This window comes from Schistocerca serialis, chromosome 7, assembly GCF_023864345.2.
Source record: "Schistocerca serialis cubense isolate TAMUIC-IGC-003099 chromosome 7, iqSchSeri2.2, whole genome shotgun sequence".
In the NCBI taxonomy this organism is placed as follows: domain Eukaryota; kingdom Metazoa; phylum Arthropoda; class Insecta; order Orthoptera; family Acrididae; genus Schistocerca; species Schistocerca serialis.
The window spans coordinates 128,326,134-128,614,491 of NC_064644.1; the positions used below are offsets into that span (position 1 = coordinate 128,326,134).

The 288,358-nt window shown below is 42.8% G+C and overlaps 2 protein-coding genes across 2 annotated transcripts; both read left to right on the plus strand.

Moving 5' to 3' along the window:
* The first annotated feature begins 16,262 nt into the window (after positions 1 to 16,262).
* Positions 16,263 to 143,973, plus strand: LOC126412615 (gamma-aminobutyric acid receptor subunit alpha-6-like). The gene is made up of 11 exons (XM_050082282.1): positions 16,263 to 16,381; positions 44,979 to 45,155; positions 56,150 to 56,217; positions 79,044 to 79,267; positions 83,567 to 83,649; positions 87,633 to 87,770; positions 97,363 to 97,515; positions 103,185 to 103,375; positions 120,256 to 120,342; positions 137,827 to 137,941; positions 141,683 to 143,973. Exons 2-11 carry the CDS (start codon positions 44,987 to 44,989, stop codon positions 142,021 to 142,023), a joined length of 1,569 nt encoding a protein of 522 aa, XP_049938239.1. The 5' UTR covers positions 16,263 to 16,381; positions 44,979 to 44,986; the 3' UTR covers positions 142,024 to 143,973.
* Positions 143,974 to 155,688: 11,715 nt separating this feature from the next.
* On the plus strand, positions 155,689 to 240,876 carry LOC126412605 (D-aspartate oxidase). The gene is made up of 7 exons (XM_050082272.1): positions 155,689 to 155,744; positions 180,246 to 180,433; positions 193,334 to 193,543; positions 218,967 to 219,198; positions 230,373 to 230,440; positions 233,815 to 234,025; positions 240,114 to 240,876. The coding sequence occupies exons 1-7, from the start codon at positions 155,715 to 155,717 to the stop codon at positions 240,219 to 240,221; spliced, it is 1,047 nt and encodes a 348-aa protein (XP_049938229.1). The 5' UTR covers positions 155,689 to 155,714; the 3' UTR covers positions 240,222 to 240,876.
* Positions 240,877 to 288,358: the final 47,482 nt, after the last annotated feature.

Consider the following 288,358-nt stretch of genomic DNA (forward strand, 5'->3'; position numbering starts at 1 on the left):
GCGGAGGCATTACTTTTCTTCATGCTCTCGTACACGTTTAAATCCATCAACATGCTCTCGTACATGTTTAAATCAAGTGTTAGGTATAAAAAGTCGTCCGAAGTTGTTCTAAGGAAAAATTACTTTGAGCAATTTGTTCAGGAACCTACACAACATGTAAATTCTTGTGGTAACATATTAGCCCTCCTAGTCACAAACAATTCAGAGCGAATAAAGTGCGTCATGATGGATACAGGGATTAGACCACAAGGTCGTTGTAGGGAGTAACATTCGGATTCACCAACAATAAACGCTAATTATATTTCTTTAAAAAAAAAGATAAAAATTTGCTTCACGCCTTCCTAAGGCACAGTCTCCACTCTCCAGTCCTTCCAAACTAACTGTGTAAGCATAGATTAGATGTGGATTAAATTCGAAGACATAGCATTGAGAACAATTAAGAGCTTCGTACCAAGTAAATTAATAGGAGCTGGAACAGATCCCCCATGGTACAAAAAGCAGGATAGGACACTGTTGCAGAAGCAAGGGAAAAAAGCCTACCAGATTTAAAAGAACGCAGCATCTCGATAATTTGCGATGTTTTTGTATGAGCAGTCAGTTTCAGTTGTAGATCTCGGTAGTAGGGCAGCAGCTTCCGTATCGTCAGCAGCACATCAGAGGCCAGCGTTTCGTTTGTGAGTTGTGACGAGCTTCCAGCAACTACAGAGTGTTCTAGGAGATTTCGGGATTGCAGCCGGTCGTCTTAAACTTCATTCCACGATATTTCAACTGGACGCCTGCCAGTCATCTTCAGGTGAGCCATCGAAGGCAGTATTCGTCAGTCTTCGATGGCTCACCCGAAGATGACTGGCAGGTGTCCAGTTGAAATATCGTGGAATGAAGTTTATGACGATCGGCTGCAGTCCCGAAATCTCTTCGAACATTTAATTCGCCGGGAAAATTTTATATTTCACAACAACTGAGTGGGACAAATAAAAGTGGTCCGGAAAACAGAGTTCCAAGGTACAAAGAAACACAGCAGAGGCAAAGAAATACAGTACTAACCTGCCTATACCAGATGTTGAAAGTGAGCACCATTCATCTCTTAGCACTATTGGGCAAGTTGCTGAAGGGGGATCGAAGCTGGATTGCTGGAATTACTGCAGTCTCATCCGAAATGTTCTGCTGCAGTTCTTGAAGACTATGAGGGTTGTTGCGATACACCATAGATCTGAGGGCTCCCCACACAGAGTAGGCGCACACTGACACATGAGGTGAGCTGGGTGGCCAGCTAGGGCTGTGACCAGACTGACCTCTGCTGACAGCTTTGTCAAGTGTGAAGACTGTGTAAATGTACTCCGAGTTTCGGCGGGTTGTATGGGCAGTTGCTCCTTCCTGTTGAAGTAAATCTAGGTCTTTTCCTCCTCCGTAAATGCTGCCACAAAAGGATTCAAGGCACGCTCTTTCCTCAACTTATTTTATGTTTAATCAAGAATATTTTGAACAGACTGACGGTGTCGCTATGGGTAGCCCCCTGTCTCCTTGGTGGCCAATCTTTTTATGGAGGATTTTGAGGAGAGAGCGCTTGAATCAGCTGCCCTGAAACCAACAGTTTTTTGGAGGTATGTGGATGACACTTTCGTAGTGTGACCTCATGGAGAAGATAAATTAATGGAGTTTCTACATCACCTCAATTCCATTCATAGCAACATCCGGTTCACCATGGAAATAGAGAAATATGGTTGTTTGCTTTCTTGGATGTCCTGGTTCGAAGGAAGAATGATGGTTCTCTAGGACATTCAGTTTACCGGAAACCCACTCATACTGATTTGTACCTGCAGGCATCGGGTTGCCATCACCCATCGCAAACCATGAGTTTGCTTAAAACACTTGTTCATAGAGCTCATACTGTTTCAGATCCAGATAGCTTACCTCAAGAACTCGCCTATCTAAAGACAGTATTTAGCGAAAATGGGTATTCCATCCGGCAGATTAACAGGGCACTAACAGTTAAAACTAAGAAGCAGGAAGTGAATAAAGAGGAGAACGTGCAGGAACAATGTATAGCTTTTCTTCCTTTCGTTGGCAACACTTCGTTTAAAATAGCAAGAATCCTCCGAAAATTTCAGGTAAAAGTGGTTTTCCGCCCACCATCGAAATTGCGGACCTTGTGGGATCAGTTAAGGACAATCTGTTACTGCGAAAGGCCGGAATTTACAAGATACCGTGCCAATGTGGTATGGCTTACATAGGTCAAACCACACGCACCGTGAAAGAACGCTGCACTGAACATCAACGTTACACCCGCCTTTTGCAGCCAAGCAAGTCCGCTATTGCTGAACATTGCATTTCTACTGGACATTCAGTGGAGTATGAGAAAACAATGCTTTTGTCCCCAGCAACATCTTTCTTGGACTCCATTATTAAAGAGCCCTTAGAAATACGACTGGCTGAAAATCTGTTAAACCGTGACAGCGGCTACCAGCTGGACAGTGCGTGGAATCCCATCATCTCCACGATTTGCTCTAATCGAAGACGACAGAGTGCATCGACGGCCGCGGCAAACAGCAACGCAGAGAGCGACTGAGTTCTGCTATTCCACCAGCGAATGCGCTGACGGCGGGCAGTGTGGTTCATCTATCAAGTTTTCGACGCATGAGCACAATAGTTGCAGTACGCTATATATTGCGGAACGGAGGACGTTTTCGCGTCTGCGACGGCTCACCTGAAGATGACTGGCAGGTGCCCAGTTGAAATATCGTGCGAAGTATTGAACGACGACCGGCTGCAAGCCCGAAATTTGTTTGAACTTCAACTTTGGCGACCGCATTTGCATTAACCATAGAAGATTCCGGGGCAGGATCTTGATGTGATAGGTGTTTCCTTCTTTTGTCCACATTTGCCATGGGGCAGTGTCTTCCAGTATATGTACCAGATGTGGATTCACACAACCACAACCTCACAGAGCACGCTACTTACGCGGCCAACCACTTCCATCGCTCAACTCTCAATGAATATCTCTTACCTCGCTCGCTTTCCCACTGACCATAAACTATGCTTTCTACCTAGCTGTTACTCTCTTATCATTGGCGATCATCCAGTGGCCTTACAATGTTTGACATTAATAATTCTACATTAGATAACAACATTTGACGTATTTACATTACAAGAAGTAGAAAATTATTACAGTTTTACATAATATCGATTACACAGTGTATAAAATTGGCGAGAAAATTAGGTGGCACTCTGCATTATAGGCGTCGCATGACCACCCGTGGTCGAGTTGGAGGTTGTTTCAAGGTGTGGCAGGCAGCAGAAGAAAAATGGCTCTGAGCGCTATGGGACTTAACATCAGAGGTCAACAGTCCCCTAGAACTTAGAACTACTTAAACCTAACTAACCTAAGGACATCACACACATCCATGCCTGAGGCAGGATTCGAACCTGCGACCGTAGCAGTCGTGCGGCTCCGGACTGAAGCGCCTAGAACCGCTACGCCACCGCGGCCGGCACAGCAGAAGACTTTCGAGGGGCCGATCGGAGGGCCTACCCAGTTCCTCTGACTAATAGGTTTCATTCGTTAACTGTGACGGACATAGATCGTGAAACAGATGCAGTCGCTCGTCGAGTTCCAGAGGAAGCCTCTCGGCCGGCAAGATCTGGGCATTCATAGAGGGTGGGATTACTGGTAGTTGCAAGCTCCAATGTCAGGTGTGTAATGAGGCCCCTTGGGACTATGGATGCCAAGAAAGGGAAGAAATACAGAGAGCAATCTGTGTGCACTTCTGGAGGAGTCACTCCCGATTTGGAACGATGTCACGAGGAGCACATGGTACAGCCAGCTGCAGCTGGTACCTTATGTAGGTACTAACGATGCGTGTTGCTTTGGATCAGAAGAGATTCTCTCTGCTTTCGGGCGGCTAGCTGAAGTGGTCAAGACGGTCAGTCATGCCTACGAGATGAAGGCTGAGCTCATCATACGTAGCATTGACGACAGGACCGATTGCGGTCCTTTGGTAAGCAACCGAGTGGAGGGTGTGAATTAGAGAGTCAGGCGCTTCTGTGGCCGTGTGGGTTATAGATTTCTCGACTTGTGCTATAGGGTGGCGGGGTTTACGGGTTCCGCTTTTAGTTCAGGCGTCCACTACACGTAGAGGGCGGCTACACGGATGGAGGGCTGTGTGGTATGGACTGGGCGGTTTCTTAGGTTAGAGAGTTTCGGGGAAGAGGCCTTAACGGTGTTCAGAATGGATAGATTAAATACAGTTGGTGGCGACGGGTTTGTTGGCCTTAGAAGTAGTTTATCATGTAGCGAATCTGAAGTACCTGTGACCTAGTATGGGTAGAGGCTATATTTTGCAACCAGAATAAAATAATACTTGGTTCATTTTACTGACAACCCGTCTCAGATGATTCAATTGCAGAACAGTTCAAAGAAAACTCGAGTATCGTATCAAATAGGTACCCAACTCATACGACTACAATTGGCGGTGACTTCAATGTATCCTCGATATGCTGGCGAAAATACACGTTCATAGCGGGTGACAGATATAAAACACAGGTAGAAATTGTATTGAATGCTTTAACCGAAAGTTATTTTGAACAATTAGTTCAGGAGCCCACTCTAAGTATAATGGTTCCGAAAACATACTTAACATGTTAGCGACAAATAATCCCGAGAAAATCGGGAGCATCCTGACGGATACAGGGATTGGTGACCACAAGATCGTTGCAGCGAGACTGACCACCGCAACATCTAAATCCTCCAAAAGTAAATGTAAAATATAACTATCTAAAAAAGCAGATAAAAATTCGCTTTACGCCTTCCTAAGAGATAGTCTCCACTCCTTCCCAACTAACTATGTAAGTGTAGACCAGATGTCGCTTCAATTCAGAGGAATAGTATCTGAAGTGATTCAGAGATTTACACGGAATAAATTAACTAAAGATGGTACTGATCCCCCATAGTACAAAAAACAGGTCACAACACTGTTTCAGAAGCGACGAGAAAAGCATGCCAAATTTAAAAGAACACAAAATCTCCAAGATAGGCGATGTTTTACTGAAGCTAGAAAATTAGCGCAGATTTCAGTATAAGATGCTTTTAATACCTCGCACAACGATACTCTTTTTCGAACTCTGACATAAAGTCTAAAGAGGGCCTGGTCTATGTAAAGTATACCAGTGACAAGATATAATCAATAGCTTCAATGTGCGGTACTGATGGTAATATTACAGAGGACAGCACCACAAAAGCGGAGTTATTAATCACAGTTTCCCGAAATTCCTTCAGCAAAGGAGACGAAGTAAATATTCCAGAACTCGGATCAAGAACAATTGCCATCATGAGTAACGTTGAAGTAGATATCCTTGGTGTAGCGAAGCAATTTAAAGCACTTAATAAAGGCAAGTCTTCTGGTTCAGATTAGGTTCCTTTGACGTCGGTCTGGAGTAGGATTTTGGAACATATGCTGCGTTCGAACATTATGAATTAACGCGAACGTAACGGTCTAGTAGCACGTAACAGGAATTCAGAAAATGTCGCTCTTGTGAAGCAAAATGAACTCTTTATTCGCACGAAGTAATCAGTGCCACAGAAAAGGGATGTCAAGTTGATTTCATATTTCTAGATTTGTAGAGGGTGTTTGACACAGTTCCATACAAGCGTCTTCTAATCAAACTGCCTACCTATGGAGTATCATCTCAACTGCGCAACAGAATTCGTGATTTCCTGTCAGAAAGATCACATTTGTAGTAACTGCGTGAAAGTCATCGAGTAAAACAGAAGTAATATCTGGCATTCCCCAAGGAAGTATTTATTATAGGACCTCTCCTTTTCCTACTCTGTATAAACGATTTAGGACAGAATCTGAGCAGTCATCTTAGATTTTTTTCAGATGATGGTTCGTGTACCTTCTAGTGAAGTCATCAGAAGATCGAAGTACATTGCAAAATGATTTATTCAAGATTTGTGTATGAGGCGAAAAGTGGCATTTGACCCTGAACAATAAACGTTGAGAGGTCCTCCACACGAATACTAAAAATATTTCGTTAAATTTCGATCATTTGATAAATAATGCAAATTTAAAGGTTTTGATGCAAGTAAATACCTAGGGATTGCAATTACGAACAACTCAGATTGGAACCATCGCATAGAAACTGCTGTACGGAAGGCGAACCAAAAACTGCGCTTTATTGGCAGAACACAGAAGATGCAACAAATCTATTAAAAAGAGTACCTGCACTACGGTTGTCCGTCTACTTCGTAGTATTGCTGCGCTTAATGTGCTTACCAAATAGAATTGGCGAAGGACTTCGAAAAAACTCAGTAGAGGGCATTTCGTTATGTTGGTGGTGGGTACCGTCAAAACAAAGGCGTCTTTCTTTGCGGGAGATCTTTTCAGGAAATTTCAGTCAGCAAATTTCTCCTGTGAGTTCGAAAGTATTTTTATTGACTCCCAGCTGTACATAGGGAGAAATAACCATCGTGATATAATAAGAGAAACGAGATCTCGCACGGAGAGATATAGGTATTCATTTTCACCACGCGCTATTGGGATAGGAACATTCGAGAAATAGCCGGGGAGTCTTACTGCTGATGTTTTATGAGCATTAGGCCGTGGTGTAACGCTAACGCATAATTCTATGCCTAACGTTTGGTCTTTCAATGCTCGAGACATTATCAGGAGCTTTAACGACTCAGAAAGCAGCTACAGTGCCAAACAAGCTTAGCAAGTTAGGCTCAGCATTGGAAGGCGACAGGTTAGGCCTGGGCCACGGTCTGATGGTTACGAAACAAATGTCGGCAACATCGCAAATACCGGGCGTAAAAGCCTGCATTCTGTGATTAGTCTGAAAGTGAGTCTACGATCCATGTCCTAAGGACTGAAGTACGAACTGGCAAACTACGGAATAGTCATGTAGATATAAATGTGGAAAAACGCAATAGCTTACGGCAGTGGCGTGCTACTGAGCGCTTGCAGGGTGGGCTGCCTCGTCAGCGCCGCTGCTTGTTACTGCGCACGCACCCCATGGTTCATATCGAGTGTTATAGTAACAGAAGCTGGCGCTATTTTGGTTTATTTCACCCTTTGAGCCGCACAGCGTGCGTCATGTCAAGCTTTCGAAAGTCAAACACAACCTGAACAGAAAAAAGTACTGAAATGAGATAAATGTGGGCGTTGGTATAAATAAAGCAAACAGCTTGCCTAGAAAGAAAATGTTGTTGTTGTTGTGGTCTTCAGTCCTGAGACTGGTTTGATACAGCTCTCCATGCTACTCTATCCTGTGCAAGCTTCTTCATCTCCCAGTATGTACTGCAGCCTACATCCTTCTGAATCTGCTTAGTGTATTCATCTCTTGGTCTCCCTCTACGATTTTTACCCTCGACTCTGCCCTCCTATACTAAATTGGTGATCCCTTGATGCCTCAGAACATGTCCTACCAACCGATCCCTTCTTCTAGTCAAGTTGTGCCACAAACTCCTCTTCTCCCCAATTCTATTCAATATCTCCTCATTAGTTATGTGATGTATCCATCTAATCTTCAGCATTCTTCTGTAGCACCACATTTCGAAAGCTTCTATTCTCTTCTTGTTCAAACTATTTATCGTCCATGTTTCACTTCCATACATGACTACACTCCATACAAATACTTTCAGAAACGACTTCCTGACACTTAAATCTAAACTTGATGTTAATAAATTTCTCTTCTTCAGAAACGCTTTCCTTGCCATTGCCAGTCTACATTTTATATCCTCTCTACTTCGACCATCATCAGTTATTTTGCTCCCCAAATAGCAAAACTCCTTTACTACTTTAAGTGTCTGATTTCCTAATCTAATTCCCTCAGAATCACCCGACTTAATTCGACTACATTCCATGATCCTCGTTTTGCTATTGTTGATGTTCATCTTATATCCTCCTTTCAAGACACTGTCCATTCTGTCCAACTGCTCTTCCAAGTCCTTTGCTGTGTCTCTGACAGAATTACAATGTCATCGGCGAACCTCAAAGTTTTTATTTCTTCTCCATGGATTTTAATACCTACTCCGAATTTTTCTTTTGTTTCTTTTACTGCTTGCTCAATATACAGATTGAACAACATCGGGGATAGGCTACAACCCTGTCTCACTCCCTTCCCAACCACTGCTTCCCTTTCATGTCCCTCGACTCTTATAACTGCCATCTGGTTTCTGTACAAATTGTAAATAGCCTTTCGCTCCCTGTATTTTACCCTTGCCACCTTCAGAATTTGAAAGAGAGTATTCCAGTCAACATTCTCAAAAGCTTTCTCTAAGTGTACAAATGCTAGAAACGTAGGTTTGCCTTTTCTTAATCTAACTTCTAAAATAAGTCGTAGGGTCGGTATTGCCTCACGTGTTCCCATAATTCTACGGAATCCAAACTGATCTTCCCCGAGGTCGGCTTCTACCAGATTTTCCATAGTCTGTAAAGAATTCGCGTTAGTATTTTGCAGCCGTGACTTATTAAACTGATAGTTCGGTAATTTTCACATCTGTCAACGCCTGCTTTCTTTGGAATTGGAATTATTATATTCTTCTCGAAGTCTGAGGGTATTTCGCCTGTCTCATACATTTTGCTCACCAGATGGTAGAGTTTTGTCAGGACTGGCTCTCTTAAGGCTGTCAGTAGTTCTAATGGAATGTTATCTACTCCCGGGGCCTTGTTTCGACTTAGGTCTTTCAGTGCTCTATCAAACTCTTCAATCTCTCATCTTCACCTACATCCTCTTCCATTTCTATAACGTTGCCCTCAAGCACGTCGCCCTTGTATAGACCCTCTATATACTCCTTCCACCTTTCTGCTTTCCGTTCTTTGCTTAGAACTGGGTTTCCATCTGAGCTCTTGAAGAAAAAGCATTCGAAAAGTACTTGTGCCACCAAGAAATACAGAGGTATGGAAATTAAGAAGCAATGAAGAAGCTTATTCAACATAGAAAACATAAATGAAACACTACGAAGGAGGCGACTACTATTTTTTGGACACTTATACAGAATGAACAGCAACAGGTTAACCAAACAGATAATTAAATATCTTTGGCACAAGAAGTCAACAACAGCCTGGATTCAAGAAGTTAGGAAAGATTTGGAAAGAAACAACATATGTGAAAAAGATGTAACAGAAAGAGAGATTCTCAAGAGGAAAGTGTTAAAAATGGTAGGATACCAAGGCAGGAGAGAGAAGAAGACAGGGTCAAAATGTTCCGAGCAGAGAAAAAGGATACATAGTGAAAAGATGAAAGAATACTGGAGGAAAATGAAAGAACAACAAGAGGAAAGCATTGAAATTAGTGCGTGGTCCTTAGATGACCCAAACGAAGAAAGAAAGAAGTAGAAAGCAAACAGCACGAACTCTTCCCCGTTACACGCTCCATAATATACGTGCTCGTGAGAGAAGGATAGGAAAGATTAGGGCGGGTACAGAGACGAATACATTGCTTGACAATTGCTAAGAAACAACTGACACTTGCTAAGGAACAACTGCCAATTGCTGCGGAACAACAGACCAATGACGTAGTAGAAAACGTGTTAACTGCAGCAAAACCTTTGCACAAACACTCTTTGTGCGTTAAACAGTTCAGGCAGTATAGTGCTTGACGAAGGCTGTTGTGGAACCGTTTAGTGCGATATTCCGTGTGCTACAACATGTATGCAAGACATTATTTTAGTGCTTACGATCGTGGACTAGCAGTTGAACGGTTCGAAGCTGGTCAAGGTGGCTACAGTAATGGGTGTGTCCAAAAGTGTCACTACGCGATTAAAAAAATACCGCTGAAGGTGGAAATGCTATGCGAAAGCATCACGGCGGTCGCATACGGACCACCACACAGCAAGAGGACAGATACGTAGCCCTAGTAGCGAAAAGGAAGACAGCTCAACCCTAGGCAGACACTGCAACCGCTGCCAGTAGGCGTGCGATTACCAGGTGTACCGGTATGAAATGAGCGTTAAGATACAAATGTGTCGATAGGGAACATTTTATGTGAACGAGCCTTAATTTTTTTTTTGTTTTTTTGGTGTGACATCTGTCAAAGATATTTAGTATACATCAAGTCATGGAGCAAACAACATCGTATGTTTTCATCGTGTTAACAATGTCGAATTTTGTACCAGAAAGTGACGATTTGCGGAAAGCATTAATTAATTTGTTTTCATTTGAAAAAAGTGCTGCAGAGTAGCAGCGAATGCTTGTCGAGGCATATGGTGATCATGCTCTATCAGAAGCAACATGCAAAAGATGGTTTCGACGGTTCAGAAATAATGATTTTGATGTAAGAAATGAAGAACGTGGAAGACCACCAAAAAAGTTCAAGACGCCGAATTGAAAGCATTATTGGATGAAGATGATACTTTGAGTCAGAAGCAAACGGCATCAATGCTAAATATTGCACAACAAACAATTTCTGACCGTTTGAAAGCTATGGGAAAGATCCAAAAGTGTGGAAAATGGGTGCCTCATGAATTGAATGAAAGACGGATGGAAAACCGAAAAACCATTTGTCAAATTTTGCTTCAAAGACATGAATGAAAATCAGTTTTGCATCGAATTGTTACTGGCGATTAAAAATGGATTTATTTTAAGAATCCTAAACGGGAAAAATCATGGGTTAATCCGGGACAATCATCAACATCGACTGCAAAACCAGATCGATTCGGCAGGAAGACAATGCTCTGTGTTTGGTGGAATCAGAAAGGTGTGGTGTATCATGAGCTTCTAAAACCCGGTGAAACTGTGTATACTAATCGCTACAGACAACAAACGATCAATTTGAACTATGCATTGATCGGATAAAGACCAGAATGGGCCAGAAGACATGGCAAAGTAATTTTTTTACACGACAATGCACCTGCACACAAAGCAAAACTTGTTCAGGATACAATCACCGTATTCACCAGACTTGGCCCCTTCCGACTACCATTTGTTTTCATCAATGGGACACGCATTGGCTGAGGAACACTTCGATTCCTACGAAGAAGTCGAAAATTGGGTATCTGATTGATTTGCATCAAAAGACGAACATTTCTATTGGCGTGGTGTCCACAAATTGCCAGAAAGGTGGTCAAAATGTATAGAAAGCAATGGTCAATACTTTTAATAAAATGTTTTTACTTTTCAGTTCAAAATTAGTGTTTGATTTTCACAAAAAACGCTCATTTCATACCGGTACGCCTGGTAAATCGGGCTGGTTTGTATGCTCAGAAGAATGTTAAATGCATCCACTGCAACCGCGCTATCGTCGAGGGAGAGTTCGTTGCTTTAGGGAACATGGCAGTTAAGGTGAGCAACAATGGTCCACAGCGATGGTCCCCGATGGATTCCGCTTCTTTGTGACAAGTGATTCTGGCAACTAGTTAGAATGGAGGGAGAGAGAGAGAGGGAGGGGGAGGAGAGAGAGAGAGAGAGAGAGAGAGAGAGAGAGAGAGAGAGAGAGAGAGAGAGACAGGAGCGCATTACACACCACAGACCGTTCATGAACCTCATCAGAATGGCCTAATTACAGGGAGATTGTTTTGGATCATGTTTGTCCGTTTAGGGGTGCGGTAGGTCCCGATTTTCTGTTTGTGGACGACACTGTCTTCCCACGCAGGACGGCTGAGGTGTTGTACTCACTGGAAAGTGAAGATATTGAACGTATGGAATGTCCTGCGTACTCCCTGGGCATAAAGCGTATAGAGCATGTCTGGGATTCATTTGGCTGACATGTTTCTCAGCGAACAGCCCCTCCTCGAACTTAGCAACAACTGCATACCGCCTTGAGATAGGACTGGAACAATATCCCTCAAGGACTCATCAACAGTTTCGTAGCCAGCATGATAAACAGGTGCCAAATGTGCATTAGTACCCGAGGAGGGCATATTCGTTACTGAGAGTCCGACATGTACCTTTATGATGGGATTCTGACCTGTGCCAGACAAGAACATTATTTACTTCTTTTATCCTGCTTTCCAATATGGTGAAATCTGCGCCATTTTTCCTCATAAATTAACCATTTCCCCTCTATTATGTATTGTGTTTCATTTCGTCCATCATTGTCCGTGATTATTCCTGTCCAACAATGTGTAGATGTAATTGAAGAGCTGAAGAGGCTTGCTGCACTGCGTCACTCTTTAGATACCTCTAATTCCAACTTTGTACTGCGTTTCCCTTTAGATACCACTAACTCGTAGGAGATGTACAGTGTGAACAGGCTAACAGCAGTGCAATTCGTAGGTGAAAAGCAACGTCGGACAGTGCAGCTCATTCTCATAATACTACAATCAGTTGTCCTTACAAGACCTTGACTATGACGTAATCTGGCTGACTTGAAATAATGGTCTGTACTAACACAATGACGTCACGTTAAGATTCGATATTCAGCTTCTCACGCTATAAATTACACTAAAGCTCGCTACATCACTACGTACGAAAGGATGAACACAATAATACTTTTCGTGGTATAATGGGGTCAGTGGTAGCTATCTGGTTACTAATTACAGCAACGCATCTGACTGTCAGGATTCACTAGGTTCGAAAGATAAACTACCACCAAAGCTAGTATCGATGACCAGAAAAATACTAAATGCGAGAGTCTACGGGGAGTAGGAATGAGGTATTTACTTTACCAATGACAGCATCCTACACTGAAGCTTACTCTGTGTACTTTAACAGCACAACAACGTAGGTACCAGAAACCATAGCTTTCGTATACAATTGGCTCTTGTAGTTGCTCCTCTTTTAAAGCTTCAACGAATAATCGTATGTACATTCAATCGGTGTGAACTTTCTAACTTTTTACGTAAATCGGTGAATGTGTTCACAAGGCAAAGATATAATTTTATATTGTTTATGTCTCGTTGTCCATCAATGATAACCTCTATAAGTAGCGCCTTGCTACAACACAACATCCTTGATTCTATTGAAATTTTATCATAATAAACTATTTCGTTATTCTCAACCTTTCAGATCTCACTGGGACAACTTTTCATTTACAATTAATCACTTTTCAATAACATGCAAACTTGCTTTTCCTGTCTAAAGATTAATTATCTTTCTTTTCATTCCAAGTTGTTCGCTGAAAAAATATCATTCCTTCACTTTAATTTCTTTAAGTTTTCTTTTACCGATATTCTACTCTTTTTCTTCATTGGTCTTTGGGTTCACTTTGTTACGAAAAGATATATTCAAGATATTAGTCTACTTTCAAATAAGCCTTTGATTTTTTCTTCTAATAGTTTGAGTATAAAGGATAAGTCGGGTACTGACTTTTTTAGTTTAAAATTGTTCTCTCTATTTCCTGAATTAAATAGGTACAAGTCAGCGTTTTATTTTAGGAGTGCTGATTCTCCATTCAAAACCCCTCTAAGCGGAAATGTAATTAAAAAAATAAAACAAAGAACGTGAGTGTCAGCGCCACTTTTCAGCTAAATGAACTTCAAATAATGACGAAGCTCAGCCAGTTCAAGCGTTGACTTCCGTGACCCACTGGTATTTAAAATTCAAAACACAGCAGTCGATAATCTCTTTCAGAGAGAATTAGCGAGTTCTCTAATAAATGGTTCTTGATTCATCGTTTAGGAAGAAGGGGAAAAAGCTATCAAACTCTCAATACACTACCGGCTGTTTCTCAATAAATAACTATTACGTAGGACGACCGTTCTCTTTAATGTGGACTACACATTCAGGCCATCCAACGAGATTTCCGGAATTTACTATACTACGACGCTCACGCTGAAGTCACGCAATAAATCCCAACAAAATATCGAGAAGTTACTGTTCCCCAGAGCTTGCGTATACCTGTTCATCAACAATAATACAGTGCAACGCTACTATCCCTTAGCTTGCTTTAATCCCCAACCACAAAATAACTAAGCGACTTCGCGTGAACACGACTCTTCACATACAACATACAACGGAAAATCTTACTGCCGGTCTCGGTGGCCGAGCGGTTCTAGGCGCTTCAGTCCAGGACCGTGTGACTATTACGGTCGCATGTTCGAATCCTGCGGGCATGGATGTGTGTGATGTCCTTAGGTTAGTTAGGTTTAAGTAGTTCTAAGTCCCATAGTGCTCAGAGCCATTTGGACCAACCAAAATCTTACAAAAATATTGAAATGCGGTTCGCCTACCATCGCGTGGCTATTTAGTACCAAACGCACCATTAATCACAACTAGGAGAAACAAATCTCATACTTCAATAAATCGCAGCTTTTCCTATGTCTGGTGAGGCTACACTCTACCTAAATTGCCGAAATAACCATTTTCTTCATAAGCGGATAATCTTTCCAAAATATCTTTCTAGACGACTTAGAACTGCTTTGAACACACTTGTGATCTGTCCCCATTGCAGACTATGTCATGTATCGTACGTGCGAGCCGATCTAATCACCCTCTTGAGATAATCTCTCTCGAGGCTCGCTACTCGAACAATTCTCGGATACCACTGCTGAAATTCTAAAAGAACAAGCCAAGAACCATTCTTTGCGAACAAACTTATCACGCTAATTCTCTGTTTAACAATAAGTGTTTCTTCTTTGCAGTCGCTGGCAAACGTTCGTAACTGCATCGTAGTTGTTATCTTTGCCGCACTCCGCAGTACAGCAGTCGGCGGAGTTTCGCAATCTCGCTCACTGTACAGGACACAGCTTTTCTCGACCATCAGGTGTCACACATCTACAACATTTTAACACAAAAATGTAAGAAATATATACAAACAACTTAATCTCTTCATTCTTCTAGCACATAAAAATCGATAAATAAGTTGACGCAATACAAACAAGTGACGCGCTTTTTATGGGCTAAAGACTGGCGCATTACATTGCACAGAATAGACTGCGTGGAGAGCTACATCGAAACAGTCTTCGGTAATTTCCAAGAATTATTGCCTATCGAAGTTGGAGGGCTCCAAACGATACATATCGAACGTGCGATAGTAAATCGATTATGGAAGTCCCGTGGCGCGCGTTATGATAAATTATTTCTGATCGTCATTTTTATCAGTTTTGCGTTGTTTCTTCAGCTCGTGTACATTACATTCCCGCCGTAATTGTTTGTGAATCGACACGGTTTCTCTTGGTAGCGAGTGTAATGTGTGCTGCTTCTCAAGTTTCTTCTGCGGATTGCCTCACATGGAAAACTCTAATTCCATGCACATTCGAGTACTCCAAATTATCGATTCAGACGAGCGTAATTCTTGTGTCGTGCTGTATTCGAGATTACACGCTGCAACCCACAGCATCAGAAACTGAGTTATCGGCAAATACCGTGTGCGACTACTTCGGGTTTTGCCGAGAAGTGTGCTACGTGATAGTGACAAATGACAGTGTGCCAACTGGTGGACCGAATAAAATAGTAGACGTAGACGAATCTCATATTTCTAGACGAAAGAATCAGAGAGAACGACCTTCTAAAAGTGAAATAGATCACATTTGGGTTTTTGGTGGGATAGAAAGGGAGTCCCACAAGTGTTTCGTTGTGAGGGTATTGTCCCGGAACAAGGTGACTTTAGTGGGTCTCATAAAACATTTCATACTGCCTGGAACAAAAGTCATCACAGACGGGTTTCAGTTGTACCAGATTCTCAAAGCTGAAGGGTTCGACCACGAATTCGTGAACTGCTCTGTGGAGTTTGTCTCTTCAGATGACGCCAGTGTCCATACCCAGAATATAGAACGGCTGTGGAAGTCTGTCTAGTCCACCATAAAAAGAGAAGGGCGTCCAGGACAGAGGGACGAACTGTATTTGTTCCAGTACCTATACTTTCACAACTTGCGTTTGCAGGGGAAAGTCGACGCATACGACACTGCCGATATTCCTGCGCGATATTGGCAGAGTTTACCCTGGGTACGGGATAAAAAGGAATTGCCCCTGTAGCTTATACATCACGCGGACTGTCACAAGACGATAACACCGACGACGAGTAAGGTAAGTCGTCTCCTTTGAATTTACAAGTACCTCTCTAATGCTTCTCTTTTGTCGTTGTTGTAGTGACAACTTGAAACATTCTCGTAACGCGCGCCACAAGACTTCCATAATCGATTTACTATCGCACGTTCGATATGTATCGTTTGGAGCCCTCCAACTTCGATAGGCAACCATTCTTGGGAATTACCCAGTCTTCAGAACGAAGACCTCAACAGCAGCAAACAACCATGCTGGTAGTTTAGTGCAAACTGCTCACTCTAAGGCCCCGGCTGTGGCGCCCCCTACAGATGGAGTCATAACGGTGAGCCGTGCAGGAAGATGGCGTGGGCGCTGCTATATGCAGACGGGCGCCGGCGGCGGCATCCGGCCAACGACAGCTGCGCGCAGTCCGTCTCGCCGCGCCGCCCTCTCCGTGTTGCCGCCTGCTCCACGGGCCGCCGCACCTTGGTTCGCGCCGTACAGCCAGCCGTCACACCCAGGTATTCACTTCCACTAGTCCTGAATGATTACGATAATGAGTTCCGCTCACTGCAAATTCAGCGTTCTTCTGTCCTCCTGGTTTTCAACCATTCTTTTTGTAGAAGTGCACGATGCAGTTATCGTCGTGTCGTCAGTTAAATGATATCTTGAAACTTCCCGGCAAATTAAAACTGTGAGCCGGACCGAGATTGAAACTCGGGACCTTTGCCTTTCGCGGGCAAGTGCTCTACCAACTGAGCTACTCAAGCACGACTCACGCCACGTCCTCACAGCTTTACTTCTGCCAGTACCTCGTCTCCTACCTTCCAAACTTTACAGAAGCTCTCCTGCGAAACTTGCAGAACTAGCAGTCCTGAAATAAAGGATATTGCGGAGACATGGCTTAGCCACAGCCTGGGGGATGTTTCCAGATTGAGATTTTCACTCTGCAGCAGAGTGTGCGCTGATATGAAACTGTTCTGCAAGTTTCGCAGGAGAGCTTCTGTAAAGTTTGGGAGGTAGGAGACGAGGTACGGGCAGAAATAAAGCTGTGAGAACGGGGCGTGAGTCGTGCTTGGGTAGCTCAGTTGGTAGAGCACTTGCCCGCGAAAGGTAAAGGTCCCGAGTTCCAGTCTCGCTCCGGCTCACAGTTTTAATCTGCCAGGAAGTTTCATATTAGCGCACACTCCGCTGCAGAGTGAAAATCTCAATCTGTAAATGATATCTTCTTCTTCCTTTGGTCCTCTTTCCACTCAACATCTCATCGAATGTGTTATTTATTGTTTTCTTGCTTCTCCTCCAATGTCCTGAACGATGTCTTTTCCTGCTTTTAACTATTTCCAGTATTTGTCTTTTCTCATTCACTCTGTGTAACAATCTCATTTAGTATTAGGTCGGTGCATTTTTGTTTTGCATGTTGACATTCCGTTTGCTATGGGTTTAGTTATCGATTGTCATGTTTTATATGTAATTCACTGTTGCTGTTTGAGTTAACATATTGTCATTTTGTCATTTCGAGGTAAAGAGAGGAGCTGTACACTCTAGAAAATAGAGTACCAAGTGGATAAATCGTAACATTTCGGACATACTCTTCTGTTTGAATTTAATAGAGGGATAATATCAGAGTGGGCAGCCAGAAACATTAGCGCCGTGTGTGGGGATAATGCAATTGAACAGAGAACGGAAAGAAAATGTTTTCTCATTTTAAGGTGGATCGTTTTGACATTAGCGACTCTCCACGTTCAGGAAGACCTTCGGGGTTTGATGAAGATCGTTCAAACGCATTAATCCTCAATGATCCATGTCAGTGTACCCGAGAACTGACAAATGTGTTGAACTGTGATCTAAAGCCGGCGCGGTGACCGAGCGGTTCTAGGCGCTTCACTCCGGAACCATACGGCTGCTCCGGTCGCAGTTTCGAATCTTGCCTCGGGCATGGATGTGTGTGATGTCCTTAAGCAAGTTAGGTTTAAGTAGTTCTAAGTTTAAGGGACTGATGGCCTCCGACGTTAAGTCCCATAGTACTTAGAGCTACACTCCTGGAAATTGAAATAAGAACACCGTGAATTCATTGTACCAGGAAGGGGAAACTTTATTGACACATTCCTGGGGTCAGATACATCACATGATCACACTGACAGATCCACACGCACATAGACACAGGCAACAGAGCATGCACAATGTCGGCACTAGTACAGTGTATATCCACCTTTCGCAGCAATGCAGGCTGCTATTCTCCCATGGAGACGATCGTAGAGATGCTGGATGTAGTCCTGTGGAACGGCTTGCCATGCCATTTCCACCTGGCGCCTCAGTTGGACCAGCGTTCGTGCTGGACGTGCAGACCGCGTGAGACGACGCTTCATCCAGTCCCAAACATGCTCAATGGGGGACAGATCCGGAGATCTTGCTGGCCAGGGTAGTTGACTTACACCTTCTAGAGCACGTTGGGTGGCACGGGATACATGCGGACGTGCATTGTCCTGTTGGAACAGCAAGTTCCCTTGCCGGTCTAGGAATGGTAGAACGATGGGTTCGATGACGGTTTGGATGTACCGTGCACTATTCAATGTCCCCTCGACGATCACCAGTGGTGTACGGCCAGTGTAGGAGATCGCTCCCCACACCATGATGCCGGGTGTTGGCCCTGTGTGCCTCGGTCGTATGCAGTCCTGATTGTGGCGCTCACCTGCACGGCGCCAAACACGCATACGACCATCATTGGCACCAAGGCAGAAGCGACTCTGATCGCTGAAGACGACACGTCTCCATTCGTCCCTCCATTCACGCCTGTCGCGACACCACTGGAGGCGGGCTGCACGATGTTGGGGCGTGAGCGGAAGACGGCCTAACGGTGTGCGGGACCGTAGCCCAGCTTCATGGAGACGGTTGCGAATGGTCCTCGCCGATACCCCAGGAGCAACAGTGTCCCTAATTTGCTGGGAAGTGGCGGTGCGGTCCTCTACGGCACTGCGTAGGATCCTACGGTCTTGGCGTGCATCCGTGCGTCGCTGCGGTCCGGTCCCAGGTCGACGGGCACGTGCACCTTCCGCCGACCACTGGCGACAACATCGATGTACCGTGGAGACCTCACGCCCCACGTGTTGAGCAATTCGGCGGTACGTCCACCCGGCCTCCCGCATGCCCACTATACGCCCTCGCTCAAAGTCCGTCAACTGCACATACGGTTCACGTCCACGCTGTCGCGGCATGCTACCAGTGTTAAAGACTGCGATGGAACTCCGTATGCCACGGCAAACTGGCTGACACTGACGGCGGCGGTGCACAAATGCTGCGCAGCTAGCGCCATTCGACGGCCAACACCGCGGTTCCTGGTGTGTCCGCTGTGCCGTGCGTGTGATCATTGCTTGTACAGCCCTCTCGCAGTGTCCGGAGCAAGTATGGTGGGCCTGACACACCGGTGTCAATGTGTTCTTTTTTCCATTTCCAGGAGTGTATTTGAACCATTTGAACTGTGATCATTCCACTATTGTGCGACATTTGCATGCAGTTGGGAAGGATCAAAAATGATGTGTGGGTACCGCATGCTCTGTGCCAAAATCACACAAATCAGTAGGTCGCTATATTTGCATATCTGCTTGCTCGTCATCAATTGGCTCGTGAACGACACCGACCATTCCTATCCTGTATCGTTACTGGTGAGGAGAAATGGTGTCTTTATGTTGACGTAAAGAAAAGAAAGGAATGATTGAGCCCAAAAGAAGCAGCAGCTGCTTGTACGAAGACCTGCGCGCGTTCACAAACGCTAGTGTTATGCATCTGGTGGAAAAGCGACGGTGTGGTGTATTACGAATTGCTTGCCCGAGATGTAATCATCTCTGCTGACATTTCTTGACAACAACTGAGACGTCTTGCAGACGCAGTCCAAGAACAACGACCAGGAAGACTGCGTGAAGTGATGCTACCCCACGATAACGTATACCCGCGTTCTGCTAGACTGATGAAAAACACTATACGTGAGATGGATTGGGAAATCATTCCGGACCCATCTTATTCACGTGACCCTGCACCCTCAGATTTTAACCTTTTCCGCACTCTATCAAACAACCTTCAAGGAACTTCCTTTTCAGACGAAATGGCGCCTCCGAACCTGGCTCGGTGAGTTCTTCGCCTCAAAACCACGTGATTTCACTACAGTCACGGAACCGAAAAGTTACCTCAGCGTTGAAAGACTGTTGTAAATAGTGAAGGAGAATATATTATTGATCACTAGAGTCTCTCTTACGTGTATCTGTTGTGTTTATCACACTTAGGGAAAATCGCCGCGAACTGGTACAACAACCCAATTTTTTATCTCTCTATTTCTCACATTCCATTTTGCTCCAAATCCACATCTCAAAAATTTCTAACCATTTCTCCTCTCGCCGCTGGAGTGTCTGTTTTGGCACCGTACAGAGCAACCCTTCATGGAAAACACTTCACCAATCTTTTCCTTAATTGTTTGGCTCTGAGCACTATGGGACTTAACATCTGACGTCATCAGTCCCGTAGAACTTAGAACTACTTAAACCTAACTAATATAAGGACATCACACACATCCATGCCAGAGGCAGGATTCGAACCTGCGACCGTAGCGGTCGCGCGGTTCCGGACTGTAGCGCCTAGAACCGCTCGGCCACTCTGGTCGGCTTAATTGTTTATTTAATGAACCACAGAAAAGATTCCCGTAAAAAATTTCTTCTGCAGTACCTATCAGTGTTTTTATATCTTGATTACGTGTCATGTTACTAGTTATTATGCGTCCTGGGTACCTCAGGTTATCAATTTGTACCACTAACTCATACATATATTAACTTTCCTCTTCCTTGATTCCCCTGTAAAAACCAATACCTTAGTCTTCTCCACATTTACCTTCATTCCATATTCTTCACAGTTGGAGTTCAGTTCTTGTAACACATTGTTAATCGCCTTTTCATTTTCACTTATTAATAGCATGTCATCAGCATATCTTATTACACATCTCATTATTCTTCCTCCTTTTGCCATAGCACTTTTCCGCTGGAGACACTTATTGACTAAATCATCTAAACAGATATTAAACAGTGTAGATGAAAGACAATTGGCTTGTCTAACCTCTCCCCCGTTTGTCATCTCCTATTTTTACTTCTATCCATTGTTTTATGTATTAATTCCTTATTAATCTATCCCCCAGTCAATTCCGATCTTGTTCATGATATCTGATAGTCTACTGAACCCAATCAAGGGCTCGTTCCAAGAAGACAAAAACTGCCAGAAGCTTCCCAGCCTTTTTGTAGCTATCGCCGCCACTGTGACGGAGCGGTTCTAGGCGCTTCAGTCCGGAGCCGCGCTGCTGCTACGGTCGCAGGTTCGAATCCGGCCTCGGGCATGGATGTGTGTGATGTCCTTAGGTTAGTTAGGTTTAAGTAGTTCTAATTGTAAGTATAAGGGACTGATGACCTCAGATGTTAAGTCTCATAGTGCTTAGAGCCATTTGAACCATTTGTAGGTATCTTTACGCTACTATTTGTAACAGTCAAAAAAATGGTTCAAATGGCTCTGAGCACTATGGGACTTAACTGCTAAGGTCATCAGTCCCCTAGAACTTAGAACTACTTAAACCTAACTAACCTAAGGACATCACACACATCCATGCCCGAGGCAGGATTCGAACCTGCGACCGTAGCGGCCGCGCGGTTCCAGACTGTAGCGCCTTTAACCGCTTAGCCACCACGGCCGGCTTGTAACAGTCCAGTTCACTCACTTGTATCTTTGTCCCTTCTGAAACGGAACTACTCATCATCCGGTTCTTTCTCAATTTTAAATTGCATTCGTCAATTCATTACCATTAATATATAGGGTGATTCAGGAGGAATGTCATATAATTTGTGGGGTGACTCTACATATGAAAATAAACCGAAAAAGGCCAATAAACATGTGTCTAATTTTCGATCGGTACAGAACTAAAGCGGGTTGAAGACTACACACATCCATGAATAATTGTGAAGAAAAGTGTGAATATTACTTACCGAAATGCTGTGTAGGCGCTGTTGAGGACGAATAATGGTGGGGCAGAGATAGAGCCATCGTACAAGAGGTGTCTAGAAAGTCCCCCACACATCTGAGTGCACTTGTCAGTGCGTGTGAATGTGTGTGCGTATTGCACATCGATCATCAACTCGGCAGGCTTTAGTGCGGGCAACAACGTCGGTAATGTGAGCAACAAGTTCTTCTCGTGTATCCATCTTCGTTGCGTGCACATCCCTCTTTAACCAGCCCCATAAACAGAAGTGTAATGGGGTTGGGTCGGGTGGTCTGGCAGGCCTGTTAATGGTCCGGCCAAGGTCAGTTCACTGTTGAAGAAATGTGTTATTCAGATACTGGGATTCTTGGCTGGTACGGTGAATCAGTGGTCCATCATGCTGCAGGCACATTTCCCGTTGTTGCTCCAATATCACATCTCCCAGAAGTTATAAGGAAATGCGCGTATTCTGCGGCTGTCACGCAGTTTTGCAGGAACACAGTACTTTCACCAGGTCATCAATCATACCACACCAGACGCTCACTGAGAACCTAACTTTGAATCTTGTTTCCCTCATCTGTGGGTTCTCCATCGCACATGTATGAGAAGTGTGGGTGTTCATCATACCACAGCGTGTAAATGTAGCCTTATCTGCAAATAAAGTGTATTAGACGACGTCTCTGTGTGCAGCCAATCATTCACAAAATCAAAATTGTTGTCTGCTTACTGAGTAGCATGGACGCAGAGGTCGCACGGGTTGCATATGGGAGTGTAAGGTACACAATTCTCGCGCTTGTAGAATAGCGAACTGAAGGCTAATGCGTCGTGTACTGGTGGTGGAGCTCTGTTATACCAGTGCAATAAGGTCTTCCTTTTCCTCAACTCAGTGGACGGCCCCATGTTCTGATGTCACGTGTACACTGGGTAGCGTTCGGATTATAATGTTTGAAAAGTCCTGGAAAGTAACCTGGCAGAGTGGGTTCGACAATCAGGGAAACATCTGTGATATTCTGTCACAGTTGCAGGGGCACTGCCATTACAGTACCCACGCACAAAAAACATGTTTGTGTATTGTGACGGGTGAATGTATGCGGTGTATTGGTACTCACTGATACAATGGTCTTGCTCAATTAAACAACAGTCAAGCACGACACGTACATGACCTCACGACTGCTCACTGAGCCAACCCCCGATTGCTCACTGGGTATACTTGCAGCTGTTGCCCCGGTGCAACATCGCAGTGCTGTCATTTGTTTGAGAACCCCCACACCTCTTGTAGGACGGATCAGTCGTCTGTCCCATCATTATTCTGTTTGCCACAGCATTTCGGTAAGTAATATTCACACTTATCCTCATAATCATTCATGGCTCCAATACCGTAAAGATCGAAAATCGGAGACATATTCATCGGTCTTATTCGGTTCATTTTCACATTTAAAATCACTTCACAAATTATTTGATATTCCTCCTGAATCACTCAGATTTTTTTCCGAGCGTGATATCAAGTTTTGTTAAAAAATATCGTACATTTCATGTCATTACTTTTTATTCCGAAATAGAGCTTGGTTTTGTAAACACCAGCAAACAGTGAAAAAGCAAGTAAATAGAACGTCACTTACGTCATCGTACCAAGTTGTTGTTGTTGTGGTCTTCAGTCCTGAGACTGGTTTGATGCAGCTCTCCGTGCTACTCTATCCTGTGCAAGCTTCTTCATCTCCCAGTATGTACTGCAGCCTACATCCTTTTGAATCTGCTTAGTGTATTCATCTCTTGGTCTCCCTCTACGATTTTTACCTTCCACACTGCCCTCCAATTCTAAACTGGTGATCTCAAGATGCCTCAGAACATGTCTTACCAACCGATCCCTTCTTCTAATCAAGCTGTGCCACAAACTCCTCTTCTCCCCAATTCTATTCAATACCTCCTCATTAGTTATGTGATGTATCCATCTGATCTTCAGCATTCTTCTGTAGCACCACATTTCGAAAGCTTCTATTCTCTTCTTGTCCAAACTATTTATCGTCCATGTTTCACTTTCATACATGGCTACATTCCATACAAATACTTTCGGAAACGACTTGCTGAAACTTAAACCTATACTCGATGTTAGCAAATTTCTCTTCTTCAGAAACGCTTTCCTTGCCATTACCAGTCTACATTTTATATCCTCTCTACTTCGACTCTCATCAGTTATTTTGCTGCCGGCCGCGGTGGTCTAGCGGTTCAGGCGCTCAGTCCGGAACCGCGCGACTGCTACGGTCGCAGGTTCGAATCCTGCCTCGGGCATGGATGTGTGTGATGTCCTTAGGTTAGTTAGGTTTAAGTAGTTCTAAGTTCTAGGGGACTGATGACCAGAGATGTTAAGTCCCATAGTGCTCAGAGCCATTTTTTTTAGTTATTTTGCTCCCCAAATAGCTAAACTCCTTTACTACTTTAAGTGTCTCATTTCCCAATCTAATTCCCTCAGCATCAGCCGAGTTAACTCGACTACATTCCATTATCCTCGTTTCGCTTTTGTTGATGTCCATCTTATATCCTCCTTTCAAGACACTGTCCATTCCGTTCAACTGCTCTTCCAAGTCCTTTGCTGTCTCTGACAGAATTACAATGTCATCGGCGAACCTCAAAGTTTTTATTTCTTCTCCATGGATTTTAATACCTACGCCGAACTTTTCTTTTGTTTCCTTTACTGCTCGCTCAATATACAGATTGAATAACATCGGGGAGAGGCTACAACCCTGTCTCACTCTCTTCCCAACCACTGCTTCCCTTTCATGTCGCTCGACTCTTATAACTGCCATCTGGTTTCTGTACAAATTGTAAATAGCCTTTCGCTCCCTGTATTTTACCCTTGCCACCTTTAGAATTTGAAAGAGAGTATTCCAGTCAACATTCTCAAAAGCTTTCTCTAAGTGTACAAATGCTAGAAACGTAGGTTTGCCTGTTCTTAATCTACCTTCTACGATAAGCCGCACGGTCAGTAATGCCTCACGTGTTCCACCATTTCTACGGAATCCAAACTGATCTTCCCCGAGGTCGGCTTCTACCAGTTTTTCCATTCGTCTGCAAAGAATTCGCGTTAGTATTTTCCAGCTATGACTTATTAAACTGATAGTTCGGTAATTTTCACATCTGTCAACACCTGCTTTCTTTGGGATTGGAATTAATACAGTCTTCTTGAAGTCTGAGGGTATTTCGCCTGTCTCATACATTTTGCTCGCCAGATGGTAGAGTTTTGTTAGGACTGGCTCTCCCAAGGCTGTCAGTAGTTCTAATGGAATGTTGTCTACTCCCGGGGCCTTGTTTCGACTTAGGTCTTTCAGTGCTCTGTCAAACTTTTCACGCAGTACCATATCTCCCATTTCATCTTCATCTACATCCTCTTCCATTTCCATAATATTGCCCTCAAATACATCGCCCTTCTATAGGCCCTCTATATACTCCTTCCACCTTTCTGCTTTCCCTTCTTTGCTTAGAACTGGGTTTCCATCTGAGCTATTGATATTCATACAAGTGGCTCTCTTTTCTCCAAAGGTCTCTTTAATTTTCCTGTAGGCAGTATCTATCTTACCCCTAGTGAGATATGCCTCTACATTCTTACATTTGTCCTCTAGCCATCCCTGCTTAGCCATATTGCACTTCATGTCGATCTCATTTTTGAGACGTTTGTAATCATTTTTGCCTGCTTCATTTACTGCATTTTTATATTTTCTCAATTCATCAATTAAATTAAATGTTTCTTCTGTTACCCAAGGATTTCTACTAGCCCTCGTCTTTTTATCTACTTGATCCTCTGGTACCTTCCCTATTTCATTCCTCAAAGCTACCCATTCCTCTTCTACTGTATTTCTTTCCCCCATTCTTATCAATTGTTCCCTTATGCTCCCCCTGAAACTCTGTACAACCTCTGGTTTAGTCAGTTTATCCAGGTCCCATCTCCTTAAACTGCAACCTTTTGCAGTTTCTTCAATTTTAATCTAACCAATAGATTGTGGTCAGAGTCCACATCTGCCCCTGGAAATGCCTTACAATTTAAAACCTGGTTCCTAAATCTCTGCCTTACCATTATAAAATCTATCTGAAACCTGTCAGTATCTCCAGGCTTCTTCCATGTATACAGCCTTTTTATATGATTCTTGAACCAAGTGTTAGCTATGATTAAGTTATGCACGTGCAGCAATATACTCATTGGTCTAATAAACATCAAGATTAGAAAATTTTAAGCCCCAGAACACTGATATCTACAACGTATGATATTTTTTTACCTGTACCGGTATGCTTTACGTTAATTCTAGCTAAGGCTGTAGCTAGTTTCAAAATCGCTGTTGTCATTCTTATTGACTTCGCTCAATTTAACAGAGATAGTCACTGATAGCGCAAAGTAAAATACTGATGATATTAATACAGTTTACATATTAAGTTTTTGTAATATTTCTTGTCTTTCACTAAATTGTATGTTGACTGTTTCCACATTCCTAATGATTTCCTTTTTAAAGGGATCTGTGGAACATGATGATTGAAAGAATGAATTAACGAATTTACAACATGGATCCTTTAGTGACTCCTAACTGAGCCTTGTCAGAAGCTATGTTTGCAAAATCGTTAGTCTTCTAATAGATAAGTACCATGCTTTCCTCTTTAGAAAATTTTTGTTGTAGTTAGTCACTATTTCAAATTTCCCACGTGATAATCCGAAACATGAAGTATTTACGAGAAACATTTATGCATGTACAACATCTTTTCTGTGATACCGTTCACAGCAAAATTTTCGTGGCTTCACAGTTCATTTGCACATTGGAATGCCCCAGTATACTTTACTACAATGGCTTGCATACTCTTGTTGTGGTTAACTATTAATTTAACTTAAACGTTACATTAGTGGTCACACTATATCTCATTATATTGGTTTGCTGAACGTTCTCAAAGTTGTTTAAGATCAGAAAACTATTATCACACAGTAAGTGAAGTGACACTATTAGTGGGAGAACCTTTGTACCACCCCACACTGCATTTTTACCAAATTTATTGAAGATGGCGGATCCAAGATGGCGGCGATAGAAGTGGCAACATCGCTATGATATTATGGTGGGAAGTTCATATTTTGGGAGGAAAATAGGTCAACTGGGTTTCCTCCACTAACTTAACCTCCTCTCCTGCCCTCTCCTTACCCTCCCGAAGAAAATGGCGGGAAGTTCAAATTTTGGCGGGGAAAAAAGGTCACTTGGGCTACCTCCACTAACCTAAGTCATCTGACCGCCACTTCTTCCTAGGAATTGGCAGGGAAAGGACTCAGCCTGTGCTGGGCTGCTGGATAGGATGGGCCCCAGTCTTTATTTTGCATGCAGTGTTTATTTAATCAATTTGAGGCCATAGCTCCATCCGGTGTGTCCACCATGAGGTCTGGAGTCCAACTGACCTAGTACACAGTACTGCCACCAGAGGGCACTGTTGTCCCTCCCGTGACATAATCCAAGGCGGTCTGGGGGAAAAAATAATGGGAAAAGGACTCAGCCTGTTCTGGGCTGCTGGATAGAAGGGGTGTACTTTATTTATTTTGGAACAATTTATTTAGGGAAAGATATGACACAGTATATTTATTACACTGATACAAACACTCGCTCTGATGTACTTGGGGTCACAATACACAGCCTACAGATGTGCAATCTACTCGTAAATCACCGAAATAATGTAGTACACCGATGTGCAGACACGATAACAACTTGTAAATTGTCAAAATAATGCATGTAAAACTCTCTACAGACATGCTCGCTAATTCTAAACTGTCCTAATAATGCAGCCTACAGGCTTGTTCACAAAATAATGCAACAGACACGTCCACTACACGTGGAATTGTCAAAATAATGCATGTATAACGCTCTGTCAACATGCTCACAATGCTTAAACAGCCGAAAATAATGTAGTGCAGAAAAACTCACTGTACGTAAAAAACATTTTCGAACTATCATCAGCCTCAACTTATCAGAGGCTCCAACGCACGCACATGCCTTCGCCGCCGACACCGCACAGGAACTTTGTAGCCTGCAGCCAGCAGGTGGAAGTCGTGTCTATTTTTGGGTGTAGAGTTAGAGGTTTTCGAGTGTTATACTGAAGTCACATGTCTATGTAAATAAGAGCCAAGTCTAGCTCTCTGAAAAAGAAGTAAAGCGCCACAGAAATAGTTAACGATCGCTTTTGTAGGAGCTTTCATTATGTCTCAGCTTGTTTGCATGGAAATTCTGGTCCTAAGAGGACCTGTTCACTGAAATAGCCCAGAATTACACTGACTGCATTCTTCCTCGCGACCCTAACGGGACAGCCTGTCCATTACTTATCAATCCCTTCTCGGAATTGGTAAAACGCCACAGAAATAGTTAACCATCGCTTTTGTAGTAGCTTTCGTGACGTCCCAGCTTATCTGCATGGAAATTCTTGTCGTAACAGGAGCTGTTCGCGAAAACAGCCCAGAATAACACCGATTGCATTCTTCCTGATGGTCCTAACGAGTCATCACGTGTTACCCTTTCCGGAAATCGTAGTATCCTGCTTACAACATATGTCTCAGAAACGGTAAGCTACTCACCGCTAAAAGCCTTCATCATGTATGTGCACGTTTGTGAAAATACCGTTAAACATAAAAACATTCTTGTTATTTGGAGAGAGAGAGAGAGAGAGAGAGAGAGAGAGAGAGAGAGAAAGAGAGAGAGAGATACACAATGATCACATCAAGCCCTTCCAGAAATAGTGACGTTCCATAAAAGCTTCTCATTGGCTTTATATTGAAATGAAGCTCTCTCGTTGGTTGCCTCAGTCTATATATAAACACACAACCAACCTCCATTGTCCTCAGTCCGCTGCTGCCTGCCTTGTTGTGCGTTCTGTCATCTCTCTGTGTACTTGTTTTTTTCTCTCCACAAGATGAAGAGAGGTAGCTGCAGCAACGCTTCAGAGTGTAGCGGCAAGAGGCGTAGAGTTCTGGGGTGAGTAAATAATTTCTATTTTATGCGTAGATGTTCGTGTGTATGTTAAATTCGCCTTATTAATTCCGTCTTCTTGTTATGGTACAACCCCAGGATTTTGTCTTGGAGTGGAGAGTGCGTCTCGGTGAGGGCTGGACCGTAGCAGACGCTCGAAGTCCAGCCTCCTGTAGTGGGCTCACAACCAGAATTGTCGTGTGAGTGTAATTTTCATTGCAATTTGTTCTTGTATAGTAGCGATTCAAAATTTTCTTATTTAATACCATTTTTTTCCTCTAGCTCACTCAATGCAAATGGAAACTGAACTGGAGGCAGAGCTGGGGGGGGGGGGGGGGGTGAAAAGAACTATCCACTGCAGCATCAGCAACGCTACGTGGAACAGACTCCAACTGTGGATAACCAACAACAACACTCACGTAAGTATAGAAAAAAAATTCATATGTGATCTTTCTGTGTAACTCGGCATTCAAAATAAATAAAATTATGCCTCGTCCTGTTACAGGAATAGTTCTAGAGGAGAAGTACGAGTTGTTGGACAGGTAGCTGGAGGCTTTACATCAGCAGATGCAGGGACAGCCTCCAGCAAATATTGAGATGCCCGAGCAGCATACTTGTAAGTTGAAAAAAAAAGAAAAAAAGGATTACGTTTGCACGTGCCTCTAGTAGTAGTGGTAGAAGTTGTAGTAGTAGTGGTAGTAGTATAGGAAGCTTTTTTTTGTATAACAAATCGTTTATATATCTTGTTTTTTGTTGCTGTTGTTGTTGTAGGCGAGACAGACCAATTGGCAGATTCTGAAGAGGACGATTACCTACCTGAATGGGTCAGTCAAAGGCCCTCTAATCTGGCCCTATTAGATGATGATGACTTTTGAGGGTGTGGTGGAGTCGCCTGATGAAGTGTTAATGCCTTGGAGCCACAGCGGAAAAGGTAATAATTCACTCTGCTTGTAACCTTGTGATCCGTCAGAATTCTTTCTTTCACCGTGCCAGCAGCGGTAAGCAATGTACTTAACTATTATTTATTTTATCTCTTCTACAGCGGTCGCGTCCCTGCAGCTGGTGCGCATACGAGTCGCGGCTAAACCTTCTTCCTCACCAAAGCGGCGTCTGGTAAGGCACGCATCGCCTATAAGCGCGCCGCTATTCGCTGCGCGGGAAGCCGGCGGCGGCGCGGCCGCCTCCCGGGACCGCCGCTCTGGCGTCCGTGGGCAGAGCAGCGAACCATCACCCCTCAAGTTACCGGGTCGGGTCTACAGCAGCATCGGGAACCATCACCGCAGCCTGGCTGTTCCTATTGCTCTGACCCGATAGCACTGCAACATCCTCCCCTGTCAACGTCATCATTATCATCGTATGAACCTCGTCAGAATCGGCGTAAACGCAAGGTATGCGTGCCTCGGCGCATATTGACTTGCCCCTCTCCAACACCATCAACGGGGTGGACTCAGAATAGTATTAATATTAACATAGATGATCCTGTGGCTAGTGGCAGTTCTCTCCCCCGTCCTTTCAATGAAAGACATTAGGTCAGTGATACTATACCGCAGTTAGAATACTCGGTGATTGCAGACGTCTTTGAGGAGCGAATCTTGTTCACGAGGATCGAGAACCCGGCAGGAGGGTACCGCGACCCTGTTGGATTTCTAAGGGCGTGCCTCTGTGTCATGGAAACGGAGCTTCTCAAGGTAGTCAATGACCCACGGTATCTCGCCATTAAATGCAGTGCGGTGCTCTGCATCGAATTATCACCCCCCCCCCCCCAAAGTTGATTCTGGTGTTGAAGAGACAACTCTTCATTATAGCGTGATAACACGAAGTACAACAACTGCCGAGTCGTTTCGTAAATCCACCTTGAATACTATACTGGCCCGATTTTCCGAGATGAAAGTCAGAGGGTCAGCTAAAGCACTCAGCCGAATGCTACACCTGGACATCCGTACACATGACTACACTGCTGGCCACCGTAAATGCAACACCCTGAAGGAAGCATCCGAATCAAGTGAAATTTACACCATGGGTTTGCAGCGATGAGATATGCAACTGATTAGAATTTCAGCGCAGACGCACATCACGCGCGCCTGTGGCGCCACCTCATAGCACCATTTAAGGCTTGGCGATTTCGACGAGTGTACGTTCGGCACGTGTGTTTACCTTGTTGTTTCACAAGACGATCAGTTATGCCTCGTAGACAACAGCGAACATCGTTAGATCAAGTATCCGAGTTCGACAGAGGAAGGATAGTGGCTTACCGAGATTGTGGATTATCATACAGAGAAATCTCTAGTCGTGTTGGACGAAACCAAACGACTGTAATACGGATATGTGACCGTTGGATACAGGAGGGTACGACGGACCGACGTGGTCGATCGCATTCACCTCGGTGCACCACTGCACGTGCTGATAGGCAAATTGTGCGCATGGCAGTGACGGATCGCTCAGTGACATCCCGAACCATAGCACAGCACATTGCGTCTGTAAAGCATCATCCAGTGTCTGCGCGTACCATTCGACGCCGTTTACAGCAGAGTGGTCTGTCCGCAAGACGTCCATTGCTTCGTCTACCATTGACGTGGAACCACAGACATCTCCGTCGCCAATGGTGTGATGACAGACAGATGTGGACGGCAGAATGGAATGACGTTGTCTTCACTGACGAGGCACGCTTCTGTCTGCAGCACCACGATGGTCGAATTCGAGTGTGGAGACACCGTGGAGAGAGGATGCTGGACAGCTGCATTATGCACCGCCACACTGGTCTTGCACCGGGTATTATGGTATGGGGCGGTATTGGATATTACTCTCGCACGCCTCCTGGTTAAAGGAGTATCTTGATTTGAATATGAGACATAGAGCTTCCGCAACTTGTGACTTTGAGAAAGATTTTTATAAATTAATGAATAATTCAGTTGTCGGTAAAACAATGGAGAATTTGAGGGAACGACGTGAAATTTTTATTAGAATTGAATGGGATGGGTGTTATGGCGTAAGAAAATGATTTGCCAGACCAAATTTTAAGCAGGTCACCATATTCAATATGAACTTTTTTGCTGTGGAGATGGCGAAGACTGCAATAGAGTTTACGAAACCTATTTATGTGGGGATGTGCATACTAGACCTGTCCAAACCCCACATGTACCGCTTTCATCATGAGTTTGCAAAAACTCAGTTTGCAGATCCTAAATTACTTTCTATGGATACAGATATCATCATCTATTGGGTGAAGAACTGCGATCCATATGAAGTATTGGGGTGCCACGGTAATGAATTCGATAAGCCCTCACACATGGCCGATAATCCTTATGGTATTATTCCACAGAACGAAAAGGTTGTCGGTCTTATGAAGGACGAGGCGAATGGATTGCTAATTGTGGAGTTTGTAGGTCTACACTAAAAAATATATGGGTATCGTACATTGGAAGGCGCCACCCAGAGGCAGGCTAGGAGTGTGAATCGTATGGCATGGAGAGCTCTCTCTATCGAAGGTATTTGCGGTGCCTGTGCAGTGGTGTTAGCGGTGCTGCACTGCAGCCACCGCATATGGTACGGCAGACCAGCATTCGAGCCAGTGGACACGAGGTGTACACTCTGCTGCAGTCTAAAATCGGTCTGTCGCCTCATGGCGATAAAAGGGTCATTTGTGATGACAGGATTGAAACTCTCCCGTACTCACACTACTCACTTCTAGCGAGAGAAGGGGAGAGAGAGAGAGAGAGAGAGAGAGAGAGAGAGAGAGAGAATCTGCAGAGTAGTAGTAGTATTAATAGTAGTATGACCCTTTAGTCATAGTGTAAGTAATTTTGTGTGTGCGTGTGTGTGTGTGTGTGTGTGTGTGTGTGTGTGTGTGTGTGTGTGTGGTGTAAATATTTTTGTGTACTATGTACATGTGTATATACATAGAGAGAATGTTTGGAAAAAAAGGATAAAAAGAACAAAACCATGTGTGTGTGAAAGAAACAAAAGTTTGAAAAGAAGCATAAACAAAAAAAATTAAAAAAGCAAAAATAGGAAAAAAATATATATTGATTTATTTCTTCAGATGCAATGTATATTTTTCACCTGCCGCTAGCCATCCAAGTTGGAATAGTTTTTTGTGTTTATATATCTATTTAGCTCACAGTCCATCAAAATTGTTATTGTAAAAACCTTTGCTATTGGGGTCTGTTAAGATTAGATTCTAAACGTGCACAGTCCATCAGAAATATTGTAAAAGCTGTGCTACTGGGGCTGTGGAATTTAGTTGTAGTAAAAGTATCTCCACATTAGTTTTTAGCGTAGATTTATAAAAACAATTCCTGCCAGTGTTATTGTTGTAGCAAGTAAGTTAAAAGTATTTGTGCATTGGAATAGCAGAGTCAGTTTACCTCAAGAATACTATATTGTACCTCAAAAACTACATTGTACCTCAAAAACTACATTGTACCTCAACAATTATATTGTACCTCAACAATTATATTGTACCTCAAGAACTATGCTGTATTTGTATGAACTGAATAAACGAAGAAAATAAAAATGCGTCACCATACGTCTTTGTTGTTGTTATTTACAGAAGCCGTATCCCCTATTTCGTTATGTATGTATACGTATATAAAAGCTGTGCAGGTCATAAATGACATTAATTTTGCTGAATAACAAAATACATAGAACCGTTTCATGGAATTATGCCTATCGTGCAGCGCGAATTGGGTTATGGGAACAGGAGGCACGTGACCATGTCCTCCTCCAAAGATATATAGCAGACTTGTCTAAAATTATATTTCCTGTGCTTGAAGAAAACCACAGACATAGCATGTGGTCAAAACTATACACTGTCACAGTGGGAACAGGGTTGAAAAACAAAAAAAAAAAAAAAAAATGCAGAGGTTGTGAGGTAAAAAATCATTTATTTCTCATCCAACTTAAAAATAATTTTACGTTTCCAATGCAGACACATCAACACTATTTTCATACATGTTCTTGAGTTGGTGGAGAGAAGGACACCCCTAGAATTCCAGGTCTTGAATAGCAGCAAACTCAAAGATTCAACGCATCCATGAGATCTTCTCCTGCCCCTTCGTGTAGATGATAGTATCTGTGTGGTCGAATAATTTAAGCGCCATCACCATATCTTTATAGGGTATGCCAGGATCATCTCAGTGAATTCCATGGTAGAAATATATTAACCATTTTGCACTCTTCCGTGTCGTACTTGAAAGACCTAGGTGATGCAATATTTACTGAGAATGTCTATTATTCCTGAATCTTCTGTTTACGATAGGAATACAACATCTTTAAATATGGACGCATATGCTTACCATCGTAGAAACCTTGAGCATCCACAATGATGTTCACACCTTTAGATGCTATTTTGAAATGCTCTAGGTATGGTGCAGCACCTGTTCATTTACACAGCTCGTTGCACAACACCGGTGAGTGGGCAGCAGTTGATCACATGGTCATGTAGAAATAGAGCATACATGGCAGTGTGTTCTGGGAAATTTGTCGAAGATTCAAATTCAATTCGCACATCTATAGGTCCAGACTTAATTATCTTGTTCTGTTTCGAGCAGTCTATTACGATGATCGGTGAAAGCTCCCTGAACTTTCGTGGACTGAGTAGACACCCTTCTCCTTATTCTTCAGCGCAAAACCGTGCGTACATGTCATGCTAGACTGTATACATTTTCATTCCACTGCAAGTGTAAATTGTCATATGGGTAGAATTCTGAATTCAGGTAGACTTTGGCATTAGTTAACTTGCAGTTGTCAAACACGGTGGAATCATTTACTATATTCCCTCTTCTATCAGTCTGAAATGCAAGCATGATGAATCTAGGTGTCTAGCTGCGAAGAGGTTTTAATAGCCCACGTTTGTCTGCTCACAGTCGGTAACACTGGGTACTTGAAAACCTTCCACGAGCGAAATGTCAGTGACAGAAATGTACCGGAATTCAGGACTTTTAAAAGCTTCAAATGCTCCTCGTCAGATACACTGATGTGAGGCATTTTCCATATTATCTTGCTGAATGTGATCACATTCTCCTCTTGAGCTCCTTGAATATACGAGTTATTGTGCGTTGCACTCCATACCAGAATGAGTTCCTGTTTAGCGTTCATAATAATCTGTCTCATGTCCTCAAAGTACCCCATAAGCATTTTTAGAGGTATGCATGCAGTAAATCGCCTGTACTCTCCAACTGTTCTATCCTCCGGATCATCTATGAACCAGCTCACCTTTTCTAAACTGTGCAAATCTGCGAGTGATGCAGAGACGTATGTTTTAAGGGTTGATGTTATGCTGACATTGCGTGTATGGTCGATCTCAGACCCACTGAGTTCATAGCCTATTTCTTGGAACAGGAATGCTAAAGCGTTACATATAAGCTTGCATCCCACTGCATCGCTGCCATCGGTTTTCTTGAATGACCCCTCTAGATATATGAAACTCTTGGATGGGAGCGTGAGTGCCACTTGGTGCTGGATGACAATCCTAATTTCATCGTTCTTGTTAAATGTGGTTGAAGAGTAGAGTTTATGCGAGAAGTATTCGTGACTTATAATTCTCTCATCATATTCTACTGGACTGGTTATATTGAGTGAGGACGCCATTTCGAGGTTCCAAGCCAACTGATTTAAGAAACTCGTAGTTCGCACCTGTTATCACTTTGCGAAATGACGTGCTGTAGATTGTGTTCACTGGTTTTATACTGTACGCCCATGCTGCCTTAGATGTAATTGTATAATGATTTTCTCAGCACGGAAGTCAACAAGCTGATTATTCTGGTCCACAATACGCAGCTCCAAGTAGTCCAATGTCTGAGCTGTCACTGGAAGGTTTATTGCATTGGCATGAGTCTCAACAATCTTAAACCCCGTTGTAACTGAGGGGAAAAATCCGTAAATAGTATGAATCAGACTGTCGTTGAGATAAGAATTCGTTGCAATGTTACACTCGTCTCTAACTGTGCTGACAGGAAGTATGTCCACAGTTTGATCCGACTTGTAAAATTTACTAGGGTCCATCTTCAAAACCTGCCCTTTTATGAAACCCAGTAGGCGCCCTATTAAACCTTTCTGGTTAAAGTCAGTCGTTGCATTTACAGTCCTTATTTCAGATTTACGTGTATTGATGTCTGCATGTAGCGCAATACCTTTTCCATACTGTTTCACCATTAATATCCAAATGCAGTTTGTTGTTAGTCTCAGTGATATTTGGGATGCTGTTGTACGTCTCCAGTCCAATCAATGCAATATTCCATTCACCAACGCTCAAATCAATTGGCGGGAAGTAATTTGCACGCAATACAGATGATCGTTCTTTTAACGTCAAAATGTACGACATTGCATCTGAACCTCAACTGATGAAGGAATTTTTAAAGCTCCTCCTTAAATAGCATGCTTCTTCTTCTTTGTAAACGTCAAGAGAAACATGATGCATAGATGTCCAAAGAGTATGTATCAAAGCCCTGATAGCGCCGATAATTGTAGAACACGCGTCTTCTGTGAGTGAAGTATCGTTGTAAATCTTCTGGCGGTTGCATGTCACCAAATGAGTCGAAATAGTAGATGGTATCCGCATTTATTATAACGTATGATACCCACTGGGTGCTGGGGCCTCCAGCAACATCTAAATTCACAATACAACATTCACGAGTTTTCCAAATAGTCTTCAGTAATGTATCCCGCATAAACACACCACGGAATCTTGGAATGTTGAATTCGTTTCTAACAAACGTAAGATCAGTATTTGTGAGTGGTAGGACCGCTAGTGAGCTTTGATTTATGAATAGACCAAGCCCTTTCCTAAACGGTTTCAAGTACAGTCCTTTTGCGATGGCTGCGGCTTCCATCATGTGGTTATGTCTCCTTGCCTCTTCTAACTGGTCTTGGGAGTTTTGTGCGTTCTTGACCGTTCGAGCAATAGCTGCAGCACCACCAGCGAGGGACCCTACCACCGAGAGCGCGGAGAGGGCTGGGATGAGGAATGGAAGAAAACCACCACACGTCTTGGGTATTAGTAGGAATCGAGTTGCTTTAACCTATCCTCTTATTCTTTTTCCCGTACCTTTCTGCTTCAGTGCGTTTTTAGCTGCATACATCGCTGTCAGGATACAGTTCTTCGAACAGCTCAGCTTCCCGCTCTTCTCCTCCTCTTTGTTTAGTACACTACGCGCAGCATTCACAACTCGCTTAAATTCATCACTCCTAAACCCAACTCAATTTTTCCACGCATGGTTCTATCAACTGCAAACGCTGCGATGTGTTGAGCTATACCAATATCCTTTCTTCTCCGTATCGCCTTAGCCTTATCAGGTAAAATCCTATTTGCAATGTGACGACTTGAGAGATCTTTATTTGCAGCGTATGCAATGTCATGTTCTATACACGCTTCGTCGAGCAGATTAACCCCCTGATCACCTCGTGCCAAGCGTTTCTGAAGCTTTGTTCCAGGTCCACAGAAGTTATACCCCGGAATGGGTAATTCCACTGGCAGTTTGTCTAGAACACCACCACCTCCTCTAATGCGTCTCCTAACAAGAATGCTATGCTACTGCGGAGGTTGTGGACTGTGCGCCCCCATTATATAGCACATCGTTAGCATCAATCCAACCATTTTGTGCTGCAGGAAAACCAAGGCATTTGACTAATGCTTTATTTTCCCGACGTCCTATGACTCTCTCCAAGAGAAACACATCCGGTTCCGAGCTTTTCTGCAACTCCTCGGTGTAGAAGCAGCCTGCAATTTCTTTGCCTTTACTATCCTTCAATATATAAGTTCTAAGGTTCGTTCGTTGCACCTTAGAAACTGTAAATATCTCTGTTAAGCAGTTCGGTAGGTACGATTTCTCAAATGCTGTCTTGTGTTTTGAGATACGTACCAAATCACCTACATTAAATTTCTGTCTATGTGGATCCAGCATTTTAATGCGATAGTATACCGTTTCCATGAGTCCATTATCACGAACGTCGATTGGTCTCATTTTTATTGTGCCATGTTTGGTTCGATTACACTGAGCAACTATTTTTGGGAGGATATCTGCCCATTTTTATGAGCCGCGAAGGTTAAAACGCGTCCACATTCGAACTTTTATTGTTCTGTTCTGATGCTCCACGATACTTGCCTTCAGCTGAGTGAATGTCGAGTAGTGATGTATTCCGTACCGCTGCATCACGGTCTTGAAATACGTATTGTAGAGCTCCCTACCGTGATCGGTTTGGAGGTTGTCTGGGCATCGATTCGTCCCTGTCTGTAGCAAACGCTTAAAAACATCGGCGACATTTCTACCCGCTTTTGTTTTAACAGGTAATGCCCAGGCAAATAACCGTTAAAATATACTTGACTCCACTATTCTCAAGTGAATATTTCCTCATATCTACAAGATCAGCTTGCAATATGTCACCCAAACTTGCCTACGAGGGAATGTTTTGCGTGCTGGTCTGTGCAGTTCTCGAACTACTGTATCTATACTTATTCGGTGATACCTTTCTCTCTAATCTCAGAGATTACTGAAACAGCCTCATTCAAATGAGCTGTATTACCTGCAGCAGCTGATGTCATGAGCAGCCGTAGTCGAACTACACGACTGGCCATTAAAATTGCTACACCAAGAAGAAATGCAGATGATAAACAGGTATTCATTGGACAAATATATTATACCAGAACTGACATGTGATTACATTTTCACGCAATTTGGGTGCATAGAGCCTGAGAAATCAGTACCCAGAACAACCACCTCCGGGCGTAATAACGACCTTGATACACCTGGACATTGAGTCAAACACAGCTTGGATGGCGTGTACAGGTACAGCTGCCCATGCAGCTTCAACACGACATCACAGTTCATCAAGAGTAGTGACTGGCGTATTGTGACGAGCCAGTTGCTCGGCCACCATTGACCAGACGTTTTCAATTGGTGAGAGCTCTGGAGAATGTGCTGGCCAGGGCAGCAGTCGAACATTTTCTGTATCGGGAAAGGCCCGTACAAGACCTGCAACATGCGGTCGTGCATTATCCTGCTGAAATGTAGGGTTTCGCAGGGATCGAATGAAAGGTAGAACCACGGGTCGTAACACATCTGAAATGTTACGTCCACTGTTCAAAGTGCCGTCAATGCGAACAAGAGGTGACCGAGACGTGTAACCAATGGCACCCCATACCATCACGCCGGGTGAGTTGCCAGTATGGCGATGACGAATATACGCTTCCAATGTGCGTTTACCGCGCTGTCGCCAAATACGGATGCGACCATCATGATGCTGTAAGCAGAACCTGGATTCATCCGAAAAAAATGACGTTTTGCGATTCGTGCACCCAGGGTCGTCATTGAGTACACTATCGCAGGCGCTCCTGTCTGTGATGCAGCGTCAATGGTAACCGCAGCCATGGTCTCAGAGCTGATAGTCCATGCTGCTGCATACGTCGTCGAACTGTTCGTGCAGATGGTTGTTGTCTTGGAAACGTCCCCAACTGTTGACTCAGGGATCGAGACGTGGCTACACGATCCGTTACAGCCATGCGGGTGAGATGCCTGTCATCTCGACTGCTAGTGATACGAGGCCGTTGGGATCCAGCACGGCGTTCCGTTTTACCCTCCTGAACCCACCGATTCCCTATTCTGCTAACAGTCATTGGATCTCGACCAGCGCCAGCAGCAGTGTCGCGATACGATAAACCGCAATCGCGATTAGCAATTTTAATGGCCAATAGTGTATTAGCTCGTTGGGGTCATCATAATAAATCTACTGCGGGATTCGATTGTTCATTGCTTTATGCTCAATGCAAATACCATCACCGCTGCTGCTGCTGTTGTTTTCGCCGTCAAGTATTGGTATTATAATGGTTTATATTTCTTTTGGCTCCGGCTTTTTGCGATCTTATGTACATCAGTCATGTGCAGTATTTCACAGTACGTTCCCCTATCATTAACTGCATAATTTATAGGTTCTTTTGGCAGGTCTTAGGAAAATAATATTCATTAAGCCAGGTGTTATCTCAAACCGTCTATCACCAATCTGTACTGTGTCAGTAGTTACATTTGTAGGATGCATGCCTAACATGTTCGGTCTTCCCCTGCTAACGCCGAATGTTCTATCTATCTGAGCAGGAGTGTGACGGATTATGAATTCGTCAATGGCGACGCCATCGTTATCGTGTCGTTTTTGCTGGGAGCTGCCTGAGAGATTCAATAACCGGCTTAAAGGTCTCTCTTAGTGTTTGCTGTCGATCCATATGCCCAAACCTTAGAAACAGTAATTTCTCTCGAACCGCTTTCCGCGCTTGAATCATTTTCTGCTTCGTTGACATCTTGGTGTATACTAGAGAAGTTAGGTTCATCACCGAACACGACAGAAACCACTCAATGAGTCAAGTTGACTCTACCACACCATACAGGTCCCATTAGTAATAGCTATAATGTCAGTCGTAAACGACACGTGGTAACTAGAACCAATGCAGCTTCTAGTAACCTTTTCCTGGTAGTTCGTGGTGGCAATCTGCCCGGATTTCAGCTGTTGTCATCCGTGTATTTTTCAGTGCCAATCCTGCGACCTTCTCATGGTATAGTCCTTCTGGAAGGATCTGTGCGCTCCCTTCTTGCCATACTGCTGTTCTGCGTTCATCTCGCCACCAGCCGTTCTGCATCGCAGTCTGAGCGATCTGCCGGTATGGTGCATCTGTGTCTCTCATGCCAATGATTCGATGTTCCTCGAAGTCCAAAAGATGGTGATAAGGCACAAGTGCATGTCGTGTTGCTATCTCTACGTTACACACACCCAATAACCATCATGTACTCGCACCATATTTCATCTGTAGCAATGGCTTTTTCTCTGTCCTGAAAATAGGAAGGTCGTCCAGAAAGTAAAGTACGTCTTGCATAACTAAATAAAAACGAAAGCTATCAACGTGAAGTTACAGTACCTTACTCTGTTTTTAAATGTAGTCGCCATAACTGTCAAGGCACTCATTGTAACACGAGACCAGTTTTTCAATTCCCATGTTGTACTCTGCTGACAAAGATTTGAGCCAGAGTGTCGCTGCATGTTTGAGGTCTTCATCGTTTGTGTTGTATCCACGGACCCAACCAACCGACCAACCAACTCGCGCACGCGCGCCCTGACCGTGACATCGCTGGACACAGTTCCTGTCGCGGCCGCCGGCGTCTCAGGCCGTTACCGCCGACGGAAGAGGTCTCGCCATGGCTGAGCTCGGGTCCGCAGCGCCCTCTGCCTTTTGCATATAAGGAGGAGCGCTGGCCCCGAGACGGACAGGCTATTGTCGATTGTCTATTGCTAGCCTTTCGTGGGGTTTATAGCGGAGCCATTTCAGTGTGATATTTGCTATTGTATTCGACTAGGCTCAGTACGCGGATTACTCTAGGATATTACTTGGACTTGTATTGCTGGTGCACGTTTCGTCAGAAATAAACATAAGTTATCTCTTCATTCTAGCTGGCGCAGCTCTTGTCACTAATTATTTTTCGGCCAACAGACATAGCTACATCCTGCTCACTACCCACGCCCTATACAATTTGTGGTGGCTGTCCCAAAAGTACCGCCGAGGACCTTGGGTTTGGGAGCCGTCACAAAAGTTCGCGATTTGTTTTCCACCCAAAAATTACTTCAATTTCGTGAATAGGTGAATATCATTTGGTGTCAAGTCAGGGGTGTAAGAAGAATATCCCACTTAGACGTTGACGCTCATGCGGTGTTCGAGTTGAAGAACGAGGCCACATACTGTCCTGAATCAAGAACACCTTTGCTGGCAACGTTTCACGACACGGAAGACTCGTTCGTTGCACTGTCACCATAAAATTACTTCATTTGCCTGTAAATTTTGGTAGTCCGAACATTTTGTGCATTCAGAAAACGAATGATGCTACGCATTTCGCATTTGGCGGAGTTTTCAGTGGGCGCCGCTATTTCGAAAGGTTACACAACAAAGAAGCTTGGCCGCTCGGCAACAAAAATCGGCTCACACTGAGACGGGGGAAGCACCTAAGTGGCACACTTGCGATCGCGGTGGTGGGGGATCGGAGATGGGTGTGCTACAGAATCGTACTTTAGTTTCTGGATGACCTTCGTAAACTAGCAGAATAAAATTTTAATCAACAAATTGTAACACACTCTCCGTCGCTTCATTTAGAATATTTATTTAGCGGTCGCAGATTTAGTTAAAGGCCGTAAGAGAATATTTGTAGTAGGGGCGAAGAAGGTACATATAGGTGGACAGCGGAATTTCAACAGATATAACTAGTCCCATGTCTGTTTCGAACTTCTGCTACCGTAGGAAGCGCTGTCCATTGGAATGTAACAGATAATTGAGTGTCCTGGGTCGTATTTAATGATAATCATTAAATCATTGTTTTGCAATTAAAGGCATTGTTTCCTGGATAACTATTTCAGCATAACAGTCTGTACTCACACTAGTCATTGATGTTACAAAACTATTTTTTCTTTGGTTAACGTCAGTCTTTAATTTTCTGCATGAAAATTACTGAACCTTAAATTAGACACCATTTATGACACACTGCAAGTGCAAATATCGGTCCTAAACACTTGAGCCCCAAACTTTGGAATGTAACTTCTGTAATGATTTCGTATTAATGTTTCCCGCTAATTCATTGTTTACGAAGGGACTTCAAAAAGTTAGCTACATATTGTTGTGGCAGGCCAACTAACTTTCACTGAAGGGAACCTGGACGTGAAGTGACTGAAATTTTCGAAAACATTTTTTTTGTCCATCTGAAAGACAGTTTTATCCCGTTTAAAAAAATGTATTTTTATCTACTTTTCAGTTGTTGATTTGGTCTTAAACGCTGTTTTAACAAATGTCTGCAAACCAGCCACGCTCATGCGACAGGCAAGGAATATCACCATAAACATTTCTTGCCTGCCACAGTCATGGAAACAATAAAGCCAATGAACAGGGACCTTGTAGATACAAAATTGCTTAGGAAATGTCTACATGGCCGTACACAAAACCCTAATGAGAGTTTCAACAGCTGCGTGTGGCAACGAGTACCAAAAACAGTGTTTGTTGGATGGACAGTACTCAAAATGGGTATGATGGATGCTGTCATCTGTTTCAATGCTGGTGTAATCAGCAGGACAAAAGTAATGGACAAATTAGGCATCCAGCCAGGAAATAATATGATAGCTCCTCTGACTGCCATAGATCGTCAGCGACTAGTTGAAGCTGAAAAAGTTGTGGAAGCCACCATTAAGTCCAGAGTAAGGAAAAGGCTCCTGAAGAAGTTTACAGAGGATAGAGAAGCAGCTGGCCAGCAAGATTATGCTGCTGGAATGTTCTGAAAGAGGTATACGGTGAGTCAAAAACACTGTGAATATTCTTCTCTCATTTTCTCGAAACTACATTTTCAAAACATTAGGTACGTATTGCTTCAGAATGGTTTTATCCATGTTCACCAAATTTCTCTCAAGTGAAGAATGGGATAGTATCATTTATTATGCCTAACACATCTCAGAAATGATCTATGTTTGTCATTCTGTATATAATTTTAGCGGTATTTTTTAGACAAAATAGTAATGTGATATAATAAGGGTTTTTCTATTTTCTCAGATATACTCCAAATTACAAAACGAGAGGCATAATGTGTTCCTATGCATGTTGACAGCAGCCCGCCACAGTTTGAATTCTGTTAGACTGATGATGGACCACAAAATGGTACCAGAATGGGAACGTGTATTATAAAATCATCTATTAGGCAAAATACTGTAATTCTTAAACAATAACAGAAATTTCAATAAATTTCCGTTTACAGATTGATTTAATGTCATTCATTGTTGGTAAAAAACAACTTCCTCCGCATTGTAGATCAAGATTAATGTGCACTGAGAGCGATGTATAAAAATGCAGCCCGTTTACGTCCAGAGACGCTGCACGAGACTTCAGAGTGAGACAGATACATGACGCTGTTTTCTAACATTGTCACCAGGATTCTGTAAAGAATAGTCTGAAGGTTCTACCAATCGTTCAATCCTCGACAGTAGAAATCCGATCCTTTGTCAAGGACCTATTCAAGAACCGCCTGTGAGCGTCACAGCACACAGTTTTAATCTGCCAGGAAGTTTCATATCAGCGCACATTCCACTGCAGAGTGAAAATCTCATTCTGGAATTATAACAATGCTTATCATTCGCACACCCGAACAAAAACATAAAAAACAGCGATTGGTATTCACCCGTTCGGGCTTATTCGTATAGCCCCGTCCCCTTATGTCTGCGGGAAAGTTTTTTATTTCTTGATGCGACGGGATCCCCTGGAGAGACATCACGTACGCTGCCCTATGCACGCATAAGAAATCAACTTATGATTCGTTCAGAAACCAATCCATAGGCCGCCATGCGCTAGACGCTAGGCGCTTTGTGAAACAAGGTCATTTTCTTCAAGAATACGAATTCGACGTCCCCTGAAATCGCCGCCCAGGGCAGATAGATAGACAAGTTTGCCCCCTGCCCCTCCTCCCCCCTAGATCCGGGCCTGCTAACAGCTCACAGCCTCTCTTCTCGTTATGGATTGTCAAATGGAAGTGTAGATGTTAGAATGTCATTCAAACAGTGTACAACATTAGATTTGCCCCTGGTGCCTACAATTTCAACTAATGTTATTACAGCGTAAATCGGTTCTGCATTGACGCATCGGCATGTCTACGAAGCTAATCTGCCGTACGGTAATTACAGCCCACACTCTACCTCCGTGAATAGCTGCACTTTAATTATAGCCAACCAACACTATAGTTGGAATCACGAACGATGGCGGTAGAGTTCAGGCTTGTTCTGCGCTCTACGTCACACATTCTCCGACAGCCAATGAGCGACCAGAAGTTTTTGAGCACTCTGCCGCGAATGCCGTCGCTAACGGGAGCATTAAACATGATCGTAGCGAGTTGTTTAGTGAATTTCTATTCCTGTGCGAGTTGTCATTGCTGATGTTGGTGGGAAGCGCTAAATTCTGCATAAGCAAGTGAGGGACACAATTTGCTGGCTATACACTTTCTTCGAGCGGAAAGCACGCGCATGCGCGCACCACAACTATCGCTTGGAATGGCCAACAATGGAGTCCCCGCCGATCCCCCACATGCGCGAATCGCCATCGTTCGTGGATCGGACTACAGTACTGCAGCGTGTGCCGGTGTGTTTGTGTTGCAGCGGCGACGATGCGGTGGTGGCTGGTGGTGGCGCTGGTGGCGTGGTGCGCGGCGCCGGCGTGCCGGGCGCAGGCGTCGTTCCGCGACTACCGCGCGCTCAGCAGCAACTTCACGCGCCTGCTCGACACGCTGCTCGACAAGGAGCGCTACGACAAGCGGCTGCGGCCCGACCTCGGAGGTCAGTCTGTGTCTGTCAGCCTCTGTGCTCGTGCGATAGTCCAGTAGTGGCGAAAAAAAAAAATCAAATGGCTCTGAGCACCATGGGACTTAACTTTTGAGATCAATCCCCTAGACCTTAGAACTACTTAAACCTAACTAACCTAAGGACATCACACACATCCATTCCCGAGGCAGGATTCGAACCTGTGACCGTAGCGGTCGCGCGGTTCCAGACTGTAGCGCCTAGAACCGCTCGGCCACCTCGGCCGGCCAGCGAAAAAAAAAAAAAAAAAAACCCTCACCCTCGTAAGACATCACGCTAACGCTGTGGAACACTATCTCTAACTTAGATAATGACTTCAGTTTGGTGAGGAAGAGAGTTCCATAAATTCTTCAGATATGCCTTATCTACAGGGTGGCACACTAAATGTGTTACCAATTGTTTCTTTCACAATTTACGACACACATAGATATCCCGCTGGGGTACAGCAGTACCAGCAGAGCTTGGAAAAACAAATGAGTGTAATTCACGATACTGACGCTAGGAGACTAGTAACCAGCAATGGCTGACAATGGAAGACTGACGACACAGCAGCGATCGGCAATTGTGTTACTTTTTCATGAAACGAAAAGCCTTGTTGTGACTCAGAGGCGTTTTCGACAACAGTTTAACACACGATGCGTCCCTTGCGAGAAGACCATCCACAGGTTGCACGATAAATTTGTACAGGAAGGAACAGTATTGGAAGCGAAGCGACCTCGGCCTAAGCCTGTTTGTTCGCCGGAGAATATTGAAGCGGTACGAGTTGCTGTACAGAGAAGTCCCAGGAAATCGCGTAGAAAGGCAGCAGTGCAACTGGGAATATCCAGACGCTCCGCTCAACGCATTCTTAACAGTGACCTCCATATGTATCCATACAAGATGACCTGTGCACAGAAGCTCACTGAGCAGCAGAGACTACCGTTAGCTCAGTGGTCGGAGGATAGGGAAGAAACTCTCAACAACATTTGGTTTTCAGACGAGGTGCATTTTCATTTAGACGGTGTGGTTAACAAACAAAATGTACCCTTTTGGGCCACTGAAAACCCACAAATGCTTCACGAACGACAACATTATGCTCCAAGGATCACAGCGCGGGCAGCAATTTCCACTCACGAACTAATGGACCATTTTTCTTTGAAGAAACTGTGAATAGCGAGCGTTATTTGAGCATGTTTCGCAATAGCTTCATTTCATAGCTTCTTGCTACTGCCTTGCCCTTCAACACGCAGTGGTTCATGCAAGATGGAGCAAGGCCACATACTGCAAACACTGTATTGGAGTTTTTACACGAGCATTTCAGGTTTCCAGGTCGCTTCAATGACGGACAAAATTGGCTCCTCAATAGTCCAGACCTCAAACCATGTGACTTTTTTCAAAAAATGGTTCAAATGGCTCTGAGCACTATGGGACTCAACTGCTGAGGTCATTAGTCCCCTAGAACTTAGAACTAGTTAAACCTAACTAACCTAAGGACATCACAAACATCCATGCCCGAGGCAGGATTCGAACCTGCGACCGTAGCGGTCTTGCGGTTCCAGACTGCAGCGCCTTGAACCGCACGGCCACTTCGGCCGGCTGTGACTTTTTTCTTTGGGGGTACCTAAAGGAAAAAAAATTTCCCGAAACGTCCACGTGATTTAATGGAGCTCAGAAGACTTATTCTTGAAGCTTGCAGTGAAATTACGGAAGACATGTGCCGTAGGGTAATCACTAACTTCAGTGTTCATTTGAAGGAAGTTAGGAAACGAAATGATGGACATATTGAGCATGTGCTGAGTTAGAACAAATCTCCATGGACGGCTCTTCATTGTAGTATATGTTCCTTTCAGATTGTATTTATTTTATATTCAAAAACAAAATGGTAACACATTTCGTGCGCCACCCTGGAGCTGCAGCCACTCATGTATGGTTAGATCCCCTAGAGAAAAATTGCAGGGATGCTAGCTGGCATGTCTTACCCGCTGTTCCAAATAGTCCCAGGCATTCCATATGACAATACAGTTTGGTGATTGAGTGTGTAACACCTAAAGTGCAAGATGCATGGCACCTGCTACCGATATATAAAACTTTTTTAATTGTATGTAAATATTTGTAATTTAAATGCTTTCTTTTAATAAGTAAGGACATTACTTCACTGTATGTGTACATTTAGGTAAAAGTCTGTTGGCGTTTCATTGTATTTATCTGTGTTTTACTGTGAAACTTATAAGCTGTGGGAAAAAGCCAAAGGAATTGTTATTTTCATCGACTAGCAACGATAATAGCAGTACTTGTGCGTTGTAAAATCTTTGGGTAGGGAGTTATTGCGCAGAGAGAGTGGAAGACGGGTTCCAGCGCTTGTAGTGTGCGGAAGTGTGGTGTTAACGCTCTCGCAGTAGAGAGTACCATTTTCGGCGGCATCATGTAGGCGCGCCGGCCAGATGCCTAGAGCAGGAGTACGAACAGTGGACGGGCGGAAGAGGCTGTATTAATTACGATTGCCCGTTCCTATAATTAGCCGTGGCTCCACAATATGCTATACCGTCTTCAACAACAGCAGCAGTTCCAGCAACACAGATTCGTCGTCGGCTGCGAGTTTCGTCGTTTGCACTGCACTTAAGTAACACTGTCCATTGGTAGAAAGTATTAACGGCTAATCCTGCAGCGCAACTGAACGTGATTTGATCGATAAGATTTATTTAAATAATAATCAGTTAAACTCAGGGTGATTGTGTCCTCATTGCCCTAGGCATTGTTACCAAGCAGGATCCTTGTTCCTTTTTTTTCCTAATATGCTAACTGAGTGTCATAAAAAACAAATTGAATAGTTACAGCCAGTTTATTAATGAATAATTTCTCTTTTAAGAATTTTAGCGTCAGTGTACTTTCAATTAACTGTTGTAGAACAGAGGCTTCAGTATTTGACTAAAGTAAAGCAGTTCCATTTTTCAAGTTTGAGAATCAATCACTGGAAAAAATCCAAATCTAAAGAAATGCACAAATTAAGAGTGCAGAAGTTTTATTTATTTTACTTATAGCTTGGAGCACATGGCTGTTTGGTTTAGTTCGTATTCTAGTATTTAATTCTGTTCAAGACAGCAAGAAAGGCTTTGTTGTGCAGGCAATAATATGAAATCCAATCTGCAAAATAAATAACGGCAAAGTAAAAAGTACTTTTTTTCTAAATTTCTTTGATGACGTTATGCTGAGGTCACTGAAAGTCATTGTTCACGTAACGAAGTTCAGTACTAACATACAGTTTAATTGCATATTTTCAAATCATTACTCGATTGCCTTTTTCAAAATATAATGCCAAACATAACGTCAGAGTGACTTCTCAGTTTTCTTTATCATTACATACTCACTTAAAATTAGTGTAAAAAAAGTGGCAACCTTTAGTTGCCACGTCAGTGTTTAATAATACATATTTTTCTTTTCCATCGTCTTGTACAGGATTTTGGATGTAAATTGCCCTAGTGGGCTGGCGACCGTTAATTACTTCCTTTTCGTTCATAAGTGTAACTTTTGGATTCATAATCAGTGGTACCCCTTTCTGTCCAGTGTTGTTCGTGAGTGAATGCACAAAATAACTTTCATTTTCCAAATTATAACCCTGTTCGGTTTAAGTACTTTTATTTTTAGTAGACTTTCCATAAGAAGGGTCGGTTGTTCACTTTCCTCCTACTTATCGGTATCACTTCTTCGGGAAGGATAGCCTGATACAATTAGAAAAAATCCATTAGGCATACATGCGATCCACAGTCAAATTTGATATCGCAAGCAGGATAGGCCGATTAGTAATAGGGAGGTAACAAGTGGACGAATCGATGTGCGATAGGGTGCCTTACAAGGAACCCCCAGAGATCGCAAAAGGCCAATAAAGTTTAGGGCATTCGACGCCCCACATATTGTCTACAACGCAACTACAATATTGGCTGCTAAAGGTAATAGGTGGCGGCACTGGAGGTATCCAGTGGTGAGTAGAGTGTAAGGCTTCGGAGCGTAGTTGAAATGCTAAGGTGAGAAATAACTCACATCGGCGCTACAGTGCTAGTGGCGTTGATACAAAGCAGAGCAAAGCCGACGATAAACAAAGGAAACATTGCATTATATCTACAACAACAGTGGCCGAAGTCGACATTTTGTAAGAAAGGAACCAAAAGAATTTCGCAGAGTGAGAAGAAGTGGCAGATGAAACATTACCGTTTGTGCAAGAAGAGTCAGTGGAATGTGTTGTGTCGTGTACACTCGACTGTGCGGACAATGTGCACGAGGAATACAAAGATGACGAGACGTGCTTAACAAGTGAAGGCGATATTGAAACAGGTCATGTACTTCATCATCCTTCTCGACAGTGAGCCACAACTCCCGTCTCTAGTGGAACGTAGTAAAGGACAATTGTTGTCTAGGCAGCGGGTACTAAACGTAACTACGTACATGGAAGACAATCTGTAGCATAGTAAAACAAAAGTACCGTGGACGTTGTAATGCATAAGATAAACTATGGATATTCAAGGGATCGAAAGGCGCACTTGTTACAAAATCTGGTCTTTGCGCGTTTCAAGGATTTCATGATAGCGACCTACTACGTTATGCATAGATTAAAGGGATTTCAAGGGAAGCAGTGTATGCTTGAATAATTTCAAACAGTGCTACAGAATTGGAAGACGTAAGATAACGAAATTTCAAATAAAGGGTCAACTTGACGATGCACACAACAAGCTGCGGAATCTGCCCAAAAATTTATAAATGAGATAAATTTATCCGGTCATTCAGTAAGGAATTTGTTTTCAACTTCGATCAGTCGGGATATGAAAACAAAATGCATGTGTAATGAACCCTGGTAATTAAAGGTACCAACGCCTTAACGCATTTGCATACAATTATGTCGACTGCTAATTTGGCTGGAAAGTTATTTATTGTGCTGTGAGTAGTTGGAGGTGCTCTGCCCCCTCCTCCCCCCCCCCCCCCTCCCTTCGATTCTTTCTCGTGTGTGTGATCTTGCAAGGGCCGTAGAGAATATTTACAGCACAGCAAGCACGAGTGGGAAAATGGGCATAAGAAAACTACAGCTATCGTATCATCACTGCTTTTGGACAACAGCTGGTCAAAATAACTTGTTTTTGCATGATTCCTGGTCTGCGTATAAAAATCATAGTTCTTTAGAGCAAACTATCCTTCCTGAAAAGTGTGTGACATTACAGTTCGAACCATCTGGAACCACTGGACAAATTCAATACATAAGTCCCATAGAAGGTTGGTCTCTGCAGCTCCCAGACATTCGTTTTCTGTTGACCTTCTGAGACGCGTGGTGAGTCATTAGCAGCTCACATTTTTCCTGTCATAGTTCTTAACACAAGACTTTCCAATGAGCCGTACTGAGTACTGATCTTGCGACCTCTCACTTAAGGGGATCCTTCTTACGCTGGGCTCATTCGGGAGGACGACGGTTCAAACCCGGGTCGAGCCATTCCGATTTATGTTTTCCGTTATTTCCCTAGATCGCTTGAGGCAAACGACGGGATGTTTCCTTTGAAAGGGCACGGCCGATTACGTTTCCCATCCTTCCCTAATCCGAGCGTCTGCTCTGTCTCTAAATGATCTCGCTGTCGACGGGTCATAAAACACTAATGTCCTCCTCCACCTGGTTTCTTGTTAGTGTTCGTCGAACCAGGAATGTTTGCGTGCGATCTTGTGAACACAACTGTAGTCACGATAGACGACAGGAATCTTCACAGCATGGTGATGTAGAGGAAAGAGCACCACTTTGTCAACTGAAAAAGTCGAAATAAACATGCGGGCAGCCTGAACGAGTAGGCCCAAGTCATGGCATGTATACCACCCCAGAAACTTCACAGAATCACCTCCAGCCTGAACAACATTCTCCACACACTGCCGTTTAAACGTCTCACTGGATGGTCCATTCCAGCGACGTCTTGTATCATTCGAAAAGAGGCAAAATCGCGACGCGTTGAACCGCGCTACTCACCTCTCAGCTACCGCCCAGTTTCTGTGTTGTTTGGGCCATTGAAGACTAAGTTTTATTTGCCGCTGTGAGCGATGGCCTTCTGCGATGTACCCGGCTCCAAACGACCATTCCCTGTTATTCGCTTCGTAAAGCTGACTCGGAAACTGGTTGACATGGACCTGCATTCATTGAAAGCATCGTTTTCCGTCGAGTTTGAAGCCGGTTGTTATTGACAAGGCGAGACATCATCTTACACTGGGTCACATGACTCCAAGTTGTGCACCATCCCTCGTAGACACGTTGGCCAGTCCACCATGATATACCAATCAACTGAACAACTGCGTACATACTGTGGTCACGGACAAGTCCAAAGGCGTCCCCTTTTTCCATTCTTTCAAATTTCCAGGTCGATGCTACGCACTGCGATGATTCCATGCAATCGAATTCCGTGCATGTACACCACTCCATTACAATAACTTGCGTCAGTTCCAAACCGACCATTGTGCTATTTTAAGGGGGTTACTAATTTTTTTTAAACCGGTCAGCTCACTTGGCGGCTGCAGGCCTTCGAAAAACAGAATAGGCTTGGGGTAGGTCTCGGTGGGCTCAAACTTTGCTGCAAAGAACTATATCGTAGCTTTTTTTTCCAGGTCCTGTAAGCGGGAAAACTGAGGATCTGTTAGATGACGATTGGTATGTCTTTAGGAAAGGCAGTGGCGATAGAGAGGCAGTTACGGAAACAAAACTCAGGATAAGAAAGATACCTTTATAGGTATAGTGGTGTAGAACGTTCGAAATTCTAAGATAATATAAAATATGGACAAGAATCATGGGGGGGGGGGGGGGGGGGGGGGAATGACAGTGCAAAGTCAAGAGAGAAGTGCTCGGATGCAGTCCATCTCTTCTACTGATCAGACTCCATATGCAAGACACAATGAAAGAAGTCCAAGAGTGAGATTAAAATTGTAGGTGAAAGGATTTCAATACTGATGACGCAGCTATCCCGTGTGAAAGTGGAGAAGAATTACATGCCCTGTTGGGTAGTATGAACAGTCGACTGAACACTATCAAAGAGCAGCAGAAAATAAATTAACTGTCCTCTAAATATCACTATTGGGGACCATGTGGTAAACAAACTGAAGGAATTCTGCCGTCTTTGAAGCAAAATAGTGCATTACAGACGAAGCAAGGAGAACATAAGAAGCAGACTTGCACACGAAAACAAAGCAGTTCTGTCAAAAGAAGTTTAGCAGTAACGAATGTAGGCCTTAACGTGAGAAAGAAAATTATGAAAATGTATGCACGGAGCCCAACATTGTATGATTCAAAATGGTTCAAATGGCTCTGAGCACTATGCGACTTAACTTCTGAGGTCATCAGTCGCCTAGAACTTAGAACTACTTAAACCTAACTAACCTAAGGACATCACACACATCCATCCCCGAGGCAAGATTCGAACCTGCGACCGTAGCGCTCGCTCGGCTCCAGACTGCAGCGCCTAGAACCGCACGGTCACTCCGGCCGGCAACACTGTATGGAAATGAGTTATGGACCCTGGGAAAAATGGAGAAGACGAAAATCGAATCGTTTCAGATGGAATGTTACATAAGGGCGATGAAAGTTACGTGCACTAATAAGAAATCGCACAGTTAAGAAGGAAACAAATGAATGGAAAACGCTAACAGGAAGTGCTACCGTGACTGAACGACAGGACATAATTATGTTGTCAGCACAAACATGACAATCATGGAGAGCTCCAACAAACCAGGCTTCAGACTGATGACTCCTGAACCTCCCCTCCCCCCCCCCCCTCCTCTTTGTCCTACAACGGAAACGAGGAATGGGAATATCGTATGGAATAGGGGCGGCTAGGACACAAGAGTCCTGGAGTGAAAGGCACTAAGCAAAAAAAATGAAATTTACTTTATTGAAAAAATCGTGCTTCGCACTGCGCACATTTATTAACAAAAAAAGCATACAGTTGTCATTAACCACATTACATTTAATTAAACAAGACCCGACCAATCAGGATTATTAAGTTTAAACCTGCTCAAGCCGTCTTTAAAATAAATGACACAAGCCAACAAATAATCCAGATTCAACTGGCCTTTCGTTACTAAATAATTATAAGACAAAAAGATCTTAAATTTCCCCAGGTTCTCAACAGTGTCACCTAAAATGATCATTTATGATTCTTACTTCCTATTGGCAGTAGCCGCTTTATTGGAGTAACCACATAAGCCATACACAACACTCAAAATACTAGAATTTTAATTGGCGTGCAGCAGCCTTAAAACACTTGACTCTACTTTCCTTCTTGAACTGGCAGCAGACATTTAAATTGCCAACTACTTACAATATAAAGTAAATTAAATTTACCATCGATCTCAACACTGTGCAAACAAATCATGAAGCTTAACTCGGTGCTTAGCAGTCTTTAATTCCTCAAATGAGTTTGTCAGTTTCAATCGGCACTAGCCGCTTAATTTTTTAAACTACACCAGCAGTTTAACAAACATATTACATTTCAAGTTTAACTCGGCGCTTAGCCGTCTTTAAAGACTCCAACAAATTTACCATTTCGTATCGATACTAGCCGTTTTAACATCAGGAATACACCAAAACTTTTTTTAAGTCTTGCACTTGGCCATACGTAGCACCCAAAAATTTTTTCAAAACAACTTCACCATTCTAGCTGCCACTAAACTAAACAGATTAACAATTTTTCTGAGAAAAGACAGTTGCTTAAGAGTTTCAATTTAAAGCACTATTCAAGCTAATTGCCTAACAGGACATCCTCAGACATAGGCCTCGATCGACACAATACGGGAAAACAATATTTCCATTAACCGGTGCCTTCAGCGCTGATGGCACGCGCCGGTACACGTGGAATCATAAGGGTATTAGCTGCTCGATACTTAATCAGACATAAGGACTTAGACATAAGGTTACGACTTGTCAATGAATAAGCCCTCAAATCTGGCAACATTGCAGGTGGAAGGTTTTAAAGGTATTCAAAGCTGACAACTGAAATATAGAGCTGTGATTGAGGGCTAGACATAAACCATTTTACTACAAAATTACTCTAAAACCACTCTTATGGTAGTACTGCCAGAACATATTAAAGATGGCTGTAAGAATAATAACAACAGAGAATATTTCAACTAGGCGGCTCTACCCACTCACAAATCAACCAGTAACTCATATGCTAAATTTCCTTTGCTAAAATAGTTCACCAGCCTGTGTCGGCTCCAAACGTTAAACTCGAAAATTATCAGAATAAACAACGCTGGGCTACCACTATAGCCACACAACAGACCTTTTAACGGGGCTTTAGCGACTCTGTGTTTTAGATGCTTTTAAACACACAGTAAGTTTAAGCACATAGGAAATGGCTACTGGGCACAAAACAGTATTAGCCCAGATGTAGAACTCCTGCTAATTTTAATCACAATGCTTCACATTTGCCCACTAACATGCATCTCTGGAGCATACCCCAAGACTGCGACATTTCTAGCCGAAGCCGCGCAAAATTCTGCACAACTTGAGCGTCTTTTTTTTTTTTTTTTTTTTTTTTTAAAAAAAAGGGGAAGCTCCGCACTACCAAACCTTCGGGACGCCAGCCGCAGTGGCTTGTTCCGTCCTCGCCAAACAGGAGCACGTCAGGCCTCGGTGCCCTTTGGTTCAATAAATCGATTTTTTTAAAAAATTGCATTTTTGGATTCATAAAAGTGTTTAGAATTCACCCCTGAAACAGTTTTTCCGAATACGGAACGGAAATGTTTGTCATTCGCGGTTGAACAAAAAAATGCACCTGCCTGAAATCGGCCTTTGTCACTCATCAGAAAATGTAAATGAAAGTTTGAACGCGTGTGTTTGGAAGTTAGCCCCCAAGCATTTGCATTCTGGTGCGAAGACTGTGGAGATTGCGACTTACCTGGCAGTGAGCAGCTTCGACGAACGGTATTCACAATTCTGAAGACCATGGCAACGATGGACGTCACCCTGGGACTCTATTCGACGCAGTTCGCCAAGTATTTGGACGACCACCGGATTCAAGCGACCGAAAACCGCTTGTCACCGGCCGTACGTCGGCTTTGGAGCAGCGCAGGATGGCCCAGATCGAGCAGAACATCCTCCATTAGGAAGACGAAGGACTAGTTTATGGACCCGAATTAGCAGATTGAACGTAAGTTGCATAATATTGCATTTATATGTAGTCAAAACTTCAAACGCGTTTTTCTCGAAATGACTCTTTTGTATGGCGCGGTATGGTAACTTCAAATCTACTGAAGCGATTGGCATGATTCTTTGTTTCCGACGAAGCTAACTAAATTGTCTAGGAGTTGTACCACTTTTATTCCGATCCATCAATTATAAATATTTTTATTTGGCCGACGAAGTCGAAAAATCGATGAAAAAAACCCTATTTTTTCAAATGGTCACCATTTTGTTTCCTATGGTCCAAATAATTTAAGCGAGGTACAACTCCTGAAGTATCTTATATACTTCCCTAACGTCAACTCAATTTTGATACCAGACGTGCCGTCTGACCTGACACATACCGCACGTGGAGGTCTACAGCGAAATTTTGTTTCTTTCCGACGGCACGTCCGCCTTTGCTCTTCGACATTTCCGGTCGAAAAAATTCCAGTTTGTAGAGGTAATATCAATAAACATTTTGACCAAATTTGACATTGATATCTATAACACATCCCGAGAAAAAAATTCTCAAAGAACATGCTTTTTTGGGGCCAAAGATCGTAAACGTCCTCTTAAAAGCCCGTCCTGGCGACCTCGCGTCGCGCAGCCAGCGCTGCAACTATCGCTGATGCGAATCGATAGCCAAGAACTCGGCAGCACGCATCAACTACAACAATATTATTGACATCTCATATTTTTCACTGCTTTCGTTTTTCTTCAAAATGTAAGAAGTATTTTCTACATGAACATATGTCATAATGATTCCTATACTGTCCTCCTGTTATTGCCAGTACAGCACAGCGATTATTCTCTGTTTCAGGACCTCCACTCAGCGTCACAGTGAACATCCTCATCAAAACCATGAGTGAAGTCTCTGAGGGAGATCAGGTAAGAATGACGATCAATTTTCAGCGATCGCGTGTCTTTATCGTTTGAGTCCCAAGTACGTCAGGTGTATTTCTGTTAAATAATGGTGGATTTCTTCTGTGTGACGGATGAAAATTTCCGAAAATTGATAAAGTTAAGACGTTATTATTGACCCCTGCTTTTCAAAGGAATCGACCCGCCATTCACCGTAGCAAATTCAGGGAAACGATGGAAAAATTAACTCTACATTTCCAGACGATGTTTTGAACTCCACTTTTCTCGAATGCGACACCAAAACATTAAGCACTGCGTAATCTCACTATGTTGAAGTTGGAGTACATATGCTAAAGACGTCTAACAAATTTAATCATCATCATCATCATCATCATCATTTAAGACTGATTATGCCTTTCAGCTTTCAGTCTGGAGCATAGCCCCATTATAAAATTCCTCCAAGATCCCCTATTCAGTGCTAACATTGGTGCCTCTTCTGATGTTAAATCTATTACTTCAAAATCATTCTTAACCGAATCCAGGTACCTTCTCCTTGGTCTGCCCCGACTCCTCCTACCCTCTACTGCTGAACCCATGAGTCTCTTGGGTAACCTTGCTTCTCCCATGCGTGTAACATGACCCCACCATCTAAGCCTGTTCGCCCTTATTGCTACATCTATAGAGTTCATTCCCAGTTTTTCTTTGATTTCCTCATTGTGGACACCCTCCTGCCATTGTTCCCATCTACTAGTACCTGCAATCATTCTAGCTACTTTCATATCCGTAACCTCAACCTTGTTGATAAGGTAATCTGAATCCAACCAGCTTTCACTCCCATACAACAAAGTAGGTCGAAAGATTGAACGGTGCACAGATAACTTAGTCTTGGTACTGACTTCCTTCTTGCAGAAGAGAGTAGATCGTAGCTGAGCGCTCACTGCATTAGCTTTGCTACACCTCGCTTCCAGTTCTTTCACTATGTTGCCATCCTGTGAGAATATGCATCCTAAGTACTTGAAACCGTTCACCTGTTCTAACTTTGTTCCTCCTATTTGGCACTCAATCCGTTTATATTTCTTTCCCACTGACATTACTTTCGTTTTGGAGATGCTAATCTTCATACCATAGTCCTTACATTTCTGATCTAGCTCTGAAATATTACTTTGCAAACTTTCAATCGAATCTGCCATCACAACTAAGTCATCTGCATATGCGAGACTGCTTATTTTGTGTTCACATATCTTAATCTCACCCAGCCAGTTTATTGTTTTCAATATATGATCCATAAATAATATGAACAACCGTGGACACAGGTTGCAGCCTTGTCTTACTCCCGAAACTACTCTGAACCATGAACTCAACTTACCGTCAACTCTAACTGCTGCCTGACTATCCATGTAAAGACCTTTAATTGCTTGCAAAAGTTTGCCTCCTATTCCATAATCTCGTAGAACAGACAATAACTTCCTTCTAGGAACCCGGTCATATGCCTTTTCTAGATCTATAAAGCATAGATACAAATCCCTGTTCCACTCGTAACACTTCTCCATTATTTGCCGTAAGCTAAAGATCTGGTCTTGATAACCTCTAAGAGGCCTAAACCCACACTGATTTTCATCCAATTTGTCCTCAACTAATACTCGCTCTTTCCTTTCAACAATACCTGAGAAGATTTTACCCACAACGCTGATTAAAGAGATACCTCTGTAGTTGTTACAATCTTTTCTGTTTCCATGTTTAAAGATTGGTGTGATTACTGCTTTCGTCCAGTCTGATGGAACCTGTCCCGACTCCCAGGCCATTTCAATTATCCTGTGTAGCCATTTAAGACCTGACATTCCACTGTATTTGATGAGTTCCGACTTAATTTCATCCACCCCAGCCGCTTTATTGCACTGAAATATATTGACCATTTTCTCCACTTCCTCAAATGTGATCCTATTTCCATCATCATTCCTATCCCATTGTACATCGAAATCTGAAACATTACTCATCGTATTTTCACTTACATTGAGCAACTCTTCAAAATATTCCCTCCATCTGCCCAAGGCATCAACAGGATTCACCAGCAGTTTTCCTGACCTGTCCATAATACTTGTCATTTCCTTCTTACCTCCCTTTCGAAGACTGCTAATTACACTCCAGAATGGTTTTCCAGCAGCTTGACCCAAAGTCTCCAACCTGTTTCCAAAGTCTTCCCAAGATTTCTTCTTGGATGCTGCAGTTATCTGTTTGGCTTTGTTTCTTTCTTCAACATAACTTTCTCCGTCTACCTGAGCTCTAGTATGTAGCCATTTTTGATACGCCTTCTTTTTCCTTTTACAGGCTGCCTTGACTGTGTCATTCCACCAAGCTGTTTGCTTCATCCTACTTTTACACACTACTATTCTAAGACATTCTTTAGCCACTTCTAGTACTGTGTCCCTGTACATTGTCCATTCGTTTTCCAATGACTGTAATTGACTACATTCAACCAACTGGTACCTTTCTGAGATCGCTGTTATGTACTTGTGCCTGATTTCCTTATCCTGAAGTTTCTCCACTCTTATCCTCCTACATATGGACCTGACCTCCTGCACTTTCGGCCTCACAATCCCAATTTCACTGCAGATTAAATAATGATCAGTGTCATCAAAGAATCCCCTGAATACACGTGTGTCCCTCACAGACTTCCTGAATTCCTGGTCTGTTATTATATAGTCAATGACAGATCTGGTTCCCCTGCCTTCCCAAGTATACCGGTGAATGTTCTTATGTTTAAAAAAGGAGTCTGTGTTTACTAAGCCCATACTGGCACAGAAATCCAAGAGTTGTTTCCCGTTCCTGTTGGCCTCCATATCCTCTCCAAATTTACCTATAACCTTTTCATACCCTTGTGTTCGATTTCCAGTCCTGGCATTAAAATCACCCATGAGCAGAACACTGTCCTTGTCCTTTACTCTAACAACTACATCACTGAGTGCATCATAAAAACTATCCATCTTATCTTGAACTGTCCCTTCACAATGCGAATATACTGACACAAATTTAATGAAAAAAGGAAATTGCAGATCTTGTGTGAAGTATGTTTAAGAAACTACAAATTGCACCATTTTTTTCACTATTATTGGTAATAAAACCACTGGTTAAAATAATTTCACTGTGATTTTTGTATCTTCTAAATGCAGGAAGGAATAACGTTTTCCGTATTCCAGGTGAGTTTCTCTTCTATACTTTTTTAGCGTTCCTGGATTCGAGCCCTGAGCCTTGCTTTCCACAGGCGATGTTCTTACTGACTGAGCATGATATCTTAATTTTTTATTTGTTCCTAAAAATCCTAGGTCTCCTAAGGAATAAACTGAACGTTGTTAAATTCTTCATTTGCGCCACCATAGCATGCTAAGTCCCTTTACAATTACAAAGACAGATCAGGAACTTGTTCCTTTTTATTTGACGAAGAGGAAAACAAACATGAAATGAAGAATGCCTGTAAACCAAAATATATTCTGATTTTAAAAGTGTATTTCCTCTTTGCATTTAGAAATTTTCTGTTTGGTGACGATAAACTGTTTATAAAGTGGGGTACACTGTTAGGATTTTAATTCTTCGATCTTTGCGCGTGATGTATTCATTTCTTTGGGTCAATCATACCATGATGTCTTACTCCATTAAATATAAATATGACACAAATGTTACAAAAAATGACTTAAAAGTTCTGCAATACATGAAAGTTCTGATCCTGTACTAACTATAGTTGATGGTTGGAGAGACAACATTGCGGTTACAGGTCAACTGCGAAAACCAGTTATAGATGTTGGCCTCTGATATATCGTGTATACATATGGTGTTAACCCTCTCGGCATCAGCTAAGGCCTGAAGATGATGCACTGAAGCACTGAAACTGGTAGCCATACAATAATTGACACCATAAAGACGGCTATAGGTGTTTCATTTTCTTACACAGAAATACTGGTCATATTTAAAGTGCACCAGCCGCAGGAGGGAATCAATACCTCCACTGTGCGATAACAATAGCGATGTCACTGATGATAGCACCACTAAAGCAGAATTACTAAAAGCGGTTATCCGAAACTCCTTAACCATAGAAGACTAAGTAGATATTCCAGAATTCTAATCTAGAACAACTGCCAACATGGATAAACCGCTGATTCAAATGCTCTTTCCTCAAAATCCTCCATAAAACTTAGCCACCCACATTGATTTGTACTTGCTCTCCTCGAGTTGCCATCACCCATCCCAAACCATGAGCATGCTTAAAACCCTTGTGCACAAGCCCATACAGTGTCGGATGCAGATAGTTTACCTAAAGAGCTTGCACATTTAAGGACGGTGTTCAGAGACAATGGACACTCGATTCTGCAAATTAACAGAACAATCTTAGCTAAAACCAAGAACCGAGAACTGGATAGAGAGGTGAACGCACCCACGAAGTCCCTAGCTTTTCTTCCCTTCGTTGGAAATATTTCCCTCAAAATAGAAAGAATCCTTAATAATTTTCAGGTGAAAGTGATTTTCCGCCCACCATCTAACATTTCAGACCTGCTGGGACCAATGAAGGATAATTTGTTATTGCAGAGGGCGGGAATTTACAAAATACCTTGTCATTGTGGTATGGCCTACAGGACAAACAACACACACAGTGGAAGAACTTTGCACAGAACAGAAATGTTGCATTCGCCTCCTGCAACCCAGAAAGGCTGCAACTGTGGAACATTGTATCTCCAATGGACATTCAGTGGACTGTGACAAAACATTAATTTTGGCCCCACAAACATCTTTTTGGGACTATGTTATAAAAGAATCCGTTGAAATACGCATCGCGGAAAATCTAATGAACCACGACAGCGGCTACCAGCTGGATAATGCGTGGAATTCCGCCACCTCTGAAATTTGCTCCAGACGAAGTCGCCAAAATACTCCGATAACTGCTACCAGCGACAACGCCGAAGACAGCTGGTTCTTGCAGTTCCACCAGCAAGGGCGCGCTGCAGCCGGGTGGTGTGTTCCTCCTGTCACCATGACTCTCACGCATGCGCAGCAGTACTATCAGCGCACATATAAGGTGGAGCGGAGAACTTCTTCGTCCCTCTGTTATGCCAGCATTGCCTGGATCTCCGCACTGTAGCGTTGTTCTTGGGGGACGAAAATAAAAAGAACTGTTACTTTGTTTTTTAATGTCGAAAAAGTGAATATTTTGGTGGGCCACTTGGCAACAGAATCAGGGATTTATTACGCTATTATAATAACATACGTTGACCATTAAATACCTGAATAAGAGCAGCATATTGATATATATATATATATTTGAGATCGCTCGGAAGAAACATTATCATTTCTGTGCATTTTTATAGTCGCGATACAGTCATACCCGGAACAAAACTAAGGGACCAGAAGATTTACAGACTTTAAAAGAAATGCAACACTACACGATTAAGAAAAAAGTTGGTTCAGAAATAATAGGAAAACAATAATGTTCCTTCTGCCTCATGCTGCGTTCGGCCCATCAGCGTGATCGTAATTTCTGATGAAGTAACACAAAAATAATTATCATTCAGTTAAATCAGGAGATGGAATCATCAAGGTTAATTTACGAAAATAAGCACACTTATCTTTAACACACGTTTTTTTTTAATGCTACGTACCTTTTCATATTAAATTACAATAGATGACCATTGTGGTTAAATACTTTATACATAACAGTCAAAATGTCCTCTTGATGCTGTCTGTTCGATATCAGTTACAAGAAACTACATCTTTTCTGATTAAAAAAAATAACAATTAGCATATTCACTCAATATTTTCACATCAAATATAAAATACATTTGTGGAACGCAGCAAGTCCGCGTCCGCCTCTCATGGAATACAAACAGTAAAAGGTGAGGCGCGAAAAGCCTCATTTGTCTTGAAACAACAGAATTCTTTTTTTTATACCATTAATCGATACATGTACATAGAAATTTACTGGCACCGCGCAAGAACGGCAAAGATAAAGAATAATAGATTCTGTCGCTGCTATGCGATGATTCATTTCTTTTACTTTACAATTTTTCGATAACTTTAGGCCATCAGGCGTTTACTATTGAGCGTATATTAATGTTTGTGAGGCGAAAATTACTAATATTACACTGCCTCCCATGAGGAGGGAAGGAATACCGAAGGTATTACTTTCATCCTCATGCACATTGGAATATTTGTAATTTTCGAATGTAACATACAGGTTATTAAAAGTTTCATTTTATATTCATTCCATAATAAAAGAATTAACGTTTCAATTTGTAATTACTGACGGTGGATCATTGTGAATTTGTTCTGTGTTTCTGTCAGTGTTTGCATGGATTCAGTCTTTTTTGATGATTCTTAAAATTAAGGCTGTAAGTATACATATTTGCAAAATTTATAAGGAAATAGAGTCACACTTCATTTTTCATCGTTGCAAAAGTAATTTGACTATCACAACTGGTACACAACTTTCTGTTTTGGCGGTATTCATTATATTGTCATCGTCTTGTCGATTGATTGCCTTGTCCGTCGTCGCACTTAATTATACATTTATTATCGTCGCACATACACTATTTATGATAGACTTGGATTGTAGAGCGGCCACTGGTGATGGCTTCGACAAGGAAGTCCATATCTTTCACTTTCAGGGCTCGAGTGGGGCTCTCCGAATTATTTCACATATGAAACAGATAAAATATCTTATATTAGAATAGCTTACAAAACTAATTTTATATACATGTGGGATGGGATATAGGAAGGATCGGATCCTTTGACGTATTTTCGTGTGCTTATTTTCATTCGTATCGTGACCTCTCGTCAAAGTTTACATTTCAACAGTGTTCAGAGGTGACCTTGTGACTTGTCTCTGTGTACAATCAGTCATTATAATAATTACGTTAACTTCTCTATCTTAGAGTCTCTCGGAAGGTTTATGATACATACAAAATGTTTTCAGTACTGGGTGTGAATGTTTTTACTACAGAATGTAGCGCACAGCAACTGTGTTGGCGGTTGAACGTTTACATTATTTCGTCACGTGGTGGCTGTCCGCCTCCACTGTTGCGAGCAATCTTGAAATTCAGTCTGTGTGCGCGCACGTGACCGGAGCTTTCTTGCAGAGCGTTGATTTCGCGCTTGAGGTGCCGTGCGTCGCTTTTGTTCGGCGGATCGTGGCTTTGTGCTTTTTAGATTGCTGGAGGGAGCTTCTGCCACCGAAACTGCCTCACATCACTTCCTGTCCACTATCCAGTTACGGATTCACAGCTAAGTGGTAGCTACCGCTGCAACTGCATGTGTGGAATGACACTGATTATTACACACTGCACACATCAACGAAATTGTTCACACATATGGTGCAGTAGAATACTGCCACTGACAATCGTCGAACTTTAAAACTTCACTTGCACTGTGGTGAGCGTCTGCGTGAACGGTGTATTAAAAGAAATTCTCGCGTCATAACATCACACGGTATTTACAAGTTGATTTACGTACTAATATTTACAAGAGTTCATTTAAATCGAGAAATAATCTAATTGACCACTTTGAATCAAAACAATTGTTTCTTAATCAGTCTTTTTTTTTTATTTAAGCCTACGGTCACAGGTAGGCTATTATGAGTCCTTTTTCTTTGACCAAATCCGTTCCAATCTCCTTTACAAATTAATTTCATTCATAGTAATCTTTATCACGCTTGCTTATTCATTTTGTAGGACCAATACATTTTCTTTTTTTTCTACTTTTTTATTTTTTTTTTAGTGCTCGTGTTATTTAGTGACTTGTGAGGGGAGCTTCATTTATGTCAAAAGTTTTCTCGTATGTGCTTGTCTTTAAAGAAAGTTCGAGGACAGATTTGAAAATAGCAATTCCGCCTCTGAGTTTCGTGTAGAAATACAAACAGTCGAAAAAAGAAGGGTGGGAAAAGCGGGTCTACTCGCTGATCGTCGACAGAATTTAAATTACTCCTCAACCAGGTCGAAAATTTAATTTACCTTGCGCATTACAAAAGCAATATGCGCGTCGCGAACCTACTCATTTTTATATGTAGTGCCTCACTTCCTAAGCACACGTGCATCTTTACAAGTTGATCCTGAGGAGTGGATAGGATCAAGGATCTTAAAGGATTTGCACTTAGGAAAGGGATTCAATAATCACATAATCACAGAGAAAACAATAAATATTGCAGTGCACACTTAAAATAAAATCTATCACTTCAAGCATGTATATCTAATATGTATCTTGCTGCAGCTTGCTTACTACTCTTTGCTCATTTTTAGACTAAGTCAAGTTTATGCATTACGCATTTGGGTATTAATTATCATTTGTATATATAAGCCTCTCACTAGAGTGTTGTTGTTTGCTGCTGTCGCTACCTGTGAAGCTTGGGCGAGATCCTTATTCTATGTGCTGCTAGCTTGTGAATTTGCAGTATCGCTAATGCTCAATAGTACCGTGAAGTTGGCATAATAAACCATGTTACTCATATGTTCTTTTACTCAGCTTGTTTATAGTCTGGACTCATCTTACTTTGCGTTATATAATAAACTTCCTTTTTATTCCATCACGCTTTTACTTAAGGTTAACGTCAGGCCTTTTTAGAACAATTGCACTGCGTTATCAATCTGTTCATGCTTAATCCTAGGTATCTGTTCACTTCAAAGAGATGTTATTTTATCGCTGGCACAGCACTGTGCTGGAATTTACAAGTTAAATCTACCGACTGTTTTACGCTAACAGGTGGTGCCTTATTTACGTCACCTTTGAAAATAGGGAATAACCTCATGGAATCGAATCTTTCTCACAACTTTCCTCTTTTGTCTGGACGTTTAAGTATTTCCTTTTAAAACAGGTCATTAATTTGTCCTCGATTAAATTTCACTTACTAATACTAAGCACATATAATCATCATTTTCATATTACTATTTAGTGAGAGAAGTGCATTATTCGCTCCTTCCTGCTCATTCTCAAATTACTATTTAGCGAGAGAAGTGCATTATTCGCTCCTTCCTCTTTCCTCATTTTAGTACCTCGGGGCTAATTAATACCTCTCGAGTACATCATTTTTCTTACATACTAACTTATAACTAAAATTGAAAATCGCCTCTAGGACATGTCCTCCTGTTTGCATAAAGATTATTCATGTAAATACTTGTTTACAACTTATTCTGTATTTTATTTTCCAGACGCGTTGTTTTAATACATACGGTTTCCTTTCAGCACCGGTTAACGCCCGTAGTCAGTTCACTTCCGTTCTTGTTACTCATTGGTTAATCCTGATCTCCAATACCTTAGAATTTTCTTACAGCTTAAATTAACTTAATTCCTGGCGTTATAAAATTTTCTTAAATCTTGATGGTGGAACAATCCTTTGATTTTATTCGTGGCAGGGTCGGATAACAAATAGCTACCAATGTGTGGTTTCCTCATTATCACAAAGGGACCTTCATAAATGTGTTGCCACTTACGATTCTTCTTTAACAACAGGGATGGTTTAAAGTGAGTCCTGACTAATAACTAACTCCAAGAAACTTCTGCAGATGCTCTTCAAGAGCCTCTGGTCTCGTTCTTATGGGTACTATAATTTTATTGATTAATCTTGCATCTAGGACTAGCCTTACGCTACCATCTGATTTTAGCACAGACAATAAAGGACTCGAATAAGGTGAATGAGATACTTCTATCACATTCCAGCGTAACATTTTCTTGATCTCGCACTTGACAGCTTCGCGTCTCGCATATGGAATGGAATAGCTTGTTCTACAGTAGGTTGAATGGGGCAGGACATCCATTCGATATTCAAAGCCTTTTATTAGTCCAGGTTTCTTAGAAAATACTTGAACGTAATCTCTTAACAAATTGTAAAGCTCATTCTTCTGTTGTTTGGATAATTCAATGGACTCACTAGCTTTACCGTATAATTCATTCTGACCGGGAATTAGGTCTTTATACTCATCGTCATTAACACTTTCAAGATCTGTCATGTCTTCTGTCTGACTGTACTGTTGTCTTTTAGTCCATGGCCGTACTGCTATTTGAAGCACCCCGAAGTTTGTCTTCACCTTACTTCTTAACAAATTTACAGTTACTTGTTGCTGGCTCGCTACTAGAGTACAGATTCCACACTCGATGTCAATTTTAGCTTTCGTCTGCCTCAAGAATTCCATACTCAGGATACATGGTACTGATAGGTTTTTAACAATAAGAAAAATGCACGTTACTGAAATAGACTCTATCTGGATTTGAAGCTGAGTCTGAAGATTTACACGTTGTGTTAGTGGACCAACTGCTCCCGATACGGTGCAACCTTGAATTGGAAGTGATAAAACTTTGCATACAGAGGATATTTGCTTAAATAAACATAAAGATAAGACATTTATATTAGCTCCTGTATCTACAATGGCTGTTACTGGTATGTTGGCAATTGATACTCTTATGGAAGCTTGAACTTGTTCGTCCCATACGTCATCATTGTCTTTCGTCTCAGTGTCTGCTACTAGAGCATCCCGTAAGTTTGTCTCTTTGTCATACCTAATTGCTTTAATTTCGTGTGGACTAAGGGACAGGGTGCCCCCATTCAAACTTGCAGCATCCTCTAGGAGGCTCAAAGGTGCTGCTTTTAATTTTCCGCTCGACGCTTACTTTCCTGCTGATTTATATTTATCAGTGTTTCTTCCGTCTGGAACTGGTGTTGGTTTTGTGGTACGAACTCGGTTGGAAACGGATCTTGTTGTGCTGGCGTATTCGCTTGCGCATAATAAATTTGCGTATTATGCGGGCGTTTAGGCTTCAGAGTTCCCGAAGGTCCGTTCGCTTGTGGCTGAAAAGTATTTTGCTGTGGCTTGTGTTGATTGTAACCGTTAGTGAAATGTGTACATTGGTCTCCACCTTGATTATGCCATTTATTTCTTTTCCACTGTCGATTTGAATCGTAAGACTGATCGTTTTGATAATTCCCGTTGATCGGTTGCGTGTTTCCATATTGCTGGGGCTGTGTGTTATAATGTGCATTTTCGTACTGAGGTGGTGACGAATTATATATTGGATTGTATCTCTGGCCGTTATTGTACTTATTTTTGTATTTGCTGTTGGAGTACGTAGTGTGTTTATTTTTGAAACCGTTGTGGGGTTGGTACTGGCTGTCGCTGTGACGCACTGTCGCTCGGCCACCATTGTTGCCTGCGTATCCTGTATTGTGCTGGCCGCCTGCACTGAAGTGGGCGTTGCCAACATCAACTCTAGCGTCCTCGTAAATCAGATCTAACGAGTCTAACACAGATAGGAAAGTGTCCGTATCGTCCTCAGATACGTTTACTAACTTTTCTCTGATCGCAATCGGTAGCTTAGTTTTTAGAATCATAATAACGTCTTTGGCGGTGATCGGCGAATCCCAGAATTTGATTTTCGCTAAATACTTTTCAAAATATCTTCTCAAACTACCGCGCTTACTGTTAAACACTTCGGCATTGTAAACCTCTTTTCTCAGGCGCTGCTGCACACCAGAACTCCAGAATTTAGCTAAAAACATCTGTACAAACTCTTTGTAACTTTTACAAGAGTCGACCATTTCGGTTCCCCATAAGGCAGCATCGCCTACGATAAATCCACTAACGAATTGAATTCGCTGGCGGTCACTCCAGCTATTCGGGAAAATTCCTGAAAAATTTCGGAGGAACACTATAGGATGAATTTCTCTTTTCTGTGGGTGAAAGGTCGGAAAAATACGATGTTTGATCACGCTTTCCTCCTGCATCAAACTGACAAAAGTGGGTGGGCTGGTAGTATGGTTAACTTGTGCTTCTATAGAACTATGAGTTTGAGCGTTATCAAATGGTGAACGGTAATGTACCTGCTGTTGTTCATTACTTCGTGGTGAATTATTCCAGTTTCCTGACACGGGAGGTGGGGAATTTTCAACTTGACATTTTAGTGTACGAACTTCATCAACTATCTGTTGACGCCATTCGGGTAAATCTTGAGCTAACGTTCGTCTTATCTGGCCTAATTCTGACATCACCGTGTCTCCTGTTTTTCCAGGGGCTGCCAATATTTCAAAGGTCACGTTTTTGACAGTTTCCCTGAGTTCGTTCTTGACCTTGTTTTCTATGAATCCGTCTTTGTTTTTAATCCACTCTTGGTAGTGGTCGGACAATGCTTCAGCATGTGCCTTAACAGTATTCTTTACTTGATCCTCTACATTAAGAGTCTCAATCTGTTTGGAAAGATCATCAACAACATTCTCGATCGTGTCTACTGCGGTTTTAACTCCTTTGACCTCATCAGAGATTGCAGTATAATCTTCTTTTAAGGTCGCAGCTTGTTTTTGATACTCTATCACTTTTGAATTTATCTCTCCCTTGGCTGCTTCGATTTTTTCATCTAACCGTTTTGAAATATCCTCTATTTTTTACTCTACTTGTGTGTCAATTTCTAGCCTCATGATCGTGATCTGACTGCTGATTTGGCTTTGGACATTACCCAACAGGGTATTTAAATCAGCTGTTATGTCTGCCTTTAGTTCTGCCTTTACCGAATTTAACCGTGTATTTAGGTCATTTATCTCCGTTTGCAGATCTGTTTTTACTGAATTTATGTCTGTTTTTACTGAATTTATGTCTGTTTTTACTGAATTTATGTCTGTTTTTACCGAATTTATTTCTGTTTTTACTGAATTTATGTCTTCTTTTACTAAGTTGCACAGATTTGTAAGGACCTGATTTTTATTATGCCGTCTTTCGGCCTTCTCTTTTTCTTCGCGGGCCTTTTCATCTAATCTTTCCTGTTTTTGGCTTTCGAACTTGCGTTCCATTATTGCTTCGATCATTGCAGCCAAGTCATTTTTTTCAAAAGCGGGAATAGTTTGCACACTAGGACCAGCTTCTAAAACTTCGGTCGAGGCTGCTTCTGCCTCCGCTCGTGTACCTATCGCGCGTGATCGTAATGGATAGTGAGGTCCATTCGCATCACCGCTGTCGTCTGGTTTTGTTTGTGTCCGCTGTTTACCGTCAGCCATGTTCATGAATTATTTGTCAAACGTCAAAATGCTACAGATATTGTTTGTCACTGCCGTCAGTCGTTTGTCTGTGACGTAGTGCTATGGCTTACTGGGACCTAAGATAAAATTTTAACTCTGGGTAATAACTGACGTTCATTTACGCCAAGAAGACAAGATGGTTCCTACTAATTACAAACAAATGAAATATCACACGTTTTACCAGTTTTGAGCGTAGTTATCCGCCATATCGTAATTTTTTTATGCACTGACAACAATGGTACACTTTCACTGAATTTAACTACATAAGAATGGACTATGGACAAATTGAAATAAAGCTGTTTCAAGGCAAGGAAAGACAGGTTTACGTTCTGATCAACTCGAAAGATGCTACGTCACTACGAAAGCTTGGCTACTGCGTATAAAAATTTGACTTACTATGGCTGTCTTGATAATGATACAGCTGGATACTCGCGTTTTTTGGTAATTTCATCAATCGTTCTTCTGAATTAATTAAAAAGTTTTCCCACTTCTCTTTCTCAGTTGAATTGCATCCACATGAAAAAATGAAACAGTTATTAGAACAAGCAAAGAAAATTTTTTAAACACATACATGAAATGATTTTTTGATAAAGTCCCTGTTCGGGCGCCAAGTGTAGCGTTGTTCTTGGGGGACGAAAATAAAAAGAACTGTTACTTTGTTTTTTAATGTCGAAAAAGTGAATATTTTGGTGGGCCACTTGGCAACAGAATCAGGGATTTATTACGCTATTATAATAACATACGTTGACCATTAAATACCTGAATAAGAGCAGCATATTGATATATATATATTTGAGATCGCTCGGAAGAAACATTATCATTTCTGTGCATTTTTATAGTCGCGATACAGTCATACCCGGAACAACACTAAGGGACCAGAAGATTTACAGACTTTAAAAGAAATGCAACACTACACGATTAAGAAAAAAGTTGGTTCAGAAATAATAGGAAAACAATAATGTTCCTTCTGCCTCATGCTGCGTTCGGCCCATCAGCGTGATCGTAATTTCTGATGAAGTAACACAAAAATAATTATCATTCAGTTAAATCAGGAGATGGAATCATCAAGGTTAATTTACGAAAATAAGCACACTTATCTTTAACACACGTTTTTTTTTTTAATGCTACGTACCTTTTCATATTAAATTACAATAGATGACCATTGTGGTTAAATACTTTATACATAACAGTCAAAATGTCCTCTTGATGCTGTCTGTTCGATATCAGTTACAAGAAACTACATCTTTTCTGATTAAAAAAAATAACAATTAGCATATTCACTCAATATTTTCACATCAAATATAAAATACATTTGTGGAACGCAGCAAGTCCGCGTCCGCCTCTCATGGAATACAAACAGTAAAAGGTGAGGCGCGAAAAGCCTCATTTGTCTTGAAACAACAGAATTCTTTTTTTTATACCATTAATCGATACATGTACATAGAAATTTACTGGCACCGCGCAAGAACGGCAAAGATAAAGAATAATAGATTCTGTCGCTGCTATGCGATGATTCATTTCTTTTACTTTACAATTTTTCGATAACTTTAGGCCATCAGGCGTTTACTATTGAGCGTATATTAATGTTTGTGAGGCGAAAATTACTAATATTACAGCACCCACCCGCTTTTACAAGGCCTTCCAAATCCTCGAACTCCACGTGCTCCGCCTTGCCTTCCGTATCTGCCTTCCTTCCCCCCTGGTTTCCTCCTTCCTCTCCTCCACCCCCCCCCCCCCCCCCCCCCGTTGCAATACCTCTATCACTGTATCCCTCCCTCTCTCCACCTCCACACCCTCCATCTCCTTCATTAAGGCAATTTCCAGCACCTCCCCCTCCTGGATGTTGAACTTCACCATGACATATACCCCTCCTTCCAACTGTAACCTGGCGTTGCTCCCTCCTCTCCCCCTGAGTCCCTGCATCCCCTCCTCCACTGTGTTCCTCCCACGTCCTCCCCTCCCCAGTCCTCTTCGACGCGCCCCCACCTGTCGCCCCCCCTCTTCCCCCCTCCCTCCCTTCCCCCTCATCACCATGCCCCTGGCAGATCCTGTGTTTTGCTCATCATCATTAGAGTGCTCCATCAGTGTTGTGTTTGGTGCTGTTCTCCTGTGCGTCAAGAGGTGTGATTTTAATTGTGTGCTGGACTTTTACATAGTGTTACTGCCAGTGACTGTTATGTGCTATGCCGTCCGTCTATACTTTTCTGCTCCGGTCGTACTTTGCCATGTATTCCTTTAATTGTCACAGTGTGTGGTTTTTTGTGTTTGCTAATTTTTACGGTTTTTATCTCCGTTTTACAGTCGCCCCTCTTTGTCTATTGTCTTCCATAATGTTCCCCCCTTTTTTATATCTATGTACACCATGTTTTCTCCTTTAACTTATTTTTGACTGTCTTCTATTGTATGTTTTATGTCTTTAGGCTGAAGAGCAGCACATATGCTGCTGCCAGCCCGCCCCGGTGGGGAATTGAAATACAATAAAAGAAAAAAAACGTCTTCTTCAGTCTTCCATGGGTCACCTGAAGATGACTGACAGGTGTCAAATTGAAATATCGTGGAATTAAGTTTACGACGACCGACTGCAATCCCGAAATCTCTTCGAACAAAGATCTCTGTGTAGTTCGAATCTGTGAGCATGTGTGTTTGAACCTAACATGGAGAGAAGCAGCGGTTTTCTTGTGTGTTCTGAGCTGCATAGTTTCGTTAGCGAAAGTTTTGTACCAGAGGAATCTAGCAAGTTTGTTTCTCTGTCAATCGGAGCACTTCTCGCTTTTCCGCAATGGGCGTTTTGCGAATCCCTCTCCTCTTCGATTAAAAAAACTGTCTCCGGAGCCTACTGCCCCCACTCATTTTAAAATAGACTTCGGATTCCACATGCAACCTTGGAACACGTGATGTTCCTTTGGAACATAGCTTTAGATGATTTCATTTCAGTCAGTGTACTTACGTTATTCATTAAGTATGAGGAAATCATTTCATTCGATTTTTAGCACACTGAGCAGTGCTTTTTGTTTCGTTTTAGTGAATTTCCTTACTTAATTTTCGTGAAGAATGACTGGACAGGCGCTTTGACTTTGTTCATGCCAGAAGCGCCCATGTGCGTTCAGTAACGGTCTCTCTTTTGATTAACTATGTTTCGTGTTTTGCATGATAATGGTCTTCTACATTAAATTTGCCAAAGCTACGTTTCAGTCTGAATAAATTTCCACGTTTTCATCAGTTTTAAGTTTGTCAGTGTGATGAGCCACATGTGAGGTGTATTATTCAGATTGCAACTGTCCACACGAGTTTACTGCATTCAGAAATAATTTGTATTCGGATGAAATTGTTTTCTGAATCATCTCGCTAAATTTCAGGGTTTACCTTGCAGTTTCAGGAATGACCTTGTGTGCATTATCACTGCCACTTTGAATGAAATCATGAATTACAAGTGTAGGCTATTCCATTGTGCAAAACATTTAACGCAATGCAGAAGAAAATCCATTTCGAGTAGTTTTACTTGGTCAGTCTGATGAATATGAAATTTACCATTCTTACTGGAGAAGCTCTGATTCCGATTTTACGGCCTCCACAGATGACCAATATATTTCCAGTAGTGAGGCAATGTGATGTTTTATTCATGTATTGATTCATGTGTGGATCAGATAAATAATTTAATGCAGAATTATCTTTCTTTCCACGTGATTGCCCTTTTTTCGTCCCATCTTAAAGATCATACACTCACGTCTCCCTTGTAAGTTGTAGTTTCTTATGCATTCATTATATGATCGGGCTGTAATTGCATTTGTGTTTAGTATTACTGTGTGTATTTAATGTTCTAGTAATAAATTGTTAGTGTCATTGAAATCCGTTTTACAATCCCATCTCACATCACGCCTTACAGCTGGTGGATCCGCCTTCAGAAACAGAACACATCCCCGGTGAACATGTGGTGGATCCACCTTCGAACTCTATCGTTGACGTAGCATATTGTGGACCCGCCTCTGAACATCGCTCCAGATATAACTCATGGCGGATCTACCTTCAAGCCCTATCCCGGATGTGGCGTATTGTCGATCCACATACAAGCATTGCTCTGGGTATAATGCTTGAGGAATCCACACTTGAACACTAACTCAGTTCTACTTTGGGTCATGGGATATATCCGCAACACACGCGCAGACGCAGACAAACAGGAAACGGAGCAAATACACTGCAGCTGTTGAATATGTGGTTGGAAGTGACTAGATGCATTCAAATACAGTGCTGTGCTATACTGTCTGACCAGAAAAATAGTGCATTTGCACTAGGTGTTGACAACTGTACTACATTTACAAGCAATTTTAGAATACATGGCGAGCAGTGGTGTTATGATTGCAAGGGCAGAAGTGTCATACAATCGATAAAATTGCGAGAATTGACGGAAAATAAGTGTAAACTGAGGGAAAACACGCCAAAATGTGAGGTAGATTGAAGGGAATGAGGGAGTACTTGCATGTCTTCTGCTTGGTGCAGGAAAATTCTTGTAATTGGGTATGAGTATGTGACAGCAAGAGGAATACGAGAAGAAGCTGACATGGAAGTGCCAGGAACCAGGGAAACAGTAATTTTTGGTCGACAGCAATGAGACGACTGGAATAGAACTTTTAATGTAGATAACCACAAAACGTAGAGTAATAAATTTGTCTATGTCAGATCACAAACTTAGACATGACCCAAAGTTATCAGCAACTACCTTACCGTTTTTTATGAAGTGTCCTTAGCTAAAGAGCGTTGTATTACCAGCCGGGGAGGGGGTGGGGTGGGGTGGGAGGAGACCGCAATATACAACTACGTGTTTGACCCTGTGCAAGACTGTTTAGGCGTTTTAAACCCTAACAAACAGTATTTACAATATTGCTCCTCTGTACTCTCCACCAATCACAACCATGTGGTATCAGCTAACAAATACCTTACAGAACAGTTGCTGCATGGTTTTTTAACAACATACTAACGTTTGTCTATTGAGGTAATAGTGATAATGCAATTTGACTGTTGTCTTTGAAGCTTTCTTGGAAAAAGAGAACCACCTGCCTCTAAACTGACATGGATCTGCATTAACGGATGATAGAAAGTAGACGGAGTGATCGATTTTAAGGGTCTGTAACGAGGTGTGATCTAATGGTAGACTAATAATGCAGTCTAGAGAGAGTGAACTGTTGCTCAGGGCAATTTATCAGGCATTTAACCAGTGTTTTTCCTTTGTTCTCTCGGGGTACATCAGTTGTGTGATCTAACCTGCGATCAACTAGTATACAATTGCATGTTCTATGTGTGACTTAGTGCGATATCTACGTGTAATAGTTAACAGCAAATGTCTCCAGACCATGATCAGCAGAGGACTTCCAACACATGGATTATCAATCGAGTCCACCGACGGAAAACCTATTTCAACACACCTCCTCTAGACAAACGAAAATGTATGTGAAGTACTGCATTTCCCTGCTCATCCTGGACATACATCGAGTCTTCATTTTCTTAACTGCAGTAATTCTTGGTTAGTGACAGCTGTTTGTGAGGTTCTGCAAACCCTATGTGTACCTTTGCTTGACAGCTGTCCTCTTTACAGAGTTAATGCAGCACGCCACTGCTGTGCGTTTGTTTGTTTCCTTGTAAGAGGCATTTTCCGTTGCTCATAATCATTTTATATCACTGATATGAGTATAGTATGATTTCTGAACCGTAATCGAATGTGAACAGTGGGCTTCATACATCTCCAGAAAACTATATTGTGCATGTATTACAAAGAACCTATGTTTTTCTTTGGTGTAGAAGGAAGTAATTTTATCATCTTAAAGTTTGTCACCATAGTGAGTGGGATAGAAAACTAGCAGGGGTATGTATGTCATATATTGGACATACACTCATGCTCATAAATTAAGGGTAATTGCAGTATGTGGTATCACACAACGTGGCACTACACAAAACTGGCGCTAATAGCATAGGGAACACACAAGACACAGATCACAAGTCCACGGTATTGGTGATAAGTTGAGAAAACCGTCCCGAAGCACATGTGCTACAAAACGCCACTGTTTCCTGCGCATGTACCCAGACATCAATATGGATATGATCTCCATGCACACGTACACAGGCCACACAACGGGTTGGCATACTCTGGATCAGGTGGTCGAGCAGCTGCTAGGGTATAGCCTCCCATTCTTGCACCAGTGCCTGTCGGAGCTCCTGGAGTGTCCTAGGGGTTTGAAGACGTGCAGTGATACGTCGACTGAGAGCATCCCAGATGTGCTCTATGGGGCTTAGGTCTGGAGAACGGGCAGGCCACTCCATTTGCCTGATATCTTCTGTTTCAAGGTACTCCTCCACGATGGCAGCTCGGTGGGGCCATGCATTATCGTCCCCCTGAAAAGACAGACATACTGGTGCAAAATGACGTCCTGATACACCTGACCTGTTACAGTTCCTCTGTCAAAGACATACAAGGGTGTACATGCACCAATCATAATCCTACCCCACACCATCAAACCACGACCTCCATACAGGTCCATTTCAAGGACATTAAGGGGTTGGTATCTGGTTCCTGGTTCACACCAGATGAAAACCCGGCGAGAATCACTGTTCAGACTATACCTGGACTCGTCCGTGAACATAACCTGGGACCACTGTTCCAATGACCATGTACTGTGTTCTTGACACCAGGCTTTACGGGCTCTCCTGTGACCAGGGGTCAGTGGAATGCACCTTGCAGGTCTCTGGGCGAATAAACCATGTCTGTTCAAACGTCTGTAGACTGTGTGTCTGGAGACAACTGTTCCACTGGCTGTGGCAAGGTCCCGAGGAAGGCTACCTGCAGTACTCTGTGGCCATCTGCGGGCACTGATGGTGAGATATCGGTCTTCTTGTGGTGTTGTACGCTGTGGGCGTCCCGTACTGTAGCGCCTGGACATGTTTCCTGTCTGCTGGAATCGTTGCCATAATCTTGAGATCATACTTTGCGGCACACGGAGAGCCCGTGCTATGACCCGCTGTATTTGACCAGCCTCCAGTCGCGCTAGTATTCTACCCCTCATAACGTCATCAGTATGTGTTCTTTGAGCCATTTTCAACACACAGTCACCATTAGCACGTCTGAAAACGTCTGCACACTTACTCGCTGCACCGTACTCTACATGCACCAATACACCTCTGCATATGTGGACTGCTGCCATGCCAGTGTGCGACGACCGCAGGTCAAATGCACGGCATGGTCATGCCCCGAGGTGATTTAAACCCGCAAACCGCCCATCAGAGCGTTGTTTCATCATGTATCAGCATTATCCTTAATTTATGAGCAAGAGTGTATAATCAAACTTACGATTCTATGAAAAAACTCTCGAGCTTCCAGTCGCGTCAGACGGTTTAAAATTCGCGGGCATACTGTGCACTGATTTTTGACTTGATATCGTTCACCAAATAATCGAGTTCTCCGACTTCCTCGCACCCAAATGTGCGTCTAAACTATCTCTTTGTAATTGCACAGCCGTTGTGCCAAAAAAAATCCTTATGTGACAAAGCAACAAACAAGTTACAATAAATCCTGAAATAAAACATAGCAAATTACCCCTCCAAACTTGTCACACATGTTGTTCTCTTCATTCCAAATATGTTTAATTATGGTGTGCGCAATCTGTTTGTCCCCCATCAAAAGATTCTTAAATTTTACTTTTCTTTTTTCACCTTTAATTTCAAAATCCAACCACTTTCTCACGCAGTTCAGCGAAGTTTTATATTTACGAGAGAAATCTGTTCCCAGCTCCAAATCTTTTACAAGTCCATTCACTACAAAGCATCCTATACTAAAATGATTCTCCGTGCACTTGAATTCCAAGAGCACTTCTTGCCTTATTGTCTTACTTAAACCGCCAACAGCTGTTTTAATTTTTACACTATTTACAGGTAGTAATACTAATATCTTATTCTTTATCCTATATACAAAACCTTCTAACACTGCCAATACATTACTTACAGAATCGAGCAGTGCGTCTACTTTCCCGTCATTTAATTTGATTTCAATGATAAACTGAACATTAATCATTTCTTTTCGCTCTAAACACTGTTCTCTCAATAAATCATTCTCTATGTCTCGTTCCTCCTCTTCCATCTCCAGTGTACACATATCCTGTTCGATCCACCCCTCAATTTCACTCGTCCCAAAACAATTCATTAAATGCTTCTTTCGCTCCGATTTCATTTTTCCCTTCTAGACCTCTCGCTCTCTTAAACTTCTCTCGAGTCCACAAATGAGGCAATAACGATCGTAATGTATTACTGTACCATCGCCAATCAGATACAGTAAAATCACATTCACTTTTTGTATCCCGCTTGGGAGGCGGCGCGTGGGTAGGAACGGGAAACGGTAATACAAGTCGGTAGTGCAAGAACGTGGTGTACTGGTGCAAAAACAAGGTGATAAACGATTACATAGCTTTGTACGTAGGTGCGATGCTGAAGCGAAGTGTCCTGGGTGGCTGCACCTGATCAAATGGGCTGAAGCAGTCGCGGAGCTCGTAGACCTGGACAGCACCGGCTAGAGGGCGCTGTCGTCTGTGTCTCTCGTAGTGCCAACTTGACAAACTATTCCGTGGCATCGTTGCTATCGATACCACAGAAACAGCCTCCATTCCTTCCAAACTAGCTGTGAAAGTTTACGCCAAATGTAGCTTAACTTCAAAAATACAGTACCGACGGCAGTTGAGAGAATTGTACGAAATAAATTAATAATATCGGTACTAAATCCAACCCCCCCCCCCCCCCCATGGAACACAAAATAGGTAAAACAAGTCAGAACAATGTTGGAGAAGCAACGAAAAAAGCGTACCAAACTTAAAGGAACGCACGAAATTTAGCACCAACTTTAATGCGAAATGCTGTTAACAAATTCCACACCGAAACTCGAAATCTGATAGAAAATCCAAGGAGTCCCTGGCCGTATGTTATTTACACCAGTGGCAAGACACAAACAATAGCTTCACTGCGCAGTGGCGATGGTAATGCTAACGTCGACAGTGGCAGTAAAACAAAGTAACTAAATACGATTTCCGAAATTTCTTCACCGACGAAGACGAAGTAAATATTCCATAGCTCGAATCAAGAACTGCCAATACGAGTAAGTTATTAGAAGTAGATATCCTCGATCTAGCAAAGCCGCTTCAATAATTTAATAAAGGCAAGCCTCCGGTGCAGATATATGTCAGTCTCTTTCGGAGTATGCTGACATAACAGCTTCGTAGTTAACTATTATGTACAACCTCTCGCTTGACGAAAGATCCGTGCCTATTGCTGGTAAGTTGCACAGGGAGGCGGAGTGTCGAAGCAAAGGCTATACGGACATTCTCTAAGCCTAACGTTACCTTATGCAGCATAGCATCCCAACCCCTAAAGATCCTGGATGGGGCTAGAAAAAAGGTAGAATCAAAGAAGTGGCACCCATATTAACAATATTAAAATATACACTTCACATTTACTAACGAAATATGCTTATTGTTTAGGTATGAAAATAATCTACTTTAGAAATAATATGTGCATAACTATGAATCATTTGAGGTAAAATACGTTTTTCAAATTTAATTCTTCGGACATCACACGTTCTGAAGCTCACCTAATGAATCATATTGAAAGAGGAATTTTGTGGAAGGAATTACCCGCGCTCGGATAATAATTTCTGCTGACGCCAATGGCCTCACACCTGGCTCCCTATATGTGTTTATGGGCAGTGCACACACTGCCACAGTAGCGCCGCGTGACGCGGTCGATTTGCACAGAACATGGCTGGCCTGAGGCTCAGCAGGGCGTGCGCGCGCTGTTGCAGCACTACACGCTGGACTGCTACTTCCGGCAGACGTGGACGGACCGCCGGCTCACGTTCGACTTCCCGGGCCTGGACGAGTTCTCGCTGTCGTGGCTGTTCCTGGACCGCGTCTGGAAGCCGGACACGTTCTTCCTCAACGGCAAGAAGTCGCACCTGCACCGCATCAGCGTGCCCAACAAGTTCCTCCGGCTGCGCCACGACGGCCTCCTCACCTACTCCATCAGGTCAGCCGCTGTACTCGTCGTCTGTGGTACTCTCACTGCTACGGCGTAAGCTGTGTGAATGAATGCATTGTCTGATCAAAAGTATCCCCACACCCCTATGTAATGCGAAACTGGCCATCAGATGTTACGAGAGGCGGATCAGCAAGTGTAAAAGGAGGCGAAGTATATTGTGTTGTCGGCAGGGAAGCTGCAGACCCAGAAAAGGTTGGTTAGGAGAGCTCAGTGACATCGTACATTGACTATTCATTGGATGCAACCTGAGATAATCCACCAGGGAATTTCCGCTTTTCTGAAACGGCCCAGACGAGTGTTGGAAATATAATTGTGAAGTGGAAACGCGAAGGACCATCCACAGCGAAACCGAGGCTACGTAGATCTCACATACTGTCGGACGGGGACCGTCGAGCATTGTGGACAGTGGTTGTAAAAAAAATCACATGAAGTCAGCGGAAGGAATCACTCATGAGTTCCAAAGTACTACCGGCAGTCCAGATAGCACAACGACTGTGAGTGGTGATTTAAAAAGAACAGGTACAGTGGTCGAGCAGCTCCTCATTAGTCACAAGTTTCTGTAGTCGGTGCTAAGCAACACTTTAGGTGGAGCAAAGAGTGACGGCACTGGACAGTGGATGACTGAAAATGAGTGTTTGGAATGACGAATTACTCTATACCCTGTAGCAATCCATTAGAAGGAGTTGGATTTGGCGAACTCCTGGAGAACATTACCCGCCATCATGTGTACCGCCTATAGTGAAGTACGGGGAGGAGGTGTTATGGCATAGGGGTGTGTTTCGTGGTTAGGCTGTGGTCCCTTTATTAAGGAGACGCTAAATGCAGAAGCCTGTGAAGACATTTTAGGGCATTGTCTACTGCATATAGCAGTACGGAAGAGGGACACTTTGGAAATGATGATTGTTTGTATAAGCACTATACTGCACCCTCTCATATAGTTCCGTCTAAAGGCAATGATTTGTAGGCAGTAATATTGCAGAAGTGGACTGGCCTGTCCAGAATCCTGACTTGATCCGAATGGAACGTCTTTGGTTTGAGTAAGAGCATCAGCTTCTCTCCAGACCACAGCATCCGAGGTCACTGGCTTCTCTGACTTCGGATCTTTGGAAAGAATTGGCTGCCATTCCTTTACAGACATTCAGACACCTCAGTGAAAGTGTCCCCAGAAGACTTTAAGCTGGCATAAAAGCGAAGGAGTGGCACACCCCACATTAACGCCCACTAATAGGTGCCTGGATCCTTTTGATCAGATACTGTAGTTCTTCAACTAGTATGTTAAGAGAAAGTTCTGCTCCATCCAGATGTTTTGCATTGTTCATCTTCTTGAACTGGAAACGTCTTTCTCATGCTATTTTGGCCACAGAAAACAGATAGTGGATGTAAAAGTAAACCCGCATTCTCGGTGCACTTCAGTATAGCACCCTCTGTTTCCAATCACAAACGGGATAATGCGGATTGTGTATAGCCTGCACAGAATACAGTGGCCGATGCGCAGTGACTAATTTTCGTCCAAAGCTCTGGGAGAGTTCATTCGTTTGTTCAGAATGAGAGGCCAACAGCATCTGAAGCGTTTCGGCCAGTCGGCGATGACAGAATCGAGGTGCACGCCGTGCAGTTTTACAGAAACTATTTGGTAAAAGAAAAATTGCTTTAATTATGGTTTCATACGTCAGGTTCGTGATGACGTGCCCACAATTTCGTTAATGTTCGTAGTTATTGTGATATTTATGTGGAAGTAAGACACTGCGCAAAATTCGAAAAAGTTTGTAATGAAAAATAGAGGTTGCTATGATTTTGCTTATGGTGCATATTACATAATATGTTGCAGTGTATGAAATTTAGCTAATATTGAATTTTTTCTTAGATTTGGCTGGAGGTCTCTATCTGCCACAAATCTCGAGAAAATTGGTCTGACATAGGTCACTCACTTGTGATAAAGCCAGATTGAAATATCCACAACATTTTTCATACTTCATAAACGGTTTGAGATATCGAGATTTTGGCAAAGAGGAGAGTATTTTGTGATGCGGTTGTTATGCAAAACTTAATTATCTACCATGTTATTGCTCTAACTACAGACTTGTTCGATGAAAGAATGCAATTTTTAAGCGCTGTCGATAACTGGTGAAACGAGAATTGCTGTGGATTTAGGAACAACATAAGTGAAGACATTACACGTTTATTTTGTATCGAGATGTGCTTTTTCATAAGCTACTGACCTTACTGTGCCTCAGTTCCTCACGTAATAAACTTATTGGACCGCTTTTTCAGAATTCTTTTGCAACTGCATCTGCACAATATGTTAGCAATGTGTGGCTGTGTAAACTCCGCTGTGTTTTAGCAAAAGAAGCAAATTTTAACATGGGAACCAGAGAAATCTTTAGGCTTTACTAAAAATTCGCCACTCTGAAAGATACAAATGGTTAAAAAGTCAGACGAAAACAAATCGCTGCATTTTCAGTGAAATTCTTTTTAGATACTAATCAAAGCAGAGGTGACAGTAGATCTTTTCGAATAGCCACCATGCAAATGTGGGTGTGGGCCTCCACATAATATTTACAGAAAATTTTAGAATGGCACTTGCCCTCTAGCGCTCGGCATTTCCCCTACAGCGCCTGCCCATACCCCCCACCACTACTGCTCTCTCCACACGCGCCATGTCTGCCATCTAGTGGCCACGGCGTTCTGCACACGCTATACACTAAGTCTCTCAACAATGCTCAAACTTGGATCATACGCTCATTGTCATTTCATGGCAAGAAGGCTAGTCAACACGGGAAGTTACTCACAGAATCCTGGTACACAATTGCGACTTCATTCCAACATTCAAATGTTATGGTAAGACACTAAACAATGAAGTGGTCGCCTATGGTCAGCAGCAGCAGCTGGTGATGGCTGCCTACAAATGACAGTTTGTGGACACCCCAAGGAGGTTGCAGCAGAACTGTGCTTTACCTTTATCGAGGCAACTGGGATAGCTCTGTCAATCTAGACAATGTAACCGTCTCCACACAATGAATTTGGTCTCTAGTTGTCTGTCACAAAAAATATTACAAACTCCTCATCACAGTGATGCACCTGTATTGTGAGAAAGCAACACCTGCAATGAAAACCTGGATCAGTTGTATCAGGTTCTCTTCACAGGTTCGCAGATATGTAGGTGGTTGAAAATGTTTTTTGACCCTTTTATAACCCTGATGGGAAATTTAAACTACTTTAAGAATAAAAGCAAATTTTTGGAAAAATTATAATCTTTTAATAAGTACTTATTACTTTTTTACGTCGTTCATACCCTGTGGAACAATATTTTGGGGTAATCCCTCACATCGGCAAAAAGTATTCACACAAAAAAGAAAAGAATGTAGTTAATGTGTGGGACCTTCTGTTTTGGTTGTTGGGGACACTAGTAATAGCTTCATGGTAGTTTTGAAGATGAAATGTTTAAACTATCCATTTGAGTTTAAGACTAAAATAGATATTTCCAAGCACATCGTTGGATATAAAAGTAATTTTCACTACCGCATAACTAATTAGACTTTTGTACAGATAGTGGCGAGATGCACAGATACAACTCTCTTTGATTATCTGTCCATCGAAGTATAATGTTTGACAGACATAGCAGATTTCTGAAAGAATTGCTTCTCATCAAGACTTTCTTCTGCACACTAGTGGAAAGAATAAGGAAAGAAGATTAGGATTTAGCGTCCCGTCGACGATATGGTCATCAGAGGCGCAGCACTGTCTCGTATTAGGAAACTATGGAGAAGAAATTTAGCCGCGTCCGCTTCAAAGGAAATATCCCAGCATTTGATTTAAGTAATTTCAGGAAATCAGTGAGAAACAAAATGTGGAGGAGCTATAGTGGTAAGATAATGGACTCATTTTTTGGAGGACGGCCGTTGTTGTACGCAGGAGCCCTCAATTCCAGATGCGCTTGTTATATCAGTTAACTGAGCCACTAACCTAACAAGTGCCTCTTCAGAAGTAGCGAACTCTTTTAGGCAGCCGCGACCGTGACAACACGTAGAAAACAAATCTCGATTTTTTACTGAAAGGTATAATTAATCAACTGAAGACGTAATGTCTCAGTGAACCGTGACCATCTGTTACGGTAGTGAAGAAAGCCACCGTCTGGGTCGGTTGGTATGTTTTATAAGATAACCGGTCCTGACCTGTGATACCGATAGTCCTCAGATCAGACAATGTCTTTCTTCATTGCAGATGGCATTAGCTTTCATTTGTGTACCTGTGTAACGAAACTCATGCTTGTTTTTTGTATGTTTGCAGGCTGACAATCCAGGCTCGATGTCCCATGCATCTTCGCAAGTTCCCACTGGACTCGCAAGCTTGCCCGTTGGTCATTGGAAGCTGTGAGTGGTTTTTCACACTACATTACTACTCAGTGGCGCTCAATTTCACCGACAGCCCAAACTGTCCTGCTGTCCTGCCGTTCTCCACACTCATAAAGTAGTGTCAGTTCTTACTGAAACCTTGTTTCAGACAGTCTAAGTTATAATAATGTCTTATATTCATACCCGTCTATGAGCACTACAAATTTCGTAAAAGTATTGGACATGCCTTAAGATGGGCTTCGGCTGCAGAGGTAGGTATTTACCAGTGCCATTTGCATAGTAGCCGTTTAGCGTAGTAGGCTCCCCAGCAATATTTCAAAGGTTCCTGAAGCAATTGCTAAAGTATAGACCCATCCATCAAATTTGTTGGGCTAAAAGCAGTAAAGATGACCTATTACGCAACCCTTTTCACATTGCCACAGACAACAGGACTCTGTTGCAAAGTGCAAAAGTGCTCATTTTTTTAGCCTTTGGTAGAATACTTTGGTCATATGGGGAAAGAAGGGATGAGGCCAACACAATTATATTTACAAGCCTGGACCGGCAAGGCTCAGGGTACTTGAGACAAAACTGATAAAACAAACTATTATAGATGTTCCATTCCAAATGCTGCCACAGTAGGCACACTGTTGAACAGTCTCCGGAAAGCTTTCATCAGTTTTCAGTGGTCTTTTGAATGGAAGCGAGCGTTCTGTGGTCTCACGCGCTGTATGACCCAAGTTTCATGTCTCACCAATTTTCCCATGAGTATCCTCTCATCCTGGCAACAGACGAATTGAAGTTGTGTTGTCACTGACCGATGGGTCTTAACATCCAATAACATTTTTTTGAAACTTCCCTCAGCAAGAGTGTTGCTGGTGACATGCAAGGTTCAAATGGCTCTGAGCGCTATCGGACTTAACATCTATGGTCATCAGTCCCCTAGAACTTAGAACTACTTAAACGTAACTAACCTAAGGACAGCACACAACACCCAGTCATCACGAGGCAGAGAAAATCCCTGACCCCGCCGGGAATCGAACCCGGGAACCCAGGCGTGGGAAGCGAGAACGCTACCGCACGACCACGAGCTGCGGACTGACATGCAAGGGTTTGAGTCCAAGAATGGAACACAGTTTTAATCTCCCTGGAAGTTTCTACTTTAGAAGTAATTCTCATAATAATGAGTAGACTAGCACTAGTCATAAACTGTTGTTAGTGCAGTTTATAGAGGTAGCCAGTAAAGGGAGCTGCTGCCTGCTGCTGTATAACTCGACTCGTTGCATATCACGGAAGGCTCTCTTTAATAACTGAATTCGCAAAACGCAACTTGTGAATGAAAGTGTGATGAGACATAAGGGGTCCATACTCCTGTTTACATTAGTTGGCATTGAACAGCGAGCAGGCTGGACTGTTCTTGCCAGGAGTACACCAGTGGAAGCGTGCCACTGTCAGTTCGTTCCCAGTATGTTGCTACTTCTGCTGTGCTAAGCAATGTGCCTGCCATTTCTCAAGTACGAAACTTTCATGGACGCAAAAAGTCATTTGTACCAAGAAAGAACGTAACTTTGGCTCTGATTAAAATTAAAATTTTTCCCATGCGTAGACACTATACAGCGTGAACGATAATTATTAACAATGTGCTACAGTGGTGTAGAGGAAGTAGAGACGAACAATTTGATACGAGACACGTGAGATCTATCAGGTCGAGACACCACTACAAATTGGCCTACAAAAACCAACTAAATTACTGCACTTGCATGATGCACGAAATTTTCAGTATTCTCTCCCTGTCTGCGTCAAGACTATTGGTCCCAGAGAAATAAATGAATAAGACCTGTTTTTTGGGGAATATAATGTGAATTAATTGTATACTGGGATACGGTTTTGCCAGAAGTCGTAGCTTGCACAGTGCCTCGTTGACAACTTGGGGCCGGCCGCTGTGGCCGAGCGATTCTAGACGCTTCAGTCCGAAACCACGCTGCTGCTAAAGTCGCAGGTTCGAATCCTGCGTCGGGCCTGGATGTGTGTAATGTCCTTAGGTTAGTTAGGTTTAAGTAGTTCTAAATCTAGGGAACTGATGACCTCAGATGTTAAGTCCCATAGTGCTTAGAGCCAGCCATTTGAACCATTTTTTTGACAGCTTGGGTACACCACATTCGAGCCGTATCATCAGATCTTGCAAAATGAAATCGGGTCTCCGCCGACCAGGCCATGGTTTTCCAGTCGTCAAGGATCCAACCGATATGGCCAAGTGCGCAGAAGAGGCGCTGCAGGTGACGTCGTGCTGTTAGCAAAGATACTCAAGTCGGTCGTTTGCTGGTATAGCCCGTTAACGCCAAACTTCGCCGCACTGTCCTAACGGATGCGTTCGTTGTACGTCCCACATTGATTTCTGCGGTTATTTCACGCAGTGTTGCTTGTCTGTTAGCACCGAGAACTCTACGTAAACGCCGCTGCTTTCGATCGTTAAGTGAAATCCGTCAGCCACTGTGTTGTCCGTGGTGAGAGATAAAGCCTGAAATGTGGTTTTCTCGGCACACTCTCGACACTGTGGATCTCGGAATACTGAATTCCCTAATGATTTCCGAAATGGAGGGTCCCATGTGTCTAGCTCGAACCACCATTCCGCATTCAAAGTCTGTTAATTCCTGTCGTGCGGCTATAAACACGTCGGAAACTTTTTCTTATGAATCAACTGAGTATAACTGACTGCTCCCTTTTTCTCCTTTATTGTGATTTCATTCCCCTGCCCATATGGGCAGGGGATGGCTGTTAGCGACATTATCTGCCGCTCTTCAACCGAGTGACATGACAACTAATACAAGAATAAAATGTTACATATAAGGCGATAAAAATGGGGGACATAAAACAGAGTAAGCGGAGATAATGGAGGCAAAAATACACTGACAGGGAGACGTTCATGGGGGGACAATTAAAAAAGTCGACATAAAGTTAAAAAACACAGTTGGCGAGTCATAGAACACAAAAAAGACACTGAAGTCACACACACAGGTTAAAAGTTGGTCACAGTATTGAAAACAATCCAGAACAACACATTTTGAACCCACTTGGAGCACACACAATGAAGAATAAAACTACCAGGTGGGACCTGCCGAGGAAGAAGCCTGCGAGGATGGAAAAGGAGGGGAGAGCAAGGGGCAGCAGGGGAGGGGGCGGGATAAAAAGAGTAGGGGCGTCAGGGGATGCACCAAGAGGCAGGAGTCAGGTGGGGCAGGAGATGAAGAGGGAAGACAAGGCAGGAGAGAGTGCAGAGACACTGAAGGGGAGCACGGGAGAGGGAGGGGGTGTAGGAGGAGAAAGCTGCTCAGGAGAAGGGAGGGGGAGGAGAGGGAGCCCTGAGGAGGAGGCAGGAGGAAGGTGGAGTTAGAGTTGGTAGGAAGGGTAGATGTCAGGGCGAAGCTCATCATCCGGGAGGGGTAGATGGTGGAAGTTGCGTTGGGAAAGGAGGCGGAGGGTGTTGAGATGGAGGTGCGGCAATGGGCTGGGGGCAGAGAGACAGCTCCCCAATGGACTACCCTTTTATACCTTTTGTACGCGATACTACCGCCATCTCTATGTGTATATAGCTATAAAATTATTTTTGTCACCTCAGTGTACGTAGGTTCTGTAGGCGAGTTTGTGTTGATTTCCCAAGAAGTACCCTAGATCAAACTGTTCGTCTCGACTTCCTCTACACCAATGTGGTACATCATAAACAGGTACCCATTACAGGCAGAATAGATCTGTGAATTTCAGATTTTTGTACGCGAGGATTTAAAGAGTTTTTCTATTCCTACGGAATCTACCTGAAGACGCTAGTCTGTTGTGAGAACGTCGCAACGTTATACTTTAATCGTCAGATGCCAACTAATTTATGTTGTACTCTGAATAAGTTTATGTTTGAGGTAAATATCCTGCTGTCTGACTGGCACGCCGCAGACGCCTGTGCTAGCCCAGGCTGCAGGCCCGGGCCTCTCGGTGGGCTGAGACGGTGAGGGCGGGCTGTACGTGTGTTGCAGACGGCTACCGGTCGTCGGACTTGGTGTACCGCTGGCTGGGCGGCAGCTCCAGCGTCGTGGCGGAGGGCGTCGAGCTGGCCCAGTACGACCTGGTGCGCGTCACCACCAAGGAGAACATCAGCGTCTTTTTCGGCGACGGTGAGCACGCGCCGCGCTTCACACCTTTGTGCTTCTGTACTGCCGACTTCACTTCTGTCGCATGGCATTTCTTTCCCTTCTGAAAATGCCTCTTGCTGACAATCATACACTGGTAAGCAAAACTTAAGGACGGGAATAGCTTTCACATCATGTGTCTGTCAAGAAACATAACTCCAAGAACTACTACAGTGTACTACCAAAGGCAACTGAAAGTAATACGCAAAGAGACGAATGTAAATCACACTTTTATTCAAAGACAATAATTACACTGAAGTCACCGTGATTTGTCATGACTCCCTAGACATTACAAAAGGCGGGACATGGTTTTTAATAGGATGTGTGATCATCACGTTGGTGAGGTGATCTTGTGGTTCCATTTCTCCACCAGTGCGACTTGACAACTGCTGGACGGTCGTTGCCGCATGTGGAAGTGCTGGGACACGTCTCTCCAAAGCGGCCCACACATACTCCATGCTGTTTAAGTCGGGGAAGGAGCAGGCCAGTCAATTCGTCGAATATCCTCTTCTTCCAAGAACTCCATCTGTGCTTTTCGATGTGGTCGCGCATATGTGATCCATCGATTGAGTACACCCCTGACCCGTGTATGAAGTAGCTCTAAATCCTCGTTAAATCGATACTTCAGTATAGCTCTTCAGTCTGTCATCAACGAGCGAGGTTGCGCAGTGACTAGCACACTGCACACACATTCAGGAGGTCGACTTCAAATCCGAGTCCCACCATTCAGATTTAGCTTTTCCGAGCTTTCCTTAAATAGCTTCAGGAAAATTGCGCGGCGGTTCCTTTGAAAGGAACTTATTCGCGTTTATGCTCTGTCCCTAATGACCCTATTGTCGACAGAACTTCAAAACCTTAATCTTCCTTCTTCCTTTTCAATCTGGTATCCTTATTATGCTATATTTATAGAGGAAAATAGAGAAGCTTCAAAGAAGAGCGTCGCATTCCGTCAGAGATTCGTTTAGTAACCGTGTAACCATCATGGGGGTCCCCATCCAGCTCCAATGAGAAACGCAAGAGGGTTTGGTACGTTACTAGAAGAGTCAGCTGATGTATTGAGTTGCTGCATAAGTTATTGCGTTTTATGGCGCTAACAACACTGGTTTAACATGCCTTTTGGTTTTCAATAGCAACAGTGTGTCATTAGTTCACATACCTGGCCCCACAACCTGTAAGAATGTTCCCAAGGACGATGTGTACTTATGACAAGCAAAACGATAACTGGCCGCAAAGACGAACACATGGTTAACTGCTAATTTTTGCAGGTGTCGCTTAAGTATGGTACCCATTTACCCAGTATTTGCACCTTACCCACGAATACAAGTGGCGCACAATGGCTGTGTGGTGAATTCTGTAATTTGTGCCAATTCCTGTGTCGTTTAGCTGCAATTGTTGTGAACCAACTGATTTAGGAGGCTTTCATTAAAAAAGAGATCTTGCATGGCGTGGTTCATCACACAAGACAGAAACGAGAAAATCATTTCTGTGCTGTCCATTCACCAAATTCCTCCCTCCTGTACGCACCATAAATTCTTCTCCAGGTATCTGCAGCATTAGGTCCTCTATTAAACTAGAGGATGGAACAGAGGAAATGCACGTTTTTCACCACTGAATAATTTATGCCTGGTTTTATTTTTTAAAAATTGCATTCAGTAATAGTAGTTTTATTGCATTCTTGAAGTCCACATTCCTTAATTATGTTCGGAGAATGATGTTGAGGTGACATTCGTCTTGCTGGACACAAATTTGTATCCTCTCTTGAAAGTTACACACTGCTCTCTCCAACATTTCAGCTTCAATTTCCTGTTGAATGGAAACATTGACGTCATCGCTTATGCAGTGCTTGTTCACGTACACAGTTAATTTGAAGTGGCCCCACAAAAAGAAATCACAGATCGATAGGTCGGGTGCGTCTGGGGGCCAGGAAATATCACCATATCGTGAAGTGATATGGCCTGGGAACATTTGTGGAAACACTTCCATGGATACTCTCCCTATGTGATTGTGGCAACATCTTGCTGGAACCATATTTGTCTCATGTTCATTCGATGCCTTTCAAATTCTGGATGAATAAAGTTGTTTAACATTACTACGTAGTGCGCTGATATCACAAACTGCGGTTCTTCCCACTTCAAAAAAAGTAAGGTCCAACAGTCCCTGTGTTGGAGGTACCGCACCACATTGTTATTTTGAGCTGTGTTTTTTGTGTGGTTCATATAGGTTCTCCGACTCCCTGTACCGACAATTCTGTACATAACAACAACCATCCAGATAAAAATTTGCTTCATCACTCAAAAATACTGGACCATCTGCATCTTCCATAAGAAAAGCATCCATAATGCCACAAAATTCTCTGCACTGCACAAAATCCGTTTCACTTAGCTGCTGGGCAATCACTATTTTGTACAGGTGAACTTTGAGATCATCAAACGTGACATATCCAGCGGTACTGCCCGTAGCTTACCGATCGCTTCCGACAGCAAGAACTGCTGGTCTCGTTCTCTCTGCGTTTTCTGGAGTTCTGACTGAGTGGGGAAGACCGGGTGGTTTCTATTCCATCACAGATCTAGTACTTCGCAACCCATCGGAGTATAATGTCTCGATCTGGGATTGCATCTTGACATCCGACATTAAACTTTTGATGAAAAAAACGTTGATCTGTGACTACAGAACATTGTTTCTAAAGAACTGCTCGACCGCGAACACACGGTACTCTGTACTCAAATGCTCCACAGCGACTGAAACAGCATTATCTAAGCTGTCTGCCAAGGATCGCACAAGGTCAACACCCCCACTCATCTCGGACTATTGGCAGTTTAAAAAACATGCGTTTCCTCTGGTCCATCCGATAGAAGAGTAAAAACTTTCGGAAGTGTTATTTTTCTCCACTTGACGCTCTATTCTTATTAGCCTTTAAAATGGCTAACACGAGCTCTTAACAACATGCAAATAACTGTCTGCAACAATCAAGTTTCAAATTGACGAAAAACAATCGCATAACGAAACAACGGCTTCACAGTGTAAACCCCATTTCTCTTCCTCCTACTTAAATCTCACGAAAAGAACGTGGAGGTAAAATTGGGGAAATGCACTGTAGTTCAGTCAACGTAGGAAAATTAGGGGAAAAATTCGTTGTAGTCGCAAATTTTTGTACAGCGGTAGGGGAGATTGTAATCAATAACGTACTAAAAATCCTGACCGGTAGGGCGTGAGCATGTGGGGTGTCTTTCTTGTATATTTCTAAAATCACGGTTTCTAGGGGAAATAGCAGCACAAAATTACACAACCTGAAATTTCCTGCAAAAAAGGGAGTATTCATTTTTCTCTAGGACTAATGGTTTCTGCCTTGCAGAGTATGGAAAAACAGCAGATCATTAAAAGCAGTACAAAATTGCAGTACCTTTGTTATTTTGAATTACAATGCAAAGTTGCTTTGGACCTGCATGCATGTTCAAAGGAACAGATACTGCGACGACTACAGCCGTTATGAAATACATTAAACATATTCGCAGTTGCGAATATGGTCAGCCCTCAGCTGTAGAATGGAATGACGATAATGAATATTTGTGCTGGGCCAGATTATTCGCTTATCACGAGCTGTTAACTTACGCTTTGGCTATCTGTGCACGACTCACAGCCACCCCAAACTTCCATATGTCGTCAAGCATGCATCTACGACCTGTAGTCGTACATCCATTATGTGTATTCTTGTATAGGTGAGACTTTTTGAGTCACTTGCCGGTGTCGGCAGATAAATATGATATTGCAGTGCCTGTGACATTCTTAATTACGATGCAAAGTTCCTTTGGACACCCAAAGGAACTTTGCATCGTAATTCATAATGACACAGGCACAGCATTATAATATTTATCCTCCGACACCAGGCAAGTAATTTTTAAATAAAAAGGTCTTGTCTGTACAAGAATATACATAATAGATGTACGAGTACAGGTCGTAGATGAGTGCTTGACGACATACGGAAGTTTGGGAGTGGCTGTGAGTCGTGCTCAGATAGCTGAATGATTGCTCGCCTTGTACGAGTGTAATGTCTCGTGTTAATTCCGCTGGAAGGATGGTATTTCTGTTGTATTTATGATTATACAAATAAAGATATTTTGCTTACTTATCCTGTTCCCGGTAAAAAAAAAAGAACTAGAGGGGAGTGATTCAGAGATGGGAGGGGGGAGACCTCGTGGCCAGGCCTCGGGTTTCGACCCCTGTCCACCCTGTCTCCACCAGCTCAGAACCGACCACTCTACTCTTTACCATAAAAAGGGGTAGCGTCTATTAAAAAAAAATTGTTAGTTGATCGCTCGTCATAAGTGGGTAATGCGTGTTCGAGTCCCGGTCCGGCAGAAATTTTCATTGTCGTCATTCCGTTCTACAGCTGAGGATTATCCGTATTCGCAATTGTGAATATGTTTAACGTCTTAAGATTGGTGTTTTAATGATATGAAAGTGACATTTAATACTAAAGGAAGTTGGCTAAAAATAAATATTAAAAAGTTTGTGACACATCTAAGTACAGTAGAACCATATTTAGGAATAAATTGTGTTCTGGGTATGTACCAGCGTGAAAAGGCGGGCGTGGAGGAAAGAAGTGTGGAGGTGGTAGAACGCTGGATTGTGGTCATGCACTTATCTCATACGTAAGCATGCAAAATGAAGTGCTAGCGGGCAATTACCCATTGTCTCTACTGCAGTACGTCACAAAAAACAACTACAGGGTATTTCACAAAGTTTCAACGACCCCTACGCAGCTCGCCTTATGAATCACTGGCGACGCAGTGGGCAGACATTCCTGCGGGAGCCGCCCGCTGTGGCCGAGCGGTTCTAGGCGCTTCAGTCCGGAACCACGCGACTGCTGCGGTCGCAGGTTCGAATCCTGCCTTGGGCACGGATGTGTCTGATGTCCTTAGGTTAGATAGGTTTACATAGTTCGAAGTCTAGGGGATTGATGACCTCAGATGTTAATTCCCATAGTGCTTAAAGCCATTTGAACCCCTGAGGGAGCGAAGGGGAGGGTGTTTATTTACTACGACGTGGGTTAAACTACATTGAACACAGATGTGAGTAACTAATAACACAATGACAAGGAAAGCGTAGTGACAGCATCTACGTAAATCTTTTCCCACTGTTTCGCAATGCTCGAGGGAAATTGATTCTTAGCCCTCCTGTACGGCAGCTGTAGTGTTCTTCCCAGAGAAGCAACTCTCCCCACGAGAGCGCCGCTCACTTTTCAGTTTAAAGACAGACTATACCTACCTATCATTTCCTTTCCATTTGTTTCAAGTGAGTAGACAAAACAACTTCACTGAGCTGGCGTTCATACAGTGTAGTTATTTTCAGTTTATTAACTGAATATCTACTAGCAGTTGTTAAATGGGCTCTTATGGAAAAAAGCTCAGCAGCTGAGGCAGTCAGCTGTCTACCACACTGAAGAGCCTGCTCCATGTGTAGCGTGCTGCCGATATGTTTTCGACAATGTTGATTTCGAACTTCCAGCATGCTGGAGTAATTGCAGGGCGCCACTTTGTGTTAATCAGTACAACGGAAAAACAGACAAAGTTGCAAATTCCAGTTTTATTTACTTGATGACTAGTTTCGGGTCGGGACCCATTTTCAAATCATCCAGGTTGACAAATGGTATTTCTCAAAATACAAGAATCATATCATGATAACATACACAAGAACATAGAATCTATCTACATGCTTTTCTTGCGTTTGTATTACTCCAACTCATCTCTGTATTCATCTGCATCTCCATCTACATCTACGATATTACTCTGCTATTCACAATAAAGTGCCTGGCAGAGGGTTCAAAGAACCACCTTCAAGCTGTCTCTCTATCGTTCCACCCTCGAACGGCACGTGGGAAAAACGAGCACTTAAATTTTTCTGTGCGGGCCCTGATTTCTCTTATTTTATCGTGATGATCATTTTTTCCTACGTAGGTGGGTGCCAACAGAATGTTTTCGCAATCGGAGGAGAAAACTGGTGATTGAAATTTCATGAAAAGATCCCGTCGCTACGAAAAACGCCCTTGTTTTAATGATTGCCACTCCATTTCACGCGTCATGTCTGCGGCACTATCTCCAATATTTCGCGGTAATACAAAACGAGCTGCCCTTCTTTGTACTTTTTCGATGTCAACCGTCAGTCCCACCTGATGCGGATCCCACACCGCACAGCAATACTCCAGAATATGGCGGACAAGCGTGGTGTAAGCAGTCTCTTTAGTAGACCTGTTGCACCTTCTAAGTGTTCTGCCAGTGAATCGCGGTCTTTGGTTTGCTCTACTCACAATATTATCTATGTGATCGTTCCAATTTAGGTTATTTGTAATTGTAATCCCCACGTATTTAGTTGAATTTACAGCCTTCATATTTGTATGAATTATCTTGCAATCGAAATTTAGCGGATTTCTTTTAGTACTCATGTGAATAACTTCACGATTTCCTTTATTCATGGTCAATTGCCACTTTTCGCAGCATACCGATATTTATCTAAATGATTTTGCAACTCGTTTTGGTCAGCTGACGACTTTACATGACAGTTAATGACAGTATCATCCGCAAACAATCTAAGAGGGCTACTCAGATTGTCTCCTATGCCGTTAATATAGATCAGGAACATTAGAGGGTCTATAACACTTCGTTGGGGAACGCCGGATATTACTTCTGTTTTACTCGATGACTTTCCGTCTATTACTACGAACTGTGGCCTTTATGACAGGAAATCACGAATCCAGCCAGGCGCACAACTGAGGCGAGACTCCGCAGGCACGCACTTTGGTAAGAAGACACTTATGAGGAACGGTGTCGAATGCCTTCTGGAAATCTAAAAATATGGGATCAATTTGACATCCTCTGTCGATAGCACAATGCAGTGTTAACACAACTTACAGTTTTTTTATGGACATCCAGGATGGTTTTTATCTCGTCCGATGCTGGTTCAAGAACCTCTTCTTCTATCCCTTCTAATCTCTCCAGTTCTTCTGTTTCTACCCGACCTTCATGCTCTGGTACTTTGTCGAAATATCTTCCAGTGCAGATTTGTTTCGGTACGGGAGGAAGTGGTAATAGAAGGACTCAGACAGCTTATGGCCGAAATTTGGTCAACAGAGGAGAACCCCACGGATTGGAAAAAGGCAATCGTGTGCCCCGTTTTTACAAAAACTGATGTGACAAAAGTACATAATTATCGAGGGATCTCTCTGCTGGAGATAGGATATAGAGTGTACACCACTCTAATACTAAGTCGACTAAAACCATTGCTGGCCGAGCGGTTCTGGGCACTACAGTCTGGAACCGCACGACCGCTACGGTCGCAGGTTCGAAGCCTGCCTCGGGCATGGATGTGTGTGATGTCCTTAGGTTAGTTAGGTTTCAGTAGTTCTAAGTTCTAGGGGACTGATGACCACTGCAGTTGAGTCCCATAGTGCTCAGAGCCATTTGACCCATTTAAAACCATTGCTCGGAGGAATTGTAGGCACATACCAGTGTCGACTTACCCCTGGACGTCCAACCACCGACCACATCTTCACATTGAGGCAAATGATAGAGAAGTATTACGAACTCAATAAAGACCTACATCTTATATTCATTGATATCCGGCGGGCATACGACGGCATTAATCCAATCGCTCTGTGGAAGATAATGCAGGAGTTCAGCATACCAGTAAAGTGCGTTCGGGTGATTCCAGCTTGTTACAACGGATCATGTTGCCAATCAATTGTGGCAAGTAAATTGTCGGCACCCTTCACAGTTAAGAGTCGGTTGAGACAGGGTGATCGTCTCTCACCAGCTCTGTTCAAGACAGCGCTGGAAAAGGTGAGACGTGCAGTTGGATGCAATAGTGTGAGGGAGGTGGTTGGAGGTGATGCAGTTCTTGCATTTACAGATTGTGAGCGAGATTATAAATGAGGTGGCAGCAGATACCTCACGATTTATGCTACAAGCGAGAAAACTAGGGTTGCTGGTCAACGATGAGAAATCAAAATATATGGTAGTCTCCTGTGGACAAAATGACATGGACGCCATCAGTATAGAAGGTCACAATTTTGAAAGAGCTGAAAAATTAAGCAGCTGGGATCAATATTGTCGAATAAAAGTGAGACAGAGAAGGAAATTCGACGAAGAATAATAAGCGTCAGCCGGATGTCGCTAGTGTGACCGACTGTGTTGTGTTGTTGTGAGACATGAGCAAGTACACAGACAATGGAAGAGTGCATTCGTGTGTTTGAGAGGAAGATTTTAAGGAAAATTTATGGCCTGGTATACAATGCAGAAACTGCAAGATGGGATAGAAGGCACAACGAAGATCTGTATCGGTGGTTTAAGAAAGCTGATACTGGGAGCATGATTGCAAGAAAAAGACTGCAGCGGGCAGAACATGTTCTACTAGTGGAGGGCACTCTCCCTAACAGAATATTTCTACACCAGCCAACTGGTAGACGTCCAAGAGGTCGTCCGCGAACGAGGTGGAGAGTCAGGAACCTAGCGATCCTGGAAGAAGCATATCCAATAGTTAGCACTGAAGATGATCAAGACAGAAGTTAACGGGCAAACATACGTGATAAATTTCTGTGGTGTTACAACTATTTTGTCACGATTCGTGGACTTGATATGTTAATCAATTATGTTATTGTATGCCATGGGTCTAAATGGCCGGTGTATGTGCAATAAATGATGATGATGATAACACACGTTGTGGAAAATAACCCATCCCCCCTCCCACTTTCGAGTGTCTCGCACTGTGTCGCCAGTATAAGGAAGAGTCGGTGTAACTAGTTTTTCTGACATATTGCAGTAGAGAGAATGTGGAATTTCCTGCTCGTTTTTTAAATAAGATGCAATTTCTTCCATCTCCTACAACGCCTTAACTATTAGTCCTAGAGAGAATGTGAATAGGATCTTTATTTTGTAGGACATTTAATGTACTTCAACTTTGTACTGGAAAACATTTTCGTTAGATGAAGCGGTTCTCGAGATATTAAAGAAAAACAAAAAAAAAATGACCTTTACAGACCTCATATCTCACCGATCAGGATTTTAGATGTATTGTTCATGGCACTCCTTTATACAACTGTACAAAAACTTGCGACTGCACGAATGTTTTTTTATAGCCGACAGCTTTTGATATTCGTCGACCGGGCTATACCAGTAATCTTTTTCCCCATGCGCTATTCGCAGCTTCCAGAACAAAGTGTGTATGTGTATGTGTATGTGTGTGTGTGTGTGTGTGTGTGTGTGTGTGTCACGTCGATCTATTATTTAGGCGTAACATTGCGAAACGACATGAAATGGAGCGAAAACATAAGATCAGAAAGGCTACTTAGGTGCGTCAGTCTACCTACACTGAACTCACAAGTGTAATTATTGAGATCTTACCGTTGTGGCAGAATTTCCATTGCCAGCTCAGAGTGGAAATGGTAGTTGCAGTATCACTTTATTCAAAAGTTTCTTTATCATGTTATTCAAACGGACATTTACAGATCGCGACTACCTGTCGGTGGTTGAGAGTTGAGGCAGTAATAAGAAATGTGACTGCATACAAGAGTAGTGTGCTGTTGCAGACGAGTACTCGGTGCTGCGGTGCGTGTTCAGCATGAAGCGGCGCACGGGCTACTACATGCTGCAGGTGTTCCTGCCCTGCGGACTCATCGTGTGCTGCTCCTGGGTCGCCTTCTGGATAGACCCGGACGACGTGCCCGGCCGCGTCGCTATGGGTGAGTGTCGGCGCACCACAGCCCGTGTCACAAGCAGTAAGATCTGTTTAAGGTTACTCGATGGTTCGCACTGCGGTCCCCAAGCAGGTGACGTTGATTGCTAGGTTGTTTAGCCACAGGGAGCTTCGCATGTATTCGAGTGATAGCATGTAACCAACCGTCCGCTAGATTTGACTGATTCTTAATTAACAGAGAGAACACATTTTGTACGAAACCTGACCGTGTTGTCTAAAACTAAAGCGTCTCTCTTTTCTTTACGAGTTTTAAAGTCATCAGTTATTAAATTTAAGTGTAAATGTTACTTTGAATGGATAACAGTTCATACCATCTGCTTCATTTATTGAGTTCCTAAGCAACACACTTCCTAATAATGGCTATATACAATTATGCTCGTATTAGCAGTTAAATTTAGTTCTCCTTTCACACTGAAGTTTGCCATTGATGCATTACTCTTACCAATTAAACAATCACGTTATAAAGTTCTCGGTAACCTTAGTACGTAAACTGTTGAGGTAACAATATAGCTAGCCAACGCATGCTAATCACTAAGAATTGCAATACTTATTTGTTCATTCATTTCCTATGTAAATCGCTCACCCTTGGCGAATACACCGATTAATTAATCACTCATTATTGCCATAACAGCCTACGGAAAACTTCCAAATTCGTATTTTATCAAATCTACAAACTCTTCATACTACATACGAACGTCCCATGCAAAACATAAACAACGACTGCCCTCGCTCAGTATTACCAAGCCCGAACATCTTTCTCAGAAGATGGAGCTTAAAAATTTCAGAAGATATAGGTAAAATTTCAGAATGAGATTTTCACTCTGCAGCGGAGTGTGCGCTGATATGAAATTTCCTGCCACATTAAAACTGTGCGACGGACCGAGACTCGAACTCGGGACCTTTGCCTTTCGCGGGCAAGTGCTCTACCATCTGAGCTACCCAAGCACTGAGATGAAGAAATAGTAACAACTAGTGAATATCTAGAAAGCTAAGTATGTGCTGTTTCAACTGAATAGCGGACATGGCACTACTAGTTCGGCTAGGCAGCTAAAATGCTTCTCCAGTTTCCCCGGTACCGAAATTATCTTCCCCAAAAATTTCCCCAAGGTTTCCGTCTCCCCTCAATGTTCTCCCAAAAAATATTTTTTCCCAAAATTGTGAAAAAAAACGCCAATCTGTAGTTACTCAGAGAACCATCGATGGTGCCACTGACTACGTCATGTACGTATGGTACATACCCTTAAAACCTCTGGTCTGATTTTCGTTGTAGCTTGTAGGATTCTTTGAATGCTATCTACGATCGCCAAACAGGCGTCCTGTCGGCGCAACCGGAAATGCGATCATACTATAAACACGCTTCGTTGAAAGTACCTCCCAATGCCTTTTGATTATTATAGGTGGTTGTTCAATGGATTAAAGAAAAAATATTGCACGTGTCGTCGGCCGGGCACACAACGACAATTTTAAGTATTATTCATATAAAACAGGCACAGGCGGCGCACAATTTGCTTCACTATTACCTGTTTTACTCGCTAGACGCGAGGATCATCAGCTACTCATTGCCCAGATGACAGTACGTCAGAGGTTAAAAGCATCGTTCGGTGTCATAGTCAGACTCGATGTTTTTAATTGATTGGACGGAAAGAGTCCCGTTTGTGTGTTATGAAGACTAATTATTTATTATTTTATTTTGATTGTAATACGTATTCTGTAGACATTTGTTTCCATCAGGACAATAAACAAAGATTAACAATACAAATTGAAAATACTAATAAACAACACAATCAGTAAGTTCTAATTACTCTCACAAACAGAGGTTAAGATAGAATTTTCAGATCTTATCTAAACAGTTTCTTACATAGTAAAAGTGACCGTCTTCTTGACTTACAGATCATCAATTAATCTATTTAAAGCATCTAGATATATTGAATCAGGAATACACAATAATATATGGTAAATAATCTTAGCTGTCTCTGCTATAGAATTCTTACAGAGAACAGAAACTTTTTTCAAGCAAGAACTCCTTTAGCTTACTTTTAAATAGTAAATTATTACCTCGTAGACAATTAATATTACTTGGAAGTGCATTGAAGATTTTTGTGCTTATGTATTTTACACCTTTTTGCATCAGAGACAAATTTTTCAGGTCACAGTGCATGTCACATTTCCTTCTTGTGTTATGATAATAGTATGTTTCATTCGTTTCATACTGAGGAGTATTCTGAAGCATGAATGTCATGATTGACAAGAGATATTGTGAAGCAGTAGTGGTTAGTATTCCTATTTGCTTAAAAAGTTTGCGACACGAGGTTCTTGGAGACACTCCACACAAAATTCAGATAGCCTTTTTCTGACTTGTAAAGACTTTTTCGGCAGTGGTGAATGGCCCCAGAAGATTATTCCATAGCACACAAGTGAATGGAAGTAGCCACAGTATGCAGATGTTGAGACATCGATGTCTCCAGTTTTGGTGATTGTCCAGATGGCAAATGTTGCTGAACTAAGACTTTTCAGGGTATGGTGGATGTGGTGTTCCCAGTTAAGTCTGTTATCTATATGTATGCCGAAGAAGTTCAAACAATCTACTTTCTGTACCTGTTGGCTCTCATACCCAATGTTTATCTCCTGTGGGTTTTTGAGACCAGAATGGAATTGAATTTAATTGGTTTTGCTGAGGTTTAATGACAGAGAATTTACTGTGAACCAATTCAGAATGTCATCAAGTAAATGGTTAGCATTTAATTCTAGGTCATGGGATGTCTTATTGTCTATCACAGTTCTTCTCTCCTCTGCAAACATTGTAAAGTTGCTTTTAGGACAAAGGTAGGCCATTGACACATATGAGAAACAGCAACTAACCAAGGACAGAACCTTGTGGAACTCATAATTTAATGTTCCCTCATCGGACTCTACCCCTCCTACCTGCATAGTGGTTCAATCTATCACTACTTCTGTTGTGTGCCCTGTAGATAGGATTAGAGCCAGTTGTCCATTTGTCCACAGAGTCCTTAGTGGCATGTTTTCTCTATAATTATAGTATGACTGACGCAGTCGAAGGCCTTAGACAGAACGCAAAATATGCCTGCAGGCAATGTCTTCTTGTTTTTACTAATTATTGTGAAGTTTTTTTAGGTGACTAACTATCGTGACATATATTAATTTTTCGAGTACCTTAGAAAACATAGTCAAAAGAGAGACAGGACGGTAGTTTGTAACATCTGAGGCATCGCCTTTCTTTTTTTTTTTGTAGGGAGGCTTACTATAGCTTACCTCATCCTGTCAAGGAAGATACCTTGTTTCAGAGAGCCATTGAATATATGAGCTAGGACTTCACTGAACTGATTGCAGCAGGCTTTTAGCAGTTTGCTGGAGATGGTGTCGACACCAGTTGAGTTTTTGATTTTTAAAGAAATAATGGCTTTTCTTACTTCCTCTACTACTATAGGAGCTATACCTATCTGCTCTATGGAATTTTGGAAATGATCTTTCAATCTTTTTAAGGCCTCTTCTAACGAGACATTGTATCATGTTTTCTCAGCAACACTTAAAAAGTGCTCATTAAAAATTTTTGCCAGGGTCTCTTGATTTTGCACTTGCCTTCCTTCATTACTGAGAACAATGTTTTGTGACCTGCTGGGGCAGTTTGCACCAATATCACTCTTTATTAATGCCCATACTGTTTTGATTTTGTTACTAGATTTATTAATTTTGCAGCACAGATAACAAACTTTTTGACTTCTGAATAACTTTACTTAGTATTTTACAGTATTTTTATAGTGATTTAGCTGGTTGTGGTTGTCTGAATCTTTTGTGGCGATGTACAGCTCTCGTTTCCTTATACCAGTGGTTATCCAGGGCATTTTGGTATGTTTTGTGGTTTGGGTCTTTTATATATATATGAAGGTACTTCCAAATATCAGTGCGACTTCGTTACTGAAAAGACTGTACTTTGGAACTGACTTTTTCTAAATTATACACAGGTCTTCAGTATGTGGCTTTGACATGTGATTTAAATGTCTGGGTTGTTTCATCATTAATTGTCCTAGCTATTTTCCAATTGGGGCCACTGTCATTCTCATAGATACTTGCACTATTTATAGTGAGTCTTTGCCTGTCATGGTCAGAGAGACCATTTAGGATTTGCCTGGTAGTAGTATCGCCTATTTTGGCCTGGTCTATAAATATTTTATCGACAGTGTGCTTGTACAGGAAGTTATTCCAGTAGGGAAGCTAAGGACAGAAGCAAGATGATATGTGGACATTAGATTTTCTGGGTCTGATCTGTCTTTGGAATTTGTTAGAAAGTTTACACTGAAGTCCCCAAGGAGTATCACATTTATTTTATGTTTGAATATGTATATTAGGAGAGCATCTAACTTCTTCAAGAAGAGAGTTAATTTCGCTGAAGGTGCTCTGCAGATTTTAACTACTGATATATGGGAGTTATTCAGAGACAATTCTTTGGCACACATTTCCAAATCTTGTTCTAAACAATAATTCTGCATATCATTTATAAAATAATGTTGCTAAGCAATGATTATTTATCACAAGTTCCGAAAAAACAGATACCATCTTTATATACTTTAATAATAGCTATAATAATAATAATAAAACTGGGTACAGTATTAAAATTGCCTTTATGTTGTTACTGCAGTGTCGTGCTGTCAATTAATAGATTTATCTGTATCGAAGCGAGAAATGCAGCAATTTCTAGATTACTGCAGGTACTATCTATAACTTGGAGAGCACAATTTCTTGAGATATTTAGCTTTTATTACGTATATGTCTCACATTTATCATCAGCGATGAACGAGACAAACCACAACACATGTGTGTAGTGAGTGGACTATGTGAGGAACCTGTAACCTCCACTGCATTAATGCTACTAACTGAGAATAAGTAATTATTGATAACGTATATAATCAGTATTAGGCTTACAAAATTCTGTTAATAGTAACAATCTTTTGAAAATAATTTAGTTTCTTGACTGAAATAGAATTGAATAGTTTAGTTTTTAACCCTCAGAAAATTTCATTCTACCGCTCAGGGGGCAACTACCCCCAGGTTGGGAACCTCTTTCCTACACACTAATGCTTCTCAGGGGCATAACATGTCTTAAACGACACCTAAAATCGCTGGAAGTGTCAGCATACATTTGTCTCCAACAAAAGTTGTTCCCTATCATTTGATCAATCACCCTTAGGGACATTTGTCGCAAAGATTTTGATATACCCCGTATGTATAAAAATTGAAATCGTATTGAAATGTCTATAGGCTGGCCATTTACAGGCATTTTTCTGTAAAAATGACTAATTGTTTCTATTCGAGACCTCCTGGAGATCATTTTTATCCACGTTAACGTGACAGACTGATTAATAACATTACACTCCAATTTGACGAGGTTCTCCTGGAAAATGCTGGTAGTAAGTATTGATAAACATCTCAGCGAGGATGATGTGTGTTCTTTTATTTCTATATTTGTTCGACACAATCACGCGGTGTCATTACAGGTTTCGCCTGTGGTCATCTTCGGACTGCAAGCGGTTTCCGCTGCGTCAAAAAAAAAAAAAAAAAAAAGGTCGAAAAAATAAAAGTGCGTAAGTCTATCATTTTATCACGAAGACAGTACAGTACCATTTTCTGCGTGTGTGGCAGGTGTGATGACGGTGCTGTCGATGGCCAACATGGGGTTCGGAGGTCGCGCGCAGATGCCGCGCGTCTCGTACGCCACGGCGCTAGACTACTTCGTCATCCTGTGCTTCTCCTTCGTCTTCGCCGTCGTCATAGAGTACGCCGCCATAAACTTCATCGACAAGACGCAGCTGGACGCCACTCGCAGCCAGAAGGTGTGCTGGCAACTGAAGCAACTTGCAGACGCTCCCTTCAGCATTTGGGATTTTTATTAAGGCTTCAGAGTACTTACTTGTTTTAACGAAATTCACAGTAATCATGGTTAAAAAAATAATGAAGTCCTTAATATTATATTCACACAAGTCCTCAGCCTTAACGCTCTTGTCTGAACAACACAACAGAAAAATTCGTTACCATTAGAGTAAATCCCTTCTGTCCCACTTCATCACTCACAGCCTTCTCTGTGTACCCAGACTCTGAAAGGACCTCCTTCACTACATCAGAGAAACAACTAACAACTGCACCTTTAAAAAATAGCTAACGACATATGTACTCAAACAGCAATAGTGTCTGCCTTCGTTCTGTACGCATCCCTTATCCCATTATAGTTACCCTTTCCTCCCACCACACTTTCCTCATTTCCCAAAGCCTCCAGTTGGTGCAGTCTGTCTAAATTTCTCTTCCTCAGACCTCTGCATGCCGTGAAAGTACACTGTTTTACACCCATATATACGTTTTGTATGCTCTATTATCAATGTTATTATTATTATTTATTTGCGAACTGACCACTTAGGATCACGCTACAATTTCATTTCTTCTTTGTCTGAAGTTTCCTCTTTGTCCAGTTCCCCTTCATATTGATGCTGTGCTGTGGCTTCTGTTCATCCGTCCAGGCTCTTCCAGTCTTCTTAGTTCTTTCGACTTGAAATCCTTCCAAATTTTGAATCATGGTCCTATTTAACATCTGAACTTTCTGAATGTTGAACCTTTCGAGATCTTTACGAGCTTCCTTAATCCATGTCGTTGTTGTCTTCTTTTTCCGCAGGTAGTCGAACATCCTTTTCGGTAGTCTGGTTTTGTCCATTCTGTACAGGTGTCCTAGATATGATAACCTTCTCATTTTCATGGTCTCGGAGATTTTCTCCACCTTTTTGTAGATTTCAATGTTGCTCCGAAGTTTCCAGGCAGTTTCAACCTGGGTTGGACCCATCATTTCCCGTAACATTCTTCTTTCTAGTATCTCCTACTTTTCCGCCTTGCATTTCGTTGAGAGGCACTCGCTGGCATACAGGCTCTTTTATTTTTACCACAGCAGTGTAGTGCTTTATTTTGGCATTCCAAGAGATGCACTTTTTGTTGTAAATGTTTTTAGTTAATCCGTAAGCTCTCTCTTATTATTATTATTATTATTATTATTATTATTATTATTATTTACAATCGTATTGACCAACTAGGATCACGTTAACAACTTCAGTTCCTCTTCTTCCTTTGTTGTTATTTCCTATTTTTCCAGTATTCCCTCATTTTCTCCCCATGAAGTCCCTTCTTTTCTTCTGTCCATGTTGTTCCCGATTTTTTATTTCTTCTGCTTTGAAAGCCTTCCAAATTTAGTATTTTGTTTTTAAAACGGTTTCTTTCTGCTATTTCTGATTCTTTGATGTTGTTTCTTTCAAGATCTTTTCTTACTTCTGTAATCCATGCTATTGTCGATTTCTTCTTCCAGAAATATAGGAGTATTTGCTTTGTTAGTCTATTTCCATCCATTCGGTAGAGATGTTCAAAAAAGGTTAATCTTCGTTTGGCCATTACTTCAGATATTTTCTCTATATTTTTGTAGATCTCCTCATTACTTCTTATTTTCCAACCATCTGCAGCTTTTATTGCACCCATTATTTTTCTAATAATTCTTCTTTCCAGTACCTCTAGTTTGTCCATTTTATAGTTCATCGTTAGGCATTCAGATCCATATAAACATTCTGGTCGTACCACTGTGGTGTAGTGTTTTAGTTTTGTTTTTCTAGATATACATTTCTTGTTGTAAATATTATTATTATTATTTTCAGCAGTTTCTACAGTGTTCTTAATTTTAGTGAGTAATATTATTCCAAATGAAATTAGATCAATTAAAAACTTGTTTTAGAAACATTATCAATTTTATTGACATCATTTTATTATTATGCATCGCGTGATAATTATTGTCAGTCTTTAAGCAACTGAATGAAACAGATGTGAGTAAAGCCTTGATCCGATGCAGTAGGTGTCTCAGAAGGCCACAGTTTGATCAGATTTAATGAATAAAAAATAATAGAAGGCAAAAGTGAACCCTAACCTTACAAGAAAATTATAAACGTTTCTTCTTGAGAACTCTTTCCATTAGCGCTAAAGGATGAGAAAGTAATTTTCGCATGATGTGTCACTACCAAGTAGCACAGATCGATGAAACTTGGAGACCACAGAGAAAGAACTGCTGCAGTATTGTATAGAAGGTAAATTGAAGAAATACGCAGTAAGACGAACAGCAACGACACTTTTGTTCAAAGATAATAATTACACTGAAATCATAGCGATTAATGATGGTCCACTGGACGTTACAAAAGGCAGTGCATGATTCTTAATAGAGTGTGTGATTACCACAGGCGGCACCGCATGCTCTGCTAAGTTCTCCCGTACTGCCCAGAAGGTCGATAAAGAGTTCTTGCAGGCGTTCCGTTCCTCCACAAGCGTGGTTGACAAATGCTGCATGGTTGTTGGCACATGTGGACGTTCTGCAATACCTTTCATAACGCGTTCCACACGAACCTCATCGCGTTCCAAGAACTCTTTGTCCTGCACTGCTCGATGCGGTCGCACATTGCCGTCAACAAAACTGATGCTACGACTGAACGCACCTCTGAAGAGAAGTACAAGGGGAAGAAGTATCTGTAATGTAACCGGCGAGTTTTCCGGTTCAAAGATTTGGAGATCAGGGCGCCCATACAACATTATTGCTCTCCACACCACAACACGTGGACCATCAAAACGATCACGGTCTACAATATTGCTGGGTGTGCTACGTGCCGCCTTTCGCCATACGAGGGTACGTGCTGCATTGTCAAACGTGATCGGTTTTGTTGTCCAGGTGTTGCTTGGGCGTACTGACCTCCGAATCTTTGAACACAGTACGTTCACTGGTCAGCGTTATTGTGACACTGTGCTCTACATATGCACCTACATACATACTCTGCAAATCTCTGTCCGGCTCATGGCGAAGGGTACGTCCTATCACTACTAGTCATTTTCCTTCGCAAATAGAGCGAGGGAAAAACGATTGTATAATGCCTCCGTATTAATCCTAATTTCCCATACGTTTGTGGTCCTTAGGTGAAATGTACGTTGGAGGCAGTAGGGTCGTTCTGCAGTCAGCTTCAAATTCCGGTTCTCTAAATTTTTTGTCAGTTTTATCTCCCGGGAATCCGTTTGAGTTCCCGAAGCATCTCCAAAATACCTGCGTGCTGACTGAACCTACCGGTAACAAATGTAGCAGTACGCCTCAGAATTGCTTAGATGTCTTACTTTAATCCGACTTGGTGGGGATCTCAAACACTCAAGCAGTACCCAAGAACGAGTCGCACTAGTATTGTATTTCAAAAAATGGTTCAAATGACTCTGAGCACTATGGGGCTTAACATCTGAGGTCATCAGTCCCCTAGAACTTAGAACTACTTAAACTTAACTAACGTAACGACATCATACACATCCATGCCTGAGGCAGGATTCGAACCTGCTACCGTAGCGGACGCGCGGTTCTAGACTGAAGCGCCTAGAACCGCTCGGTCACATCGGTCGGCAGTGTTCTATTTGTGGTCACCCTTGGAAATGAGCCACATTTCTCTAAAATTCTCCCAGTGATCCGAAATCGATCATTCGCTTTCGCTGCTACAGTCGTTACATGCTCTTTCTATTTTATATCGCTTTGCAACCTCACGCTTAGATATCTAATCGATGTGACTGTATCAAGCAGCACACTGCTAACGCTGTATTCTAACATAATAGAATTGTTTTTTCTACTTATCTGCATTACCTTACATACTTCTACATTTACAGCTAGCTGCCATGCATTACACAAAAATTTTGTCTCAGGCATCTTGTGTCTGTCTACAGTCACTCAACGACGATCCCTTCCCGTACTCCACAGAATCATCAGCGAACAGCCGCGGATTGCTGCTCAGCCTGTCCGTCAGATCATTTATGTATATAGAGAATAAAAACGGTCCCAACACACTTCCCTGGGGCGTTTCTGACGATACCCTTGTGTCTGATGAGCACTCGCCATCGACGACAACGTGCTGAGTTCTATTACTTACAAGGTCTTCGAGGCACTCACACATCTGGGAACCTATTCCGTATGCTCGTACCTTTGTTAAAAGTCTGCAATCTGCTACTCCTTCTGCATGGGCGTCTCCTCAAGGGTGCATTCGATCCTGACTTCGTGTTTGTGAATGACATTTGAAACGTCCCCTTTGAACAATTACAAATGACTGTGCTTAAACTGACACACAATATTTTGTTAGCGCAATGCAATCTGACTTTCAATAATCCCTACAAAAGAATGGGCCCTGACTAATATTAAACTATACCTTTCACAAATCACTTACCTCACAAAAATCTTCGCTGCTCAAGCTACTGCATTACAGCGAGCGCCACTACTGCCAGCTAAATAAAAGATTCAAACTATGGAAGGCACTAACTACTGATAGGGATAGTTAGCAAATGAAAGATATTAATAGAGAACAAACAATGTATTTACCTTGATATCATCATATATAAATATAGCAGTTCATGACAAATTTCAAAACTCCGCCATCTCTCTCCCCACATCCACCACTGCTGGCGGCTCACCTTCCACTGCGCAACGCTACGCGCTGTTCACATCCAGCTGCCTAACACTACAATGGCGAGTATTACAACAATGCAAAGCAGCCACAGACTGCACAAAGCACAGCCAGTGATTTTCATACAGAGGTGGCGTTACCAATAGAAAACCTAAACAGCCTACTGACACATTGAGCTACCGCATGGAACAGCACAGGTGGAATAACTCTTCGAACGAGTGGATATTCGGCAAGTGAACTGACCTACCCTTCCCCCGCCTTAAATCTCATCGAGCACGTGTGGGGTTGCGTTGGGGAGACATTCTGCAGCGCGTCCAGATGCACCAGCGACCATCCAGCAGTTGTCGGTCACGCTGGTGCAGGCTGAACTCTTTCACGGCTGAAGGCCTCCACAAGAAATCTTACCAAATCAACAAGATAAGAAAATCCAATGAAGATGGCAATAAAATAATTACAAAAAACATCACAACAAAGTAGATAGAAGAAACATATGCAATATGCAATACCAATGACTGAAGGCCACAATTAAGTTTCAAAATTTTTAAATATATTACCATAATCTTTTAAAGGCAGAAGGCCGCAATGTTTAAGCTTGAAAGATAAATTAAAGAATTAATTTTCCAAAATTCTTAAGAAAAAGGAAAAAATAACAATAAGCCTTAAATTTTAAGCAGCTGAAAACAGACATTTAAACACCGGTGGCACTCAGAAGCCTCCAGGGAGATCTGTCTGCCCTCGTTCACTTAGGCGAGACAGGTGGTGAGCCCAACTACACTTGATCTGTCGGAACCCAACCAGGGGACAGCCACGGTCCGACCGACACAACGACTTGCTTCCCCCCAATCAGCACATCAGAACTCAAACAGAAAAGGTTACAAACGTGATAATCCACAATGGAGTATGTATTAGCTGTCAAAATGACACACCATGTTGGACAGCGACAACAGGTGAGGAAAGGACGCTGCCTGAAATTACGTTAGTGCCCAGGGTAGGCAACCAGAACACTAACGGCCACAAGGCAGAGAATTCCACTGGTCCACTTGACTTGTAGTCAACCAATATAGTTAATTGCACCGCATGGCGGCTAAATTTCAGCAGTAGAAACACTCGGTGTTGCTCATAGGAAAACCTGCCCAACAGCAAGCCGCCGAGCAGTTCTAGGCATTTCAGTCTGGAACCGCGCGACCGCTACGGTCACAGGTTCGAATGCTACCTCAGGCATGGATATGTCTGATGTCCTTAGGTTAGTTAGGTTTAAGTAGTTCTAAGTTCTAGGGGACTGATGACCTCAGATGTTAAGTCCCATACTGCTCAGAAGCCATTTGAATAGCAAACCACTGAAACGAACCACCACAACATGAATGGACTTGGCTTGGGTAGTTGAAACCGCTACTCAGCTCTGATGTCCTGGGTCGGTGAACCACAAAGCTCGTAGCGATCGGACAGCTCCACACACTCTCCGACATTGTGCAGGGACCGCCAACGGACCCATCCGACTGCACTGGGCGGAGATAACTTCCCTGGTCCGCAGCTCTCCGACTGCTCTCAGGATGCCGACAACATCTAAAATAGTCGTCAGTGGAAACCACGCCAACTACAAACACAAGCTGAACACCTGAACGATACCCAACAGTAACGAAGCACACACGAAATACAAATCGGGAGTCGATGCACACACAGACAGCCGACTCATGAACGATCGTCGAGCCAAAACGCGTCGTCCGGTAGTACGACCGACCGACGAAGCACCAAGGCCGTGGCCCGGCTCAGGTGATTCGTGGCGGCAATGGTCGGGCGAGCCATGTCGACGCAGACGTCACTGCTCCAACCCGACTGCAATAGTGCCACACTGCAACTCCCCGACTGGCAGGTCCGGACTGCGCTCCAGACGCGTTCCAACTGACTGGCAGACCCGAACTCACAACCCGAACTCCCTTACAACCGACCACGACCGGGAAGTAATAGCAGTCGAGCAAACATACTATAAGAGGGGAATATCGATACGGGCTGCTAGCGCCGGTGACGGTCAGGCAAAGCAGCAACTCAGTGACAGTAGGAATTTAAATTAACGTAGTGAGGTGGAAGTACGTCAAAAACAGGGCGTAAAATACATGATGGCGGGAACACGAGCCACGCACGGCTCAGTATGGTACAAATTTCATCGAGTTATGTTACTTCACACATCATGCGAATGTTATTTTCGTCCTTAAGTTTTGCACACCAGTGTATTTGTAACTTTGGTATATACTCATCCCGAAATCGGCAACTTGTAATTGCTATTGGTTTGCCTCATTGCTCAGGGGTTGATGTTCGCTGGATTGATGCTCTTGATGAAATAGTTGTTTTTGATTATGATGAAATTATGTAAGTCAAATATAGAGAAGTGTTTAAACATAAAGATAAATAGATGAAACTTATGTCAAGAGTGTTAATTGGTTCTCTACACATAGACATTCATCTAACTGAAGCAAAATACAGTGTATGTGAATGTTGACTTTTCCGGCATACACTGCTAATGAAAGACATTCCAGTCTCCAACTGGGTGGCTGTGTTGAGATACTGCCACATTTCGACGAGTGTTATACTCATCATCTTCAGGTAAAGTGTGTCTATATCTACGTTTGCTCTCCGCCTGGCACTGTAAGCTGTGTGACACAGGATGTCTCTAGTGCCACCATCTTTCCCTCTTTTCTGTTCCACTCACGAGTGATGCGCGGGAAAAATGTTGTCGTAAAAGCTCCGTAGGACATCTAATTTCTCAGATTTTCTCGTCATGATTTCACGAGACGTATGCTGGAGGCAGTAAGAGAAAGTAATACGTTGCCCGAATCTTCTTGGAATGCAAGCTCTTGAAATTTCAGGAGTAAACATCTGCGTGATACACGACGCCTCTCTTGTAGCTTCAGCCACTGGAGCTTATCGACCAGCTCAGTAACGCTCTCCAATGACGAACGCGCCAGTCTTCACTAGATCGTCCCTATCTGTTGCGTTAAGGTAAGGGTCCCAGACTGATGAACAGTTTTGAAGAATCGGTCGAACGATGTTTAGTAAGCCACGTCTGTCGTAGGTGAATTAAATTTCTTTAACATTTCCTCAATGAATGACAGTCTGGCGTCTGATTTTCCTGCTGTTTGTTTTGTGTTGTCAGTTCACTCTAGCTCGCTGTGGATTGTTACTCCTAGTTGTTTCTCGTTAGTTATTGTTTCCAGTGATTTGTCACTAGTAGTCTAATCAATCAGCAGTGCATTTATTCGTCTATTTGTGCACAATACATACCATATTTTACGGTCTACAAGACGCTACGGACCATAAGACGCACCGCAATTTTACGCAATTTTTAAAAAGGTAACATTTTTACCAGTTTTATTATTAGATTGTAAAACCAGAGTAAAAAGTTCTTAATTTTAAAACCGAACTGTCCTTTAAAATCCTTGCAAATCCTCATCTTCTCGTTTTGGCCAGTTTGCGTTGAGTCCTCGATTTGCATATTTGGTCTTCCTCATTTTTTCAGCTCTCCTTTACTAGTCCGCCAATCACGAATGGTTTTTTCCTGTTGGTGGAGGACCGAAACGCAGCTTAGCTGTTCTGTTTCCATGTTCTTCTGCATATGCTATTACTTTCAATTTATTGCCCGCATCATATGAATACCTCTCATTTTTTTCCGTTACGGAACTAGCTACTAACAAAAATATTGTCCTTTTACTGATAACACAAATCACTTTCAGTTCAAGTTCACTGGCACCGTAGACTGTGGTGAAGCATCATAGGCAGACAGTGTTCCGGGTGTTCGATGGCAGGGCTGAAGGGAGACAGTGATAGCAAGCTTGTGAATCCCCGCAACTCATTTGGTCGTATCGGCACACTGCTGCTGCCAATTGAATCCAACGTTGCCAGATAACGATAGGTTTCCCGTGGCATCGAATATATGGCCATTTTTAAGACTGGCGGGAGTTTTAAATCAAACATGGACATTCCAGTACAAGCTACACCTGTATTTTGGACCCAATTTTTCGAAGATAAAAGTGCGTCCTATAGCCGATAAAATACATACATTAAATTACATTCAAGATCAGCTGCGACCCCCTGCACCATTCGTCGGTACTCTGCACGTCTTTCAGCATTTCGATATGGTGTTCTGGCGTGGCTGTATTCCTATAGACAATTGCATCGTCCATGAATAGCATCATGGGGTCTCCAGCATTATCCATTAGATCATTAATATAAGTTGAAAATAGTAGCAGCCTTGTGACACTCCCCTGTGGTACTCCCCAAATTATCTTTACATTTTTCGATTTTGCTCCATTTAGAACGATGTGCTGAGTTCTATCTCCAAGAAAGTCCTGAGTCCAGTCGCGGATCTGAAACATTTCCATTACTTTACCTCATATTTTCCGTTAATTTGATTTAACCTATTAGGCGCAAATAGAAATAGAATACACTGGATTATATTTGAGAAAATGGCATGCCACTCTCTCACTGTAACTACAGTGCCGGACAGATTAATATACATATTTTAGGTCATGTTCCCCAGTATTACATTTGGTATGTGTGGTTTATGACTTGTTTACATGAGGAAATTGTGAACAGAATGTTCATTTAACTGCTTGTGTAGCCTGTAGACAAGTTGTACCCGACGGACCGTCGTGGAGGCAATGGAGAACAAGGAGAAATATGAATTGCAGTTGTGTCCAGCGGCCTGGCTGTATGAGTGATTCGGGGAAGCAGCGCTCTTTGAATTGTACCTGCAGAGAGACTTCGGGCTGTGGCACTACACTCTTCTCACTTGGAGTCGGAGCAGGGGGGCTCCGGCTCGCAAAATATTTTACATGGGCCAGGCGACAGACTATCGCAAACGTGGCTGATTGGCGGAAATGGGTGGAGGAAGCCATTTAAGAGAGATTGCTGTAACCTGAGCTTTCCTGCAAACGGTGGGATGGTCATGAAACTACAAGCATTGTCACGTTAGAAGCTGGGACAATACAAACAGGGCGGCTGGTGCACATGTGTAGTGGAGGCAAGACTGTAACTCCCCTGAAGCCAGGAAGTCACCAGGTATTGTAGCGAGTGACAGAAACAAACATTTCACGGGCATGAATGTCTGGGAAACTTATCAGCCTTCTTTCAGAAATTGGAAATGGTCGGCCTGGAAAGATTAGATCTCCCATAAATGAGGGACTGTGGTCCCATTTATGTAGAGTTTTTTGCCGAAAGATGGCCATGCATACCGTGAGAACGACGCCTTCCTAGTCTAAAATTTTCTTTTATCAGACAAGAGAGATTTTGAGTCATTGATTGGCTCCAATCAACATATGCAAAGCAGAGGCTTGCTCTCCCAGCGTGGGAACCCAGGTGCTGGCTCTGGATTGGCTACCAGGTTAGCAGAACAGTCAAGAGGGAAGATTCAATTAGTAGAGGATAGTTTGATTGGTTTTTATAATGTGGAGGCGGGTTTTTTCTGATAATTTCGCTCCCGTACCGAGGCTTCGTGAAAAGTGTTTGTCATTCTTTGCGGCTTCATCTTCTGCTCATCCCCTGGTCGAGAACTTCAGGTCTTTCCCTAGTGGGCGAGTCTTGCGGTCTGCAACTTGTGGTGGTCTAAGAAAATGGTTCAGATGGCTCTAAGCACTATGGGACTTAACATCTGAGGTCATAAGTCCCCTAGACTTAGAACTACTTAAACCTAACTAAACTAAGGACATCACACACATCCATTCCCGAGGCAGGATTCGAACCTGCGACCGTTGCGGTCGCGCGGTTCCAGACTGTAGCGCCTAGAACCGCCCGACCACAACGGCCAGCGTGGACTAAGAGCCAGTGGCGGTTTCAAACTGTACCGACAGTGGAACTGCGTATCATCTCAGACAATCATGTGTCACAAGGGTGAACTTATTCATCCTGAGTCGGCTGTCTGATGTTTGACAATTCCAGCATGCGCTGTCCTACGTGTGAGTCAAATTGAATGGCCAGACCAGTGAATGGGTGAATATCATCCTGAAATCTGCTGGGATTTCAGAACACTGATGGGAAAGTTTCCCACTTTCTCATAACCAGAACGCCAGTCCGCATGCTATGCAAGTTTGTGTGGACGCGTCTGAACATTACAGCTGGCACAGTGCGCCGCTCGTCGCCCAGAGCATGCTGTTTTCTGCTGCCGCCTGACTCAAAGTGAAAGAGTTAAGTATTGCTGCACTGGCATAGGATTGTTAAATGATATTAACACTCCCTGTTCTCTGGGAAACATAATTTGTGCTGCACTTGGTCATAGTTGATTCCATTTGAACAGAATTGGGCCTCACAATGGATTCATGTAAACAAAGTCAGACTGCGTTGTAAGAGGGGTTAATTCAGGGGAGAATTTGAATTGTTTCCACCCCAATAAATGCTTTGCCAGTCAAACACCATCCCTTTTATGATTTATGTTAGTCATTTTTTGTAAGATTTATCAACTCGATGGTAGTTATAAAAGGATGAGTAAAAACTTGTCATTATTTTTGTAAGCTTAAATAAACCACTGTTCTCATTCATACTCCTCCAACCATTCAATGTTTTTTATTATATTGTGGTGATACATGGATACACCAGAAATTCGAAATTCAATCGTGTTAAATTAGTTAATTTGATAATTAATTTGAGTTGTGAAAGTGACCGCAGACATGGGCCACAAGAGTGCCATAAATAAATTCATATATAAAGATTAAGGATGTAGCTCACGATGTGAAGATTGTTGAGAAGATAATACTTGTCTTTATGTAGAGTCAATAACATTTAGCATCACTTGGACATATATTGATGATTAAAGCAAGCGATCACTTGCATATTGAGAGAAAATAATTAATGCCAGAACCCTAACAAACAACATACGATGAATCAACTGCCTGTATCAGGACGTGGACCTATCGCAGACCTATCTGTTGGTCCTGTGTGTATCACACCCTCCATGTGTTAAACATACCTGACCTCACCGACAGGACTGTAACTCCTTACTCTCGATATGTTGCTACCGATACTAACGAAAAAGTTAGCTGCATATGAATTTACAGTTCTAAGCGGCCATAAATCTGCTATGCTATGCGGCATATTATTTATGCTGTCCGCTATGTGGGACTTCAAATCACAACGCCATAACAGTCCGAGATTTGTTGGCAAGTAATTATCCAGTATTCTTCAAGACCATAAATAATCTAATCTACCTCTCCTGCGTCGTGACGAAATTGTCATCATCAGATACTAGAAAATCACAACAATGAGGCCGTGAACTCTTGAATAGTTTCAGCATTCTACTTTCCGACATGATTTGGAATGACGACATATCGCTTGGCTTAAGCTTTGCTCATTATTTACCATGGTTCAAAATGGTTCAAATGGCTCTAAGCACTATGGAACTTAACATCTGAGGCCATCAGTCCCCTAGACTTACAACTACTTAAACCTAACTAACCTAAGGACATCACACACATCCATGCCAGAGGTAGGATTCGAACCTGCGACCGTAGCAGCCGCGTGGTTCCACACTGAAGCACCTAGAACCGCTCGACCACAGCGGCCGGAATTATTTACCATTGTCTAAAGTCTGTGTAGGCAGTCAAAAATCGAAATATACTTCGCGAATACCAAGCAGATTTGCTGCCTAGATGACTGTACCTGATTAGACGTTATTAACTCGACATCAGCAGAAGACAAGCTTATTATGCCACAAAACTGCTGCTGATGTTTGCTGCACGTTGATCTCTTCCAACACCAGCGGCATTTTCTCCAGCAATGTTGTGTCGCCTCACTGCAACCCGTCCTGGACAGCAGTGATGTCAGACCATCCACATGAGAAGTGTAAATGCTTCTAATATCGTAATAGCCTAATCAGATGGCTTCAGTGGAGACATTCCCAGAATGGTACAGGGCAGAATTTCTCCCATCTCCGAACTACGATAATGCGCAATTTTATGATGGATTGGTTTTCATCTCCCCTTCTCCAATGTCTTCGACTGTTCCATCAGGGCCGGTCGGAGTGGTCGAGCGGTTCTAGGCGCTACAGTCTGGAACCGCGCGACCGCTACGGTCGCAGGTTCGAATCCTGCCTCGGGCATGGATGTGTGTGATGTCCTTAGGTTAGTTAGGTTTAAGTAGTTCTAAGTTCTAGGGGACTGATGACCTCAGCAGTTAAGTCCCATAGTGCTCAGAGCCATTTGAGCCATTTGTTCCATCAGGTCGTAACTGATGGGTATCTGTTCATGCAAACTACCCAGCATTTTTATTTCGGTCACTGTTAGTATTCTTACACCAGCCTTCGAGCTTCCATACGCTGTATTCCGAATTCTGATGAGTAACGTTTTTGTGTTCAGCTACGCCCGTCTCCTCGACAAGGCACCCTTGAACACAGATCATTAAACAAAATTAAAGTTCAAGTATATTGCGATTTCCCACTTTCATCATCAGCGACTAGAAAATCACTATAATGAGACCGTGAACCAGTCCCACTTTAACAAAATTTTGCGTCCCTCTACATATGACTCCAGCTAATTCCTTCTTTCCTATGTTATTTTAATTCACCAGCTTATTATCAGTGAGACGAGTATGTGTAGTGAGACGATACACTACTGTCACGTCTCAGATCTACGATCTGCGTGGGTGGATCGACATGTCATTTGTCGGAAAATATGTATTCACTTCTTTGAAATATGTAATCAGACCAATACTGTACATAGGCGTACATACTTAGATCTCTTTATTTTCATCAACGATCAATGGCTGTTAAAGGGACAATAGGAGCAATATTTCGATGTAGCTCTGTCTGGTACATATTTTCCCAAACGTGAAAGTTCAATAACGTTGTATTACGGATAATACCTCTCCTTAACCGATGGCACTAACGCAGCCTTGTGTGATGGCACTCGGCTCTAAGGTTGTCAGTTCGAATGCTGATGGCGGAAATTATCACTGCCAGTTTTGATCGGTAAGGTGAAGAGAGGTGGTTCAAATGGCTCTGAGCACTATGGGACTTAACTTCTGAGGTCATCAGTCCCCTAGAACTTAGAACTACTTAAACCTAACTAACCTAAGGACATCACACACATCCATGCCCGAGGCAGGATTCGAACCTGCGACTGTAGCGGTCGCGCGGTTCCTGACTGAAGCACCTAGAACCGCTCGGTCACTCCGTCCGGCGGAGAGGTGGTAACAGACGGTTCCTGATCACCAGAGCCGGCCGCGGTGGTCTAGCGGTTCTAGGCGCTCAGTCCGGAGCCGCGGGACTGCTACGGTCGCAGGTTCGAATCCTGCCTCGGGCATGGATGTGTGTGATGTCCTTAGGTTAGTTAGGTTTAAGTAGTTCTAAGTTCTAGGGGACTGATGACCACAGATGTTAAGTCCCATAGTGCTCAGAGCCATTTGAACCATTTTTTGATCACCAGAGTTTGCGCGGATTTCCTGGATTAAATTCCCACCCTTTCCACAGAGGCTCATGGACTGAGAGGCATTGACTCTGGCGATTACCCGGCGACCCCCCTGGTGATAGTCGAGAGGAATAGGCCATGTGCCCAGGGCCGGTTTAAGGCCCAAGCGACACAAGCTTCCTCTTGGGTCGCCATAATGAGAGGGACGCTATGACTATAAGACTTCTGTGCAGGACATATCACAATTAGAAGCGGCAGCTTGGATGCCAAACTGTGAGGAGCGCCACGGGTGTCCAAGTGCGGAATTTGTGTACTGTGTTTCAAACTTGGTAGGGAAAACTGACACGAATGAAAGTGTGCGAGGAAAAAGGCAGGGGACGGGGGAGGGGGGTGCGAAATGTGTCGAAAAACGGTCTCGAACCTGCTGCTGTGCATGTGCCGACACCATAGTTTTCACCCTCTCCCTTGTCTCTTCATCATACAACACAAACATTACTCAGCACTATACAAATATGCACTAAAGTTACCTACACTCAATGAAGGCAGTTCAGAGGAATAAATCTTTTCCAGTCCGGCGGCCGAATCTCCTCCACGGTGTCTCCCACCCAACAATGCCGACCCTTTCTTTCTCTTTTTGCCACAGGTAACAGTGGAAATGAAAATGTTAAACGATTTGCAGATTTTTGTTATTATGATGTAGTATTTGTCTTACTGTTTAGTACTCCGTGGTAACTCGTCACTGAGTATATATATATATATATATATATATATATATATATATATATATATATTCACTACTTGGAAAAATATAACAAGAAGAATGCTGTTCATAGTGTACATCTTTAGATCTCTTGGTTTTCGCCAACGATCAATGGCTGTTAAAGGAACAATAGCAACAATATGTAGATGTAGCTCTGTCTTTGCAAAACTGAATTCCCACTGTATTTTTGGAAAAGTGAGTGAACTAACAGTGTGCTGTGTTGTCATATTATAGTACTGGAATCAGCAGAGCAGCTTCACCGAAGGAAAAGCAACGATATATGAAGTATAGCAACACAGCATAATTAATAAGCTTATATTTAGACAAAAATTACCAGTGTTAATGCTATTTATTGCTAAATATTTATAAAATATACGTAAATGAGAAGTGCTCCATATATGTGTGAATATGTATTGCTTCAGGCCACTGAAGACGCTTATTAATCAGTTGAGGAGAAATGCATATGGCCAAACATAACTTGCATTTACACAGTTGGTACACCCTTAACATCAGTATCATATCAAAATAATACTATTAATAGAGTATTATACAATGTGTAGAGACATATGGTACACCTATTTACTTCTCCGACGTTATTGATGATGTAGTGGAGGGAAGTAGGCGGACTGTGCAGCCTCACTTTCTCATCTCATATCTTTTGACTAGTTAAAATGTTTATAATCTCTTTTCACCTGTACGAATAGTGACCAGGGATTCGTGAAACTAAGATCAACATATTTTTACAACTTTTTTAATCATTCCCTAAAGGCATGAAGTTCTCTTTCAATTGAACTGTGGTATGTTCTTGCTCCAGAACAGCAGATCTCCATGAGGAAAATTCAGTGATGTAACTCTTTGTGGCTTTGGTAAGGGATCACAGAGCAACAATAAACTGAATGTAGGGAGTTTCGTGCTGTTGTTGCACCCGTTTTAAAGGTACGCGGCCCGAAAGTTTACTCCACTCTCCACAGAAAGTAGTTCTGCCGAAGTAAGCATTACGTGATGTTTACGTCACTCTTGGCAGTAACGGGGCGCACTGGAAATACGGGCCCCACAACGAACTTGTCGTGTCGCACTAGTCGCCTTGTGCGACATACTTCACGTGTAGGGCCATGTGAAATCAATACGTCAGTGAAAACAAACACACTAAAGGTCTTAACTTTATCGTATGCAACCGAGGCCTTGCATTCATTTAACGGCGCCGATAAATTAAACTCGTCTTAAATAGTTACTCGCTCTATGCCGGAGACGGCTGCTGACATTTGTAAGACCTGCAGTGTCACTTGCTGCGGCCTGTCTTTCTCCTGGGCCTGAAGACAAATCTGCGTTGCCCAGACATGAGACACTTCATCAGGTCTTAAATCAGGACGAATGAATTTCAGCGAAATAACGTCCTCTTTGGTACAGGCAATATTAATTGTTTGTAAAGTCTAACCTCAAGCTTGACTTTGCTTTGCATCCTCACAGTGCAAGTTTCCGTGGAGACTGGCGTAAACGCCCCGTCGCGGCGTCATTCAAACGGCTGCCGACAACAGCAGAAAAATCCCCACATCCAGTTTCTTTTTAGCTTGTCATTTCTTGTCGGACCTGCAAAAGAGTTATATCAAAGGATTTGTCTCAAACGTATCTGCTGTTCTGGCGCAAAATTATGCTGTAGCTCCATCACACCTGCATTTCGGTGATCAGTGAAATTGCGAAACGTATTGGCCATTGTTTCAAGAACCGATTGTTACTTGTTGCCTAAGTGAAACGAGATTAGAAGTATGTTTAAAAAGTCAAACGTTATTTGAGATGAAAAGGTTAGGCGCGACGCCTTGTATAAAACCACAGAAATGTAAAGATTAGTTACGTGAAAAAAAGGAAAAATCTGCTACATAAATGTATTCTTTCTATAAAACAATGGGAATACAATTATTTAACATCGGAACTGCCCTGCAGCGTCGCCCGATGCACTGTGTTATCATCAGATAGGTTAATTTCATGTAAACTTCGGAAGACCGTTCAGCATAAAATAGAGGAAAATAAGAAGCCGGTGAAGTCACCTTCTGTGTAATTATGTCTCTTTCGGTGTGTTACAGATGAAGAAGCCCAAGAGCACTGCAGCACCTGAAGGACCTCCGGCAGTGCCTGCTCTCGTTGTCGAGCTGGCAAACGAGGGAACACAGGTAATGCAATCGCCGTGACGTGCGCTTGTAAACAGTTTACGTACAGACACATCAACTTGCGATCATCGCTCTGAACGTCATTCCAGACACGCAGAATCCGTAGCCATACATATTATAAAAATGTGTGTATGTGTGTATGTACCCTGCACAGCTCCTCCTAAAACACTGGACCTATTTCAAGCAAAGATGGCACAAACCACTTGCCGACCGCGGTGGTCTAGCGGTTCTGGCGCTGCAGTCCGGAACCGCGGGACTGCTACGGTCGCAGGTTCGAATCCTGCCTCGGGCATGGGTGTCTGTGACATCCTTATGTTAGTTAGGTTTAAGTAGTTCTAAGTTCTAGGGGACTTATGACCTAAGATGTTGAGTCCCATAGTGCTCAGAGCCATCTGAGCCACAAACCACTTACTGATTGGAAAGAATCGCTGTAGAGTTACACCCGCCTAACTATCAAAGGCTGGGGGCGGGGTGAAAAAGCAGCGTAGCTCAATACGCGCGAACACCTTTACTTTAGTCAACCAGCATTTGAGAATGAGAGCACTTAGTGATTTGCAGCAAACTATATGCATAATTTCAAACCTTTATGAAACAAAATGGTGAAAAGAAAAAATACATAGTCGCTGTTCATGGAGTAAAAGTGCCCCATGAAGTACGACGTTTTAATTTACTACCTCTTTTCTACTAACTGTATTCGTGACACGTTTTTCTGGCAGTATTCTGATATATCGCCGTATATTCTGGCAAAAGTACATCACATAGTTCAAAAGATATGACGTCATGAACGTTGAGCAACTTGAAAATCGTACAGCAGAGCGAAATTTGCTGGGGAGACTGGTGGAATATGTCTGCATATGCGTACCATATGTGTTAAGTATATCATCATCATCATCATTTATGACTGATTATGCCTTTCAGCGTTCAGTCTGGAGCATAGTCCCCCTTATAAAATTCCTCCATGATCCCCTATTCAGTGCTAACATTGGTGCCTCTTCTGATGTTAAACCTATTACTTCAAAATCATTCTTAACCGAATCCAGGTACCTTCTCCTTGGTCTGCCCCGACTCCTCCTACCCTCTACTGCTGAACCCATGAGTCTCTTGGGTAACCTTGCTTCTCCCATGCGTGTAACATGGCCCCACCATCTAAGCCTGTTCGCCCTGACTGCGACATCTATAGAGTTCATTCCCAGTTTTTCTTTGATTTCCTCATTGTGGACACCCTCCTGCCATTGCTCCCATCTACTAGTACCTGCAATCATCCTAGCTACTTTCATATCCGTAACCTCAACCTTGTTGGTAAGGTAACCTGAATCCACCCAGCTTTCGCTCCCATACAACAAAGTTGGCCGAAAGATTGAACGGTGCACAGACAACTTAGTCTTGGTACTGACTTCCTTCTTGCAGAAGAGAGTAGATCGTAGCTGAGCGCTCACTGCATTAGCTTTGCTACACCTCGCTTCCAGTTCTTTCACTATGTTGCCATCCTGTGAGAATATGCATCCTAAGTACTTGAAATCGTCCACCTGTTCTAACTTTGTTCCTCCTATTTGGCACTCAATCCGTTTATATTTCTTTCCCACTGACATTACTTTCGTTTTGGAGATGCTAATCTTCATACCATAGTCCTTACATTTCTGATCTAGCTCTGAAATATTACTTTTCAAACTTTCAATCGAATCTGCCATCACAACTAAGTCATCCGCATATGCAAGACTGCTTATTGTGTGTTCACATATCTGAATCTCACCCAGCCAGTCAATTGTTTTCAACATATGATCCATAAATAATATGAACAACAGTGGAGACAGGTTGCAGACTTGTCTTACTCCTGAAACTACTCTGAACCATGAACTCACTTAAAACTTCCGGGCTGATAGGCCGTGGTCGAAGTATAAAACTGTGTCCTGACGTTTCGTCTCCGACTGCGGGAGACATCCTCGGAGGCAAAACGGCGAACTGTTGTCTCCCGCAGTCGGAGACGAAACGTCAGGAGACAGTTTTATACTTCGACCACGGCCTATCAGCCCGGAAGATTTAAGTGAAGACAATACCGGCCGTGAAAGCTTACATTGTATGATCATGAACTCAATTTACCGTCAACTCTAACTGCTGCCTGACTATCCATGTAAAGACCTTTAGTTGCTTGCAAAAGTTTGCCTCCTATTCCATAATCTCGTAGAACAGACAATAACTTCCTCCTAGGAACCCGGTCATATGCCTTTTTTAGATCTATAAAGCATAGATACAATTCCCTGTTCCACTCGTAACACTTCTCCATTATTTGCCGTAAGCTAAAGATCTGGTCCTGACAACCTCTAAGAGGCCTAAACCCACACTGATTTTCATCCAATTGGTCCTCAACTAATACTCGCACTTTCCTTTCAACAATACCTGAGAAGAGTTTACCCACAACGCTGATTAAAGAGATACCTCTGTAGTTGTTACAATCTTTTCTGTTCCATCTTTAAAGATTGGCGTGATCACTGCTTTTGTCCAGTCTGATGGAACCTGTCCCGACTCCCAGGCCATTTCAATTATCCTGTGTAGCCATTTAAGACCTGACATTCCACTTTATTTGATGAGTTCCGACTTAATTTCATCCACCCCAGCTGCTTTATTGCACTGCAATCTATTGACCATTTTCTTCATTTCCTCAAGTGTGATCCTATTTCCATCATCATTCCTATCCCATTCTACCTCGAAATCTGAAACATTACTGATCGTATTTTCACCTACATTCCCTCCATCTGCCCAAGGCATCCACAGGATTCACCAGCAGTTTTCCTGACCTGTCCAAAATACTTGTCATTTCCTTCTTACCTCCCTTTCGAAGACTGCTAATTACACTCCAGAATGGTTTTCCAGCAGCTTGACCCATAGTCTCCAACCTGTTTCCAAAGCCTTCCCAAGATTTCTTCTTGGATGCTGCAATTATCTGTTTGGCTTTGTTTCTTTCTTCAACATAACTTTCTCTGTCTACCTGAGTTCTAGTATGTAGCCATTTTTGATACGCCTTCTTTTTCCTTTTACAGGCTGCCTTGACTGTGTCATTCCACCAAGCTGTTTGCTTCATCCTACTTTTACACACTACTGTTCTAAGACATTCTTTAGCCACTTCTAGTACTGTGTCCCTGTACCTTGTCCATTCGTTTTCCAATGACTGTAATTGACTACATTCAACCAACTGGTACCTTTCTGAGATCGCTGTTATGTACTTGTGCCTGATTTCCTTATCCTGAAGTTTCTCCACTCTTATCCTCCTACATATGGACCTGACCTCCTGCACTTTCGGCCTCACAATCCCAATTTCTCTGCAGATTAAATAATGATCAGTGTCATCAAAGAATCCTCTGAATACACGTGTGTCCCTCACAGCCTTCCTGAATTCCTGATCTGTTATTATATAGTCAATGACAGATCTGGTTCCCCTGCCTTCCCAAGAATACCGTTGAATGTTCTTATGTTTAAAAGAGGAGTTTGTGATTACTAAGCCCATACTGGCACAGAAATCCAAGAGTTGATTCCCGTTCCTGTTGGCCTCCATATCCTCTCCAAATTTACCCATAACCTTTTCATGCCCTTCTGTTCGATTTCCAGTCCTGGCGTTAAAATTACCCATGAGCAGAACGCTGTCCTTGTCCTTTACTCTAACAACTACATCACTGAGTGCCTCATAAAAACTATCCATCTTATCTTGATCTGTCCCTTCACAATGCGAATATACTGACACGATACTAATTTTCTTGCTAGACACTGTCAAATCTATCCACATCAGTCGTTCGTTTACATACCTTATTGCAGCTACGCTGGGTTCCACTTCTTTCCTGATGTAAAGCCCTACACCCCATTGTGCTATTCCTGCTTTGACTCCTGACAGGTAGACCTTGTATTCTCCCACTTCCTCTTCTTTCTCACCCCTTACCCGAATGTCACTAACAGCTAAAACGTCCAGCCCCATCTCACTTGCAGCCTCTTCCAGCTCTGCCTTATTCCCAGAGTAGCCCCCATTGATATTAATAGCTCCCCATCTCATTACCATTTGTTTGCCAAGTCGTATCTTAGGAATCCCTGGTTTGTCAGTTAGAGGTGGGACTCCGCCACCTCCAAAGGTCCGAGGAATTTTGCTCTGATTGTTGCCAGCATCATATTTAAAGTACCAGGGAAGCAGGTTGCTAGCCTTACTTGCCCCGAGTCCCATTGGGTTTTACCCCTAACGGCTGAGGGACTAACCGGTGGATTTGGTAGTCTTTGCCGCATGAGCACAAAGGTGACCACGACTCAGAATATGTCCGAGATGCCCAGCCTTATTCCAAAGTAACTGGTATCCCGACTGTCGGGACCACTTACTTGGCCACTCATACTTTGCCCGTGGTTCATGAACTAGGACATGACTACAGGAACCCACAACATGAACCATATGAAATATATTTAATATGCGCGTAAGCGGGGAAAGCCACGAGTAAAATGCTCATCCTAAACCCCTGGAACGCTTTCAATCAAATTTGGTACACATATTAGTTACGATCTGGAAAGAATACTCTGACTACGAACCACCACCCTCCTGTTGGGGTAAGGGTGATAACGTGGAGAGAGAAGAGAGGAGGAGAAGGTGGACAGAGGAAGGAAAGAGGAGGAGATGACAGAGACAGGGGAAGGAAGAGATAGGCAGAGAGAAAATTATTAGAGCTGGAATTCTCTGTGACACGTAGGTCCGCCTCCAGAGCGCATCAGTGTTGTTTGTGTTTAGTGTTATTACCAGGGCTGGAGCGTACGTAAGGGACATAAACAGTGGCACGTTTTAAATGATCACTGTGGAGGACACTGATATACTTCATATTATCAGGACCTGACAGAGTTTGAGAGGGGTCTCATTGTTGGTCTCCATTTGGACGGTGAAGTGTTCCGTAAGTCATGCGATGTAATGTGCTATAATCGTGAATAAATTTGCGGTCGCCGATTGAACTGCAACGTCATTATAACTGTGTATGTCTCCGGTGATGTAGACGTCGTCATATTCTGCAACGACTTCTGTGTTGGAAGGTGAAAAGGTCCCTCACAAACCTTAACTTTCCAACGAATAATGTAGAGGTCTTCTTCGTTGTTGTCATTATATTGACCGATTCGTTACAATACTGAAAAAAATGGTTCAAATGGCTCTGAGCACTATGGGACTTAACATCTGTGGTCATCAGTCCCCTAGAACTTAGAACTACTGAAACCTAACGAACCTACGGACATCACACACATCCATGCCCGAGGCAGGATTCGAATCTGCGACCGTAGCGGTCACGCGGTTTCAGACTGAAGCGACTAGAACCGCACGGCCACACCGGACGGCAGATGAATTGAGCGGCAGCTCATTTAACATATGTTCTATGAGTAAATGCTGTTTCAAAAGACCAGTACATTGAGGATCTCTCGAAAACGCGTTGGTACTGGCTTAATTTGTTGTAATAAAATGGCCCAAAACGTCGTATTGGTGGTTAAAGATGCTTTTTAATTGAAGGTATTCTTATTTTTCAAAAAATTTGTATTGTACGCAAGCTAGTGTACAGTGTATGTGTATGGTGTAGTGCTACACGTAGATGAAGGATCCGTGCAAGATCATCTTTGGCTCATCCCAGGATCTATGTTTAGTCTTTGTTTTTCCTGTGTGGTGTGCGTACTGTAAGACCTTCGGTACACACACCATCAGATTATTTGACTTGTCGCTCTAACGAAGTAGGCGAGTGTCAGCAATATGTCTCGTGGTCTTATGGTGGCGTGTTTATCTTCTGCCGTTAGGTCAGACGATAGAAATGCCACTTGCACGCTTAGAGTAGTAGATTGACGGTGACCAACTTTAAACAGAACTTGATTAATTTTCACACACATTTATTAAAATAATAAAAAGCATAGACATTACGTAACTTGATTCTGGATGTTGTTTACAGTTGACAATCTGAAGTTCCTTTGGTCTTGGTACGTTAATCTTATTAGGTGCAGACTGAAACTTGGCTATAGACTGGTACAGACTAATGCAGACTGGCACAGACTGCTGCAGACAATTGCAGACTGACTAATCGGAGGTCTGTACACTCGTTATAATACCTCGCGCATTCAGGTATCACTGTGCGAATGTGATCCGCGAGGAGGAAAGGTTCTAGGTTAGCAGCAATCTCATTGGCTGCATTACATATTAATACGCGGATCGGCGGAAGCAGAATTTGGTCCATCTCTAAGGCAGCGCCATGTCGTAGTGCGGAGACGGATGAGCGCTGCACCTGCGCTATTGTGCGTAGCGTGGTGCACTCTAGTGGGAAAGTTGTGTACGCGCTGACTACGCGGAACTATGTACACAACATCCTGATAGATTATTCTTGTGTTTGGTTGACTTTTTCATTTGAATATAATTTTGTACTATGGGTTATTTTAAAGGGAAGTAAGTGAATTTTGCAAGCCCACAACGAAGTGTCCTAAAGGAACTAGCTCGTAAATTTTATTCTATACTTTAATGACTGCTGAGACTAAGTTACCTTTTAATTATTTTGCAGATGTGTCAGCCTCTTCTGTTCTTTTTATTATCGAGTGGTAGTTTGTTTTAACAAATGACCAACGTGTTTTGAATCTTTAGTCGCATTTGCGTGTTCCATGCCTGGTTTGTAAATTATTAACAAGGGCAATTCACTCCTGAGGAGCACTTTTATATGTAGATAACATCGAATATTACAGAACATACTTCTATTAAATTAATAAGGAAATCACTGGATCTTTTAGAAAGGGGATGAAATTCGGTGACGGCGAAATGCGAACCAGCAACGGGTGTCTTCCACTTTGCAGTTCCACGCACATAACGAATGCGCCATGATGACGCTGCGGAATTTTAGACTCGTGCTGCATCTTAGGCCTCATGAAAGCTTTAATCGCCGACAAGTAATTATGTGACGTTTAATTTTAATAATGAGAATAATAATAAATCGTACCACGATCGACATTTTTTTGTAAATCTTCGATACTACGAGTGACATCAGAATAACGTCATTTGTGCACGAAGTCCTGGGAGTCATGTCAAAGAGTTTCCCATCGAACGCAAACGAAAATCGGAAGCAGTTCCTGCGGTTGTCGATATTGGGTATGACATGAAAATGACGTGACGTTTGCAGGAAGTCTTGTGAAATGAGTGTTACCCACCATATCTCTAAGACAGGAGCCGATGACACGGAATGAACCATAAATACAGCAGGTACTGCGAAGTACAGTAAGACTTCCATCGTCGTCCCGGCTTGCAAATTTGCTGCGTCCATCCAGCTCCAGATTACATGCACAGAAAGAGAACTTCCGAGCTGTCTCTAATACAGACTCGTTACTTAAGTAGCACTGTTATACCGCCCGCCTAGTTAGCCGTGCTGTTTTCCAGAGCCTGGTCCCCGGCACGAATCCGCCCAGCGGACTCGTGTCGAGGTCCGGTGAGCCGCCCAGTCTGTGGATGGTTTTTAGGCGGTTTCCCATCTGCCTCGGCGAATGCGGGCTGGTTCCCCTTATTCCTCCTCAGCTACACTATGGCGGCAATAGCTGCGCAAACAAGTTCTCCACGTACGCGTACACCACCATTACTCTACCACTCAAACATAGGGGTTACACTCGTCTGGTGTGAGACGTTTCCTGGGGGGGTCCACCGGGGGCCGAACCGCACAATAACCCTGTGTTCGGTGTGGGGCGGCGGAGGGGAGAAGTGGACTGCGGTAGTCGTCGTGGGGTTGTGGACCACTGCGGCTGCGGCGGGAATGGAGCCTCTCCGTCGTTTCTAGGTCCCCGGTTAACATACAACACTGTTATGGCGATCATCGTTCGTCGGTTCGGCTAACGCTGTTCGAAACTTCAAGATTGCTCTACAACGGCTGGTCAACTCGTGTAATATCCAAGATTTGTGGGTTATTCGCACGTGACAGCGGCCCGATGTTGGCCTGAATGTGAGGCCTGGCATACGCGTCGGCTAGGTCCTGATCGGCCACGCATAACCACCACTTGGAGGATCTCCATATTGTGCACCAAACAAGTCGTAACCTTTTCACAGTTGCATTTGCCATGGGAGAACAAGTAATGGACCATTCGTCGGAGACTACCTCCACCAAGACTTGGGAGTTACCGAACTGCGTGTGGGCAGCCGTTAACAGAAAACAAACGGCTGTCTCTGCACTGGTGCCGTGACCGGCAGCCATAGACTGCTGATGATTGATTGGTGTCGCACTGTGTTAGCTATGAATCGCTGTTATGCACTGCCCCCGAAGACCATAATCGGCGAGTGTGGCGACGGCCTCGGGAGAGGTCCGATTCTTCCAATGTTTTGGAGAAGCGCAGCGTTGTTACTTTCCGTGTTCGTCCGTAGCTCGTGGTCGTGCGGTAGCGTTCTCGCTTCCCACGCCCGGGTTCCCAGGTTCGACTCCCGGTGGGGTCAGGGATTTTCTCTGCCTCGTGGTGACTGGGTGTTGTGTGATGTCCTTGGGTTACTTAGGTTTAAGTAGTTCTAAGTTCTAGGGGACTGATGACCGTAGATGTTAAGTCCCATAGTGCTCAGAGCCATTTGAACCACTTTTCCGTGTTGGGGACGCAACGGGTGCGACAACTACTCACGGCGGGTGGTAACTGGGGAAACTCTGACAAACAGCGGTACTTCAGGGAGATGCTGCGTTCTCGCGTGAGACGTGTCATACAACGGTATCGTGGTGCCATGTTTCAACAGGACAATGCTCGTCAAACATGGCACGTGTTTCTGTAAGCTGTCTGTGTGATGTTAAGGTACTCCCACAGCCAGAAAGATCCCCATAAAGCATGTGTGGGACCAAATCGGACATCAATTTCCCTCCCCCCTGCCCCCAGTGCCATTATTCAGGAAAGTAAGGACCAGTTACAACAGTTATAGGCCAGCTTGCCTGAGGAGTCGATACGGTATAATCGTCTCACTGGATGCATCTCGAGCAGAGGGAGTACAACATTATAGTGATAAGTGGGCTCATACTGCCAAGTTCTTTGTAAATTTCACTATATTTTGTAATCACTGCGGTAACATCACGTTCTCTCTCTACCCCTATGAATTTTCAATTCGTTTCATCCTTCTCTTCTGTGTGCTTTATTTGTTTTTGTCAAATAGTGTATTTCCCGCTGTTTGGATATTAATCTCAAAAAAATTGTTGCTTCATGCTCTACCACCTCTAAAATGTTGCCCATGAAGACTTGAGACACATTTCAAGGCATCCAAGGAATCTACTCACCTAAGAAAACATCATATGGCGTACTCGCAACAGAAACCAGTAAACTTCATGAATATATCACACTCTGCTCACAACTGAAGCGCATACTATTTTCTATATATAGTATTTTGTAGCTTCCATGTACCATGTAACCATCAAAAGCAATGATGTTTCATTTAGGGCGCTCCAGAACACGCTCATCACCGCTCTCAATGGATATCAGCATATAAATTTCGTGGTTTTAACGGTATCGGTTCTCACAACCGAAATAATTGCGACTATTCCCCAGCAACACTGTCTAGTAGGTTTCTTCAGAATTTCGAACGGTATCGACACAAATATATGGTTTGTCACCGATGAAATAAATTAATCGTACCTTGTCATGTCTTGAAATCCTCCAACATTTTGGGAAAACGTCCTTATGAAACTGCGACACTTACAAACTTCAGCTTACTGTTTCCACAATGGGTGGTTAATTAGTGTCTTTGGAATTGAAGAAAGCTGTAGTGGCCGGCCGCGGTGGTCTAGCGGTTCTGGCGCTGCAGTCCGGAACCGCGGGACTGCTACGGTCGCAGGTTCGAATCCTGCCTCGGGCATGGGTGTGTGTGATGTCCTTAGGTTAGTTAGGTTTAAGTAGTTCTAAGTTCTAGGGGACTTATGACCTAAGATGTTGAGTCCCGTAGTGCTCAGAGCCATTTGAACCATTTTTGAAAACTGTAGTGGTCTTTACTTGAGATACTTCTCACTGTAACGAAAATCAGCAGACTAAAAAGTCTAAAACTGCGTTATGGGTGTTGGCTCATCACTTAATAAAAAACAAAGACCTACCAATCCACTGAGAGTTCGTTGACATCCTTTCTCCAACACTTTTGGTTAGAGACCTAACAATTTAAAAAATTTTAAAATGCATTGTCCTGTGAATGTTGCAGTTTTTATTTCTGTGCTTCTTAAGAAAATTGGAGAGGAATTCCGATTTATGCAAAATACCTTTGTAGTTTCATTTTCACCCTCACATTTTTCAGAACTTCTTTTGCTGTCTTCAGTGGGTTTCTTTGTTTATTTTTGTTCTGCAAAATGTTTGTTACGTACTATCTTTAAAGAAACTATTGGTAAAAAATTCACATTTGTAAAATGAGCGATTGTCAAATATTTTTTTACATTGGTTAGCATACAGTACAGAGTTGAGACATGTGTCACTGTGTTGAACCACTCTACGTTGTTCATTTAAAAATATCTCTAAAGGTTTTAGTTATGTAGTACATTTGGAAATAAAGTGAATGTAAGCAGTTGTTTACATACCTTACATGAAGATATGAATGTTTATGCTAGTAGCTGTAGGTCTACTACGCATTCTACAGCTTGTTACCGAAAACAGCAAAACTGTTTTATTTTTATGTTTATTATGCATTTCCGACAGAGAAGCACCATGCGCCATGCTAACTAGCGTGTTACTTACGGTTTCTGATGTTACAGTGTTTTTACTTTGTGTCGAGCTAACATGCTCATTTCTTGTACTTTTGTCGATACACTCGCATTTCTTACGATTTGTTCGCCAGGTAGAGAGTTTTCGTCGTCATTACGCGTTATTGTGGCTGTGTAGTGTTCATTTCTTTCGTGACATGTTTGTCTGGGATGCTGAACGCGGACGTGACGTTTTGTTGACGTTTGTGGTTTTAATTCGTGAGTGCGTGTGTGTGTGTTTTGTGTTGTTTCGAAGACAGGGAGGGTGAGAGAGATAGAGAGAGACAGAGAGAGAAAGGAGAGTGAAGGGAATTTAATTTTAGAGGCTGATCATATGCAGTTCTGATGTGGGGGTCATTTATATAGTTTTTCTGTTGTGGAAAAAAGGATACTATTACACTGTGATGTATATTCGTCTAGAACTTTTTTTACCTTCAGATATTTACTACACGGTCTGAACAAAACGCTCGTGAACAAACGTGATTACACAGAAGAACTGAACACAATAAACCAAATTGTACAAGAGAATGGGCATGAGACAAAGACTGTAGATAAAATAAACCGCAAAACATAAACCAAAACATACACACCCACAGACACCATGAAGCAAAGCAAGCGCTGTATCATGTGTGAGACACAGAGGGTCCGCAGCTCGAGGTCGTGCGGTAGCGTTCTCGCTTCCCGCGCCCGGGTTCCCGGGTTCGATTCCCGGCGGGGTCAGGGATTTTCTCTGCCTCGTGATGGCTGGGTGTTGTGTGATGTCCTTAGGTTAGTTAGGTTTAAGTAGTTCTAAGTTCTAGGGGACTGATGACCATAGATGTTAAGTCCCATAGTGCTCAGAGCCAGACACAGAGGCGAGCGAGTGTGCCGGGACTTACCCCAATTCACTGCTAGTAGCGCCACGTCACCTTAACGCGTCTGAGCGTAGCGCGCAAGTGTTGCATCACAATTAAGTATGAAATTAAAAATCAAAGTTTACTTTGAAAACTTTGTTCAAATATGGTTTAGTATAATAATGTTCCAAATATCAAGTTTTATGTACCTAGACTTAATAGTTTACGTAAAATTGCCGTTTTAAGAGAAAAATAAGTGGCGCTAAATAATAAAGCTAGGACGCTAGAATTTGGTCAGAATGTGCATTTAGAACTCATAAATAACTGGTGCAGATTTCAAAACTATAGAACAAAAATTAACACCGGAATCCACGTTTTTAGGAAAAATCAGAGGCGCTAAATATTGGACTTAGAAACGTAAAATTTGGTTTATGCATTATTTCACCCTAAAATCATAACTGAGAAACCACGTTAAGCTACCTCTTATAGTTTATGAGTAGTTAAATAAAAACCAATTTTGTAACTAAAATTTACCCATTTGTAGTAGATAAGTACCTTTAATTTTAAGAGTGGAGAATTTTGGTTAAAGCAGATGATAAAACCTACCAATTAATACAGCTATACTAAATTGTAGAGTTGTAGTGTAAATAACAGTCGATATATGCTCAAGTAAAGGTACGGTTCAGAGGTAACAATCTACCGTTAGTTCCAGTATAAAAATTCTAGAATGCAAAGTGTTCATTCAAGCGAGCTGAAACTTTTTTTATACTTTCAAACAACTTATCTGAATACACGTAAAAATTAAGAAGATTCTAAATTAATTCATAGCTTTGATATTAAAGATTATGTGTCCGAGAAAGCAGTTTTTCGGAGGCTGCTTCAGAATGCAGAAAGCCGTAGACAACAGATGTTACCTCGGCTGTCCGCTCCGCCACCTGTGTAAATATAGCCCGAGAGGCAGTAGGAAGGTTCACTTCGCACTAAGCCACTGTAAGATCCACGTCTGTTAAACGTCGGATCGCACTCTGCCTCGAATGACGTCCTAACCGGACCGTGACGGATTGCGTATTTGCGGTAAAAACGGACAGTGAACTCGCGAGGACAGGACACCGTCCTGGATCGCTTAGAATTCGCCAAAGTAGCTGTTAGTGTGCCGTCCGTGAGAATTATAATCCCACGTGGAGAGAGGCGATTATTATTCCCAATTTTATGGCGAGCATTAATTAGTCAGGGCAGAAGACAATCTGATAGGGACGTATCGTTGATGTCACCTTTGAATTGCAAGTTGTGCTGTTAGAATAGAAAGATTTACTTTCAACTGAACGTTGTGAATTTCCAAGTGTTGTATGTGAGAAACTTTACTCAATGTAAGTAACTTAATACTTTAATTTGAAATCATAGTCCTGATCCCGCTAAGTAGAAGGAGAATAGAAACTTTTCTTTCAATTGGGCTGGACCAGAATGTGGCTGTGCAGACTGGAAACTGAGGTCAGTATGTTTCCCTTTGCTTTCTGGCTGACCACAAAATTAGTTGCCAGGCTCGCATGTGAAAGACTGCGAACTGTACAATAAACAACTTAAACATAATTTTTACCCGCCGCCCCACAACCACAGCTCACAACTAATCATTAGACAGTAAGCAACAAATGGCACGTAATGACTTACGACAACAAAGACCCACACAGGGTGGGAAACATACTAAAGAGTCAAGGACTCAACATAGACTACAGAACCAACAACACAATACCGAAGAGACTTGGAAGGAATGCAGCCAACACAGCCAAATACAGCCAGTCTGATGAGTAAGAAGTAACTTGCAAAACCTGTCTGTCTGTATATGTGGGTTAAACAAGCAGGAATTTTAGAAGCAGGTATACCGAACGTCTCAGAGCACTGAAAATCGATAGCTCACACACAACGGAAAAGGGAAATGGATAGGTTAAAGTTAGATATAGTGGAAATTAGTGAAGTTCGGTGGCAGCAGGATCAAGACTTCTGGTCAGGTGAATACAGGGTTATAAATACAAAATCAAATCGGGGTAATGCAGGAGTCGGTTTAATAATGAATAAAAAAATAGGAGTGCGGGTAAGCTACTACAAACAGCATAGTGAACGGATTGTTGTGGCCAAGATAGACACGAAGCCCACGCCTACTACAGTAGTACAAGTTTATATGCCAGCTAGCTCTGCAGATGACGAAGTAATTGAAGAAATGTATGATGAAATAAAAGGAATTATTCAGATAGTGAAGGGAGACGAAAATTTAATAGTCATGGGTGACTGGACTTCGGTAGTAGGAAAAGGGAGAGAAGGAAACGTAGTAGGTGAATATGGATTGGGGCTAAGGAATGAAAGAGGAAGCCGCCTGATAGAATTTTGCACAGAGCACAACTTAATCATAGCTAACACTTGGTTCAAGAATCATAAAAGAAGGTTGTATACATGGAAGAAGCCTGGAGATACTGACAGGTTTCAGATAGATTACATAATGGTAAGTCAGAGATTTAGAAACCAGGTTTTAAATTGTAAGACATTTCCAGGGGTAGATGTGGACTCTGATCACAATCTATTGGTTATGAACTGTAGATTAAAACTGAAGAACCTGCAAAAAGGTGGGAATTTAAGGAGATGGGACCTGGATAAACTGGCTAAACTAGAGGTTGTACAGAGTTTCGGGGAGAGCATAAGGGAACAATTGACAGGAATGGGGAAAGAAATACAGTAGAAGAAGAATGGGTTGCTTTGAGGGTTGAAGTAGTGAAGGCGGCAGAGGACATAGTAGGTAAAAAGACGAGGACTAGTAGAAATCCTTGGGTAACATAAGAAATATTGAATTTAATTGATGAAAGGAGAAAATATAAAAATGCAGTAAATGAAGCAGGCAAAAAGGAATACAAACGTCTCAAAAATGAGATCGACAGAATGTGCGAAATGGCTAAGCAGGGATGGCTAGAGGACAAATGTAAGGATGTAGAGGCTTATCTCACTAGGGGTAAGATAGATACTGCCTACAGGAAAATTAAAGAGACCTTTGGAGAACAGAGAACCACTTGTATGAATATCAAGAGCTCAGATGGAAACCCGGTTCTAAGCAAAGAAGGGAAAGCAGAAAGGTGGAGGGAGTATATAGAGGGCCTATACAAGGGCAATGTACTTTGAGGACAATATTATGGAAATGGAAGAGGATATAGATGAAGATGAAATGGGAGATACGATACTGCGTGATGAGTTTGACAGAGCACTGAAAGACCTGAGTCGAAACAAGGCCCCGGGAGTAGACAACATTCCCTTAGAACTACTGACGGCCTTGAGAGAGCCAGTCCTGACAAAACTCTACCATCTGGTGAGCAAAATGTATGAGACAGGCGAAATACCCTCAGACTTCAAGAAGAATATAATAATTCCGATCCCAAAGAAAGCAGGTGCTGACAGATGTGAAAATTACCGAACAATCAGTCTAATAAGTCACGGATGCAAAATACTAACGCGTATTCTCTACAGACGAATGGAAAAACTGGCAGAAGCTGACCTCGGGGAAGATCAGTTTCGATTCCGTAGAAATGTTGGAACACGTGAGGGAATACTGACCCTACGACTTATCTTAGAAGCTAGATTAAGGAAAGGCAAACCTACGTTTCTAGCATTTGTAGACTTAGAGAAAGCTTTTGACAATGTTGACTGGAATACTCTCTTTGAAATTCTGAAGGTGGCAGGGGTAAAATACAGGGAGCGAAAAGCTATTTACAATTTGTACAGAAACCAGATGACAGTTATAAGAGTCGAGGGGCACGAAAGGGTAGCAGTGGTTGGGAAGGGAGTGAGACAGGGTTGTAGCCTATCCCCGATGTTATTCAATCTGTATATTGAGCAAGCAGTGAAGGAAACAACAGAAAAATTCGGAGTAGCAATTAAAATCCATGGAGAAGAAATAAAAACTTTGAGGTTCGCCGATGACATTGTAATTCTGTCAGAGACAGCAAAGGACGTGGAAGAGCAGTTGAACGGAATGGACAGTGTCATGAAAGGAGGGTATAAGATGAACATCAACAAAAGCCAAACGAGGATAATGGATGTAGTCGAATTAAGCCGGGTGATGCTGAGGGAATTAGATTAGGAAATGAGCCACTTAAAGTAGTAAAGGGGTTTTGCTATTTGGGGAGCAAAATAACTGATGATGGTCGAAGTAGAGAGGATATAAAATGTAGACTGGCAATGACAAGGAGAGCGTTTCTGAAGAAGAGAAATTTGTTAACATCGAGTATTGATTTAGGTGTCAGGAAGTCGTTTCTGAAAGTATTCGTATGGAGCGTAGCCATGTATGGAAGTGAAACATGGACGATAACAAGTTTGGACAAGAAGAGGAAAGAAGCTTTCGAAATGTGGTGCTACAGAAGAATGCTGAAGATTAGATGGGTAGATCATATAACTAATGAGGAGGTATTGAATAGGATTGGGGAGAAGAGAAGTTTGTGGCACAACTTAACTAGAAGGAGGGATCGGTTGGTAGGACATGTTCTGAGGCATCAAGGGATCACCAATTTAGTATTGGAGGGCAGCGTGGAGGGTAAAAATCGTAGAGGGAGACCAAGAGATGAATACACTAAACAGATTCAGAAGGATGTAGGTTACAGTAGGTATTGGGAGATGAAGAAGCTTGCACAGGATAGAGTAGCATGGAGAGCTGTATCAAACCAGTCTCAGGACTGAAGACCACAACAACAACACACACAATGTTTGCAGATCACCTAATAGCATAGAATCGCCATCACACGAACACTGAGGACTTAAAAATCCTTAAAACTAATGATGGCCTATTCCAAAAATTAACAATAGAAGAAAAGTATCTCATCCAAAAGTCAGTAGCCCGAGGTAATAAGGTACTAAACGAATACACATCGCCGGCCGGGGTGGCCGAGCGGTTTTAGGCGCTTCAGTCCTCAGCCGCGCGACCGCTACGGTCGCAGGTTCGAATCCTGCCTCGGGCGTGGATGTGTGTGATGTCCTAGGTTAGTTAGGTTTAAGTAGTTCTGAGTTCTAGGGGACTGATGACCTCAGAAGTTAAGTCCCATAGTGCTCAGAGCCATTTGAACCATTTAAATTCACATCACTGTGTAATAGTATCCTCTTTGCCACAACAGAAAAATTATGTAAATAACACCCACATCAGAACTGCATATAATCAGCCTCTAAAATTAAATTCCCTTTGCTCTACCTCTCGTCACCCTCTCTGTCTTGGAAACAGACGCACCTATCTACCTACCCACCCATCCATGCACAAACTAAACGCAACAAATGTCAACAACACTTAAAATCTGTGCACCAAATTACATGCCACGAAACAAATGTACACTACACAGCGACAATGACTCGTAATGGCGACGAAAACTTTAAGCTTGGTGAACAGAATGTAAGAAATGCATGTCTATCGACAAAAGCGCTAGAAATTACCATGTTACCACATAATACGTTAAGGCAATTGTAGGCTACTGAGTGCTGGTGGGGTTCACTCTGACGTCAGCGGCGCACGTTGCTAGTGCGCATACACCTCGTGTATTCTAGTATCCGTATATCTAAGTACGACGAGCATTTCTGTTATACTTTCGTATGGGCTGTACCGACCCGTTACGATCCTCGATGGGTGTTTCTGAACTCGTTCTATGTCTGTCGTCAAGCCTTCTTAGTAAAGAGTTCAAAAGCTGGAATAATACTCAAGAACTGGTCGCACTAACGTGTTGTATGTGATTTCCTTTGAGGATACTTTACGTTTTCCAAGAAAATCATTCCAACGAAGTTTTCTTTTCGCCTTTCCTATTATTGATTTTACTTGATCGTCCCATTTCAGATCGATCGTTACTAAATATTTACACGATTTGTTTGTTGTTGTTGTTATTTTTGTAAGAAGGACAGATATTGCTTTAATTTGTCTGTTTTCTTGAGTGAGGTGAGAACGTGTTTGTTTGCAGAAGGGCGAATCCGCGGGCGAGGACAGCGGCCTGGAGACGGACGAGTTGCCCGCACGCACGCAGCGCTCTGCCAGCCTCACGCACGCGCCCAGGGACTCCTCCGTTGACGCACCAGGTTCGTACTGCCCCTTCTGCTGTTCTGTATCACAGCGAATTATATCTACTGCTCGTTCTGCTGTTCTGTGTCGTAGCAAAATATATCAGAATTGTTCCGAAGCCAACGTAACAAGTCCTGTACAAGAAATGGAAATCAAAGAGATACTCAATGTTATCTAGACACTGGTAAATATTACTTTTTCCACGTAGTTGCCTTAGTTATATAAGAATCTGTTTCACTGGTAGACCAGTATGTCGAAGCTGATATAAAAGGAATCAGAACCGGGCCGAAGAAGCTAAGGAGCAACAGCGTTCTGAACGTCGGCCACAGTTCTACAGCGGCTATCGGCCAAGTTCTTCTTCATAGGTCCAAAAAGATGAAAACCGCCTGGTGCGAGATCCGTGCTGTCTCGAGGGTGCTCAGATGCAGTCCAGCAAAACGCCACACCAAGTCACATGTAACTGAGGGCGTATGCGGTCTGGCATTGTCGTGCAACAACACGACATCTTTAGGAGCCAGTCTCAGCCGTTTCCTCCGAATCGACTTCTGCTATCGCTCCAGTGTGACACAACAATTACTTGCACTCACGGTTTCTCCACAGTTGAGGAAATCTAACACCAGCTCTCCCAGAAGACTGTGGCCACATTGTTTCCTTAGGTGAGAGGGCAGGAGTGGAGGAGAGCTGTCCTTATGACATTCCTGTGTTCTTTGTCTCAGGTGTCACATGACGCGAAGCGGTGTGGGAATTGAACACCCTCTCTCTGATTCCACATTAAGTGCTGGAGTGGCAAAGCCATTCACTTGGCTCTATTCTCGTCTGATAGTCGCCCCGATATTCAGCGGAAAACGTCTTCGGGTAACCGAATGTGTTGTGCATGATATCCAAGACACTGTCAATGGAGACGTTGACTTTGTGCGCAATCTGACTCACGTGAATGCGAAATTGGCCTGAATCGACACGACACACATTGTCATCTGAAGAGAATGTGCTCTGCCGATTCCACCTTTGCTCGTCTCACGTATCTATTCCGCATTTATCAACTACGCACCAAAAGAAAGGAAAAAGTTTATTGTCACACGCGACAGTTTGTCTGGTGACGCGTGGGAGGCAGGCTCCGATCACTGCTACGACTCGTGCTTCAGTCTCTGTCAAACTGGTGTATCAGTATGATACAACTGTGCTGTTAATGTTTAGTCTGTTGATTGTTAACTGTATTGTGTATCTGCGCAATGGCTCTGTTTATTATATGATGTAATACGTCTGCAAAACGAAATGTTAGTGGAAGAGTCTGCAACATGCAATATTCATTCTTGGACACTAGACTCCACAGTTTTCATATTCAAGGAGTGTCATGACCTGTCTTCTACATTTGAGGAAGTGTTTTTCAAAGCCTATGAATAATACGCTCTGTTTTACCTGTGACATGATCGTGAGTCTTGCTTGTGTGGATCGTTCCTTTCTTGTTGATGATTTGCCGGAAAATGATTAAGCAAAAGAAAAGACCCACACTCATTCGTTTATTGTTTTTGTTGTGTACATAGTTCCGCATAGTCAGCACGTACACAACTTTCCCACTAGAGCGCACCCTGCTAAGCACAACAGTGCAGGCGCAGCGCTCGTCCATCTCTGCACTACGAGATGGCGCTGTCTTAGAGACGGACCAAATTCTGCTTCCGCCGATCCGCGTATTAATACGTAACGCAGCCAATGAGATTGCTGCTAATGTAGAACCTTTTCTCCTCGTGGATCACACTCGCGCAGTGATACCTGAACGCGAGAGGTATTATAACGAGTGTACAGACCTCCGATTAGTCAGTCTGCATTAGTCTATAGTCAAGTTTCAGTCTGTGCCTAATAAGATTACCATATTCCTGTACATAGCCATGAAGAGAAATGTATAGACACTTTTGTCAAGTATCAGAGATATGTGAGAATAAGATTAACGTACCAAGACCAAAGGAACTTCAGATTGTCAATTGTAAATAGCATCCAGAACCATGTTAAGTTATTTTTATGCTTGTTATTATTTTAATAAATGTGCGTGAAACTAATCAAGTTCTGTTTAAAGTCGGTCACCATCAATCTGCTACTCTAAGCGTGCAAGTGGCATTTCTATCGTCTGACCTAACAGCAGAAGATAAACACGCGACTCACCTACTTCGTTAGAGCGACAAGTCAAATAATCTGATGGTGTGTGTACCGAAGGTCTTACAGTACGCACACCACAGTTTTCACTTTGTCGACACCAACTGTTAATACACAAAAGTAGGACTGTTTGCACAGCTCTGATTAATCACGTTTGACACTTTCTCGAACAACACTTGTTCCGTAATATTACTTGCAATATTCGCGTCTTTCTTGCATCTTCGATATTCTATCCCAAGCATTAATTTTTTCGGTATTTTTCCGCACACTCCCACGTCATCCATCATCCGACCTACACTGAGTTGGCTATGCTTCCTTCAGATGAATCCACCTGTCTCACACGCTGCAGGCATGTAAACAATGCCCAAGGTTTGACAACAAAAAGCAACGAAGAAACGTGCACCATTCTCGTGATCATAAGAGAAGCAAAATACTCTTCTGGAAAAATTCTTTTCCTTATGATACATTTACAATCAAAAACATAATCACAAAGAATTTTAATTATCTATTCATTAATGAAAATGTCAGGTGACATCTGAGGTCTCTGACAAAAACATAACTCTATCAAGTAGAATATGTATATCAAGTATGAAATTTAGTATATGTATATCAAGTAGAACATGTGTAAAAAATTTGACAGCTGTCTATAAAACACATACACTTTCTTAATGAAACTATCAGTTGCAAACAATCTGAATAAATCCTAGGATGAGAAATATAATAAAATTGCTGCCATGGGGGGAAAAAAATTAATGTTGGTAAACTATATATATGTAAAGAGTTGGAGCCCTCACTTCTGGGTAATTGTGTCTACAAATCGTGGTCATTGTTTTCTGTGGTGATTCCAACTGGTCACATTGACAAAAAAAAAAATCGCTGATGACAGGAACAGATATAACTTCCTGGTCTTGTTACTACCATTGCTTCGATGAAAACGTTCTTTACATTCATAGTTATGGTAGGACTAGTGACTATGTAATTTCAAGTTTCCTTTTTTCATATAAAAGCTGATGCATTTATTTCAAACTAACTCCAGTAATACATTTGGTGTATTCTTCTTTATATAAAAATGTTTTTACAGAAATTAAACAGAACCAGTTGATAATTAGTTACTGGGTCTGGCACATAGCAGAAATGTTTGAAGAGCCACAGCATAGAGCAGTTAGCTGAAATGCAGAAATCGGAACTTAATGTGTAAAATAGACCTGAAGATTTAAGATAATTCTCATTTATTGTTCCATCTCAGTTACACATTTCTAATTAGACTACATGTTTTGATGACACTGGACCATCTTCATATTTATGTGTTTATGTCAGCAACCCACCTGGCAGTACTCTGATATGTGGTTGTGAGTAGACAAGATTACTCTGATATGTGGTTCTGAGTAGACAAGATTACTCTGTTAGGTTAGGTCAGGTTAGATTAGGAAGACGGGTTGCTGGCGCAACTACTTAGATCTGAAGACAATCCAGAGTGATTGAATCATGTAATCTAATTAATAATGTACAACTGAGATGGAACAGTAAATGAGAACTATCTTAAATATCTATACAGTTGCTGAGTCTCCCTGTCGACTGAGGTGGACAAGGCGTGACGAGTAGGTGCTTTTCAGGCGGGTCGCTAAAGGCGCCATCTGCTGCTGGTTTGCGGAGACGCAGTGAGGCGGCGCTGCTGTCGGTGCCCGGCCTCGCGCCAGTGCGCAGGCGCAGTGTGGCGGCCATGGCGTCTCTGCGTGGCTCCATCATGGACCTGCGGAGGGCCGCCAGCTCGCTGCGGCGAGAGAAGGGCGACAAGTTCTCGCGCATCGACATGGCCGCGCGGAAGGCCTTCCCAGTCGCCTTTACCTCCCTGCTCGGCCTCTACTGGCTGCTCTACATGTACTACGTCACCGACGAGCTGCCCCTCAAAGCTGCCGCCAGCCTGCTCATGGGAGCACCCGTACCTGCCAACTGATGTCCCCTCTCATCACCTGATCAACTACATTCAGCACATCTCGTACTGGCGTCTGCTGACAGGAGGAGTCTTCCCAGAGTTTGTGACTACATGATATGTAGTTCTGCGGCGATGAAGTCGACAAGTCCCACTCAGAATGTTCGCCACTTATGTGATGACACTTGAGTAGCAACTGAGTAGAAAAACAGTGCCACTTCCGGCAGAAAACAAACGATATCATTCTGCGCTCCCTGGTAACACCAGAAGACCACTAGTTACTGGTGGGTCCACTCTGTTACCTGAGTCTAGTTTTTAATTCACTTGTGCTTACACCTACCTGATTTTGGGGGAAGGAGAAGAGCTGAGTCCCAGAAATTCTGTATTTTCTGCTACTTTTTGCATACTTATACATTCATGTAAACAAGTGTCCTCTGAAACTTGCTGGCAGATTAAAACTGTGTTCCAGACTGGGTCTCAAAGCTGGGACCTTGGTCGTTTGCGGGCAAGTGCTCTACCGACTGAGCTATCCAAACAGGACTCACAAACTTGCCCCCACAGCTTTACTTTTGTCAGTAGCTCGTCTCCTACCTTCCAGACTTCACAGAAGTTCTCCTGCATGTCTTGCGGGACTAGCTCTCCTGGAAGAAAGTCTATTGTGGAGATGCAGCACCGCCACAGCTTGGGGGTTGTTTCCCATAAGGTATGTAGGAGAATTTGTGTAAAGTTTGGAAGGAAGGCCACTGGCGGATGCAAAGCTACGAGGGCGGGTTCATGAGTCATGCTTGGATTGCTTAATTAGTAGAGCACTTGCAAAGGTCCCAGCTTCGAGTTCCAGTCTGGCATACAGTTTTAATTTTCCAGGAAATTTCAAATCAGTACACACTCTGCTACAGAGTGAAAATTCATTCTGGAGTGTTCTCTGCTTATGTATCAGCGGCAGTGACAGCAGTTTTTGCGATCTTTGGATTTAACAGTTACCTTTGCCAACATCATTTTTAATGTTAATGACAGGCTCAAGCTAAAGCGATAAAATGTCACTATTCTTACATTTTACCATTATTATGTACAAATAGCAGTTACTCTCTACAGGGTGGTCAGAAAATGTGTGAAATGCTTGTAGGGATGTTACAGGGCAGGTTGTGCTGAGACAGAAATGTTAAGAAAGAAATTCGATACGTTGCTCTGTTTCCGCGTCGCGCGCTCGCATTCAAGCGGCCTGCCAGGGGCGGTGTTGCCCAGCGAGTGCTTTGTCTCGTTAGCTGAAACTTGAATTTATGCACGCGACGATCTGATTGGCTAACTTCAATGCTAAATAACTCGGAAACGGCGCAACGTATCGAATTTTTTTTTGTAACATTCATATCTCAGTACAACCTGCCCTGCAACATCCCTACAAGCGTTTCAGTCATTTTCTCTCCACACTGTATACATAGGTTTGAGTTCTTAGAAAGAGATGTTTTACTAAGTTTGCAATTTGTAGTTACTATATGTCAGGCATACAAGTGCCTCGCTCCTCGTATCCAAGCTAGAGGACCACACATGTTACTTCGTTTCACTTCACACATTTCTATTCCTTGAAAGCCTTCTTTTTTGAAAAAGTGTTTTAGCTGCAGAAATATCACAACAGTGCTTCCAATGTATGGATTTTAGCTTTAGAGATGTATTTCTTTTTGTCAGTAACTGGCTCTACAACTATACTAATACATGTAACATTATTCAGTTACCTCAATGACTATACTACACAAGGGTTCTTTCTGTAATACGAATTCAATATAAAAGTTGAATTCCTCACATTTCTTAAATCTACTAGATATGAAGGTAAATATGTTTTGCATAACTAAAAAAGAAACAGAAATAGTGTAATATATGATTTTCTGTTTACACAAGAATTACATATTTCATCATTATGTATTAATATATTTTTGTGCAACAACAAATATAGATAACAGAATATATATAGTATCATACATGGAATATCGGTCTATTTTAATATTTATTGGTAATGTAACATGTGCCAACATTTTAATTTGTACGATATCACTTGAATAATGCCCACTTTGTTAATACTCGTATATTTAAGATGACTCGTCCATCAAAGAAATGTCTGAATTTATCTTCATTTGGAAGCCTACACTACCCATATATCCTATAGTATCCGTTTTACATTCCTTTTCTGTATGTGATCAACAAAGCACGTTGTTAGGTTTTTGCTCTCAGCAGCAAAGACAAGAATCCCCAATTACTCAAATGCAACAACATAGCTCGACTGCATAATTTTTCACACTCGCGCAAGAAAGACAATATGCTCATTTGCAGGAGAAGACGCGTGCATACAAAAGAGAGACTTATGTTTAACATGAGCAGAAAGAAAACGAAACCTTGCCGTATGAAAATACACCTCTGTTAAAAGATGCTTTATTATTATTCAAACATTTGATTGTAATCACTTATTAAGCCTTTTTTTCATTTGTATATAGAAAAACATAGAGTCACCAGGATGGGTGCTCTCAAAGTGCAATGCTCACCAGACTAAAGATTTACAAAGAATCATAGGGAAAGAGCTTTATGCTGCCTTTCTATCAGTCTACGGTATCTACTTCAGTATGTGTGCTATCATCAGATGCCTTTTTTTAAAACCTAACTGTGTCATTAAGCTCTCTTTTTCGCTATTCGATTCAGTAGATTAGATTAGTACCTGTTCCATAGATCATGAATACGACACTTCGTAATGATGTGGAACGTGTGAGGTTAATAAAAGGTGTCTATACAAGATATTACATTACACAAAATATTACATGACACTTAATATTTTTAATTTTTTTTTTGGTAGGGGTTGAGGAAATTGCCCACTTATTATATCCAAAAATTCATCTAATGAGTAGAAGGAGTTGCCATTAAGAAATTCTTTTAATTTCCTTTTAAATGCTATATGGCTATCTGTCCGACTTTTGATGCTATTAGGTAAGTGACCAAAGAGTTTTATGGCAGCATAATTTACCCCCTTCTGAGCCAAAGTTAGATTTAACCTTGAGCAATGAGGATCATCCTTTCTCCTAGTGTTGTAGCCATATACACTGCTATTACTTTTGAATTCGTTCGGATTGTTAATAACAAATTTCATAAGTGAATACATATATTATGAGGCTACAGTGAAGATCTCTAGCTCTTTAAATAAGTGTCTGCAGGATGATCTTGGATGAGCTCCAGCAATTATTCTGATTACACGCTTTTGTACAATGAACACTCTTTTACTCAATGATGAGTTACCCCAGAATATGATGCCATAGGACCGGCCGGAGTGGCCGTGCGGTTCTAGGCGCTACGGTCTGGAGCTGGGCGACCGCTACGGTCGCAGATCCCAATCTTGCCTCCGGCATGGATGTGTGTGATGTCCTTAGGTTAGTTAGGTTTAATTAGTTCTAAGTTCTAGGCGACTGATGACCTCAGAAGTTAAGTCGCATAGTGCTCAGAGCCATTTGAACCATTTTTTTGATGCCCTAGGAAAGCAGAGGATGAAAATAGGCATGGTAAGCTAATTTACTCTGATGTATATCGCCAAAATTTGCAGTGACCCTATTAGCATAAGTAGCTGAACTCAAACGTTTCAGCAGATCCTCAGTGTGTTTTTTCCAGTTCAACCCTTCATCAATGCATACACCTAGAAATTTTGAATATTCTACCTTAGCTACCGATTTCTGATCGAAGTCCATATTTATCAATGGTGTCATTCCATTTACTGTGTGGAACTGTATATACTGTGTTTTGTCAAAGTTTAATGAGAGCCCATTTGCAGAGAACCACTTAACGATTTTCTGAAAAACATCGTTTACAATTTCACCAGTTAATTCTTGTCTGTTTGGTGTGATAGCTATACTTGTATCATCAGCAAAAAGTACCGGCTTTTCATCTTCGTGAATGCAGAATGGCAAGTCATTAATATATATTAAGAACAGCAGAGGACCCAAGACCGAACCTTGCAGCACCCCATTCTTGATTGTTCCCCAGTTTGAGAAATCACCAGTTTTTTGCATATTATGTGAACTGCTTATTTCAACTTTCTGCACTCTTCCAGTTAGGTATCATTTAAACCATTGGAGCACTGTCCTATTCATACCACAGGAATTGAGCTTATCTAGAAATATTCCACGATTTACACAATCAAAAGCCTTTGATAGATCACAAAAAATCACAACAGGTGACTTCCGGTTACTCAGAGCATTTAACAGTTCATTAGTGAAAGTTTATATAGCATTTTCCGTTGAAAAACCCTTTTGGAAACCAAACTGACATTTTGTTAAAACTTTATTTTTACAAAGGTGTGAAGCTACTCTACAATACATTGCGTTTTCAAAAATTTTGGATAAGGCAGTCAGAAAAGAGATTGGGCGGTAGTTGTTGACATCAGACATATCACCTTTTTTATGCAGTGGTTTAATAATGGCATACTTCATTCTATCTGGGAACATACCCTGCTTCAGAGAGCTATTACATATGTGGCTAAGAATCCCACTTATTTCTAGGGAAAAAGCTTTTATTATCCTGCTGGATATGCCATCAGTTCCATGCGAGCTTTTTTTCTTGAGAGAGTTTATCTTCCTAATTTCAGAAGGAGAGGTGGGTGGAATTTCAATTGTATCAAATGGTGTGGGTGAGGCCTCTTCCATTAACTGCCTTGCTTCTTCTAATGAACATTTAGATCCTATTTTCTCTACAACATTTAAAAAATGATTATTCAAAATGTTTTCGACTTCCGGCTTGTTGTTTATCAATTTTCCATTCACTTTGATGGTGATGCCATCATCCTGTACTCTTGGTTGCCCTGTCTCCCTTGTAATAATATTCCAAATTGTTTTGATTTTGTTATCAGAGGTACTAATCTCAGACATGATGCACATGCTTCTGGACTTTTTAATAACCTTTCTTAATGTAGCACAGTAGTTTTTATAATATTTGGCTGTTTCTGGGTCATTACTCTTTCTTGTTAGTAGATACAGTTCCCTTTTGTGGTTACAAGATATTTTTATTCTCTTTCTGGCTGTAGTGTTAATCGTTCACATTTCATTTCCATTTATGAGAGAAATACTCTTGGAAAATACATCCTATTACTTAAATTAATATTTCGTTTTCTCAGAAAAGCTTTTCTCACTATCGGTAGCTGAGTTTTATATTTTCTTTACTTCTGACACCGTCAGTTGCTTTGCTGCCTACACTGCAAAACTCAGAGTCTCACTTTCTTATACACACCTATGGGAATAGAAATTGCTAGATCATAAGAACAAATCTGTTGTTCATTAAACCTTGCGGACATGTTCATCGCGTGAAAGGTATTGAATTATTACACTTTCATTGTATTAGGAAATAACGTTCGTTGTCAACATCAGTATGACATGCCCCACAGGCACAAATAAACTCTTCTGTTTGTAGTGGAATAGAAGCAGACAGACTCCATATGAGCAGACAGCTTCCGAATGTCGTCTTGGAATTTCTTGCTATACATGTAATGCATGCAAAATACTTGCAGTGTAAGTTCATGACAGTTGCTGACTGCAGGTTGGTGTGAAACTATGCGCCATCCCATTGCACCATGAACAAGGTCTGTGAATAACAAATCAAGGGACTGTGCCTTCCTCAAAGATTTTGTGGTGTGAACTGTTGTATGGGTTCTTGCATTATCCTGCCGGAATACGGCATGTGGTACCCTGGTCATGAAGGGTATGACAACGGCGCTTATTGTTCTTACCACATAATGGCAAGCATTGAGGCTCCCTTCAACAATTGCCATATCAGTCCTATAGTCATATTCAGTAGCTATCCCCATTATGTCCTTTGCAGGTACAAAGGTATTGGTCTCCATAATCGGGCCTTTGATCTTTCGTCAGGTCGTCTACAGACGCCACAACCGGCAGCGAGACTCATCGCTGAACACCACACAGTGCTACTCAATGTCTTAGTAGTCCCTGGCTCTACAACATGCGAGTCCCATTTTGTGACATTGTGTTAAAGGTAATCGACGGCCGGCAACGCGAGATATCAACCCAGGTTCCAGTAACCTGTTCCCAAGAGCTTGCTGTGACACTCCGCTTGTAACCTCTGCCCAGATTTCAGCTGTCGTCGACCGTTGGTCCATCAGAGCCAGTCGAACAATCCTTCGCTCCTCCTGTGTTGTAGCCCTCTCCGATAGATCTGAGCCTCTTACTCTTGTCACGCTGTTATCCTGAATCCAACCCGTCACCACACGTTGTGCAGGCATTACAATGCACCCAACAGTCTGTGCGAAGTGTCGGTATGATGCACCCAAGCCTCTCATGCCAGTTCGACCTAACCCGCTCCGCACCTCAAAAGTTCCCGTAACATTATACACACACAACAGCCATCACGTACTCACACCATTTTTCGTCAACAGTAACGGCTTTTTTCTGTACTAAAAGTACCGAAAGCAAGCTCGCACGAGGATGGAATTTTAGTCAACATATCTCACAGGTATGTAAATACTGGTGAATCAGTTTGGTGGCGTGTAACACTCTCCATTTCCGTCAGTGTAACTTCCGCAGTACCACCTGAATTCATCCTACTACATTCAATTATCAATATTTTACTTCTGTTAACGCTCATCTTATAACTTCTTTTCAAGACAGTACCCATTCTACTCGAATGCTGTTCCACGTTCTTTGCCATCTCTGACAGAGTTACATAATCGCTGGCAAACCTTAATGTTTTTATTTCTTCTCTCATAATTCTAATTCCTTATCCGGATTCTGCTTAATTTCTGCTTATCCTATGTAGAAAGTGAATACCAGAGGTAATGGTTTACAGCACCGTCTCACTGCCTTCTCAACTACTGTCTCCCTTTCATATCCATTATCTCTGATAACTGAAGTCTGATGGCCGTATTAGTTGTCAACAGCTTTTCACTCCCTGTATTTCGTTGTGTACGAGCTAAGGAGAGAAATAGTACACAATTAACACAAGTGAAGGACAAACTCTTTATTAACTAAGGGACAACTTAGCTTCCATTGATCACCCCAGCAGTGGCAGTCGATCTGTTTGATACTTTGGTGGCCGAATTCTTTCAGGTATATAGCGACCAAATAACATATGTTCTGCCAGGTCACAGTGGTGTGACAGGTCCATCGCACACAGTAGACACATGAGATATCTATAAGATCCTGGAAAGATTATGCGAAAAAACTTGCTCCCCTTCTAGCAGCAGTTTATCGTAAATCGCCAGAGCAACGAAGGGTACCTGGCGACTGGACAAAAGTGCAGATCATTACCATTTTCAAGAAGGGCCACAGTACGGATGCATACAATTATAGACCTATGAAATTGATGAAAATCTGTTGTAGAATTATGGAACTTGTTTTACGCTCAAAATTTATGACGCTTTTGCAGAAGGATAATCTCCTCTACGAAAACCAACTTAGACTCCGCAAACAGAGGTCTTGCGAAACCCAGTTCACAATGCTGCTCAGGTTGATGTATTCCTTGACTTCAGGAAGGTATTTGACACCGTCTCGCACTGCCGTTTAGTGAAAAAAGTACGAGCTTATCGAGCATCGGACCATATTTCCTTGCAGATAGAACTCATCACGTCGCTCTTAATGAAACAAAATCGGTAGATGTAAAGGTAGTTTCCGGAGTACCCCAAGGAAGTGTGACAGGTCCGTTGTGTTTGCAAAGCATGTGAATGATCTAGTAGAAGGCATCGGATGCTCTTTAAGATAGTTCGGAGATGATGCTGCACTCTGTAACAAAGTAGCAACCCCAGAAGACAGTATGGATTTGCAGAATAAGCTGCAGAGGACTGATAAATGGTACAGAGTCCGACATTTGACCCTGAGCGTAAATAAATGTAACATATTGAGCATACACATGAAAAGGAAACCACTGCTATACAACTATTCTGCCGATGAGAAACTGCTGAAAACAGTATCTACCGTAAAATATCTAGGAGTCATTATCCAGGGCGACCATAAATAGAATCACCAGGTAAACCAAACAACAGGAAAAGCAGTACTGTGCATCAATATGGGAACCTTACAAGGTAGGACTGATTGAAGAGATGGAGAAGAACTGACGAAGACCGGCACGTTTCGTCACGGCATCGTTTAGTCGGCGCGAGAGCTTTACGGAGATGCGCAACAAACTCCACTGACAGTCACTGCTTGAGAGGTGTTGTGCATCACGGATGGCGTTTACTATTGAAATTTCGAGAGAGAGCACATTCCAACAAGAGTCGGACAACATATTACTTCCTCCCATATATATCTCTCTTAATGACCACGAATAGAAAAATTGTGAAATTAGAGCCAATACAGAGGCTTGTATGTATTGTATTGTACGTTAACAGGGGGCCTAGAAACGACGGAGAGGCTCCGTCCCCGCCGCAGCCGCAGTGGTCCACAACCCCACGACGACTGCCGCAGTCCACTTCACCCCTCCGCCGCCCCACGCCGAACCACTCTTTCAGGTTTATTGTACGGTTCGGCCACCGGCCTGATGCCAGTCTTTCTATTGGACGACACTTCCGTTACTTGCGTTTGCTTAACCTACCCCAGTTATCCTACAGGGAAAACGGATCTACAGTTTAACGAGGGATCCGTGGCTACTCCTCACATCGTTGAGAGTGAAACGAATACAGAAAAATCCATGGCCTGATCGAGATTCGATCCCGCGACCTCTCGGTTTCGAGAGATGGGCTTTATCGCTAAACCACCAAACAGCCACATATACAGTCAGTTCACCTATACGTATTGATGTGTGAGTTTGCGAGTATCAAAATATGTGGCATATAAGGCCATATCTTCTGACTGTTGTAACTTAGAAGCTTAAATTATTTACACCGCCAAGGGACAGTAGACCTAAATATTTTGCATAAATTTCAGCTTCGTACCTCTACACGTTCCTGGCAAGAAAGAGATCTTAACAGATGGACAGACTGATGGACAAAAAAATAGCAACATTTTTTAAAAATGTGATGTAAATACAAATTACCAGTTTTCAGATTTTTCCTTTACTTGTACTGTGAAACCCCTGTTATTGTCGAATTTCATGATTCAAGATCAACGGGAGGTACCCTATAGGCTTTTATGAGTAAGTTTGCATCGAAATATGTGACATAAATCGTGTATCTTGTGAATGTTTGGACGTAGAGGCTTAAATTCTTGGTTCTGTCAAGGCACCGTGGACCTCAGTACGTGACATAAATTTCAACCTCAGACTCTATCTGTTCCTGAGAAAAAGTGACCCTGAGTGAGGTACGGAGCCCTAAAAGTAAGTAAATTGTTTACTATCGCCATAACTGTCAATACATTTATCCCACTGTGAGGTCAGGCGGCCAATGCCTTCATGGAAAAATGTTTGCCTACGGAACCATGATTGGGTTGGGCTGATTTGGGGAAAGAGACCAAACAGCGAAGTCATCGGTCTCACCAGATTAGGGAAGGATGGGGAAAGGAGTCGGCCGTGCCCTGTCAAAGGAACCATCCCGACATTTGCCTGAAGCGATTTAAGGAAATAACGGAAAACGTAAATCAGGTTGGCCGGACGCGGGATTGAACTGTCGTCCTCCCGAGTGCTAACCACTGCGCCACCTCGCTCGGTGAACCATGATTGTATGCAGGCGTGCAATTCTTTTCGTCTGAAGCAAATTGACGGCCACTAATGTCTGCCTTCAGAGCTCCAAAAATGTGGGAATAGCATTGTGAGTGTTGTGGAATTGGCGTCCACCTTGACGAAAATCTCGATGCCGCTGAAAAAGACTAATAAAAGTGACCTGGTAGGACGGATGCGTGGGTTCTACAGCACTACACCAGTAATGAAGGTAATCCTGAGTAGTGAACAGTAAAATATAACACTCATCTTTTTAATGCTGGTTACAGCAATTGTAGAATCAAGTTCAGCCTGTCTGGCTTGCTTTGACTACAGTTTCATGAACACAAACGTTACTTTTGAAATAAGAAACAGTTTCCAGAATGAAATTTTCCTTCTGCGGCGGAGTGTGTGCTGATATGAAACTTCCTGGCGGATTGAAACTTTGTCCCGAAGCGCGTCTCGAGCTAGGGACATTTGCCTTTCGCGGGCGACTGCTCTGACCAACTGAGATATCGAAGCACGACTCACGACATATTGTCACAGCTTTATTTCGCCAGTACCTCGTCTCCTACACTGGCCCGAAATGCAAAGGTCCCGAATTCGAGTCTCAGTCCGGCACAGAGTTTTAATCTGCCAGGAAGTTTTATGTCAGTGCACATTCCGTTGCAGAGTGAAAATTTCACTCTGGAAACATCCCCTAGGTTGTGGCTAATCCATGTCTCCACAACATCCTTCCTTCCACAAGTGCAAATTCCGTAAGTTTCACAGAACTTCTGTGAAGTTTGGAAGGTAGGAGACGAGGTACTGGCGGAACTAAAGCTGTGAAGACGGGTCGTGAGTTGTGCGTGGTTGTCCTAGTTGGCGGGTCAACTTGCCTTGGAAAGGCAAAGGTCTTGAGTTCGAGTCTCGGTTGGGCACACAGTTTTAATATTCCAGGTGGTTTCAAGAAACACTGGTTTTCATGTATCTGCAACTTCACAGATTCTTGCCAGTCTACGTGCCTTCGTTTATTGGACTATGGTCAAATGCAAACTCGGGAAGAAATTGAAGATAGGTTTCGCTTGGATTCACGATGTTTATAGATGAGTACGCCGATGGGAAGACGCTGCCGCCAGTTTCTGGTATGCTCTTACAAATTCTTGCGGACAAGCAATATTTGATATTTCATGCCCAACGACATAAAAAGTCATCGCTGATGATGTGTGATAAGCACCGTATCGACACGACACTGAACTCTAAATGAGATGCAGTTGTCTGATTTATAGGAAGTAGTGCATTACCATAATGCTTAACAGTGCTAAATCAGCCAAAGAGCTCGCGAAGGTTTGATTTGTAGAATGTACCAGCTGCGCTACTCGCAAAGGCGCCGGCTCGCTCAATGGACTCCGCTGACACTACTGCCAAGATGGGTGTTTATAAATACACCCCCATTAAGATCCGAAGAGATTAAGGCGGAGAAACATTGGGCAACGTATTCCACGTAGGTATTTTGGTGGTACTAAAGAACGCAAAACTAGTCGTGTAGAACAGCACTGGCCACACACACGCGTATGCGTATTGGCATGCGCTTATACCGAGCGAAGTGGCGTGGTGGTAAGGCACTGGACTAATAGACACGAGGACAGCGGTTCAGATCCCCCCCCCCCCCCCCTCGTGGTTCAGATTTACGTTTTCTATTATCTCCCTAAATCCGTTCGGAATTGATGACTCTTGATCTTCCACCATAACCGAGTCCACATCCATGAGGTAGCAAAGTTGAGGTAGCCAAGGAGGTGGAAACGTGGGTTCTACTATGCCAAGACTGCTTGGTAGCTACATCAGGAAAACACAATTAATTAGCAAGAGTACAAAATAAGAAAGTATTTATAACTCAATTTTGTTGTAGTCCATGATCTGTTGGTTGACAATTATAGAAGACGCGACTAGACTAAGCGTCTGTAGAATGACATAATTTACAAGTCACAAATCGTGCAGTGACGAATTAATCTCTCGTCATCTTGTATGTCGAATCCGGTGAATTTCAAGACTAACTTGGCTGTCAACATGACAGAAAGTAGAATTGTTTATAGCTGCCAACTTAGTACTGTTGACTTTACTGTTGTGCTATTACAGAACCTTACAACCGGGCTACAAAGACTTGATGGCAACTATGACGGAGCTGCAGACGATGACTGACTAACGTCGGTGCTGGCTAACCACTGAGCGCGGCTACGAACTGTAGACTGGCACAACTGCGCTACACTCCTGCTACACATGAAGTGACCTAGCGGCGCCTCGCGGCGAGCATGAGTACTGCGACAGGCTGTGTACTCTTTGGCTACACAGCCGTTCTTCTGTTCCGTTTGTCGAGAGAATCGCATCCGGCGGATCGATCTCTAAGGCGGCGGTGTGGTCGTAAGACTGACGACATCACAGGAATGATTGCTTTCAAAGGACACGGCCAATTATCTTCCCCGGCCTTCCCCAGTCTGAGCGTGTACTTGAATTCAAATGACCTCGTCATCGACGGGACGTTAAATCCTTATCTTCCTTTCTCTTCAGCATGCCCCTGCTGCCAGGGCTATTCAAATAAATGGTTCTGAGCACTATGGGACTTAGCTTCTGAGGTCATCAGTCCCCTAGAACTTAGAACTACTTAAACCTAACTAACCTAAGGACATCACACACATCCATGCCCGAGGCAGGATTCGAATCTGCGACCGTAGCGGTCGCGCGGTTCCAGGTGTGATATACCTTTTGCATTTCCTTTATGTTTTCGTCTTCTTTAAAGGCAAAGAGAGATGAAGCGGTAGCCCATTATAGAGCCTATGCCTACCGTCATGTATTTTTTGACTTTCAGTTGTTAAAAAACAGAGGATATTTTCTGGTACCAGTAGGAGGAAGGAGGGATTCGCGCTCAGTTAGTGAACGAGTGAGAAGCACGCCATTTTTAGCGAGTAATTTTAGACCGCCATTTTGGGGTCGCTATGAATAAGTGAGGAGTATGTATTTCATATGTACACCGTTTAGAAAAATACAGTATTGTTTTATTAACAGAAAGGTCGTGTGAGTTGTTATTTCAAATAGTACAATAATTACAAGAACTGAAGCCCACCTGTGTACTTTGGAAAATTACGAAGATCCGATAAGCTTAATGGGAACACGGTCAAGACTTCAAAGGTGAACATGGCGACCAAACGTAGCATTATAAAGAATGGTAAGCACAAATCTACAGCGGAGAAAGAAACTACTTCGCCCTGCAAAATAATATGAACTAATACGAACTTATTTCCAGGCATAGCTCAGCTTATTGTGCTTGTCATTCATGACGAAAAATTAATCTCATTAATTCAATACATTTTAAAAAGCCACGCAATTTCAACATTTTATTATCATCTATTCCATTATTTTATTATATTATACAGGGCTATTCAAAATTGTGTAACAGTAACAGATTTTACTTATAAAATTACTTATCTCAAAATGCAGGGTGTCCCAGGAGAAATGGCCAATATGAAGGTATATGACAGGGACGATCACTCGAAGCAAAAAAGCCCAGTAAACATGGGCTCTAAAGCGCATACCATGAGAGGTGTGAGCACTTTTTCATCTTCGCTACTGTAAAACACATCCTTACACTCAAGAAGTGTTCACTTCTTGTGTTTTTGACGACCACTGGTAACTTACGATGTAGGCGCAGCAGAGAAGTCTCTCAACATCTGAATATCTTGGCCATGAGTCGGTGCAGTATAGTAAAGGAAAAGTCGTTGAATGCCAAGCGTTACTGAAGGTATGTCTACAGGGTTCCATCCGTATTGAGATTATTCTGGATTTAGCAACCGAACCTTGACTAGCAGTGCTGCATGTGCAAGAGTTTACAAGTGGAGTTGTCCGACCTACAGAAAATAATCTTGCTGTCGGTGAGCGATACGATTGAAGGTAAACACAATGACTGTCCTGTTACTATTGCAGCAACGATGAATTAATTGCGAACCCGCACTGCGTACATTTTTGTCGCTGCCGCAGCGGAGACTGTTTCCTCCTGTGACAGTGTATCACAGCTTATCGGGAACATGCGTTGCGTCAGCCAGTTAGCGCCGAGGCGCACATCAGAGCAGCCTGTGTCAGTGGTTGTTGCCATGGAGGACGCGCCGGTCGCTGGCTACGAGGTAAACAGCTCTTATCATAGCGCGCATCAGCCTAGCTACTCTACTTCTCGTTAACTTAAGCACAATACCCCTTCGTTTTTACTTACACTGTTAAGGTATTCTTTTCGATAAGTCTTCAGTTCACTCCGTGCTTGACGGCAACACCGACCACCTTAAATGGCAATCGATGCTAACGTTAAACCTCTGCGAGGAATTTTTGAGAAAGTTGTGACCGTGAGATAACCTAATGGGAACAGAACAATCAGACTGGGATTCGTTTCCAAAACACTCCAGCAGATTATAATCGACAGTAAACAGGCAGGTCAGGTACAGACGATCTCCCAGCCCAAAAGCAAGTTTAATATTACGTATTAATATCGGTCGCCAGCCTAATTAGGCATTCTTGTGTGAAGCAATCTAACAGAAAAGAAAGCAGTGCCAAGGCTAACCTAATCTTCATTGACACACACACTAAACTCTTTCTTTATATCTGTTCACTCTACAACACAGACTCCTAACCTTGCACATAAATGTACTATTGACTTGGAAGTGAGACAAACATAAGGCCAATGAGATAACAAACAGTAACATATACCTCTCAACAACACGTACCTTAAATGAACTAGATGCAGCAGTTTATACAATCAGTCAACAACACACATGAAACTAATAGCAATACTAAACAGGGAAGAGCATGAAATGATTCTGACTTAAATCAGGGTCTATATACACTTGCCTCGAGCGCAACTCACGGGTAGAACGCCGCCTTCGAATCGAGTGCAGCATTTCAGCAGAAAGCAAAGCATCGGTAGGGACGCATTAGAGACGTCTGTGGAACAGTAGAGTGAACATTCATCATGCCGCGAAGGACGTTCGTGACCAGTGATCGGGTTCGCATCATGACGCTACACGTAGAAGTCTTGCAGCCAGGGGAATTTTTCGACTCGTGCACCTAGGTCAAAATGGTGTCAATCCGGACATGGAATCAGTTCCGATTGGCAGGTAGTGTTGAGGACTTACACCACACAGGCCGTCCACGTTCGACAGGTGCACAAGTTGTTCGATATGTAAGACTTTTGAGTCAAATGAACCGTGTGGTCTGAGTGCTCAAGATCTGAATTCTACGTTCGAAGAGGCTACAGGACGTCATGTATCACTTCAAACTGTTAGGAGACGAATACACGATGCAAATATACATTCCAAACGACCACGGTGAGCACCACTTTATACGCCACGCACTTCGTTACAGGTGGGTAAATCATGCAGAATGGGCACCCCAGGATTGGCGTCGCATATTGTTCGCGGACGAAACGCGGGTCTCGATATGACGTGACAATCGCAGCAACGTGTTTGGTCACAACTAGGTAACATCGAATGCCTCCAATGCCGTGTACCACTGGTGCAACGAGGTGGTGGTGGAGTGACGTTCTAGGCTTACATTACATGGGGCCACCGTACACCTATTGTGGTTCTTGAGGACAATTTCACTGCTCTTAGGTACATGGACGAGATTATGCAACCATTAGTGGGACCGAATCGTGAACATTTTGGTGACAGTTTTACCTTGATGGATGATACTCGCGTGCTCATGGTGCTGACCTTGCGACCATGTCCCTTCAGCATGCTACGACCATTAGAATGGAGTGGCCTGCCTGTTCCACGAACATGAAACCAATTAAAGAAGTGCGGTATCGTTTGAAACGAATTGTTTTTGAACGTTGACAACGACCACGTGTTTTCACAATTTTCGTAGAATCGCCATTGATGATGGAACAATTTGGACCAGAGCTGGTTTGATGATCTTATCGGTGGTATGACACGACAGATTCAAACCTGCACCCAAGCAAGGGAACGTTTCAACACGTATCAACTTTGTTCAGTACTGTCCAAAACCCTCATAGGAGACGGACTGTTTTGTCGTTATAGAACTTTTTTTGATTTGGTGATTTCAACACATAGCAAATGAATATATACGTTTGTTTTTGTTTTCTGCGCCATGAATATTGAAATAAAGGACTGATACCAAACCTTTGTTGATGTGTGTATATCAGAAAGAGTTGACTACGTACTCTGGACTGAATGGAAGAGACCGCTTTGCAGCTCGCTGCAGCAGTGTAGCATATTCCCTGCCATTGCGTGGGACATTTCTAACGCTTAAAAGAGAATGAACAAATTGATAACAATTACTTGAAACTATATCCCTTTGATGTTTGCCTAAAGAGCATCAGGGCTAAATAATACGGAGAAAGCGTCACTAAATGACATTGACACACAACTCAATCTCGGTAAAATGACCACTTGCCGCCTGTGTCACTGTCAATAGTAAGCAAAACTGCTGAAATATGATAACAATATAATAATATGATGTTCTCTTACTGATTACTGGCGCACCATGTATAACTGCTCTCTTACGCTCAAATACGTCCATTGTATGCTAGAATGACTACCTGCTGTCACTGCCAATAACAAACTTTCGGAATACTATCTCTTCGCTTGTTACATCACTAAAATAATCCACTAAGAGACTAAAGTTTTTGTTAAACCTACACGCAACTAGCCTCATTCCTGCCTTTGTCTATCAGACACGTGGACACATCTACGCTTATTTGAAACAGATACAATAGATTTAGCACGTCTTTTACTGTATGGGACTAGGGTGTACAAAACAAAATTACTTATTAACCTTTGTTAAACAATCCGTGCAACATATGTCAATCTGAATGAGGTTAGCAACATCTTCTGTCTATTGAACTACTGATTGTGTATTAATAAACGTTCGCCTTCTTTAATAAAGTCGTAAATGCATAAATTATTATGAATTATTGAATTACAGAGCTAGTTTTGTGTTAAATTAAAAATCAGAAGGGATCGGTAACATGAGGTATCTATCGTGGAACTTCGATAAATGCGTTTTTGCTAAATGCATAAGGTCCTGAACTATTGAAAATATAAGTATTTACAATACGTGTTTCGAAATTACAATATTATCTACTGCTGAAAAATCACAAAATGTGCTGTTTATTACTTCACAGTCAGGCATGTATATTTTTATGATCAACTTAAGTAACGTGACAACAATCTTTGACAGTGAGAGAAACTAAGTTGAGTTAAAACTAGAATATACACTGCTGGCCACCGTAAATGCAACACCAAGAAAGACAAGAGGTAGCACAACAAAATTTATTTTGTAGATAACATGTTGACCAAGTATCAAATGATTACGTTTACAGACATCTGTGACATGTGGTTCCTGCCAGAATCAGTAGCCAGAGTAGCCGCCATTGTTGGAGATCACTGCTGCCACACGTCTCGGCATTGAGTCAAAGAGACGTTGGATGTGTTCCTGGGGTACAGCAGGCCAAGCAGCTTCCACACGTTGCCAAAGATCATCTGGTGTGGCAGCTGGGGATGTAATCTGGGTCACTCGTTGAGCAACCATGGACCACTTGTTTTCTATCGGCGAAAGATCCGGAGAGCAAGCCGGCCAGGGAAGCAATTCAATCTGGTTATTGACGAAGAACCTTTGGACAATGCGTGCCACGTGTGGTCGCGCATTATCCCGTTGAAATATGGCTGTGGCCGAGCCCTGAAGGTGAGGAAGGACAACTGGCTCCAGCACCTCGGATATGTAGTGCCGACTATTTAAAGTACCGGCAATGTGTACTAGAGGCGTGCGAGAGTAATATCCAATACCGCCCCATACCATAATACCCGGTGCAAGACCAGTGTGGCGGTGCATAATGCAGCTGTCCAGCATCCTCTCTCCACGGTGTCTCCACACTCAAATCCAACCATCGTGGTGCTGCAGACAGAAGCGTGCCTCGTCAATAAAGACAACGTCATTCCATTCTGCCGTCCACATCCGTCTGTCATCACACCTTTGGCGACGGAGACGTCTATGGTTCTGCGTCAATGTTAGACAAAGCAATGGACGTCTTGCGGACAAACCACTCTGCTGTAAATGGCATCGAATGGTATGCGCAGACACTGGATGATGCGTTACAGACGCAATATGCTGTGCTGTGGTTCGGGATGTCACTGAGCGATCCGTCACTGCCATGCGCACAATTTGCCTATCAGCACGTGCAGTGGTGCGTGGTGCACCGAGGTGAATGCGATCGACCACGTCGGTCCGTCGTACCCTCCTGCATCCAACGGTCACATATCCGCATTACAGTTGTTTGGTTTCGTCCAACACGACTAGCGATTTCTCTGCATGATAATCCACAATCTCGGTAAGCCACTATCCTTCCTCTGTCGAACTCGGATACTTGATGAATAGATGTTCACTGTTGTCTACGAGGCATAACTGATCGCCTTGTGAAACAACCACAAGGTAAACACACATGCCGAACGAACACTCGTCGAAATCGCCAAGCCTTAAATGGCGCTATGAGGTGGCGCCACAGGCGCGCGTGATGTGCGTCTGTGCTGAAATTCTAATCAGTTGCATATCTCATCGCTGCAAACTCATGGTGTAAATTTCACTTGATTCGGATGCTTCCTTCAGGGTGTTGCATTTACGGTGGCCAGCAGTGTAGTTACCCTAACTATAGCCCGCCTGACTAGCCGCGTGGTCCAACGGGCTGCTTCCCGACCGGGAAGGCGCGCCGGTCCCCGGCACGAATCCGGGATGCGGTAGATGCCAGAGCACTACAAGAAGGAGACTGATACGATCGGAGGAAATGGAAACGCGCCAGCCGTAGAATACTAGCAAGATGGTGATGGTGAGAAAGGATATGGGAGTAGGTTGTATCGGTGTTGGAACATGGACACTACTCCATGCAGATAACAATGAACGCCCACAGTGCAATCTATTTTAGTAGTCTAGCATCAATACTCATTTTTCAGATAATGTGCATTTTGGTCCTCTCTTCAAATAAATTAACAATAGAAAATCTGTTCACAGTTTACTCTTTCGAATACCAAATAATCGTAACAGTCACTACAGTAGCAACACCGTTCGTATTACCACTATAGTTCAGACTCTCCTCAACTAAAGCTGCTCAGTTCACTGTCTCGCGTTTTGTGACGACGACTGTTGGATATTCCTGTGTATTCGATGTCTCAATAACTTTCTGAACTTTTGCCTCATACCTCTCATTGTCTCCTGCATCTTCTTTTCGTGGATTCTTCCACTCCTGCGAATCCTCTTCTTTGTTGAAAATATCAGAGTCGTGTTTCTTCTAGAATCTTCTTGTTTTACTATGTACTAGAATGTTGCTACGACAGTTTTCTGGAAACTTCTGGATTCCACTCGTTTCTACGCATTCAGACTGCTTCCTCCGGCTCTCTACTCCAATTCTCTCCTCCACATACAACCTTCTGACTTTCACTACAAAAAAACATGCCTCTCTTTCCACGAAATCACCACTCGTTTCAACGATTAAGCGGCACAACCTTGTTCGCAGTCCGTACAATATTGAGTCCTTGCACTGAGTATATTCTTTCATTTGTCTTTTGCTCGTTAGCAAAAATTTTCACAGGTAAAACTATTCCTACTAGACCAAAGTGTATACTTTATTTATAATTGAACATACACACATCAGAAAAAGTTTTTCGTCACCTCGGTTCCCAGAACTCCTGAAAATAGACGTCGACTGTGGGTATTGTATCACAGACACAGTCCCTTTGACTTCAGAGATGTCACTAAACCCGCCCAAAGATGTAAACACCCATGCATGAGCAGCGCCTATTAGGGAGGGAACCCGACAGCCTGTCAGTTCCAGTCATTCCACCAGGAAGGAGGTACACGGCTCGCGTTGTCTGTACTTCAATCATGGCTAGACGGTCAATACCGCGGTTCAATCGCGTCTGCACTGTTACTTTGTGCCAGGAATGGCTCTCAACAAGGGAAGTGTTCAGGTGTCTCGGAGTGAACCAAAGCGATGTTGTTCGGACATGGAGGAGATACAGAGAGACAGGAAGTGTCGATGACATGCCTCGCTCAGGCCGCCCAAGGGCTACTACTGCAGTGGATAACCGCTACCTACGGATTATGGCTCGGAGGAACCCTGACCGCAACGCCACCACGTTGAATAATGCTTTTCGTGCAGCCACAGGACGTCGTGTTACGACTCAACCTGTGCGTAATAGAACGCATGATGCTCAACTTCACTCCCGACGTCCATGGCGAGGTCCATTTTTCAAATCGCGACACCATGCAGCGCGGTACAGACGGGCCCAAGAACATGCCGAATGGACCGCTCAGGATCGGCATCACGTTCTCTTCACCGATGAGTGTCGCATATACCTTCAACTAGACAATCGTCGGAGACTTGTTTGGAGGCAACCTGGTCTGTCTGAACGCCTTAGACACACTGTCCAGCAAGGGCAGCAAGGTGGAGGTTCCCTGATGTTTTGGGGTGGCATTATGTGGGGCCGACATACGCCGCTGGTGGCCATGGAAGGTGCCGTAACGGCTTTACTATACGTAAATGTCATTTACCGACCGATGGTACAACCATATCGGCAACATATTGGCAAGGCATTCGTCTTCATGGCAAACAATTCGCGCCCCCATCGCGCACATCTCGTGAATGACTTCCTTCCGGTTAACGACATCGCTCGACTATAGTGACCAGCATGTCCTCGAGATATGAATCCTATCGAACATGCCTGGGATAGATATAAAAGGGCTGTTTATGGACGAAGTGACCCACCAACCACTCTGAGGGATCTACGCCGAATCGTCGTTGAGGAGTGGGACAATCTGGACCAACAGTGCCTAGATGAACTTGTGGATAGTATACCACGACGAATACAGGCATGCGTCAATGCAAGAGGACGTGCTACTGGGTATTAGAGGTACCGGCGTGTACGGAAATGTGGACCACCACCTCTGAAGCTCTCGCTCTATGGTGGTACAACATGCAATGTGTGGTTTTCATGAGCAATAAAAAGGGTGGAAATGATGCTTATGTTGATCTATATTCCAATTTTCTGGCAGGTTCCGGAACTCTCGGAACCGAGGTGATGCAAAACTTTTTTTGATGTGTGTAGTTAAAGTTACATGACACATTAAAACAAGTTTATGGAATACATTAAATTAATTTACACTGAAATACGAAAAAAGTAAAAAAAATGTACAAAATATTTACAGTTATCTTGAGTTCGTATATAATCATTGAACAAATCACCATGTTGTCTTGTGTCTGAGAAAGTATCGGTCATCACACTCAGAGGAAAAGTCAGTACAGTAGCAGAGTTCTCATGTATTCGATTGCTTAGGTCCTATCGTTTCTTAATGCGACCGATAGTTGGTGTTCATTCTCTTCACCAAGCATATCACTGTCAGGTTCCGACTTCGTATCTGTGTTTTGCTGGACAGTTAAGAAGAGATCTATATAATACGTATTTGAAGACTTTCTCAGTCTGCGCGTTTCAGCCTTCAGAGTAATTACGGTATTTCTGCTGACATGGGAGTATCTCTGTCACTTAAAATACTACCGTATTAGCATCAAACTTAAATGATGTGTAAATTTTACTGACGGAGCAGGCAGAATATGAGATTGTGTCTTGTATCTTAGTTTCTATCGAGAAATATACTACAAATAGAATAAGTGCGTGCATGGCAGAGGGTAACTTTCCTTGTACCGTATACTGACGTTTCATTTTCATTTTGTTTACGGATGGAGGACTTCAACAATTACGAGTTAGATGTTAATGTACTAGATTTTATTAATGCGTAATAAATTTCGCAATTCATATTTGATTCTTATGTGTGGGGCTGAGTCTTTTAAGTTTATATAGGTGCGTAAATTATGTACTCTTGGGAAAACAAATAAATCGATTGCTACAGATTTGAGTTTGGAAAACAGTGAGATAAAATGTCCTGATTAGAAGGAAACGCCATTGAACAGGCTATTAACAGAAGTTAATAAGAAGACGGCGCTGCTTAAGAAAACTAATTGAACAACTAATTTAACATTGCAGCATACTAAAAAACACTTTGAAAAGATAAATTGTACGCAAAAGTCTGATAGTACACCCAAAACATCAATATACCAGTCAGTGGGATGATTTGTGGCAAATAAAAAAAAGAGAAATTTCACGAAACAGAGGATTCTTGTACATATAAAGAGGCGTCATCGTCAGTGGATAGTGATTATCTATCACAAAATCATAGCTGTTTCAGGACCTAGGCGTGCATAAACTTTATAGTTATTTACCTTCTGCTTAGTAGCACTTACCAAACTTAATTTTATACTTTCTCATCTTCTTTTCTTTTCGGCTGTCTTTTGACCACGTTAATTCGGATATCCTTCCTTTCTTATTCTCTTTGCACTCGACCAGTATGTTTTTGATTCTAATTATTTGCAGCCTTCTTCACTACTTTGCCCATGATGTTTTCGTTGTGGGTCCAATTTTCTTCTGGAAACCTATGGGAGCCTCGAGTTTTAATTTTAAAGTTACATTCTCTGTTTCCTGCGTTCCCATTTTTTTCCAGTTACATCTGATTTGTCTGTCTCCACGGTTCTAGTCTACCGATATGTTGGAAGAATATAAGCTTTTTACCTGATGATGTTCGATGTTCTTTCTTTCTGTACATACAGTTTTTGGTTCGCTCGTCTTCTGTATGAAGCGTCTACCGTTCTTTAAACCTTAAAATCGCCTTCGAAATCTTTCATTCTTTAAGTTATAGCCCTATATGTGACCCTGTTCTTGAAAGGTTCAGTGTTTCTGTTGCATACAAGCCTTCAGATTCGGTCGTAGACTAGTAACATCTAATTTTCAATACTTTTCAGATTCTTTTTGGTGTGGAATACGTGATGATTTTGTAGGCTGATTCAATCTTGTTGATTTGTGCTCCTTTTTCTGTAGGACCCGTTTCTATTCATTCTCTTAGCTATACAGATTTCTCCACCATTTCAATCATTGCTCCTCCTAATGTCGTCTATTTAAAGCTGCTCGATATTCGGGAAATGTTTGTCTTCTTGGCGGTATCCTGCTTAAGCTACCTGACTCCGAAGATGGGTGCTCTGAACAATCACCTTTACTAAGGATTTCGACAAGATTACTTTCATCTGTAAAGGCGGGGAGCAGCCGATATGTATTCCTTTCCTCTCACACACGATTCGTGTTCTACTAAATCCTTTCATTTTTGATCGTCATTCAATAATCTCCTTACCAACGGCACAGTTTAAGAGGGAAAGTCCACCATCCTTACTGACTATAGTTTTGATCTTGTAGAACTTTGATAGGATTCCTCTTAACTTGACCTTGGACGTCACGTTGTTATTGTCATGCATGCACATTACTGTATTCGAAAAAAGTATGTCATCTGCGTCCTGTTTCAAAGATGCGTATTTTACGCTATCGCTTCGGGTTCTGCTAGCACATCTTCAGGCGTCATTCCTTAATTTAAATAGCTTTGTTGATTCTTGAATGAATCCAATACAAAGGAAGGAAGGAATGAATGGAGATTTTTTGAGACGGAGCACGAGGTCGGATTACGAAAGGTTGGAGAAGGAAATCGGCTGTGCCATTTTCAAAGGAACCATCCGTGCACTTGACTGGATCGGTTAAGCGAAATCACGGGAAACTTAAATGTGAATGGCAGGACGCGAATCTGAACCGTCCGTCTTCTCGAATGCGATTCCGACGTGATAACCACCGTTCCACCTCGCTCGATGAATCGATCTTAAAGAAGGGCCTCCTCTCCTCCAAACACAATACAGAAACGGTTTTAGCATTTGCAACTGTAATATCGAATAGTACCAAGCTTAACACTTCACTTTGCTTACGGAACACACATTTGAGCCGGCCGGAGTGGCCGTGCGGTTCTAGGCGCGTCAGTTTGGAACCGCGCAACAGCTACGGTCGCAGGTTCGAATCCTGCCTCGGGCATGGATGTGTGTGATGTCCTTAGGTTAGTTAGGTTTAAGTAGTTCTAAGTTCTAGGGGACTGATGACCTCAGATGTTAAGTCCCATAGTGCTCAGAGCCATTTGAACCATTTTGAACCATACATTTGAGAAATCTCATCCCGATATCTTAAACCACTTGTGTAACGTGAGAGGAGTCCTCCTTATTCACTCTGTAGTGTTTGGCGAAGGGTATCTCTTACAGGAGTAAGTGCTCCTATTGTAGTTCCACTACAGAGCGAAGTGGCACAGTGGTTAAGGTTCGCATTCAGAAGGACGGCGGTTCAGATTTCCTCCTGGGCATCAAGCTTTTGGTTTTTCGTAGCTTTCTTTGACTTCTTAAGTCAAATGGCAGGATAGTTCCTTCGAAAAAGAAAAGAGTAACTTCCTTCCACACTAAGCACTTAGTCATCGACCGGAAGTAAAATCCTAATCTTCCTTCCATAGCTACGTATATTGATAGTGAGGAAATTTTTAGATATTTTCTGTAATATGTCGTTGTCAATCAGAAGTAAAATCTTTCTTGATGAAAAATCACAACATAGCCGTTATCTTTATATCATGGGCTTTGGTCAAGATTTGCAGTTCAAAAGCTGGAGCACTAATCAGTTTTCATCCCTCTCTTAAAAGCTTATCATTTTTTTATGTATCTTGTTGCGTGGCTCTAAACTGTCTGTGTTAAGTCTTCTCTAAAATGTTTTTTGACTGTACAGCAGTAAGGAGAGAGAAAACTATAAAGATGAGACAAATTGCGTTACACATAACAAAATGTTGCGATTAAACTGAAGTTTATGCGCAGAGAATTATTTACTGTTATAAGCTGTGAACAGTAGGATAAATAAGCGCGAACAAATGCCGTGTAACTGCAGAAGAGATATAAGTATGGTAACACTACGCTATTTACCAAATGAAAATACGATACAATCACGATAAAATAACTGAAAAGAAAATGATTTTATAACATGGGAGAGACAGGTAAGTAAATCTTTTTCTGTAGCGCTTCTGAAGTGACAACTGAAAATTTGAACCAGGACAGAACTGTTCTAAAGATGAATTTGGTAAGTAGATTTTGATTTACATACTTTTACTGGATAACCCATTCATCTGTTATATTGGTAGAATTTAATTCGAATGATCAGTTTCGAACTTCTGTAATTTCATCTCGAGACGAGCTATGGCAGTCCAGTTCAACTGAAACACTGAGATACACAAAGTGAAATAAAACGTAATCACATCGAATATCAGTAACGTTACTTTGAGCACAAATATGCCAATTGTTATATGCACCAAATATGAAGGCCAAAGATACAATAACATACCTAGGCGGGCATGAGACTTAAATTACTGTATTTTTGGCCTTAATATTGGGCGCACTATCATATTTCCTGCGGACACTAACACTACTGATTTTCGATGTGGTTACGTTTTGGATCATTTTTTGTACTTCAGTGTTTCTACCTCAAAAACCGAAACCAGACAAGAGAGCGATGTTGGACGCTGGGGTGTGGAGCGAAATCAACATTGTAACTCAGCCCAAAGGTGTTTCAATGGGTTCGAATCGGGACTCTGGGCAGGTCATTCAACTTCAGGGATGTTATTTTCTATAAACCGTTGCCACAGAGATGCTGCTTTACGACTGGGTGCTTTGTGCAAACATTGTACAAACCACCGTTGTCTCCGGACTGTTCTTCTACGGTACGCAATACGCAATGGTGTAAACTGCGTTCTTGTTCTTTCGCATTTAATGTCCTCTTAAGCTCAATAAAGGGGGGCACATCCTAAACACGAATAACACCTCCATACTGTGTAACACCACCTCCTCCGTACTGTATTGTCGGCAATACATACTGTAGCTGCGAACGTTCCCCGAGCATCTGTCAGTTCTTGCCCTTCCGTCGGGTTACCATATCGCATTCATCACTCAGAATTACTCGGTCTCAACTATGCAGTGTCGAGGAACGCTAAAGCGTGGTGGTTTATGAGGAGATACAGTAGAAACGCTACTGTCGCTACTGCTGATGGGGATGATTCTCTGAAGGCGAGTCGAAGTCCAAACCACAGACTTTTTTGGTTCTGACACTAACTCAGTTGCAGATATTTCGACAATCGCTGAAAGGTGACGTGTAGGTCTGGCGTGGAAATGTGAGGCGTGCACGATACAATGCAATGAAACACTCCGGCGGCAGACTCCACGTGGAGTAACCGTTCCTTTTTTTGACTAAGCGAAGCACTGAGAGCTGCAAGCAACGAATTATTAAACGGATCAGATATTAAACATAGACAACGAGAAGATTATGGTATACTAGTAATTAACTGCCGAAGTATTCGCACAAATGATTCAAATCTCACCTCTCCGCGACCAAGCAGGAGTCTCCACATGGGAACTGCGAGTTTTACTTTTTATGTTTCACTCTGTAAAGGAGTGTGCGCTTCTTGAAACGTCCTGCCAGATTAAAACTGCGCACCGAGCCGGAAATCGAGGTAGCGGCAGAATTAGAAGCGTGGCGGCGGCCCAAGTGTTATGTCCGGGCAACACAACTTATACAAGCATTGTCTGCGAAAGGCAAGTTTCTGCATTCTAATCTCAGTCCGGCTGTCCGGCACAGACTTTTAAGCTGTTGGGAAGTTTCATAATGAAAGGTTATTGAAACGTTACACCGTTCTATCATACACTACTGTCCATTAAAATTGCTACACCAAGAAGAAACGCAAATGATAAACGGGTATTCATTGGACAAATATATTATACTAGAACTGACATGTGATTACATTTTCACGCAATTTGGGAGCATAGATCCTGAGAAATCAGTACCCAGAACAACCACCTCTGGACGTAATATCGGCCTTGATACGCCTGGGCATTGAGTCAAACAGAGCTTGGATGGCGTGTACTGGTACAGCTGCCCATGCAGCTTCAACACGATACCACAGTTCATCAAGAGTAGTGACTGGCGTATTGTGACGAGCCAGTTGCTCGGCCACCATTGACCAGACGTTTTCAATTGGTGAGAGATCTGGAGATGTTCTGGCCAGGGCAGCAGTCGAACATTTTCTGTATCCAGAGAGGCCCGTACAGGACCTGCAACATGCGGTAGTGCATTATCCTGCTGAAATGTAGGGTTTCGCAGGGATGGAATGAAGGGTAGAGCCACGGGTCGTATCACATCTGAAATGTAGAGTCCACTGTTCAAAGTCAATGCGAACAAGAGGTGACCGAGACGTGTAACCAATGGCACTCCATACCATCACGCCGGGTGATACGCCAGTATGACGACGACGAGTACACGCTTCCAATGTGCGTTCACCGCGATGTCGCCAGACACGGATGCGACCATCATGATGCTGTAAACGGAACCTGGATTCATCCGCAAAAATGACGTTCGTGCACACAGGTTCGTTGTTGTGTACACCATCGCAGGCGCTCCTGTCTGTGATGCAGTGGCAAGGGTAACCGCAGCCTTGGTCTTCGAGCTGATAGTCCATGCTGCTGCAAACATTGTCGAACTGTTCGTGCAGATGGTTGTTGTCTTGAAAACGGCCACATCTGTTGACTCAGGGATCGAGACGTTGCTGCACGATCCGTTACAGCCATGCGGATAAGATGCCTGTCATCTCGACTACGAGGCCGTTGGGATCCAGCACGGCGTTCCGTATTACCCTCCTGTACCCACCGATTCCATATTCTGCAAACAGTCATCGGATCTCGACCAACGGGAGCAGCAATGTCGCGATACGATAAACCGCAATCGCGATAGGCTACAATCCGACCTTTATCAAAGTCGGAAACGTGGTGGTACGCATTTCTCCTCCTTACACGAGGCATCACAACAGCGTTTCACCAGGCATCGCCGGTCACCTGCTGTTTGTGTATGAGAAATCGGTTGGAAACTTCCCTCATGTCAGTACGTTGTTGGTGTCGCCACCGGCGCCAAAGTTGTGTGAATGCTCTGAAAAGCTAATCATTTGCATATCACAGCATCTTCTTCCTGTCGGTTAATTTTCGCGTCAGTAGCACGTCATCTTCGTGGTGTAGCAATTTTAATGGCCATTAGTGTATGGGTCATTTTATTTTTGTTAGCAATTCGCAACTCCCTTTCTCCCTTCATCTAATGTTTTGGACCTAAAAGCAAGGCCATAAGAAACAACAAGCTTAAATAACAAAATGAAGGTGACTGCTTAATTAATTTTCTAATTCTCGTACAATACCCAAATCATTCAAGAACGGCGTTGGAAGCGATGGTGAGAGACACAACTGTTTATAGAGTCAAAAATGTGTATCGTCAGATTTCGGAGGAGAGTTTAAAGGAACCAACGAACAAAAATTAGAAGACATCGAACATTCTCGTGAACCGAAGCGTACTGCTAAAGATTGCGTTTTACTGTCTCGTTGTTTGAATTGTTATCAGTAAATAAATGAATGCTAAGTGGAACGGAAGGTATCTGGATATGTCAGAAGCGGCTCGATAACAACACGTGAGAGGCTGTTGTGCTACTGTTGATAACACCTTGATAGCGATGCGGGCAAATTTTCAGAAGGACGCTTAATGCATATCGGACAGGCAGATTAAATTTCTCCGCACTAACAGACTCAAGTACGACTGATAATCGACGTTGCTACCAGCAACTCATTTCAAACAAATCAGTCTTAGCATATTTCAAATACAAGATATCTGTGAGACGCATTTTTAATTTTCCTAGTATTGTTCAAAATATTACACATACACTACTGGTGTTTTAAACATACACTTTTGGCATTAAAAGCAAATGTTGCTGCAAAATATTACTGAATAGATTATTAGATAACTGTTAATAACTGCTAGTTTGACGGTTCACATACAAGAGAATTATTTTATACAGACTGAAGAAAGTAAAACTTATCCGAAAAATACTGTCAGTAAAACTGATGCAGGACAGACTACTGCAGATGAACATCACAGAAGATACTGAAAACGGCTGTCGTTCACATCCACGCAGCGCTGTGCTCAAACTTTGAGGCATGCATAGCAGCTCTCCGTGACGGATAGCAGCAACAACGTCTTCAGTGTTCTGCTGTAGCTCTTTCTGTGTGTGTGGATTATTTGACTTCACCTCAACCTTTAATTTGCCCCGCAGGTAAAAATCGTAAGGAGAGATATAACGCAGTCGGGGCAGCGAGAGGATTGCATTCTCTTTGGTGATTTGCTCTCTCCTCAACAAGCACGTCATTCATACGCGACGAAGTTGTCAAGGCGCTGTGTGCTGTTTCTCCGTCAAGTTGAAAATATACAGTCATTCAGCTTCTGTGAATTGATTCACATGTAGAATAAACAGCTCATGGACATACCGATTACCGTTAAGAGTTTGGTGAAGAATCGCGTTACGATGCAGACAGCAGACATTACTCAGCAAACGCCAATCTTGAAATTATGCAACAGCTCTTCAAAGGCCTGACAGGAATTTTATGATGTATAATAACGCATGTTCTATGAATTCACTTACCGTGACAGAGTAAACCAAGTCTCATCTGAAATGTAATGACACGGTGAATTAATCGGAAATAGGGTAGCTGTTGGCATAATGGTGCAGTTTGAGTTGTTGACAGCTTTCCCATGACGTCATCAATAACGTCATCAGGCAACTTTACCATATTTCCCCCTACTCCCCTCCGCTTTGACACCATAACTCAGTTTTAGTGTATAGAATTGTGGAAAATTTAAAAATTTGTAGGAAATTTAAACTAACCCATTTGCGCTGCAAGGTTTTGCCCCACCACTCTCATGCCATAGTTAACTAGTGCTAACAGCCTAGCTGTCCTAAATAAAAACTGGTGGGAAATTCAAAAATCCAAGATAAGTCATTTGTCCTGCTCGTGGGAAATCCAAGATGCTGGAAGTAGACCACCTGTGCTAAGACGTCTGACCTAAGGATACTGGTTCAGCCTGCATGGTAGCCAGATTTCCCGGGGTTTTCCCTGTCCCTCTGACATCAGAATTCAAGCTGCCGGACCCAGGGATACTAGTACAGCTTGTATGGTTGCCACATCATTTGTACTAGAGATGGAGGAGCTAGTACTGGTGCAGCCTACGTGGTTGCAAGATTTCATGTCGTAAGTTTCGAATCATGTTCTAAGTTTAGAATGATAGGAAACTGAAAAAAAATATCCATTTGCCCCGAACGTTAAAACGCAGTTTACACGTTTAAATAATTTCTGCTATGTCAGTTACCCCAAGTTTAAAATGGTGTGCTGCTTGAACATTTGTGGCAGAATTGGATGGGAATGTTTAAGTCTTTATTTAAGCAAATGCAATGTCACCACGTCCACCCTTGCGCCCACCTGCATCTGCTCCCCAAGTCCCACATTGCGCCCTTCGTGCCGATTCCGCTAGCAGGTAGAGGGCCTGGCAGGAAAGGACCATGCAGCCTTGCCTGCCACAAAGCTCGCGGATGTCGCCCCACCGTCGGCTGGTGACTCCTCCATGCGGAGGGTCGCTACAAGAAAATGCGTACTGCTGACTCGAGTACATAATGCAAAGTGCAGATCACTCACACCTGCTCTGGGCTAAAACTTGCGGGAAACAATCCAAGACAGTAGTTTCGACTTCCATCACTAGTATATTGTTCGTGGTAGTGCTGTAGCCACCTCCTCAACCCAACTGATATCACAGCCCACGTGATCGAAGTAAAAATGGCGGAGGCATTTGAGTATGCAAGAATCACATTTATGCTTTAATCCGTATTTAAAAAATGGCGAGAGATGCAAAATTGTACTAAATTTAAAATTATGTCAGTTGTACAAAATCCCACACTAATATCCAACAGAGAACACAAAAATCACAGAGGCATATTCATCCTCTAATGAGAACCTGTGCTACAGAGGGTTCTGGTGCTTTGCTTTTTAAATTTAAAATTCACCGAAAAAAAGTAATGTGTGAGCTGGGCGGCAGCTATCAAGCAAGCAGTATACTTGTATACCTTGTACGTAGCCAACGCGAGTTCCGTGAAAAACACGTGAATCTTGTATGCACCTGCCATGTATCCACCACAGTGAGAGCAAAACTCATTTAAACGAAGCGATCGGATGAATTGTAACTGAAAAAAACGCGACAAATACATACGGCGAAAAGAATGTTATGAGAGTAATGATCTTTAACGTTGTCGTGTCCAGCATTTCAAGATGGAAAAATATCAGCAGCAGAGGACACAGGAGTACTAACACTCCATGCTATATGGATGCTTAACGGTGACGCCACAAGCCAGATAACCGAATTCAGACAAGAGCACACCTCCTGCATAGCGAAAGCATGTGTGACTGCAGGTGAGAGGTCCTGCACGGTTGGATGACATGCACGCTCCGGTGGCTAACGTGTAGGGGTAGCAGTGGCCTGTGACGTCACGAAAGGAGTCTAACGCTTCTGATTTATGAGGGATTTTCATGCTCACAAGCGATTGGTGTGGAGTGGAACTTCTTGTTGACATCAAGATGTATCAAACTTCCTGGCAGATTAAAACTGTGTGCCCGACCGAGTTCGAGTCTCGGTCGGGCACACAGTTTTAATCTGCCAGGAAGTTTCATATCAGCGCACACTCCGCTGCAGAGTGAAAATCTCATTCTGGATCAAGATGTATCTTTCCTAAATATACACGGGTTCTTCTGCATACATACAATGGCGATTCTGCAACACACTGGTAGGTTTCCGGAGGTATGTGGCACCAATTGTTTACAAAATTTCTGTCAAGATCTTGTTCAGCAGTTTCGAAGTTCTTAATCATTCCGACAGAATGCGCAGTAATCTTGAATTGTTGGATAATGCGTCGTCAGTGATATGTGATTCTTGGAGAGCAACATAGATACCAGAAGAGGAGGAAACTTTAGTCAGATGAGACTCCAGTGCAGTAGTCCCATAGGGAAAACGTGCTCAGAAATTTTCATAAAGACAGGTGTTCATTGTGGTGCATTCAGTAACGTAGTAGTAGATTTAAAATACATTCAACTAGCTGTAATAGTAGTAATAGCAGCAGTAGTAGCTTCATACCACAGACTGGAGTAGATTCCCAGCTAGCTGTACTGCAACGACCACACAATTTTTGATAGATGTAAGAATTATTCTTTAACTAACACAGATTTTTTCCCGTTGGTAGGTCTTGGCACAACAAAAATTTATCATTACTCATATCCGATGAGACCCCTAGGTGGGTAGTATAGTTAGTGGCACAAGTGAAGGGAGCAATGTAGCATATGCTCTTAGTGATCAAACTGTAATACACTTCAATAGTATCAATACTTTCCCATTCAGAATCTTGTCCACTATTAATACATGAAACATCAAAAAATGGTTCAAATGGCTCTGAGCACTATGGGACTTAACTTCTCAGGTCATCAGTCCCCTAGAACTTAGAACTACTTAAACCTAACTAACCTAAGGACATCACAGACACATCCATGCCCGAGGCAGGATTCGAACCTGTGAACGTAGCGGTCGTGGGGTGCCAGACTGAAGCGCCTAGAACCTCTCGGCTACAACGGCCGGCCATGAAACATCAGAGCTTTTCACGAGTAGTCTCACACAGACTATTAATTCTATAGCCTGCAGCCTGAAAATACCCAACTAATGTACTAGGAGCGGACATGCCTAGAAACTGCTGGTTAGAGCACATTAAGAAGATGACTAAGCCAGTTATCGAAATATTGTGAGCAAAGTGGAATCGTTTGTACTGGAATCTTAAATCATATCTGATTTACTGCTGTGAATGGACATCAAACGCAGTGATAACGAGGAGTGGACGAATCCAGGCTTATACAGGAGCACGTAGTCATTCTCCCTTCATTCCATTTACGAGTGGAATGACAACAAAATCAACGAATTTGGTACTTATATCAGTGAATTTTTTGTCGAAATCGCAAAATTCTGCTTCAAAATCAACGAATTTTGTGTCGATAACATGGACGTTTGTGCCGAAATCAATGAATGAAGAAAAATCACAGGGCCATACTGCCATCGATGCCACATAACATTCAAGGAATATGTATCTCATAGGGAGACTTCACTGTCAACACTGGAGCGACCAGTGCTGTGTGATGTCGAAAATGTTAAAGAAGATTGCTGACACATCTATGGCATGAAGGTGATAGCCTTGTACACCTACTGGAGAATGGTGTCAACAAATGTAGTGGGACAGGACAGGAAGTGAACAAACCATACAGCGATATATGGAATATTTCGTTACAACTTTGCTATAATAGGGCCATTTTGATCCATGTTTACTGTAACATGGAGCATTTTGTTACAATTCTACTGTAACATGGGATGGGTTGTTACAATTTCACTGTAACATGTGACAATTTGCAACAATTTTTCTGTTACATGGGGTATTTCGCTACAATTTTGCTGTTACATGAGGTATTTTGTTCCAGTTTCACAGTAATGTGAGGTATTTTGTTTCAGTTTTACAGTAATATAAGTTTTTTGTTCCAGTTTCCCTGCGACATGGGGTATTCAGTTACAATTTTTCTGTAACATGACGATGTGTGGCATCATTTACGAACTTTAGGATGTACGGTAATGTGATGTTATACCTCAGATATTTAAATGTAAACTGGTTGGAATGCTGTTATATATCTTTATTCCACAGTTTGAGTGTTCATGGACAACCACCAAGTAGTCTGGTGTCTACGTAATAGTTGTGACAACTATTTATAGTCAGTAGCATTCACTCCACATAAGATTTTCAGATCTCATGTGTTGTGTGTTTAGAATCCAAGATAACGGTTTGTCGAATCCAAGATGGCAGGTCTCGTCATATTGGCACAGTCTACATGATTGTCAGATTTCCAGTGACGTCAATGATGACCTCAGAATCCGAGAAGGTGATTCAAGACAGTGGACCAGGGGATACGGGTACAACCTACAATGTTGTCAATCCAAAATACTTCTCCAAATTTCCATGGCATAACAGTCACCTACCCTTCCCCCCTCCCCACCCATTCACAGCACCAACGCTTTACTTTTGAATGGAACCATTCCATGGTCCCTTTGTGGCTGGTGTTCGATTATCATCTGACTGCTCTCCATTCAAAAGTAATCACACACACACATTAATACATTTACCCCACTGGCAGACGAGACAATCAGTCCCTGTTTTTTAGAATACAGTCGTCTGCTGACGAATCCACAATCGCACCCACTCTTGCTCTTCCTCACCTGATTGAAACTGACGTCCATGCATGTATTTCTTAATGTTGTCAAAGATGTGAAAATCACATGGTAATAGATCCAAGCTGTATGGAAGTTTCAGTGTTTCCCAATCAAATCGTTGAACGATAGCTTTCATCCGACTGGCAGTGTGGGGGAGGAGATTATCGTGCAAATCACAGTTTCTTCAAATTGTCTTCATAGCACTGTGCTATGATTGTGGTTTCATGCTCTTGGAACACGATGAGCAGAGTGCCCCTGCAGTTGAAGACGAAGATCATCAGGACGTTACAGCAAGTCGTCTTGTTGGCTTTGCTGTTTGCCCTTGGTCTCGAAATGGTGGCACCACGTTTCATCCCTTGTATGATACAAGACAGAATCACATGCAGTCCCTCGTGGTACTGCAACAGATGACTCAGACTCGACGCTATTCAGTTCATCTTTTGTCCCTGTGTCAGGTGATGTGCCACCCACTATGAAGAAATTTTGCAGCAATGCAAGTGGTCTTTGATGATGGCATGTACAGATTCATGGTTAATGCAGGCCTGAAAACGAATTTCATCCTCCATTATTCGTCAGTCTCTCTCTAGAAGACCATCAGTCCGCTCCACCACATCAGGAGCAATGGCTCTATGGGTCTGTCCTGGGTATGGATCACTTGAAGTGAAATATGTCCTTCCCAGAATCTCTTTTGCCACTCATGCACACATGTCAGGTGTATGCCGTGTTTACCATATACAACAGACATGAGACGATGAATTTCACGTACTGCAACTTTCTCAGCCACCAGAAAATGAACCACACCTCTCTGCTTGTCGAAGACAACAGTCGGACGAACACACTAAACCAGTCTGCCGATAACCAAGGTCATAATACAACAAATGCCGGAACCTGTGATGTGGCACTATGTTGTTTCCCTGCTAGAGTGATGATATGGTGATGCACTCCACTGATGTTGAGTGGGATCAACTGTGCTGCAAGCTGAAATACAATGAAGACTGCATGACAACCAATTGCAATTCGTTCCTAAGGACATTCATATTTTCGGCAGTAGCATCTGTGCATTCATCAGCATGTTTGGGTACGATAAATTGAGGGTAACATCGGAAGAACCAGCACAGTACCTGTATTTAAAGCGTCTAAATGCCGTGAATCTGCTTCTTGTTTGCTGCAATATGAATTACAAAATCAAATGGCTCTGAGCACTATGGGACTTAACATCTGTGGTCATCAGTCCCCTAGAACGTAGAACTACTTAAACCTAACTAACCTAAGGACATCACAGAACACCCAGTCATCACGAGGCAGAGAAAATTCCTGACCCGCCGGGAATCGAACACGGGAACCCGGGCGCGGGAAGCGAGAACGCTACCGCACGACCACGAGATGCGGACTGTGAACAACCACCTGTTGATGAAAGTCTCTGTTCGAAGCTGGTATTGCCATTATTTATGTGAATTAACAGTATTATTAAAAGTGTTCGGTTGCTGCTTTTTCTCGGTAAGAGTGAACCTGTAAATTGGAAGAAATATTTTCGACTAGCAACATTGCAAGTTCTACTGTCTCCCAGGGTCTGTAATCTGAGGTCGCCATTTTTGATCTGATGTTGTCGGTGACATCATTGGAAATATGATACCGATACAGTTTGAGATCTTCAGTCGTTCCATTGCGGATTTGACAAGGCCTCATCTTGAGTTCTAAACTTCAAATGACATCTGACAACCATGCAGGCTGCACAGATAAGTAATGTTTGCACCTGTAAATAGCTCCATCAAGTTCTTGAAAGAGAGCATTTCCACATTGCTATTCTCCTGATGGAAATAGTCATGATAGGGCGCTAGTCAACCTATGAATACATTGCGTGTTGAAAAGTAACTGGTGATTGTGTAGAAACTGTGTATTAAAGATATACAGGTATAACTGCATTTCACTCACTTTACATTTACATGTGCCTCGTTACTCCATAGAATAATGCCCAGCCAAGTGTCATCCACTTCGATCCGTGAGAAAAACCGAAGAGCAAATTCAGAACGTTGCTGCAGATCATGAGGTTTCAATTGCTGCATCGTCTGGATCTCGCACGGGTACCAGTGTAATATAGACTGTAAGATTTTCAGTACTGTTGATCAACGGTTGGACAGCTCTCGTGACACTGAGCGAGCACTTGCACTGCCTGGGGCACATGGTGCATGGTCAGTTACAACAACAGCATCCTTTTCAATAACTTCCAGTGGGATGGGACACCTTCCTCTTCCAGGTGCCACACCGGGACCACCTGTGTTTTCAAATTCCATTATCACCCTCTTTAAACCATTTCCTGACGTTGGGTCCTCCTCAGACCTTTCCCACTGTCCCAATGCAGCTTCATAATTGCAGCCGTTCACATAAAACAGTTTCACTAGCAGCACACGGTCTTTCTTCTCGACACCCGTAACGTTCACTCGCGTTATGACAGCGAGGATACCATATCCTCATACAAACAGTGTACAGCGCCATATTTGCACCTGGCAGCCACGGTTGGCAGTAATTTGTTTGTCAGCGTAAACTGGATCTGCATTAACACATTAGCATATCTACCAAGTTTCGCTGCCATACGATAATTACACCCTGTATTGGACCTTCGTGAGCAGCTTCACTTTAATTATAAACATTCGGTACTTGCCTCTTGGTTGCTAACTGTGACTATTCACAACGATACATCTACGGTGACAAAGCGTAGAAATCAGATTTTAACGTTGCGGAGGGATACAAGTTGTGAGTTCGGAAAATGCGATTTTAAACTGTGGCAAATGAAAAATAAAAGCCTCAGTTACCAACAAGTACACTACTGCCCATTAAAATTGCTACACTAAGAAGAAATGCAAATGATAAACGGGTGTTCATTGGACAAATATATTATACTAGAACTGACATGTGATTACATTTTCACGCAATTTGGGTGCATAGATCCTGAGAAATCAGTACCCAGAACAACCACCTCTGGCCGTAATAACGGCCTTGATACGCCTGGGCATTGAGTCAAACAGAGCTTGGATGGCGTGTACAGGTATAGCTGCCCATGCACCTTCAACACGATACCACAGTTCATCAAGAGTAGTGACTGGCGTGTTGTGACGAGCCAGTTGCTCGGCCACCATTGACCAGACGTTTTCAATTGGAGAGAGACCTGGAAAATGTACTGGTCAGGGCAGCAGTCGAACATTTTCTGTATCCAGAAAGGCCCGTACAGGACCTGCAACATGCGGTCGTGCATTATCCTGCTGAAATGTAGGGTTTCGAAGGGATCGAATTAAGGGTAGAGCCACGGGTCGTAGCACATCTGAAATGTAACGTCCACTCTTCAAAGTGCTGTCAATGCGAACAAGAGGTGACCGAGACGTTTAACCAATGGCAGTCCATACCATCACGCCGGGTGATACGCCAGTATGGCGATGACGAATACACGCTTCCAATGTGCGTTCACCACGATGTCGCCAAACACGGATGCGACCATCATGATGCCGTAAACAGAACCTAGATTCATCCGAAAGAATGACGTTTTGCCATTCGTGCACCCAGGTTCGTTGTTGAGTACACCATCGTAGGCGCTCCTGTATGTGATGCAGCGTCAAGGGTAACCGCAGCCACGGTCTCCAGGCTGATAGTCCATGCAGCTGCAAACGTCGTCGAACTGTTCGTGCAGATGGTTGTTGTCTTGTAAACGTCTCCATTTGTTGACTACGGGATCGAGTCGTGGCTGCACGATCCGTTACAGCCATGCGGATAAGATGCCTGTCATCTCGACTGCTAGTGATAGGAGGCCGTTGGGATCCAGCACGGCGTTCCGTATTACCTTCCTGAACCCACCGATTCCATATTCTGCTAACAGTCATCGGATCTCGACCATCGCGAGCAGCAATGTCGCGATACGATAAACCGCAATCGCGATAGGTGTAGCCTTTATCAAAGTCGGAAACGTGGTGGTACGCATTTCTCCTCCTTACACGAGGCATCACAACAGCGTTTCACCTGGCATCGCCGGTCAACTGCTGTTTGTGTATGAGAAATCGGTTGTAAACTTTCCTCATGTCAGCACGTTGTAGGTGTCGCCACCGGCGCCAAAGTTGTGTGAATGCTCTGAAAAGTTAATAATTTGCATATCACAGCATCTTCTTCCTGTCGGTTCAATTTCGCGTCCGTAGCACGTTATCTAAGTGGTGTAGCAATTTTAATGGCCAGTAGTGTAGTATTCACAGAAATCACTGATACCGGAAAGTCACAGTTTAAACTAAATGCGATTACTGCGATTTATCACCGTTGATTTTACACTGTGATTAGTCACAAGTAGCACTTAATAGGCAAGTACCGGATGTTTATAATTAAAGCTCGGCGAACTCACGGAGGTACAATATGGGCTGTAATTATCGTATGGCAGAGAAATTAACTATTAATAACTAAGATTGCTTAACGGCTATGTGTAAAGCGTGGTGGATGTCATGGATTCCCCAGGGTAAGCGCATCGTGGTGGTGGGCGCCGGCGTGGTGGGGGTGACGACGGCGGTGCGCGCGCAGCGGCGGCTGGCGGGGGCGGAGGTGGCGCTGCTGTCGGAGCAGGTGACGCCGCACACGACGGGGGACGGGTCGGCCGGCCTCTGGGAGCCCTACCTGCTGGCCGACACGCCGCCCGCGCTGGTGCAGTGAGTAACAGCCGCCAGCTCACTGCACATTAGGTTAGATTAGAGATTAGATTAGTACTTGTTTTTATTGTTTTTTGTTTTGTTGGTGGAAGTTGGGAAATTACCCACTTACTATATCCAATAATTCATCTAATGAGCAGAAGGAGTTGCCATTAAGAAATTGTTTTAATTTCCTTTTAAATGCTATATGGCTATCTGTCAGACTTTTGTTGCTATTAGGTAAGTGACCAAAGACTTTTGGCAGCATAATTTACCCCCTTCTGAGCCAAAGCTAGATTTAACCTTGAGTAGTGAAGATCATCCTTTCTCCTAGTGTTGAAGCCATGTACACTGCTATCACTTTTGAATTCGTTCGGATTGTTAATAACAAATTTCATAAGTGAATATACAGGGTGTTACAAAAAGGTACGGCCAAACTTTCAGGAAACATTCCTCACACACAAAGAGAGAAAATATGTTATGTGGACATGTGTCCGGAAATGCTTATTTTCCATGTTAGAGCTCATTTTATTACTTCTCTTCAAATCACATTAATCATGTGTAAGTAGGCTGTTTACGTTTTCTTATTGGTAACGCCACGTAGCGCTCTGTATAAAAATCACTGGCTGTGCTGTGTGCAGTCTGTGGCTAGTTTGCATTGTTGTCTGCCATTGTAGTGTTGGGCAGCGGCAGCTGGATGTTAACAGCGCGTAGTGTTGCGCAGTTGGAGGTGAGCCGCCAGCAGTGGTGGATGTGAATAATGAAGAACGAAGGGAGATCTCCAAGAAGTAAAGAAAGTTTTGTTTGCAAAATACTGCAGTAAAACAAACCCTGTCCTTTCCTTTTGTATTATTATGCTATGTGTTTGTGTACCCCTGTGTATTTCTTTTCTTCCTGTCTCTGTGTACTGTTTCATAGAAATTTTTTTCTGTTCTAGTACTAAGCTACATTCACTATGATGAGGAATACTGTTATCCTCAAATATAATTTGCATTTATAATATGTTATTTTCTTTGTAAAGATGTTTAGACATTATTAATTCTATTCTGTTTTAATGTTCATTTGTGAAGTTGATGTTTCAAAAGTTGTTCTGATCTTTTATGTATGTACTTATGTCATAATTCCTATAACACTGATGTATATGTTATTTCGATTCTTTTGTAAAGCCCATATTACTACAAATGTTATCTGTACTATTATGTTCTTTAATGATGTATTTTGTACCTTTGTAATTGTATACTCATGTTATTTAATTGTAATTGACACCAGTTCATCAAATTAAGTAACTTGTAAGTTACATTTCACTGCACACGTTTCTGTTGGTCATAGTATATGGACAATATGTGAGAAGTAGGGACTGATAGTGTTTGCACGTGTGTTAATGATTCAGCAAGGGACTGGATAACAGCATTGCTGGTTCTAAGGACATTTCAAACAAATTTTTTGTGAGTGGACAAGTGGACAAGTGTACTTACTATATTATCTGCAAGACTCTTCAATGGTGATTGTGCACCTGCACAGTCACAGCAGATGGCTGCTGGCCATCTCCACAAGGACTACAGTGGGTCTACACCTTTGATGACTCACCAATACCATTATTTCTACAAGGACTACAGTGGGTCTGCACCTCTGGTGGCCCACCAATACCGTAATCTCTACCAGGACTACAGTGGGTCTGCTCTGTGATGACCTACCTACCAATATTCTTCAACACTTCGACTGACTCTACTGTGGGTTTGCTCTGTTGTGGCCCATTACCTGTCAGCATGTCAAGAGTCAGCTCTGTCTTTCCATTGGAAGGACAACACTACTTCTTCAAGACTGCCTGGAAATCCACTACTTCCGTGTGCATTCTCTTTTACTGCTCAGACTTTGAGAAAAACTCTGTAATTTTACTGTGATGAATGATCAGGACTGTCTTTATGGACTGCGAGAAAATTTTAGCTTATGACCAACATTGTATCAATAAGTGTGTGCATTTGATATCTTTGTTATTGTAAGTATGAAAAATTTTATCAAATCATTATTGGCCACTGCCCAAAACAATTTGTAAAATTTTTTGTGGGGAGCATGGGGCTATGTAAGTAGGCTGTTTAGGTTTTCTTATTGGTAACGCCACGTAGCGCTCTGTATAAAAATCACTGGCTGTGCTGTGTGCAGTCTGTGGCTAGTTTGCATTGTTGTCTGCCATTGTAGTGTTGGACAGCGGCAGCTGGATGTTAACAGCACGTAGCGTTGCGCAGTTGGAGGTGAGCCGCCAGCAGTGGTGGATGTGGGGAGGGAGATGGTGGAGTTTTGTAATTTCTCATGAACTGCTATATATATTATGACTATTAAGGTAAATACATTGTTTGTTCTCTATTAATATCTTTCATTTGCTAACTATCCCTATCAGTAGTTAGTGCCTTCCGTAGTTTGAATCTTTTATTTAGCTGGCAGTAGTGGTGCTAGCTGTATTGCAGTGGTTCGAGTAACCAAGATTTTTGTGAGGTAAGTGATTTGTGAAACGTATAGGTTAATGTTAGTCAGGGCCATTCTTTTGTAGGGATTTTTGAAAGTCAGATTGCGTTGCGCTAAAAAATATTGTATGTCAGTTTAAGCACAGTCACGTATATAATTGTTCATTTCACATGGAATGGAAACACACAGCAACAGAACGTACCAGCGTGACTTCAAAGACTTTGTTACAGGAAATGTTCAAAATGTCCTCCGTTAGCGGGGATTCTTGCATCCACCCTCCGTCGCATGGAATCCCTGATGGGCTGATGCAGTCCTGGAGAGTGGTGTATTGTATCACAGCCGTCCACAATGCAAGCACGAAGAGTCTCTACATTTGGTACCGGTGTTGCGTAGACGAGAGCTTTCAAATGCCCCCATAAATGAAAGTCAAGAGGGTTGAGGTCAGGAGAGCGTGGGGACCATGGGATTGGTCCGCCTCTACCAATCCATCGGTCAACGAATCTGTTGTTGAGAAGCGTACGAACACTTCGACTGAAATGTGCAGGAGCTCCATCGTGCATGAACCACATGTTGTGTCGTACTTGTAAAAGGACATGTTCTAGCAGCACAGGTAAAGTATCCCGTAAGAAATCACGATAACGTGCTCCATTGAGTGTAGGTGGAAGAACATACTGACGAAACTAAAGTGAACTCTAACATGGAAATTAAGCGTTTCCGGACACATGTCCACATAACATCTTTTCTTTATTTGTGTGTGAGGAATGTTTCCTGAAAGTTTGGCCGTACCTTTTTGTAACACCCTGTATATTTGTGAGGCTGCAGTGAATATTTCTAGCTCTTTAAATAAGTGTCTGCAGCAATTACACGCTTTTGTGAAATGAACACTCTTTTACGCAATGATGAGTTACCCCAGAATATGATGCCATACGAAAGCAGAGAATGAAAATAGGCGTGGTAAGCTAATTTACTCAGATGTATATCGCCAAAATTTGCAATGACGCTAATAGCGTAAGTAGCTGAACTCAAACGTTTCAGCAGATCCTCAGTGTGTTTTTTCCAGTTCAACCCCTTATCAATGCAGACACCTAGAAATTTTTAATATACTACCTTAGCTACCGATTTCTGATGGAAGTCTATATTTATTAATGGAGTCATTCCATTTACTGTGGGGAACTGTATATACTGTGTTTTGTCAAAGTTTAATGAGAGCCCATTTGCAGAGAACCACTTAATGATTTTCTGAAAAACATCATTTACAATTTCACCAGTTAATTCTTGTGTGTCGGGTGTGATAGCTATACTTGTATCATCGACAAAAAGTACCAGCTTTACATCTTCGTGAATATAGAATGGCAAGTCATTAATATATACTAAGAACAGCAGAGGACCCAAGACCGAACCTTGTGGCACCCCATTCTTGATTGTTCCCCAGTTTGTGAAATCACCAGTTTTTGCAGCTGCCTGCGTTGCTCAGGCCCCTTTCTGAACCCATTGCTCTGCATAACTTTAGGACGAGATAGATAAAGTAACGTAACATATCAACGAAGTGAAAATGAATGAAAATGTGGAAGTGTGTTTGCAGAGGTTTCCCAGTCGCACTCAGAATATTGGACATCACATGGCTTGAAGTGAGCCTGTTTACAGCGCCAAATGGTGCTGGTTCCAGAACATGAGGCAGCTGAACGAACTGGAAAACACAATGTGTGTCAACCAGCGAGCAGTTGCAGTACACTGGTGTTATTTTTCTTCACGACATGGTCCAGAGTCAACATATGCATCACAGGGGAAGAATCGTCGGAAAAATGGAAGAAGGAAGAAGTCTGACGAGTGTAGCCCGGGAAGTTTGTCACTGCTCACAGCGTTGTCTCACATGCATGGGGAGCAGCCTGAACCACAGGTCCTGCTGGCCGAAGAAGAGGTGGTGTTCGACGACGGTCAACTGCAACAGCAGACGACTGCTACATTGTGCAACAGCAAGAGGGACCTACGTCACACAGCGGTTGGAATTACAACATGACAGCAAGGCCCGCAATCGCACGCTCAACAGAGGCATGACGACTGCATGGAGATGGCCCCTTTGCCCAATGATAAGTATGTTGTCTTCTGTTGACACCTGCATGTTGGCGGCACCGATTGCGATGGTGCCAAGAGCATGGAGAATGGACCAAGGAGGAGTGGGATCGCATGCTTGTCTCGGATGAGAGCAGATTCGGTCTGAGTAGTGACTCTGGGTGTACCCTCATATGGCAAGAGGTGAGAACTCGTAACCCACCCTGCAACATTGTCGGACATGTACGTTTTGGTGCGCCATGTGTTATGGTGTGGAGAGGCAGCGCGTTGCGTGAGTGTACTGAACTCCAAATCTTTGAACAGGTACACTAGTCAGTGGACGACATTGCGACATTGTACTCCTTCCCCAGGTGCATCTTTTCAGGGGTACATTCAGCCCTGACTTCCTTTCTTTTAGATGACAATGTGCGACCGCATCGAAAAGAGCAGTTGGAGGTGCTCTTGGAACAAGAGGATATTCTGTAAATGGACTGGTCTGTCCGTTCTCCCGACTTAAATGTCGTCGAGTACTTGTGGTATGCATCGCATACGGGATGTATCGCATAACGACCACATGCAACAAAGACCATCCAGCAGTTGTCAACCGCGCCCTACCACAAGAACGACTTACCAACCTTATGGCCTCCATAGGCTTACGTTGCACAGCTTGCGCTGCCGTCCGTGGTGACCACATTCTCTATTAAGAACCATGTCTCGTATTTTAAAATGTCCAGGGGACCATCATGTGTCGCGGAGAGTTCAGTGTAATTACTGTCTCCGACTGGGTATTTATTTCAGTTATCTTCTGCATTGCATTGTAGCAGTTCTTTCTATGTAACTTATAGTCCACGTTTAATCGACGTAGTATGTTACTTGGCAATGACACATCATGCGAAAGTTTGCAAGCTTATTACTTTCTTTTAGAGTCTGGACTTAGCCGGCCGAAGTGGCCGTGCGGTTAAAGGCGCTGCAGTCTGGAACCGCAAGACCGCTACGGTCGCAGGTTCGAATCCTGCCTCGGGCATGGATGTTTGTGATGTCCTTAGGTTAGTTAGGTTTAACTAGTTCTAAGTTCTAGGGGACTAATGATCTCAGCAGTTGAGTCCCATAGTGCTCAGAGCCATTTGAACCAAGAGTCTGGACTTAAATAAAAATGGCAAGGTACTGTTAATCAGAATGCGGGGATAAGTTGTGATCTAAATGACAATAGATTTATTCATTCTTAACATCACAAGACAAAAAAAGACTAAAGAACCCTCACACAAACATTTTCATTTGACTAACATGGGGTCTATGGTGGACAAAGTGATCATATGGGAATCGACACACGACACTAACCGGAACACTAATCCCTTTATCTGACTTCATACACGTGAATCCGGGTTATGGCACAAAAACTACGCCACCATCAAAGCATCTATACTCTACTATTGAAAAAAAGAAAAATATGGTTTGAAAGAACAGGGTGCTGAGAAACATATATTGGAGCCCCACGTCGTAGCAGCGAATACTTTACCCTCCTGCTGGTCAGGGCGGCACACCTCGATGCGTTCGTCGACTGGAATCACGGACGGCCGCAATCTGTTATTAATGGCGCGCGCCCGAAAAATGCAAGCACGCGGTCTCGCGTTCGGTTAATTCGGAATGCAGGTAATTCCCTATGAGCCTCTGAAACCCTGGTGGGTTCCAGTGTGCAGGTGGATCCGTTTGTTGCTCTGCCAAACCAATTATACTCCGTCCCATGACTATGCGTGACGGAATATGTCAAATGTTTAGACAGTCGACTCAAGTACACCCACGCATCAGTCGTTGTGTGCGTGATGCTAGAAGCAGTACCTCTGACAGTTCAGAAGGTAACTGGCACAGGCTCTAAGTGGCTAATTAGCAAAGGACACAAGTCTCACTGGTTAGGTAGAGACCTACAGTTCTTTACTAGCGAAGTGCCAGTACAAGAGTAATCTTCTCTTTCTGTCCGCTTTCCTCCTCAGCTCAGTAGCAAAAGCCCATTTACATCTGAGACTTCCCCATTTTAGCACAAGCCAATCACGAGCTGGAGCGTGGCATGTGAAGCTGGGAGAGCGCCCTTTGCTCTGCATACACCGATTTGACCAATCAGAGACTTTAAAGTTAATTGGAAGAAAAGGAAAAAAGATTAAGTTTCGCAGCCTCTTTCCCATACGTTTACGCCATGTCTTTCGCTAACAACATGACCAGGATGGAACCATAGCCCTCCATAAAAAGCTTGTTGTCTCTCTTGTTGTGCCCATTTCAAAGTTTCCAAAGAATGGCAATAAACTCGCTAAAAGACTCGTGCTTTCACAAATATGTTTTGTAACAGAGTCTGGACGCCTGAGCGCCAGTGACCTGTCCCACGGAAATTCGCGGATCGCACACAGATGTCCCATCAGCTTCCTGCCTAACAATGCCCCATCCTCTGCTTTATTGCCGGTCTACAATGCGCTGGCCATTGCAGCGGCTACTTCTCGCCACTAGTCAGTCTACCTGGACACGGATGCCAACCGACTGGTGCCAACCAACGTGTCTGCACAATCAGAATGCAGAATTCGGCCATCCGAAAATGTTTCCATCCAGGTTCAGCAGAAAAAAACGCGCTTGCCTCGGCCCACGTCACCGTGCTTTTACTGCAGTCGTTTAAATCGGCACCCTATTCCTTTGAACGCAGGTAAAGCTTACCATTATTCCTTCTCTAGAGCACGCAAGCAAAAGCATTAATTACTGCCAACCTTTTCATCGTGATGTATGAAGTCAAACTGCCATGAAGATCATAATCCCTAGGAACATGAAGTGGCATAACATCGAATCCGAAGTGAGAGTGCGCTGCAATCTCTCAAGTTACTGTCGTTCTCAAGTTTGCAGGCCAATGTAATATGCAAATACTTGGTAGTTGTCATGAGGCTGACTTTGGCCAATAGCAAATGGAGATATTACCTAAAGTTACAGCCTCACTGAAAATCTGTTTTCATTTACCTGGTAGCTGATGGCAGTGGGCCCATTTATGAAGAAAACAACTGAAAGTTCAAGTAGTGAAAACTTTGACACTATCCTACATTCCAATGTGATGCATATGCCACTGTACAATCACATTATCTTTTGCTGTAGAAATCTGTAGAGATTACTTCTGATCAGAAGACATGACTACAAGTAATTTGATTTACCTTTTTCACTCCTGAGTAATTATAAAGCTATATATTCTTCTCAAATACACGATTCTTACAACAGCAACAACAACGACACTTTCCCAAAAGTTCAGTACAGTTCAACTGGAAAGGATTGTCTTCCCCTTCTACAAAAAAATGGTTTCAAGTCGTGACCAATATCGTCAACATTTAGCCAACTTACTTCGTCTTCAGGTGCAAATATAAAGTCATATCCTTCTGTAGACTTCAGAGTTTTCTATCAATTACCCTACATTGGACACATTTTAATAAGGTTATTACGTAAAATAAACATATACAGATAATAAAGCATGATAGCAATCATCTGTTTCATCATGAACGAAAGTATACTTGATATTTTGGTTCAGTTATACGCATGCCATACTTTAAGCCCTAAAAAAGAAGTTTCCAAGCTATTTTTTTCACGGCTTCGTTTTCCGTTCTTTCAATAATTTTGTAATCCAACTTATCTATGACAAATTAATAATCTTCCAAGTATTTCCAGTTCTTTGATGACTAAACAGATTTACAATGCGCATTCACTATATAAACAACATCACAGTCTTTCTCGAGCTCAAAAATACTAAATCCCGAAAAAAACGTTTTAAGTTCCCCCGATGTTTCAAGTAACTTCATTTTATGGTACACATTTCTGTCGGTTTCAATCTTCATTCCCTTCTCTAACATCATGAGTTTTACAACATCTCTTTCTTTTTGCCGAATAATGATTTTTTTCGTAATGTGGCTGCTGTGTGGTATAGAAACTAATGGAAAGCAGCAATGAGCATCAATTTATCATTTAAATCTCTTCATTTAAACCCTATCACTAACAGTTCAAAATTTTAACTGATTTATTACCATAAAGGTTATATCTTTTCATTCATAAACGTAAATTAGGTGTTTAGTTGGTGCAAAAATATTGCTGTAAAATCGAGCCTGCTTAAAAAACACGTGCTGTAGTACAACGAGGATTAACCACACGGGATATTTCTTGCAGCTTCCAGATGTAGTAGCATTCGTTCTATTCTTGCAATATATATTTCATTGCTTGGCTCTGAAACCAAAACGTTGCCTTTACGTCACGCCATGGCTGAAAATACTAATACGAATTATTTACAGAAGATGGAAAAACTTGTAGAAACCGACCTTGGGGAAGATGATTTTGGGTTCCAGAGAAATGTAGGAAGACGCAAATCAATACTGATCCTACGTCTTATCTTAGTCGATACATCAAAGAAAGGCAAACCTACATTTGGTTGACGACGGCCATAGTAGACAGTATATAAAAGCATTTCTGGAAAAGAGGAATCTGTTAACAACGAATATAAATTGTATGTTAAGAAACCTTTTCTGAAGGTATCTGTATGGAATGTAGCCTTAAACACAATGACGTCTGGTGCAAAATTTTACCAATGTTCTACAGTGTGGTGACCCTTAGCCTTTTGACTTGCAACGGTAGTAACCATAGCTAAACGGAATATATCGATTTTACGCATATAAATTGAACTGTTTTAATACATTTAAATTTTATAATCAATAGTTTAACATTATGAAGAATAAAATGAAATGAAAAAAAAAGTTTTGATACCTGCAGGAACCGATCCCAGGTCCGAAAATTACCAGTCTATGCTTCATACCACTGACCCATCGTGCCATCATAGTAATAGCTTTGTAAAAATTCATCATACTCTATACTTGCACAATACACTAGATGCAATTAAGAAAATACTGTCCGTTTGAATTCAATAATCTGTGTCAAATGGTTGAATGATGTGCTCTTCCTAAAAACATCTTGATATTCACCTTAATTACTCCCAAATGCTATTTCTTATCTGTTTAGTATAATATTGGAAAATGCAACTGTTGTTTTTTAACGTCTTGTTTATTGCCTTTGTTATGTGATGTATGTATCAAGGCCACCTTCCACTCTCCTGGGATACTTTCTATTTTCCAGGTTTTCGCAAAGGTTAATTTTAGCTCATTTTATTTTTATTTTTGGTACAGATCATTTCGGACGTTCTGCTGTAATTGTCATCTCCTCTAGCTTTATAAGGTTTTAATAACTTCTTCAATTTCTTTGATAGTTGGGGTAAATCTTCTTTAAGATTTTCGTGACTGTTTGAGTATTCGAGGTTATGAATTTGCACTGGACAATTAAGACGCTGTTCAAAATATTTTGCAAGATTTCAAAATTTTCAGTGTTTTGTAAGGGAAATCGGTAAGCTCGACCCACACCCCTCTGTTGTTAGATTTGCATTTGAAGTACAGCTCCTAAGTCCTTAAATCTCACTTTCTCCTCCAAGGATCTATTGGAGAAGGGCATCTTTAGCAGATCATCTACAGAAAACACTGTCATACTAAATTTACTCATAGCTATACGCGTTTGTTTTAGCGCTATCTAGTCTATAGCAATTTGACTTACAGGAGTAGTAATCATAACTAAATCGAATATGTTAATTTTTTTAAAATTTTGTAATTAATGATTTAACATTGTGAGTAATGAAAAAAAGGGAAAAAGTTGGTATCAGTGTGAAGCAAACCTGGGTCCACAAACTACCAGTCGGTGCTTTATGCCACTTTGACACAGTCTCATCACGAAAATGCTTTCTTAAAAAAAGTCATCATACTATATGCTTGCACAATACATTACACGCAATTTCAAAGAAAACTACTGACCTGGTGCAGCTCCGGATCTGCGATACTTCCGAACCAGGGGAAAAGCTTGATAGTTGCGTTCACGCCCCCCGCCCCCCCTCAACCCTCGAGTGTTTGAGATAAGTCGTCAAAAATTTGAAAAACTTCAATTTTTCAAAAATTTGTTTATTTTGTAGAGCCCATCATTCTGAATAGTTTGATATTTAAAACATGTATGTTCGACGAAATGTGAGACATGTTATTACTAGATGTGACGTGGAATTCCTGGCAGAGACATTACGTACACTATGCACGCATTAAAAAATCAACTTATGATTCGTTCAGAAATCAACTTAGAATGTATTCAAAATTGTTCAAAACCCAACTGGGATGCGTTTCAAAATCATATGAACGATCGATGGACCATCGTCCGCTGGATGCCAGGCTCTTTGTCAAACAAGGTTTTTTTCTTCAATAATATGTATTTCGCGCCCCCTGACAGATGAAATTGTTGCCTGTGGCAGATACCCCTGCTTGCCCCCTCCCCCTCCGTAGATCCGGACCTGACCTGGTGCAGTGAGTAACGTAGTGCACGTGGTGCTAGAAGGGATGACGTCACAGCAGAGCATCCACAGTAGAAAACAGACAGCTGTGTCGGTTCTTTGAGTTAATCATAGAGTGGCTGACCTTCATTCCAGCACTCGACGCTTTTCTAGCTACTGTGGAAAGAGCACTACGAAACATGGTTTTGCACGCTGAATAGCACATCAAATAGTTTTATTTTAATACGGGCATGCATTCGAAGAGAAATAGCGTAATTTTTGTGCAGTTTCAATCTCGCACTCAAAGCGAAATGGCATAATTTTTGTGCGATATTTACAACGTGCTGTAGAACATTAGCAAGTGATAAGCGAACACCGTTGCTTATATGAAAGTGAAATGTGGACATAAGCAGTTCAGAGTAGAAGAGAATAGTAGCTTTTGGAACGTGGTGCTGTAGAAGAATGATGAAGATTTGATTGGTAGATCGGATAAGAAGGTGGTACTGAATGGAATTGGGGAGAAAAAGAAATTTATGGGACAACATGGCTCAAAGAAGGGATCTGTTGCTAGAACACATCACGATGTATTTAGGGATAGTTAATTTGACGATGGAGGGAAGTATGGGGCGAGGAATGGGGGTAGGGGGCTGGGGTTGGAGTGTTTGGGGAAGGAGATCATACAGTTGAAAGTATCTAACCAAAATTGTTTCCTTTTTAATTAGTGAAAGTATCAAAGAATAAGTTGTTCCAAATTAATTATTCAACAAACCTGCATCTGACTGCGTCTGTGAACTTGTTTCTTCCACTCCTCCATTTCGCCAGAAATGCAACATGCATTTGACTCAGCAATCAAGTTTAAGAGAATAATGCCGTTTGTGCAATGGCATTAAGACGGTACTGAAAAATTAACTTTTGGCCCTGATGTTTACTTAATGAAATTATATCTTGACTTAAATAATGCCAGTTGTGCAATGGCATAAAATTAGTTATTTGAAATAACTTTGCTCTGATAACTTTAGTTATACCAAAATCGATTTCAAACCATGAACTGCACATATGTATTGCACAGATGCCTCATTTTCTTTACGTACTTTCATTGGTGGGTCACTTTACTTTTCCTACTCATTTTCATGTTCAATACAAGCAAAGAATGTGGATTATGATTCAGGCTGTCAGATTTAAACACAATGTTGATGTCAATATACATATATTTTATTAAAATTTTATGTCATACACAAAAACTACCATTTCCAACATCTTTGTAGCACGAATCACTCTTACATAATAATTTAGAAAACGCTTACTGTGTCAAACCTTGGACATACAAAACCTAACTCTGAACATTATCTAACAAAAACCATTTTGAAATCATTATATATGTTCTCTCATTTACGCGCTAAAGTTTGCTCAGGGTAACTGCACAGCGAGCGTGACTCCTACCTTAAAGCTGTCACCACACGTCTGCTTCCTCCGGGCACCTAGCTGCGACTCCCGAGTTTTTTACTGCGCGCGCCCGCCTCTCTTAAGCATCAAAGATCCTCCTACTCAAAGATATTATACTCATTCCACCTTGCGGTTTACAACTACCGACTTTATTTTCTGGATCTACCCTGATCAGACCTTAACACATACCTTTCACACTAAGGTCATCGGTCTCATAGGATTGGGGAAGGAAGTCGGCCGTGCCCTTTCAAAGGAACCATCCTGGCATTTGTCTGGATCGATTTAGGGAAACCACAGAAAACCTAAATCAGGGTGGCCGGACGCGGGATTGGACCGTCGTCCTCCCGAATGCGAGCCCAGTGTGCTAACCACTGCGCCACCTCGCTCGGTGGAGAGGGGTTGTAAAACTTGTATCGGGAGACGTAGGCAAGAATACAGGGAGCAGGCTCAAATGAATGGGGACTGCAGTAGGAGATGAAGAGGCTTGCACAGAAGGGACAAGTGTTGACTGGACTGAATACCACAACAACAACCTCCACATCACCACACGGCTCAACTTTCGTAAAACAAACAAAATGTACTTTGGAGTAACGGCGGGGTGTGTACTGTTTTGGCAGACGCTGGGCCGTGGAGACGTACCGGCACCTGCTGTCGCTGTGGCGGCGGCCGGAAGCTCCGGAGCTGGGAGTGAGCCTTCTGCCGCTGGTGTGCGTCAGCCAGCAGCCGCCTGGGCCGCCGCCGGCCTGGGCGCCGCACGTGCTGGGCTTCACACCCCTGCACCAGCACCAGCTGGACGCGCTGTCTGCTGAGCACGGCAGGCGCTACACGTGAGTACACCGCGTAAGAAGCAAGCTGGCCTGCGTCTACACAGATTGCGAAATAGGGAAGGGGGCATCGGTTGTGGTGGGTTCCCCTGTCTGAATGAGAGCTGAAGTATAGTCACAAACGTAGAGTATAGCTCATATAATTTGTAAGCTACTGCTAGAGAAGTTAAAAATCTTCTGGGTTATTAGGCCGCGTCATGTTTCTTCTAAGATGTTCGACGTTTCGACCCCTCTGCTGGGATCTTCCTCTGGACACCAAAAGATCCTGAGGAAGATCCCAGCAGAGGGGTCGAAACGTCGAACATTTTAGAAGAAACATGATGCGGCCTAATAACACTGAAGATTTTAACTTCAGTGACAACGGCCACAAAGCCTGCAGGCTTACATACTGCTAGAGAGTTTGCAAACTCCCATATTCACACGTTTTGTTGGTAGGAGCAATAACTGCACAAATATAGACGCTCATAATCAGCACTTTCTCACTAGAGTACAGAGGAAGAAATAGTCGCCCAAGCAGAGCAAAGGAAGTCCGACCATACCAGAAGGAAACTTCATGAAACAAAATAGGACTGTAAAATGTAGCGCAGCGGAAAACGCCGGTTTCTACGTTAAATATTGTAAAACGAAGAAGATGTGTCACATGAAAATTATGTATCAGTCCCCTGACAACCTGTAAGGCAATGTTACCTTAAAATGAAATTTTCTTCTCCTTCTTCCCCGTCTTTTGGAAGCAGTGAAGCGTTGGGAAGTATTTGTAGCTAGCCCCTTCACCCCTTTCTTTATTGTTTTGATTGTGCAACTGCAACAGCTAGCGGTTTCTGCAACACTTTAAAGCACACTTTTTAATCAGATTTATTGTACCTCGTTTGTCGCTTACAAGGTAATTGGTGACAAACTGCTACAACAAATAAATAGTTTAAGCGTTTCATTAACGCGGTGAGGTGGTGTTGCCCGCTCGCTTTTATCAACCGTGGTGATTTGGCTAGTTCCCTTCCCATTATTGCGTCCATCAGTACATTAGCTTGGAGTTTAGATGTCACTAGACCGGAAAAGTGTGAGGTGTTACTCCAGAGTTCCTATAATGTGAGTGATCGCAGTCATTTCCACCACTGCGTTCTTTTCTGTAATTTTTTTCTGCTTTTGTTTTCGTTGCCCATTCTTGATATTTTCTAATTCGTAGCATATGAAATATGGAGAAACATAGTAATTCCGTAGTTAAAGGACCCGATTCAGATAGAATACAATGTGAACGCTTCGCCGGCTGCAGTGGCCGAGCGGTTCTAGGCACTTCAGTCTGGAACCGCGCGACCGCTACGGTCGCAGGTTCGAATCCTGCCTCGGGCATGGATGTGTGTGATGTCCTTAGGCTAGTTAGGTTTAAGTAGTTCTAAGTTCTAGGGGACTGATGACCTCACATGTTAAGTTCCATAGTGCTCAGAGCCATTTGAACCATTTTTTGTGAACGCTCCAGACCTTGAATTTGTGGAAACTGTGACCAGTTGGTTAGAGGAATGTGACTGTGACGATAATTTTGAAGAAACTGAAAGTACTCTGAGCATGAATCTTTTTCAGAACATAGTGGGACACAAAATGACGCTGATGAATGTAGTGACCCATCTGACGACCAACGCAGAAGAAATTACTTCTACGGAAGAATCAGTACAAATGAGCCACAGAACCTCCGATCCGAACTGTTCAAACTCCTCGTCATAACGTGATCCTTAAGTTTCTATCCACTAAGTCGACTAAAGGAGATTCAAAAGACCCAATTTAATTATGGCATCTCTATTTCGATGAAGTTCTTGATCACATCCTACTACGGACAAACACTAAAATAGATTGAGTCTACATCTAAATGTACATCTACGTGATTACTCTGCTATTCACAATAAAGCACCTGGCAGAGGGGTCAATGAACCACCTTCAAGCTGTCTCTCTACACTCTCGAAAGGCGCGCGGGAAAAACGAGCACTTAAATTTTTTTGTGCGAGCCCTAATTTCCCTTATTTTACCGTGATGATCATTTCTCCTTATGTAGGAGTAGCAAATTGGTGATTGAAATTTCATGAGAAGATCCCGCCTTCGTTTTAATGATTGCCACTCCAATTCACGTATCATGTCTGTGACGCTATCTCCCCTGTTTCGCCATAATATAAAACGAGCTGCCCTTCTTTGAACTTTTTCGATGTTATCCGTCATTCCCATCTGATGCGGATCCCACATAACACAGCATTACTCCAGAATAGGGCAGACAAGTGTGGTGTAAGCAGTCTCTTTAGTAGATGTGTTGCACTTTCTAAGTGTTCTGTCAATGAATCGCAGTTTTTCTCTATCCACAACATTATCTATGTGATCGTTCCAATTTAGGTTATTTGTAATTGTAATCCTCAAGTATTTAGTTGAATTTACAGCCTTCAGATTTGTGTGACTTATCGCGTAATCGAAATTTAGCAGATTTCTTTTAGAAGTCATGTGAATAACTTCACACTTTTCTTTATTCGGGGTCAACTGCCACTTTACCACCATACAGATATCTTATCTAAATCATTTTGCAAGTCGTTTTGGTCATCTGACGACTTTACAAGACAGTAAATCACAGCATCATCTGCAAACAAACTAATAGGGGCTACTCAGATTGTCTCCTATGTCGTTAATGTAGATCAGGAACAATAGGGGGCCTATAACACTTCCTTGGGGAACGCCAGATATTACTTCTGTTTTACTCGATGACTTTCCGTCTATTACTTCGAACTGTGACCTTTCTGACAGGAAACCACGAATCCAGTCGCACGACTGGGCGATATTCCATAGGCACGCAGTTTGGTTAGAAGACGCTTGTGAGGAACGGTATCGAAAGCCTTCTGGAAACCTAAAAATATGGAATCAGTTTGACATCCCCTGTCGATAGCACTCATTACTTCATGAGTATAAAGATCTAGTTGTGTTTCGTAAGATCGATATTTTCTGAATCCGCTCTGACTATGTGTCAATAAATCGTTTCCTTCGAGGTACTTCCTAATACAGTATATTTGTTCCAAAATCCTACTGCAAATCGACGTTAGTGATAGGGGCCTGTAATTCAGCGGATTACTCCTACTTCCCTTTTTGGGTACTGGTGTGACTTAAGCAATTTTCCAGTCTTTAGGTACACATTTTTCTGTGAGCGAGCGGTTGTATATAATTGCTAAATATAGAGCTATTGCATCAGCGTACTCTGAGAGGAACCTGACTGGTATACGAGCTGGACTTTAAGTGATTTAAGCTGATTTGTTACACAGCAGGCACAACGACCTTGACGAAAGCAAAGATGAACTTCAGAACCTGGATTTAGATGAAATTTTGGCTTATTTAGGACTTCCGTATTTTGTTCCGTCTTCAAATCCAACCACGAAAGTGCAAATAATATATTTGCAACTGTTGGATCAGGTCGGGAAATCTTCAAATGTGTCACGGCATGGGAGCAGTTTCCCAGTGTTGTTGAGCGGCTTACGGTTTGTTGACTTTCAAACTACACTCCTGGAAATTGAAATAAGAACACCGTGAATTCATTGTCCCAGGAAGGGGAAACTTTATTGACACATTCCTGGGGACAGATACATCACATGATCACACTGACAGAACCACAGGCACATAGACACAGGCAACAGAGCATGCACAATGTCGGCACTAGTACAGTGTATATCCACCTTTCGCAGCAATGCAGGCTGCAATTCTCCCATGGAGACGATCGTAGAGATGCTGGATGTAGTCCTGTGGAACGGCTTGCCATGCCATTTCCACCTGGCGCCTCAGTTGGACCAGCGTTCGTGCTGGACGTGCAGACCGCGTGAGACGACGCTTCATCCAGTCCCAAACATGCTCAATGGGGGACAGATCCGGAGATCTTGCTGGCCAGGGTAGTTGACTTACACCTTCTAGAGCACGTTGGGTGGCACGGGATACATGCGGACGTGCATTGTCCTGTTGGAACAGCAAGTTCCCTTGCCGGTCTAGGAATGGTAGAACGATGGGTTCGATGACGGTTTGGATATACCGTGCACTATTCAGTGTCCCCTCGACGATCACCAGTGGTGTACGGCCCGTGTAGGAGATCGCTCCCCGCACCATGTGCCGGGTGTTGGCCCTGTGTGCCTCGGTCGTATGCAGTCCTGATTGTGGCGCTCACCTGCACGGCGCCAAACACGCATACGACCATCATTGGCACCAAGGCAGAAGCGACTCTCATCGCTGAAGACGACACGTCTCCATTCGTCCCTCCATTCACGCCTGTCGGACACCACTGGAGGCGGGCTGCACGATGTTGGGGCGTGAGCGGAAGACGGCCTAACGGTGTGCGGGACCGTAGCCCAGCTTCATGGAGACGGTTGCGAATGGTCCTCGCCGATACCCCAGGAGCAACAGTGTCCCTAATTTGCTGGGAAGTGGCGGTGCGGTCCCCTAGGGCACTGCGTAGGATCCTACGGTCTTGGCGTGCATCCGTGCGTCGCTGCGGTCCGGTCCCAGGTCGACGGGCACGTGCACCTTCCGCCGACCACTGGCGACAACATCGATGTACTGTGGAGACCTCACGCCCCACGTGTTGAGCAATTCGGCGGTACGTCCACCCGGCCTCCCGCATGCCCACTATACGCCCTCGCTCAAAGTCCGTCAACTGCACATACGGTTCACGTCCACGCTGTCGCGGCATGCTACCAGTGTTAAAGACTGCGATGGAGCTCCGTATGCCACGGCAAACTGGCTGACACTGACGGCGGCGGTGCACAAATGCTGCGCAGCTAGCGCCATTCGACGGCCAACACCGCGGTTCCTGGTGTGTCCGCTGTGTCGTGCGTGTGATCATTGCTTGTACAGCCCTCTCGCAGTGTCCGGAGCAAGTATGGTGGGTCTGACACACCGGTGTCAATGTGTTCTTTTTTCCATTTCCAGGAGTGTAGAAAAAGAGAGGGTCAAAGTTGACAAAATTATTATACCTTCTCTTCATTTTAGAAAAACTGTGGAAAATTCTCAAAAATATTACAGTTTAGACACATGTGCTACTGTAGATGAGAAACTAGTCTCCTTCCATGAAATTCTCATTTGTGCTCTATATGCCCAAGAAGCCTGATAAATACAGCTTAAAAGTAATGTCCTTGTGTGGTGCAAAGAGCGGTTACTTCCATAATAGGTACATGTACAATGGAAAAGGCTCCGATGGCGAGACATTGCCGAACAATGAAAAGAAACTATTGACACCAATGCAGTCTCTGCTGCGATTGCGTAAATCAATCTATAATAGTAATCATAACATTACGGCTGACGACTGGTTCAGATCAATACAGACTGTAGGATAGTTAAGAAACAGAGGATTAACTTTTGTTACAACTCTAAAAAAGATGAAGAAAGTGATTCCAGAGGCATTTTAGCCAAAAAGCATAGACTGGTTGATTCGTCTTTGCACGGCTTTACGAAAGACACCACTCTGTTTCATCCAAGCATTGTAGCTCGGCTGACGATTTGTGTTCTCAAAAACCAGAAATCATATGTCACCACAACGTCACTAAAGGAGATGTCGACGAAGTACACGAAAAGTTCTCCGCATACTGCCGCAGTCGAGGAACTCGGCATGATCGATGTATTTATTCAACCTTTTATTAGATATCAGCACAGTAAATGCGTCAATTTCACAGAAAAGTGCATCAGATGAGGATCCTGTTGACGGAGGTACGTTCCTGAAAGAGCTAGCTTATAGTCTCGTGCTAAAACATACGAAAAAACGGGCTCAGAACCCAAGACATACGCAGGACTCACAACTAATGACCCGCCGCCTTTTAGGTGCAGATGCTGCAACAGAAGAAGCAGTGCTAGCAGATGTAGGCTCTGAAATAGGGAAACGTGCAGATTCTGCCCAACTAGCAAGGAAAGGAAGCCTTAACATGTTTGCTAGATCTGGAGAAAAGCAATATGCATGCACTGCTGTTCCCGGGTCTGCAAACGGTGTTGTGAAAATTTGTAATTTGGGATATTCTGACTCTTCATGTGGTTTCGATTAAGGTTAAAAACTTTATATTTTCAGTTCTTTTGATTCTTCGAAAAGAAATGCAAAATGTTTCTAAGCATTAATTTCCCTATTAGCTAATGGAAAACACAAATGTATCAGTTTACAAGATGTGCAGTAGTTTTGCTAAATATATCCCAATGGCAATTTGCTAAACATAATTAATATTATCGTTTTGTATTTTCGTGGTTATTTACACTGTATTAATGATTATTTCATATGGAAAAGAGAGAATTTAAAAGGGATACAAATTTTAACATTACACCCCCCAGAAATGACTGCATCATGTTGTTAGTGTCCCATGTTTGCCACTATGTTAGTCAGACATTAAATACCTGGGTTGTGAGACTTAATATATTATCTCTAATGATCAAGAATTCAGACTGCAAAAATTTCAGCAGTTGGTAGGTACTATAAACCGCACACTCCCCAAAAAATTTAGGAAGTAGACAATACTAAAATTTTACAACGGGATAGCAGTACCATTTCTAATGTATGGATTAGGGGCTTGGACTATAAACGCCAATCAACAGAGGAGGATTGAAGCAGCAGAGATGAGGCTCGTAAGACCAATAACTGGTTACAAACTCACAGATCGGAAAAAGAATTGTAAACTTACAAAGGAACTAGGAATCATAAGAATAATTCAGTAAATAGAGAAGTACAGAAACATTCAAAGGATGTCAAATGAAATGAAATGTCGTGTGGCTTGACCCTCCCATCGCCCGGTGCAAGTATTTTTAGTTGGCGCATGATGAAGACAACACAATACCCAGTCACCGAGCAGAAATCTCTGACCCAGCCGAGAATCCAACCCAGGCCCTTTGCTTGGCACTGGGCCTTGTGTAGTGGTATCAGACGCCAAATGTGGCATATTGACAGCACATGTAGTGGATGGGTGCCAGGAGTTGCCGTATTAAAACTCGACGAGAACTTTCCAAGTGATTTATTTGTTTCTACTACAATGCTCCGTTCACCTTGGTCCGTGTCACAGGGCCCAGCAATGCTGAGATCACCGCCCCAGCGACCCAGTGCAACGCACTGTGTCGAGCCGGCCTCGCACGCCAGCTACAGAGTTCCGATTACGTCAGGATGGCTGCGCCAGCAGCCAACTCAGCGCTGCTCGGTGTGAGCCGCGTTGCTCCGCCGAGAGCCTTAGGCCGGCCCCACTGCCGCTTCTTCCTCGCTGGTGTAGCTGAGAATGCGGCGGCAACGTCCGCCCGAGATCCGGCGTCCGAGTCTGCAGCGCTCGCCTCGGAAGACTCCGGCGCGTGTCGGGAGCCGAGACAACTGCCCGCGGCAGCGAGCTGAGGAGTGGCCCACCCTGGCTGGCTGCAGACCCCGTGTCGGCCTCAGCGGGTCGAACCAACGTCCCGCCGTGGACTGGGACGCTTCGCCTCATCTGTTGCTGCGTGTAGCCCGGCGGTGTTACACGTCTCACCGTCCAGGAGAGCTGCTACACTTGAATGACTCTCGTTAGAAAACGGCACCTATTTATACTCTGTTGCGCGCCTCTGTTTTGTTAACGCACCGCTCCGAGTCACGTATGCATAACACTTAGTTTGGCCCGTGGCCCCCTTCTGCCTGTGACTTGCGGCATGAAAACTGCTGTGTGCGCCCTCTCCGGCAGTTCTACACCCCCGTGGCCTCTATTTGTCTTTGCATCAGCTGGTATGCGTAACTTACTGCAATCCGGCCCACACCTTGCTGTAACTCGTGCTCTGAAAATCGCACAAAACTAACTTCCCTATCCTTAACGGTGGTGCCGCTACACTTGCTGACCACGCAGCTACGGAGGTGGCCAGGATGTCAAATGAACTAATACCTGCATTAATACACAACTATACATCTCAAGGGATAGTAAATGTTGGGCGTCCTGAGAAGAGCTGGGAAGATCAGTTGAAGTCCACTTGAAATTGGAACAGACAAGGATGCCTTAACCAAAACTGAACACAATGATGCATATAATCACGTGTGTCTGCTCATGAAAAATATACCGTGGAGCTATGGTGCGTCAAGACTGCGGGGCTACGCTGTGTAGTAAAGGGATAGCAGGGAGAACGCTCGCAGTGCCCAATGTCACAAGTGACAGACAACTAAGGTGGCCGCTCCCTCAGAACAACGGGGTTCACCCACCCAGCGGTCAGGTCAGAAAGCTTTTCTGTGCTATAGTGCTCGAGCTCTACACACACCCCATACTAACTATACTTCTGGCCAGTGTGGCTGAGCGGTTCTAGGTGCTTAAGTCTGGAACCGCACGACCGCTACGGTCGCAGGTTCGAACCCTGCCTCAGGCACGGATGTGTGTGATGTCCTCAGGTTTGTGAGGTTTAAGTGGTTCTAAGTTCTAGGGGACTGATGGCCTCTGATGTTAAGTCCCATAGTGCTCAGAGCCATTTGAGCAATACTTATCATCTCCACGACTGTTCAATGTATCTTTATTCAAAACGTCTATCACTTCCCCAAACACAAAACATCAAACACCACAAACATTGAAAACACTTTCACAACAGCTGGACAAATGCGCTATCTAGATGGTACTAAAATATACCACATACGGCTTACGTCTTCTTTCGCCCTGATCCCTCTCCCCGAAAACGTCGTTTATATAATGGAAGGAAGCTGACTGAACAAAAACTTACTTACCTCCACGAGACATCAGGCTAGTACCATGTAACACTTCCTCTAGCCTCACTTCAGGAGGAAGAAGGTCTATAATTTCTTCAGCAGCGTTCTACCCAGCTGAAGCAACTCATTCGTATTAGGTACCACAGAGCTACCAAATTGCGAGGATGATGAGTGTTGTGTTTCACCTGCTGCTCCAAACAGTCCCAGACATTGTCTAAGGGATTAGACCAGCTGATACAGTGGGCCAGACGTGGTACGATAGGGTGCCCGAGTGTTTGTCAAACAAGGAACGTATGTTTGTAGCCCTGAGAACACGGCTCTTGTCATCCTGGAAGATAGGAGTGTCCACATAACATTATTGATACAGAAGTACAAAATAGGCAACACTTTTTATAATAAAGCGCATCAGAGAGAAAGAAAGAAGAGATTGTTAATGATATTTTTCAAAGAATTAATAACTGGTTCTCTCAAAATGGACTCTTCCTAAATTTTGAGGAAACCCCATCTGGATTTCTATGCAACAGATAGAGTCATACAACATGTTCATATAGCACATGAACAGGAGTCAGTAAACAAGGTAGAATTCTCCAGTTCATTGGCATACAATTAAGTTCGGCTACTTCTGCGCTTCGTATGGAAACACACGAATCAACCTGTGACACAGTTTGCATATTTCCACTCAATAATAGATTATGGAACACTTCTCTGGGATAACTCAGTGCTTAGAAAGGCAGTATGAATTACACGAAAACAAGCAGTAAGAATAACATGCGTTGTTAACGCGCCTCGTCATGTGGGCGTCTCTTCAAGGAGTTAGGAATTTTCATTGCACCATCACAATACACACATACGTTAATGAAATTCGCCATAAATAGCCCATCACAATTTCAGAAGAATAATGATGTCTATCTATAACACTAGAGGAAAAAATTACCGTTGTTATCCATTATTAAAGCAGTCAGTGGCCCAGAAAGAAGTTCAGCATTCAGCAACAAACATTTTTGATTCATCCAATAACGTAAAATGTCTGATAAGTGGCAAAGCAAATTTTAAACCTAACCTAACGTCGGTTCTCCTGGACATCTTCCTCCATTTCACGGACGAATTTTTATTTAAAAACTGGTAGCGCGTTAAAAAAAAGAAAGAAAATGAAAAGAAACCTAGGTAAGTGTAGAGGTATGAGCAGGTTTAAGAATCATATGTTAGATAGTGTTGACTCCAATCGCGTACACATATACTGTAAACTGACTATTACCACATCATTTCGATAAAAGAATCGTTCAAACGATCTATGGAACATGTAAATAGCATGGCAACCCAGGATGTTGAAATAAAACTTGTGGGAGCGCCGCAGGAATTTGTTAGCGATACTGCGCTAAACTGTGACCATGACGATCGTGGAGTACTCCCTGTCGGTTCTCGAACGGTAGTACACCACACAAAACAGTTATTTACTTATCCTATTTAAATCGGTAAATGGAGTTCTCGTTAACAAGTTCCTTTATTTTCAGTTTCAGTCACACAACTTGCCACGCTATCATAAGAGAGGTCCATCTAGAGACTTAATAAAGGAGACTACTTAAGATATACATCCAGCTCAATGTTCTCTTCTACAGCATTGTTCGTCAGGTTTCAAGGAATCTTCTGTCTGGCGTATTCCTTGCAGCCACTTTGGCGGTGAGCGCTCTCTGCCTTCACTCTGACGTCCCAACATCGGCTGCTGTGCCCCAACGCCGTCCGTAGCCGAACGAGTACCTCAAACACAATGTGCACAAAACCATACAGAGACAAATGTCTACACACGTAAGTGAAACATGAGTTCATATAACATGACCCAGCATAACGCTATAACTCTACACGTTTATTCATTAAAAAAATGGTTCAAATGGCTCTGAGCACTATGGGACTTAGCATTTGTGGGCATCAGTCCCCTAGAACTTAGAATTACGTAAACCTAACTAACCTAAGGACATCACACACATCCATGCCCGAGGCAGGATTCGAACCTGCGACCGTAGCGGTCACGCGGTTCCAGACTGAAGCGCCTAGAACGGCACGGCCACACCGGCCGGCTTTATTCATTCACATACGTCATCAAGACAGCAGAAATTTTAGGGTGATAAATTCCGGCGTTTTTCAGGATTTTGAGTCTCAAACTTTCTGCACCCATTAATATCTTGGTTCATATTCAGAGCAACCTGAAATAACGTGGCCGTCGCGGTACGAAAAATACCACCAAACCATCACAGAAACGCCTTCAGCCTGAACTTTCCCCCCCGTATAGTGCTGATTAAACTCCTTTTTCGAACGTCTATGCACTCGACACCTTGTACAAGGGCCGTTCAATAAGTAATGCAACAGTTTTTCTCGGTCAGTTTCTGTTGAGAAAACGCGACATTTTTTTGTGACATCGTGGAACATTCCCGCTTCAGCCTCTGTAGTTTCATGAAGTTCCGAGAACTGGCGATGCTATACATAGCTTTCAAAATGGCGTCTGTAATGGAGGTACGGTTGGTTGGTTGTTTTGGGGAAGGAGACCAGACAGCGAGGTCGTCGGTCTCATCGGATTAGGGAAGGACGGGGAAGGAAGTCGGCCGTACCCTTTGAAAGGAACCCCTAGAGCGATTTAGGGAAATCACGGAAAAGCTAAATCAGGATGGCTGGACGCGGGAAATGGAGGTACGTTCCAAGCAGAGAGCCATCATTGAGTTCCTTTTGACGGAAAACCGGTGCATCGCAGATATTCATAGGTGCTTGCAGAATGTTTACGAGGATCTGGAAATGAACAAAAACACGATGAGTCGTTGGGCGAGACGTCTGCCATCACCGCAATAGCGTCCACGCAAACCTGTCCGATCTGCCGTGTGCCTGCGGGCCGCACACAGAAGTGACTCTTGCAATGTTGCACTTCAGCGTGTTCGTTACAAGAAAAATGAAAACGAACTTCTCCTTCTCCATGACAACACAAGGCTTCTCATACGTCTGCACACCCGCGGCGAACTCACAAAACATGACTAGACTTTCTTCCTCTTCCACTCCACAGCCCGGACGTCACACCTTCGACTTCCATCTGCTTAGCCCAATGAAGGATGCTCTGCGCGGGAAGCAGTGCGTGGATGATGGGGAGGTTGCTGATGCAGCAAGTCGTTAGCTCCGACATGGACCAGTAGAGTGCAACCACGCTGGCATACAGGCCCTCCCAGTAACGTGGCGTAATGCCATCGCGTTGAACGGAGATTATGTCGCAAAATAGGGTTCTTTAGCCCAAAGACTGCGGAAAACATGTCGTATTGGAATCCTGAATAAAATCTACCGGCTTTCAGAAAGAAAGTGTTGCATTACTTACTGAGCGCCAATTCTATCACTGGCAAAGAGGCAAAACGGACTCGCTGAACCGCACCGTACGCCTCCATTCAGCTGCTGTTCAGTTTCTATGCCGTTTAGCCCATTTATGACGCGCAGCTTTATGTGCCGCTGTGAACAACGGCCTTTCACGAGGTACCCGACTGGAAGTATCCGTTACACATAGTTCTCTTCGCAATGTGCGTCCAAAAACTGTCTGAGATGGACCTGCATTCACTGTAGACAGCGGTTCCTGTGTAGTTTGAAACCGGTAGTCACTGATAAGAAACGAAACTCGTTTCCGACCCCTTTCGGCAAAGATTCTTTTACTACCACTCTCCTTACGACGTGTTACATGGCTGCGAGTGGTGCACACACGTTTGCAGACCAGCAGATCGGGCAACTTTATTCGCGGTGTGGTCATGGGTACGTCCAGACAAGATAGCTCCTTATATACAGAACATAAAATCCCGTCTGAGGCCTGCGATCATTTTTATGTTAATAACTGGCAACCAATGCTGTAAATCGCAATAAAGTCACGACGAGATGTTCAATTGACTCTTTTATTAGAACATGTTACGCGTTTCTGGATTACATCCATCTTCAGACAACTATTACAAAAAAAGTACAAAACATAAGTGAACAGCACACTCAACAAGTCTCAACGTTACAGAAATGAGATCGGGTCATATGAGTTGCATACATCTACTCCTTCCTAACCAACCAGGCGTACAGCCGTTACAACTCAAAGAAAGTGTCCAATACCTCATGACTATAACTGCGACACAAGCAGTCTTGAAGCAGAGCGTATACTGACGCTAAACAAGTCAAGTAGCAGCGAAGCGCCCTCGGTAGGACGTTCACATGTAATTTAATGATAATATACTCAGCATATAACATTTAACTGGGTGTAATTATGACTAGCAACCGGAATGGTACTTCAGCTAGCCACTCAGTTTAATAGCATGCATGGGAAAATTAAGTTCACAGTAGAGGTAGAAGTCGAAAATTCCCTCAGCTATCTCGATCTACAAATTACTAAGAATAGGAATGGGTTGAAAATAGGCATATTTCGGAAGCCAGAGACAACAGACATAATAATTGCGGCGGATTCATGCCCCCCCCCCCTCCCGCACTTAAAAGGGCGTTTTATTTCGTCAATGTTTAACAGGTTATACAGATTTAATTTGAGCAAAGAAGCCACTGATAGGGAGATTGAAATGATTGTAAGGATTGGGCGGGCTACTGTGTACTCGGAAAAATTTATACGAGAGTTTGGAGCTAAAATTCTTAGCAAGACGCGGCAGCCGGGCAGCCAAAAATTAAATAGTAATTTTGTGTCAGTGGAATATTTTGGACCATGTTGCCAAAAAATAACTAGAGCCTTCAGGAAGGCTAGCGTTCGCGTAGGCTTCCATAAAAGGAAGAAGTTGGGGGGGGGGGGATATTACGACACACGGAAGAAGGAAAAACAGATAAGGTTAAGCAATGCGGTGTATTCGAAATTAAATGTGGAGGCTGTGCTGGGAAGGGTAGGGATTTTGCCACAAGGTTTAGAGAACGTAACTATAGTAATAATAGTGGGCTGGGGTGCCATATGAGGGAGACTGGGCATAAGCTGCCCCCGATAGAAGATAGCCTAAGGATTCTGTATTAGAACCAAAAGAGAAGATTTTAGATAACCTTGAAGATCAGGAGATCTATGCGCGTATGCAGCACGCTGCCCACCCAGTCTTTAATGAACAGGATTCCGGTGGGAAAACTGGTTTTTTGGCTTGTTTGAACGGATACTATTTTGAGTTTGGTGTCTGTTAGCCCCTCATATGAAGTTATGACAGTGTATTTTATAGGAGATGGCGGTGTTCTGTTCATGCGCCGTTATGATACGCTAGGTTTTTGCTGAGTGGTTGGCTAGTTTAACGGCATACAGGGGAAGTTAGATGGGTAGATAGGTTGGCACATACGCATTTGTTCACCACCGTACCCTTTGGTTGGTCCTTGGTGACACAGTGGTTTATTTTATTGATTTTGGACTTCAAAGTTTTAACACTTTTGATGTTTTTGTTTTTTTTAAATCTAGCGCTCTCCAGTATCCGGATAGCATAGGTAGGATTCGGGCAATTGTCGTGCCACTAGTGTATATAAGGAATGTATGAGGTATAACCCACGTGTGTGTTTTGGGATTTTATGAAAATGCTCTTCCTGTCACCATTAAACTTTTTTCCATGTGGTGGAGAGGTGTAAGTTGTTGTTTGAATGCTTCTATTTGGCCAATCATGGCCCTTGAATATCACTTGGCTGTAATTCGATAAGCGGATGGCTACCGCCGACGCGGTTGCCGTTGGTTTCAACAGATGGCGCCTAAGACGTTTGCGTACGCGAGCTGATCACAGGGTTTTAGTTAAAGACGGGTACTGTTGGTTACATTTAATTTAGTGGTATTCTTTTAGAGATTTGGGAGGTTGAAAGGTTTATTCACGAAGGAACTCCCCCCCCCCCCCCCCCATTATTTCATTTATATTGACTTATGGGTTGAGTTGTGCTTAGTGCCACTACTGGCTATGGGTATAGCATAGCAAAGTAAAAATTTTGGAATTTTTAAAAATTTTTAAAAAATTCCTTTAGTGTTAACGTTAACGTAAGTACCATTCCGGTTGTAGTCGTAATTACACCCTGTGAGATGTTATATGCTGAGTGTATAATAATTAAGTTACATGTGAACGCATGGAGCACATGACCATTCAGCGCCACCTACCGAGGGCCCTTCGCTGCTAAGATATAGTTGACTCGTTCAGCATCAGTATACGCTCTGCTTCAAGATTGCTTGTGTCACAATCATCTGTTATTCGGCACTTTCTTTGAGCTGTCAAGGGTGTACGCCTGATTGGTTAGGAAGGAGTTGAAGTTTGTGGTATGTAACTCATGTGACCCGATTTCATATCTGTAACGTTGAGACATGTAGAGCGTGCTGTTCACTTATGTTTTGTACTTTTTTTTGTAAGAGATGTCTGAAATGAGTGTAATCCCGAAACACGTAACATGTTCTAATAAAAGAGTCAATTGAACATCTCTCAACTTAATTGTGACAGTACAGCATTGGTTGCCAATTATTAAGATAGCTCCTTTCTGCCATTTTGTCACGTCTGCACGCAGACGCGCCTGACGGCGCCTATTCCGCACAACCGATTGCTCATGCCCGTCATACTACTGCCTTCACCTGCGTTGGGTTGGTAACTTGGAGCACGTGACGTCGAGGTAGCAGTTCTGCGTCACATACTGTGGTCCAAAGCCACCACTGCGCTCTTTTAGAGGTGTGACAAATATTTTGGCCGGTGGCATTATTTATACATCATGCAAGCCTTATACCTCATCAGGCTGCTAGCACTAATCGAGATCTTGTTACTCATTTTTAAAGTCATAATTCGTTCTTATGCTAATCTTTTCATCTACTATGCACCTACTACATCCAACAGCCTCTATAACACATCTCGTGTATTCTATCCTTTGCCTCTTCCGGTTTTCCTGTCTATTGCTCCTTCCGGCATTTCTGAATATCATAGAACATCTCCCACTAACTTATCCCATCTTCTAGTAAGTTTTCCCCACAACTTCTGTTTTATGCTATTCTTCTTAGTGCGTCTTAACTCCGTACATTATCTGTCAACTTAGTATTAAGATCGTTAGATAATGCCATATTTCAAACTAGCCTAGTGCCTGCTGCTTCGCTCTTGTAGGCTATATGGCCGACAGAGTTTTTATGTTTTCTTTAATCGAATTTTCATGTTTTTCACAAATTGCAACATCTAAACTTTTCACGCTAATTAAAGACATAGAAGCATGCTCTTTTCCAAATGAACCTCTGACCAAAAAGCGATTCTGGTAGCCAGAGTCGGAGGTCCTTGTTAATTCTGCCTTAGGTCTGTCTTCGAAACTGTCTTAATAGCGACATATTTTCAAAAACCTTTCACCCACTATTTCACCTCCATACTGGTGGAATTTCGAAAAATCCAACACACGGCCATTACTGGCAACGAGGCAGAACCGGCTTTCTCCAGAAAACACAGCAGACCTCCACCGTGCCCCCCAATGAGCTCTCTTGACACCGTAGAAGTCGCAAATGACGGTGGTTTGGAGTCAGTCGAATGCGCGCTACAGAGCGTCTGCATCATAGCTGTACTTGAAGTAACCGTGTCAGTGTGGCGCCAACCCAACTGCTGCACAAACTGCTCCAGATGCAGTACGATGCGACAGAGTTATACGCTGAACACGGTGTCTCCCCTCTCGGTAGCAGCAAGTGGCCGTCGCAGCCCAGTCTTATTACGACCGTACATTCTCGAGACCACCGCTGCCAACAATCATGTTCAGTGGCTACATTCATGCCAAGTCTTTCTGCAATATGGCAGAAATAATGTCCAACTTCTCGTTGCTTAATTACACGACCTCTTTCAAGCCCAGTGAGGTGTTAATAATCGCGTCTTTGGCGTCTTAAAGGCATTCTTGACTAATGTCAACTCACCACGTCTAATCTGAGAGAACTAAAGTTCACGATCGTTACAGCGTGTATTTAAAGCAAACTTAATTTTCATCCTCATAGTGATACTACTAGCGCCACCCTTATGAGACTGGCGTGAAATTCGAATAGACATTATTCAGATGTAGAAACACGCCTACCAACTTTCATTTATGTCGCACAACTCCTCCTTGATGCTGCAAATTCCGTCAATGTGTGTTTCTTGTTCTGCTCATTCCCAATGCTCCACGTTTCATTTCCACACAGTGTTGTGCTCCAGAAGTACAATTTGAGTAACTTGTTTGTTAGATCTGTATCAATATCTGATAATAGTAAAGCTCTCTTACTGAAGAAAGCTGTCATCGCGTATGCGAACCTACTTGTGATATCTCCTTTGCTCCGGCCTTCCTATATAATGCTGATACCGAGATAGTGGAATCCTTTCTCTTCTTCCAATACATTCAGATGCAAATGTCGGTTCTTTTAAATTTTCTCAATAGTGTTTTGCAAAAAGAACATCGTCTTCCCTTCAGACACTTCCATGTGAGTTCACAAAGCATTTCCGTAATATTCAGTTATTGACCGGACCTACCGGTAACAAATCTTTGTGCCATGCGGAGTGGCAGCGCGGTTGTAGGCGCCATGTTTCGGATTGCGCGGCCCCTCCCGGCGGAGGTTCAAGTCCTACCTTGGCCATTGTGGTGTGAGTTGTTCTTAGCGTAAGTTAGGTTAAATTAGTTTAAGTAGTGTGTACGTCTAGGGACCAATGACCTCACTAGTTTGGTCCTACAGGGATTTACACACATTTGAACATCTAAGAAGTCTGTGAGCTCATTTCTGAATGCTTGGCTGCCTTCCTTTAATCCGCTATGGCGGAGGTCACACACAGCTGAGCAGCACTGAAGAATAGGTCGCTCTAGGATTCTAAACACAGTCTCACGATGGATGAGCTACACTTTCCTATAATTCTCCCAATAAACCGAAGTCGATCATGAGCCTTCCCTACTACCGGCCTTAGTGCTAATTCTATGTCCCATCGCTTTAAAATGTTATTCCTAGCTTTTAGTCGACGTGAGTGTGTAAAGCAGCATACCACTATCGCTATATTCAAACATTCGAGGCTTGTTTATGCGATTCATCTGCTTTAACTGTCCGCCCCCGGCAGCTGAGTGGTCAGCGCGACAGAATGTCAATCCCAAGGGCCCGGGTTCGATTCCCTGCTGAGTCGGAGATTTTCTCCCCTCAGGGACAGGGTGTTGTGTTGTCCTAATCATCATCTTCTTCTCCCCACCGACGCGCAAGTCGCCGATGTGGCGTCAACTCGAAAGATTTGCACCCGACGAACGGTCTACTCGACGGGAGGCCCTAGTCACACGACATTTATTTTATCTGCTTTAACTTACATTTTTCTACATTTAGAGCAACTAGAAATTATCTCTAAGTCATCCTTTAATGTCTTAGTCATTCAACAACTCTACTTCCCCTCACACCAAAGCGTTCTCAGCATACAGTCGCAGACTGCTGCTCACTCTATCCGTCTGATCATTTATATATAATATACACAGAACAATAATCGTCTCCACACACTTCTATGCGGCGCTCCTGACGATACTGTTGTCTGATGGATGCTCACCATCGATGACATCGTAATGGGTTCCAATACGTAAAAACTCTTCGAGTCACTCACGTATCTGAGAATCTATTTCGTGTGATCGGACGTTCGTTAACAGACTGCAGTGCGGCACTGTGTCAAACGTTTTCTGGAAATCTAGGAATATGGAAGCTGTCCGTTATTCTTCGTCCATGGTTTGCAGCATACCATACGAGAAAAGGGCAGGAGGAGATTCGCACGAGCGATAGTTTCTAAATTGGTGCTGATTTGTGGACAGTAACTTTTCTATCTCAACGAAATCTTTTAAACTGAAATTCAGAATATGCTCAAGAATTCTGTAGCAAGCCGATGTTAAGCACACTCACTTGTAATTCTGAGGGTCTGTCCTTTTACTCTTCTTACATACGGGAGTCACCTGCGCTGTTTTCCAGACTCTTGTACTGTGCGTTTGATTCGCAATAAATGTGAGATAAGGGCCAATGCCGAATTTGGGATTCCATTCGGACCCAGCGACTTCTTCGTTTTCATCTCTTTTTCCTCGCTTCTCAACATCCGCGATACCCATTTTTACGTCGTCTGTGCTGTGGTCAAACAAAGGTACCTTTGTACAATCATCCTACCTGAACGATTTTTTAAAACGCCAGTTTTAAAACTTCAGCTTTCGTTTTGTTGTTTCTATTTTCACACCAGACTGGTCAACGAGTAAGTGAATAAAAGGCTTGCCCCGCTTAGTGATTTTACGTAGAACCTGAATTTTCTAGGGCTCTCGTTAAGACTTTTTCGCTGACACATGACGGTGAAAGTTGGATCCTTCGCGCATCCATCTTCTCATATACGCACGAACTTCTACTAGCTTTCGCTTGTCGATATTTCTACATTCTTTTTTGAACCGAGAGTGCAGCGACTCTGTTTCCTCTACATTCTCCAAATTGTAGTATTAAACCATGGTGAGTCTTTTCCGTAAATAATCCACCTACTTGGCACATAATTCTCCAGATTACGATTTACAATCAGTTTAAACGTTGCCCATAATTTCCCCACTTCCATCATACTGGAACTAACTGATCTCCATTCATCGGCTAAGTAGGATGCTAACAAGCGCTTATCTGTTCTTTCGAGGACAAAAACACTCCTAGCCTTCTTGAAGTATTTCATTAGCTTTATCTTTTCATCGTTTATACTTTAGGAATGTTCTGTGTTTTTCAACAACTGGTCTTGGACAAGACGAGTACGTGGACCTCCTCAAAGACGATGCCACGCAGAATGGTCACTCACTTGTCTGCTGGTCTCACGGCTTTCGATCACTTTCCTAAACTTAAAGGGGAGGCAAATAACGCATGCAGCGGAGAGTGAGAAGAATGACTAAGCCGCAGATGTCGCGAGTTCTGCAGTCTGCAAACTTGTCCCCACAGCAGGTCATGGTTCACGGACTGCACAGTCACCTTCACAGGATATGCGCCAGAGACTGCTCAGCGACACAGTACCAACAGTTGCTAAATCAGCAAAATCTTCTGGGTAAGGAACCAGTCCGAACACGAACTGATTCCCCGTCGTCTCTGTGGCTGCAACTCAGCTGACTGAGGCACTGTCCTCGTGATAGATTTTGTCGTTTTTCTGTCAGCTCCTGTTTCAGACGGTCCAATAATGTAGAGCAGTATGGGTCAGTTCCGGTTTTATCTTTGCTCGAGCAGTCTATCTGTTTTACGGGTTGGAAAACGAATAAGAATAGCCATCGCCTTCTCGTCAGACAAGAAAGGTTTGCGAATTTTTGACGAACTCTCACCAGTCTTCCTCCACAGTTTTAATTGTTGTTGGGATTCAGAAGTGTGGTGATGCACTCAATTTACATTCAAGGTCTCAAACGTTCGCAGACATTCCTGAGGATGTCTGCTAAGCATTAACAGTTTCTGTGCTGAAACGCTCTGCTGTATCTTGAGCTTTTTCATGCCATGTTTCCGGAGCAGAATATCCTAGCGTACTGCTTCAATTGAGGTGCCAACAATATCAGCCGCAACGTGGAGACTCATTTTACTGTTTGTCCATTATATTATCAAAAATTTTCTCGTGGCTACTACGTTATCGTCTCAACTGGTTTGTCGGAGCGTGCTTCAATTTCTATACTTGCGTTATGAGAGAAACTATTTGTCAGATAAGATGAGTAGTAAATACACTGAAAAACCAAAATAATTTGACCACTGTCCGCCTGCGATATTGAATGCTTCCTTTCGGAGTATGCTGATGCATTAGCTCCATACTTAACAACCATATACAACCGTTCGCTCGACGAAAGATACGTACCCAAAGACTGGAAAGTAGCACAGGTCACAACACTAATCAAGAAAGGTAGTAGGAGTAATCCACTAAATTACACGCCCACGTCGTTAACGTCGATATGTAGCAGGATTTTAGAACATAAATTGTGTTCGAACATTGTGAATTACCTCGAATAAAACAGTCTACTGACACACAGTCAACATGGGTTTAGAAAACATCGTTCCTGTGAAACACAACTAGCTCTTTATTCACATGGAGTGCTATTGACAAGGAATTTCAGATCGATTCCGAAGTTCTGGATTTCCGGAAGGCTTTTGACACTGTACCACACAAGCGGCTCGTAGTGAAATTGCGTGCTTATGGAATATCGTCTCAGTTATGTGATTGAATTTGTGATTTCCTGTCGGAGAGATCACAGTTCGTAGTAATTGGCGGAAAGTCATCGAGTAAAACAGAAGTGATTTCTGGCGTTCCCCAAGGTAGTGTTATAGGCCCTTTGCTGTTCCTTATCTATATAAACGCTTTTGGAGACAATCTGAGCAGCCGTCTTCGGTTGTCTGCAGATGACGCTGTCGTTTATCGACTAATAAAGACATCAGAAGATCAAAACAAACTACAAAACGATTTAGCAAAGATATCTGAATGGTGCGAAAAGTGGCAGTTGACCTTAAATAACGAAAAGTGTGAGGTCATCCACATGAGTGCTAAAAGGAACTTGTTAAACTTAGGTTACACGATCAATCAGTCTACTCTAAAAGCCGTAAATTCAACTAAATACCTAGGTATTACAATTACGAACAGCTTAAATTGGGAGGAACACGTAGAAAATGTTGTGGGGAAGGCCAACCAAAGACTGCATTTTATTGGCAGGACACTTAGAAAATGTAACAGACCTACTAAGGTCTTATCGATCCTCTTTTAGAATACTGCTGCACGGTGTGGGATTCTTACCAGATAGGACTGACGGAGTACATCGAAAAAGTTCAAGGAAAGGCAGCACGTTTTGTATAATCGCGAAATAGGGGAGATAGTTCCACAGACATGATACGTGCATTGGAGTGGCAATCATTGAAACAAAGGCGTTTTTCGCTGCGACGGAACCTTCTCACGAAATTCCAATCACCAACTTTCTCCTCCGAATGCGAAAATATTTTGTTGACGTCGACCTGCATAGGGAGGAACGATCACCACGATAAAATAAGGGAAATCAGAGCTCGTACGGAAAGATATAGGTGTTCATTCTTCCCGCGCGGTATACGAAATTGGAATAATAGAGAATTGTGAAGGTGGCGCCACTGTCGTGAGCGTCTGCAGAAAACTGTTGAAGGGCTGTGAAACCACTAGAAGGCGACGAGGTCTTGGACCTTCACGCGTCATCACAGGATGTGGAAGTCGGAGGCTTGCTCTCTCTTTAACGCATGATATGTGGCGGTTTTTGGCAGATCTGACAACACAGTATATTACTGGTTCAGGCACAAGTGTTTCGGACTACACATAGAGTGCACGTTTTGAACATAGGGCTCCGCAGTAGGTGACCCTAACGTGTCCCCACGTTAACCCAACGACACCGTCAGTTACGACTACAGTGGGCATGCAATTATCGAAATTGTACCTTGGATCATTGGAAACATCTCTCTTGATCAGGGGAATGACGTTTCTTGCTACATCAGACCAATTGTCGTTTCCGGATACGTCGTCATCGATGAGAATGGCTGCTTGAATCATTCACCATACCACGGACTCATGACGGCGGGTGCAGTATTGTAGTAACTGGGACATTCACCTGCACTTCAATGGGACCTGTGGCAGTAATCGAACAGCTGTGAACTACATGAAGATTATTGCGAGCCACATGCATCACTTCACGCTTGATCTCTTCCCTGATGGCGGTGTCATCTTCGAGCAGGATAACTGTCCGTGACACAAGGCGAGAACCGTGCTATAGTGGTGTGAAGAGAGTGATAGTGAAATCACGTTGACTTCTTGGCCACCAAATCCCCTGATCTAAACTCGACGGATGACAGCTGGGATGCTATCGGGTGCCAGCTCCAATCCAATAAACCATCTGCCTGTAGTTTACGAAACTGCATGAATTTACAACTTGGCTAGAAGAAGGGATCTGTTGATAGGGAGCATCCCGAAACATGAAGGAACTGTCAGTGTGGTAGTGGAGGGGAAGCTGGGGGGAGGGAGGGAGGTTAAAATTGTAACGGAGTCAAAGAGATGAATACAGTAAGCAGGTTCAAATGAAAGTAGGTTACAGTAATTATTTGGAGATAACTGGCTTACATAGGATAGAATAATGTGGAGAGCTGCACCAAACCCGTCTTTGGACTGAAGAACGCAACAACAACAACAACAACAGTAGCAGGAATTTGCAGATACTCATGCAATGTATAATTTGCAGTGCTGGGAAACTGAATGAATATACAGAGAAAAATTTCGAAGCAGGTATTGTCCTAACTGGAAGAAACTTATTGTGTGGAAATATAAGAGAAATTCGGTTGGCCAAAACGCAGAGAGCTGTCCAAGGTTCTGCCTGACTCCTTTCTATTGAGCACGCACGCAATCTCGCTGCGCGCTTGTCTCGTTTTCATGCGCGATGTATTGTAGTGTGCCAATCAGCATTTTTCTGGCCGGCCACCTCTATATTGCTGGGCAGCCTCGGGTGGTGTCTAGCGCAAAAATTCGAGTTGAGACAACGTATTTGAACAGGAAAGTACTCTTGGGTTAGCCTTTGTGTGGTTTGGACGTTTTCATTATAGTTTGCAGACGAACACTGCAGAACAGCATGCTGTTTCACTCACTTCGGTGAGGCCGCCGCATGCTTTTGGGCTAATCAATACATTTCACACAATCACTTTCGCTTCTTGCAGATTATGTGGCTTTTGAATAATGTTTATACAGAATTAATTCTCCTGATTTGAATTTGTTTATATGATGACGTAAACCGACTTTTCTTTGTGATGAGACCGGAACCACGTGACCAATTAGGTGGTGATATCCATTTTTTGACTGTCACATCCATGAACATTAGTGGTATGTACTCTCTGTCTTTCGTCTAAAAACATGAGGAACGATTTTATAGTAATATTTTTGGTTCATGTGACATACAGGAATTATTTAAGATTTTTGTGTGATATTTGAAACCAGTTGGCCGGCCGCTGTGGCCGAGTTATTCTACGCGCTTCAGTCCGCAACTGCGCTGCTGCGACGGTCGCAGATTCGAATCCTGCCTCAGGCATGGATGTTTGTGATGTCCTTAGGTTAGTTAGGTTTAAGTAGTCCTATGTCTAGGGGACTGATGACCTCAGATGTTAAGTCCCATAGTGCTCAGAGCCATTTGAACCATTTTTTTGTTTGAAACGGTTGTAATGACCCATATGGAGTTTTATATCGTGTGTAATATTTGTAAACATTAGACTGTCTTTGTAGCACAATTTGACGTTTGCCTTTTCATTACAGTAACTGGTTTCCCTTTTCCGAATTTGCAACCATGTGGCTTTAGGGCTATAACCCTTCATGAGTGCTGTGTTTCCTTATGGTATCAGTTTCCTTTTTCCTTATTTCTTCACACTAAGAGAAACACCTCCTTCTCTTCACCATACATTATCCTGGTGCCTTTTGTGGTATTTATAGCTATCAAGTAAGTCGTCGAGCCGGGGTTTGCTGATACATGCAGTTGGGAGCAACGACATCGGTAGATAAGTTCCTTCAACACAGTTCTCGTTGTTGTTTCTTACGGGCTGAAAGTCCTCATTCTGAGTGCTTTATTTCATAACATCCATATGGAAAATGCATTGTCTAGCATTCACGTAACAGCATTACTGGTCAAACTATATGAATAGTGATTCCAGAAAATTTCAAATAAATTCTCCGTTTCGATTGCGAAAGCAGTTAAACGGTCGTTAGAATTTATGAGTCAGATTTTGATAACAGTAAACCATGTCTAAAATTTAGCCAGAAGTCAGAGCGAAACTTGCTTCAAAAATTTAATTGAACATTTAGTAGCTTTTTGAAAAATGATGGTAGACTTTCAGGTACAGCTGAAGATGATGATGCTGTATTGCGCGTGAGAAGATCCATCAATAAGCACTAGTAAACTTATCTTATAATGCACTCTTCGAAAAGGACGATGTGGAGACTGCTGATGATACAGTAATTACACTCTTATTACAAACAAAGTGTGCAGTTATTGGGACGAGACCATTTTAAACCCTGGGTTCATTTCTGACAATGGATTATCTGAGATTAGTGGCCCTCACTTTGAACACTTGTTATGAGTTTAAATTGTTCAAAACATTGTTCAAATGGCTCTGAGCACTATGGGACTTAACATCTGAGGTCATCAGTCCCCTAGAACTTAGAACTACTTAAACCTAACTAGCCTAAGGACATCACACACATCCATGCCTGAGGCAGGATTCGAATCTGCGATCGAAGCAGTCGCGCGGTTCCGGACTGAAGCGCCTAGAAATGCTCGGCCACCACGGCCAGCTTTTAAATTGTTGTTATAAGACTGTTTATGTCAGTAAAAAGTTAAATAACAATTTCCGAACATTTGTTTTTCATGTCAGAGTAATATGGGGTACTCTACGTTCTACGATCTTTATAACAGTGATCGCAAGACTTTTTAGGACGAAGACTGTTTGCTGATGATCTGAAAGCAATATGGTCACTCCAGTTAATGATCTTATCATATATGACATTCCTAGCTTGACGCAGTAGCCGTGGCATCTCTTCTTAAATTTGGGGTTAAACTCGGAGGTAGGTAAGCGCTCCTGAAATGTGTGACGCTCTCTAGCCTTGTTCGTTATCACCCAGTCCATCCAAGGTACTTGATCTGCCATACTAGCTCAAACATCTCTTTGCTCGTCATGTATCTGTCAGGTATTTTTTATCTGTGCTGTATAATTGAAAGGAAATGGGCGACGGATGGTGCAAACTGTTACTATCCCTCTCTTATACGAGGAATTAAATTAACAGGAAAGGTAATCGAACGTTTGTGTTTGCTGGCCTGTGGCAGGAGCGGCTTCAGCATGGTGACGCTGACGGCGGAGCCCGCGCGGTGGCTGCCCAGCCTGCTGGAGGAGTTCAGGAGCCGAGGAGGGAAGCTGGTGCACCCGTACTCCGTGCGCGACCTCAGACATCTCGAAAGGGAATACGACGCCGTCGTCAACTGCGCCGGCCTCGGCGCCGCCAAGTTCGTCAAGGATGACGACGACCCCGTCTTCCCTATCCGCGGGCAGGTCGCCAGGGTGGGTGCTCGACCACGTCTCTACTCAAACACTCGGGGTTTAATATGGCCGGTTTCCTTTATGCCTTCCGCGATGTTGTACCTTCCCACTCGCAGTAAGGAATAAGGAGCTTCATAAATTTATTTTTAAATCATGATAGCTTAACACGTTTCGAACCGTACTCTTCGCCTTCGGGTGACAAACATTAATTTCAAGCAGCCATCGTTGAGATAAGACTTCAATTAAATTCGAAATATGTGTAGAAAACATAATTTTGTTTGTGCTGCCCACTTCCGTGTTAAGTTCCTACTCTTGTCTGTAAGTTAAAGGATCTTCTAGGTCAAGGAAACACGGCATATCATAGCGACACTGACAGACTTCATTGTGGTGGGACAATACTGAAGCACGTAACGTACACGTCACTAGAGACGCCACATGACACATACACAACAACAACAACAACAACAACAGCACAACAAAGCACCACACAAACAAGAACACACAGCAACAGAACAACGACATAAAGAATACATTAAAATAAGAAAGAAGATTCAAGATAGTACACAATGACCTAAAAGCACAAACTCACATATAAAATAACAAACATTTTCAAAAGACAAGGCATAAGCATTGCATTCAAAAGAGACAGTTCAATCCAAAAGTACATTCCAAAAATAACAAAAGACACAGACAGGTATCAGAAAGCAGGAACATACCAACAACAATGCAACACATGTGGTGGAAGATACGTAGGACAAACCAGCAGATCTTTCGATACTAGGTACAAAGAACATGTCCGAGTATGGAAATATCGGACAAGCCACTCAAATTTTGCAGGACATTGAAGAGAAAATAATCACAAACCTACAACAAGAGAGAAAGACATGAGAATACAATAAATAATGAAAGAAACCTCATAATCTTACAAGAAAATTACCACACTTGCGACACAAAGGCTGAAAGGAAGATACTACTAAATGACCAAGTGAATACGACTAACTACTCACTGTTCACACTGATTGATCGTGTAACAGATAGTAATCCCAATACATCATCACGAATCCCATTTCTCTCACAAGAATATAAATGTACGTGAAAAAATAAAAAAAATTAAAGAATAAAATAGTGCACACACAAACAAACAACAGAACTTACATGAACACACATATATTCACAGAAAAAAAAAGGTTGAAAGGGAAACATGTGAAAGTTGGCTACACACAGAAAATGGCAATTAAATTGCTATACGTTGAAAACAGTGACCAAAAAGAAAAGCGCATACTTTCAACCAATTTGCCACCTGAGGGGAAGCTGTTTACTTTAAAAATAATGAATTAGACGCTGATTAGTTTATTATAAAAACCTCAACCAAATGTTTTAAATCTATAACCCGGATGTGCAAACAATAACCTGTATCTGCGGACGAAAAATTCATGTACTGTTTGAGGGCACTCACTGAAGATGTCTTGTAACTAAGGCGAAACGCGTCTGGATGCACAAAAAAAAAATAAAAAAATAAAAGAACTTAATGTGCATCATGCGAAAGGCGTTTCTCTTTTGAACTACTGTAATTAAATTCGTAGTCATACCTCGATTACGACGAGTCATACCTCGATAATCCCCCCCCATGAACCATGGACCTTGCCGTTGGTGGGGAGGCTTGCGTGCCTCAGCGATACAGATAGCCGTACCGTAGGTGCAACCACAACGGAGGGGTATCTGTTGAGAGGCCAGACAAACGTGTGGTTCCTGAAGAGGGGCAGCAGCCTTTTCAGTAGTTGCAAGGGCAACAGTCTGGATGATTGACTGATCTGGCCTTGTAACAATAACCAAAACGGCCTTGCTGTGCTGGTACTGCGAACGGCTGAAAGCAAGGGGAAACTACAGCCGTAATTTTTCCCGAGGGCATGCAGCTTTACTGTATGATTACATGATGATGGCGTCCTCTTGGGTAAAATATTCCGGAGGTAAAATAGTCCCCCATTCGGATCTCCGGGCGGGGACTACTCAAGAGGATGTCGTTATCAGGAGAAAGAAAACTGGCGTTCTACGGATCGGAGCGTGGAATGTCAGATCCCTTAATCGGGCAGGTAGGTTAGAAAATTTAAAAAGGGAAATGGATAGGTTGAAGTTAGATATAGTGGGAATTAGTGAAGTTCGGTGGCAGGAGGAACAAGACTTCTGGTCAGGTGACTACAGGGTTATAAACACAAAATCAAATAGGGGTAATGCAGGAGTAGGTTTAATAATGAATAGGAAAATAGGAATGCGGGTAAGCTACTACAAACTGCATAGTGAACGCATTATTGTGGCCAAGATAGATACGAAGCCCACGCCTACTACAGTAGTACAAGTTTATATGCCAACTAGCTCTGCAGATGACGAAGAAATTGAAGAAATGTATGATGAAATAAAAGAAATTATTCAGATTGTGAAGGGAGACGAAAATTTAATAGTCATGGGTGACTGGAATTCGAGTGTAGGAAAAGGGAGAGAAGGAAACATAGTAGGTGAATATGGACTGGGGGGACAGAAATGAAAGAGGAAGCCGCCTGGTCGAATTTTGCACAGAGCACAACATAATCATAACTAACACTTGGTTTAAGAATCATGAAAGAAGGTTGTATACATGGAAGAACCCTGGAGATGCTAAAAGGTATCAGATAGATTATATAATGGTAAGACAGAGATTTAGGAACCAGGTTTTAAATTGTAAGACATTTCCAGGGGCAGATGTGGACTCTGACCACAATCTATTGGTTATGACCTGTAGATTAAAACTGAAGAAACTGCAAAAAGGTGGGAATTTAAGGAGATGGGACCTGGATAAACTAAAAGAACCAGAGGTTGTACAGAGATTCAGGGAGAGCATAAGGGAGCAATTGACAGGAATGGGGGAAATAAATACAGTAGAAGAAGAATGGGTAGCTTTGAGGGACGAAGTAGTGAAGGCAGCAGAGGATCAAGTAGGTAAAAAGACGAGGGCTAGTAGAAATCCTTGGGTAACAGAAGAAATATTGAATTTAATTGATGAAAGGAGAAAATATAAAAATGCAGTAAGTGAAACAGGCAAAAAGGAATACAAACGTCTCAAAAATGAGATCGACAGGAAGTGCAAAATGGCTAAGCAGGGATGGCTAGAGGACAAATGTAAGGATGTAGAGGCCTGTCTCACTAGGGGTAAGATAGATACCGCCTACAGGTAAATTAAAGAGTCCTTTGGAGATAAGAGAACGACTTGTATGAATATCAAGAGCTCAGATGGAAACCCAGTTCTAAGCAAAGAAGGGAAAGCAGAAAGGTGGAAGGAGTATATAGAGGGTCTATACAAGGGCGATGTACTTGAGGACAATATTATGGAAATGGAAGAGGATGTAGATGAAGATGAAATGGGAGATATGATACTGCGTGAAGAGTTTGACAGAGCACTGAAAGACCTGAGTCGAAACAAGGCCCCCGGAGTAGACAATATTCCATTGGAACTACTGACGGCCGTGGGAGAGCCAGTCCTGACAAAACTCTACCATCTGGTGAGCAAGATGTATGAAACAGGCGAAATACCCTCAGACTTCAAGAAGAATATAATAATTCCAATCCCAAAGAAAGCAGGTGTTGACAGATGTGAAAATTACCGAACTATCAGCTTAATAAGTCACAGCTGCAAAATACTAACACGAATTCTTTACAGACGAATGGAAAAACTAGTAGAAGCCAACCTCGGGGAAGATCAGTTTGGATTCCGCAGAAACACTGGAACACGTGAGGCAATACTGACCTTACGACTTATCTTAGAAGAAAGATTAAGGAAAGGCAAACCTACGTTTCTAGCATTTGTAGACTTAGAGAAAGCTTTTGACAATGTTGACTGGAATACTCTCTTTCAAATTCTAAAGGTGGCAGGGGTAAAACACAGGGAGCGAAAGACTATTTACAATTTGTACAGAAACCAGAGGGCAGTTATAAGAGTCGAGGGACATGAAAGGGAAGCAGTGGTTGGGAAGGGAGTAAGACAGGGTTGTAGCCTCTCCCCGATGTTGTTCAATCTGTATATTGAGCAAGCAGTAAAGGAAACAAAAGAAAAATTCGGAGTAGGTATTAAAGTCCATGGAGAAGAAATAAAAACTTTGAGGTTCGCCGATGATATTGTAATTCTGTCAGAGACAGCAAAGGACTTGGAAGAGCAGTTGAACGGAATGGATGGTGTCTTGAAGGGAGGATATAAGATGAACATCAACAAAAGCAAAACGAAGATAATGGAATGTAGTCGAATTAAGTCGGGTGATGTTGAGGGTATTAGATTAGGAAATGAGACACTTAAAGTAGTAAAGGAGTTTTGCTATTTGGGGAGCAAAATAACTGATGATGGTAGAAGTAGAGAGGATATAAAATGTAGGCTGGCAATGGCAAGGAAAGCGTTTCTGAAGAAGAGAAATTTGTTAACATCCAGTATAGATTTAAGTGTCAGGAAGTCATTTCTGAAAGTATTCGTATGGAGTGTAGCCATGTATGGAAGTGAAACATGGACGATAAATAGTTTGGACAAGAAGAGAATAGAAGCTTTCGAAATGTGGTGCTACAGAAGAATGCTGAAGATTAGATGGGTAGATCACATAACTAATGGGGAAGTATTGAATAGGATTGGGGAGAAGAGAAGTTTGTGGCACAACTTGACCAGAAGAAGGGATCGGTTGGTAGGACATGTTCTGAGGCATCAAGGGATCACCAATTTAGTATTGGAGGGCAGCGTGGAGGGTAAAAATCGTAGAGGGAGACCAAGAGATGAATACACTAAGCAGATTCAGAAGGATGTAGGTTGCAGTAGGTACTGGGAGATGAAAAAGCTTGCACAGGATAGAGTAGCATGGAGAGCTGCATCAAACCAGTCTCAGGACTGAAGACCACAACAACAACAACCTCGATAATACCAAAACGAAGTTATCCATGCATGTGTGTATTGAACTGGGGACCTAGAAACGACGGAAAGGCTTCGACCCCGCCGTAGCCCTCAGAGGTACACAACCCCCAACAGGCTGCAGCAATCCACTCACCCCACCGCCGCCCCACACCGAACCCAGGGTTATTGTGCGGTTCGCCCCCCAGTGGACTCCCCACCCCTCCCCGGGAACGTCTCATTCCAGACGAGTGTAACCCCAATGTTTGCATAGTAGAGTAATAATGGTGTACGCGTACATGGAGACAGAGTTTGCGCAACCAACGCAGGACATAATGTAACTGAGGCGGAACAGGGGGAACCAGCCCGCACTCGCCGAGGCAGATGGAAAACCGCCTTAAAACCATCCACAGGCTGGTCGGCACACCGGACCTCGACACTAATCGGCAGGGCGGATTTATACCAGGGACCGGCACACCTTCCCGCTCGGAAAGCAGTGTTTTAGACCGCATGGCTTACGTAAAAAAAGAAGGAACGGCCGGATGTCAATATAACTTCATACAGGGTGTTTCAAAAATGACCGGTATATTTGAAACGGCAATAAAAACTAAACGAGCAGCCATAGAAATACACCGTTTGTTGCAATATGCTTGGGACAACAGTACATTTTCAGGCGGACAAACTTTCGAAATTACAGTAGTTACAATTTTCAACAACAGATGGCGCTGCAAGTGATGTGAACGATATAGAAGACAACGCAGTCTGTGGGTGCGCCATTCTGTAAGTCGTCTTTCTGCTGTAAGCGTGTGCTGTTCACAACGTGCAAGTGTGCTGTAGACAACATGGTTTATTCCTTAGAACAGAGGATTTTTCTGGTGTTGGAATTCCACCGCCTAGAACACAGTGTTGTTGCAAGAAGACGAAGTTTTCAACGGAGGTTTAATGTAACCAAAGGACCGAAAAGCGATACAATAAAGATCTGTTTGAAAAATTTCAACGGACTGGGAACGTGACGGATGAACATGCTGGAAAGGTAGGGCGACCGCGTACGGCAACCACAGAGGGCAACGCGCAGCTAGTGCAGCAGGTGATCCAACAGCGGCCTCGGGTTTCCGTTCGCCGTGTTGCAGCTACGGTCCAAATGACGTCAACGTCCACGTATCGTCTCATGCGCCGGAGTTTACACCTCTATCCATACAAAATTCAAACGCGGCAACCCCTCAGCGCCGCTACCATTGCTGCACGAGAGACATTCGCTAACGATATAGTGCACAGGATTGATGACGGCGATATGCATGTGGGCAGCATTTGGTTTACTGACGAAGCTTATTTTTACCTGGACGGCTTCGTCAATAAACAGAACTGGCGCATATGGGGAACCGAAAAGCCCCATGTTGCGGTCCCATCGTCCCTGCATCCTCAAAAAGTACTGGTCTGGGCCGCCATTTCTTCCAAAGGAATCATTGGCCCATTTTTCAGATCCGAAACGATTACTGCATCACGCTATTTGGCCATTCTTCGTGAATTTGTGAAGGTACAAACTGCCTTAGACGACACTGCAAACACCTCGTGGTTTATGCAAGATGGTGCCCGGCCACATCGCACGGCCGACGTCTTTAATTTCCTGAATGAATATTTCGATGATCATGTGATTGCTTTGGGCTATCCGAAACATACAGGAGGCGGCGTGGATTGGCCTCCCTATTCGCCAGACATGAACCCCTGTGACTTCTTTCTGTGGGGACACTTGAAAGACCAGGTGTACCGCCAGAATCCAGAAACAATTGAACAGCTGAAGTAGTACATCTCATCTGCATGTGAAGCCATTCCGCCAGACACGTTGTCAAAGGTTTCGGGTAATTTCATTCAGAGACTACGCCATATTATTGCTACGCATGGTGGATATGTGGAAAATATCGTACTATAGAGTTTCCCAGACTGCAGCGCCATCTGTTGTTGAAAATTGTAACTACTGTAATTTCGAAAGTTTGTCTGCCGAAAATGTACTATTGTCCCAACCATATTGCAACAAACGGTGTATTTCTATCGCTGCTCGTTTAGTTTTTATTGCCGTTTCAAATATACCGGTCATTTTTGAAACACCCTGTACATATACACACCGTCGGCCGGTATGTAAGTGATCGAGTTTCAGTTCTCTGTGACAGGTAGAATGGCGAACAGAGTACGTTAGTGTTGATCGTGTTTAGTGCCGTTACCAGACCTGAGACGGTATATAAAGTGCGTGAACAGCGTCAGATGCTAAGAGATCACTATGGAGGATACAGAGATGCCGCGTGCTCGCGTGGAACAGCGTTATCAGCACCTAACAGAGTTTCAGGTAGGCTTTATTGTGAGGCTCCATTCTGCCGGCTGGTCGAGCCGTGAAATATCCGGATTTGTAAGGCATCTGGATGTGCCAGTGACCCAGTGGCGGACTGCATGGAAACGTGATGACAGGCGTACTCTTCGCCAAGGCTCCGATCAACCTGGGAGAATAGCCCTATAGTGCAAGTACATACAATCCCTTCACATACGCGTTTGTCATCTGGGAACAAGTAATGGACTCCTTGCCCATCTTCTGTCATTCCGCATTATTAATCGGAGACTAGCAGAAGTCGAACTAAGGAGTTACCGTTCCATTCGTAGGCTGCTGTTAACCACAGCGCAAACGGCTGCATTTGGGATGGTGGGAAGCATGCACTGGTGATGAATGCTGCACAACTGTATTTAGTGATGAATCGCGGTTCTGCATACCCTAGATAACCACTGTCGGCGAGTACGGTGGCAGCCGGGGAAGAGGTCCCATTATCTCACTGTTTTGGAGAGGCACAGCGATGTTACTTCTGGCGTCACAATGTGGGTAGCCATCGGGTATGACATCGATTGATAGTGACTGAGAGAACTTTGACGGCACAACGGGCATCTTGCGTTCTCTTTTGCGACAGCATCGTCGTGCCACTTTTCATCAGGACAATGCTGATCGACACATGCTACGTACCTTTATGAACTGTCTGCATAACGTTTAGGTAGTTCAGAGGCCAGGAAGATCCCCAAATATCTCCCCTATAGAGCACGTGAGTGAGCAGCTCAAACGCCAGCTCCGACCCATTTCCTGTACTCGGGATATCAAGGACGAGTTAAAACAGCTGTGGCCCAGCTTATCTCAGAAGAAGATACGACGACATTATGACATCCTTCCCAACCGAATAAGTGCATACATCCAGACCAGGAGTGGCGGGGCTGCGAGGTCATACCGATAAGAGTACTTATACTGCCAATTTTTTGTAAATTTGACTCGATTTTGTAACCACTGGAATAGCCCGTGAAATAGAATAACAGCCCTCTCAATCCTTGAAGTTTCATTTTCTTCCCTCTTCCAATTCTTGGTGCTTAACTTTTTTTTTTTTTTTTGTCAGGCAGTGCACCTTTAAGCTGTTCCATTGCACAAGTCTCGTTTAGAAGGATTCAAAGCGAAAAATGGAAATTATGCTGTTTTTTCGTGTAGGGGAAACTTGACGAAAAGAAGAATAGTAATTGTAATTTTTATTTGATTGTCATGATTACAAAGTTTTTTTTTAATGACGTTACCGGTTACGGCTATGCGATTGCCGTCTGTCTTCAAAATTGCATGGAATAGACGAAACCGGTAATTTTATTCAGAAAACTTTGCAATAAAGACTATCAAATAAAAATTATGTACATCATGATTGCCCTTCCGATTGTCATTTTATGTAAAATTCTGTTCAGGATATTAATTAGTGCCGGCCGGGGTGGACGAGCGGTTCTAGGCGCTACAGTCTGGAACTGCGCGACCGCTACGGTCGTAGGTTCGAATTCTGCCTCGGGCATGGATATGTGTGATGTCCTTAGGTTAGTTAGGTTTAAGTAGTTCTAAGTTCTAGGGATCTGATGACCTCAGATGTTAAGTCCCATAGTGCTCAGAGCCATTTGAACGATTTTTTATTAATTAGTAATAAGGATGAAAAGATTGTGAATGGGTAATCATTAAAGAAATAATGTTGAGATTAAAAGAGATTTAAGTAGTTAAATTTAACAATCACTTGTGAACAATTAGGATCAGTAATTGCCCATACACGATGTTACAGCTAAATCTTCATTGTTTTCGTGAGGTACAATATAGAATGACACTAACCATAGTGAAGACGACACTGCAACAGTAGTGATAAGTGTGAGTTTAATTGGAATCGTTAGTGTCGAAATGCTTGTCAAATAAACAATGACTGACTTACGTATTTCGCTCATTCACAGTTATAGGATATTGTCTATTTTGATGGAATGGACTATATGAATTAAAAATACGTAACGACGTTTAAATCGAATCAGCGGGACATGGGATGTGTACTAGGCACAAGCTACGGCTCTTAGCCTTCCCCTGTTCATGACTGTGTAAGTTCTACTATCCCCTCACTATCCCCCAACTAAATAAATTCCTATGAAATTATATGTTCCAGAGCCTCAACTTCATCTATGATAATTCCGATTGTCTGTATTAAACTTGTGACTGATAATATTCCTGAGAAACAGGTCACAATGTAAGAGGAACCTCATAAGAAGCGATCAAAAGTGGATTAAACTGCCATGATCTTGATGGAAATCAGGAATCTCTGAATGCGAACCAAACGCGTGCTTAACACTTTTTTGAAGCGACCGAGCGAGGTGGCTTAGCGGTTAGCACACTGGACTCGCATTTGGGTGGCCGTCGGTTCAAACCCTCGTCTGGCCATCCAGATCTGGGATTTCCGTGATTTCCCTGAATCGCTCCAGACAAATGGCAGCATGGTTCTTTTGAAAGGGCACGGCCAATTTCCTTCCCCATCCTTGGCACCATCCGAACTTGTGCTCCGTCTCTAATGACTTCGATGTCAACGGTACGTTAAACTCAATCTTCCCTCCTTCCTTATTTTAAGGAAGCGGCTGTTTCAAATGTGGCTCGCGCCACCTGACGTCATTTAGTCTCCAGGCAAACAATTAATGCCAAGAGGTTGTCAAGTTCACCCAGCTCTCCTAACCACGCATGCGTTATTGTTGCCTTCCTCTGGAAGATTCCAAACGCTACTGTCTTCCCTATGTAGGCAGAATATTGTGCCACCCCAAAGTCTGTAGGTTTACTCAGAATTACTATGACTATGGCGGACACTAATATCGGAGGCTGGGGTGTTTTAATCCAATGTCGCTGCTTAGAAACAGAGACGATTTTATTCTAAATATATTGCAAACAAACTGATACATTCTACATCATTTCGAGGGAGCGAAATCATGGTTCCTGGAACATGCAAACAATTCAGTAAATAACTCAGTTGGAACAAGTTGCCAACTGTCACGACTCAGTGCAAACTATACTGCATGCTCTGAATGTGCTGCGATTTTTGGTCAAAAGTCAGCAGTCGTTAGACTCTGAGTTTACTGGTATTTTCCTAGTGCAGCCTTTCGAGAGGAATTAAGTGAACTATTTCATTAGAGATTACGTTTGCAGTTAGTTTACGAAAATTTACTTTACCATCTTGCACTATGATGTGAACTTTTTGAGTTGTCTACTTCGTGTTGGCTTCAAATGGTTTGGCAGCAGCGCGCTTCTACTTCTTTTGTGAGTTTTACGGCCACATTTGAGCTCCTTAATTCTGGCACCACGGAACACCACTGAACACCACTGAGAGTTCACATGAACTTCATCTACTGCGGGTTTGATCTACGCAGCTGTCGAAAACTTCAAAAGAAATTATTTTCCTCCAAAACGCCATATTAAAGCTTCACATAACTGCAAACTAACAACATGACATCGCATCAGAAAAGCGTTTCTAGAGACGTTCTCAACAGCACTTCTGCGTTTTAATGAAAATTTGTCAATCAACGTACGTTGGTTTGGTTGGACTGTAGCGAAAGAGTTTAGGCCTGGAATTTAAGAAGTTTAATGAGGGAGAATGAAACATGGTAGTTCGGGATAATAGAACCTTTTCCGTCGAGAGGACTCAGCAGAAAATAATTGTTGAGAGAAGTAGAAGGTAGGGCGAGTTCCCCCGTTGTGATGAGGACGTTTGTTAAAGCTAACACGCGGCAGCATGTGGAGCACGTGGTAATGAACATAAACACACACACACACACGCACACGCGCGCACACGCACCATGCAGGAATATATTACATACTTAGACTGTACGTTTTAATTGTGATATTATTTTATGTCGATTTTTCCTTCGCGATATGGTTTTTTATTATACCTGAAATTATGAACTACATTTCTTGAACGTACAGAGATAATAAGATTTAATTTGCGGTCTCATATTTCAGGTTTATGCGCCTTGGATCAAGCACGTCTTTTTGGAAGAGTTTAGCGGTGGGAACTACGTAATACCAAAGTAAGTATTAGTCTGTATTTAGAAGTATTTGGGTTGTTTATACCGGTTGGTACATTTTTGTACTTCTTGGCTTAATGTACGTGTGTTCCGTTCAGTGTTTCATATGCAGTTATGCTGTTTTAACTTTGCGTACCCGTGAAAAATGGTGCCAGAAGAAAAACATGTAGTAGGTGTCTATTGCTAACTGATTTTCCAGATGTTCTACCTAATACGTGTACGGTTGAATGTAGACACGGTCTTCAAGTGTTTTCTGAATTTTTTTGTAACTTTAATTGAATTTTCCGTTGGTGTTTGACAGCACGTGATAAAAATATTAAATAGGGAATATTTGATAATGTTCTGCAAAAGGGAGACTCACTAGTAACCTCCTTTCAGTTTCTTAAGCCGTCGACAGCTAACAAATTAATACCGCTAACACAGATAAAACTACGCGCTACTTACACAGACATTATTTATATAGAAGATACAAAAATAATGACATGTAGATGTTTACTTTAAATGGACTACATTTTTATGTCACGAAAAAATAGTTAAATACAATTAAAAAAGGAAAAAGGAAAGTTTTTTAATGTGCAGATACTTTTAACAACAGATGGAAAATCATGCTGAATTTAAACTTTTAATGTAATATTTGTACAACGAAAACCTGATTTAACAGGGGGGGGGGAAAAGAAAAAGTCACCTTTCTGCTTTTCTTAACGGAATGTGAAACTTCACAAACTGCATTCGTGTGGGAGGTTTTCAGGTGAAAGATGTCCGGTAAAGCTTGAATCTTCCTGTCTCAGCTTCCAGCTTCTGTCACGTTCATGTAATCTGACTCGCACAGCTCTTCCCTCATGTCCAACGTATACTTTTCCAAATGTTTGCATGTGATTTTCTACACACCGGTCTGAGCCAAGTGTTGCAGTTTGTCTTTACTATTAAATGACATTTTTTATATTTTTTTGACATTAGAAAATGCAGGTCTTTAGTTTGCGAGACTTCCAACTTCTTTGCGAGCTTATCTGAATTTTTGGGATTGTTGAATGGTGCACCAGTTTTAGTAACCTCTGTCTGGTTCATGTACGTCGTATAATTTCACTCATTATCTCTTTTTGTAATATATTATCAATCAGGGCAGTGGCCTAGCCATTGCATAAGAAGCCAAAGTTGAGTTCGACTGTGGTTTCTGAGTGAAGTGGAATCAGGACTTTTGGGTCCTCAGTTCCTCTTCAGATGATGCCTGGTTCAGCCTATCACTGTTATTGTACAAAAAGAATCTGCACCATTATGCATAAAAAAATCCCCATCAGTAATTTGAAGAGCCTTTGCTCAACCTCGAGGTTGGTGTATGGTGCGCAATATTTGGTGCTAGCATCATAACACGATAATTTCATCAAGCTATTAATGCTGACAGGCATGTCCAGAAACTGTTTAATCACATGTGAATCAGATCACGGATGATGAACGGCTGTATGGATATTTTCAGAAAGACGAAGCGCCTGCATACACCGCCTTTACAACTAGTCACGAGAGCATGAGATGTTTGGTGAGGAGAGGTCAGTCAGCAGACTGCTGCCCACCCTGTCCGCCAAATCATTCATGTACATAGAGAACAACAGCGGTCCTGTCACACGACCCTGGGGCTCTCTTGACGATATCCTTGTCTCTGATGAACACTCGCCGTCGAGGACAACATACTGGTTTCTATTTCTTAAGAAGTCTTCGAGCCACTCACATATCTGTGAACTTATTCCATATGCTTGTACCTTCGTTAATAGCCTGCAATGGGGCTCCGTGTCAAATGCTTTCTGGAAATCTAAAAATTTGAAATCTGCCTGTTGACCTTCATCCACAGTTCTCAGGATGTCAAGTGAGAAAAGGGCAAGCTGAGTTTCGCACGAGCAATGCTTTATAGAACCATGCTGATTCGTGGACATAAGCTTCTTAGCTTCAAGAAAGTTTATTATATTTGAACTGAGAATGTGTTCAAGGATTCTGCACCAAACAGAAGTTAGGGATATTGGTCAGTAATTCTGCGGCTCTGATCTTTTACCTTTGTTATAAACTGCAGTCGCCTGAGCTTTTTTCCAGACGCTTGGGACTTTTTGCTGGGCGAGAAATTAACGGTAAATGCAAGCTACGTAAGGGACCAATGCCGTAGAGTACTCCTTGTAAAATCGAATTGGGATTCCTTCCGGACGTGATGATTTATTTGTTTTCAAATCTTTATGCTTATTTCTACGTCGTCCATACAGGAATCTGTTCGATGGTCAAATGACCGTATGTTTGTACGGTTCTCCTGAGTGAACGGTTTCTTGAATGTGAAATTTAAAGCCGGCCGCGGTGGCCGTGCGGTTCTGGCGCTGCAGTCCGGAACCACGGGACTGCTACGGTCGCAGGTTCGAATCCTGCATCGGGCATGGGTGTGTGTGATGTCCTTAGGTTAGTTAAGTTTAAGTAGTTCTAAGTTCTAGGGGACTTATGACCTAAGATGTTGAGTCCCATAGTGCTCAGAGCCATTTGAACCATTTTTGAAATTGAAAACTTCGGCTGCCACACCAGACTGGTCAACATGGGACTAAATGGAAGCCTTAGACCCGCTTAGCGATTTTACGTACGACTACAATTCTCTTGGGTTCTCTGCCAGATCTTTCGCTAAGGTGCGACGGTGCAGTTGTTTTCTTCGCGCATTGACCTTTTCACAGACGCACGAATCTCTACTAACCTTCGCTTGTCGCCATTTGGGAGTACCCTTTTGAACCTAGAGTGCAATAACCTCTGCTTCCTCAGGATCTTATGAATTTCGTTATTAAACCATAATGAGTCTTCTCCATCCCTTATCCACGTAATTCTCCAGACCACGTTTTACAATCAACTTAAATTTTGCCCGTAATTTCTCTACATCTGTCTTAATGGTGAGCACACTGTTTTCTTTGTCTCGATGACAAACAGAGCAAACAGGAATTATAACACTTGTGTCGTCCGTGCTGAAGGAACAATCCTCTGCAGAAGCTGACGTCAAAGTACGTCAAGGACAAGGATACGAGAACAGCGATAATAAAATTAAAGAGAGAGGGCCTGAGAAGCAGCTGTACTGAGAATCATTCCTCTTGCAGCCTGTGAACTGAAAATCATGGCAGTGAAGGAGAAGGGGGAGGAGCGCGGTAACAAAAATAGGACAAAGAAATGACGCTGTTGTAGAAGGTATCCTCCACCACAGACTGCTCAGTAGCATACAGACCGTAAGTTTAGATGTAGATGATCTGCGTATTAAATAGTCATCTGAGTAGCAAACCTAGCTACATTTCGGTATAGACAAGCTGTTTTCTATTAAGCGTGATTGAGGCACGTTCGAGTGGACAGATAACTGAGTTGCCTTGTTGCCGTTGCAGCATAGACTCGGTGGTGCTGGGCGGCACTAGCCAGCACAGAGACTGGGAGTGCGATGTGCGGCCAGAGGACTCAGAGCACGTGCTGGGTGGCTGCGCGAGACTGCTGCCTGCGCTGCGGAGTGCACCCCTGCTCGTCCAGTGGGCAGGGCTGAGACCCGCCAGGCGCCGAGTGCGTCTCGAGGCTCAGCGCCTGCCCGGCTCAGCGCTCAAGGTGAGTACTACGCACTGTGGCTCATACACCTGCTGGTCCAATGCAGAGGGCTGAGGGCCCTAAGATGCCGTATGTGGCTTGAGACTCAGCGCGCACCTGGCTCAGTGCTCAATGTGAGTCCTATGCTCATAGCATATCCAAAAAGCACTGTAGCTCATCCCCTGATGGTCCAATAGAAGGGGCTGAGGGCTGCCAGTTGCCGTGTGTGGCTTGAGGCTCAGCACCTGCACAGCTCAGCCTTCAAGGCGGGTACTGTGAACATAGAACGTCTGAAACACACCCCTGCTGGTCTTGTGGATGGCGCTGTCTCCTGCCAGGTACCTGTGAAGCTTGAGGCTCAGCGCCTGTCCAGCTCGAGCTCAAGGTGAGTACCATGCACATAGCAGGTCTCAAAGCCGCTGTGGCATCTGCTCCTGTTGGTCCAGTGGATGAGGCTGTGGCCTACCAGAAACTGTGACTTGAAGCACAGTGCCTACTCGCCCAATGCTCAAGGCAACACCTACAGACACAGGATGTGCCAAATGCACTGTGGTATGTATCCTTGCTGGTCCATTTGATGGGGCCATAAACTCCCAGGAGGTTTGTGCAGCTTGATGCAACTGCCTGCTTGGCCCATCACTCAATATGAGTAATCTAAACTTGCTGCATCATGCATCCATGCTGATACAATGGAAGGATATGCAGCCTGATTGTAATGCATACACTTTGTGTCTAAACCTCTGCCTGATTCAACACTCAAGGTATCAAAGAAAAACACACACACACACACACACACACACACACACACACACACACACACACACACACACACACACACACGCGCGCGCGCGCGCGCGCGCGCGCGCGCACAGAATGTGTCAATCATGATAGAGTGCGCACCCCAGGAGGTAGTTGCTGATTGAGGACCAGCAACTGCTCAGCTCAATATGCAAAGTGTGTACTGCATACAAAGGAAGACCCAGATGCACGCAGTACACACCTCGAGTGCCGCAGCAAACAGGGCCTCAAGCTACTAAATGACTCATGTGGTTTGGTGCCTGGTGCCAGTCTTCAAGGTGAGTGTTACAGACACATGGTGTCACAAACTTACAACAGTGTGCCATCCCACTGGTCCTCTGGTCTTTTGGACAGCTTGGTATCACATGTGGCTTGGGTTAAGGACCAGCCTGTTCAGCGTTCAAAGTGAGTACTACACACAAAGGATGTCCTGTCACATACTCCTGTCAGCCCAGAGCGTGGATGCAAGTGGCAACTGATGCTTGAGACTCACAATGTGAGTACTGCATGCACAGGATACCCCTGCACTGTATTGCACAACCCTGCTGATTCAGTGGGTGAGATTACGACCAGGGAGCACATATGGCTTGAGACTCAACGTCTGACTCGACCAATGATCAAAATGTGTGCTATATACTCAGGAAGTCCCAAACACGCTGCAGTGCGCATCTGTCTTAGTGCAGTCGCTCCCGCTCCAACCCCTAGACAGCAACTAGTGCTTGGAGTACAATCTGTGTACTGGACAATTCTCTTTATAGACTTATAATCACAAGTGATGTTTTGCACCATTGCAAACTCAAGAAACACTTGGGTGCAGAGTGTTGCATTGAGAAACTCGGGGAGTGTACATAATACACTCCTGGAAATTGAAATAAGAACACCGTGAATTCATTGTCCCAGGAAGGGGAAACTTTATTGACACATTCCTGGGGTCAGATACATCACATGATCACACTGACAGAACCACAGGCACATAGACACAGGCAACAGAGCATGCACAATGTCGGCACTAGTACAGTGTATATCCACCTCTCGCAGCAATGCAGGCTGCTATTCTCCCATGGAGACGATCGTAGAGATGCTGGATGTAGTCCTGTGGAACGGCTTGCCATGCCATTTCCACCTGGCGCCTCAGTTGGACCAGCGTTCGTGCTGGACGTGCAGACCGCGTGAGACGACGCTTCATCCAGTCCCAAACATGCTCAATGGGGGACAGATCCGGAGATCTTGCTGGCCAGGGTAGTTGACTTACACCTTCTAGAGCACGTTGGGTGCACGGGATACATGCGGACGTGCATTGTCCTGTTGGAACAGCAAGTTCCCTTGCCGGTCTAGGAATGGTAGAACGATGGGTTCGATGACGGTTTGGATGTACCGTGCACTATTCAGTGTCCCCTCGACGATCACCAGTGGTGTACGGCCAGTGTAGGAGATCGCTCCCCACACCATGATGCCGGGTGTTGGCCCTGTGTGCCTCGGTCGTATGCAGTCCTGATTGTGGCGCTCACCTGCACGGCGCCAAACACGCATACGACCATCATTGGCACCAAGGCAGAAGCGACTCTCATCGCTGAAGGCGACACGTCTCCATTCGTCCCTCCATTCACGCCTGTCGCGACACCACTGGAGGCGGGCTGCACGATGTTGGGGCGTGAGCGGAAGACGGCCTAACGGTGTGCGGGACCGTAGCCCAGCTTCATGGAGACGGTTGCGAATGGTCCTCGCCGATACCCCAGGAACAACAGTGTCCCTAATTTGCTGGGAAGTGGCGGTGCGGTCCCCTACGGTACTGCGTAGGATCCTACGGTCTTGGCGTGCATCCGTGCGTCGCTGCGGTCCGGTCCCAGGTCGACGGGCACGTGCACCTTCCGCCGACCACTGGCGACAACATCGATGTACTGTGGAGACCTCACGCCCCACGTGTTGAGCAATTCGGCGGTACGTCCACCCGGCCTCCCGCATGCCCACTATACGCCCTCGCTCAAAGTCCGTCAACTGCACATACGGTTCACGTCCACGCTGTCGCGGCATGCTACCAGTGTTAAAGACTGCGATGGAGCTCCGTATGCCACGGCAAACTGGCTGACACTGACGGAGGCGGTGCACAAATGCTGCGCAGCTAGCGCCATTCGACGGCCAACACCGCGGTTCCTGGTGCGTCCGCTGTGCCGTGCGTGTGATCATTGCTTGTACAGCCCTCTCGCAGTGTCCGGAGCAAGTATGGTGGGTCTGACACACCGGTGTCAATGTGTTCTTTTTTCCATTTCCAGGAGTGTAGAACAGAATCTTCAGATTGGGGAATAAGTATTATAGCTGTGCCACAGGGATCGACACTAGACCCACTGTTGTTACATATGAATGATCTTGCACAATATATCCAAGAAGTAGAAACACAGGGGTTGAATAAAAATATGGAAACACTGCGAGAAACGCATACTTGAATATAAACGCAGATGCTAGCCAAGCCTACATGTTGCGGCATTGTATTTGACCAAGAACGACATCTGTGGAATGTCCTCAATACGTTACAAGCGTCAGTCAAGGTCAGAACAGAGTTTTGTGTAGTTTTGAGTGCATTACGTCGGACATAATTGAATTCGAACGCGAGCGAATTGACGCTCGTGTGGTGGGTGCTTCTGTAACCGAGGTAGCCACAGTGTTTGGTGTTTTGAGAGGCACCGTACTGAATTTTTGGTTCAAATGGCTCTGAGCACTATGGGACTTAACATCTGAGGCCATCAGTCCCCTAGAACTTAGAACTACTTTAACTTAAGGACATCACACACATCCATGCCCGAGGCAGGATTCGAACCTGCGACCGTAGCAGACTCGCAGTTCCGGACTGAAGTGCCTAGAACCGCTCGGCCACAGCAGCCGGCTACTGAATTTTTCTACCGCATACAGGAAAAGCGGAGAAACATCATCTACCAAATCGCTAAATACGTTATTGCAGTGCCCGTGTTGTTAAGAAGGACGCGTTCCATAACATTGTTCTTACTGGACTAGGTCGTGCGACTGCAGTCGTAATGGCTTGTTCTCATAGTCGTGCGTAGTCGCTTGTAGTTGGCGACTAGCCTGAGAGGCAAAGCTCCGTGGAGGCTTTGTGATATCGAAAACCAGCCAATGTAAACCTTATAAGGTTTTGTTGCCTTTGTAAACGGAAATAGTCTTTAGAGTTGTTTAGTGGTATAATTTTTCCTACTTCAACGTTCATTTCTTTATTTCCATTACTGGAAGCTTCTTCGTGACTCACTATTCTTCAATTGGCCGGATGATAGTGTGTTGTGCCCTTATGTGATTAGCAGGTTCTTAGTCTGTTTTATCAAAAACTTAAAGTTATTGGACGGTGTACGTCAGTCTTTCATTGTCAGGCTCTTGGTACTGGATACATCCTGGCAGTCAATAATGAGCGAGTGGAATTTTTACAAATAATGTAGAATCAAAAGATTTCTGTTCATTTTGCTGCCAAGTTAGCTTCAAGAATGTTGTGCAGTTATAGAAATCAAAATATAGATAACTTGCAATAGGCCGTCTGTTACTCGAAAAGTGACTTCGTTTTTAACAGCGATGATCTATTTAAAGCTTCAAATTTCGTTGTTTGTAGTCATCGAGGAAGCAACTAGCTGACATCATCGGGTTGAAAACTTCAACATCAACTCTCGGGTACCAAATAAAAGGAAATAGTTTGTTTCTGCTTTATTTGTAAAAATTCCTTCAACTCTCACTATCTGCCGTGACCACTTTCCCGATAGCAAAAGCTTGACGCTTTCTACAAAAACTTTAATTCTTCATTCCTACATAAAGAATGGGAAGACAGATATCTGCGTACATGGGGACACAACAGTGTCTCTCTCATTGGACAGCCATTTCAATAAAAATGCAATAGTTCTATCATAACAGTAAAATTGAAAGTTGAGCATTGAAGACAAAAAATAACGCTGCTGGACAACTCACACGGTTTTCTTTGGGTTAAAAAAATTTCTTTTGTAATTGGATACAAACCGACACTTTTCATCGACGCTGGGTGTCGCATCAAAGACATGTTGAGCAGCCTCTGTTTGGCTGACTCGTTACGCACTGCAAAAACGAAATCGGAAATATGGGATGAAACACCAGGGGAAATGCAATAAATATTAAAATGCAATCAGCGATTACGTCGCAGGTTCGAATCCTGCCTCGGGCATGGATGTGTGTGATGTCCTTAGGTTAGTTAGGTTTAAGTAGTTCTAAGTTCTAGGGGACTTATGACCACAGCAATTGAGTCCGATAGTGCTCAGAGCCATTTGAACCATTTGAACGATTACGTACATTGTTGCATTTTGTCTACAAAGTCTGCTTAACGTGATTTGCTTCGTATGATTTTTGTTTCGTCGTATGATGATCTTGAAGACAAAGACAAGGTGATGGGCGATCTACTTGTGCTTGATGATCAGCTTCTGGATAGAATGGGAAGAAATGTCGAGGACGTAGCGAAAAATTACATTATATGTGGGACATGTAAAGAAATAGTAACGCTAATCTTAGTGTAAGTACTTACTATTTACCAAGACATTTTTGCAGACTTTGGTAGATATTTGCCACATTTTGATTTTTTACGTGCAGGTACCTGACGTGCGTCAATGTGTAAAATGAAACTGATTGTGAAGCTAAGATTTACTGCTGATTTTCATCCTGAATTTGAGAAAAAAAGAAATTTCTTTACGAGGTTGTTGAAAGTAAAAGGATGTTCAAGGTGCTTAATGAAAAAATAATAATAATTTGATGAAGAAACTGTTGATGTTAGTGGGACTATGAAGGTGGATACTGAAGAAGAGGCTATGTCGTTAACGTTCGGGGATCTGTTAGAAATTGAGTAATTTAGAGGTTATAGAGATCAAAGGTATGTTGAGGTGCGTGGCACTGAGCCAGATTAAAGTTCTGTTCGTATGGCAGGTGGCTCTAATATAGCATATATTATTCGTGTTTGGGAAACTGATCGATGCTTAACCGATGATGTCGCAAGTGTAATTTGCAGCTGTGAACTAATCCAAGATATCTCCATCAGTTACTGCACTGGATGGGATGATTGTGGATCATAAGACAGAGTACAGTAATCTTAAAGTAAAGGCGATTGTTCCCTTCATTCTGCTGTGGTTGATATAACACCAAAAGATTGAAAAAGAGGTGAAGTTGTAGAGATTGGGCTGGAAGGATTGTCAGGGGGGTCTTCAGAATTTTGGAGAAGGCTAGATACTGAGGTGGTTGGCCCAGAGGGGTGTTCTAGGCGTGGCCTAGACGTACAATTTATTGAACTTTGTTACTTCCGTTGCAGGTGGTGCACAACTACGGGCACGGTGGTGCAGGCATAACTCTGAGCTGGGGCTGCGCTGGACACGCCGTTGACCTCCTGCAGCAGGAGCTGACAGCCTGCAAGCTCTGAGGGCCACCGTCGTCGTCTGCTAGAGGTTTTCCTAGGGGTTCCAGTTCCAGTGCAGTCAACCAGAAAGCCGTTACATGAAAAATATTACTACCTCTACACCTTCATCTACACTGTGTCAACACCTACAGCGACTACAGCGATCACTTTGAAGTGTGTGGTAGAGGTTGCGCTCCACTGTACAATATGTTAAAGTTTCTTCCTGTTACAATCGAGTGAGGAAGAATTGCTGCTTAAATTCCTCTGCGTGCGCTGTAATTAGTCTAATCTTACCTTAATGATACCTACGAGAGCTAAACGTACAGGGTTATAGTACATTCCTAGATTGCTCACTTAATACTGGTTCTTGAAACTAGAGGAGACAGCTCCAGCAGGATAGTTGGCATCTTTCATAAACCCTCTGCCAGTTCAGGTTTTCAGAATGCTCTCCTATTCGTGCTGCCATTCATTGTATACATTCATTAATCCCGGATAGTTCTACATGGAATGGGTCAAACTCACCTGAGAAGTATCCTTAAATGAATTGCAAGAGTGCTTTGTAAGAAATTTGTTGTTGACTGATTGTATTTTCCTAGTTTCCTACCTATGCTCCGATGTCTGCCACCCACTTTGCGTACGACTAAGTCTATGTGATCATTCCATTTCATATTCCTGCAAGTGACCGATACCATATGTGGCTCACTGATACTATAGTCACATGATACTACGTTCTAGAGTTTTGTGAAATGAACAAATTTACGTGACTGAACATTTAAAGTGCATTGTCAGTCTTTGAACCACTTTGAAGTCTTATCACGATCTCACTGGATATTTGCGTAGCTTTTATCAGACATAACTGTATTACAGATAACATCGGCTGCAAAAAGCCTGATGTCCCTACTCACACTATTTACCGCATCATTAATACACAACACGAACAGTGAATGAAGAGGGCACCAATGTGTCATAAAGTATTCTCCAAATTATTAATATTACGTTATATAACAAATGAAGTAATTCAATCGACTATTGTTTACGTGGAAATGAACATTCTGCTCTACTTTGTAATTTTCTACAGATTTTCGAAAAGTTCTGTTGATCTCCATTGTCTACTTGTGTATGAAGAATTCAGTTTGCTCCTACAGAGGTTTGCTCTTTTCAGAATGAATCATTCGCCCTGTGACAGAATGTATCCTATAATGAAACTTCCTGACAGTTGGTTGGTTGGTTGGTTTGGGGGAGGGGACCAAACAGCGAGGTCATCGGTCCCATCGGATTAGGAAAGAATAGGGAAGGAAGTCGACCATGCCGTTTCGAAGAAACCAACCCTGACAGATGGAAATTGTATACCAGACGGGGACATAACTCAGAGCCCAGATTTTTTTTTTTTTGCAGAAATATTAATATCAGCTGATCTATCCAGCCATGCAAGGCATCCCTCAAAGATTCAATCTACTCCTTTCTCCTATTTGTCGTAGTCCATCAACGTTTGCAGGAGACCCTTTGTTAAGTGTCGAAAGCAGTGTACAGCGATTGTCAAAATGAAGCTTTGAGCACTACTGTGAACTGTATCGGCATAGTTCAACCGCTGAAACATTGCCTGCAAAGGGGAACGATGTGAGTTCAAGCCCCGCTTTGGCACACAGTTATTAGCTTTCAAGAGTTTCCTCCTAGTTTCTTATATCAGGAAAGCACGTTATATCATCACGTAAGTTACAGTAAGGTTCACTTCTGATCTGCCTACAATGATATCTAATTTTTTTTTACATGCGCCGCTATATGAGGGTAATTTTTTTTTGTAAAGAGGAACTCCCTCTCTTCTTTTTTATAGGCCACCTGCTCCACCCATTGTTAATAGTGACAGTTGACGAGTGTAGAATTTGAAACAAAATTTATGGAGCTAATTTGAAACTTTAAAAAAATATTTTACATACTGTTGCTCTATCTGATTTCGATGCTTCCAAGAAACATTAACTGTAACAGTTTTCATTCTGTGTATGTATCTGCATATTTTGCGCTGTTTACAATGATTAAAGGTTTATTTTCATTTTATGCACAGTGAACGGTCATTTAAATTTCTCACCTGGCAGATAGTGTACATGTAATGCTTTTAGAATTCTTCACAAAATTAGCTGTGAAACCTATTTTTACAGCTACTGCTTTGGTTCCACTAACAACATGAACTGAATACTTATGATTGATGTTAATGGCTGAACTACTAAACAGTGAATTGTCACATTTTATTTTAAGAAATATTTTTTCGCTTAAGAACTATTGTAACTTAATTTGACACGTTTTAAATAAATATGTTGAAATTCTGAATTTGTCTACATAAGAATTCAGAAGAATACGACCGCAGAAGCGATTATGTCAATGGTGCAGTCATTTAGTTATTTTTTATGTACAGAACTTTTTTTGTAGCAAATGTAGAAATAAACCATTTGAATTACTTTACATAAAATATATGGTATCGATAGAAATTGCTGGAGTAGTCAATGCTAGATGTTAAGATTTTACAGCTCACGATATGTGATAGTAAAATATTTTAGCCTTCATTAAAAATTTGATGACACTACTGCAATATGAAGGCATTAACGTCCATAAAACACTTACTGTACTAGGCGTAGTTCTTCTCTATTTGTGCATGATATTCTTGCATCTTAAGATTAATTAAGCAAGGTCCCAGCACTTTTCACATTATTTTATCTACTAGCGTGATGCAGATTTTCATTTTTTATATGTGACTACAACACATTTTATTTCTGATGTTGAAAAATAGCAATGCATAGAAAACAAAATTTTATACATTGTGACTCAATAAAAATATATTGGGTAACGTACAGTAATGTCAGCGACTGTAGTTAAAATGTTGTACTAACAACACTGCACACGAGAAACGTGGGACATAGGAGTCGATCAAAGACTCTTGCAACATTTCATGTGTCTAGCAAAATGCAATTCCTGACACTATGTGTACTTGGGATTTTGATGGATGCAGCGAAGATCACAAGTACTGTGATGTCGCTACATAGATTAAACTTGTGAGGAAGCCGCCATGGAGTGTGGCAGTAGCAACCGTGGTCCGATGGTGACATATGGGTCAGAATATCACATATGAGAAAGGACTGCGAAATGAACCACCTTTGGCTGGTGCAAACTATACCACACAATGGTAGCAGCTGAAGCAGGCTGAACGATGTTACCATACCAGGGCAAAATTCTTGCGAGCTACGAGACGGAGGTATGGGTAATGGTGCAACAAGTGCGTGTCAGAGCCGTGTAAATTTTTAGGCAGATTCGTCATTGGCAGACTCCTGCCAAGGGGCTGTGGGTCATGTCCCATGTACGGCAGTCTCCATCCGCCTTTGCAGTGGGTGCAAGTGGCCCTGAGCCGCCCTGAGTGACTGTTCCACAGAGGAACGCCATTGCATCAGAAGTAGCAGAGCGCCACCCCACTCTGGCGACCCTGTCTGGCACCAGCTCGAGCTCAGTCCAGCGTCAGCAGTGCAGGGTGCCTCGCGTGTATTGTTTCCGGGGCAGAAGCAGCCAACCTTCAGCCGATGCCAGCCAGAGTCGCTGGACCAGGGCATGTATGCCTCACATTGCTAATGATGTGGTATCTATCTGAAGTCGAACGAAACATTTCAATCGTCCACTAGTGTGTCGCTGGGCCCAATGGCCCATCGTTCCACTGCTCAACCCATCGAGTGCCATCTGAACTCTTCAGACTGCTGTCAGAAGAGCTGACAACACCACCAGTGGACAGCGGAGAGTGTACCACCCAACATATGAACTGCAGCCCACGATATCTTCATTGTGAAGTGAGCGACACTATTGTTTGTGCTTCGGTTCAAGTGGTTCAAATGGCTCTGAGTACTATGGGACTCAACATCTGAGGTCATCAGAACTACTTAAACCTAACTAACCTAAGGACATCCCACACATCCATTCCCAAGGCAGGATTCGAACCTGCGACCGTAGCGGTCACGCGGTTCCAGACTGAAGCGCCTAGATCCTCTCGGCCACTCCGGCCGGCGTTTGTGCTTCGGTGACGAACATAGAGTCAAGAGTTACACAGCGTCATAACTGCACAGTTACTTTTGTGATGCTGGAGCAATCAGTCTATTATCTCAGTTTAGGGGTAGTTCTATGGCTAGAACCCGTCCAATGTGTTCAGTGTAATTTACTTAGGTATCCTGCCCCTTCTGCCGAATGAGTGTGGGCTGTACCAAAATGATTAAGTGTAGGTATAGAAATATTGGATGATTTAAGTGCAGCAATATCTGCCACATTGTATGGTAATGGGTGTTGTATTGAGACCAGCCTGTTGAGAGAGACAAACTACTTAAACTGTGGACAAATACACTAATGCTTAATTCGCATGATATAATGCCACCAGGCAGCAGGAAGCTATTTTGGGTTAGCAGGAGTACCAGAAAAGCAAGCATTTCGAGGGGAATTCAGTCTGTAATGGGCTCTACAGAGGTAGTAATAAGTGGGACTACTTGTTAAGTGTTGTGAATGATTGCAGTGTATGTGGTTTTGTTGAGTGGTACTTAAGTAAATAAATTAGTGAAATCAAAGTGAACTAGGAATTAGAATATAAATGGAAAACTTGGTTTAGTTTAGAGAGTTACATACTGGCATTCAGCGGGCAGAACAGAAGAGACAATGACCATGAAGTCAGCAGTTCCACATAAGCGGGCGCTGTCGATTCAGCCGTCAGGGCATCGCCCGACCGGCTTACGTGTTTCTCAGTTGTCGCATGTGAGCAAAGGCCCTCGCCTACATTCCAAGAGCCAATGACCGACGTTAAGAAGATTCTTCGAGAAGCTTTTCAACGTGACAGAAGAGGCAATGGCCGTGAAGTCGTTCACCTCCAGTAAACTGAAGTGAATAAATACGCGAGACGCGGTGGGCCCGACAGTTGAAGACGGATGAAGACAGAGGAAGACAGATGAAGACAGAGGAAGACAGATGAAGACAGAGGAAGACAGAGGAAGACAGATGAAGACAGATGAAGACAGGTGAAGACAGATGAAGACAGTTGAAGACGGATGAAGACGGATGAAGACGGATGAAGACGGATGAAGACAGAGGAAGACAGATGAAGACGGGGACGAAGACGGAGACGGGAACGGAGACAAAGACGAGAGACGAAGGAAGAAAAGAAGAGTAGCAGTAGTTTTCAGTCAGTTTCGGTGCTGAAGACCGTCATGCAAGAAGAGACTACATCATGCACAGTCGCACCAAGTCCGCCGCTGTAATGGAATAGCAAGCAGCAGCCACAGCGCCAGAAGACAGAAGTTAAAAGGTATTGGAAGTCTGATTTTTACATACCCGGGTGACTCGTGAGGACGGGAAGGAGACGGCCTCACATCAGTAGTTACCTGTGAGCTGGGATGAAGACCTGACAGCCGAAGACTGGCAAGCGGGAGTCCGTGGTTCGAGTTCGGGACACTGGCCTTCCCCCGCCGCGCCGCTCCGCTGGTCGACGCACAACACACGCGGCCGCTTAGAGAAGAGAAACACTGGGACGCCACATTCAAGGTATCACCATCCGATGCACGACGTCGCTTGCAATAATTAAACGGGCCACCTCGCGCTGCGCGTCTCCCGTCAGCTGGGCGAGACGGCGACACGAGATACGCACCGCTACGCGTAATCAGACGCCGCCGCCGCCGCCGCCGCCGCTGCCGCAGCAGAAGGCTACGCAAATGACACGGCCGCCGCTCTCCGAACCAGAACGTCCCAGTAAGATACAGTTGTACGAAACTTTCAATAAAAGTTATCTTATGTAAAAATGATGTTTCATTCGACCTCATATCCGAGCCAAGGGAGAACCCACCCTGCCCACATGTTGTAAGAGAGAAAAGTTAATTTATTTAATATTTTCACCCTGACAGAATGCTTTAGAATGCTCATCCTGACAATTGACAGCATCAAAAGAGAAAACCCAGTTACATTTAGTGACAGAAGTGTCATGTTTAGTAACACAACTGTTACATTTGATGTCAGAAGCCGTTATAGTTGTTACAATTGGTGTCAGAGAAAAAACCCTTGGCTCAATATGAGGTGTGAATGACAGGCACTAAAGGTCCACAGAGGTTTGCATAGCAGTCGTAATATTTTCTTTATTTAGAAGTGTATTTTCTCACATGATTTTAAGAGTTTGTCGGAAATATTTAAACATCTTTTAAATTCAGTATAGGAAGATTGGGTAACTAACAGTTTGTAAAATGATGACACGATATCGTACAAAGTCAGAGTCAGCACCACAAGCGGTTTCTACTGAGGAAGCTATTCAGAGCTTAGTTAATCAAATAGCACAGCTTAAAAACGATAACAATGCATTATTTAAACAGTTGAGTGAGGTTAGGCAAACCAGTTTAATCCCCCCCACCCTAGATTCCTCAGCAGCAGCCTTAGTAACTCCTTTTTCAGGTAAACCTGGCGAGGACATAACAGCCTTTTTTGATGATTTAGTAGCAGCTGCAAAGTTAGGATCATGGTCAGATGAGCAGCTCTTACAAATGACAAAGTTAAGATTGACAGGAGAGGCTAAAGCACACGTCTTATACCACGAAGAATTACGGAATGCTCCGACATTTGAGGAATTGAAGAAAGGATTGCTTAAACGTTTTCAAAAACAGAACAGCTGTAGATTTTATAGGGAACAGTTAAACGCTATCACTCAGAGAGTCGTTAGAAAGCTTTGTTGATAGGATTAGAAAAGTTAATATTAACACCTATCAGTTGACAACTAGTGATGAAGCAAATAAGGTTATTTTACAAGAGGCAGAAGATAGAGCTCTGGATACATTTTTACGTGGGTTGCCTCCTGAAACGTCCCGTCGTGTCAGGGCAGAGTTTCCTAAAAATTTAGCAGAAGCTATATCTGTGGCGACAGCTTTTGAAGAAATTGACATTGCCACCAGATACAAGGAGAAGCGAAATATATTTTCAGCAGGAGTACGATGTTTTAGGTGCGATCGACAGGGACATATAGCAAAAAACTGCAGACAACCTCAATGCACTAATTGTCAAAGAATAGGTCACACATTCAAGGAATGCAGGTCTAAGAAAGTTTTTGGAAATAGAAATCAGTTAAACTCCAACGGGAATGTCGGAACCGCCGCCAGGCATTCCCAATAAAATTTCATGCCATTAAGGCGAATGTGAAGGCGGAATGCTGGTTATCTGCTACCATACAGGATAAAGAAGCAAGGATACTGGTGGATACAGGCGCAAACGTATCAATAGTAAGTAATAAATGTATTGGAGAAAAGAAATATGACCCTCCAAGGTATAGATTGAGTGGAGTAGGAGGAGGTACAGTGAAGTCATTAGGATGTACATCACTGATTTTCTATATTCACGGTGTACAATTTCAGGAAGATGTAGAAGTGGTAACAAAGGTAACTGACGGGTACGACGCAATCCTAGGGTTGGATTTCCTGAATAAACATCACGCTAAAATCGACCTCAGACAGCAAACTGTAGAACTTAGCGGAATAGTATTTCAGCTAGGTGACACCGCTGCAAAGGGCCCTCTGCCGCAAGATTTCCCTAACCGGAAGGCGAAATCAACTATACTGCGTGCAACGTCCTTGAAGGTTGATTCGCGGGATCAGATACCATCTGGCTCAGGAAAACTTCTCTGGATGACCGTTGACCACGAAGTACCTACAGATACAGTGTGTCTAATAGAGCCTTTAGAGGAAAATGAGGAATTAGATGTATCATATTGTTTTGTACGTAGGAGTGTTGTACGGGTTCAAGACGTTGAGGGAGAAAGAAAAGTACCGGTACATATTGATAATTTCGGAGTGGAGGACAAAGAGTTACATAAGGGAATATTAGTGGCTACAGTCAGTACTTTTGAAGAAGAAGATTTCATTTGGTCAGATATTAATGATGGTCAGAAACCAGACGCCTATAATACCGCATTGCGCCAGAAGATTGAGCATTTGAAAGGAAAGGATAGAGACATGATAGAAGCAGTTTTAGTTGAGTTCCAAGATTTATTTAATGCAGAAGGTCCATTGCCAGCAACAGACATCACACAGCATAGGATCCCAACAGGAAATAGCCCCCCAGTTTATAGGAAGCCTTATAGAGTTCCGCATCACTTACAGCCAGTACTGGATGAATTTATAGAACAGCATCTAAAAGATGGAATTATAGAATATTCTGATTCGCCTTATAATTCAAATATTGTAATTATTCCAAAGAAGTCTCCCGACGGTACGAAACGATATAGATTTTGTTGTGACTACAGACACCTTAACAAACAAACTATCTCAGATGTTTATCCTCTTCCAAACATTACAGATATCATTGACAGTTTGGGTAACAGTAAATACTTTTCAACAATCGATCTACGTAGCGGATATCATCAATTGGAAGTTGCTCCTGAAGATAGGCATAAAACAGCATTTTTTACCCCTGGAGGCCACTGGCAATTTAAAAGAATGCCTTTCGGTTTGAAGAATGCACCAGCAACTTTTCAAAGACTATTCGATGGAGTATTGCGAGGACTCAAAACTCAGCAATGTTGTGTATATCTAGACGATATTATTGTATTCTCCAGAGACATTAATGAACATGCTGTGCGTCTGCGTAACGTTTTTCAGAGACTTAGAAAAGCTAAATTAACATTAAATATGGAAAAATGTAGTTTTGCATTGACAGAGGTTACATACCTAGGGCATGTCATTAGTGAAAAAGGAATTAAAACAGATCCTCGATTAATTTCGGCAGTTAAGGACTTCCCAACACCACAACGCGTTAAGGAAGTACAAAGTTTCATTGGTCTCGCATCGTATTACCGAAAATATGTTCAAAATTTTGCTGAAATTGCCCGACCCTTAACCCAATTATTGAAAAAGGGTGCAAAATTTCATTGGTCTGAAGATTGTGAATCTGCATTTCAAACCCTTAAAGATAAGTTAACACATAGTCCTGTATTAGCCTACCCAGATTATAATAAAGAATTTATTTTATCCTGTGACGCAAGTGGTCATTCAGTAGGAGTTGTTTTGAGTCAGAATATTAATGGCGCGGAACACCCCATAGCCTATGCTTCGAGACAACTAACAACGGCAGAAAGAAATTATTCCACAACGGAGAAAGAATTGTTAAGTGTTATTTATGGTATCAAATACTTTAAATGCTACTTGTATGGTAGGGAATTCAAGGTCATTACAGACCACGCAGCTTTAAAATGGTTGCTTGGATTAAAGGATCCATCTAGTCGTCTTACCCGTTGGGCCCTATGTCTTTCCGAAATGGATTTCGAAGTTATCCATAAACCAGGCAAAAAACACACAAATGCAGATTGCCTAAGTCGGAAAATAGCACTTTTGGAAGCAACAGGCCGAGATACTGAGGACTGGAAAAAGGCACAAGATGAGGATACAGAATGTAAAAAACACGCAACTCAAAAACAATTTTGCTTTGAAGATGGTGTATTATGCCGTAGAACAAAACTTGGACCGCGAATTGTTGTTCCCCAGCACCTTAGACAAGAAATAATGGCAGAGGCCCACGATCATATCCTTGCAGGACACGGTGGACAGCGGACAACCGAAAGACGAGTAGCAGAACGATTTTGGTGGCAAACCAGAAAGCAGGATGTTGCGCAGTACGTTCGTAATTGCATTGCGTGCGCACAACGAGCTGAACTTTCTCGTTCAAAAATACCCTTACAGAGGCTCCCCGAGGCTTCATGTCCATTTCAAATCTGCGGAGTCGATCTCTATGGGCCATTTCATAAAACACCTGCTGGTAATAAGTATGTTCTTACAATTATCGATCACTTTTCACGCTATCTAGCTATGGTGAGTTTCCCAGATCAGCAAGCAAATACAGTTGCCCAAGCTTTAGTTAACAACTGGATACTTAAATTTGGAGTACCTGAAGCTATTATCACAGATCAGGGATCTAATTTTATGTCTGAATTAATGAAACAGCTATGCCACTTATTAAAAATACGCAAATTACGCACAACTCCGTTACACCCTCAGTGCAACGGGCGCACAGAAAGAGTTCATCGGACAATTGGCAAGATGCTTAGTTATTATATTAACGAACAACATTCTAATTGGGATACGTATTTACCAATAATCGTGTCGGTATACAACGCCAAAACGCATGAAGCAACTGGCATGTCACCTTATGAAGTGGTCTATGGGAAAAAAATGCCGTCCCCTTTTGATGTAATCAGGCAGAAAAACGGAAAAGTCGGAGAAACAGTAAGAGATTTCAGTCTAATGATGAAGGATGTATGGAAAAAGGTTCAAAAATCTAATACAAAGGCTTTGGAACGACAGGAAAGATTAGGTAATACCCAAGCTAAATATCCAAATTACAAAATCGGTCAGTGGGTTATGCTTTCAACTCCCTACATAGCGAAAGGAAAAACGAAGAAATTTGTAACAAACTACAGAGGTCCTTATCAAATTATTGAGATCACGTCACCAGTCAACGTTAAATTGCAACTGCCCACCCGAACTACCATTGTCCATGCAAGTCGTTTAAAACCTTTCAAGGGCGCTCCAGATGTAATTCCTTCAACAATAGTGTCTGCTTTTCCGAAGGGTGGAGGAAGTTCCCGTAAAGGAAAAAGAGTGGGCACGCCAACACAATATACAGACATGGCACCATACAAACTTCGTTCAAGGGTGCGAATATCCTAGTTGAATCTTAGTAGACTGTAGTATACAAATGTAAATAATTAATAAATGATAATGGTTTATTTTTTAAGAAAAAAAAAGTTGAACGTAGAAATATGTAGATCTTGTAGTTAACAATGTATTTCCTATTTTCTTTATTTTTGTTTTTACTAGGTTCGTAGGTCTATAACCATGTTTGCTTTTTTCAGAAAACGCCATGCAAGCATCTCCTACACAAAACCTATCCTACCTCAATTACTCCCTTGACAGTTCCCTTCTGAAGTCATTAGATATGTTCATAAACTCGCAGCAAGGCAAAATTGATGCCAATGTTATGATGCAACATGTCTTACAATTAAAAGGTGAACAAAACTAAAATTATAATGCTAGAAACGGGTATATCTGGAACCTTTGTGTTGGTGTTTCTGCTTTGTACAGTTTTCTTTTATTTAAGACGAAAAAATAAGCCAAATAATAATATACCACTCCATCAAATCCCTGTTAACTGGATACCACACTCTTAACTGGTGTACTTCAGTAGTTACTTTTGTGCATTAGTGTATTAATTTTGTTTATTGTACTTCATTCTTTATTAAACAGTCTCTTGTTAACATAAACAATACTGTAGAATAGATATTCTTACATTAGTATAGGGTAGATTGAACAGCTGTTGCTCTGTAATTTTCTAAGTGCAAAATCTATTTTTTGTTTATTCATTGTCATCAAGATTTGTTACACTTATTACAACCATTTATGTAAGAACTATGTGATTCATGACCGTACAGTGCTTTTGTAAAGTGATAAAGTATTTTCCACATACTTAATGTGAAGCGTGTGTAATCTTCTAAGTCGAGAGTTTTCAGTGTTTGTGCTTTTGCCGTGTGAAGAGTGGAGGAATGTTGAGTGGTAAATTCGAGGGCGAATTTCTCCGAAGGGTGGAGGAATGTTGAGTGGTACTTAAGTAAATAAATTAGTGAAATCAAAGTGAACTAGAAATTAGAATATAAATGGAAAACTTGGTTTAGTTTAGAGAGTTACATACTGGCATTCAGCGGGCAGAACAGAAGAGACAATGACCATGAAGTCAGCAGTTCCACATAAGCGGGCGCTGTCGATTCAGCCGTCAGGGCATCGCCCGACCGGCTCACGTGTTTCTCAGTTGTCGCATGTGAGCAAAGGCCCTCGCCTACATTCCAAGAGCCAATGACCGACGTTAAGAAGATTCTTCGAGAAGCTTTTCAACGTGACAGAAGAGGCAATGGCCGTGAAGTCGTTCACCTCCAGTAAACTGAAGTGAATAAATACGCGAGACGCGGTGGGCCCGACAGTTGAAGACGGATGAAGACGGGTGAAGACAGAGGAAGACAGATGAAGACAGAGGAAGACAGAGGAAGACAGATGAAGACAGATGAAGACAGGTGAAGACAGATGAAGACAGTTGAAGACGGATGAAGACGGATGAAGACGGATGAAGACGGATGAAGACGGATGAAGACGGATGAAGACGGATGAAGACAGAGGAAGACAGATGAAGACGAGGACGAAGACGGAGACGGGAACGGAGACAAAGACGAGAGACGAAGGAAGAAAAGAAGAGTAGCAGTAGTTTTCAGTCAGTTTCGGTGCTGAAGACCGTCATGCAAGAAGAGACTACATCATGCACAGTCGCACCAAGTCCGCCGCTGTAATGGAATAGCAAGCAGCAGCCGCGGCGCCAGAAGACAGAAGTTAAAAGGTATTGGAAGTCTGATTTTTACATACCCGGGTGACTCGTGAGGACGGGAAGGAGACGGCCTCACATCAGTAGTTACCTGTGAGCTGGGATGAAGACCTGACAGCCGAAGACTGGCAAGCGGGAGTCCGTGGTTCGAGTTCGGGACACTGGCCTTCCCCCGCCGCGCCGCTCCGCTGGTCGACGCACAACACACGCGGCCGCTTAGAGAAGAGAAACACTGGGACGCCACATTCAAGGTATCACCATCCGATGCACGACGTCGCTTGCAATAATTAAACGGGCCACCTCGCGCTGCGCGTCTCCCGTCAGCTGGGCGAGACGGCGACACGAGATACGCACCGCTACGCGTAATCAGACGCCGCCGCCGCCGCCGCCGCCGCTGCCGCAGCAGAAGGCTACGCAAACGACACGGCCGCCGCTCTCCGAACCAGAACGTCCCAGTGAGATACAGTTGTACGAAACTTTCAATAAAAGTTATCTTATGTAAAAATGATGTTTCATTCGACCTCATATCCGAGCCAAGGGAGAACCCACCCTGCCCACATGTTGTAAGAGCGAAAAGTTAATTTATTTAATATTTTCACCCTGACAGAATGCTTTAGAATGCTCATCCTGACAATTGACAGCATCAAAAGAGAAAACCCAGTTACATTTAGTGACAGAAGTGTCACGTTTAGTAACACAACTGTTACATTTGATGTCAGAAGCCGTTTTAGTTGTTACAGTTTTTTCTTTAGGATAGTTCTGAAAATGTTTTCAAGGGAAGCATGGGGTGATATGTTGTTGCAAGGACAAATGTCTGAAATTTGTTCCAAAACGAAGGGTTAAGAAACCACTGGATACACAGATGGGATACCAAGCATAAGATTTTAAATGAGCCAAACAACTTGTTGTTACAGTTGATATGTTGAGAATAAAGTGTCGAAAATGGGAGAGAGTCGTTTCTAGTTTGTAAATGTGGAATGGTGAGTTAGTTGTTTGTGCATAATCATTGCAAGATATCTGGCTGGGAATTTGTTTTGTAGTATTTGAATTAATGATGATATGTTGTGGTATTAAGCAATACGAGGAGAGAGTGTAAGGTACTGATATCCATAGTAAGTGTATGAGGAACATTGCAGTGTCAATATCGGATAAGAAATGAACTCGTAGAGCTTAAGGAAGACGTGAAGCAGCTGTAAAATTTAATTAGTAAGTCTATAGTTTTTAGACTTGCCAGTCTAGTGTAGACATGGGAGTATGGACTCATTTTTACAGATCAAGGGTGAAACTAATCATGGTTGAGAACCAGTCTTGAGCTAGAGCTGAGGGGCCACGTCTTCCACGTGAGGGGGCAGTATATGTCGCTACCCAGTTATCAGCAAAGTTTGTGAGAAAGCTGCTGTGGAGCGTTCCAGTAGCAACTTTGGGCTGGTAAGTTCAGTGTGGCAACAAGTAGGCTAGAATAACACCTATGCAAAAGGTCTGTGAGAATGGGCCAATCATGCTTGGTGAAATCTGCCAATAGCCAATACAGGCAGGGTGATGTCATCATAACAGGGCAAGACCCATGTTGTGAGCTGTATGATTGGAGGCTGTGTAATGGTACAACAGATGCATCTCAGAGCCATAAGAAAAGGTGTGAATTTTGAAGCAGACGCAGTACCACCACTAGCATAATGAGAGATCCGCACAAGCCAGTGAGACAACGGCACTGCTATCTGCAGCCATGGGCTTGAAACTGGGTTGGGCCAACAGCTGCCTGCACTGAGCCTCCATGCAGGACTTGGTGCCACAGCACTGCTGACCTGCCAGACGCACCTGCCATCGCCAAACTACTGCCAGGGCACAGCGGATTGTGTCCTGCACATGGCAGTCTCCACCAGACTCCACAGTGGATGCAAGCAGGGCCTGAGTCGCCATGAGCAGCTGTTCCATAGCAGAAGTAGCAGAGGGTTGCTGACGTCAGAGCTGTGGCCTACTGGCAGGCTGGTGGCCGCAGCTCGGTCCCACTCAGCAACTCTGGGCATCTACATGTGTGTTTCCTTACCAGGATGGAATCAGCCATCTGTGAAGCGATGGCATCGAGAGTCAGCAGAGAGTGGTGCTCGTGGTTCACATTGTATTTGAAATTGAATAAAACAATTCTCTAGACCACCAGTGTGTCATTCGGCCCACCGCCCATCACTCTACCACTCACTCTACCGAGTGCCGTCTGCACTCTACAGTACAAGGAGATACTCCCCGAACATTGATAGCGGCATTTGGAACTATACACATTTGTACATTTCTTGTCATTTCGGGTGTATATCTGTTTGGTGTAGAAATTGGAAAGACAGAAATAGTTTAAAAGGAGAGAAAAGGGGGAAAAAATGTTCTGCGCAAGTTTATCGACATTCAGGCGGGCACATAGAGTGAGATTAAACAGAATATGCTGCATAGCTTACAATATAGGCGAAGTATTTACAGATGAGTACACCGTAACTAGGTCTGACTCATCATTTTTGTGGTCATGACACTCATCTAGTGTATTCAGAAAGAATGGAAAATCTAGTAGATCACATGAGACCTCCTGTGAGAGAATATTCATCTGAATATTTGTATCATATGCTGACCACTGGTCAGGGTGAGGCGTCTAAGAAAGGTCATCTAAAATATCTTTTGAACAATTAAAAATATGGGGAGTGATTTACGCAAAGTTACAATGGACAATGTAGCGAACTTCCTGACTTATGCAAGTAATTTTTTTAATGTTTATAGCTGCTAAGTTATGACAATGACTGTTTTTTTAAATGAGGATATGTTACTTTTGCTATGACTTCGATCTTTAGAGTAGATATGAGGCTCTGGCAGCTGCAGTTGATCATTATTCTGTGCTATTAACATATGGAAAACTGAAAATGGATGTCGCCTTTGCTAGGTGTTCATAGAATAGGATTCTGAAAGAGTCAGTAGGCACTAATCTGTATTTAAGATAGGTAAAGTTAACACATTAACCTATGATTTGTTAACTAACAGTTTAATCTACGCATATTGCACCTCAGTCCACTTATTTTAGTCCACTGGGGGCCGAACCGCCAATAACCCTGGGTTCAGTGTGGGGCGGCGGTAGGGTGGATGGACTGTTGCGACCTGTTGTGGCGTTGTGGACCACTGAGGCTACGGCGGAACAAAGCCTCTCCGTCATTTAAGGTTCCCTGGTTCATTACACAATACACACACATAATACAGTGAACAAAAATTCATGTGCAGGAAAGCCATCCGACGACTCTACAGAGCGCCAATGTTATAGGTGCCAGCGCCTGTAGATACATGTGTACATAGGGTGATTTCGTGATCATGTTAAGAACTTTCAGGGATGATAGGGATGGATAAATGAATCAATTTGAAGTAAGGGTTCATGTACCGGAAACGAACGATTCGAAAACTAAAACTGTTCTGGTACCTCTGACAATGGAATACATGTACCAGTACTGTTGTTGCTAAGAATGTAGGGTATGCAACTTTCAGAGGTTGTGGTATGGACCAAACCAAGAAAAAAGTCTAGTAAACATGTGCTCTAAAATGCAAACCTTAAGAGCTACGAGCACTTGCTCAATAGATGAGATGTGTTTCACACTAGCGAAGATGAGCAAGTGCTCATAGCTCCTCACCTATGCATTTTGGAACCCCTCTTTACTAGAAATTTTTCTTGTTTTTGTCCATACTACGAAAGCTGCAGACGCTACATTGTTAGCAACAACAGTACCGGCACATGTATTCTACCGTCAGAGGTATCAGAATGATTTTCGCTTGTAACTTTCAAGTCGTTCGTTTCCGAGCCAGGGACCCTTAACTCATATGGATACATTAACCCGGGTCCATCATCCTTGAAAGATCCTAACACCATCAAGGAATCACCCAGTATATACGTACGTTTACAGGCGCCGCCGCCTACAACCTTGACGCTCTATAGCGTCGTTGGATGACGTTTCTAGACATCGATTCCTATTCAAAATATTATGTACTCACTCCCCTCTACAACTCCTAGAAGTTTGTAATCGGACCTGCCGAACATCCTGTATAGCTGTACCTTCAGTTTAAACATCAATAGCAGCAAACATGTCAATGCGGGGATGATTTCGGATAGAGAGTTCCACTCAGTGGTGGCTTTCGAAAATCATCGATATAGTGATGCCAGATTCATAATATCCCTTTGTGAGTTTCCTCGTCTAAGTGAAACTTCGATGCAGGTTGGTGTCGTGTTCAAAGGAACTGGCGAAGCCCCATCAGTGATACTTGGCGATCGTATAATCACCTCAGGCGACTTCTCAGGGACGATTAAAATTTATAATGGAAAAGAATGCACTCGTCTACAGGAGCAGACATTCAAAAACTTAACGTAAGCCAGTTGTGCTCTTCAGCATGCTCTGGGAAAGCAGCTAAGCTGGCAACCATACGGGTACAGATTCTATAACGAAATGTGGACCAAACTCGTAACGCGTTGGAGGAAATCATAGCTCAACTATGTGACCTATGCTTTGTCTCTGTACATGGGAATACGTATGAACTAGCCATGTCTGATGTGCACACTGGAATACGGTTTTATTTAAGCAAGTGCATTTAGTTTGTCACATGTAATAATTTATAAAGGATCGTCATTGCAGCACTCCCCACTTTCGGGACTGTCTACTGTTTCGTCTGATGCTGTCTACGGCACAGTCATCTAATTCAGGGTCACCTGGCTATAGTCAGCAGCCAGCTTCCTCCATCCTATTGGATTAAGACTGGGCGAGGTCAGTCACAAGCCAGCATTAAATTCCTCTGTGGTTGCAGGTGCATTTAGGGAGCGGATCTCATATGCCCACATAGATAACTGTGCTGTGAGCTACCTAAACCTGGGCCTTTGGCTTAACACATGTACACCCATTCCGGAAAGGGAGCTATATGAAATCTTAAATGATTCAAAGTACCCTGCCATTGAGGGCCGCGCATTATTGACGTCAACTGTCCATCCTCGAAGGATGATTGTGTAGCATACTTGGTTCAGAGTCTGCAGCGTCTACTGCGGCTGAAAGGTCGTATACGAGAGTGGCAGTCCTTACTAGAGTTTGGGCAAGTGAAAAAGTGAGAGATTTCGAACGGAAACAGCTCTCCCTTTCCGTCTTGTCCTCTTCCTGATTGTTTCTTGTGTGCATTCGTCTCCTGCAATCATGACCCCATTTCACACAGTTAGTCGCCAGTTACACGGTTTTCAGCAGTACTTTCCCATCGACTTGAATTAAGAGTGGCCTTTATTAGGTCTCTCTTGCAGACATCCTTTAAGCGAAGATGCGGCTTTCCTGCTGACCTCACACCCTCCTGAAGTTCTCTGTGCAGTAGTTGGTTCGGTATTCGCCTAGGATACAGACGCCTAACATGTCCCAGCCACCTTAGACATCAGTGGCTCAGGAGTGCACGAATACTGATTGTGTTTGCCAGCTGTAAGACTTCAGTGTTGGATATCGTATCTCTCCAACAGATCTTGAGATAGCAGAGATGAAAGCTGTTCAGTCGAGATTCGTGCTTAGCAAGAGTTGTCCATGTCCCACAGCTATAGAGAAGTGTGCTGATAACACAAGCGTTGTGTTCCTGTTATTTGGTTTTCATTGTGAGCAGTCCATTTTTCCCTATTCTGTTTTTCAATCTGATCGTGAATGCTGACGGATGGGAGGTTGGCGATTCCGTGCATCATGATATTAGTGTTTTGGATGCAATGTTGAAAAGATTTCCATCATACCTAGTATGTAAATAGTCTCTCTTGTCACAGTCTTCAAACGCAAATCTCAGCAGAAGAGAAAAGCAGGTCTCAAATAGAGTTGGACCTAGCACACACCCCTGCTTTGCACCACTATTAACAGGTATTAATGTTCTACTGTTGAAGCAGATTGTTGCTTGCGTTTTCTCAGAGAAAGAGACAGTTATCTGTAGTAGTTTAGATGGGCATCCAATCTTCTGCAGCAGCTTGAAGAGTCCATTTCTGCTCACTAAATCTAATGCCTTAACAAGATTGCTCTAGCGAGAAGATCATATCCGTGGTTGATCGGGTAGGTCTGAAGCTGCATTGTGATTCTGGGTACTCTCTGGAAGCTAGGATCTGAAATTGCATTAGGATAGCTCTTGCATATGCCTTCCCAGATACATTTAGCAGTGAAATGCCTCAGTAATTTTTGCAGTCGCTTTCGTCCTCTTTCTGTTGGTACAGAGTAATAACCTTCGACTTCTGCATACTCAGTGGCACGTAACCTTCTTCCCAGCTCGTTGTGAGAAGTGAGGTCGGTGTCTGAAAAGGACAGACATCTTACACTCAATAACCTCTAAAGGGATTCCGTCTCCACCCAGAGCGTTTATTAGCAAGGGAATCTGTTGCTTTACTTAGTTCTTCCGTAGTAGGCACTGCATCTAGCTGTTTGATGGCATCAGATGCATCCCTGCTAACCTCACTTTCAGCTGCATACAACTCGAGGTAGTTTTCAACCTTGAGTTCCATTTGCTTGCCTTCATCGGTAGTGAGTTCACTTGTCTTAGACTTCAAAATGAGCTGTTTTTCTGACAGATGGACCAAACGTTTTTTTAATACCATCATACATTGCCTTAGTGTCCCCAGAATCGGCCGCTTTGCGTCTACTTGCACGTAACTGTAGCCATTATTTCCACATCTCTTGGATGTTGGCTGCACCCGGTTCGTTGCTTCTATCAAGTCATTCCCGTGTGGATTTCTTTTGTAAACAAGCAAGGGTTTCCGTCTAGACTGAGTGACTGGCTCCATCTCTTCCAGATTTTGCTCGTACCAGTTCTTGTTTCTATCTCCTTTCATTCCATAGGGCAATACTACAGAGTTGTCGACGACTCCAGAAAGTTATGCCCATTTCTTATCAATAGTCCTTTCTGCTTGTACGTTCCCTAGTAAAGCACTTTCAGAATTGCTGTCTAATTCCTGCTTCTGTTGTGAGTCATGAACACGATACGTGTTTACCTGTGGGTGACCTCTCGGTTTGGCGTGGTGATATTTCTTAGGGGCGAGCCTCGCTGTGCACGTCACCAGAGCGTCGTCAGTGTTGCAATCAGCACTACGACAGCTTGGTGTCGGTAGGACATTTTTGAAACCTGTTCGCCTACCTATGACAAGATGACTTAGATGCCAGTGATGAGAGCAGGCGTGACTCCAGGGCGTCTTGTGTCGCTCCTTAAGTTGTAAATATGTTTGTAATGTCCAGTCCATAAAAGCAGCAGGCTTCCAACAGTCCCTGGCCATTTTCGTTCATTTTCTCCACTCAACGGCGGCCCAGGCAAGTCGGACACACGACGCTATCCGATCCAACTCGAGCGTTAATGTCCCCTAGAATGTATAGTGACTCAGAGCCAGGTACTTTGGCTAGTGTTCCGCTGAGTAAATCATAAAACAAACTCTTCTCTTCCATGCTGGATGATAAAGTGGGAGTGTAACATATTCAAGACGTTGTTAGTGCCACTTGAAGGGCACATTTGAGAAGTAAGAAATGCTCTATTCCATCAGATTGTGGCACAATACAGATCAGGTGGGTGTTTTTATCTATGAATTCTACGTCGTGAAGTCTTGAGTCTCGGCTCATTTTGAGACTTTCTCTGCCAGAAGAATGTCCGGAAGCCGCACCTCCTGCATTCCCACAATGTCCAAATTCAAGTGATGGAGCTCTCTATCAACTACAGCAGTCTTACTAATGAAATCTGCTCCGGCGTAACGACAAACGCCGGGACGAGGGTGAAGAAGGCAAGAGCAGAGGATGCTCTGAGACGACGCCAGCCAGTAGCCCGCTGACTAGGACCGCACCACGACAGGAACGGCTTCTATACGAAGAGCATACAGGCGGGACAGTATGTAGGGAAGCAGCCTACTCACGTCGTATAAAATTCACATCAGTGTTTCCATTGTGTGCCAGCCTAGTCCGCTGTAACTAGCTCTGACGTCATAAATGTTGCGCATTACTTTAAAAATCAAGTAAATAACCTGAAACGTTTCTAGCATGTCAGGAGTAATACTATATCAATATGTGTTGGATAACTTTAACCATTTTCGAAATTTGGATATTTTTCTGTAAAAATCATTGGCGCAACAGAAAAGAGCTAAAAACTTAAAAATTTATATTTAGATTCCTTTTTCATAATAATTTAGTAGAAACAGTGTTCTGGATAACACAAATTAAAATTTTAGTTGAAATTCATGATTTTCTGGTTTTTGTCTTAAAAATTAAGGAAGCAAGATAGATTAAGTAGGCGAATAAATAAGGCTAGGATGTTTAAATTTAAGTAGAAGGGAGATCCGCTATACTCATAAAGATGTGAGAAGTTTCAACTGAATAACTATAAAACTATAGCGATAGCGTATCTCCAAAGGGCAAGTTCAGAGCTCGTCTACTGCATGTAGTGTAATTAAATTAATTCTCTCGCCCAAAATATTCGACTTAGCCACGTCAGACTTTTATTATGATTACTTACCTGTGTGCTGATTGCACGTTTAAATTGAGAGCTTCATCGGCAAAGGAAACAATGATGTATTAGATAACTTAAAGTGGTCCATTACTAGCCCAGCAGCTAGTCGGGAGAGCAGATTTGATCAGGCGTTCCCTTAGCCGTCCGCACCGCGGCTTTATACATAAGAACGCTGCGCGAGAGAGGAAGGGCCAGTTCTCTCCAGACGCTGATTAGCGCACCATCTGTGCCGGGTGTCGCGTCGCGTAGCGTCGGTATCATTGCTACAAACAGCCTCGGATGCCGTAATAAGTTACTCGGGATACGCGTAACCATGAAATCGTTTTCGAGTGAAGTGTTAATTCTGGGATGACTTTAATGATCTATCTTCAGTTTGCGTATGTCGTATTTTCACGTGCCGCCGCGGGACAGACATTCTACCATTATTTAGCGTGACGTTTGATGAACAGTATCATCAAATTATGGCGAGCATTCACTTAAACATTTAATTTGAACAGTTATAGTTGCACCAGCGCATTAGACTCTGAACTGCTCTGGTAGTTGGATTGTGTGGATTCTTTTTGGTCTGTGACTTTCGGAATATAGTAAACATTTTAGAGAGAATCGTTTTTGCTTATGAATCCCAGACGATCTCCTAATTCCTCAGAGCTATAAGCTGTAGCTATAAATGTATTTCTCAGATGAAGTGGGCACTAGGAATTCTAATTACAGGCTTCACATTTTGCTAATCACTTTCTGGTTGCCAATATTGTAGTTAGAGAGCCAGTGCTGAGAACGGCAAACAACAACACAGTATAAATAATAGGAACATTTAAATAACAATTAATTCCACCCGCCGCCCCACAAGTAGGAGACGTGCTCTAGCAGAGGCAGTAGCAGACTTCATAGGCGCTTGTGTGATAACTTGTATGGACATTGTATATAGCGAAGAACATTGATTATTTGCATGTCGCCCATCGCTTGTGACAACCAAAGCTTGTAACCAAAGTTAAGTATTGTCAACCTAATTTATTGTAATAAAAACGATTAATGTGATTTGCCTGAATTGTTGTATAGCTATCTGAGAAAAGCAGCATCCTATAGGCACCCTATAAGGGACGAGTGGACAGGACTCCACAAAGTCAATCTCTTGCCCCTTGGATACCATCAGTGTACTTTGGACACATGATCTTAACAGTCCAGCTGGCAATACAGAATAATAATTTCTTTATTACTTCCTTTTTGTTGTTTCAATCATCACGGTCTCTCTCTCGACATAGATGATAGTGTTCAGAGAAAAGGCAAGCCAATATTTCATATATTGCTACAGTTGCAGGAGCTCCTGGGAGGGGCCATAGTATACCTTCTAGTCACCTTTGGGGCTCGACTCTAAATTTTCTTTCAGGGCTTTCTCCCTTAGCCTTCATACCTCCTGAGACTAACCATAGGGCAATCGTGCATAAGGTAATTAGAGGAGGAAAAGGAATGGTAATTGAGGAAAGGGTAGGGAACAGGATATGTAGGATGTAAGATGGATCATTGTGAGGAACACTTCGTCTGGTTCCTCTGCGAAAAAGTGCTCAGCTAAGTTAGACCTGCCAGTGGCTACACTACCATTGATATAGCTCTCAGCTTCCTTGAAGCACACAAACTCTCCAGTTGCATAGACAGTGCTACGATAAGGTGGTGCCTCCTGGGAGAGTATTATGCTGCGAACCAATGTACCCTCAAGAAGAAGGTGATTTGAGGGAGTACACCATCAGCATTTGGAAAGAAACTGGCGCAATATCGTGGGGTGATTCAATTGCTGAGTGGTTCTGTGACTACCTCTAAGTGTCATACTAGACTAGTTTTCTAAAATGCAGGAAAGGTGCTCTAGGAAGACACTTAGCCATGTAGACTACTTAGGTATCCACAGTCATGTCTTTGGACCACTAAATGGAAGTTGTAGCTATATCAAGTCCCAAAAGGATGTAACTGTTAAAAAGGTATGTATCAATGTTCAAAATCACAATGATGAACTCTGCCTCGTTTGTTCACTGCTCGCGTGTGACAGGTGTTATACTTATCATGCAGTGTGTCTGAGTATATACAGAACAATGTTTGTGGACTTTGTAACTTTGACAGCATCAATTTTCCACTTATACCTGAGGACATACCTAGGTTTTGGAGGCAGATACTGAGCATTTAAGTTCACATTTATAGCCTGAAGAAAGTTTAAATCGATCCAGTAGAAGAAGAGCGCACTGCAGGGTAAAGGAAAGAACCAAAACATGAAGCTGTGGGACCCCTCTACTTTTCCAAAGCAAATGGTGAGTGTGAGAAACATGTAGATATGTTGTTATTCCCCAAGTGTGAGATGCAGTGTTACATATCAGTCAAGAACATGTCCCACTTACTTTGCTTGCAAAAGAGCAAACATCATGGTGCACACCATCATCATTCTAGATGTCTCATTTATTTTACTATGGACCAAGAAAAGCATCTGATTGATTGCCCTAGCCAGGAACCGGTATGTGTGGAAATGCCTACTGAGGAAAACAAGTTCCTAAAGTTTAAGAATTTTCACCACCGGGAGCGCTGTCCCTTTATAGTATAAGCTGATTTGGAGTAACTACTCGCTCCTGTGGTATGCTGTGAAGGAGACCCCACTGCCTCTCATAAAACCCTCAAAGAGCGCATGTACCATACGTGGTGGCATATCAAGCCGTATACTTATACAATTCGAGGCTCAATTATTGTGGATCGCACAAAGGGGAACATCCTGCAAGACTATTGCTCTCAGAGTTCGAATAGATTGCACAGCATGCTCATTATATTTACGTTACCAACATTCCCACGACCAAATCGCAGGAGAATAGTCCATTATATGACGCAGCAGTCAGCTGTCATATAAGTGCGCTGCCGTTAGATAGAAAAGCATGAACTCCATGTAGAGACAATTGTCACCAAACACTGAAAGTGTGCATCCAACGTGCCCCGAAACATAATCATTTTCTTCCACTGTTTCAGTGGGTAAGTTGCTCATTTCATCGCTGGACACTTGGGTGATTTCAGTTTCCACGATGAGTGGGTTAGTTTCCTGCCTGAGTGTGTTTAGAAATACATTTCATTCTCCAAGGGGACGATGCTGCACATTACGTTGCTGTTTCTGGACTCATTACGTTTTATGCAAGCGTCGCAGTGTGTCAGGAGGACATGCACCTCACTAGAGCTGTATATCCCAATGAAGAATACCTGGATTTGATGGGGAGACTCAGTAAAACCATATTGTGCGACATAGCTGCAATCACCAGTAACATTACAGGCAATGCCATAAAGGATGTGGAGTATGGGCATGTGGTGAATATCTGCCAGGAGTGCAATATCTCTGATTGAAGGAAATATGCAAAATTGTATTTGAACACAGATATGCGACTGCTTGCAGATATTTTCGAGAAATTCCAAAAAAAATGGCTCTGAGCACTATGGGACTTAACAGCTGTGGTCATCAGTCCCCTAGAACTTAGAACTACTTAAACCTAACTAACCTAAGGACATCACACACATCCATGCCCGAGGCAGGATCCGAACCTGCGACCGTAGCAGTCCCACGGTTCCGGACTGCGCGCCTAGAACCGCGAGACCACCGCGGCCGGCGAGAGAAATTCCAAAGTGTATGCATGACCACATACACGCTGGACCCTGCTTTCTATTACAATATGCCAGAGCTTTTGTGGTATACAATATTGAAGAAGACCAGTGTCAGCATCGAATTATTGACTGATGTTGACATGCTCACCCCTCATGGTAATGTACATGTTCGTCAGCGAAAAAGACCAATAAAAAGGTGTTAGCATGTGGACGTAATGTGCTGTTTCAGTCTCTTCTGTACCTAAGGTCCATCACCGTTCCCTTTGGATCCCTACGTAATTCGGTGCTCTCCGATACACACGATCGAACAGCGGAGGAGTGGGACTCAAGCGTCAACTTTAGGTTACAATATCTCCGGATGTAATTAACATTTTGCAATGCAAAAAACGGCACTGATTACGTATTTGTTTGTATGTTCAGATGTGCTAACAAAACTAACGTGGTGCAATTTAAAAAAAACGTAGGTTTGTGTTAAAAAACATACTTTCGTGCATTTTTTTATGGTTTGTATTAACCAATTACACTAGCCCCTCTCCTCACGTTCGGTCTGTGGAATCGATTCGTCAGTATTTGATTTGGTTTACGAAATATATCCAGCGGTAACGTTAGGTGACTCACCCTGTATAGTTTTTTCTTCACTTGCTGCTAACTGTCATGTGTTACTAGTTTTATATATATATATATATATATATATATATATATATATATATATATATATATGTGTGTGTGTGTGTGTGTTCACCTGTATACATAATAGCTCTATTGTCAAAGAAGAAAAATGATAATTGTATCAGCTACATTAAAACATACACATATCAAAAGGAATCTATAACATTGCATCAGCTGTATAATAATATTGTAAAAGCTATAATAAAAAAGTCTCTGTATCAAAAAGAATGATAACATTTATTTTAGATTACCACGGGAGTTACACTCGAGTAAAAAAGTTTCTATTCATTAAAGTATCTCCTGAAGAAAACAACCTATCTCTATATTTTGTAGTTATTAGTCTGTAATCATTACAGAATATACCAAAGAAAATGTGTTTGTGACTTTTTCTAGTAAATGTTATGTATCTTTCTCTGTACAAAAGAAAATAAACAAGAAGTTATTCTGTTATCAAATGTATAACTCTCTTGACCTTTCTATTTACAAAAATGCCCTATCATATACATATTTGGGTAGTTCCACTACATTTAGAAATAAACACAGCCATTATAGATTAGCCATATGGTGTGGAGGCATTGTCTCTATTTTTAGTACAAGTACACTATTGACCAAAGTACAAAGGCTGTGTGTTTTTCTTTTTTAGCTTCAGATAACATTGTATGACATATGAACATATGCAAGTATGCATGCATTTCTTTAGTCAAATCAGGTAGTGGTAATACACCATACACGCTACATACAGAATAACACCACATAAAAAAGTTGTTAGTAAAAACGTCCGCTGAAGCATTCTCACTTGTGGGCTTTGAGCTTTGTAAGAACATACCACACCTTTCTGAATAATCCGTACACATGCTCCCACCACCTGACAGTCACTCACAGCACACTGGATGGCAGAAATAGCACACAGCAAGTTCCTGAATGACAATTCCTGAAAATGAGTGTGGTGATTATTCAGCTAAAGAAGTTATCTAGGTTGATCTAATATAGCTGTAAAATTTCTACTGCTGCCTCGGTTCAGCCATCTATTTGAATGGGTGTGAGCAGTCGCGGAATCGTACAGTGGTGGCCTTTGGCAAGTTCAAAATGTCAAGCAGAATGTTGAAAACTGATCCATGTCTACTTCACTTTTTCCTCTATCACATCGATACGATCTTCATGCGCCAAGGCCTCTAACTCACTTGCGATTTACGATCTGCCACAGAGTTAGTCTGCCATACCGTTCAACAGACTTGTTTGACTACACTGAAGGGTCTGCTTCACCTTTCCGCTGTGTCATATAATGGTGCATTGCAGCCATATACTTCACCAGCTCAGCATGAATTGTTGCAGCGTTGTCGCCTTTAGATGCAGAAAACGAATTATTGGCCAATATTCCACTTTTTCAGTGGACAGCACAATTTTGTTTTGGGTCTAGCGTCCTGCTAAGGTACTGTGGTGACAGAATTTAAGAGTGTACCAGGACTGTACATATGTACCTGCAAACAAACAAAAAACATGATCTTTCAGGTTTTCTCGGCGAGAGTGATTCATGGTTTGCTTACGGGAGTTCTTCCGAGTTGCTGTTTCCATTTTAATATTTCGATGGCCGAACCACCCATCTTCTTCAGGTTATTGGAGTCTATTCGGTGAGCAAACATAACAGCAAAACTCCCAGCACCTGAAGAAGACAGCTGTGCCGGTCGTCGAAAACCACACATATTGCGAATACGTTTGTGTGTGTGTCCACATTCCTCCTAAGCCAATGGACCGATTTCATCCAAACTTGATGTACATTTCTCTTACAGTCAGGCAACAATCGCTGTGAGGGCGAAAGCTGCCTACCTAATATAGTTCAGGAGATAACACATCATAAGCAATGAGATGCGTGAAAAATTCTTTACAACTGAGACACTCGTAGCCGCGCGGAGTGGCCGCGCGGTTGAGGCGCCATGTGACGGATTGCGCGGTCTCTCCCGCCGGAGGTTTGAGTCCTCCCTCGGGCATGGGTGTGTGTGTTGTTCTTAGCATAAGTTAGTTTAAGTTAGATCAAGTAGGGAGTAAGTCTAGGGACCGATGACCTCAGCAGTTTGATCCCTTAGGAATTCACACACATTTCAACATTTTATGAGGCTCGTACAGTCGAGTCAGATTAAGGAAATCCCTGATACCTGGCTGCACTTTTGAGAGCCTTCAACTGATAAGTAGGCGGAAACAGTAGCCATCTATTAAAGCTACAAAGAGGCGTTGCCTTACAGACGTTTACAAAAGCGCGTTGTAGATACGGGAAGCAGCTGCGTGCAGCGTACGGAAACTGTTGCTTCTTAATTTGGATACTGTACATACACATTTATACCATGAGCATATTTATTTGTACAACTCTTTTATAATTTCAAAGGTGTTTTCACGAATACGTTGTAGTTGCTGTTGTGGTCTTCAGTCCAGAGACTGGTTTGACGCAGCTCTCCGTGCTACTCTATCCTTTGCAAGCTTCTTCATCTTCCAGTACCTACTGCAACCTACATCCTTCTGAATCTGTTTGGTGTATTCATCTCTTGGTCTCCCTCTACGATTTTTACCCTCCACGCTGCCCTCCAATACTAAATTGGTGATCCCTTGATGCCTCAGAATATGCCCTACCAACCGATCCCTTCTTCTAGTCACGATGCGCCACAAATTTCTTTTCTCTCCAATTCTATTCAATACCTCCTCATTAGTTATGTGATCTACCCATCTAATCTTCAGCATTCTTCTGTAGCACCACATTTCGAAAGCTTCTATTCTCTTCTTGACTAAACTATTTGTCGTCCACGTTTCACTTCCATACATGGCTCACTCCATACAAATGCTTTCAGAAACGACTTCCTGACACTTAAATCAATACTCGATGTTAACAAATTTCTATTCTTCAGAAACTCTTTCCTTGCCATTGGCAATCTACATTTTATATCCTCTCTACTTCGACCATCATCAGTTATTTTGCTCCCCAAATAGCGAAACTCATCTACTACTTTAAGTATCTCATTTCCTAATCTAATTCCCGCAGAATCACCCGATTTAGTTCGACTATAGTCCATTATCCTCGCTTCGCTTTTGTTGATGTTCATCTTATATCCTCCTTTTAAGATACTGTCCATTCCATTCAGCTGCTCTTCCAGGTCCTTTGCCGCCTCTGACAGAATTACAATGTCATCGGCGAACCTCAAAATTTTTATTTCTTCTCCATGTATTCTAATTCCTACTCCGAATTTTTCTTTTGTTTCCTTTACTGCTTGCTCAATATACAGATTGAATAACATCGGGCATAGGCTACAACCCTGTCTCACTCCTTTCCCAGCCACTGCTTCCCTTTCATACCCCTCGATTCTTATAACTGCCATCTGGTTTCTGTACAAATTGTAAATACCCTTTCGCTCCCTGTATTTTACCCCTGCCACCTTCAGAATTTGAAAGAGAGTAATCCAGTCAACATTGTCAAAAGCTTTCTCTAAGTCTACAAATGCTAGAAACGTGGGTTTGCCTTTCCTTAATCTTTCTTCTAAGATACGTCGTAGGGTCAGTATTGCCTCACGTGTTCCAACATTTCTACGGAATCCAAACTGATCTTCCCCGAGGTCGGCTTCTATCAGTTTTTCCATTCGTCTGTAAAGAATTCGCGTTAGTATTTTGCAGCTGTGACTTATTAAACTGATTGTTCGGTAATTTTCACATCTGTCAACACGTGCTTTCTTTGGGATTGGAATTAATATATTCTTTTTGAAGTCTGAGGGTATTTCGCCTGTCTCATATACCTTGTTCACCAGATGGTAGGGTTTTGTTAGGCCTGGCTCTCCCAAGGCTGTCAGTAGTTCTAATGGAATGTTGTCTACTCCCGGGGCCTTGTTTCGATTTAGGTCTTTCAGTGCTCTGTCAAACTCATCACGCAGTATCACATCTCCTATTTCATCTTCATCTACATTCTCTTCCGTTTCTATAATATTGTCCTCAAGAACATCGCCCTTGTATAGACCCTCTATATACTCCTTCCACCTTTCTGCTTTCCCTTCTTTGCTTAGAACTGGGTTTCCATCTGAGCTCTTGATATTCGTACAAGTCGTTCTCTTATCTCCAAAGGTCTCTTTAATTTTCCTGTAGGCGGTATCTATCTTACCCCTAGTGAGATAGGCCTCTACATCCTTACATTTGTCCTCTAGCCATCCCTGCTTAGCCATTTTGCACTTCGTGTCGATCTCATTTTTGAGACGTTTGTATTCTTTTTGCCTGCCTCATTTACTGCATTTTTATATTTTCTCCTTTCATCAGCTAAATTCAATATCTCTTCTGTTACCCAAGGATTTCTATTAGCCCTCGTCTTTTTATCTACTCGATCCTCTGCTACCTTCATTATTTCACCTCTCAAAGCTACCCATTCTTCTTCTCTGTATTTATTTCCCCCATTCTTGTCAATCGTTCCCTAATGCTCTGCCTGAAGCTCACTACAACCTCTATTTCTTTCAGTTTATCCAGGTCCCATCTCCTCAAATTCCTACCCTTTTGCAGTTTTTTCAGTTTTAATCTACAGTTTATAACCAATAGATTTTGGTTAGAGTCCATATCTGCCGCTTGAAATGTCTTACAATTTAACACCTGGTTCCTGAATCTCTGTCTTACCATTATATAATAATCTATCTGAGACCTTCCAGTATCGCCAGGCTTCTTCCATGTATACACCTTCTTTTATGATTCTTGAACCAAGTGTTAGCTGTGATTAAGTTATGTTCTGTGCAAAATTCTACCAGGCGGCTTCCTCTTTCGTTCCTCACTCCCATTCCACATTCACCTACTACGCTTCCTCCTCTTCCTTTTCCTACTATCGAGTTCCAGTCACGCATGACTATTAAATTTTCGTCTCCCTTCACAATCTGAATAATTTCTTTTATCTCATCATACATTTCATCAGTAGTAGCTTACCCACATTCCTGTTTTCCTATTCATTATTAAACCTGCTCCTGCATTACCCCTATTTGATTTTGTATTTATAACCCTGTACTCACCTGACCAGAAGTCTTGTTCTTCCTGCCACCGGACTTTACTAATTCCCACTATATCTAACTTTAACCTATCCATTTCCGTTTTTAAATTTTCTAACCTACCTGCCCGGTTAAGGGATCTCACATTCCACATTCCGATCCGTAGAACTCCAGTTTTCTCTCTGCTGATAACAACGTCCTCCTGAGTAGTCCCCGCCCGGAGATCCGAATGGGGGACTATTTTACCTCCGGAATATTTTACCCAAGAGGACGCCATCATCATTTAACCATACAGTAAAGCTGTATACGAATACATGGAAATTAAATTTTTAGATGCCTCACTAAAAACACAGTTCATTTTTTGTTTTCGTTTCTAATATAAAATTGGCTAACAAATACCAGGACAATGCCGGGTTTTTCAGCTAATATTGTGCATAAAATGGAAACAGTAACTCGGGAGAATATCCGGATGCACACTATTAAGCAAACAATAGCTATGTAATCCCATTTTTTGAGCCGATAATCAAAACCTCATCCTACACTTCGTATTGGTTCATCAATTACTTACGAAAAACTGAGAAAATCTTCTATTTTGAGAATGAAGTCATTACTCTTCCTCTTTCACTTCGTAGATGCTATTTTTATCTGCTACTTTTTGCGATGCATTGATGCAACTCAAATGATTTTGCAGGAAACTTGGCTCTGAGCACTATGGGACTTAACATCTGAGGTCATCAGTCCCCTAGAACTCAGAACTTCTTAAACCTAACTAACCTAAGGACAATACACACATCCATGCCCGAGGCAGGATTCGAACCTGTGACCGTAGCGGTCGCGCGGTTCCAGACTGAAGCGCCTAGAACCGCTCGGCCACACCGGCCATCTTGCAGGAAACTATCAGGTCCCCTATTGAGTAGAAAAGCTAAAATCTGTTTAATATGAACATTAATGTTGACTGAGATCTACATTTCCAAGTCCAAATATACTGATAAATTATAGTAAGGCTTACGAGGCATCCTCTACTTTCTTTTTGAGTATTTGAAGTTTTATAGCTTAAGTCATTCCGGTCAGCACTCTGCTAAAGATTTTTGCGTTTAGAAGATGAAACTCAACTCAAACCATAGACAGGGATGCATATTCTATAGTGAGTCTCTCTCCTAGGAGTCGTCAGGTGCATTTTCTCGCGTGTTTCGGCACAGATTTGCAATTTAGTTTCTTCATTGTGTAGCTGGAGTCAGCAAAAGCAATTACTCCTCGTCACGTCCTTCATGCGAACCCCTTTGTCAACATAAAGCGTCGGTTTGTTTTCCATTACAAGCAAAACTACTTTTAAATCTGAATTTTACGTGCCCATTCGTTACAGCTCTCCATAATCAGTCTAGTCCGGTATCCATTTTATCAATTTGTATTGCACACACAAGAGCGCGGAGCGAACTGCCTCCGGCCAGAACACATACGGTATATATATAGCTACAGAACATTCCAGTTCAATGATTCTTCACATTTGTGGATACTTTTAGAATGTACTCGAACAGAGTATAGAAATTAAAGTTGTACAGTCCAGGTGAGTTTTGAACTCACGACTCCCCATGCAACAATTTATTATCATAGCCACTACACCGCGGTGCTACTCAGCTGCTTCTGCGACATTAAGCCCTCCTTAAGAGAACAGCGTCCCGTTGTTACGTCCTCCCAGTCCGTGAACAAGTCATCGGTCCTGCATACTCCGACTCCCGATGAATGATTCTCGCCCTGGCGGTGATCTTCTTGCTTCTTGTGCCACTACGCTCTTCGTCATCTTTCCGCTTGTTGCCTGTCGCTGGAGCTTCGAATTTACCCTGGGTTGCAGGATCCTTATAGGGCTTCATTCGAAGGACGTGAACCGTATCTATGACCTTTTGTCGTCTTGTGTCGAGGTCGAAATCTTCAACTTCATAAGTGACATCAGACAACTGCCTTACAACCTCATAAGGTCCAACGTAACGCCTGAGGAGCTTCTCAGAAAGACCAACCTTCCGAACAGGAGTGAAGATCCAGACGAGGTCACCAGGCTGGTAGAAAACAGGGCGGTGGCTCGCGTCATATCTTCGCCGATAGTTCTCTTTAGCCTGCAGCGTGCGGAGTCTAGCTAACTGCCGAGCTTCCTCAGCTCTGGTTAACACCTGGCAGATGTAGTTGTCGTCCACGTCATCAGGATGTAACAGAAACATAGTGTCTATCGTCGTAGTCGCCTCACGCCCATGCACTAGGAAAAATGGCGTAAATCCTGTGGTGTCTTGTTTGGCGGTGTTGTAGGCGAACGTCACGAAAGGTAGCACCTCATCCCAGTTGCTCTGCTGCACATTGACGAACATTGATAGCATGTCGGCCAAGGTCTTATTAAGGCGTTCAGTAAGCCCGTTAGTTTACGGATGGTAGGCAGTCGTCATGTGATGAGTAATGTTGCACCGACGGTTTATCTCTGCCGCAAGATTCCATTGAAAAACTTTCCCTCGATCCTTAATTAACGATCTTGGAGCACCGTGTTTTAAGACAATGTCTTCCACGATGAATTTGGCTACCTCGGATGCTTTGGCTGTTTTCATGGCTTTTGTAATGGCATAGCAGGTCAGATAATCAGTTCAAACAATAATCCATCTGTTGCCACTAGCAGACATTGGAAATCGTTCGAAGAGGTCAATCCCAACACGCTGGAAAGGTGTTTCGGTTGGTGGAATTGGTATGAGTCGGCCAGGTGGATTTCTGAGGAACTGCCTTTCTCCTGTGGCACTCTCTACAGTGCGACACATGGTGACATGCACTCCTAAATAAACCTGGCCAGAAAAATCTCTTGCGGATTCTATCGCATGTCTTAATAAATCCTAAATGTCCGACCACAGGTATGTCATAGAATTTCTCTAGAACATCTAAACGCATGCGTTTAAGAATCACTGGTAGCCGCCTCTTCACAAACGGATCACAGTTTTTCTTGAAAAGTAATCCATTAACGACCTGAAATTGTCATTTCACGTCCTCTGACCGATTTAAGGCAAGCATAATTTGAGATATCCTAGCGTCTTTCTTCTACTCAATAGAGAGATCCTGGAGAGCAGCGAGACAGTCACTATCTTCATCAAAGTCTTGATGGTCTTGCACAGGGTTTCTTGAGAGACAGTCGGCATCTTGGTGTTCTCTTCCACTTTTGTACACTATGGTAATGTCGCCCACCTGGCGAGTCGTCCTGTTGGATCCTTGAGACCTGTCAACCAACAAAGTGAATGATGGTCTGTAACAACTGGGATTGGCCTTCCATAGAGATACTGTCGAAATTTGCACATGGCCCAGATCACAGCAAGACATTCTCTTTATGTAGCTGAGTTATTTCCCTCGACTTTCATAAGTGTAAGCATAGACTATAACCTTCTCTTTTCCATCCGAAATTTGCACCAGAACAGTACCGATCCCATACCCGCTGGTATCTGCGTGTAGTTCTGTAGGTGCTCTCTCATCATACAGACCAAGTATAGGGTCAGTCCTCAGAGCTTTTCGCAGCACATCGGAAGAATCTTGTTGAGCACCACCCCAGATAAATTTAGTATCAGCTTTTAACAACTCTTAGAGTGGCCTGGCTTTCATACAAAAGTCTTTGATAAAACGACGGTATATTGACTGGGTTCTGCAATAACATAGGAAAGAAAAAAAATAGAATTCCCGAATAAAAGTTTATTTACATCTAAATGTTTAGTAATGTAATGATCCTTCCAAAACGACTCGTGAGAATGATGAATCTGCGACCATCTCGCCGGTCTATCAGATGCAGATTGCCAACGAATGAGAGTTATTTTTCAGTTCTTTGAACCATTCACAGTAAATACCTTACATCTTAATATCACAGAAGTCACATTACGTTACCTCGATTGAATAGAAATTACTCACAGGTTCAGAAGTACAGTTGAGTGGGCATACATTAAATGAAACTCTATGTTTAAAATGACTAAGCCTCGACGAAACTAGATGGCACCAGAACTTGGATAAATTAACCAAACAGCTCGGCTCTGTTTGCTTTGTACTCACAAACTTTCACTGTCGTGACCTTGAAAGGTGGCTACACTGAGCCACAGCGCCAGAGATTGCGCCAAAGGGTATTATTCAGCCGCCTTCACTGGCAGTGCTTGCTGAGAAGTCGTACTAGGAGTGTTTGTTGAGATGTGGTAGTGGAGAGTGCTGATTGAGAAGTAGCAGTAGGCAGTGCTTATTGTGAAGTAGCAGTGGGCAGGGCTTGTTGAGATGTGGTGGTGGAGAGTGTTTGTCGAGAAGTCGTAGTGGAGAGTGCTTATTGAGAAGAAGCAGTAGGCAGTGCTTGTTGAGATGTAGCAGTGGTGAGTCGTTGTTGAGAAGTTCCCATGGAGAGTGCTTGTTCAGATGTTGTCATATTGTTTTGATGGGCTAGACACCAGATATTGTTGGATTGGGGATGCTGTAATGATCAGAGTGTGCTTTTCGTCAATATATATGAAGGTAAAAAAATTCCTTTTTTTTATTATTTCAATGTCTTAAATAATAACGCCTCTTGGTCACAGGTTCAGTCAACAAATCATCTGGCTCGTGTTCTTGTATTAGACTGTATTTCTGGTTTCTATGTGCAATTATAGTATTCTGTTTTTTTTAATTACTTCAGCATAAATGGTGTTTAAAATATCTGGTCTTATTGATGAAGAACCGTGCCAGATGTGTACGTTGAATCACACTTCCACACACAGAACAGCTACACTTGTGTTTTGTTGCTTCCTAGGTTTTATAGTTGCTGGGGACTTAATTAATTAATTGTGTTAACGGAAGTTTTCTTTCATTCTTTGTTGTTATTCTATGCAGTCAGATTGCCTAGTAATACTAGTCAGGGCCAACCGTTTACGAGACTTCGTAATCGGACAGACAGCTACTAAAAATTTAAAAGTATTTGCATTCATAAATTTAATTAAGCCCCCATGCAACCTACAGATCGGATTGCTAGCATGCCTTGTATACTTCCAGACTATATTCTTCCTTGCCTTAATCTTCTGGAACAATGCAACTAAGATAAAAATGTATTTATTTTGCACAAGTATGCAGTAAGGATATTAAGTACTTGTACGTATGATAACAGAATATCTTGCGGAACCGATTTCATGGACTTCGGATTTCTTTCATCCATGTATAAGCGCATTCATTCAATAATAGCTACTGCGCTCAGTAATAAGGGTGAATTCAATAAGAACAGTGAAATGGAAATGACGTCCATATACATGGTTTCTCTTCTAAAAGCCATTAGGCATATTTTAGGATTTCAGCAGATATTTGCGATTTCGTTTCCCATTGTGTACCGATAGACAACGCTAGCAAGTAGTGTTCATCACGTCTTTCATTCGATTCCCAATGTCGACGGAAAGCGTCGGTTTGTATCCCGCTACAAACAAAATGATTTTTAAAACGGAATTTTACGTGCCCAATTGATACAGCGGTCCCAGATTAGTCAAATGCGATACATTAAGACACGAGGAATAACCAGTACTACAGCAGCGACAGCTCGCAGACAGCTACCGCCAAGCATGCGGCGCAACTGAGCCGCTACTGCATTGCTCTTTATTTTTCGTGTTTTACCGTCCCTGTTAATACATACTGTCGCAGAAGAAGCTGAGTAGTACTGCGGTGTAGTGGTTATGACTCTAAACTGCTGTATGGGGAGTCATGAGTTCAAAACTCACCTGGACTGCGCAACTTTAATTCATATATTCGGTTCGAGTACATTCTGGAAGTATCCACAAATGTGAAGAATCATTGGACTGGAACGTTCTGTAGCTGTATATGTACTGATGTGTTCTGGTCGGAGGCAGTTCGCTTCGCGCTCTTGTATGTGTAAGTGCTGAATCAACCTTCGTTAGGTGAAGTTAGTGTTCGTCATTCATCTAATTATACCTTCTGCTACGTGACATTATTCTGGTGGAGACGCTGGGTATTGGAACTTGTGATAGCGCACATTATCGACGACACAGTGGCTCCGATCAGGCCACGACAGAGCTGCCGTTCACTTGGCGAGAAACCCGAGTTCGAGCCATATTCAACAGATTGCGATTTATCGAAGACAGAAGAAGTAGTGGACGTTACGGTGACGGCAGCTGTGTGCCACCACACGAGACATCCTTCTGGGTTCTCTGGTGACGATGGCCAAGATCCAAACATGTGGCTGAAGGTATATGAGCATATAGCCAAATTTAACAAATGGGGTGACACCGTGTTTTTGGTTAACGTATTTTTCTACTTGGAGGGCACTGCCAAGCAATGGTATGAGAACAACGAGGAGAAGTTCGCAAGCTGGGAAGTATTCCAGGCGGAACTGCGCAAGTATTTCGGCGGCACACAACGACAGAAGTGCAAGGCTAAAGATAAATTCAAGTGCAGGGCACAGCTCCCAGGAGAAACTACAGCATCCTACATTCAAGACGTCTTGGAGCTGTGTAAGATAGTGGATCCTAGAATGAAGGAGGAAGACAAGGTTGCACATCTCATGAAGGGTGTTGCTGAGGACATGTATCAAGCACTACCCCTGACGGAAGTTTCGACAGCAGACGACTTCATAAAATGGTGCCAGCACATAGAGACAATGCATCAAAGAAGAATTACACTCAAGAAGTTTGAACGGCTCCCAAACGTCGTATTGATGTCTTGTGATGGAGGAAGCAACTGGTTTCACAAGTGTTCTTCGTCAGATAATGAGAGAGGAAGTTCAGAAGGCACTTGGATTGCACGGCGAGCAAAAAACCGAGTCGCTTCAAGAGGTCATAAGGGAGGAAGTAGAACAGACATTGAACCCAATCTCTCGTCCGACCGAGCGAGGTGGCGCAGTGGTTAGACACTGGACTCGCATTCGGGGCAAATGCCGGGATGGTTCCTTTCAAAGGACACGGCCGACTTCCTTCCCCGTCCTTCCCTAATCCGATGAGACCGATGACCTCGCTGTCTGGTCTCCTTCCCCAAAACAACCCAACCCAATCTCTCGTCCTTCATTTCCCTTTAAAACGGTGAAAAAGTCGAGACCCAGGCGAAATTACGTTACTACAATGCCACATGAGGAACCTGTTTGGGTACCAAGGAAGACTGACGTCTGGAGGACCCAGGATACCCAACCAGTATATTTCCACTGCGGACGACCGGGACATGTGGTGCGCTATTGTCGAGAAAAGCGGTGGATATTTGATGACGCCCGCGCCAGAAGATAGCAGACCGATCTTAACAGACACCAACTCCGGGACGACGAAGATGAACAAGAAGATCTGGGTGCAGGACGACGTAGGTCACCATCGCCGCAAGCTAGCTACTGGAGAGGACGCTCCCCAACACGCCGATCAAGGTCTCCATCGCAGTTTAGAAGCTCCAGCCGATCACCTAGCCGCCGAAACCTGGAAAACTAAAGGGTGCGACCTTCCCTGGAGGTGAGGCCGCCAAAGAGAAAAATCCTCAGCTGTCGATCACTAAAAAATGAAAGGAAACTACGTCGATATCCTCATGGATGGCAGACCAGTCAAGCTCTTGTGGACTCTGGAGCATCATATTCAGTCATTTCGGAGAAGTACCGTTGCCAGTTGCAGAAAACCGTATTCGTCGACAGCAAAACATCTCTGCTTAAGGTGGCTAATGGGGAATTTGTAAAACCTACAGGAAGATGTGTCATTCGTGTGGGTGAAAGTGGCCGTACACAGCCCTTAGAATTAATCGTCTTACAAGAGTTTTGTCATGACGTCATTCTCGGATGGGACTTTTTGAAAGCTTCTCAGGCAATTATATATTGTGGTCGATCGAATAACTGTGCTAGACGAGATGAGATGCTGTGGACAGGAAAATGCGCATCCGAGTATGTGCAGACTATGTGTGCTGGATGAAGTGGTCATTCCTGCAGTCAGCACTAGAAAGGTAACTGTCATGTGTCATGCCATGCATCAACCCATGGATCTGTAGTGGAATGTAAGAGAAACATACGACTGAAGAATAACTTGGTCATCACAGCCTCTGTCGTCTCGTTTAAGAACGGATTCGGTGAATTGTGGATAGTTAACTGTCGCCAAGAACCGCAGATCATTCCAAGACCCATGTGCGTAGCAAACGCTGAGCTGTTAATTGCAGAACAGCTGAGCTTCATAGAAACTTCCCATGCCTAGTCTGTGGGCGAAATTAACGCTACCACTACGAGACAGGATCTTCTAGCTCGACTAAGATCAGATCTCACTAAGGAACAACAGAAGAAGCTACTTGCCATTCTTCAAGAGTTCTCTGAATGCTTCAATCAACAGGTGAAGAGCAAACTAGACAAATCGACGGTAAAGCACCGGATTAGCACTAGAGACGATCAACCAACAAGCCATAGAGCATACCGTGTGTCGAATAATTCACGACGAGGTAGAGAAAATGATGAAGAATGACATCATTCAGCCTTCGCAGGGCCCGTGGTCGTCACCAGTGGTCCTCGTCAGGAAGAAGGATGGCAGTTGGAGCTTTTGTGTTGATTACGGGAAGCTTAGTAAGATAAATAAAAAGGATGTTTTCCTTCTTCCACGAATTGAAGATACACTAGATTTCTCAACCATGGACATGTACTCGGTAAAGAGGCAAATCGAAGTAGATGAGGCTGAGAAAACTGTATTCATCACATCTGAGGGCCTGTATGAGTTTAAGGTAATGCCGTTTGGTTTGTGTAATGCACCAACAACTTTTGAACGGATGATGGATAATCAACTAAGGCACCTGAAGAGGACGATGTGTCTTGGTTATATTAGATGACATTATAGTGTTCCCAGAGACATTTGATGAACACATAAAAACACTGAGGGCCGTTCTTAAGTGTCTCCAACAAGGAGGACTGAAACTTAATCCAAGAAAGTGTCTCTTTGGAGCAAAAGAAATCAAAATACTTGGACACCTTGTGTCAAACGAAGGTGTACGGCCAGACCCAGAAAAGGTGGGATCTATAACGGAATTTCCTATTCCTAAAAGTATTAGAGATGTGAGAAGCTTCCTCGGAGAAACCGTTTGTATGGACGTCATTTTCATTTCACTGTTCTTATTGAATTCACCCTTATTACTGAGCGCAGTAACTATTAACGAATGAATGCGCTTATACGTGGATGAAAGAAATCCGAAGTCCCTGAACACGGTTCCGCAAGATATTCGGTTATAATACGTACAAGTATCACCACATAATATCCTTACTGCATGCTTGTGCAAAATAAATACATTTTTATCTTAGTTGCATTGTTCCAGAAGATTAAGGTAAGGGAGAATATAGTCCGGAAGTATACAAAGCATGCTAGGAATCCCATCTGTAGGTCACGACAGTGAAAGTTTGTGAGTACAAAGCAAACAGATCCGAGCTGTTAGGATAATTTATCCAAGTTCTGGTGCCATCTAGTTTCGCTGATGCTGAGTCATTTTAAACATAGAGTTTCATTTAGTGTATATCCGCTCAACTGTAGTTCTGAACCTGTGAGTGATTTCTATTCAATCGAGATAACGCAATGTGACTTCTGTGATATTAAGATTTAAGCTATTTACTGTGAATGGTTCAAAGAACTGAAAAATAACTCTCATTCGTTGGCAATCTGCATCTGATAGATCGGCGGGATGGCTGCAGACTCTTCATTCTCACGAGTCGTTTTGGAAGGATCATTAGATTATTAAACATTACACATTAAGATGTATATAAACTTTTGTTCTGAAGTTCTATTTTTTCTCTCCTACGTTATTGCAGAACCCAGTCAATTTTTTCGAACTTGATTGGTTTTATTACAATATTAGTAATTTTCCCTTTATAAAACTTCTATGTCGTTCTCTGCTACGTCCTTTGGTAAAAAAAATGGTTTATATGCATAGTGATATTAACGCTGAACATGCACCTGTTGAAGTTGTACATCTCTAGTTTGTTACTGACACTCATAAATTGAGGAAGACTCATAAAGCGACGAAAACGAAACAAGCTTTAGTGCTGTTTCAGTTATAAAGTTTCTAATTCAACAGTATAACGTTACGTAACGTGTATTAGACAATGGTATACTTTGTTACAAAGTCTCACAGTCTCTTTGAAAGAGGTCATCTGTGCAGTTACGTCACTACGGTAGACTGAACAAAGATATCTGAAACGCATATTGTACGGCAGTTGTTTAATTGTTTGCTGCGACAAACAGTTACATGCGATTAATTATCACAATAATCATCCCTTCTAATTCAGCATCAGTCTGAGAAATAAATCGGATATCAACAGTTTTCCAGTTAGAAGGTAAGAACTACATTTTTAAATGTTTCACGTTCAATGTTCTACAATATTACACGTTATGTTCTCAAGATGCTATTCATAGTATTAAATGGTATGTACACCAGTTTAGTAGCAAACTCATCATATCCAGTATATGCTTCAGTTATCTCCGACTTTATAAATATCGCAAAGAACGCCCGCATTAAATTACAACTGTTGAGCAAATAGTTTCAACCTGGTTTCATTGTTTTCGTGAGATGGTATGCAGCAACCGCGACTTCATACCATGTCACCGATGGAAGACGCAAAGCTTGTCTCCATAAGCCTAGGGACATAGAACGTATACCTGATGTACAACAAAACGGCAGAAGTTGCTTCAATCTGTCAATATATTTACAGCATATGCTTGCTATGTGTATATGCTTGCTATGTGTATATGTAGCTCCCAAATTCGGACTTCGTAAACAGATAAATTCGGATTTCCCTCACAGATTTCCCGATACCACTTTCAGTTTTTCCTGTAAACACTCCAATATCGATTCTGGAAACACGGTTAGAATTACTAGATTTCGTTTCCCACAGTGGAAATTCTTTGACATATGTGAAGTGACGGGAATTAACTATTTATTCATCTGTCTCTTAAACATTTGTATACTATCGATGTCGTCAAAAGTAATTTAAAAGTTACTTTTGCAGAGGATATTAACATGTTAGAATAACGTCGCTACATATCGTATAGTGCTACAAACTGTTTACTAAAATACGTACGATGAAATAACAAAAGCGCATACAAATGAGCACTAGTAGAGGTTTTATATTTAGAAAAAGATGTTTTCGGGTGATAAGTTAATTACTTTATCGAACTGGAGAGAAACGTATTTTATCCATATTAATTGGAAAGATACATTTAAGAGTTAGAAAAATTGGACTAATTGAAACAACCACATATTCTGTATAGATGGCTAATTTACGCTCTCTCTTAGTGGAAAAAGTTCTCGTACATAGCCTTTGGCTACTGACAAAACATTCGCTAATTGTGTGTATAGGAATAAGAACTGTCTTACACAAATAGTGGCTGATGACGAAATATTCGCTAATTCTGTGTACGGAATATGAAAGTGCTTTCACTCATGCAAATTTTCCATCCGTTTCTGGTTTCCAAAAAGACAGACTAGAATAATCTTCCACTAGTGACCATTTAGCACTTTTTCCGACAATGCACGTAATTTGAGTGGGTTAATAAAGCAGTTTCGATAGAATTAATTAGCTTAGAGGATACTTTTAAACATCTCTTCTTGTACAGACAGTTCCTCCTCCTCTTCCCCAGGAGTTCGCTGGCATCCTTAAAGAAATCGTACTCTTTTTTTGAAAAATGGCTTAAGTACTGATAAACTCGCTTCATACGAAATCAGACTTCTATACGAAATCAGACAACTGATTTGCAGCCCAGTGTTCATGTATAACAACGACTCTCCAAAAACCAGTATCTTATTGGCGTAGCAAAATCGATTTATGTCTAAAACGTCAACACAACAGCGAAAACTGTTTTCGAAGTGAATGTTCTGCCTTCTGGAAGTACTACAGCATCTAAATATAGCAATTGTACTCTTTTCCTAGATAACAAAATATACACTAGAAGGCGTGAAAGATATTTCTTCTTTAGATGCGATGATAATTTACACGAACATAGTTACTGGAAATCAGTATAAATCTATTATTAGTATTTTTACTTTAGCACTAAAAACAGCACAAACTTAATGAAAAAATCGTTCTTTCTCATGTCGTTATTGAAAGGTAACACGTAAGCGGTAGTAGTGGCATTATCTTTGAATACTACAGCAATCGTCTACAATGGCACGGATACATAGTGGTAAGTCAATCCAAGAAATGCTTTGGCTGCACTGGTAGCCTTTCTCATTAGTGTCAAAATTCACAACGCGATACGCACACCCGGAGGGACGCTTCAAACGTGAGATTCTGTTTGATAAACTTACTTGGCACGTCTGCATGCTTGTTTGGTAAACCCGTGGAAGGGAAACAGCGAAACTGACAAACAAATTCGATCGTATACAGGTGCCTTTACATGAAAAACCACACGCAGTATTTGGAAATTTTGCATGCCCTTGTAAACATCGTGTCTTCGTGAGGCTCTCGTGTACTAATAGTTAGGATGTGTAACATGGGATTGGGCGGCCGCGTTGACGCAAACTCGTAATGTTTATTTACTGTCCCAAACTATTTTCAGGGAAATATCGCCATCGTCTGTGGGTTTCTTGATTCTAAAAGATGCATAAATTAGCATCGTTAAAATAATTACCAAAAAACGTTATTACAGATGTGCCAAAAATTGTGTGAAATATGTTCTTCTTTCACTTTTCTCATTAAAGGTTACTCGCTCTCGCTTTCCAGAAGTCTCGGTGACCCCGATCGAAAGTTATCAATCCTTCTCATCAATTGCTCGATAAATTTCCGCGACAAACATAACCGTCCTTCCCTTTTCAGTTTTTCTCGGGGTCCACATTAACAGCTTCTTCTTGGGCCACCTGCGATCGCTGATTTTTTTAATATGTCCGAACCACTGCAGATCTCTATTCTTCAGTCTGTTCCTTGTGGACTATGTCACTTTGTGCTATATTTTACTTCACGGATGGCCTGCAAGCATCTTCTCATAAAATCTAATTCCACTGTCCTGATCTTGTCCCGTCTCTAATCTGTAAATGGCCACATTTGGCACTGTATATTCTCGATGATGCTATGGAATATCCTTTTCTTGTCTGTCGACTTAACCTTTTTTATTTTAAAGTCACTGCATAATTTCCATATTTGTTTCCGTTTTTCCGGCATACAGCATATCATCTGGGAACGTATGAGCGGCTATTATTATCAAATATGAAAACATGAATGTACAAGCGTCAGTGTTGTTACAATTGGAAGTTGACGCTGTATTGTGATACAGTTTTGGTGGGCATTCGGTTTTAACCTAATCTGGCATGTAATCACGTTAGCTTGTCGACTTTTAGTCGCTCTGGAAAAACAGGAACAGTATAACTTTCGACCGTGGCAGTAATTCAGATATTACGCCATCCTACTGTTGACGTGTGTGACGAAATGTATCGCCTATCACGAGGTAATTTTGTTTTTTTTTGGGGGGGGGGGGGGGGGGCGGGGGGAGAAATCATGCGTTTATGTGTGTGTTATTTCTGTTCTGCGTCCTGTGTCAGTTCTCTTAACCCTTGCTTGGTGTCTGGGGTCTTCTTAGACCCCAAGGCTCTTTTAACAATAAAGAAACGTTTCTAAGGTGGACATAGGATTCTCATCCTCCAGATACGCTTTTATGGACTTTTTACTATAACAAGGCAAAATATTGATGGTTTTACCATGGTTCGTAGTAAAATAAACTGAAATTTTTGCAGTGAGCTCAGAAAACACTCCAGCTACACAACATGTGATTTTCATTGTTATATTTCAATTTCGTTACGAAAATAGAAACTTGGCAACAATGCACCTTCTCATCCGACATTTACATTTCCATTGTTGCAACTAGTTCGCAGAAAACACGTACGGGTGCATTGTTGGAACAAATTCACAGTTAGGAATTGCATTTTGTTTACGTAAGGCGTAGTATTGTATTTTATTTATAATGGATTGTGGTATACGCAGTGAAAGGGGCCACAGGCTCGAGGAAGTTTTAGCTGATGTGCATAACAGTAACAGTAGTAATGAATCAAGTTTTGGAAATAGGACTTAGAATGATGCTGATGTAATGTGACAGGAAGATATACAGGTCGGAGATCAGTTGGTTGTGAATGACGGTGAAGAAGATGATAATGATATTCAGGAAACTACTGCGTTACTCTTGTATTTAGAAATGGACAAATAACATATGATGTAGGACCACCTGAAGTGCAAGTAGGTTTCCAGTAGTATAATACGTGAAACTGCATATATTCCACGTCACCTTAGACAGAGGTAGATTGTCTCAGACCTTTCATCACCAATCACATGCAGAGTATAATAGTAATGCATACCAAAAGCCATGCAGAAGACAGTCAGATCTTACACCCATATTTTTAACACTGGACTGAACTTTATTCCACAGAACTACAGGCATTCTTTGGTCTACTAATAAAAGCTGGTTTACATAAGGCACATGGGAAACCTGTGAGTGAATTTCGGTCAGATGAGTGTGGGTTAGCCATTTTACGAGCCACATTGAGCTTATGAAGATTTCGTGATATTCTGATGCGCCTCCGGTTCCATGTTTTTTTTTTGGATCAAAAGCTGAACCTATATGGGCTGTGGTTGAAATGTTAATTGATGGATGCATTTCGTCTTTTATCCCTAGGCTTTACATTACAGTTGATGAGCACCTGTATACTTTCAAGGGACGGTGTCCATACACAGTGTATGTTCCTTAAAAACCTGGAGAGTACAGGTTAAAAGTATGCACTGCTGTAGACAGTGAGACCAATTATCTCGTAAACGCAGGACTGTGTACAGGGAAACCTGCTGAATGAAAGAAATCGAGGGAACCGAGTGGTACATGATTTAGTTGATCACCTGAGGGGAAATGATAGGAACATTACAACCGATAATTTTTTTACAAGTTTGGAGCTTAATTATAGCATACAACAATGGAGCTGTAATCTCAACAATGTGCATGGGTGTCACAATAAGTCATTATTATTTATGTGAGAATATTTTACATTTTATTGCCATATAGTTGCTAGAATCATAAATGAAAAGCGCTAGTTTGCTTTTGTTCTACAGTATTACTCTTTTTGTGTAAAACGGTTTTCGTCTTACGAGGCCATTTACTGACTATTGTGGCCAAAGAAGTTACAGTGTTCGTAAACTCTGGTACCGCGCGACGCGGAATTTGAATCCGCGCCAGACGACATGGACGTCGAAGACCAATAGCGGCGCCCCCGATCATGTATTTAAGCGCAGGGCTCTCGCTCAGCCGGATTCTCTCCTTTTATTAGTCCTCTCCCTCCTTGGTTCCCCCCCCCCCCTATTCGTTTTTTCCTCTCCTCCCTCCTTGTTTTTCCCCCTACTCCAGGTCCCCCCCCACCATCTGCCTTGGATCGGGAGTGCCATCTTTGTGCCGCCTTTTTCGTGCAGTGTTTTACAGTGTGTTTTTCCAGTGCGTGCTCCGTGTTGTCTTTTGGGAAGTGTAGCGAACAGCCATCATACTGTCGCTGGGTGTGCTTTTTATCACTTGCGAACAGAAACCAGACTGTCGCCATGTTTTTTAATTGTGTGTCTACTATGTTACTTGTCTGATTCCTGTGTCTTTTATCTACATTGCCAACCCCTTTTGCTTTAACTTTCCGCCATTTTACGCCCTTTTACGCTTTAAATCGCCATTTTATCGCCTGTTTTTTCCTTGTTTCTTTCTTCTTCCTTTATTTAAAAAAAGTCTGTGGGCTGTAGAGCAGCGTAGTAAGCTGCTGCCGGCGCGCCCCCTTCGGGGGGGGGGGGGGGGAATCGAAAATCAATAAAGAAGAAAAAAAAAAAAAAGCTCAGCCGGACCTTGGCCTCACCATTGACCGTCACCTCACCTGGATCCCTCATCTCCGCTCCATCCAATCCAAAGCCCACAACCGCCTCCGACTCCTCAAACTCCTCTCTGGCCGGACATGGGGGTTGCACCCCTCTACCATCCTCCACACCTACAAATCCTTAATCCGTCTCATCCTCTGTTATGCCAGTCCTGCCTGGATATCTGCTCCCCCCAAATTCTATAAGTCCCTCCAGATCCTTGAGCGTCATGCACCCCGGCTCGCCTTCCGTATACGCCTCCCGTCCCCCATGCCGATCCTCTATGATCTCATTCCTTTCCCCCATCTGCTCCTCTTCCTCGAACATATCCACATCCTCTACACCTCCCGCCGCCTTGAACCCCCTCACCCCCTGGTTGCTCCTCTCCTCTCCCATCCCCGCCCCCTGCCACGTCTTCACTGTTGTGTCCCCCCTACCCTCCATCTCTACACCCTACATCTCCTTTCCCAAGGCGGCTTCCATCAACTCCCCATCCCGGATGATGCCCTCTCCCCCTCCATTTATCCCTCCTATCAACTCTGATCCTCACTCCCTCTCCTTTCCTCTGTCCTTTTCCTGGGCTCCCTCTCCCCCCCTTCCCTCCTATTTCTTCCCCACCTCCCCTCTCTTTGCCCCCTTCTCTCCCCTGAGTCCTTTTACATTTCCCTCCTCTGCCTCTTTTCATTCCCTCTCACGTCTGCCCTTCTCTCCCTTTATTAGTCGTCTCCCTCCTTGGTTCCCCCCCCCCTTTTTCGTTTTTTTCCCCTTCCTCCCTCCTTGTTCTTCCCCCTCCTCCAGCCCCCCCCCCCATCTGCCTTTCGCTCGGGAGTGTCATCTTTGTGCCGCCACTTTCGTGCAGTGTTCTACATTGAGTGTTCTACAGTGAGTGTTTTACAGTGAGTGTTCCGTGTTATGTTTTTTTGGGAAGTGTTGCGAACGGCCATCATACTGTCGCTGGGTGTGCCTTTTATCTCTTGCGAACAGAAACCAGACTGTCGCCATGTTTTTTAATGGTGTGTGTACTATGTTACTTGTCTGATTCCTGTGTCTTTTATTAATGTTGCCAACCCCTTTTGCTTTCTGTTTTAACTTTCCGCATTTTTCCGCCATTTTATACTTGACGTCACCGTTTTATCGCCTGTTTTTCTTGTTTCTTTTCTTCTTACGTTTTTTTAAAAATAAAAGTCTGTAGGCTGTAGAGCAGCGTACTAAGCTGCTGCCAGCCCGCCCCCTTCGGGGGGAATTGAAGATCAATAAAGGAAAAAAAAAAAAAAAAGCTCAGCCAGCGAGTCTAATCTTGCGTCCGTCTGGACGTAGTTGTCTAATTAGGTTTTCTTGTGAGTCAGTTGTTTCGATCTTGTTGTTCGTTAGGTCCTTCGTTGGCCGTGTCCATCCTCTCCCGTTGTGTTGTTGTTCGCGGGCAGCTCCGCGGGTCCCGCCGCACTTTCCGTCACTTCAACCCCGCGACCGTTCCGGTCCCAGTCACAACATAAACGACATTGGAAAAGGGGTCACATATCTAGATTGAAGCAGAAACATACAGTAAATAATCATCTTTGACACTACGGCGGCAATGCAATGTAAAAAGCTGAGCAGTAAATAAATATAAAAAGAGCAAATGGGGAAAACTGGAACAGCAAGGCTACATAAGAGGTTATGTTAATAAACGAAACCATTAAAATGAAATAAAATTAGTACTTGACAAGGCTACTTCAGGAGGTGTAAAACATGGAGAACGATACCCAAACCAATAAAAACAAGAAAGGATGTGTAAGGAATTTAAGCAATATCAATAATATAAACAGAAATGAATAAATGCAGGAAAATGGAGGAGTGTCAGGGAACATACAGTAAATGCCATCTTTGAGAGTGTGGTGGTGCTGCATTTTAAAAAGTAAAAAGTTGAACATTATATAAATATAAAAGTAGCAAACAGGAAAAACATTAACAGTATACCCAAAACTGTGCCTGTGTGACAGTTTGCATTAAATAAATGAACCAAGAAAAATGAAAACAGTACTAGAATCACTTCGGAGTCAAAGGGAACATCATATGTGTAGTATGTTTTTCCGAAGCTGATAAGGTGCGAGGGCTAAAACAGTAAAGAGTGTGTTGTTACTGAGCGATATGCGTTCATTTATTGCGTTTTTAACTACCTTTATAAACTTTTGTATGCAGTAATTGTCTTCTAAGTTGTAAGTTATTGTTGTATTTGT

Excerpts from the sequence above, each read along its gene's own strand:
- LOC126412615 (XM_050082282.1), top strand. The coding sequence starts at position 44,987 with ATGCGGTGGTGGCTGGTGGTGGCGCTGGTGGCGTGGTGCGCGGCGCCG. Across the intron at positions 56,218-79,043 it reads AAGTCTCTGAGGGAGATCAG|CACTACACGCTGGACTGCTA; the intron begins GTAAGAATGACG and ends GCGCTGTTGCAG. Across the intron at positions 87,771-97,362 it reads CAGCGTCTTTTTCGGCGACG|ACGAGTACTCGGTGCTGCGG; the intron begins GTGAGCACGCGC and ends GTGCTGTTGCAG.
- LOC126412605 (XM_050082272.1), top strand. The coding sequence starts at position 155,715 with ATGGAGGACGCGCCGGTCGCTGGCTACGAG. Across the intron at positions 155,745-180,245 it reads CGCCGGTCGCTGGCTACGAG|GGTAAGCGCATCGTGGTGGT; the intron begins GTAAACAGCTCT and ends TGGATTCCCCAG. Across the intron at positions 193,544-218,966 it reads GAGCACGGCAGGCGCTACAC|GAGCGGCTTCAGCATGGTGA; the intron begins GTGAGTACACCG and ends GGCCTGTGGCAG.